General features: G+C 53.7%; 7 protein-coding genes across 17 annotated transcripts in view; 2 read left to right on the top strand and 5 right to left on the bottom strand.

Annotated features, from left to right (window-relative positions):
- Positions 1-998: 998 nt before the first annotated feature.
- Positions 999-89,811, top strand: BAIAP2 (BAR/IMD domain containing adaptor protein 2). 7 transcript variants are annotated; one of them, XM_074972126.1, is made up of 15 exons: positions 999-1,122; positions 16,229-16,304; positions 23,650-23,736; positions 43,916-43,977; positions 44,738-44,809; positions 45,630-45,767; positions 65,680-65,832; positions 69,530-69,757; positions 70,763-70,964; positions 72,308-72,509; positions 73,384-73,452; positions 74,698-74,863; positions 78,041-78,075; positions 81,438-81,481; positions 86,290-89,811. In XM_074972126.1, the coding sequence occupies exons 1-14, from the start codon at positions 1,075-1,077 to the stop codon at positions 81,463-81,465; spliced, it is 1,566 nt and encodes a 521-aa protein (XP_074828227.1). In that variant the 5' UTR covers positions 999-1,074; the 3' UTR covers positions 81,466-81,481; positions 86,290-89,811. The 7 variants fall into 7 exon arrangements, with proteins under 7 accessions (XP_074828227.1, XP_074828224.1, XP_074828226.1 ...); XM_074972127.1 differs by lacking the exon at positions 81,438-81,481 and adding an exon at positions 4,212-4,409 and having other exon boundaries at positions 1,034-1,122; XM_074972123.1 differs by lacking the exon at positions 81,438-81,481.
- Positions 89,812-92,855: 3,044 nt separating this feature from the next.
- On the bottom strand, positions 92,856-156,564 carry AATK (apoptosis associated tyrosine kinase). 2 transcript variants are annotated; one of them, XM_074972121.1, is made up of 14 exons: positions 156,475-156,564; positions 117,999-118,132; positions 115,871-116,012; positions 113,840-113,919; positions 112,918-113,036; positions 111,878-111,965; positions 110,770-110,903; positions 108,045-108,129; positions 105,782-105,903; positions 104,145-104,294; positions 100,201-103,687; positions 99,743-99,896; positions 97,960-98,196; positions 92,856-97,040 (listed from the first exon to the last, which is right to left on the bottom strand). In XM_074972121.1, exons 1-14 carry the CDS (start codon positions 156,554-156,556, stop codon positions 97,012-97,014), a joined length of 5,043 nt encoding a protein of 1,680 aa, XP_074828222.1. In that variant the 5' UTR covers positions 156,557-156,564; the 3' UTR covers positions 92,856-97,011. The 2 variants fall into 2 exon arrangements, with proteins under 2 accessions (XP_074828222.1, XP_074828223.1); XM_074972122.1 differs by lacking the exon at positions 156,475-156,564 and adding an exon at positions 148,227-148,242.
- PVALEF (parvalbumin like EF-hand containing) lies at positions 155,656-168,461 on the top strand. Its single transcript, XM_074972131.1, has 6 exons — positions 155,656-155,795; positions 166,289-166,402; positions 166,749-166,884; positions 167,449-167,564; positions 167,895-167,961; positions 168,254-168,461. The coding sequence occupies exons 2-5, from the start codon at positions 166,297-166,299 to the stop codon at positions 167,939-167,941; spliced, it is 405 nt and encodes a 134-aa protein (XP_074828232.1). The 5' UTR covers positions 155,656-155,795; positions 166,289-166,296; the 3' UTR covers positions 167,942-167,961; positions 168,254-168,461.
- Positions 168,462-172,594: 4,133 nt separating this feature from the next.
- LOC141998213 (alpha-N-acetylgalactosaminide alpha-2,6-sialyltransferase 2-like) lies at positions 172,595-180,758 on the bottom strand. The gene is made up of 10 exons (XM_074970892.1): positions 180,448-180,758; positions 179,767-179,988; positions 178,273-178,417; positions 177,695-177,860; positions 177,191-177,368; positions 176,819-176,957; positions 176,087-176,190; positions 175,414-175,497; positions 174,942-175,041; positions 172,595-174,125 (listed from the first exon to the last, which is right to left on the bottom strand). The coding sequence occupies exons 2-10, from the start codon at positions 179,874-179,876 to the stop codon at positions 173,955-173,957; spliced, it is 1,197 nt and encodes a 398-aa protein (XP_074826993.1). The 5' UTR covers positions 179,877-179,988; positions 180,448-180,758; the 3' UTR covers positions 172,595-173,954.
- An 8,464-nt stretch (positions 180,759-189,222) lies between these two features.
- Positions 189,223-217,401, bottom strand: CEP131 (centrosomal protein 131). Of its 2 annotated transcripts, XM_074972033.1 has the most exons (26): positions 217,059-217,400; positions 215,016-215,233; positions 213,508-213,602; positions 210,903-211,017; positions 210,296-210,423; positions 209,100-209,213; positions 208,158-208,310; positions 207,452-207,569; positions 206,417-206,536; positions 205,472-205,640; positions 205,200-205,300; positions 204,605-204,787; positions 203,893-204,084; positions 203,237-203,374; positions 202,339-202,464; positions 201,885-202,001; positions 198,271-198,373; positions 196,842-197,043; positions 196,211-196,318; positions 195,318-195,435; positions 194,879-194,953; positions 193,291-193,433; positions 191,834-192,011; positions 191,464-191,660; positions 189,708-189,768; positions 189,225-189,581 (listed from the first exon to the last, which is right to left on the bottom strand). In XM_074972033.1, the coding sequence occupies exons 2-26, from the start codon at positions 215,190-215,192 to the stop codon at positions 189,507-189,509; spliced, it is 3,306 nt and encodes a 1,101-aa protein (XP_074828134.1). In that variant the 5' UTR covers positions 215,193-215,233; positions 217,059-217,400; the 3' UTR covers positions 189,225-189,506. The 2 variants fall into 2 exon arrangements, with proteins under 2 accessions (XP_074828135.1, XP_074828134.1); XM_074972034.1 differs by lacking the exon at positions 202,339-202,464 and having other exon boundaries at positions 189,223-189,581; positions 217,059-217,401.
- Positions 217,402-221,610: 4,209 nt separating this feature from the next.
- On the bottom strand, positions 221,611-234,226 carry TEPSIN (TEPSIN adaptor related protein complex 4 accessory protein). Its single transcript, XM_074970580.1, has 13 exons — positions 234,154-234,226; positions 233,005-233,077; positions 232,236-232,327; positions 229,921-230,014; positions 229,522-229,589; positions 229,268-229,346; positions 228,214-228,285; positions 226,956-227,159; positions 226,223-226,397; positions 225,473-225,574; positions 224,943-225,021; positions 224,242-224,376; positions 221,611-223,657 (listed from the first exon to the last, which is right to left on the bottom strand). The coding sequence occupies exons 1-13, from the start codon at positions 234,196-234,198 to the stop codon at positions 223,046-223,048; spliced, it is 1,830 nt and encodes a 609-aa protein (XP_074826681.1). The 5' UTR covers positions 234,199-234,226; the 3' UTR covers positions 221,611-223,045.
- A 2,712-nt stretch (positions 234,227-236,938) lies between these two features.
- The window catches only part of SLC38A10 (solute carrier family 38 member 10), a 48,012-nt gene continuing 5,138 nt past the window's right edge, over positions 236,939-279,812 (bottom strand). The window contains exons 3-17 of one of the 3 annotated variants that reach the window (XM_074972112.1): positions 278,560-278,605; positions 275,551-275,644; positions 274,032-274,175; positions 271,550-271,674; positions 267,832-267,934; positions 266,592-266,774; positions 264,488-264,599; positions 263,829-263,935; positions 255,394-255,550; positions 247,714-247,884; positions 246,920-247,372; positions 246,205-246,327; positions 244,476-244,499; positions 241,574-241,753; positions 236,939-241,428 (exon numbers count right to left, since the gene is read on the bottom strand). In XM_074972112.1, coding sequence (XP_074828213.1) covers positions 240,221-241,428; positions 241,574-241,753; positions 244,476-244,499; positions 246,205-246,327; positions 246,920-247,372; positions 247,714-247,884; positions 255,394-255,550; positions 263,829-263,935; positions 264,488-264,599; positions 266,592-266,774; positions 267,832-267,934; positions 271,550-271,674; positions 274,032-274,175; positions 275,551-275,644; positions 278,560-278,605 — 3,230 coding nt within the window. In that variant the 3' untranslated portion in view covers positions 236,939-240,220. Of the gene's footprint in view, positions 241,432-241,573; positions 241,754-244,475; positions 244,500-246,204; positions 246,328-246,919; positions 247,373-247,713; positions 247,885-255,393; positions 255,551-263,828; positions 263,936-264,487; positions 264,600-266,591; positions 266,775-267,831; positions 267,935-271,549; positions 271,675-274,031; positions 274,176-275,550; positions 275,645-278,559; positions 278,606-279,812 lie in introns of all 3 variants that reach the window. The other 2 variants (XM_074972111.1, XM_074972114.1) reach the window with 2 other exon arrangements.

The following is a 279,812-nucleotide window of genomic DNA, read 5'->3' on the forward strand; positions in this document are numbered from 1 at the left end:
GGGGGGGTTGGGGGCTGTGGGGTGCCTGGAGCGGTGGTTAGGGGGCAGAGGGGGGTGGGGGCTGTGGGGTGCCTGGAGGCGTGGTTAGGGGGCACAGGGGTGGGGGGTTGGGGGCTGTGGGGTGCCTGGAGGGGTGGTTAGGGGGTGGGGGCTGTGGGGTGCCTGGAGGGGTGGGTAGGGGGCATTGGGAGGGGTTAGGGGGCGGAGGGGTGGTTGGGGGCATTGGGAGGGGTTAGGGGGCGGAGAGGGGTGAGGGGGTGGGTATGGGGCATTGGGAGGGGCTAGGGGGCAGAGAGGGGTGGGGGGTGGGTAGGGGGCATTGGGAGGGGTTAGGGGGCAGAGGGGGTGGGTGGGTGGGTAGGGGGCATTGGGAGGGGTTGGGGGCAGAGGGGTGAGGGGGTGGGTAGGGGGCGGAGGGAGGGGTTAGGGGGCAGAGGGGGGTGGGTAGGGGCATTGGAGGGGTTAGGGGGCAGAGGGGGATGGGGGGTGGTTAGGGGGCATTGGGAGGGGTTAGAGGGCAGAGGGGGATGGGTGGTGGTTAGGGGGCGGAGGGAGGGGTTAGGGGGCAGAGAGGGGTGGGGTGGTTAGGGGGCATTGGGAGGGGTTAGGGGGCGGTTAGGGAGCAGTGGGGGGGTGGTTAGGGGCGGAGGGAGGGGTTAGGGGGCAGAGGGGGGTGGGGGTGGTTAGGGGGCATTGGGAGGGGTGGGGGGGTGGTTAGGGGGCGAAGGGAGGGGTTAGGGGGCAGAGGGGGGTGGGTAGGGGGCATTGGGAGGGGTGGGGGGGTGGTTAGGGGGCGAAGGGAGGGGTTAGGGGGCAGAGGGGGGTGGGTAGGGGCATTGAAGGGGTTAGGGGGTGGTTAGGGGGCATTGGGAGGGGTTAGGGGCGAGCGGCGCCCGGCGGGCTGGCCCCCGTTGGCGGCCGATCCTCCCCCCGGGCCGGCGGGCGGCGGGCGGAGCCGGGGGCGGGCGGGGGCGGCCGGCGGGGCGCCCGGCGCGGGGCGGCGATATAAGCTCGGCGGCGGCCGCGCCCCAGCGCACTCCGCCCGGCTGCACGGCGCTGCGCGACCCGGCCGGCATGGCGCGCTCCGAGGAGGTTCACCGCCTCACCGAGACCGTCTACAAGGTGAGCCCGTCCCCGTCCCCTCGGGCTCCGCCCAGCCGCGCGGCGCCCCTGTCCCGGAGCCGGCTCGCCCGGCGCTGGGCGCGGCGAGCCCCGGGACTGCGCGGCGCCCGGCCGGGGAGGGCGGCGGGACCGTAGCGCGGCTCAAGCCGGGGCAGCCGCCTCGCTTCGCTGGCTCGGGCGCTCGGGCTCGGCTCTAACGTGTCGCTTTTAATTTTTCTCGGCACCGGCTGGCAGACAGCGGGAGCCGGGGCTTGTCCCTCTCCTGGCTTGTCGCTGGTTCCTGGGCTGGGTTGGTTTGAAATGTTAATTTGCGGCTGTCTTTCCCCAGGGCGGTTATGCAACGTGCAGTGTCTTTATTTTTAAATAATTGCAAGGGTTTGGTGGTTTTCTTTCTCTCTCTGTGTGTGTGTGGGGGGGGCCGTTTCCAAATATGGGGAAATGGGATTTAGTTCTGAGGGCTGAATCGAGGGGTGGGAAAAGATGTCCTCTTATGTAAGCGCAGAACTGGCGGTGGAGTTGTGTGGGAGTAATTTACAATCGCAGCTGCCTTGCGGCACTTCGCTCTCCTCAGAAGTGACACCCTGGACTCAATTCCTGACTTTCGTGCTGGTCTTAAAATGCGGTCACCAGCGATCACTCATAGCTGCGGTTAATGGAGAAACCGTCTGCTGGGGAGGGGGAGACTGAAATGATTCCTACCTACGCTGGAGTAACAGGCTCTCTAACTTCTCTCCTTCCACCTCCACAAGATTAAATTTAATCAGGCAAAAAATTTCATATCAGAATGAAAAGGAGTGCTTGGGGCACCTTAGAGACTAACAAATCCTGATTTTACAGAGGTGATCCTCTTTACTTTTTCTTCTATTAAAATTCTTCTTTTAAGAAACTGAATGTTTTTTCATTGTTCTTAAGATCCAGGGGTTTGGGTCTGTGGTAACCTATGCAAATTGGTGAGGGTTTTTACCAAACCTTCCCAGAAAGGGGGGGTAACGTTTGGGAGGATTTTTGGGGGGGAAAGACGTTTCCAAACGGACTCTTTCCTAATAATAATACCAGTTAGACGCTTGGTGGTGGCAGCGAAAGTCCAAGGGCAAAAGGTAAAATAGTTTGTACCTTGGGGAAGTTTTAACTTAAGCTGGTAAAAGTAAGCTTAGGAGGTTTTCATGCAGGTCCCCACGTCTTTTTGCAAATACAGACTAACACGGCCGCTACTCTGAAACCTGCCATATGAAAATAGTTCATATTAGTGGTTCCAAAAATAGAGCTTTAAAATTAAGCTCAATTTCAAACCTAGCTGTCTCTTTCATGATGAAAGGTTTCCTTGGCTTCTGAGCCAGCCCCGGGTATTGTACTGTCCTGTGAAACCCACTTCAACTATTTCACTGCCGCATCAGATAACCACATCAGCTCTACATGCTCTTGGGGACTGAAGAGGGCCGTACCATGAGAGCCGTTTGTTTTTAATGACCCTTCCTAAGCTAGGAATGCTGTGCTGAAGGGGCAGACCTATTTAGTCCTAAATCTCCTCCTTTTGACTTGTATATGATGGTGCTAGGCGAATATGGGGTTAAAGAATACACCTGGTAGAGGAAGAGAGAGCTCCCAGGCAGGTCGTGCAGCAGCAGATGCGTTCCATGAGGGAAGTGTTGTTAAAAGGCACGTCCTTCGCGCTGTGTCTGTAACTCCGTTATATCTGAGGTCAGTGAGTCTAGTGACTTGTTTTTTTTCCTTCAGAGTTTCACAACCAGAATGTTCTTGCGCTGTGTGAATTAGGGTAAACGAAGCCGTTCTGCGACGAACGCGGCTATAATCCCTCTATCCGAGGATGTTCTGCAGGCTGTCGGGCAGTAAACTGGAGCAGTTACGCTATTGTCTGTTTTATAAATGGCTGGAGCACTGAGCTATTTGTAAGCATAAAGCGAGTAAAATTGTGGTAGGAAAACTTAGGCCCAAAGCATTCAACACAGCGGTTTGAATGACTGCAGTTTGAAAACGCTGGTTTTCTTTGTGATCTCCTTAGGGCATAATCCTCATATGACCAATCACAATTCCATTTTAGTCAAGACGATGAACTGAAGTCCTGTTTTCTGTTCTATGTTGTCATGGCCAATCTGATAAAGAGGTTTCTCACGTCTGTGAAAGTTTAATTAGATTGTGATTTGACAACATCTAACTCTGCTAGCATTGCAGATGTCCATGGGGCTGCATTCCCTCCTGGAAAATTGTCTGACCTAACGGAATCTGCATTGCTAGGTTGCTTGATATTTGGCCGTGGATATTCCGGATGCATGGATGTTAACTTTCCCTTGCAGTCTGAGCGCTCTCTTGTTCTATGTGATGGAGTATTGTGCTAATCGGCAAGGCTCGGTGTCTAAGAATTATGTATGTGCTTAAGCTGAGCATACATAGTGATGATAGCTGTTGAATAAGTAAACTGGATTTACCAGTCTTCAGAATCGAGTGATTTGTATGGGTCAGTCTCCAAGGTCAATTGCTACTGAACCGTTTCTGTTGGTGGCTCAGCCGTAGTGAAGGTGTTGTCTCTGAAGAGCTGTTGGCAGCGTGGGTGCAGATTTCTTTGGGAGCCTGTGCACAGTCCTGCTGTGAACTTGCTGCGTGGCTTGTTTGTTATGGCCATGTGATACCGTGGCACTGTTTACCTTGGCAGTTGCAAACTGAACTTGATTTTTAAGCTTTGTGTTTGCGTTGGCCAAAAGAGACACTTGAAGGGGGTTCTAGTTTGAAAACAGCTGAGTAAAGTTTATGCTATTTATTTCTCCAAGGATGAAAGCACGAATGTTAGCATGGCCTCTCAGAGTGGGACTGCACTGGTATCTGGCAGTTCACCTCTGTGGACTGTAACTGGCTTCATCAGTTTCTGTACTGTACCTGAGTTTTCAACCCTTTTGCTTGCAAAGAAAACCTTCTGAATGTGTATCACTACAGTGCTGCTTTACTTAGTTTGCAGACTGAAAGGAAGCAGTCATAATGATAAATAATAATTAATAACTTTGAGTCTGATCTATGATACAAATCCTGGACCTGGTTAAAATGCAGTTGTCCTGGTTAAAACATATTTCATTTTGCAGTGTGAACAGAACCCACGTTTAAAAAGTGTGAACTGACCCTCTTCATCTCAACATCACATTGACTCTGAAGCCTGAAGACAACAATTTAAACAAAGCAACATTGTAAACTTTTTCCACTGCTGATCATTTTTATAGAACATTCTGCCAGCTGAAGGATAGAGAAGGATAACTTGGCATTATGGGTGAATTTTGAGTCAGGTATTGTCTTTTCTCTTCTCTCCCCCCCGCGCTGCCCCCCCCCCCATGTGGGCCCTAATGGCTTCCAAATCACGACTCCGTGCCTGATCCAGGTACTGTAATTCCAAATGAAGTTAAGGCACTGAAGTTGTATGCTTATGGGTAATAAAGGAAGCTAAAGCACTGACCTCTTGTAGGCTATGTTAACATTTCTGTTCTTGTGAATAGTGCTTGTTTGTCAGTAGAAAGAAAAGAATCCTCTTGCCGTGTGAAGATGTCCAACAGGAGTTATTGTCTGGGACCCTTACAGAAACTAGATGTTTGCTAATCCCCATGAACAAACTTCAAAAGAAATTATCCAAGAAACAAGATTCAGGATCCCATCGAACTCCATTAAAGTCAACGGGAGTTGTTTCAAACCAAACAGTGAAAGCTTAGTGTCAGTGTCTCAGGGCGTTGATTGGGGGCAAGGAGGGAAAGCATGTATTGGTTCATTAGAAGAAATGCAGTTTTCCTGCTGCATATTTATTGATAGGATTTTGGAGTATTAGTAGCTACTATCTGCTGACACTGTCGCATGAACTAATGTGACCCAGGAAACTTAACAAAGCTTCCTTACAAATCCTACTATAGGGAAGCCAGCTCTGCTGCAACTGGGTACAGAGTGCAAGGCTTTCCACAGCTTGTCATGTTAAGTTCATATTCATAAGTTCTTGGACAACAATAAATGTCTCAGTTTTAAGGAGATGAGGGGTGAGGTAATATCTTTTAATGGACCAACTTCTGTTGGTGAGAGAGGCAAGCTTTCGAGCTACACAGAGCTCTTCTTCCAGTCTTAATTTTAAACAGTCCCATGGTTTGTTGGTCTTGCTGATAGTCTGGTAGGCTCTGCTGGTGGCCCAGAGATGGCACTTTCCTAAAACGGATCTAAGCTCTGGATTTCCCCCAGGTCAAACACTCCCATTTTGATTTTGGGTTCTCTTTTGCCCAAGCATTACTCAGGTTTGAATCCCAAACTTCTGCTCCGGTGGGCTTTCTGCAGCAGCCTGGGCCTTGCTTTGGGAGGCAGGACCCAATCCTGGGTAAATGGAGGAAGCATGGATCTCTTTGCCACTTCCATGCAGTTACTAATTGCAGACCTCCATATGGGGGCACCCGCTTTGTGCTTAAGTGAGTGGAAGGGGAAGCAACTCGGCATCATCGGTGACTGGGAACCGCCTCTCTGCCAGCTATGCTGTGTGGCTGGAGCTCCCTTTGCAGGTGGCACCTTGATGTCCTCCATTACGATGTCTGGAGCAGGCAGCTGGCTTCTGGGGGCTAATTTATATAGCGAAGAAGCCTTGGCCTCCGTGCCGAGGCTTTCCTGAGGCACGCTGATGAGGAAGGCCCTTTGTAATTATTTTCCAGAACCAGTGCTCGCCCTCAGAATGATTGCACTTAATGAGATGGTGGAAGAGCTGTCAGCCTCCCCCTCGCTGATGCTGCCACTACAATCAGCTGCCTACACATGTGGAGTAATTACAGAGAGGGATGGAGGAAGCTGGCACCTTCCGCCAACGTAATCCCACTTTCCCCAGGCGCTGATTCATCCGTGTGGACCTTATTGTATCCGCACAGCTGCTGCGATGGCTCTGAGACTGAGAGGAGCTTTGCTGCTAGCACAGGTGACGTGTGAAACTTGGTACGTGCCCGGTGACGGACTCGTTCAGCAAGGGGAAAGGGGTACCGCCCCTCCGAACAAATAGCTAAACCTGCATCTATAGTGCAGGGTTTTTGCAGAGCGTTTTGTATTTGGCAAAAGTCTGAAAGACCTGGGGACTTCCTCTTCCCTAGAAGAGTAGGCTGGTCCCGGTGGTGATGGATTACATTACTGGGAGCTTCAGTCCAGCTTCCATTTCCTGTTACAAACACCTTTTCAAATGGAAGAGTGGTTTTGCAAGGATTTCTGGACTGCGCTGAGGAAAGGTTCCTAAAAATAAGAATAATAATAGTCTTGAGCAAACGAAGGCAGAATTCCTTACAGTCATTTGCTACACATCAGAAGTAATAAATGTCATGGCTCGCATAACAGCCTCTTGCCTCATTATCTCAGAGTCTGGAGGGAAGGAACGAGAATCTCACTCAAGTGAATCAGAGGGGAAATAGTGGGTGGTTTTGTGTGTGTGGCAACAGGAGGGAATCTGCGGGCTGGCAGAGAGGGAAGCATTCGCCCCAGAAGCTATCCTATGCCACCACGTGTATTTCATGCATTGTGCTCCTCTGCTGCTCCTTTGGCCAAAAGAGTTTGCATTGCAGGAAGCACTAGGCAATAGAAAAGCCACTGACTAAGGATGGCTGCAGTGCTGGGAATGGCTGTTACACCTGCCCTGTGGTTTTTCAGGGTTTGTTCTTCCTTCAGTTTCATATTGGGCAGTTGCTGGTGAATTTTGACAGGGATTTTTGCTTTTTGCTCAGACAACTGATCACTGACAATTATCTAAATTAACAACATGGAAGCTTTAGAAAGGAAGCTGATTGTAATTTACATTTTTATAGCACCTTTCTTCCCAAAGAATCCCAAATCACTTCCCAAACTCTCTGTAACTGGCGCCATTGAAATGCAGCCACCTCTGGAGTGGAGCTCAGCTGGCCGTTGCCTTTAGACTTGTTATACTGAGCTAGCTCATCGTAGTGCTACTAGCCCCCCCCACCCCCCATTGCTTGTATCTCAAGTGCAATATGTCATGGATCTTCCCAGTTCTCAAATCCTTAATACAAAGTAGTTTAACCAGCTTGGAGCCTTTGGTTTGGTAGTGTTTTATAACATGGCTGTTCTAGTCAGGATGACGAAACAGGGAGCTGAGCCGCAGCCATGTGCATGCAATGGCTTTTGCAGTAGTGCCGGCTGAGACCTGCAGGTGTGAGTCCGGTTGTCTGTAGGGTGGTTTCCTTTCCTGTTGGACCACATCAATGCATTCCTCATCTCCAGGCTGACTGCAAGCTCTGGGAATGAAAGCGAAAGCTGCAAAGACGCTCTAACTGGTCCAGGTGGCACTTCTATCTTATCAATGACAATTCAATATCTAAGGTAGAAGATGAAGCATCTCCGCTAGGCGAGACCATGGGTCAGCTGAGCACAGCATTCTGGCAATCTGCGAGCACGACTCTAGTTCCCACACTTGATTTGCTTCAAGGTCCTGGTCTTAATCTTCAGAGTCAGTTGGGGCTCAGCCCACGGCAGGCTTAGCCCACATCTCCCTCCATGCGGAAGCTGTGACTGTGAGGGACACTCTGAGATGAAACCCTTGGGATGGCCAGGTATGTGGCTTTTTTGGCATGGGCCCCCTTCTGACGGAACACCCTTCTGAAAGTAGAGATGCGGGTGAACTCCAATCTTGCGTTTTCTCTGATGCCACACCGCAAGTCCCGCAGTACCGTCTGGGAGCAGTCATTTGCACGCGTGTGGAGTCAGCCGTGGAAATGCTCCAAATGAACTGCACATTCACCGGATGAGGGAGTGGTGGAGAATGACTCTGCATGTGCACTGTTGCATTAAGTCACCCTGTTACTGCCTAGGTGATGTGGGGACAGTGGCACTTGCAATAGATAGATGCCAGTGTTTTTCGACGTTGTGTACCTTGGATGCCAGCTTCCTGCGTGGGAGGGCTCTTAGAGGCAGAAATGGAAGGTATGTATTGAGCCTGCTCGTAATTGAAATCGGACTTACTAATGAGTCCCGTGTAGCTTCTCGAGCAGAAGCTGAGCCTATTGAAACGATGAAGCACTGTTTTAAATACAGGGTGGGACAGACTGAGATGTAAATAGTCATCTAGGTTTGGGTATTAAATATTAATGCCGAGATAATGAGATGAGTTTCTGAAGCTGGCGTGAGCCATTTAGCAATCGGAGTTCCTTGCAGCCGTTCTTACACTTTTTTGTAGCATGACCACATCTGAGCAGAGACCGTCTCCTGGACGCTTCCTCTCCCATTTATGATTGCCTTGACCTCCCCTGCCCCGCTAGTCATGGTCACGTAGCCCTGTGACAACTACAGCAGTTGCTTGTATGCGCTCTTTGGGGCGGGAACCTTGTCATCCTGTCCGTCTGCGCACCTAACACAACATGGCTTTGGTTGGAGGCTTGGCTTGTTGCTGCTACAATGGTATTAAACAATAGTACTGGTAGGCAAGCCTTTAGGTGGGTGTTAGCTGACCTTTAATGGAGTTTAGCAGCTGGGAAACAAGGGGAAAGTCAGCACTAGTGGCCAAAACAGCTCCCCAAGTTCCCCAGCAATGCCCTGCCGACCCCAGTATGGGAGCCTCTGTTTTATAACATGGCTGTTCTAGTCAGGGTGGAGAAACGGTGAGCTGAGCCGCAGCCATGTGCATGCAATGGCTTTTGCAGTAGTGCCGGCTGAGACCTGGAACACGTCCATGAGCAGGGAAAATGGACCTAGTGTGAAGGAACTCCTCTTCACAACTGCTGCTCTTCACTTCTTCAGCCCCTTGTTGGCAGGAATTATTGCGGTGTTCCAGATTGAGGGGTACTCGGGCACAGAGCATAAATGTCTTGCCCAAGACCGCGCACGGAGCTGTTGCAGAAGCCTACTAGTATGTGGTACTGCACAGTGCAAAGATGGAGGCGAGACCTTCTGGCCCATCAAAATGAGGCCTGGCTATAGCTGCTGGAGGGATAATTGATGAAGCATGCATGGTACTGACGTGCTCTGACATAGTGGTGAAGCATGCATGTTACTGATGTGCTCTGGTGCCCATTCTCTGTCCAGAGTAGCCTGTGTAATGCAAAATGCTGACTTCCTCTACTGATTGAAGACACCTCTCTCATTCTGCTGACTGGTGAACAGCAGTGTCTAATCAACTGATGTCAGAGACTCCTCAGCTGTCTGTCGATTCCCTGTGCCTCCTAGAGGAGAGTGGAACAGGACTTCACGTTCAGCCATGGGGGCAGTTTGAGACCATGGTGACACCTTCAGGAGAAACATGCTGCCTCTTTCCTCTTCAGTTTAATTAATAAAATGGATTTTTTTCAAAGGTTTTAAGGGAATTCTATTTATTCCCTACCCAGTAGAACACTTACACAAAACAACTCACCTAAAATACTCCCGCCCCCTGCACGGGAGGACTTCAGATTTCGATAATGGGCTGATCTGAGCAAAGCTAAACTTTTGCATCCCTAGCAGTGGATGCATCCCTCTGCTTTTCTGAGAGGAATCCTAGCACATGTAAAGAGAGAGAGAGAGGAGACTTGTCTCTCTCACCTCTGGAGCATCTCTTCTCCTGCTCTTTAATTCAGTAGAACTATGTCGTGGAGACCTTGTGCTTTGCCTTAGTTTCATTTTTGGCAGTTGAATAAAGGCAGGACAATCCTAGAGAGCTGAGCAGTATTACCGAGGAATTTAGTGCAGTGGAACAAAACAAAGCCCTTTCAACCTTTAGCTGCCAGTTTTTTCAGACTCTGCCCAGACAGCCTGTGGAAGGCAGACAACTTGTGGGTGAAGCTGATGGGGCAGAATTTGATCAAGAATGTAGTTTGCTTTCGCTGCCAGGGTTTTGCTGAATATTGGCCTTGCTTTACCCTTCTAACAATCTGATTACACCTTGCTGGGTCAAGAAAACATAGCTGCAGAGAGACGCATCTGTGTAAGCCTTGGTTGAGGCATGGAGGACTCTTCTCTGTACTGTGAACTCCTTTTCAGTGGACCTTCTCTGTTTTAAGGAAGGTCTGGTTTGTGGAGGGGTGGTAAAGGCTCTCCGAATCCTTGCTCCTCCCTGCCCACTTGGCCTCGTAGTGAGCCGCCTCAGTGCTGCTGATGCGACAACCAGCTGCTCTGTGTAGCACAAGGAGTTTAATAGAAATAATTCCAGGGTTTTGCTGGATGATTCAGGGTGCAATGGACCCGTATCTGTCGTGCATGTAATATACAGGGCAAACTTGTGTTACCAGAGTCTTTAAGAAAGGGGGAAAAAAAAAATTGGGATCTCTCCAGTTTTCTCTGGGCTAGCCTGATACAAAGCTACATTAATTCTAGGTTTCAGAGTAGCAGCCGTGTTAGTCTGTATTCGCAAAAAGAAAAGGAGGACTTGTGGCACCTTAGAGACGAACAAATCTAAAAAAATAACCACTCCATACAGCTAAATGCAGTGCCTTGCGTAATGACAGGTTTCAGAGTAGCAGCCGTGTTACTCTCTAAGGTGCCACAAGTACTCCTTTTCTTTTTATTAATTCTAGAGAATCCCTCCCGCTCTCCCCACCTTGAGTGTCCAAAGACTTAGAAGTGAAAAGCACTTTTGTCACCTTTTATTTTGGAGCAGCAGCCAGGATTGCATAGTTTCATTCCTGCATTGTGGCCTGCTTCATTAAATGGGCCTTTAACCGAATGAAAGGAGTTTCTAAAAACATTCACAGTCAAACCACCTGTTTAAAAGTTTGGCTGATAAAATTTGCCAAGGGGGAGTTGGCTTCCTTTTATTCCATTACAGTTGTCCCCTCTTGGGATGGTGTCCTGTCTCGTCACTTGCTGTATTGAAGTGGCTGTCCTTCGTTGTAGAACAATGGCTAGAAACATGTTCTTGGTGGCTAAAGAGTGAAGTCTAAGCTTTTTATGTAACAGGCTTCAGATGTGCACATCTAGGGATCAGAGTAACAGCCGTGTTAGTCTGTATTTGCAGAAAGAAAAGGAGGATTTGTGGCACCTTAGAGACTAACCAATTTATTTGAGCATGAGCTTTCGTGAGCTACAGCTCACTTCATCGGCTGCATCCTGTGGAAAGTACAGAAGACATTTTTATACACACAAACCATGAAAAAATGGGTGATTATCACTACAAAAGGTTTTCTCTCCCCCCACCAATATTAATCACCCATTTTTTCATGGTTTGTGTGTATAAAAAGGTCTTCTGTACTTTCCACAGGATGCATCCGATGAAGTGAGCTGTAGCTCACGAAAGCTCATGCTCAGATAAATTGGTTAGTCTCTGAGGTGCCACAAGTCCTCCTGTTCTCTACATCTAGGGATGAGCCCTGTGTTCGATTCCCTTCTTATCCGCGAGATGCGCTGTGTTTACAGAAACGAGGCGTACTTGTGGCACCGTAGTGAGTCTCTAAGGTGTCAAGTACTCCTTGGTTTTGCTGATACAGACGAACACGGCTGCCACTCGGAAACCTGTGTTTACAAGGAGTATTTACCTCTCTTGCTTGTACCTGTGCAGCAGGTTAATCCCCATACAGGGCTTACAACCAGGTCCAGGGCTGTTTCAGATGGGGGGCATGGAGTTTACACCCAAGAAAATAAAGTAGGTTTGACTTGCAGGACCCCAAAGATGCATTGTGCAAGGCAGCCCACTGCGACCAGCCTTGCAATGACTCATGGGAAACTGTTAAAATTCTTGCTGTAGCAATAAGAGCTCTGTGTGTGTTCTGATTAGGGATAATGCTTTCTTCAGCCTGTGGATTCCATTAAATTATTTTATGTAAATTTTATGTATCTAAGTCTTTTCCTTGGATAAGATATATATCCCCTCAGACACTGCTGCAAAAGTGATTTTTTTTTATATTGTGTGGTTTTTTTTTTTTTTTTTTACTGCCGTTAACCAAACAAAAAATCCTTCCTCACAGAAATCCTGCCAATATGTCTTCTGTGTAAACATTGCCCAGCCTGGGATTGCTGGGGCTGAGCACTGAATGGAGAAAAGCTTAGGGTTGAACCAGCTCTGCCGGAGGAGATGATGGTTGCTATGTGTTTTGAAGGGTGGAGAAAGGGGACTGGTCTCATTTCTAACTGATGTATGTGGTAGAGTTGTCCAGCTTGCTGTAAATGGTGGTGGAGAGACCATAGGTTGGTTGGTGGAAGGAACATGCAGGAACTAGTAGTAACTTGCGGGCATAATTCTCTACCAAATGTCACATGCATTAAATGTGACCTAAGGAATGATATGTGAATTCTCTGTCCCTTAGTGGTGGTTAACGTCTCATAGGTAATTGCCTCCTATAATTATGGAAGATAATCCATGGAAACAGCTTGTTGCTACAGGGTCATTTTGTTCTACCAATCAGAATGTTCACTCAAAGCTGTAGAAGCGTTTGTCTGAAATATTTTGAACCAAACGACAAAGGGTGACCGACAGCGTTTAATTAGCAGTAAAATTCCTACTGAGCCCTACATACTAACATTTAACATTCACCCTCTAGACTCCCTGGGTATATCTCACCCCTTGGAGGAGTACTGTGTGTGAACTATGCAATGCAAATCTAACCCTGTCTCTCTACCTTTTGCTCAAGTGCCTTCAAAGCCAGGGTGGTGGCGGGGGGAGTTCATGCTGAGGCTTCGCAGCTGGATCTAGTTTAGATGAATGTTGTCTTAGATATTTGCTCTTTTGGTCTCTCTGGAAAGCTTCCCAGAGCGCAGTGAGTTTCTAGCTAGGACAGAGGTGGTCCTCTCCCTTGGTCAGCTGACAGGCTTCAGCGCTCACTTCTCACTCTTGTTGGCCTGCTAGGAAAAGTGCTGGAGAAAAGCCATTGCTGAGGATTAAAACACATTCCTGGGCTAACAAACATTGAAATCTAAAGTATTACCACTAAATAGTGTATTAAACTGCAGCCTCTGTGCTCAGATGTATCCCATGGTGAGATGGCAGCTTACTGAAATTAATAACCTGCTGTTCTAAACTTGTGAGATGGCAAAGACCTAGCAATGCTGATCAACATCAGTGGCTGTGAATGTATCTGCAGAAGCAAATTACTGTAAACAGTCTCTCAGTCTCAAAAGAACAGGCACCAGGAACTAAGAATAAAAATGCTTCAGGCGGAAAATGAGCTTTATGGTGTTTGGTCAGCTTCAAATGAGGTGACAGATGAATAAGCTGATTAAACAACATAAGGGTCTGTCTGTCCCCTCCCCTCCCCTTCCAGAAATGTGTAACAGTCTGTGTGGTGTGAGGGTGAGAGCCTGGCCACCCCCTCCTTCCCCATGGGAATGCTCATTCACGCTTTAAGGGCACAAAGATATTTAGGTATTAAACTGAATTTCATATCCCTGTCCTTGTCGACTGGCCCTTGCTTATCCCAGAGTGCTTGTCACTGAAGGTGGGTGGGGGACTCTCTCCAAAGACAGAGGCAAATATCCAGTAAGAAAAGGAGTATTTGAGTCTCTAAGGTGCCACAAGTCCTCCTTTTCTTTTTGCGAATACAGACTAACATGGCTGCTACTCTGAAATATCCAATAGCTACCCCTGGCTTGTGTTAGTTGCCAGGTTGCTCCCCCTATGCAGCCAGAGTTAAGTTCAAGGGTCCGTGAGAGGAAGGAGACTTGGTTATCCTTCCCACAGAGCTCAGCTGGAGAACTTGCATCTAGTTTTTAAGATGCAATAGTTACAAGGAGATCGAATGACTTATTGGAGCAGAGCAGGGTAGGACAAGCCATTCATAGCCTGCTACAAACTTACAAAGATCCATTCTTTGGTAGAGATCTGATCACTGTATGTAGAGCTAGGAAAAAAGTCAACACTTTCCCACTAAAGTGAAAATACCCTCCCTATCCAGAAAGTGTCTCTGGTGTATTGGCATTTCCTGTTCCCTCCCTCCCAACTACAACAGACCTTACAAGAAGCCGCAATATCAGCCATTCTGAGCGCAGGTTCTGCCGTGTTGCACACGGCCTGATCCCAGGCTGGAGTGAACCCTGCCTGAAGGATGCATTCACTGTGTGATTGCCATTTTATTCTGTCACTGGCTCTTAAATAACTTTTTTTTTTTTTTTTTTTTTTTTTTAATACCTTACTCCAAATCCTCTTCTGTCAAGTGTGAGTGATCTGACTGATGTTGGCCTATGGTGATACCCAGGGCAATCCTTGAATGATGCATTCCCTCTTGCCATTCATTGTCCGCTCTGCAGTTGGTTTGGCTTATGGTGGCTCTTGAAGTGAAAGGCTGGTGCAGAACTAGATAATTCTGGACTAGCCAGACTGAGTAATCCACCTTTAACTTGTTTTGTTAGTTCTTGAATTTTTTTTGTCTAGATTAAATCTTCTTCTTCAGTGCATTAAATTATCTCTTAATTGTCACTTGTTTAAAAGTTCCTGTGACAAGGTAGCAAGGTCTAGGACAGAGCTCTTTTGCGGACTCCCCCAGATGCTAGATTATTGCATGGTTGTAAAGTTATTTCTGCTGACTCACTATTTCTGACCAGCTGAGTCCTCCTGGTGCCCATATAGTAGCGTAAGGGGGTTTAAGCCTCTTTCTGGGGGTGGAGCTAAGACTGAGAGGTACTGGGGGGTGGGCGGGCGGGGGCGAAGTTTTAAGAACATATAAGTGCAGGAGAAAGCTCGGGCCGAGTGTTTTGTGGTTCCGTGTTCTTTAAATTACTAAAGGCAAATTCCAGGCAAGTGGTGAGGGGGTTTTGGGATCAGCCGTGGTACGTATGTTCTGCTAGGAAACGGCTGAGAATGCCACCTAATTAGCTCCATTGTCCAACCATTCACTATCAATGGGCAGTCACTGTATCAAAACCAGGAATCTATAGGTCCAACCCTAACCCTTTACGAGGCTCTGCTCTGGCTCATGCCAGCCAGAGGGGCTGAAGGAGAAGTTCCTAGGATGTTCCTGAGGGCTGCTGTTATCTCTGGGTTCTCGGTCTCATGCTAGGTATCCGTGCTGTGCCAAATGGCAGGCTGCTGGCGCACATGCTGAGTAGCAGCTCTGTGGAGGAGTTGCCCTTGATGATAAAAGAAAATGAGGGTTCCTTCCATCCTCTTTCTTAATCCGTTGAGCTGATTCAACAGTTGCTGAGTAATGACCAATGCAGTGTAAGCGAAGAGAAGCCTGCCTTTTTCTGCATATCACCCCCTCGCTGGTATTGCTGCGGTTGCTACCCATTCATTCTTCCAAAAGGGAGGGTGTGTTTATCCTATGCAAGAAGCTAATATGTATGTTCTCTTTAGCTTGCATTTAGGAGTAGAAATATTTAAAAATTCTACTCCACACATTTTACCATATTATAATATACTGAGAGCTGAAGCAAACATATGGTCTGAAATATTATAACTAAACTGAGAAATTAGGGGGGAAAGCAGTCCGTTTGTTTTATTTTTTTAGAAGGTTTTTGCAGATACTGTCAAAGGAAGATGCATGAATGGGTGCTTTGGTCCTTTTATATACCTTTCTCTCTACAGTGTCACGAAATGCAATTTGGCATACCTACCACGTGGTGTTACATCCAGGTACAAAAGCATTCTTGGTACTCCATAAATATATTTCTACATTGATAATGCCACCTATGTGTCCTTTCTTGAAAGGACAAGACAATACATGGGTTATAAATACAAAATAGATAATATGAACAGTACTTCTATTTAGCCAAACAGCTCTCTTTCTGTCAACTCTGCTGTGTTATCCATCTGATTTAGGAATGATTCTAGTTTATCCCCAGCTGCTGTGATCATAGATCATCCTATGATCCTATTACTCTTTGGGCTTCATATTGCCAGTGCTGGAAAAAATAAATATCCTTCTAGGAAAATAAAATCCTCATGATGTCTGGAATTATTCATAAAACACTGCCATACTTAAAACCGGGCTGTGTATGTGCAGCCAACATCCTCCTGTAAAACGTCAGTAAGTTTGGATTGTGTTTGTCTATAGAGGGCTGTGTGGGAGGATTCTCTGCTTCTGGGACTTACACACATGCTGCCATGCACAGCTATGTGGTGAATCAGCCACTCTGTGTGCGTACACAAAACAGACCTGGAGATGCTCAGTCTTGCTGCAGGGAGCCCTTCTGGTTCTTGCTTGTCCCTCACCCAACCAGCTTTGCTAACGTCTCCCGCTTCTTGTGCTCTCTCCTTCAGACGATCATGGAACAGTACAATCCCAGCCTCAGGAACTTCATTTCCATGGGCAAGAACTATGAAAAAGCCTTGGCAAGTAAGTGAAGTTGTGCTGCAAATGCATTCAGTGCTGAAACCCCCGTGGTGGTCGGGGGGGAGGGTTCTGGGCAGAGGCATACCCACGTACTGGGTGCAGCTGGGCAGCGCTCTGGGATTTTGAAATGTTACTGGATGCCTTTTTCCCCCTGGGGCGGGGGGAAATTGCAGAGTGGTTTTTCATATTTAAAAACAAAACAAAAAAAAGTCCTGATACGACAAAGAGGCACAAAGCCTGTCCCAGGCACTCGGTGCCTGAAGAAGCCTGGTCCCCAAAGCACCTTAAGAATGATGAGCTTGGAAAGGGCTTGAGCAGTAAAGATTTGGCTGTTAGTAGGGGGTGAGAACCATATATTTGCAATCTTCTTCTTTTTCTTTTTTTTTGACCATCTTGCCATTTTAAATATGAATAAAATATTGTTTTAAAAATCCTTATTTAAAATGGAGATTTTAATTTTTGCCTCTGATTTTTAAAGGCTGCCTTCTCATGGCTGGGAGTGCCCAGAGCTAGGTAGTATAGCTAACCGTTTCTTAAAATAGAATCCTAGAAGATTAGGGTCGGAAGAGACCTCAGGAGGTCATCTAGTCCAACCCCCTGCTCGTGGCAGGACCAACCCCAACTAAATCATCCCAGCCAGGTCTTTATCAAGCTTGGAAATCCCACCACCTCTCCAGGTAACCCATTCCAGTGCTTCACCACCCTCCTAGTGAAATAGTGTTTCCTAATATCCAACCGAGACCTTCCCCACTGCAACTTGAGACCATTGCTCCGTGTTCTATCATCTGCCACTACTGAGAAGAGCCAAGCTCCATCCTCTTTGGACCCCCCCGCCCCCCTTTCAGGTAGTTGAAGGCTATCAAATCTCCCCTCACTCTTCTCTTCTGCAGACTAAATAACCCCAGTTTCCTCAGATGTGAAGTCACTCACTTGGAATATCAGGTCCTTTTGGAGGTAGTTAAAGAAACATAAATTTAAATGACCTGTTGGCTTTCATAGATTCGCAGATTTTTAAGGCCAGAAGGGGCCACTATGATCACTTAGTCTGATTTCCTAGATAGCAATGAACTTCACGCAGTGCTTCCTGTGTCATCCCTTTTGTGGCAGGTTGTCTGGCTATAGATTTCACGTTGCTGATCCTACCGGGAGATTGACACATCGGTGTCTGGTAGCTTTTTGACAATGTGCGTTGAGTTAATAATAACCCATAAAAGAAGCGTCACTTGACGGTTGTCATCTTGCTCCTGAAAGCCACCGGATATCCATCTCCTGATAGGATTAGCAATGCGAAATGAAGAGTCCTTGTCTAGCACAGCACAGGAGACCCATAGGACAGCCGCGGTGTGCACCAACTTGATGTGGAAGGTCTGTCATATGCTAAGTCTGACAGTCTTTCCGGAGTGCATAAGGAGGGTGACATTGACGTGGTTATGCTGCAAGAAGCTTGTGCTGCAGACTGTGAGCGAGCTGTAAGATGTAGAATTCATGGCTGCCAACTCATGACCGCCATGAATGACCAAATTTGGCCTTGCTGTGTACATCAGGCATAGTCTTAAAGATATCTCAGCCCTGGAGGAATCCAAGATCGTGGGCATCTCTATTACTGTGAAAAGAATTGGACATCTGACCACAATGAACATCTGTGAACATCTGTAAACCTCCAAGTCTTGAAGCCTGTATTGCCACCTCCTTCCCACCCAGCTTTGTACCTTGGTGTGATTTCGATAGTCGCCATTCGCGATGGGGCTATAGCAGAAATGATGCAGCTGGTGAGCAGCTTACAGGTCGGGCTTGGTTCATAACCGTACACCTTCTTTTAGACCCCAAACAATGAAGGGATCTTTGCTTGCTCAGAGGAAATACCGAACACAATCTGGACCTCTGTTGTCTGAGGAAAGACAGTAAACGTTCCTCTGCAAGCTTCCCAACCGGTGCTGGGAAACTTTCCTGGCGACCAACGCAGCCCGTTGTCGCGCATGGCAGCTTTGAAGGTCTGTTGCTTGAATCACTGCTGGAACCATGCCGAAGCTTCTGCAAACTGAACTGGGCTGCATATACTGCAGAAGCTGAAGGGCTGCATCGTGTCCAGCTGATCTGAGAAAACTGAACATAAGAACGGCCAGACTGGGTCAGACCAAAGGTCCATCCAGCCCGGTATCCTGTCTTCCTACAGTGGCCAATGCGAAGTGCCCCAGAAGGAATGAACAGAACAGGGAATCCTCAAGTGATCCATCCCCTGTTGCCCATTCCCCGCTTCTGGCAAACAGAGGCTAGGGACTCCATCCTTGCCTATCCTGGCTAATAGCCATGGGTGGACCTGTCCTCCATGAATTTTAGTTTTTTTGGACCCTGTTATGGTCTTGGCCTTCACAACATCAGCGAAGAGTTCCGTAGGTTGACTGTGCACTGTGTTAAAAAAATACTTCTTTTGTTGCCTATTAATTTCAGTTGGTGACTGAGCGCTTTGTTCACCTTCTTATTAAAGCTTCTGCAAAACCCCTTTCTCATGGCTATTGCAAGGTCTGTATTCCTGGCTGGCCCCTGGGGACAGACGTACCCCTCAAGGAATAGGAGAGGAATGGTGAGCCAGATACTGCAGAAGCATTGATAGAGCCATTGAACTCTGCCCGCTTGAAGGGAGGGAATGAGACAGTAGAGGGTCTCACAGCCTGAGGCTCCTTTTTAAGGTTGGAGCAGCTGACTCGGTAAAATGCTAGCAACCGAAAGTGATGGCCAATGGTGTCGCCTTGCACCTCCCCTGTAATCCGAGGACCCAAACAGATGAGCTGGATAGACAGACTGTTCAGAAAGTGCTTTTTCTAAATGTCCAAAGTCCTTCCACTTCACTGCCGCCATTGCCACGTACTGCAGAAGAAATGAACAAGAAATAAAAGGGGAAGGGCTGCTGGGGAGGACAGTATTTATCCCAGATTCCTTAAGACTCAGGGGCCAAAGGGACAAGCATGGCTGGCAGACCTGTTAAATGCTGTGCATTCGACAGGGAAGATCCCAAAAAGCTGATGCAGGACAACAGTTGTTGCTCTCCTCAGACCTGGAAAACCACCCGATGATGCCATCAACGATCCCTAGTTACTGGGGAGGGTTTTACTGGTGTGTCTCACCCTGTCTTTGAGGCTATCTTGCCAAAGGAGCAGGCTGGTTTCAGACCAGGAGGAAGCTGCTGTGACCAGAGGCTGACTTCCAGCGAATTTTAGAAATTGGAACAACGCTGATAGGTTTATCCACCGCCTATGACACAGTGTGGAGATTTGGGCTCAAGGCATCAAGGGTCATCAAATGCTGTAGCACTGTATGACTGCTGGCCACAATCTTGAGCAAGTAGATGCTGTGTCCTTTCAACTGGGCAGATCAGCAAAGCACACACCCTCAATGAGGGTTTATCTCACAGATCTGTGCTTGTCTCTTCACTATTAACAACATTTGTATTAGTGACTCACCTCTCATAATTTTGTACAGGGTTTTTCTTTTGTTATGCTAACATTTCTTTTGCGGCAGAAGGCAAAGACCTCATCACCATTAGTGACAGTCTCTCCACCAAGCTCAAGAAAATAGCAAAATACTTCCAGAACTGGAAGCCCCGGCCCAATGCCTCCAAAACCTTGGTGGTAGCCTTTTACCTCAACAACAAAGCAGCCAGGGAGTAACTTAATGTCACCTTTTTGCAGTCAACTGTTCTAACGGTTCTGAAATACTTGGGTATAAGTTTGCACAGAAGTTTGACTTCTGACGCTCATGTGGAAAAGATGCGTACAAAGCTAAGAGCAAGGGCTAACCTTGTGCAAAAAGTTGCGTGCATGATACGGGGCACTGATGCTCACACACTCTGAACTGCCACTCAGGCACAGGTATGCTCAGTTGTTGAATATTGTGCACCAATCCGGATGGGGAGCTTGCATACCAAATCTCTGGACGCGCAGCTTAATGCTGCGCTGAGAATTCTAACTGGGTCATTAAAATCAGCCCTGTTCAATGGTTGTCCAATGTGGCATATACACCCTTCTTCAAGAGCCGGAGAGACTCCCACACAGCTCATGAGTATGAGCGAGCCATGGCCAGCCTGAACTTACCAATTCACGCGGACCTCCAGAACCTTTCAGAGAAGCTTGAAATCTCATAAGCCTTTTTTGGATTGAACTAACACTCTTTAAAGAGCCCTCACTACATCCTGAGGTGCACTGGGAAGACTTCTAGGATAATGTTCCATGTCCCAAAGACCTGATTGAAGCCTGGAAGTTCTTTTGTGGGTCAGCAATGTGTACCCCATAAACAATGATTCATGTTGAACCATTTCACAACATTGCATGGCAGATGCTGTCATCTTACACCTCTACATGATGAGACAATATGACTGTGTCACAAACTATGGGCCACACTAAAAGAAAAGGAGGACTTGTGGCACCTTAGAGACTAACCAATTTATTTGAGCATAAGCTTTCGTGAGCTACAGCTCACTTCATCGGATGCATACTGTGGAAAGTGTAGAAGATCTTTTTATACACACAAAGCATGAAAAAATACCTCCCCGCACCCCACTCTCCTGCTGGCAATAGCTTATCTAAAGTGATCACTCTCCTTACAATGTGTATGATAATCAAGGTGGGCCATTTCCAGCACAAATCCAGGGTTTAACAAGAACGTCTGAGGGGGGGGGGGGGGCGGGTTAGGAAAACAAGGGGAAATAGGTTACCTTGCATAATGACTTAGCCACTCCCAGTCTCTATTCAAGCCTAAGTCATTAGGCAAGGTAACCTATTTCCCCTTGTTTTCCTACCCCCCCCCCCTTCCTCAGACGTTCTTGTTAAACCCTGGATTTGTGCTGGAAATGGCCCACCTTGATTATCATACACATTGTAAGGAGAGTGATCACTTTAGATAAGCTATTGCCAGCAGGAGAGTGGGGTGCGGGGAGGTATTTTTTCATGCTTTGTGTGTATAAAAAGATCTTCTACACTTTCCACAGTATGCATCCGATGAAGTGAGCTGTAGCTCACGAAAGCTTATGCTCAAATAAATTGGTTAGTCTCTAAGGTGCCACAAGTACTCCTTTTCTTTTTGCGAATACAGACTAACACAGCTGTTACTCTGAAACCTGTCATTATGGGCCACACGGTAAATCCATGCCTGCTTCAATCATTTGCCCGTGGCAACTCAAGTTTACACCAAGCCATTTCTGAAGCTACCCATTGGCTTGCTAATCTGGACTTGGCTATTTGAACATTGCTGATTGATTTTTTTTTTTTTTTTTTTTTTTTTTTTTTTATTGAGCAATGGGATAGACTTTCCCTTCCTTAGGGACCCTCTCTCCATTTGTGAAGACCCTGTTGTCGTATGTCCCTTTTTCATCTGTCTTTTGATTGATGGGAAAAACCATTTCATTAGGTGGTTGCATATATATTTTTTTAATTAAAAGAACAAGTTCATACTTTTAAAGGAGCTCCATGAAAACCTCTTATGGTCCAGTTCTCAAGTGAGTCTGTCCTGAGGCATGTTTTTATGGAAAGGGGTGCACAGCAAAGTGAAGTCTGAGCTTTAAAGTATAATGTATCTAATTTGTAGTGTGATCATGTGAAATCGGAGAGCTCCACCTTGATTTTAGTCTTGAGATTTTTTTCCCCAAAATAATGTTTGGATGGAAACTACCAAACTCCTATATAGTACCACCTTCCCATGTCCCCTTTGGGTCTGAACCCTTCCCTAACCTCCCCCGTTTGCTTTTTGCTCGTTCTTGCTATAGGTGTCTAAGCAGGTTTTCTAGGTTAGAGGTCTGCAGCCTAGCAAGTGGAGTCCATCCAGCTCAATCATCTGCAACCTTGAAAATACGCAGTAGCACTCATTTTTACAAAGCTTTCTGATCTGAATCCAGCTGGGCCCTATTGGCGGTTTCTTCTCAGAACTGAGCTGGTGTATAGAATTTAATTGCTTCTTACCTTCAGAGAAAAGTCCCTAAGGATTCAGCTGAGGTTCTAAGAATCAGTGTTTGAAAACCTCTATTGTAGAGGGCCCTGGGATCCTTGGAGTTCAGTTCCTATCTTTACCTGCCTGTTTAAGTTCTGCATTCAGTTACAGCCCTCCTTCTTTTAATTAAAAAAATAAACACAAAGCCCCCTGTATCTGGTGACTCAGACTTCTGCAGTATCACATCCTTTGGCTGAGATTTCAGAGACGACTCCTTTGAACAGCCACCCCTAATCCCCACACATGCACCGGCTGTAGATAACCAATAGGACTCACTTAGCAGTCTCAACAAACTAAAGAAAAATAGAATTGTTCTTCCGGTAATCTCCTGGGGAACTGGTACTTAACGGTGCCTTATTTGCAGCAGTGACTTCCAGCTCCGTTAAACAACCTTAACTAAATTGTGGTTCAGGAATTTGGTGGGTGTTTCTTATTAATTTCATTTTAAGTCTCTCCTTCTGTGTGGGCTGCATTTAAAAATCAAATTCCTCCCGGGGAGGAAATGCACAAAATCTTGCAGGCGAAAAAGCTGTTTGTATTTGAGAATGAAGGTAATTTTATTTAATAATACATCCCTGAGTGACCTGGACAAGAAATGGAGCCTCTTATTTAAAATGTTGCTAACTTAATCTGAGTGTGTAGCTGTTGGGTGTGGTTTTGTTTAAACCTATGCCTAGAGTAAAATCAACATGTTACCCTTGATCTCTGAAAGCACTCTGGGGAAAACCTGCTTTGAGATCCTGACTGTAGCCTCCCTTCCCTATCCAGACTAAACATTACAGCACAAGGCTTCCTGTAACTTTTTTTTAAATTGCCTTTCTGTTATTTTGTAGTTCTGATTGTAGCCCTTGTGAAGGGCACCTAAAGAAATTATCTTAATCAGTAACACATGTTGGCACATAATTTAAGGGTGTTGACCATGTTCTTGTGATTAGAGGAACCCCCTTCCCACTTATCTGATTAAAAGTGATGCGTGTAGTTGCAATGTCAACAAACTAGCTACAAGAATGAACTGTAATGAAAGTCTGTGTTCTGTTTAGCAGTGATTTTTCTGAACAATAAAATGATTATTATAGGCAACGATAGTCGTGCTGGAGCTTTTATGAAAAGGTATCCAGTTCTTAAGTGCTCTTTTTTTGTCTGAATAACCCCATAAACTTAATGCTGTCACCCTTTCCCTTCCTCATCCTGACCGCCTCCTTGCGAATTTGTTACCCCCATTCATTGTCTCCTACCTCAAATTTAATTGCAAGCTCTGAGGGCCAGGGCCCTTGTCTGTTTGTCCTGTACAGTGTCTAGCACCCTGTTGGGCATTGTAGAAATTATTATAAGCCCTGAAGCTAATGAATACTATTTCCTGATTGTTTTTCAGGTGTAACGTATGCTGCAAAAGGATATTTTGATGCTCTGGTTAAAATGGGGGAGTTGGCCAGTGAAAGCCAAGGATCTAAAGAACTGGGTAAGTCAGGCAGCTTAATCATAAATAGAGTCAAAGTGTTTTTAAGTAACAGGAGTGAAACCAGATTCAGCTCAAGCGGTATGCTGTCAGATCTAATGTGGAGTTCCCCCTACCTACCTCAAATGGGTGGCCTCTGGTAGGGATGTCCCTTTGGATTTGAAATACTAGAGTTAACTAAGACGGCCTTCTTGTTGGCCACATAGTAAGTGACCCAGTGCGGTTCCTGGCGTCCTCAACTGGTGATGCTGTACAAATGAGGAATTTCAGCGAACATGAGCTCAGTTGGCATGCTCCTCCCTTAACAAAACAAGGAAGCCATCTGACATTGCCCTTTCATAAGGGAAAAGAAACCTCTCAATTGACTCGTTTTTATTTGGTCTTTTTAGAGTGATCATCTAGCATGTGGTTGGGCCAACCTGCAGCAGATGGACCGTCTAGGTGGAATATCTGTGATGGTGGAATAAATCCACCTCCAGTCTGTGTATGAGATTCACTGTGTTTGTCTCCATATGTGGTGTGTTCGTATGCATTGCCAGGAAAATGTCATCACCAGCCTCCAGTTATTTAAAGTTAAAGAACAAAGCATGTTTTTGTCCCACATTAGGTAAACACACACCTGTTAAGTCTGATGACTGTGCTAGGGCAGTGACTGTTGAAAAAGTGTAGCTCTTGCTTTCCTGTCCTCGCAGGAGAAGAGGCAGTCCCTACCTTTCATAGAACCAAGAGAAGAATGCAGGCTTCGAGGCAGCAAGCATATTCAAAGACTTCTTGCTGCCTGCTTGCCGATACTACTGGAGATCTGTCTGAGGGGCCCCGTGGGATAAACAGAGGCTGTGTCAAATGGGTCTCTCCCTTACCCCTCTTACTTCGGAAGATGGGAATGCAAGTTATTTTCTTAGCACGTGAATCATTTGGATTGCTTGGTGCAAACGTGTGGCTGACTCCATGTCTCTTTATCTGGGTTAGGAGGGGATTGATTTGGAAACTTCATTCCAGTTACGAGTGCTTGCAGCAACTGCTAAGACGCACTCCGCTGGCAGGCCTGACTCAGCTGAGTTAATGTGAAGATGTTTGACTTGCGGACTCTGCTCCGGCTCATATTGATAACCCATTTCCTATGGGGTTATTTAATGGCTGTAACTATATTTCTGTGGGTGAAACGGTTGCATAGTCTTGGGTGCTTTGGTTTTACGTTTGGGTTTGAAGAGTTTTGGGGAGTGAGTTTGCTTGAACTGTCAGAGCAAAAGTGTCCGACTTTTAAAAAAGCTGAACAGCACCAGCCAACTAGCTAGTTCCTGCCCCTTTGAAAGGCAGAAGGGGTCTGCTGCAAAGAGACGACGGAGTAAAGCTTTACTCTGGTGCTCGTTTTGGCAGAAATCTCCTACAGCACAGACTTGGCTGTATGCTGCTGGAACTGGATTTGTGAGCTGGGCCCTGCTGACCGCAAGAGAGCGGTTGCTGGCTCTGGTACACGCTGTCTGCAGTTTTCCTATTTGGATGCACCCCATGACTTGTATTAGCCCAGCAGATTAGAATTACTCTAATGGCACCATCAGTTCTAACCCCTTCAGTGGCTCTTCCTTTCCCTCCCTTCTATTTACTCTTGAGATAAAGCATTCAGGGAACTGCATTTCCAACTCTTTTTGGTCAGTCTGGCACTGTCAAAGCGGCTCTTGCCTTAACTCTAGAGTTCTCTCACTCGGGTCATTTCAGCTCCACATAAATGCATTCCTTTCTCCCAAGCTCCCCTTTGTAGATGCACCATCGTCCCCTGCTTGGCTCTCAGCTGCCCTAGGGTATGTCTACACCGCAAAAATAAGAGCCTCAAAGCTTGAGGCAACTTACTCAGGCTTGCGGGGTTAAAAATAGCCTTGTAGACATTCCTGCTCAGGGTGGACCCTGGGCTCTGAAACCTGGCAAAGGGGGAGGGTCTCCGCTTGGGCTGGAGCCTGGGCTCGGGAACTGTTTGTTTTTAGCCCCATAGTCAGTTCTGAGAGTTGCTGCTAAGGGCTTTTTGCCATGTAGACGTACCCTTTGACATCTTGCCTTGCATTCTTCCAGAATGGAAGAAAACTATTCTTTCCTACTGACTCCGCCTGCTGGTCTTGCTAGCCAGAGTACCGTACTAGGTAACTGCCTTAGTACTCGGTAATATAATCTCTAAGGAGCAGTTGATTATGGACAAAGGCTTCAGATGAGGTGACTTTAGGTTTCCAAAATTAGGGACCGTAAACCTCCTGTCTTCAATTTGGATCAGTCCTGCTTTCAGTAAGTTCCACACAAAATTCCATAGACCCGACTGCTTTAGTTTACTGTAAATCCTACACTGATTCTGATATTGGACCAACTATACACAATACGCTGGCTTAATCTGAAGCTTTTGTGGAGAAGCATTAAATGTCATATTGACATCTAGTTTATCAGATTAAAACTGCCCACAGTAATCTGCTTCTGTGTAATAAATGAACACTAAAAAGAAATCTGATCTCCTGGTGGATGGTACATGGAGCAACACCAATAATGAAGGTTGTACAAGTATTTCCATTTGAAAGGTTCATCTTCAGCTTCTCCTAGTTCTTCCAGTTTCTTTACCTTCTTTGCGTAAATATGTGGCAACCTAGCTTCGATCCCAGAAGTGACAGTTTTTTGTAAAGTTTTTTTAGCAAAAATAGTTCAGCTGTATGAGAACATAACTTTCCCATTTATATTAAAAGCCTTTTGCTTCCCTTTTTGAACAGCTTCAAAAGATTTGAGAGAGAAACTTAGTCTGGTGTGTGTCATTTGGTGATCTGGTGGGAATTCATTGCAGTTTGTGAAAAATATAAAGGTTTTAAAGAAGGGCTTCTGGAACATACATACTGCATACGTATGGAATCTGCCAGCATTCTTTTGGTTGGGTGACTTCAGTATTTTCAGTGCGTTTGAAAAAGGTTTTGAGCGTTGCATTTTTAATTCTTGTTGCACAGCTCCTTGGCTCAGGGCTTAAAATTTAAAATAATGAAAATATTTTAATGGCCCTTGCAGTTTTGCTCTCTAGTCTGAATAACTAGACCTAAAATAAAAGCCCGTGTGTAGTTATTCATGTTCTAGTGGGTGTGGTCTAATATTGACCGCTTTTGCTGCCTGGGTTTTTAAAAAGCGTAGTTTACTGGAGACTAAAACTGTGGCTAAAGTCTGGGAGAGCTGATATGGTCAATGACATAAACTGCTTCCTAGCCTGATTCCTAATCAGAGAATTCATCGGGCATGGGAGAGGTGACCTTCTGAAACTGGCTTTCTAAACAGCATCCTTGATTGAAGGTATTAGTTTTCCTGGGAAGACCTTGAACTTATCAATCCTTTTAACAAGATACAATTCACTCGCTGATAGCATCAAACAAGTGCCATTTGTTTACTTTGATCTAGGTTCCCTCATTCATTACTAGAAGTTTTAACTGGCAGTTAAATTACTATCTTGCATTAGTGGAGTAAACCTAAAATGATCCTCCCTTTGTGTTTTTGGGGGGAAGGGGGGATAATCTTCCTCCTTTACCAACATGAAAAGATGTTCCCAGATGTATGCAGTGACTTTGTCCTGTTCTTCTTCTTTTTAGGCTATGTCTACACTTGCAAATTGAATGACACAACTTTTGTCGTTCACAGGTACTTAAACCCCTCTTTGCCATGGCAAGTGCCTGTGTGAATGCCCGCGTTGTCTGCAGGAGCGCTCTCCTGTTGACAACGCAAACCCCAAAAGTGCCAACAAACAGCGTTCACGCTGCCTGACTTTTAGCAACATGGCCATGTCAACCTGGCCATGTCACTAAAAGCTGTGTAGCGTAGACATGGCCTTAGCCTGGGATTTTTTTGTCTCATAGGCTCACAGACTTTAAGGTCAGAAGGGACCATCGTGGTTAGCTAGTCTGATGTCCTACACACTGCAGGCCCCAGAATCTCACCCAGCCACTCCTGAAATAGACCCCTAAGCTGGCTAAGTTAATGAAGTCCTCAAATCATGGTTTAAAGACTTCAAGTTACAGAGAATTCACCATTTACACTAGTTTAAATCTGCAGATGACCCGTGCCCCATGCTGCAGAGGAAGGCAAACCCCTCCCCCAGGGTCTCAGCCAATCTGACCCAGGGGAAAATTCCTTCCTGACCCCAAATATGGCAATCAGTTAGACCAGTGTTTCTCAACGAGGGCTACGAGTACTTTGGACATACGCACAGGTCTTCCAGGAGGTACATCAACTCATCTAGATATTTGCCTAGTTTTACGACAGGCTACATAACAAGCACCAGCAAAGTCAGTACAAACTAAAATTTCATAGACAATGACTTGTTTATACTGCTCCATATACTATACACTGAAATATAAGTACAATAATTATATCCCAATTGATTTATAATTAGATGGTAAAAGTGAGAAAGTCAGCAATTTTTCAGTAATAGTGTGCTGTGATGCTTTTGTATTATGTCTGATTTTGTAAGTTTTTAAGTGGGGTGAAACTTGGGAGTACACAAGACAAATCAGGCTCTAGAAAGGGCACAGTAGTCTGGAAAGGTTGAGAACCACTGAGTTAGACCCTGAACATGTAGGCAAGACCCACCAGGCAGGCAGTTGGGATATTTTTGTTGTTTTTGAAGAAGAATGCCAAGTCTGACACAGCTGAATGCCAAACTCTGCTGTTCTACCATCCGGGGGAGAAAGTCCCAGGTCGCTGGCTGCTTAACCTTTCCTCTCCAGAATGTAGACATTGCTTTCTTGCCATTCTAGGAAGAGGGACTGTTGTCAAATGTGTCTGAATGAATGTGTAGAGTGTAATGGGCTCTTTCCATTTTGACTGAGCCGAAAGTGGAAAAACTGCCATCGCAAGTTTTATTCCTTTAGTCCTGTACAACTTTGCAGCCTGTCTTGAGAACCCAGGCTTACTTAATCCTCCTGTTGGTGTTTGTTCACTCCTCTGAGTTGAATCTTGTGAGTTTAATTAATGTTGCTTGTTGAGTTTGTTTGAAATCTTTCAGCAGCCTTTCTAATCCCCCTCAGGCCTCCACCCACACACATTTAATTCTCTGCTCTCTGGTTCCTAGTCTAAAATCTGATTGTGGAGAATGTATAAAAGACAAGTGTGTAGAAAGGATGATCTCATGTAGTAACATACAGCCAGAATGCTTTATTCTTATTCCTTTAATAGACTCTCTGGTTTGTTGAGCATTAAGTAGAAGTGTGTCTCTGGTGTCTGCTCCGATCAGAACTCCACTAGGAAGCCTCAAGTTGACAACACTGGACTTCATGTGTAGACAAATGCCATCTCATGGAAGAGGGGGGATGAAAATCACCTCCTTCCTCTTGATGCTCAGTAACAAACAGCAACCGATTTTGGAATGTTCTGTCTGCATGCCTCAGAGAGGGCCTTAAAAGTGCCTTGTACAGGGGAAAATTGGGCTTTGTACCTTTTTGTATGCTTCTCTTCCTGATGCACAAAGAACATGACCAGTATTTCACTGTTTCGCTTTCTATCTTTAAAATATCAGGAAAATAAGGAAGACCAGACTTGAGCTAGAAGTCTATTTGGAGCTTTCTCTGCCTCTGACCGAAAGGGCCAGAGGTGCTGAAGCTGTACTGGGATCACGTCTCCCTTTTCTCTGGCAGACATTTGTGTTTAAATAGCCATTAAGCTTTCTGCCGTGATCTCTCCTGGATGTCCTCACCACTGCATGTTTACGCTGGCGGTACGGGGTGCGTATTGTGTTGTCTGGGTCTTAGAGTGGAAGCTTCTAGAGGCAGGGACTCTGCCTTATGTTTGCACGTGTGCTAAGAACAGTGATATATGGAAAGTGACGAGACTCCCTTGGAAGGTAGGTAGGTACTTGGGGAGAGATTGCATGAAGTAAGGAATTCCCTGAATGTTTCTTTCCATTGATGCTGCAGATTAGGTGGGGCGCTACCCAGAGAGCACAGGCAGACTTCTGCTCTGACTTGGTGTACTGTGATGCTCTCCAATGATTTGTGTGGATCCTTGCTGAAAAGAAGGGCAACACCTATCGTGCACAAAGCTGCTCTAGGAAGTTACTCTGAGCCCTTGTTAATGAGTTGTTGAGTGGGAGTTGAGTATTCGATATTTCACGGTATGCTGCCCTGAAAGGAAAACAATGTGCGGTCAGACGTATTGTAAATTTAAGTGTGTCTGTAGCTGGTGGTTCTGCTAGATTCTGAAGCATTATGACTTGGTGTTGGAGAAGAAAACTTAAGGGAGGGTTTTCATGGTCTTTCCTAGGCATGGGGTGCTGCAAGTCAAGCAAGTTATACCCAGGTTGGGGTGGGGGTGGGGTGCAGTCCAGCCAGCAGTGAAGCTATAGACTACTTGCCTGGATGTTCCTGGGAACTGAGGGTACAACTACACTGCACCCCCCCCCGCCCCCCCCCCCAAAAAAAAAGGCAGTGAGCCTCAGAGCCTGGGTCAGTGGACTCGGGCTGTGGGGCTAAAAATAGCAGTGGAGACATTCCCACTCGGGCTGGAGCCTGGGCTCTGAGACCCTCCCACCTCGCTGGATTTCAGAGCCTGGGCTCCAGCCCAAGGGGCAAAGCCTGCTGCTGTTTTTAGCCCCGTAGTGTGCCCTAGGCTCTGAGAGTCTCTCTGCAGCGTAGACGTGCCCTCTTTCACTTCACTTCACTGGGACGTGGCTTTCAAACCCTTTCCCTGCTTGTTTCATTTTAGTGTCTGTTGGCATCTCTTCAGTTCTTGTTCCCTATGCAGAAAAACTAGACCCGCGCCCATGGTGCGAACTCCACCTCTGGGAGAGACTCCTTGTGCTGCTTAATTCAGTGTGTGCCGTGCCTAGGCACAATGGGTCCAGGCCCGTAAGAAAGGCTCCGAGGCACTATGGCAACACCAAGAACAGTGATTCAGAGGCGTCTTGGAGGAGCTGTGTACTGATTTCAGAAGGGGGTTCGACGCTGAGAGCTTGGCTGAAGAACGACTGGTCACTGTAGAGCCTGGTGGGTTTGGGCTTGGAACTGACACGGTCTTTGGAAAGAGCTTCTGAAGAATGTCAGTAAAATTTTACTGAGTCACCGGCCAAGGGGTCATGCTCTCCGAGGTGCCTTGGGCGTGGTCCTTCGAGACTAGTTACACAGTGGGTCGTGGTCAAGGCTCTGCATTTTCTCCCCCTTCCTCCTCCCAGCAAGCAGTTATCGGCAGCTAGTGACTTTCCTCTCGGCACTGGCATGGTGAGATTCTAACTAGACTTCACGGGGGGAGTTGCAGAGCAAGTCCAGAAAACCCCTGCAGAGCTGGAGGAGGAGCCATGGTTCCCTATTCACAGGGTTCCTCTCCGATCTCTCAAGGCTGCTGCTGCAGCAACTTTCCCTGAAAGAGGAAGGAGAATAGGGTGGTTAATCTCCCATTGCTGAGATGAAACTACCCTCTGATGGAGAACAATTTCCTTCCGGGATTTGCATTTGATATACAGTTTGCCCCATCTAATTCTAACCGATGGCACCGCCGTGTTAAAGCTTTGTTCTGGAGCTGTTTGTAATGTGAGTGGAGAAGACTAGACTTCCAAACCTTAAAAACTGCCCTTGTAAGGCAAGATTTAAAATACACCCTTTAGAAACTGCAGATGGATGCATGATAAACACCTCTAGGGCAAGGGTACATTCTGCTTTGCTTTTACTGCATGCTGAGGAGGATTTCTGTAGTCTGATCTGCAGGAGAAAAGCCTGGCGAGGCTCCATGGCAGATCACTTAAGGAGAATCCCATCCCAGGACCAGAATACTGCCTGCCTGCATTCTAGCATGGACAATTGGATTTGGAGGGGCGTGTACGTACTCATTTAGGAACTGAGCAATGTGGCCTGTTGGGGCTGGGGAAGTCCGGATATTACTTGTTAAACTGGTTTTGATAGAATTGTTAACATGTGAAGTGTGTTCTTTGAGTGTAGAACCAGAGCATGCCCTGCCTCTTGAACATACTGGTGCCTTTGGCCCAGATGGGAAGCTTTGTAGTACTGTGCCAAATCTTCTGGGGCATTGTATTAATCTCTTAATTGGCTTTGCAGTTCTCAGGTAGCAGCTTCCTATGGCAGCAGAGAGATAGTTATAAACACTGTGAATGTTAAAGGTCATTTGTCTGGGTAAGGCAGTTAATCTGGAAACAGATGTACGAGGGACCAGGGACTGCTGCTTATGGAGCTGGCTAATGGTGTTGGGTGCTGCTCAATTGCTTAACACATCCGTTTACAGTCTCATCTGCGAGGGATACAAAGGAAAACCCAAGCTGAATGTCCTGAAATGCTGCCTAATGGCCAGGCCTATCAGACTGTGGAATAGCGCCCCTGTGGCGAGTCCTGTTAGCTGGTGGAGTAACCTCCCTTTGGAGGTCGTGGAAGCCCCATTGCTTGAGTCATTTAACATGGGACTGGGCAAAGCGCTGAATCACCGATAACCCTGAACTGGCAGGAGAACAGCCTCTCTGCACCTCTCCCATCTGTGATCCTGTTAAGAGCTCATCGGTCAGAGACTTAAACTGTGCCCTGTACGCATAGGAAGCCGTGCCCTCGTGTGGCTTAATCCTAAAATTTCTCAGATTTAAAGTAACTGCCTTGGGCAATGGTGCCAGGGGTTACTCTTGGGGACAGAGTAGGGAAAGTGCATCTTCATACTGCTGCTGGTGAGTCTGTTTGAAACACGGGGCGAACGCTCTTCACAGCAGCTCTCTGGCCTCCCTTAAATCTGGTTGGAGATACAGCCTTGCCATTAGCCCCCCATGTTTCAGGAAGCAGACTTTCTGACTCTGCCTTTCCTCCCTGCGCCCCCGATGGACGGCTGCCATTCCTTTCTTCAGCCCCTTGGCAAGAGACCAGCTGCGCATGTGTTCCCGGGAAGCCCGGTGTGCAAAGCGATGAATCGCTCAGGATAGCGCATGGGATTTTTAGCTGCTTGATTCTTGACCGTGAAGTCCGAATGAAACCGCCAACCTAGTGAGAGTCTATTTTCGAGGCCTATTGATTTGTTCAGTGTGAGGATGAAGAGCCCGCTCTATACAGCAGCACACCCTGCATACAAAAAAAGGGCATGTGGTTCATACCCCCTTCCCTCCTCTTCACGCTTCACATAGGTCGTCTGTTTCCTTCAGGTTCAGAATGTAGCCAGAACGCGTACTCTGTACCAGTCACTTCTGTAGCTTTGCTTCACTATCTGTAAAGTGTCCGTTGTCTGGGACTTTGACTTTCATAGGCTAGGCTTTCTTTAATGCTTTTCTGTACACTATAACCTTGGTCAAAACTATCACCGTTACCATTCCCATTTCGCTGGGAAAAGCTGATCATCAACATCGTGACTAAGGAGTACGAACATTAATTCAGTACAGTCCACTTAAACCCAGCATCCACAAACCCTGCAGGAAATGGATTTTCCTCTGACATCAAAAGTACCAAAATGCAACGAAAACCCTTCTTAAATTAATAACTGCCCCAACAGTGGATTTTCTGTTTTGGTGCCTGTATTGACTTCAGCAGGAAAACTTGGGAGGCTGTGAAAGTCAGAGCTATTATGCAAATAAACATTTCCTGTTTACATAACCAAAATAGTTTTTGTGAGACCGTGGAGTGCTGTTAAATGAACACCTGTTGAAAGAGCACATTGTTTAATGGTCGTTTCTAGCCAGTCTCTACAGCATGGTAGGAACCTCTTATTTTTAGTTACTCCTCCAATAGTAATGTCTTTAAGAGAGATCACCAGCCTGTTGAGGCTCCCAAATTTGCCTACCTTTGAAGGCAGAGGTCTCAGTATCCCTAAATCTCAAAGAGGCTGACTGTCCCTTTAACTGGGAATTGCTACAGCCCACAGCCTAACAAATGACTGGCTCTCAATTAGCCAGTTTCTGCAATCCAATTAGTAACCTTGATAAGCCTGACAAATTTCAGATGGGGGCTGATTTTCTTTGTCTCTCCATTTTGGGTGGCGGAAGTGAGGGGGAGTGGGAAGGTTGCACTCTAAAAATTCTTATCACCTTCCAAACATCTGCTGGCGTGTGTGAAAACAAAAGACCTTGTGAAAAGGAAAGAAGATTTATTGACTCCCATAGAAATAATTCTGGAAATGAGACAGGCTGACTAGGGATTTCTTCACATGGGCTCGGTGGGATCCAGAATGTTTTGTTATAAGTGTGTGCGTCAGAAAGGTGCATCATGCATATCAAAGTCACTGTGTGCGTAGCTGAATGGCAGGTTTCTCCTTGTCTCTTAACTGAACGAACCTTTTCCACCTATGCTATTTGACCAGATACCGATAAAGTTAAAGTACTAGTGCATAACTTGTGTGGGGTGTGTTAATCACCAATAATCTCAGGCCATCTTAACAGGAAAGTCAACTTTACTCTCTCTTCTTTGAGCTCTTACCTACCATTTGATAAGACTGTAATGGAAAGTTGAGAGAGAAATGTCTCTTCTCCACTTTGCTTACCTCTTGCATTTCTCAGCACTTTGCGTGTAGCTAGAGTCCCCTGTTTCTGTAACTTTCATACCAGAGGTTTCAGAGTAACTGGGCGGAGGGGTTCTGACAGCTTTGCTGATGCTTCCCATTCTGGGCGCTAGACCGGGGGTGGGAGGATGCTGTGCTATCTTTGGGGACGTTGGCTCCTTCTCATACCTGACCCTTGTGTCTGGCTCTTTCCCTGCCTCAGCTAAGCAAGGGCTAGTAGCCTTATCTACTTACCTTATCTAGGGTATATGTGGATCAGCGATCTCTACTGGATCACATGGCAAACACGTTAGCACTAGGGGCTGAAGTGAGCTGTAGCTCACGAAAGCTCATGCTCAAATAAACTGGTTAGTCTCTAAGGTGCCACAAGTACTCCTTTTCTTTTTTCTTCATACCAGAGGTACCTTTTTATTTTTTTAAGAGAAAAATGTGACGGCAAAACAACGAAAACGGGCATGACAAACCTGGAGCTACTGGTACTTGAGGTTTTACTGTAAACTAGCTTTCAAGATACCATTGTCCCTTCAAATACATGCGGTTTGTTCTTGCTCTTCCTGTGATAAAGCTGCTCATTGCCTTAGAAGAAAACGCTGTCATTCTGAGTAGCCAGAAGTTTTAAAGGTTTCAGAGTTTTAAATGGAATGTCTCCCCCACCTGCCTTCTAGGGGAGACGTGCTCTGCAAGAGGCAGGCCTAGTCGTTCAGGTTTATGGATATCTCTAACAGATTCTGTGTCCTGTATGAAGAAGGCTACAGCTGCTGTGATGCTGAACCAGCACCTGTCAACAATTCTTGTTCCTCTGCCACATTTGGGCATTGGAGGCATTTGTTTCCTCTCCCTCCCCCTTCCCTTCACTAGGGTTACTGGTGCTCAAATGCAGAAGGTTCATGTAATTTCTTGTTGGCTGAGTCTTTGCCATTGTAATGAGGTCTGTATATTGATGACCTCCTGTGTCAGCTAATTAGTACTTTACCTTGAATATAATCACTACCCCTCCCCTGTGTAAGCTTCCTGGGTAATTGGACGTTGGAGATTCACTGATGAATGCCAGGGGCGGGGAGAGAATGCATGTATTTGGAGGGGAGCAGCTACCTAAAAGAAAAGAGCTGACCCTTGGTGCAGAATCTCTTTAACATATAAATAGTAGAAATGCAGCTAGATAACTGCTTAGTTTAAAAAAAAAAAAAAAAAGTTTTCTGTAATATGCTAGACTTTTGAGTTTGCTTTAAATACAGGAGAAAAGCAGCTGACCTATTCTATGGCTTCTCTCGTGTTTAAAGAAACTAGATCCAGTTAAACTTTGTCTAATAGTTGGATCCCAATAAACGGTGGGACCAGAATTGATCAACTGCAAAGATTTCCTCTGCTTTCCAGCACAGTCCCATAGGGCTGGTGAGTTGCTAATAGAACTCTGGCAAATGCTTGTTCGGTTTTTTTTAGCTCCAGGAAATAAATGGAGGCAAACCATTTCAAGAGGAAATGGAGTGTTTGTACCACACTTGTGCCAGGCACTGGGCTGGGTGACCCACCCCCTGCCCTAGCTACAGATGTTTGAAGCTTGATCTTGCTCCCTGTTGCTTTTTAGAATGGATGATGGCAAAGTCAAGGCCTCAAATCGTGTTGCTTGGCTGAGGCTTCAGTATTGAAACAAATGTCTTCTTAACCTGGATCCCATCTGTACCATTTGCTGCATTTCATCAGCTTGAAGCCCAGATGTTAACACTGAGAAGAAATAAGATTGTAAAACAAGGATGAAAACATAACCATTGTGTTTAACAAATCTCACTGGTGTGGAGAAGTCCAGTTTCACCAAGTGCCTAATGTATCCTTGAGGATGGGCTGCATGAGAGCTATATGCAATTAGAATGGTTCACAGGGGGCTATTGCATTCCTTAAGAGTCCATGGAGCAGCTGTTCCTAAGCCTCTGCAGAACTGAGCTCCAGCTACCATTTCCTGGTATCCAAATGGTACAAGTCTGACTTACTGGTGATCTGTCAGCCCCCTGTGTTATACAAACAGATGAAATGGGGCAGGATCTCCTGACAGCCACCCTCGCTCCCCCCCACATCGTCCAAAACTTAAGAGACTGGTTGTACTTCCAGGGTGAAATTCTGGCCCTATTGAAGTCCAATGGCAAAACTCCTACTGATGTCAATGGGGCCAGGACTTCACCCCTGGTCGTTAAACTTTCCTCAGTGCAGCTCTGTACACAGCATAAGCAATGATTTGTTTCCCCCGAAGATGCCAGACCAGCCTTATTCAACGAATGCCCAAAGTCCCTCCACGCAAGCAGGGCTGAAATGAGCTGTTACTTGGCCCCATTGGGTGGGGGAAAAAAGCACAATTCTCTTCATGGGCTTGTCTTCCTTCTCTAAGCACTAAAACTCTGGCTGCACAAGCTGTCCTACTTCTGAGGCACTGCCATTCATTCTCCTTGGATTTGAATGCCTTTTGCTTGACATCAAAGGATTTAGCTAAAGGCATCTAACCAGCTATTGAAAAATCTGATTGATCTTCATCTAGGGTTTCAGGACACACAATCTTGCAATCCATCTGCTTTGCTAGTGTCGCCAGTTTTATTTCTTCACTGTTTAAAATGCCTTTTTGTTTTTTACTCCCCTTGGTAGTATTCTAGCCTCCAGAGCTTCTCCCCATCCATGTTAACCATAACGAGGGGGTACCTCCTGCACAAATAGGAAAACCTGGGCTGTCTTCTGGCCATGTCCCCCCAGCACTCCTTTCTGGTTCAGCTTCCTCTTTGGGTTTTTACATATTTAAGAGAGCTGAATTTCCCTGACTTCCTGCCATGCTGGCGACATAGAGGAAGGTAAGATTAGTCTAGCGGAGGGCAACAAAAATGATTAGGGGGCTGGGGCACATGACTTACGAGGAGAGGCTGAGGGAACTGGGGTTATTTAGTCTGCAGAAGAGAAGAGGTGAGAGGGGATTTGATAGCAGCCTTCAGTTACCTGAAGGGGGGGGTCCAAAGAGGATGGAGCTAGGCTGTTCTGAGCGGTGGCAGATGACAGAACAAGGAGCAATGGTCTCAAGTTGCAGTGGGGGAGGTCTCGGTTGGATATTAGGAAACACTATTTCACTAGGAGGGTGGTGAAGCACTGGAATGCGTTACCTAGGGAGGTGGTGGAATCTCCATCCTTAGAGGTTTTTAAGGCCTGGCTTGACAAAGCCTTGGCTGGGATGATTTAGTTGGGGATCGGTCCTGCTTTGAGCAGGGGGTTGGACTAGATACCGCCTGAGGTCTCTTCCAACCCTGATATTCTGATTCTAAGATTGGCTGCCCACAGGCAGGCCAAGAATCTCATTCCCCTTGAACTACCACAGCTGAGGTTTCCTTTACTCTGTTTGGGGGAGGCGTGAAATAAAACTGCTGCCAAGTTGCTCCTAGATGAGGATTACAAATGTCCCCGTACAGACCTGTTCCCCTAGAATCCTGCTTTCAGCTGATCAAACTGCTGCCCAAATGCTGGGTTTCAGGCTTGTCTCTGGCCAAAGAATGATCGTTTCAGCGGTGGCTTTAAAAACAAGTAGCATTCCTCTCCTGATACCTCTTGCTCCGTCGATGTTCCATTTAAGGTAGCGTTGGGTAATGAAGACCTAGTTTTGAAGTGGTACCCAATTTATTTAATTGCCGTCTTTTTTTTCTTTTTAATTAGTCAACTTTCTTAATCAGTTGCATGTGTCCATCTTCTCTGTTCCACTTCCACACCCGGGCTCTCCCGGTTTGGTTCAGAAGGATTGTTTCATCAGCATTGTTAGTGCTCCACTCTGGTCAAGAGGTACCTCCTCTGCAGAGCGACCTTGTAGCTATCTGCCTTCTACTGCATTTAGAATTGCTGAGATGCTTCCAGAAAAGTGAGTTTATAATCAGGGATAAATCTGGAAGTGAGGAGAACACTTTTTTGTCAGTGCACCCTGTCTTTTTAGTCTGTAAGCTCTAGGTCAGCTGCTGTTTGTCTCTTTGTGTATTCTGCACTACAGAGGACAATTTGTATGTGTGGGGTCCTCCAGTGTGGTCTCAGGAGTACCTGCAAACGCGAACATGTCTGTTGTGATATGTTCAGGCTTCCCTGTAGTCAGCAAGCCCTGGACTTCGCGGCTTTATTGTTTTAATGTGGTTTTGTTGTGGGAATAGGGTGACCAGATAGCAAGTGTGAAAAATTGGGACACTTTTTCCCAGGGCTGGGGTGGTGTAGTTGCGTATGTAAGACACAGGCCCTAATATTGGGACGTCTGGTCGCCCTATGTAGGAAGCCTGGTTAAAGCGGTTCTTGCATTTTCCTCTGAATGGCAAGAGGTTCGTGGTCAGTTCAGTCAAAGCTAAATGAGTCTGACAGGGGTGTGTGTGTGGGGGGGATTGTGTCCCTTCTTTGGCCTTATCTTCACTGCTAAAGGGGTGGGGGGTTGTTTACCTCAGGGTAACTAACACCTGTGCGCGATCCCGAGGTGCGAAGACCAGGCACTTGAGTTTTACTGCGAGGTAAGTTGCCCTAAATCCCCTCCAGAGGTTGCCCTCGGTAACTGCTCCTCAGGGTAAAACCCAAGTGCCGCGTCTACACTGTTTTTTTTCCCACTGGGTAGCTCCCATGCATGAGTTACTCGAAGGTTAACAAACCTCCTTTAGCGGTGAAGGCAAGGCCTTCGCTACTCTGATTGCACTGCAGGGTTGGCTTGTCACTGCTTGGCCCTCCCCCCGCTCTCGGGGGCGGGTTGGGGGGTGGGGGGGCGCTTCTGGTCAGGCTGAACGCTGTTGGCTTGGCATGCTAAGTCTGGGGCAGGAGCCAATGCTTAGCCCCAGTGCTAGAGGAGATCAGACTTCTATTGGCAGGAATCTTGCAACTCTAGTGAGTTAGTGGCAAACTGTCTTGAGCCCGTTGGCCCTTCGGACATGTTTGATTGCTTCCCCAGCTCCAGCTCGGCTTCTCGCTCCCATTACAAGTTGGATTGGTTCGTGGATTTTTAGAACAAGTGGCAGCATGGCTTGAGAGTCTCTGTCCGATTGGCATTACTCTGTGGTCTGACGCACTTAACCGCTTGATTGAAATGCATAATGGGGCAGGGGGGAGAAGAAATGGTAGTGGAGACCATCCCTAGGCCTGGAAAACCTCAAGGTGAAACTTTTCTCCGCACAAAGGGAGGTGCAGCCCTGTGTGTGGTGTTCCACCCTCTGCGAGGTTAGCATGCAAACTCTGGCTGATAGCAGCCCCAGAAAGCCATGTGAAACAACCTGTTTAGCTGTTTCTCCTTGGGTGTGGTGGGTTTAGAGCCCAGTGGACTCACAATGGTGCCTATAGTTCTCTGAAAATGGTTGTGAGTCAGACGTAGACTAAAATAGCAATTCTGGTTTGCTTTGTGTATCTAGTCTGTTTACATTCTTTGCAACCATGACATTGTCCCTACCTGACTCCGGACCTGACTTAGAGAAGGGTGTTTGGAGCACACGACAAAGAGCCAGAGTTCAACTCCCATTGCTGCCCCGTAGCCCCAGGCAAGTCTCAGCCACTGGCTGCTTTTCCCTGTCAAGTGGGGGGTTGTGTGAGTTAATGAACGGGCGTGCGTAAGTAACTGTGTAACCCGTGTGCTTGCCTCACTCGCAAGTTCACTGCAAGGTCATGGTTGCGTTGGCGTTTCCATTACGAACACTGTTCTACGTGGTGCCAAAACCCTGCACGTGGGAGTGACCTTTGCACATTTGTCATTCCAGTGATCTTGGGAGTAACTCATCCCTTTATACAGAGCCCTCCACAACCGGGTACGCATCTTGATCGGGGCCTTTGGATGTTAGCAGGGTATAAGCCATAAATCCTCCTCCTGAAATTCACCAAACTCTCAGCAGCGAAAGATGTTGTGCGCCCATGTCCTGGATTAGGATGATGATGCAGATTCTAATCCATGTCACAGACCCTTTTAAATACTTAAGTTTGAATTTCCTTGAGGTTTTATTCACGGATTTTAACCCCTTCCTTGCTGCCAGGCCCTGTTTATCTTCGCAGCAGCTTTAAGATAAAATGACTTGGGTGGTGGCTTTTATAGACTTGTGTAGCTCCAGGTGAGCACTCTGAGCACGCCAATACATCCTGCAGTCCAGGAGAGGCTAATTGAGGTTTAGAAGTGCATTTTATCTGCTGCTGGTATCCCTGTGGCCATCCTGGAGGAAGCCTGGATTGGGGAGCTGCTGGGAATGGCTTGCCTTCTGGTATAATAAATCTCTAGTATGTTGCCCGGGTCTGTGGTGCTGCTGCCATTGGGTGGGGAGAGCTACTCATTTGTGCCGTGTGTCCGGATTTTTTTTTATTTTTTTGAAGTGTGATTGGTTTCAGCTCTGGTCACCAGTGCTCGGAGAGCATTGTCTTGCAAGGGGCAAAGGGAGTTTGTGGAAAGAAAGCTGTAAACCAAGATTTAAAATCTTTGCCAGGAGGAGTCTCTAGGGTCGGGTTTAAAGTGTGTGTCTTGAGGGGTGGGGGGAAGGAAGGGGGTGTTACCTCTCCCTCTAGTGCTTGGGATGGGCCCTTTCATCTTTTTCTGAATTAGACTCCAAATTTCTTGGAGCAGAGATGGCTCTCACTGGTTCTTTAAAGGACTGGGCCCAGATGGTGCTTGACTGAATGTTTGTACACCCTCTTTATGAGAATCTCCGCCGTTGCACAATGCAGTGAGAGGCGTGTGTAAGCCAGACAGTCCCAAGTTCCACTCGTGAGTCTGCCGTGAACTCTTCCTCCTGTGATGGTGGGTATATCGCTTAACCTGCCTGGCTCCCTGTGAAATGGAGGTGGTGGTGTGAGAATTCGTATCAACAGAGTGCTTGGAAGATGATAAAAATGCATGTATTGATGCATTGTCCATGGAAGAAATCACAGCTGAGTTATAACATTACGTCATTTTTCTTGTCCTCAATATAGAGAGAACCATGCGCTTCCCACCATTTAACTTTCACCTATCAACCGGAGAGCAATTTCCTGTAGGTTTTGTAATGTTAACCTTTTGCCCAGACCTTCCCTTTCATGCACGAAACTATTCATTGCTGAGATTTGTGATGGTAACAGCTGGCTGTGAGAGCATTAAGGCTGAATAGCTTCTTCTTGAACTTTTACACGGCTCTGCAAGGAGCCTTGTGGTGAGCCTCTGCTGGGTCATTGGCTAGAACAGCCCACATGATCCTTACATCTGCTTTTGGAGAAACTACCTGTGGAGAAGAGTGTGGGTTGAGATCACTCAGAACCAGGTTCTAGACAAGCTTGCTCTCCCCAAAAAGCCAGAGTAGCCAGAATCCTGTGAAGTTTCAAATGAGGGAAATCCAAACTGGGCTTCCTCTCTCGCCCACTCCCCCAGTCCAGGTCAGCTGTCCCCTGTGGCTTTGCTTAATGCCTGTGGGGGCATTGGATGCATGCTTTGCCAACTTCCAAAGGTGCAGTTATAACCCTACCCTATCAAGCCATGAGTAGATAAGATTGTTACCCACCAGCTACTTGATAATAACATAAGGGATTGGCGCGCAGTGGTAATTTTTTTTAATGTTGGGAAAATGTTTTGAGAGAGAGCGTGTGCAAATAAATTCAGCCCACAAAAGCAAGGCATCCCTTCCCCACCCCATCCTGGTTCATGTTGCTGCACACCATGGTACAATACACAACATGCATGGGTCTCAGCCCCGGTCAAGCCTAGACCCACTCCAATGGCTGGGCAGAGTGGTAGCTTTAAATTCCATAACTGCAGCCTGTCGTGGGTGGAAGTGAGACCCCTGACTTAAACACTTACGTGGTTCTTAGCCCTCTTTTAGCTTGTTTAATTTGGGCACCTGTGTGTTGCTCGTGAGATGAGATTGTGCCTGCTTTTCCCACCCTGATGTCGCTTCTTTGGCATTATTTAGCTGTCTGAGGTTGGCCCTGTATAAGGCAGGGCTTGCTGCTGCCAGTCTCCTTGCACCAGGAGCTCAGGGTCTGCTCTGCAGGGACTGATCTTTAGTGAGGACTCTGTTTTTGTTACATTCCCTTTAACAGACAGACGCTTGCAGCCTGGCTGGTAGGTGCTGAGCACTCACGAGAACAGAGCAGAATTAGCCAACACTGTGTAAAAGAGACTCAATCGGCCTGCAAGGTTACTTAGATCATTAGTTGTTGCCATGTGCAATTCCTAGCACAGTGTATTGGGAGGGGGGTTATAATCCAGAAAGAGCCATTTGGCAGCCCTGACTGTCAGCAGTGTGTTGTCCTGGCCGCAGCGCTACCCAAGACAAGTTCAGCAGGATGCTGGCACTTGCCCCGTAAAACAGAAGAGGCTGGAAGCGCAGAGAACTCCTGTCAGAGGAGGGAGACTCAATTCAGGTCCCCACGGAGCTGCCGCTGCCAAGCTATGGGAGAGCCCAGAGTGGCCATCCTGTCATCGGAAGCAGGAGGGAGCTGGAGAAGGGTGAGAGAGCTGAGGGGAATTAGAGTAAAATAGTTCCTAACTGCATCGCTCCTCTGGTTCAAAATGGCCGTGCTTGATGTGAGACACATCAGCAGGGCTGAGCTGGGATTAGCGGCTGTAACTATGGCTACTGTTCCTACACTCAGGGCCTTTTTCCCCCCACGTTTTTCCTTGACGGTAGCTTTACCACCTTTGCAGTGTGGGGCCGTGAGCAGCCTCTCTGGGCCCATTACGTAGGCTCTTACTTCCTGCCCTTGTTGCTGCTGGATTTCTGTGAATTGGTGTTTTTGTTCCCATATGGTATGTTCCTCTGATGAGACCTCATCTGCTTCTAGGACTGAAGAAACTCCCCTCCTCCAATATCTCTGCTCCATATTTTTGTTACAGCAGAGACTGGCTCGTGCAGGTGTTCCTTTTATTCTGTCTCTAAGGCGTCCATGGGGGGCTGACACATTGCCTCGTATCCTGAGGGATCTCCAAGTACTTCAAAAAACCATGCCCAGCTATAGAAAGAAGGGAGTGGGTTACTCCCCAGTGAAATGCATTCTCTGCCGGGGGAGAATGCAGCAGCCGTTCTATGTCACCGCTACTGTATGCTCCAGTCTTTGAACGTGAGGAAGAACTTCCCTGTTGAGCTATGCTTGGCGGGGGAAAGGGATGTGGAATAGAATTATCCAGTCTGGACTCTGGCCAGGACACCAGGGCTAATGACCAAACACCTGGAGTAAGTGTCGAGGGGATCCCTTAATGACCATGGGTGGTGGTGGGGGATCTCTGTATCATGACTTGTCCAAAAGCTAGAACCTTCAGCGTCACAGCACCCTCTAGTGCCATGCTGGGGAACAGGTTCAGTGCTGACTCAAGCTTGGGACTGTAGTAGCAGGCGTGTGCTCCTCGGGCTGGTTGTAGCAAGCAGAACTATGCTTCCAGCGTGGTGAGGCTCTTCCGGTACAGGCAGTTCACACTTGTGCAGGGTTCCAGGGTGCTCTGCTCATGCTGCTGCTTGTTCCTTATCAGAAAGGGGCAGCGTGTAGGTTTCCAACCCTCCTAGCTAGACATCTGCATGCTTGAGATTTAAATGAGCATCTGATGTAAACACACTCCATGGATGCCCAAGAGCCCTGAGCTTATTCTGTAAACTCAAACTGTAAAGCACTTAGTCTGATCTCTCATTCCTTCAATCTTGTTGATACTAATGCCCCTCTCCTTCCCAGCTGCATCGGTGTGTGTGATGTCTACAGAGAGCGGAGGGTCTTTAAAATCCTCTCCTTTTGTTTCTTGTCTTTCTAGGGGATGTTCTCTTCCAGATGGCAGAAGTTCACAGGCAGATTCAAAATCAGTTAGAAGAGATGGTAAGTACTGTACAGCTTGCAGACATGTTCTCTAGAGGAGTCTGGGTGGGCCAAATACATAGGGCGACCAGCAGGAAGCTTTGGGACCAGCAGGTGTGTCAGCAATTTGTTGGCCTTTAGCTGCATTTCAGTGTGGAACTGCACAGAGGAGATGCATGAAATAATTGCCAAGCGTTTAGCTAAGAGTAGAAACCTCACTTGGTAAACCCTGACTGAAGAAAAGAATAAATTGTGCGGGGAGGATCAAAAAAACACTAGGATGTCTAGAGAGCACTTGTAAAAATGGTATTGTCTGGGCAAAAGAGCCAGCTACTCAACAAATCTACTTCACGCAGAGCCAGTTAGCACTGGAGGACTTTGATGCTGTGACCAGGGAACACAATGGGCTTCAGTCTCTTATCCACAGAGACCGACTTTATCTAAAACTTGGTTGTTAGCCTGCTGATGTCCAGCCTCTCCATATGGGCTTCCATCTGTTTCTCTCAGACCGTCAAGCCTCTCTTCCTTTATGTAGCCAATTATACGCCTGTTTTTCCCGTATCCAATTGGCTGCCCTAATGTTAACGTGCCTCTTTCTGTGGTGTATTCGCTGTGTCTGTCTTCACGCTCGGTCTTGTTTCATCCACTGCTCTCCGTCAGCCCCATGTCTCTTCGTCACGAAACTACCCTCTGCATCACACACTCGTGCTCGCTCTTTGTATTTGAATTCGAGGCCGGGTCGGTGTTTGCTAGAATGCGTACTCTGGTTTTTGTCTTCAAGCTGAAGTCTTTTCACAATGAGTTACTGACACAACTGGAGCAGAAAGTAGAACTGGATTCCAGGTATCTAAGTGTAAGTCCATCAGCACTTTATTCAATATATTAAACAACACGAGCATGTTCCCAGCTCTTCTTTTGACTTTCTCTTTGCTGCTGCCTTCTCCACCACCATTCCAAGCTTGTCCTAGTCGATATGGGGGTGCGGGTGTTCCACCTTGACTCTGCTTGTTTGGGATCTGAGTACAGACGCAGGAGTTAGACTGGCCTCTTGGCGTGTTGCAGATTTTTAGCAAAAAATATTCTGGTTGGTGCTCTAAAAGCTGTGGGCTCTAACCATCTCAGCCCTGTGATGGCCGCACTTAACCCTTTAATGTCTAATTCTGGCCCCCACGCGCATTGGTTCAGCGTACTGTAAGAAGCAGAATTTCCTGTTTAATCTGCATGAAGTGATACTAATTATGAATGACTATTTATTTGCTTTGTGGTAGTGTCCAGAATGTGCTAGATGCTTTCCGATCATCTTGCGCTCCCGGCACTAAAGAGCATGCCGATTAACTTTCATTGCTGGTGGTGACTGCTCTTTTTTTTTAAAGAGGAGAGCAATCCTTTTTCTTAATTTGGTAGCCCATCATGAAACCACCAACAAGCTGATATTTCTGCTTTCTGGGTCATTGGGAATCTGGTATCCCCTCATCTCCCAGAGGAGGATGGCTGCACAGTTGCCTTTTAAACATGCAAGTGTTCTAAAACATGCCTCTTGCATCAGGAATGAGGTTGTGGAGGCCTTAGCTACAAGGAGAATGTAAACCATGCTCATTAGGAGCAGAAAATGTGAGCTGATCTGTTGAGCCATTGTTTCAGCTATTCAGAGCTTCCCCCTGTTTTATATTCAGGCTGCGCTGAAGAAATACCAGACTGAGCAAAGGAGCAAAGGGGATGCTCTAGAGAAGTGCCAGGCAGAGCTGAAAAAACTTCGGAAGAAGAGCCAAGGGAGCAAAAACCCTCAGAAGTACTCGGACAAGGAGCTGCAGGTAGGACTCTTGACTGGTAGTCTGCTGTCAATATCCTCAATGGTACTGACTGAAATGGGCCTTGCTGAGTACTCCTTTGGTTGCTAAGTTCATCGGATCATAGAAATGTGGGGCTGGAAGGGACCTCGAGAAGTCATCTAGTCCTAGGTATACCTAGACCATACCTGACAGGTGTTTGTCCAACTTGTTCTTAAAGTGATGGGGATTCCGCAACCTCCCTTGGAAGCCTATTCCAGAGCTTAGCTTTTTTTGTCTTTAGTCATCTTTTCTCAAGACTAAACATGGCCAGTTTTGTAACCTGGCCTCATAGACCAGGTTATTCTAAACCTTTTATCACTTTTGTTGCTGTCATCTGGACTATCTCCACTTTGTCCATCTTTTGTAAAGCGTGGTACCCTGAACTGGACACAGCACTCCAGCTGAGGCCTCACAAGTGCTGGGTACAGCAGGACTGTTACCTCTTGTGTCTTATGAACGACACTCTGGTTAATATACCTCAGAAGATTCGCCTTTTTCACAACTCCATCACATTGTTGACTCGTATTCAATTTGTGATCCACTATCACCCCCAGATCCTTTTTGCCGTGCTATCACTGAGCCAGTTACTCCCCATTTTGTAGTGGTGCGTTTGATTTTTTTTTTCTCTTAAGTATAGTACTTTGTACTTTATTGAATGTCATCTTGTTAATTTCAGATCAATTCTCCAATTTGTCAAGGTTGTTTTGAATGCTAATCCTGTCCTCCAAGGTGCTTGCAACCCCTCCCAGCTTCGTGTCATCCACAAATTTTATAAGCATATGCGCCACTCCATTATCCAAGTCATTAATGAAAATATTGAATAATACTGGACCCAGGTCAGACCCCTGTGGGATGCCACTAGATATGGCCTCCTGGCTGGACAGTGAACCATTGAAAACTGCTCTTTGAGGTTGGTCTGTTAACCAGTTGTGTACCCACCTTATCGTAATTTCAGTTGGACACATTTCCCTAGCTTTCTTATTAGAGTGTCATGTGGGACTGTGTCAGAAGCCTTACTAAAATCAAGGTATATCATGTCTACTGCTCTCCCCACCCCCCCCCACCCCAGGGTAGGTCAGTAACCCAATAAAAGAAAGAACAGGAGGACTTGTGGCACCTTAGAGACTAACCAATTTATTTGAGCATAATTTAACTCTGAAGCAAATTGGGCATTAAATACTTCAGCCTCCTTGATGTCATCCATGTGTACCTCGTCTTCCTCGCTAGGTAGAGGACCAACAATCCCCTTTGGCTTTCTCTTGCTCCTAACGTATTTGTAGACCCTCTTCATATTGCTTTTTGTGTGCCTTGCTAGGTGTAACTCCTCTTATACCTTAGCCTTTCTGCTTTTATCCCTATATGCTTGTGCTGTTCTTTTGTACTCCTCCTTAGCAATTGGTCCATGTTTCCATTTATAGGATTCCTTTTTGATTTTTCAGGCCATTTAAAGAGCTCCTGCTGGAACCATACTGGCCTCTTACTAGTCTTACCCTAGATAGGCAGTTATTTTGCCCTTCACACATCACTCCCCAGAGGCAGCCCAAACGAGGAAGCCCCTTAGATAATGGCTCCCTGTTTTCCCATCACAAATGAGCTGAACACCCTCAAGGAGCAAAGGAGGGAGCATGGTCCAGACGATAGAACATGGGACTGGAAATTGGGAGACCTGGCTCTTCAGTTGGCCATTAGACCCTGGGCAAATCACTTCACCTTTCTCTGCTCTCTCTAAACTGGCGAATAATATTCAGTTTTGCAAAGCGCTTTGAGATCTTTTGATGAAAAGCATTGTATAAGAGTCAGAAGTCAATTGGGCTCATTGGGCAGATGCAAGCCAGTTTTACAGCAAACAGTGGAATCATTTGGCCAGCATCCCATCCAGCTGCCTTTGACTGCTCTAACCTGGTGGGATCAGATCCAGTTCACCCAGCTGCAGAATGGGTAAGTAGCCTTTCAGTGTGAGATTGAGCAAAACATGAACCCATGACCTTCAAGACTATATAGTCAAGCACCTTAACCACTCAGCCAGTACATTAATTAATTCTGTCTCCTTGAATTGACTGCGATTGACTCTTCTCTTATCAGTGAAAGACCCAAGAAATAAAACTTTCAACCTGGTGAATTTCCATTGTCAGACACATCTCCCTCTGGATCTCATCCTACTGAAATATTTTCTGTAGCCTCCTGGCTTTTAAATTCCTATCCATTTCTTCCCCCTCCACTCCCTCGGTACGACAGCTTGTACATGCTGGAGGTGTTTTTTCATTAGACCGCAAATAACTTCTCTAAATAGTGACTTTTGAGTCAAGCATACTTTAAAACTGCATACCGTTTTCTAATCAGATTTTGATTGCACCCTCCTGTGACTGCTGCATTTGAGTCCCTAGGCAGAGAGACTCACTCTTCTCTCAAGAACAGCCGGGTACAGCAGTTTGTCTTGGGGAGAGGGGTTTGTTTTTGTTTGTTTGGTTTTTTTTGTTTTTGTTTTAATATGCACATTTTAAGAGGCTAAAGCTTCAGGATTTCCAGGCAAGGTTAAATGGGGGATAATATTTCATTTCACTGTATCCCACGAAGCGTTCTGAGAAGGCATTACTGACATATGCAGAGCATCAGGAATTACTCTCCTGCGTATGTCCTACACTGCACTAAAAGACCTGCAGCGCGCCTGTGGCTGGCCCAGGTCAGTGGACACCAGTTTGGGCTGGAGGAGGGATAGGCTAAACAGTGCGGTGTACACACTTGGGCTGGAGCCTGGGCTCTGAGACCCCCCCTCCTCGCAGGGGTTCGGAGCCGAGGCTCCAGCTCAAGCCCAAACATCTATGCTGCAAGTTTCAGTCCCACCGCCTGAGCCCCAGGAGCCCAAATCAGTCGACCCGGGCTCTGAGACTTGGTGCTGTGAGGTTTTTATTGTGCCTTCTATTGACAGCAATGGACATGCAACCTGGATGGTGGCACAGGGTGTACTGGGGTGAGGGAGGGTGCTTGAGGGTTAATGACTGTATTCATAGAATGAGTTAATCTCTTGTGGAAGTTACTGACCTCCAATTCAGGCCTCACCAGCAACACATCTGGGAGCAGTGCAAGTTTAAGCAAGCAATTAATACATGGATCTGTAAACACCTTCTGGCCTGAAATGCTCTTTCTCCTTGTCTGTCTCTGTTAGTTCTAGCCACGGCTATGGAGTAAATACAGTGTCAATGGCCCGTTCCTGTTAGGCAAAATTAATCTACAAGCCAGATGACTTGCTACCTCCTGTCTCTAATGCAAAACTTTCAGCAGCCATGTTGCCCCTGGGATCCAAGTTAACCAAAGGTTATTTGAATGTGGTCATACTTCCTGAATGTTCCCTTTTTATCTAAGCTGACCTAAACATAGGTGACAGCTCCTCAGCCTGGGTCTGTTGAAGTTCTCTGTACCGAACAGCAGATGTGAATTACTCACCAGCTAATTAGAATGAAGATTCTATAGGGGAGAGTACCTTTTTTAATTGTACTAAAACTCCGTGAGTGAGTTATTCTGTTAGCAGTGTGGAGCAGAAAGATCACTGAAGGGAAAAACTGGAAGTGTTTATCAGCATTCTTATCTCAAGCTTCCAGAAAGAATTCTTCTGCTTGTTTAAAATGCTGCATACTGAATTCTTACTGATCTATCACTCCTAACTCTGTCCTGAGGCATCATTTATCCAGTGGCGTTTTTACAGTGGGAGTGCTGAGAGCCATTTAACAAAACTGTGAACCCTTTATATGGTGGAAACCACTTCAAGCCCAGGGGTGCTACCGCACCCCCAGCACCCTGAGTTCTAGCACACATGCTTGTATCCACCTGAGGCTGTTTAAGAAGCTGGCTTTTAAAAGCCAATCTAAAGTGTATTGGTGTAGTAAAACATGCAGGGAAGTCCTGTTTATTCACTTATCCCACTTGAAGACTTGATGAGCACATGAACTCTAAATTAAGATTTTTAAATCACTTCTGAATATCTGCTTCCTTGCAACCTATTCTCTTAATTGCCAGCTGAAAGAGAAGGAATGGTAGACCAGTGGGCAAGGATATCTTTAGATGCAGGAAAACACAAGGCACCAAGATTGGCAATTAGCTATCTCTTGCTCATGAATGTTGCCCATATGGACACAGAGAACCAAAATCCTGCCATGGCTCCTTTATCTCCTATGAGTCCTCTAAGCACCTAGGGACTGCATTGTCCTTATTTTTGCAGGGATTCCCCCACCTATGAAGTATACCCCTCCAAGTTAGCTAAAATGAATTCTCCTCCTCCATCTGTACCTTTCTGCCATGCTGCAGAGGGAGGGTGACTATTCAGAGATGCTCAGTTAACTGAGCCTTTGATGTTCTTGACACAAAGTAGCAGAGATGTGGGTTAGTTCTGTTAGCGTGGCTTGTTTTGGGTAAAGGGAAAGAAACTGGATCATTCTTTCAAGTGCTTAATCTTTCTACAGTAGGAATTTAGGAAGAGCTTGTCTCTTTGGAAAAACCTTGCAATGGTTTTTAAGCTTAAAAAGAGCTGCAAAGACTGCTGGATTGCTGGGTTTTTCAGGATTAAAATAAAAAGCTGGCGTTGCTGAATTTGACCGAGTGGTGCTGATTCATCTCTGTGCTGTGCTGCTCAGTGTGGTGGGGCTTTGTGTCCTAAAAGAGCAAACCCTTCTGGGCCACTCTTAAAACTATTTCCCCATATTCTTTATGGTGGATTTGAAGCATGATTTTCATAGAATATCTGGGTTGGAAGGGACCTCAGGAGGTCATCTAGTCAAACACCCCCCTCCCCCCCCCCCCCCCCCCGCCAAACCTGCTAAGCCCCTTTGCTGGCCGAGGATACCCGAACTGCCATAGGCTCAGGTGGACTCTTGCCATAAATGCTCACTGGGAAACTTGGATAAATGTTTAAATCCAGTGAGCCCTGCGAGGAGAACAACGTACAGCACCCTGTGGAGAATTGCGTGTGGAGGAATGGAAATCTATTGTTCCTAGGATAGCAGAGGTCTGGTGTGAGGATGTGGCTTGGCGATAGGAAGTGGCATTGCTTTTGATTTAGTGTATGGAGCCGAATCATTGGCACTGTGCGTAACACAGCACTACAGCGGTTTCATGCGGGCTGCATGCCAGGTGTAGTCCTCCTGGGTCTGGGCCTTATCCCCACCTATAACACTTCCACTCTGGTTTCTTGTGTTGGCTTAGCACAAGGGCTTGCCATGCTCAGGACTGGAGCTCCTCCACCATCGTCTGTTTTTTCTTTTGCCTCTTCAGCTGATCTCGACTGACGTCCTGTATCTAAAGAGCAGCTGGTTTGAGGAGGAAACCTCTTGCCTGGGGTACGGAAGATGGAAAAACTTGCCAGCATTGGAAGCGAAGAATCCCAGCTTTATTGGCCGCTCTGAATTCAGTGCTGAACGGCTGCTGATGTCACACAGACATCTAGTCTTGTTCCACAAATATCTGATCTCTTTGACAACTCTGCTTATTTAAACTAGAGAACCACATGCTTCTTGGCAGAGGAATTGGCATTTGGCTCAGATGCTGCCAACTTTTGAGTCTTTGGGGTGTTTTATACCCTGGCACAGCACTGTCTGTGTGGTGGTTGTCTTATAAAAACCAACCAACTTGGGGCTTTAAGGGGGATGCACTTGCTAGAGACTCTAGTAAATTGGAGCCATGCTTCACTGAGCCAGTGTCTGAAAGGACGTGTGTTGCAGATGAGTTTGTTTTGTAGTGAGAGAAGTTGCTGTTGGCAGAAATATCCTGGCACTTACAGAAAAGTCGTTCTGTTCCGTTTAAAAAAACAAAAACAAAAAAACTTGAGGACTCCTAGATTTAGGTTAATGCGGCACTTAAAAGCAAGTGACTGTTAAACAGCCAGGATTCAGAAACTATGCAGTGCTCTGTTTTCATATTCAGAACTGCAGGAAGTGTAATTGCTCTTCTGTGCCATTCCATTGTTTGCTGAATTACGGCAGTTTGTCATTGTCCTGAAATAAAACTGAAGCTTAAAATCGGTGCCCCAGGAGGATAGGACTAGTGCCTGCTCTGTGAAGAGGCTCAAAATGTGTTTGACTTCTTCCTGTTCCTTTCCCTCCACCCCACCCCCATTATCTCAGCCTTCCAAGACCCTCCAGCACATCCTTTCCTGGTCTAACTAGGATGTGTCCAGGACTAGACAAATAAGACTCCTGAAGCTGTTGAGTGTCTGGCCTGCGGTGTGGCAGAGCAAGGCCATGAGGAATCTAATTTTTGAAAGGGCCATGGTTTAAGAGTTGCCCGCTATGTCAGATTGGCCAATGGAATTGAGGCCAAACGAGTATCATTCATCTCACTTGTGATTCTTCTGGTGAACTCCTGCTTTTATTCTCTCTCACAAAGGGAAAGATGAGTGGCTAATCCCGATCAGGCATTCAGACTTTGTTTTGCTGTTTATCTTGTATGTGGGAAGTTGTCTACCTCTGGGAAGAATAGGGATTTGCGGTGAGGCTTGATCAAGCAGACACAGACCGGCTTGCTAGCAGGACTCCACTAAAGTGGAAGTTTCCGTGTTCACTTCCAAATGAGCCCCAAGCAGAGCTGGTAAAGCCCCTTGTCTCTGAACAGCTTGGGTGCCAGGACCGAGCTAATCCTTACCTGAGCTATCACCTGCCTGTCTGAATGTTCCAGCCGAAGTGTGAGCTCTCTTCCATGCTTGCTTCCCTCACCAGAGTGTTCAGTGGGTGAGAGGGACTCTGAAGATTAACGTAGCTGAGTGGTTGAAGCATCCTATGACTTTCCATGGAAAAAGCTCTGCTTGCAGGCTATGGTGTCAGCACCTACAAGTAGCTCCTGGTGTGACTAGTTGTTGACTTGTGTATTGATGATCTTCTGTCCTGGTTGTTATCGCTACTTAATACATTGCATTAGCGGATGGCTCAATGCCTGTCTCTGGTTTTGAAGCACGGTCGCTTTGAGTAACAAATCTTAAAACTGAGTTTAGTACAGTTGAGTCTGAAAACCCCTGTCCGTTTCTGCATGAGTCTGGGATCCCTTTTATTGACTTGCTGAGTATCAATGCTCCCCCCTAAGTCAGCACCCCCCCCCCCCCGTAGGAGGACACGGAGAAATGTTCAGGGGGGCATGGCCGTGCCGGGGTCATGCCCCACGGAGCTTGGGGAGGAAGTGCCACCCTGCTCTGGCCTCTGCTCCCAGCTGTGGCCCAGCACCCCAGCCTCGGGCTGCAGACGGATTCCATTATGGGTAATGGGAGGTGGGGGGGCACGTGACAGGAAAAATGTAGGGACCACAGCCTGCAGTTGATTTCTTCCCCCCCCCCCCCCCCCCACCCCGTGTTGGTTCAGGCAGGGAGGCTTTTGTGTGATTTGCAACATCAGAAAAGCAGGAATCAAAGTGAATTTATTTTGAAAGCTCCTTTTTTTAGTTGTGCTAAATATTCTGACCTCTTCCCTTTTAAAGCAGCCAACAATCCTACCATCCTAATGGCTTTGAAATAGAAGTTCAGGCTAAAACAATACAGGTATCAAATCCTTTGAAGGTCTCGGCAGGTGGGCTGATAACTTAGGGGGAGAGGAGAATCTGAGAATGTTATTCAGTGTTGCTGCATTTACAACTGTCTGCAGCGCCTAGAAGAAACCCAGTTGGACCTGCTGAGGAAACAAGGGTGCTGTAACCTGGAGACCAGTCTAAAAGTGGGGGAATGGCAGGTTTTCACTCCGAGAGAAGTGCAGGTGCTGGGCCTGCCTCTTGGAAGGGTGCCCCCAGAGAGACTGGCTTAGGGGTCAAAGGCACAGCTCATCCTTGAACTGTGACGCTTGCCCTTTCTTAGCAACTTCACCTATCCTCTTTCTATTGCATTGGCAAGAACGGTATAGGAGTACAACAGACTTCCTCCAGCCAGGAGACTTGCATCTGATGAAGTGAGCTGTAGCTCACAAAACCTTATGCTCAAATAAATTTGTTGGTCTCTAAGGTGCCACAAGTACTCCTTTTCTTCTAATGTTGCAAGGATTTCATTCGTACTTAGGTTGTTCCTGCCGCTCTGTATGGGGGGAGAGGAGGGGACACAGGCTAGCAGCAGCCTTGTGTAAAGGGTAGGTTAGGTTACACTGATACCTGGCCAGGAGTTCTACTCCAAGTATCTTCGTGCCTTCAGGTACATACGCATACTCTTCTCCTTTCTGAACACCTGAAATGCCATTGCGTCAAATGGCTTGTAGTTTTCATAAAGGTTTTGTAATTGAAGTCTCACTTTGATATTCCCATAAGGAGAAATAATTTTAGTTATAGGTCAGGCAATCCTAATTGATAAGGACTTTGCTGTAACGAGGCCACCAGCTTTTATATAAAGACCAGTAAAAATAATTATGTCAAAGCTCAGAGGAGGCTCTGAATAATTGACATTAAGTTTAAAACGTTAAAAATGAATCCAGCTAGATTTCCTGAAGTGCTGAGTAGTCACCAGAGGGAGAGCATAAAGGTAGCCCAATTAAAATCTCTCTAGTGCAGGTTCCAAGCATTTTGTTCATGGGTTGTGTTGCTCTGGCCTTCTCATTGGCCCGACTTGTTTCTCCTCTTTTGGGCCTATTCAAATTAAGGCTGGGAGATGCGGTTTGAATTTAATAAATATTGGCCTTTAGCTCCACCTAAAACTCTCCCCACCTCTTGTACTGAAGTTTTTCCTGAGTTCTTGCAGCCGCCTCTGCAGTTCCTAGTTCTAGCCAGCTCCTGAAGCAGCAAAGCATGCCGCTGGGTGGGAGCACTGGCCAGAAGCAAAGGGTACTGGAAACCTCGTGAGAGCCTGGTCTAAAACTTCCCGCCCAGTTCTTGGTGTTCTGAGGCCTCGGAGAAGCCCCTGACTCTCTGCCTGTTTCTGGTAGTGAGCCTGTGACTCAGTGCTAGAGGAACTGTGGCCAATCAAGGTATTTGGTGCGCTTGTTTCAAGGTCTCTAATTGGTGAGTAGCTCATAAAAGGCAGGACAGTGAGAGGAGGAACCAGCTTGACTCTCCTTTTGAGTCAGTTACCCAGCTGCTCCAGCCGTAGACTTCATCTTTCACCACTCAGCCTCAGCAAGCACAGGTCTCTGAGCTCAGCCGTGTAGTTTACCAAAGCTGTAAGCCATTGTTATAAACACTGCCAGCACTGAGGGTTTGTTTTATGTTGTTTTTTTTTTTTCTCCTCTGAGCTGAGATGCCGCAAATTAGTCTCCTGGAAATTGCCCTTACAGGTCACTTCTGCTCAGGTTTGGGATAACTTTGAAATGTGTCCTTCAGTAGAAAAATGGCTCTGCATGCCGCTAGTTCACAAAGACCGATCCTAGATGCTCTTTATTGAGGAGTTGTTTTAAGTGGCTGATCTCAAAACGCCCACACAGTCAGCCGAAGAGAGCAACTGGCTGCTGTTCTTTGCATTTTATTTAATGTCATGTGTGCGTGGCACTTTACAGAGAAGTAAAAGACCAGGTTTCTACCCTGAAGAATGGCCCTGTGAGAGGAGACGCAATGAGAAGATCCTAGATCACGGAGAAACGAAATGGGAGGCCTGACTTTTAGCAATGATCGATTTATTAGCTGTGTGTTAGAATTGGCTGTTCACATTGGATACGCCTCAGCTAGTGCAATAACCAGCCACGTATCTCTGCTCTCTCTGCAGTGTGTTTCATGCAGAGAGAATGTCACTTGTGTCTTGCCTTGGGGTGGGTCTGTTGGGCCTTTACAGCAAATGAACAGTTTGTTTTAAAAGGAGATTTGTGGCCTGAAATGAGGGCGTGAGGGGCTGGGAACCTGGCTGAGCACATGGAGAGAGAAGAACAAAGCAAGGGGAAGGGCGTTCTCAGGCGGTGGCAAGGCTCCGGTGGCGGTGTGCTGGCCAAGGCGTGAAGCAAGAGGCAGGCAGAATGCAGACTAGTAAGATTGTACCTCAGTGGTGGTAGTAGCGAAGCGGGCTGGACAAACCGGAAATGTCACCAGTACCTCTTGTTGTTTCACTGGGTGCAGGTTCAAGGCATGGTGCGATCCAAGGAGGCAGTCTGGCAGTGGATAGAATAACGCAGTGTGCATTACCTCTGGAGTAAAAATAAACGGGTTGCTCCTTAGAGAGGAAAGATGGCTGAGTGATTCGGGCACTACCCAAGACTTGGGAGACTGGGATTCAGTTCCCTGTTCTGCCTGAGAGAGCCTATTCTGTGAGACCTTGGACAAAGTCCCTTAGCCTCTCTTCCCATCTGGACAATGGGGTAACAGCCCTGCCCCGTGTCACAGGATAAATACACGAAGATTGTGAAAGGCTTTGAGATCTACTGATGCGAAACCCCTTCCTCTCAATCTTGTTTTGTTCCTGTTATCTAGCCTCCCCAGATGCAGTGGGTGCTTCATGAAAACGCTTACAATCTAAATGCCAGTTGGGGGGGGTCACCAGCAGTAGGCTGAGGGGGGAGTTATCAGAGTGAGAACATGGCTAGCTCAGTGCAGGGATGCACTCTGGTTTTAAATGCAGGTGTGCACTGCTAGGCATCGCTTCTTGAGGACAAGTGTGTAAGAGAGGAGTTTTCAAGGCATTTAAATGAAGCGACGCCACGGTGAATCAGAATGGGAGGGTTGGACTCAGTGTGGAGGGGTGGATGGCAGGAAGAAACCTGCAGAGACTTCTGCTAACTTGCATTAGCTTTGCATGCTGCTTGATGAATAAAGGCATTTAGGAATAATCCCCAAATACTGTGATATTTGCAGATTCATTCTCTCTCTCAAATGCACAAATGAGGAAAAACTGTCAGTTAAGTTGAATATTATTGCAGAACTCAGTGCGTAAAAGGACTACGATTATTGTCCATGTCCATTGCTGAGCCCCACCTGAATAGTGCTGTGCTGTGTATCTCGCAACTATTCCCAGTGTCCTCGCAAAGAGTAGGGGGATGACTACGAAGGGAAGTACCGTGCCAGGAGCATTCTGAGTGGATTTCCCCTTATGGATTGAAGTGTGGTAGGACATAGTGTTGTGTAGAAATGAGGTGTTTGCATATTCACATGTCCATGTTCAGAACCTCGTGGCTTTCTAGAGCAGGGGGTCTCAAACTGGGGGTTGGGACCCCTCAGGAGGTTGCGAGGTTATTTCATGGGGGGTCGCGAGCTGTCCGCCTCCACCCCAAACCCTGCTTTGCCTCCAGCATTTATAATAGTTTGAGAACCGCTGCGCTAGAGGGATTGTTTCTTTGCAAAAGAAAACGAAATGTGGTGTGGCTTCCATGGAAACCCACTTGCAGCGATTCTCCAATCCAGGAGGAAGATTGTTTTATTTTGCATACAAAGGAGAGGGTTAAGAGCAACTTTGGCTCATTTCACAGCCTGAGGTCTGCTAGCTGCTTGTGTGTCTTGGAGAGAGGCATGTTAGTTATCTCCAGATCATTCTTCAAGACAAAACACACAAGCCCCCTAAAATGTCGTAAAATAATGATGATGGACTCAACAGCATGCCAGTAGATTTGCAGGAACTCTGCATGTATCACTGAGTGCCAGAACCTTTCTCTGAAGTCTTGACTTCAGTGGAACTACTCATGTGCTTTGGTGGCTTGCGGCTGGCATGCTGAGTGTCTTGCAGGGCTGAGCCTCAAATGTGGATGTGTGTGTGACTGAATAGCTGAGTGCTCTCTATACAATCGCCAGTAAGTAGCCTGTAGCCCCTTGTCACTCAGCTGATGCATCGATTTAATTCCGACTCTGAATCGGAAGAACACCCCCTACAGAATCTTCCAGAATACTTTCTGCAGCTCCAGGATTCTCCTTGGTCTTCCATTCAAGTAGAGACCTAACCTAACTCTCCTTCGTGTGTGAGATCCCTGCTCCAGACAGTACAGCTGCAGGTGGCTAAGTGTTGTTTCTGTTATATCCGTGAGAGATTTTGTGTCCAAGTAGTTGTACAATATAACCTAGGAAAAGCAAAACCTTTCCTTCCCCTTTGTGTCTCTAGCCTAAACAAGCCAGACCACAAAATACCACAGATCTGTGGTTCAGAATAATTGTTACTGATGACAGATGAAGCATACAGTAGTTCACTCTCATTCATAAATTGTACGGGGCTCGGAGTAGCAAACTTGTTTTAAGTAATGATAGCAAGACATGAATTTGTCACCCTGCCAAGTGTTCAAATCAAGTGTGATTTGAACAATAGCATATCGTGTTTCCTTTCTTTCACCCTTGTTACAGAGCAGAGTGTATATAACATTGGGGAGTGGGAGGGGAGTGCACAACAGGGCCTGTCTTGACTTAATTGCCACTTAACGTCCCATACCTCACAATCTTGACTTAATTGCCAGAACTTCCCATCTGCATTGGTGGTGGCAGCTACTGGTAAAGCCCGGCTCTCGAAACACGCATCATGTTTGCTCACCACCTTGTTCAGAAAAGGAAGGGCTGAGCTCCTTGGGGGCACTGAATTAATCTGCTAGTCTAGGATAGACTCATGGAAGCTAGAGCTGAAGCCATGTCCTTCCTGGGGCTGCTGCAGGGTTGTGATCCCTAAACATCATTCTGATATTCTGTCTAGCTTTAAATATGCTCAGCGTTATGGATTTCATCACTCCCCTTGAGAGGCTGTTCTGCAACCTAATAGGTCTCACTAACAGGAAGCTTTCCCTGATAATCAGCCTTGCTTTTCCGTTTCTTAATTTTTATCTCATTACTTCTAATTATTCCCCCTTGTGCCACCTTAAATAAATCCTCTGCTTTTGGAGCCCACATTTTTCAAAACCTTTAGGCTGTTTCCATGTTCTCTCACATCATGGTAGTTCCTTGGCGCTCTTAATCCTTCCAATTCCTTAATCTATCCTCTGATCTCCCCTGGTTGGTCTTTAGATTCTGTTTCCAAAAAGCTAGTGTTCCGGGTGTGTTCCCACCAGAGCTATAGATTGATTGGTCCCTCCCTACTCATGATGTGATGCATTTGTGTACGCAGACCCGAATTGCATTAGCCATTTCTGCTGCCACCGCCCATTGTAAACACATCCGTCTAGCAGTCTCCTGCAGCGTTACTGGCTTCCCTCTGCTGAGGACTGCTGTGTTTGTGTTTTCCCCAAAAGGTGTTCAGGCTGGTCTACACTGGCATTTCACAGTGCTGCAACTTGCAGCGCTCAGGGGGTGTTTTTTCACACCCCTGAGTGAGAAAGTTTCAGGGCTGTAAACCGCCAGTGTAAACAGTGCCCCAGCACTGGGAGCTGCACCTCTCATAGAGGTGGGGTTATTTTGAGAGCACTGGGAGAGCTCTCTCCAGCACTCTGCCACGGAGATACAAGCCACATTAAAGCGCTGCCAATGTAGACTAGCCCTTAGCTTGAGATTTTCCAAGCCAAATTGTTTTGTTTGCCAGGTCCCCTTTAGTCCTCATGAGCGTTTGCAACTCCTCCCAACTTCCATCCCTGGGAGATTTCATTAACATGTGCTTCACTCTCTCCTTTCAGTCATTTATTAAAGAGGGTCCCTGATGTGGATTCCTGCAGTACAATTCAATACATTGCTGATTAGCGTTGCCCTTGGTTTTCACTCCCTAGCTAGTTTTTCATGGAATTGTTTCTATCCAACACCATTTGAATTAATTTACGCAGTAATAACACATGATGATTGAATGCTTTAGTGAAATCCAAATATGACATCTGCTGTTTTGCCTGCACTGACTATAAATTGGAAGTAGTGTTTGTCTCAAGGATTTTTTTTCTTTTTTTTTTTTCTTTTGATCCTTGTTAACATTCTTGTATATTTTTTTTATATACCTCTTAATTTGTTAACTTTTGTGCCAGCGTCTGGGATGAATTTATTGGTCTAAAATCCAGAAATACTTCACAATCTCCAGTCGTCTTATGTTAGTGATGATGGTAGCTTTCAGCCTGCATGTCTGTGTGTTTTCTTCCTCTGTTGCATAATCTCCAACCAGGATATGGGTGTCCTTATTCCTCCTAGTTATGAGCTGTTTACAGGGAGGGGAAAACCTGGTCAGTCGACTCAAAGCCCTATACAAGAGTTAGTTGTTTGTTATTATAAATACTCAGTAAGCTCTACTGAGGGTACTTATCTAGATTTGCTAAACAGACCTTGCTTATGTTACTAAGCTATGTTTCTAGCAGAATCTCTTACAGGTGTCCTCTTGTAACAGATTCCAGCAGCCCAAGAGTTAAAGCTGTAGGCTGGAAGAATGGCTGCTGTTCCGGGAATGATTCATGTGGGCAGTGCCTCCTTTTTAGGGCAGCCTCCTGTGCTCTCTACACAGATGATGGCTTTCACCTTGCTGGCTTGGCTGTGAGTGCCTCCCTCCCCCACCTGGAGAACAATGGAGGCAGTTTGCAGTGCTTTAGGAGCTCTCTCCACTTAGGCAGACTCTTCTCGCTTGGGATTAATCACCAATTTCCAGGGATAATACTGTGTCTTGCAAGGCTGTCCAGTTATTGTGACTTGCAAGATTTTACTCTTCCTTACTTCAGAGATTGATCCCTTCCCTCCCTCACCCTGAGAGCAAAGCTGCAGCTTCCTTCAACACAAGTTCTGGTCTCCGTGACTCCAGGCCTTAAGTGAAAGCTATTTTAAAACAAAATTCCTCTCCCATCTAATATTCTTGGCTCCCTTGGTGCAGTGATGAAGTGCTGACATTGCTAATTAGGTCATCTTTGTTCCTGGTGCATATTCTAGCTGGTGCCTTTACCCGAGTGAGGGGAAAGTTATTTGAAGGCTCTCCATCAACCTAGAAACCCAGAAACACTTTCCAGAGTTGTAAGTCAGTCGTTTTCTTTTTTCAGAGGTGGAGGAACATGACTCTATTACAGAGGGTTTCTGTGCCCCTTCTCTCCCTAAATTCCTCCCCTGATGCCCAGTCAGCCCCTGCAGGGTTTGGGAGGCACGGCAGTAATTCACAAAGACTTGAGATTGTGTCTTTCATGTTGTCCTCTGGGCCCATTCACGGGGAGAACAAATTGCAGTGGGTGTTTGATCTTCTGGCGTGCCCCATGAAACCCCCTCCTGCACTAAGCCAATACAATGGTAAGATGCTTCTTCTTAAGCGATCTAGTGTGTCCCCCCCGCTGCTGCCTGTCCCCATCCGTGCACTGTTTCGTGGGAACCCGTGGTGGGCCCTGTGTTTCTGTGGTCACTGCTGAGCACACGCTGACCCCTAGAGTGTTCGTGTTAATGCAGATTGTTATACGGCTGCCCCAGCATAGCCCCACCTTCCTTTACCCACCCATCTGATGCTGACGGCCTTTTCCGATCAGTTGGAGCCTACCTGCTGCATTCTGCAAACACACGGAGTGTGCTTGTTTCACAGTGTGCACAGAGCACTGTTACGTCACTTACTGGGGTTTACGTTGGGTTCAGAACACACTGGCTGGCACCCAGTAGTGGGGAAGACTGGGAATTGTTTTTGAAGTGTGGTGTTTTGGTTTTTTGGTTTTTTTTTTTTTTTTTTAATGCAGTTTCTGGGTGCAGAACAGAGGGGGTTTTTTTCTTCCTTTTCACTGCTGTCTGCTTTGTGCCTATGGGAGAGATCCAGGAGCAAACTAGCCAGAAGTCTCCCCTGTGTGCAAAAAGCAGGCATTCCCCAAGGGTGTGGTCTTGAGGAGGAGGCATGATCCGAACACATGAGAGCCAGGAATTTCCTAATGCTAATCCCAGCTCTGACATGGGCTTGCTCTGGCTTTGGGCAAGTCACTTCATCTTGCTGTCTGTTTTTATTTCCCTTGAGTTTCATCCCATATTTGTTCGGAGGGCTGATACCTAAGTGCTCTGAAGATACAGCTGCCATGACTTGCTCTGTATTAACTGAGAAAGAGGCAGAAAATGGTGGGATTTTGGAAATATTCCATATTTGGTTCTCTTCCAGGGAATCTTTTAGTTAGTCTACAAACAGCATTTAATTTGGGCTGGACTGTAAAGCTGGTCATGACAAGACTGAGATTGCCTTGCAGGGAAGGTGGAAATGGAGCTGTCAGGGTTCCCTCCCCACTCTGAACTCTAGGGCACAGATGTGGGGACCCACATGAAAGACCCCTAAGCTTATTTCTACCAGCTTAGGTTAAAACTTCCCCAAGGCACAAATTCTTTGCTCTTGAAGGGTACGCTGCCACCACCAAGTGATTTAACAAAGAATCAGGGAAAGGACCACTTGGAGTTCCTATTCCCCCAAAATATCCCCCAAGCCCTTACACCCCCTTTCCCGGGGAGGCTTGAGAATAATATCCTAACCAGTTGGTTACAAAGTGAGCACAGACCCAAACCCCTGGGTCTTAGGACAATAGAGAAATCAGGTTCTTAAAAGAAGGATTTTATTTTTTTAAAAAGGTAAAAATCACCTATGTAAAATCAGGATGGAAAATAACTTTACAGCGTAACAAAAGATTCAAAAACACAGCAGAACTTCCTCTAGGCTTAATTTCAAATCTTGGAGGTGGGGGGAAGACTTTGTTGTGTGTGTTCTCTTGGGAAGCAGAGAAGCATCAGGTCAGAAAACTCCTTCTCCTATAAACCATCCTAAAAGTCTCTTATATTACAAAAATTGTAAGTACAAGCCAGGCAAAGCGCGTTAGGTTATCTTTTGTTTTTGCTTGTGAATTTTTCCTTTGCTGGAGGGAGGTTTATTCCTGTTTTTGTAACTTTGAAAGTATCTTTTCCCCATTGGTCCTTTTGGTCAGGTGCCAACCACGTTATTTGAGCTTCTTAACCCCTTACAGGCAAGGAGGAATTCTAGGCTACCCTTAGTTGTATGGTTATGACAGGAGCATATTTAGGATTGGGTTAAAATGGAACCCTCCCTATATATGGAGCATTATCACACAAAACTGATGAGGGGTATGGAATGACTTCCATATGAGGAGAGATTAATAAGATGGGGACTTCAGCTTGGAAAAGATAACTGAGGGAGGATATGACATTGGTCTATAAAATCATGACGGGTCTGGAGAAAGTAAATAAGGAAGTGTTATTTACTCTTCCTCATAACACAAGAACTAGGGGTCACCAAATGAAATTAACAGGCAGCAGGCTTAAAACAAAAGGAAGTATTTTTTTGCACAACGCACAGTCAACCTGTGGAACTCCTTGCCAGAGGATATTGTGAAGGCCAAGACAATAACAGGGTTCAAAAAAGAACTAGATAAGTTCATGGAGGATAGGTCCATCAATGGCTATTAGCCAAGATGGGCAGGGCTGGTGTCCCTAGCCTCTGTTTGCCAGAAGCTGGGAATGGGCGACAGGGAATGGATCACTTGATGATTCATTGTTCTGCTCATTCCCTCTGGGGCACCTGGCACTGGCCGCTGTCGGAAGACAGGAGACTGGGCTAGATGGAGCTTTGATCTGACCCAGTGTGGCTGTTCTTATGTTGCTCAAAGTTACAAGTATACAGTGTTATAGCCACGTCAGTCCCAGCATAGTGGAGAGACAAGGTGGGGAAGATAATATCACTTCAGCTGCGGGGAGAGACCAGCTTTGGAACTTGCCCAGAGCTCTTCTTCAGGTCTGGGTGTTCACTGGCCACTTCACCTTGAGTGGTTCCTTGCAGTGTGTTAACTACTTATGCTAACCAGTCTGTTCCATCGTGGATTTAGCTGGGACACCCTGAGGGCTTGTGTACACTTAATGCTTCAGTGACGCAGCTGCCCTGCTGCTGATACTGATGGGGAGGTTCTCTCATTGGCATAAGTATCCACCTCCCAAAGACGTGGTAGCTAGATCGATGGGAGAATTGTCCCGTCGATCTTGCACTGTCTAAACCAGGGATTAGGTTGCCCTAACTGTGTTACTCAGGGGTGTGGATTTTCCTAGTGTAGACCAGGCCTGAGTACCTTTCCCAGACCTGAAGAGCAGCTCTGTGTGAAGCTTGTGTCTCTCTCCCCAGCAGCAGTGGGCCCCAGAAAGGATATTACCTCCCCCACCTTGTCTCTCTAAAGCTACAAGCGCTCTTCAGAGGGGGAGAAGTGTTTCTCTTGGGTGTGATTTGAACGATACAAGGCTGGGGATGCGTAGATGTGGTGCGATGCTTTGTAGGGCTGACGCTCTGACATGACGTGTACAGAAACATTCTGAAGGACAAATGAATCCTGAAATGGGGCATTGGCACAAACTGTGTGAGAGGCGAATAGCGGGTTCATAAATGTGTCTGTAGCGGCTAAGGAGAAGGCTCAGGGACCTGGTGAAGGAATTCAAACCTCTCCAGTCTAGCTTGCTTGCTTGTTTGTTTGAATTCAGCCCGATCTGACAGATGGTCACACTGCTTGGGGCCCCGTGGGAAGAGAATTTGTGGCCTGAGCCTAGCTGGTAACTGACTTTGAGGCGTCTGTCTCCGAATCCTCCATAACAATTGTTACTAAGAGGCACCCACATTGGGCTTGCTGAAGGTGGAAGCCATCGACGGGCATGGCTCGCGCAACCCTTCTCTATCCCAGAGGTCGTCCCGCCTGTTTTGATCAGGAAACTTCCAGTTGCCATTGCAGGTGGAGAACTCGGTTGCTCGTCTTGGTGGCTGCTTCCCCCAGCACAAAACGTACCCAGTTAAAGAGGAACAGGTGAAGGTAAAAGTCTGAGCTACACGTGGCGCTGGGCCAGGGTGGACGGGACTGAATTTTGTGTTGCTTGCGTGCGGTTCGCGTGCAGAAGCTACGTACCTGAGGGCTAAGTAACAAAAGCAAAATGGAACGATTGCAGAATATTCTGACAATTTGCTGAAGGTTTGCGTGTGTGTTAGATGCAAATAGAGGGGTGAGTGCTGGCATCTGCCTTTCCATAGGGAATCCTGCACAAGGGCTGCTGACTCAGCTGCCCCACTGCTGATCTTCTGAGGCACTGGGCAGTATCGTGTTCGGTGAACTCTTGCTACTAGTCTGTCCAGTGACAGATCGGCTGGCCTGGCAGGACGCGTTATGAGAGCCGTTCAGGACCGATTATGGAGAGTCTGCGCTTGGACACGGATGGAGGGAAAGGTGGCCAGAAATGATTCTGTGCTCATGGGTTTCATTTAGTGTTTTTTCAATGCATTTTCTAGATATGGCCCCAGAGAAAGGGGGTGCCAGATTCCTGCCTCTGGGGCTGTGGCATGGGTGAGCACAAAAGAGGGATTTGGGGAGGGGCAGGTGAGGCATAAGGTCTTATCTTGCTCACCAGCCTCTCCCCTGCTCTCTTCAGTAACTTCTTGTGTTGATTACTCTGAGGGGATGTGTGGGTGTGTCCATGTGCAAGATAACAATACTGCCCATGGTTTGCCTGGAAGGAGAGCGCTCTCGGATGCTGTTGCAAATGGAAGTGTCACGATTCCTATCGGCATAAAGCCAGCAGGGTTTAAGCAGCAGAGCCAGCTTGTACGGTCTGAGGGCACTAGCTCTACCCAGGTGTGGGTGTTTGAGAGGGCAGCTGCAAGGCAGTTCGGCTCTGCCCTCCCCCCACCCACCCACACAACTTTCGAAGCCCACGTTTCTGAGTCAGTAGCTTTGTGTGGGGGAGTTCGGATGAGTAAAGGATGGTTGGTGAGGGATGCATGCACACACACACGTGGATGTGCACACATACCCCATGTGCATGCACCCCCCTCCCCCCAACGTGCGTGTGTGTGTGTGTGCGCGCATATAAATGTTCTGTGCTTGCAGGCAAATTTTAAATCAAACAAAATGGTAACAGTTGCGTGTGGAGTATTTCAGTAACGTTCTCTCTAGTGGGAGAAGTGAAGAGACATACAGGCTAATGTTGCATTTATTTCTTGGAGCAAATATCCAGGCATTGGCCAGACACAGGATTTGTACCCAAAAGAACTTCTCTTGTTATGGGTTTGCAGGTGACTCTTTTCAAACCTCCATTGAGGCGCAGGTAATCACACAGTGCTGGGTGTGCAGAGATTAAACACCTGTCCCTTCCAATAATCTGTTCGCTTGTCTTCTTTCCCTAGTACATCGACGCTATTGGCAACAAACAAGGTGAGCTAGAAAACCACGTCTCCGATGGCTATAAGACAGCACTCACAGAGGAGAGGAGACGGTTCTGCTTCCTAGTAGAGAAGCAGTGTGCTGTGGCTAAGAACACCATCTCCTACCACGCCAAGGTGAGCAACCACGGTGTTAATCAGCCTGTGAAACAGCCTCCGGATAGGAGACCCTCAAAAGAGGTCCAAATGCTCCCACGAGTGTAGGCAGTGAGCACACGAGGGCAGTCAGTCGTTTTGGCTGGGTGCTCTCTGATGGCTGCTGTTTTGACTGGTGCTGGGTTGGAACCGGGGACCTTCAAACAGACCGTGTGAATCTCTACAGCTTGAGCTAATGAGGCAGGCTGTCTAGCTGGGCATGGTACCAGACCGGTCCCCTGTGGCTGAGGCAGACGGAGGACAGGGACGCACGCTGATCAGGGCATTGCAGTCCGGTGGGGGTGGGGGTGTGTTTTCCTGGGCTGCGTAAGCCACAACCTCATCTCTGTGAGGTGGCGATGTTTTCACTTTGCAGCCACTCCTTGCAGATTGCGCCCTCGGAGGCGGGCGTCCCGTCGAAAGATTTACGGGATGGCAGGGCACGTGCTGTTTATCTGCAGGGCCCTGTGGGTGCCGCTTTTGCTGGGCTATGGAAGGAGGCCCCCGCTTCATAGCTCTCCTGGAGAGGCTGCCAAAGCCCAGCTCTCCTCCGGCCAGAGGAAGCCGATTGATTCGCTGTCAGAACGACAGACTGGCGAGGGCAGAGCAGCAGCACATTGCGTCCCAGCTTTCCCTTAAAGGTGCCAGCCCTGTCTCTGGCACCTCTGCCTAGCGCAGCCCAGCTGAGGCAGCACGCACCTCTCCGGGACGCTCCTGTAGTCCCTGAGCCGTCATTAGTCACTGTGGGATGGAGTACACAGGCTTAAAGATGGGGGGGGGAGGGCACATCCCTGTTTGATCAGCTAATGAGTCACAAAACCAGACCAAAACCTGGTGCAGTGACCTTCCTCCTGAAGGGAGGTAAGAAAATTCCTGCTTCTGGTTTGCTCTTTGTCTCCGAGGAGCAGCAAGTGAGTGGCAAGGAACGTGGTGAGCTGTCTCCCTTTGTGAGCCATTGTGATTGCTACCTTACAGCTCATCATTAACAAAGGAGAGGATTAAATAGGAAGGCTGCTGTTCCACGCTCCCACATGCCCATTTAGCGCTGCCTACGGCTCTTACGAACTGCTCTGCAGGGGGAGGACAGCCCAGAGCACTCCCCTATCAGCTGGGACCTTGGGGCAGAGTTCTCTTGCCCCCTTGTGGTGCTCTGTTCGCTAACTCGGGTCGATACTGCGTGTTGGCGAGCATGCTGCTCCCTTAACGCAACAGCCGGCTGCCTGCATGTGCTCACACTTCCACTTATTCCTGTTCTTTCCTACATCTCACTTCTAAGATCCATCTGTCAAGAGTGAGCTTTGAATAAGGGAGTAACATAAGAGTCCCAGTGAGTCATTGCTATCCTTACACTAGAATATATGCTGAGTCAAAACCCGACGCATGTTACAATGGGATGACGTGGGAGTTGGGGTGGGGTAACTCTCCTGTTCAAAGATGTCGGTTCCAGAGCGCTCTCCAAGAGTCGTTCCTGCAGCCTCACACATTAAAAACGGCCCGTTTGTGGAACCCAGACTTCACTGCGGTTTTCCACTGTGGCTTATCGCAGCAAAGTACGTGGAAGATTTTTGTTAGAGGGAATTTTGCAGGTGGCTCATCCCCAATACAGGTGGATGGGGGCAGGCCAATTTCCAAGGCTGGCTAAGTTAACAAACAGCCATTTCCACCGAAGGCAACACTACTTCTCCCCTGACGTGGCACGGCCTGTGACAGTCACGTGTGCAACAAGGCCACTGTCTCTTTGCTGAGGTCAATTGGCTTTGACATACACAGTGGAAATGAGACTAGGCGTAAATCGATCAGGGCTTTTCCTTAAGCCGATGGAAATGGTTTAGGGACTGACTTAAATTTGCCCAAAGATGATAAAGCTTGAAGCAAACAGGTAAATTTTCACCCTGCAGTAATGCTGCTTTATCTGTTAATGGAGAATGAGTTAATTTGCCTTCTGGAAGTGGCAGCTTGTCTGCTTCTGCTTCAAAATCAGTTACAGCTCATTCGTAGTGGTGGCGTATTGTTCTCTGGTGCGTGTCCCTGTTAGGGAAGCCATTAGGTGGGTGTGCTCTTGAGAGCTGCATGAGAGGTGGCACCTGCTCCTTCTGTGTTTGGATGTGGGAGCAATTCCTGTAGTATTGTCTGGGTTTTGCCTCCTTGGGAAACTGAACTACCAATTCCCCCGGTTCGACAGAAGCGACAGGTGTTAATTTAGGCAAGAAAACCTAGAAACAGAGTTCAGCCCCAGACCTTTGGGCTGGAGCATTGCCATGGCCTCTGAAGATGGGGGACCCCTATAGCATCTGGCCCCCAATGCCTAATCGCAGCCGGCTGAGGCAGGCTGAGCTTCAGCCTCAAAAGCCTCGAGATTGGAAACTGCCGAGGTTGGGCAGCCCTGTCAGACTAAATGAGGCCCCTGTCTGTGCTGCCATCCAGTTCCCAGGGGGTTCATTGCATTTCTCCCCTCCCTGCGCGCAACAGATGGCGAACGCTGCGTCTGCCTCTGTTGTTTTAATACGCCGTGGCTGTGGTCAGCGCTGTTCTGCTGGGTGCTTCTGACTATCCCCGGGATTCCACCTCTGCAGTTGTTCGTTTTTTATTGGTGAGGCTTGCAAGTCTTCCGGCATGGACGTGACGTGCTGCAGGGACTCTCCCCTCTGCCTGCAGTTCGTCTCAGAATAACAGTCCTTCCCTAGCCAGCCACAGGAAGACAGCTTACCTGCTGAGCCCCAACCCCTGCTTCTTAGTAATTTCCAGATTTCGGGGTGGGGGGGTACTTTTGAGGATTGAATAGTACAATACTGCCTCCAGCCACCCCCTTCTACAACACGCCCCAAACCTGTCTGCTCTGGCTGGCCCTGGGGGATGGCACAGCCTTGTCAGCATCACAACGCAGCAAGCTAGTTCAGCCCAATATCCAAATGGTAACTATGGACTTTCCGCTCGCTCACCCAGCGAGAGCAGCGGTGTCCCCCGTGCTTTGTGCTCCAAGGAATAGCAATGGATGCCAAGCGATGAATGCTGCACGAACACAATTTATGAGCTACCAAGTCCCATACCACACATGTTCTTCCCCAGCAAGGCTGGCGAGGAGCTGTCGCCGGGCGGCGGCTGCTGCTGTGTATCGGATAGTGAACTGGTGTGGCTTCCAGTGCATGCTTCTCAACTGAGCCTTTGATCGGAATATATTTCTTGGTGTACAGGAGAGTTCAGATAAACTGAATAGCCCAGCTCGCTCTCCTTCCCTTTCTGGTTTGGCTGGTCCATTCTTCAAGCTGCCCCGCATGCAGAGTGTCCCAAAGCAAGCTAGGGAAACGAAATACCCTTACGCTTTTCATGAGACTATACTGGCTCATCTGCCTTTCTGCACCCTATATTTATTGTAAGCTGCCGCACTCTGTCCTGTTTGTTACACACCCGGGTAGATAAATCTCACTTACTGCTCTCATTAGATGGCAGAGAGGAAATCTGGGCCAGTGGCCCTTTGTGTTCCAAGCCAGCTCTGGAGGCATGATCGTCGTGGTCTGCTTTCCATGCCTCCTGGAATCCAGTCTGAGGAACATGTTCTTGGGGGGGGGCTGGTTTGAGATGGGGCAGAGAATGATCACGGTATAGCTCCCTCGTCCTGAGAGGTGAGTGGATTTGTCTGCAGGTCTCTTGTATTCTCACTCTTCCCCCTTTGTGATTCTAGGGGAAAGAGATCTTGACCCAGAAGCTCCCGCTTTGGCAGCAGTCTTGCTCAGACCCCAACAAGATCCCAGACCGGGCTCTCCAACTGATGCAGCAGATGGCCACCAGCAGCAACGGCACGATCATCCCCAGTGCCCTGTCCACGTCCAAATCGAACCTAATCATCTCCGACCCTATCCCCGGGGCCAAACCGCTCCCTGTCCCACCAGAGTTGGCGCCCTTCGTGGGGGTAAGTGTGCAAGGCATCAATGGTGCCGTCCTGGCTGAGTAACGTTATGGGTGTACAGAGTAGCAGCCGTGTTAGTCTGTATTCGCAAAAAGAAAAGGAGGACTTGTGGCACCTTAAAGACGAACCAATTTATTTGAGCATAAGCTTTCGTGAGCTACAGCTCACTTCATCGGAAGCTCATGCCCAAATAAATTGGTTCGTCTCTAAGGTGCCACAAGTCCTCCTTTTCGTTATGGGTGTAGTGAGCCTAGCACAGTCCCATCAGGCAAGTCACCTGCCAATAAGCTTTAGACCATGTTCAGCGGTGGGGCTTTCAGGGAATCCCCTAGGGCACACTTGTGAAGGAGGCTGATGAGGGCCAGTGTGAAACGGACCATCCTGCTTTATCATGTCCTTGAGGTTTGGGTGACATTCAGTGCCTCCCCGTGAAGACAGCCAGGATTTGCAAAGCTCCAGGGGAAGACAGGGACCACAGTTCGAACCCTGTGAGGGGGGCTGCAAAAGCTAGAATTACCTGGCCTTGCAGGAAGAGCTGGGGAGGGAACCTCAGAGGGAACTGCATGATCCAGTGAAAACTGCTTAGCAATGTAAATCAAAGGATGTTCCACTTGACGTAGTCAGTCTTTGGGACTTGCTGCTGGAGGGGATTGAACTGAAATCCTCTGGGTGGGCTTAGAAATGGGCTGTCTGAATGCTAGTATGTCTCACTTCACATCCTGTTGAGAGAGTTGTTTGTATCTCAGCCTGCTTGGCCTACACTGATCACGGCAGGAATCGGGGAGGGATCAGATCCCTGAAGCTGCCCTGGATGGCTTTACCTCTCCTCCTGAAGCATTACGATCAGGCCATGGCTGGAGACAGGATACCAGATGCAGTAGATGGGGGCCTGATCCTGTATGGCAAACCGTATTCTCCTAAAGCATGTGGGGCCCTTACAGAAATGTGACATCTATGTGACTCGACATCCCTGATGCCGAAATCTCCCATTGCCCTTTCTTCCTTCAGCGCATGTCCGCACAAGAGACCATTCCCGTGATGAACGGTGTCTCGGGCCCTGAGAGCGAGGACTACAGCCGCTGGTCCGAGATGAAGCCAGCCCAGCCGAAATCCCGATCTCCTCCCCAGCATCAGAAGCAACTGAGTGACTCGTACTCCAACACGCTCCCTGTGCGCAAGAGCGTCGCACCGAAAAGCAGTTACGCAACCAGTAAGGATTTAGCCTCTGTCACATCAGAGAGCAGGGACGTAGCCGCTTCTCCCAGGGGGTTATGGGTCAGCTGCTGACCGGAGCTAGGAGGAGCAGCCGTTAAGGGTCTTTGCACCTTAATGCAGTGGGAGGAGGCAAGGTGTGCTCAGGTGGCACAAAAGCCTAAGTGGGGACAATGGCTTCCTCAGTTAGTGACCGTGAAGTGTCACATGGTGACGGTAACAGCATGGTTGACTTCCTTAATAACTATGCAATAATGCATGGGCTCTCCCAACAACCATGTGAGGCAGTGTCTCCGTTTTCACGCATCTTTGGGCAAAGGATTAGAAAATAAAGGGGGCAGATTTGGGTTGCAGCTTCCTTTTGGAAGGAAAAACTTTCAGCCTTATGGCGGGATTTCTGATAAGTAAATCTGAAGGAATCTGGGAGTGGGAGGAGGGAGTGTAAACTCTTCAAGGCTGCAGCCATCTCTTTAGAGTGTGTTTGTACAACGTCGGCACAATGGGGCCCTGGCCTTGATTGGGCCGCTAGGCACCACATCATGATGATGATAATGATTGTCTCTTTGCATGATGGGATAGGGTCACTGGATTAGGCCAAAGATAGTGGGACCTTGCCTGCTGAGTCTTTATTCTGAATCTTTATGCTGTAGCTCACGAAAGCTTATGCTCAAATAAATTTGTTAGTCTCTAAGGTGCCACAAGTCCTCCTTTTCTTTATTCCTCTTACACATCTGCATATGCCTGCAGGCATATCTCAATGCATAGAGACAGTACCTCACACCTGCTTTAGTTCGCTTATCTGCTTCCCCGTGGGCATGTTTCCAGAAGGGTCACGCAACTCTTTCCTCTGGGTTTTTCCCTTCGCTAATGTTAACATCTCAGAGCAAAGTGTCTGGAATAACAAATAAAACCTGGATGTAAACCATTACAAATAGACCTATTTGCATAATATTCAAGTAATACCTTAGCATAGAACTGCATCCATTGCATCGAAGGTGTGAAACGAGGAATGTCGAATGGGGGGTAGCCATTAAGTTAATGTTCTGACTGTTTGCCTAAATGCTCTCCACTGGGGGGAGAGTCAGAGGAACTGCACAAATCAGACTGGGTCCACTAAGTACATTCACTTAAGGTCTTTATAACAGACAGCTTAAAAAAAAGAATAGCCAAGAATCTGGGGGAGTCTGAGCTGTACTAGCTAAAAGGGGATTCGTTTTCCTTAATTGCAATGCTGGCTGAGCCTTGGGTAGATTAATGACTCTAAATGCCACAGTAGAAACTGCCTAGGACCTGGTCAGCCAAGTGGTCTGAGATTTTGGGGCTTTCTTTGTGTCTCACCAGCTGAAAACAAGACCTTGCCACGCTCCAGTTCCATGGCTGCTGGGCTCGAGAGGAATGGCAGGACAAGAGTACAAGCCATTTTCTCTCATGCTGCTGGTGATAACACCACCCTCCTGAGCTTCAAGGATGGAGACCTCATCACGCTCCTGGTGCCAGAGGCCCGAGATGGATGGCACTACGGGGAGAGTGAGAAAACAAAAATGTGAGCATCTGAGTGTCTGTGAACTCCCTAGGACTACAGATGCCATCAGCACCTAGCTCTTAAAATTGGAGTGGCTGGCACACCAAAATTGCTTAGTTACCAGCCAGTTTTTCCTGGCATCCCATCGTGCCACTTGGTTACTGTGGGAGGTTGAAAATTCTGAGCAAGACGAAATACCGGCTTTGCTGGCTGGTGTTTGGTAAAGCACCGACCTGTGGAGCAAGGCCAGGCTTTTGAGTGCTGGGACGACTGGGCTTCTCGTCTTGACCCTTGATCCCCATTTCACTTCAGTGTCACACATGGGGGGCTGAGCGTGGGGCCATTGCTAACGGCAGAATCATGGAGTGCTTGTGCAGCACTATCCGTAACAGCAACCTTAAATAACCTCCTTCCAGCGCCACAGAGCCTCCCAATAAAGCAAACGCTCCAGATGGTCTTGGCAGAGATCTGACCTGGCTGGGACTGCTGCTGGGGCCAGCAGCCTCCTCCTAATGGCCCGGGAATGAGAAGCAATTTTAGTCCAGCATACAAAACCTGGAATCTTACATTTAAAAAAACCCAGTCCTGTTGCCTGCAAAAGTCCTCCCACATTTACCCCGGGGGTGGAGAGGAGGGAGAATCTGAGAGGGGGTGTTCTAGGCAGGGAATGGGCCTCATTGAATAGTATTCCTAAGATCCAGAGTTTTTACCACACTTGACTTTATTGGTTTGCAGTGCGTGTAGCACCCCTAGAAAGCCATGATCCGAATGATGGTCTCTTCTGTCACAGTGTAGTGTGGCGTGTAGCCGGAGAGTAATGTTCATAGATTCTTCCCTCCGCACATCTCTGCCTGAGAGGCTAGGTTTGACTCTGTCTTGTGGCTCTGCCTTACAGGAGAGGCTGGTTCCCTTTCTCCTACACACGGGTTCTTGACAGCGATGGAAGCGACAGGTTGCATATGAGGTAAAAACATGCTGTCCCAGCTGCTGGTGCTGCATGGTACCTGGTGACATTCCTTTGCGTCTGGGGAAAAGCTCCCAGCGCTGACCAGCGTGCGTATGGGGCCCAAGGCGGTGATGGACTGTGCTTTTCTCAGCTGTCGAGCCAGTCGTGTTATAGAAACGTCGTGAGATTTTCAGATGTTGTCTGTAGCTGAGGAACCCAGAGAAATGCGCAGGGATGGGAGACTCCTCACCAGACGTGCATTGCATCAGACCTGGTCGTATGGCGCTGGAACAACCAAGGAAAAGGCTCAGGATGTCCTAGGAGGCACCGGGGATATGGGGGGAGACTGTCTCTCCCTTAGGGGCATTGGGAGGCTTTCAGGTGATCAGCATAAAAGGGGCTTATGAGTTGGGTTCCATTACAGTGGTGCAGGGAGCTGAGGGGCAAATATAGACCAGGGGGCTGGGCCAAAACACGTGGCACCTCCCTCTGCCGGCTGTCCGACATAAGGGGAGTTTTTCCTGTGCTGTGGAGTGCATTGCAACCTGAATGAAATGGGGAGATTTATTTTCCAGTGGGCAGCAAGGTGGTGGTGAGGGCTTAGTACCAGCTATGTGGAGAAATACAAACGTCTTCATGAAATTCTCTCCGAGCTGGTCTCCATGCCCCAGTGGGGTTTAGCTGTGGATTCTGAGCGGTGTCCGTGGTGTCGGCTGCATTAGAAATGCCTTTAAATGGATTACAGTGTGGGAGGTTGTGATTTCCCTGCCCATTACTGCTAAACAGAAGGGGAGCCCTGATCCAGGGAAGGCTGAGAAGCACTGGATTAGTGTTATCTGCTGGAGAAGTGACTGACTGTAGAGGAGAAACCAGCTCTCCCAGAAGAGCTTGGTGTACGCTCCAAAGCTTGTCTCTCTCTCTCTCTCACCAACAGAAGTGGGTCTAATAAAAGAGATTATCTCACCTACCTTATCTCTCTAATGTCCTGGGCCCAACACGGCTACAGCAGCCCTGCATGTCTGCACAGAACTCTGTCACAATTGTGAATGATAAATAATTGCCACTGGTTTAGTGAGCGTCTAGGATAAAATGTGCCACGTGACTTCGCTGTGCTCCCTGCTTGAGGCCCCCTGTGACACCTGGGCTGCTGTGCTAAATACATGGCTAGCACCAGCGCCACTGGGCAGGGTCCCAGGGGAGCCCAGCAATGGCAGGGCAAGTGTGGGTGGGTGGCGGTTGATTTTATTATTTTCCTGTTTGTAGCTTGCAACAAGGGAAAAGCAGCAGCACCGGCAACCTGCTGGATAAGGACGACATCGCCATCCCGCCGCCAGACTACGCCGTGTCCTCATCACGGGTCTTCCCCCCACAGCCTGTTGGCACTTTCAAACAGCGGCCATACAGCGTGGCGGTGCCTGCCTTCTCCCAGGTGAGGTGCCGGGAGCCCAGGGGGATGGGTAGCCCGTGGCTGCCGAGAGCAAGTGCACGTTAATCACTTCGTCATTGCTGGCAGCTGGGGAGCAGCTCACTCCAGGGGGAGAGCTGCACGGAGAGCAGGCGTTCTGGAGTAGGGCGGGGCGGGGGAGAGTTAAACTGAGCAGCCCTTGAGTGCAGTAAATGGCTTTAACGGCAGCGGTGTGACCTGTGGGGGTAGGGGGCGAAGCTGTCACGTTAGCGCATGTGGCTGCCGTCCATCAGTCGTGTGTTTTCCCTTGGGGATGCGGGAGTTGTACACGATGGTTTCCGTTCACGATAGACACCCTTGGGCACTTTTGAAAATTTCACCCAAGTCCCATTTTCATACATGACTTGGGAGCCTAAATACTATTGACTTTTGATGAGCCTTTGGCTCCCATGGGCCAGATTTTTAAAGGTATTTAGGTGCTGAACTTCTATTGAAATAATGGGAATTAGGCACCTAAATACCATTAAAAATCTGGCCCCAAGTCACTTTTCAAAATGGGGCCTAGGCTCCTAACTCATTTAGGCCCTCTTGGACATTGTTGTTCTGGCCTTAACTAAATAAGGGGCATGGTTGCATTTGGGGAAAACACTTGGGGAAGGGTTTTAAAAAACAAACAAACCCCAAAAGCATCAACACAGCCTCTCTCCTACCCCCATCTTGGGCAGCTTCAGGCTGTTGAATCCCCATTTAATGTAGCAAATCAGACAATGATTTCCAGACTCCTTCCTGCAGCCGCTGTGGGTCACTATATTAATCCAGGGCAGTGTTCCTGTGTGCCTTTAGCTCTGCTCTAGATACGGGCACCTGCCTCAACCTGTTGGCTTGCTCTCATTGGCTGTTCAGATGTGCCCACAAAGGATGGGCATGTGGAATGCCGGTCAGCTGGGAAGAGGGAATGCACTAAACCAGGGAACGTAGGGAGCGCACCCCCAAGGAGACAACCTGTGCCAGTATTCTCCCCGTACTGAACAGAGTGGCCTTCCCTGGGTTCTGTAATGTGCAGCAGTGAGTGGGATGAGAGTTTTACTTACTGGCGTCTGTGTGGCCCTTGTACGGGTGGGAGCCCTGGCTGTTGCACCATGAAGAGTCGTTTTTATCGTGGAAGTAAATGTGCTGAACTCTGGGCGGGTTTTAATTTTATTTTAAATGTTTTACTTTGATGTTGGCCTATTGCAAATGAATGAGGGTTACTCTCCAACAGGCCTGTGTTCATTATTTATAGGACTACCTTATGCCCTATGGTTGTGCAATTAAAGAATACTCCCGTGGCCTGTGCCAACTGCCATCTGCTCACTACAAGCCTTACACTAGGTCAACTGTAAGTCCAAACGAAAGCGATGTTTCCATTGGGGTTTACCAGCCTTGGCTGTTTTTGCCAGATTCTTTGTAGCTTACTCAGGGCTCCATGATCTTTCTCCATCCGGTCCCTCTCTGAGGGGGACCAAAAAACTCTCCCTTCAAAACTTACAGTGGGAGAGGAAAGCCAAAGTGACTGGAGAAGATGAGCCAATTGGCTGACTTGGAGAAGATGGGTGAGACACACAGAATGGCACAAAATGGCAGCATAAACTCCCAATCGACAACACTTGCTGCTTCCATGAGAGCCTCCCACCAGAAATGAGTTCCTCACGGGTCGTATCCATAGATTTTTGAGGTGAAGAAAGCCCCTGGGGCTCCAGCCCAGCCCCACCCGAGACCAGCAGTTACATTAGCAAGGGGCTCTGACAAGAGCTTTAAAGAACTCCTGAGATGAGTAAGTTGATCCTTTGTCCTTGCTGGACAGAGCAGCATGAGACCACGTAGGGTTGTGAGGCAGGAAATTCTAGGCGGGGAGTTGGAGTTGGTATTCGTAGTCAAGAGGTAACTAGGCAGAATGGCCGCATCAGGCCAGGGACACAGGGCAGGGTTTTGACTTGAGAAAAACCAACCTCTTGGTTCAGAACCGCCCTCCCCCAGCTTCCTGGGCCATGTCTGAATTACCGTGGGTCCTGGGCACTGACATGCCCAGCAGGCCCCGCAAACCAACTAAAAAATAATCATTCTGTTACTTGGCTGGAACAGACAAGAAGCAAGCTTTGACGTTCAGTAGATCTGAGGCTGGCTCCAGCATGGGGCCACGCAGCGCCAGCTGCCACAGCCAGACTGCAAGTCCCAGAATGGGCCAAGCTTCCCAAATCTGAAATCTGCCCCTTCTTGAGGCAGCGAGCAAGGGACTGGCCTGTTCACTCCTGGGCCACTCCAAAAGGAGCTTGCGAAGGGCTATGCCCAAGCTGGGAAACAGCCCTGACGCAGAGTGGGGGAACAGTCTCGCATCTTGCTAGTTGGAGCCAGGTGAGCTGAACGAGGAACTGGCTGTTTGCAGGGGTGTTTGGCGAGGAGAGAGATTTGTATCAAAAATAATGTGTTCCCGGACTGGCCAGAGCCTGCTTCTCAGATCCCAGGGACCTGGGTAGCAGGTGCAGGACTCATTGGTCTTGACTCATAACCCAGTATTGCTCACCAAGAAGAGAGCTACTGCAGTCTCCTCTGCCAGCTCCCCTTCTCCCTCTGCACGGATCCTGGCACCCTGCATGGAATGGCCAGGGTGCCCTGCACTAGAGTGTCACATCCATCTGTTCCTCAGAAGGCTGTAGGCTGCCACTTTCTGTCCTCCCCGGCCACCCACAGCATAGTGCTATTCAGTACCAGTCCAAGCAGCCAGCAGCCCACAGCGCTGCAATTTCTGGTGGGATTTGGTTACGAGAGAAACATTTTTCACAGACCATGTCACCAGTGTGTGCCTAACTTCTTCTTTTGTCCCTTTCAAAGTGCGTGTGACGCTCCTAGATAGTTACGGGATCTCTGCAGCAAGGTGGAGCTGGACAGCAGGAGCTAGATTCCCTCTGCCTTTGCTGTAACCTGCCTTGTGTAAAGTTACACGCTCTGCAGAGAAGAGTGTCACTTTACTCCATGCTGCATTAAACCTCATTTAAATCACCTTCATCACTATCCACTTTCTAATACCCAGATGCTTCGGCTCTGAGCCTGAAAGCCATCGGGGCCCAGTGCATTTGCTTCTGTTCTTGTGTCCTTCCAGTGCCATCTAATGGCAAAGCCTGTCTCTCTGCCGTCTCACGGTTGGTTTCTCTTTTTCTCCCTTAGGGTCTTGAGGACTATGGGACGAGAGCTGGAAGCAGGTAAGCCTCTCTATTTCATATCATGTTCAATAAAGTGAATCGTAATGTTCAGAGCGCTGGATACAGTAAACAACGCTGCAGTATCCCTTGGCAGGATGCATTCTGGGAGGTGGCCATACACTGGCACTCAGGCGGTGCAAGTAGGTGATGCTAGATGTGGCAGTTTAGAAGTATACAGAGTTAATGATGGAGTTAGATAATTTAGGCGTTAATCAATCTGAATTTGTCATCTCTGAGTGTGGGGCGACCAAGAGTCTCCTAGAAGAGTCCAAACATATCTAGCTTGTCGGCCTGTTCCAAGGACAGCTGTGGCCTCTCCCAGGGTCACTACTTGGCTCAGAGACTCTGGATCAGATGAGGCGTTCTCATTTCTCAAAAGCAGGCTAATCTGAGGGGAACATCAGCACAGCCAACTTCACATTCCACTGGTTCAAACTGGGGCAGCCTTACTCTAGGAATGTCCAGTATCTTCTCTTGGTACTTTCCCCTCTCGAAACTCACTCCACTCTCTCTCACCCCGACGGGGACTCAGCCCAAACTAGAACAGAATGGGAAGGTCTGTCTCCAAAATGCAGGCCCTCCTGCCTGCGTTCGGAACGCTCTCGTTGCTAGAGGAAAAGCAGCCTCTTGCCCTGGGATTGGGGTTCGTTAGTTTGAGCCCTGCACTGGTGGGAGGACCTGAAATATTTCTAAATAAAAATAGAAGAAACCTCCCACTTTTTTGTCATGTTGTGAGTGAAATGGCAACCAGTTTTGATGAGTAGGATCTGAACCCGAACGCCAGGGCTGCATGTGGTTCCTCTCCCTCACTGGGGAACACCCAGAGAAGTCAAGCATGGAGCAGCTGCAGGAGTTGTGCCGAGAGCTCTCGAGATGGTTCGCTTTAAGCAAAAGCGTAATGCGCTCTGTGTTCTCAGCCCCCTGCTTTAGGGAAGTTGTAGGGTAAAGTGAGGGCACAGAGGACTAACCTGAGCTCCAGAAAAGGGATACTGCATTGCAATAAGCTTGTTGTTGTCCATCTGACGCTCTTTGCAGTGAAGTGCAGTCTGGCAGTCTTCCTGTGCTTTCTATTCCACAGTGGCAATGGCACTTTGGTATCAACTGTCTGAGGACACCTGACTAGAAATGGCAACTGCTGCTTTGAAGAGCTTTCTGCTTCTTTCCCTCTTTTCTTTTCTCCTTTTATACTTCTTCTTAGTTTGGATTTTTAACTCTTGTGATCATCCAAGGAAACCATGGTGCTGCTACCTTCCCCTCCCTGATGTTTACAATGCCCTTGTTTTGTGAAGCCTTTCAGAGCGGAAACTGCCAAACTGTGTGTGCTAAGTTTTGGAGCAGCCTGGATGCAGTTTAGTTACTGGGCAGAACCAGTTTTTGTACTTTGTGAATGTTCAAAGATGCACTATCCCTTTTCTGAGGCTTAACATGAGCCACACTGTACTAACAAAATGGAAGAAACCATTTCCAACACTGAACAAATATGCATGGCCTATGGTATACGTACTGTTACTTTAACTATCTTTTCCACTTCATTCAGATGCCAATTTCCTGTTTGTAAGGGGAAGGCAGGTGTAGATGCCAGAGAGGTTTGGTCATTTCCCTCTCTGGGTGGCATCCACTTTAATTCAACCAAACTTTACAAGGTTGCTTTAAGAAAAGTGGATAGTGCCGAGGTTTAGACCTCAGATAGAAATAGTTGGTTCTCGGTGGGGGTTGGACAGTTACTCTGCTCCATCTAATTAAACCACCAGGGCTGACTCAACCAGCATTGTTGGAAGGTTCATTCTTTCTTTTGTTGTATATTTTGTAGCGAGGTATTGTTACCTCACGCTCGTGCTCTGGGGGATAAATCATGGTATTATGCAGCTTGCCAGAGCAATCCAAAGACTTTTGCATTTTGAAATTGGACTTTAAAAAACAACTGTTTTTTGGTTTGGTTTTTCTTGGGGTGGGGTGGAGGGGAGAAGAATTCCAGTGTTTAACTTCCTAAATCCTGTCAATCTTCTTTGTGTGTCTTGGTAACTTTAGAGACAAACACGGTAGGATTGGAATTAATGGCTACTGGTATTGCTTCTTCAATCACTGAGTGCGGAGAAGTCAGTAAGTGGCTCACACCCAGAGTACAGACTTAACCCTTTCAGTTCCGGTGAAAGTCTTCTTCATTGCAAAGTTGTACACACTTCCTCTTTCTGTGATTTTTAAAACCTCTTTACATGCCTGTTTATTAGGACATTGCTGGCAATACACGTAGACACACACACACACACACACAGAGAAAAGGGTTTTTTTGTTTGTTTTCTATAATAGACTATGGGCATATGTAATAAGAACCTCCTGTGTTGATGTCATAATTTTGCTAAAGATTTTTAATCCAGGATATTCCGTGCTGAATGAATGAATGTAGAAAATTAGCAAAACTTGTATGAAGATTGTAAAGTGCTGAAAACCTTTTTTAAAAGCTGAAGAGAAATGTGCCCTGTACTGAGTTATTGTTTGAATAAAAGTTTTATTTATTGCATTGAGTTGGGCCTTGGTGGTTTTTTCAGCTTTCCTGCCTATATCACTGACCAATCACCAGACTGCCTCTGCCATATTTTTTTTCCCATTCCCCATGATATTGGAGGGCCAGAAAATGACCTTTCTCCTTGCCCAGTTTCTCTGGTCAGTTTTCAGGTCTGGCAGCTTGCATTAAAGTCCATTGCTGAATGAAAGCAGCTGCAACAGTGTTTAAATGCATAGTCCCGACGCTAAGCCAGTGTCTTGATTTGTCTTGAAAGGCTCGCTGTTGCAGGTGAATGGCTTGCTGATCTCCAGTACAGGATAAACCTAGAATTAGTTGCTTTGCAATATGGCTTGTGTGTAATACCACAAAACCAAATGCAGCTCTTTCCAAACTGCATTTGGGTGTCACTCAGGAGGTCTGAATGCTGTTAACTGAAAGTAAATGGTCTTATTTTTTTTCCTCTGCAAACTTAAATGAAGGGGAAAGTCTGAGTTCTGAGAAGAGTCCAGTGCAGGGTGGGAATGCTGCAGGGTAACTTTCCCATGGCTGGCATATAGAGGATCTAACTTAATTGCAATCTTCACGAGGGGGTTGTGATGAGGAAGAGTTTGTGTTTTAAGTGCTGTATCGGTGATAATTATTAATAACAAATACAACTTTTTCTTTTTTGCATCCTGTGTCTCAAGAAGCATGTTAACCCAGCCAGTGACATCTCCTGGGAGTGGAGCAAATCCCAGGGGAGCAGCCGGCTCCCAGCCTAGCTTCTCTCTCCTTAACCAAATACCCTTTTTATTTCTCACTAAGGCTGCTGTGTACATATTAAACACATCCTACAAACTGCCTTTTGTTTCCATTACAGCCCCGATGTTGAAGTGGCCAGGTTTTGATGTCCCTGACTAGTTAGTAAGTTCAGTTTTATGTGCCAAACCCCTCGTTCTTGCAGTGCTATGTACTGACTGGCCCGAAGCCGAGGGCTCAGCACCATACTAATGAACTGATGAGGGAGGGAGAAAAATGGGTCATTGATCTGCTCACTGTGACCATCAATCAGTGCAAACACTGGACGGGCACTGACTTGTCCTTCACCAATGTCCATGGCCAGGCAATGCCAGTCAGTTCAGAGCACAGCTCCTCACTTGCACCTGAACCCATTGGTGGAAGCTTCTCTGCCTCCCTGGGGCTCCTGAAATGGATTCCTCTTCCTACACTGTCATTCCGTATAAAGCTCCATGTGCCCATCTCTCTAGCCACACCTATATCTGCACGGCTCAATGCATAGTGCCTGCCCCGTCTCCACCCCCTCCCTCCCGCACTGCTGGGGCAGGGCAGGTGCAGCATTCTGGTTTCATGCTTCCATGTCTGGGCAATGAGCATCATTGGCCTATTCCTGCTTTTTAGAATTCTCCCCTTTAAATAATGACCCACCTTGGTTTTAGGTTTTCAGTGAGTCCCAACGTCTGCTGCTGTCACTGGGTCACGTTGACTTTCACCGCATCAGACGCACCGCCGGTGATTGGCACTTCATTGCCGTTTTGCACGGTCTTTTCCCCGGCGTCTGACATGTAGGGTTAGAAAACCTACATTATCAGTAGTTAAATAACAGGTGGTTTTGGGGTGGTCATAGCGTTAATGTTCATTGCCCTCCACTCTGCAGAGCCGCGGGTCAGCATTGGCTTTGGTACAGTGACCGTTAGTTTGGTAGCCTCCATCTAGTCCTCGATGCCTGATTGGTGGCCTTTTGTTCAGCAGTTGCCAAGGGCTGTTGTATGGGTCGGTCCTGGAGGCTAGCAGGGAGCAGCATTGGCAGGAGGGCAGGGGAGGTTTCCTTGCATAGCACCTGCTGGTTTTAGCCTCTTCCAAGAGCTCCAGTCTCACCCCAGATACCTTTTTGCACTTTCCCCCCCTAATCCTGAAGTTGTTGTTTTTTGAGTCTGAGATTTGGGGGGGCGGGTGCTGCAGGCTCCGATCCACCTCTCTGCTTTGCCAGAAGAAAGATAGTTAAATAATCCCTGGTGAGTCAGTAAGTCACCTTTTCATTTCTTTCACGTGAAATCAATTCTCCAGGCATCCTAGAAAAAAAGTAACCTGAGAATCTGCATAAATTAGGTGGGAAACGAATCGCTTTGGCTTGAAAACAGGGAGTTAATCTTCTCGCCGGAAACCAAGCCACGATGTAAAGCGGAGAGCTGGTGCTGCACCGGGCAGCTGGGCCTTGGGGAGAGGAGCGATTACCCTTCCCGTAGCACTGCTGGAAGGCTGAGCCACTGTTCCTGGGTTGGTGCTGGGGGCTGAAGCTCTGGATTTTAAACAGAGACTTCGTACCAGTAGTTTGTTGGCCAGCAAGGCCTCTACCCTGCTCTCGGGCCCAGGGAGCGGTGGGGCAGCTGCTGACTCGTGTGTTTGCTTGGTGAGTGTGGGGATAACCCAGAGAATCACAGTGAGAAAAGGAGGGCCAGATCCCTGCTCCTATAGCCTCCTCCCCCACCCCCCTGTATTTCTCAGCCTTAATCAAACTGCTCTGTCCCGGGTTTCCTGAACCCCACCCCCCTACACACACGCACTCCAGCCCACCTGACCCCTATGGGGACCGTTCAGGATGCTTCTCCTTAGGTTACATTTTGCTAGACCGAGTGTTTCGCGACACTGGGCTGCGGAAGCTGCTGAGGGCATGCAGGGAGCGGCAGTGAAAGCCTGGAGCACTGGCTTTAAAAGGGGGGGAGGAGCAGAGGACCAGCACCACAGAAAGGCTCCAGCTCTTGCTTTGCAGCCAGGCTGGGAGTGTTACCGAGCAAGACCTTGAGGGGACCCTCCAAGGCTCCTTGTCTGCAGCCAGGGCCTCTGGGCACAGAAGTGCAGCCCTCAGAGCTGAGAGGGGTTGCAGTTCAGAGGAAGCAACTCAACATTCAGGTACTCCGAAAGTAAGCTCCTTAAAGATCCCTCCCCCTCCACCAGGAACCTCTCTCGTGGCTTCGTGCTGAGTGGTCTCTGTGCCCCAGTGAGAGACACTGCTCCTGGGTGCCTCACCGCTCCAGCAGCACTAGGAGATTGAAGGCAGCATTCGCTCTTTAGCAAGTAACTGTTGAGCCTAAAATTGTTGAACTGTGCCAAGTTTTAACCTCACTTGTGCTTTTTCCCCCCATGTTTGCCTCACCCAGCCTGACTGTCAAACAAGAATAGGATCTCTGGTCAACACCCTCAGCACCGTGTATGGGTACATCTACACCATGGGGGGAAACCCCATAGCAGCCTCTCTTAGCACCCAGGTGTACAGCTGCAAGCTCCCGCTACGGCCCTAAAACTAGCTGAGGAGATGTTCCAGCTCGGGCTCTGAAGCCTGCGGGGAAGGGTGGGGGGAGAGACCTCCTTGGCCCATGGGCTCAGCACGGGGGACTAGTTAATGTGCAGAGTGGAAGGGAGAAGAGCCCTGGTCTGGAACGGGGAATGAGCGGCAGGACAGAGCTGGTTAGTGGAGGGGGGGGTGCAGCTGCATGCAAAGAGCTCCTTGGAGCTGCCCTAGCATTTACATCCTAAAGTGCATCCCAAACCTGCCAGCCTCTGGCAGCCCTGCACATACCCAAGGAGTGCGGCCACCGCGTGTGGGAAGCAGCCCACGGGGGTCTGTGCACTGCAGTAGCTTCTCTTCATCCCCTCAGAGCTGTACGTTGTCCTCCACCCAGGCATGCTTCAGTGGGAGTTGTCCTGACCTTCTCTTTGATTTCCTCCCCCCCCCCCCCCCCACACACACACACACACACTGGTGCCAAAGGGGTTGGAAGCCAAAGGGTGTAATAAAGTAGGGGAGTGGCCTGTCCTCTTGGGGGAGGGTCTCCTGGATTAGCCTGAGTGGCCTTGCCTTTAGGGGGGCAGGAGGAGGGATGACCCAAGGTAGAGGGGTCAGCTGAGGTCAGCATCTCCTGAGCAAGCAGGCAGGAGGTGTGGCTGTTCTCTCTGCTCCTTGGGTGGTGGTCAGCTAGTTGCATTCCTGACGGATCCTACCCAGCCATGACTCATGTCTCCTCTAAGCCTGGTAGGAGAATGTGTTTGATGCTGTCTGTCTGCAGAGCTGTTGTCAGTAATGTAGTGTGGTGTAGGAAACCCCCCCGGGTGGTCTGCAAATACTGACTGGCTCCGGGGCAGGAGCAGACAAAGGCCCTGGGATGGGGCAGGTGGGGCCCCGAGGACTCTTCCTTTTTCCTTGAGGGTATTTTTGCACTGCTGTTTTCAGAGCCAATCTGTATTTTGCTTTATTAATCTCCTGTGCTCTTTCCTAGTGCTGGCCAGGCTAAGGAGCCATCCAGGGGGAAAATGGCCCAGGCTAAGGGCCCCCTCCCCAGTGCTCTGGCTGACTCCTCTCCTCCAACTGGTTCTCTGCACAGACTCCTCGGCCTGTTCAGGGGGTGCCCAGAGCTGATGCAGTTGGGGGAGTGAGCTGAAAATCCCAGGTGGGGGGTCTCCAGAGCTCCAGCAAGGGGAGGCCTGCTGAGGGCATGAGCACCCTGCTTGGTTATCAAGTAGTTGCAAGGCCAATACAAGTGCCAGGGGTTAATAAATCAGGATCATGAATATGCATCGGCCAGCCAGCTGTGCGTATAAGATGTAATACACAGCATGTGTATCTTTGAAGCGTTAAATAAGCTGTGTTTCTTTCGTGTGGCTAAAGGACTGTAACTGGAATGTCTTTGTTTAAATGTCTGGTCCGACCAAATTAAGGTGTCTCCTTTCATGCCACCTCCCCTTGCAAATCTCAGCTCAGCTGCATGCTCAGCTCAGCTGATGTGAAACTCCCTCAGATCATGTGCCAAGATAAATCAGTGAGCTTCCTCCAGCTGGCTTGTCTGGGTGGAAACCACCATCCTTCCTGCTGCAATGAGGCTTAGTTGAGCTCTGACTACCCTCCGAGAGTCTGTCCTGTGCGCAGTGATAACTAGCTGCGGTACAGCCAGACTCCTCAATCTCCTAAATTTCCTCTCTGCCATCACAACTGTCACACTCCTGGGGGCTGAGATCAGGTAGAATGTCACTGTAATCCCTCAGCTTCTCTGTTAAAGGAACATGGGTCTGTACTTCCAGGAGTCCTGATCCTAATGCATGGATGGGGTCATTGGTTGGTGTTTGGGGCTTCCCCCAGCTCCCTAGAATCTGAAGAAGAGGGGGTTTCAGCCTTTAGGGTTTTAAAAATAGCCTGGACAAGTAGGAGTATCATAGGAACCAATCCCGCACTCCCCAGATCCCCTCAAAACTTTTCTCTGTCTCTAAATGCTGAGAGGAGCTTCCCTCTCCCAAGTACAAACCACCCACGCTAGAAATCTCTGTGACAATCCAGTGCTGTAGCGTTAGCCCTAAGGGGGTTTTCTTGTTCGAGGAAGCAGAATAAGTCCATTCACCCATTTCTTAAAGAAGTGCCACCCAGTGGGTGAGCGAGGTGGGGTGGAAAGAACCTGCCATGCTGGGACTTGGTATGTTCTGCTCGCACGCTGTGTGCGGTTAGGTTTCGAATGCACTAAAAGCAAAGCCAGCCTGGCAGGAGCGTGTGCCCAGCCTGTCACCTGCTGCAGTGTTTGCTGCTCTCAAAGCCCACGCAGCCTAGGGAAAGCTGTGTGTGCCTCACCAGGTTGTCTCTCTTGCTGTCCTGTTGTCCCATTGTACTAGCTGTCCTGCTCAGTGGGTACACTCCTCCCCCCGCTGACCTGTGCCTTCCTTTCTCTCTGCAGAAATCCTTTTGCCAACATCCAGCTGAAACCAACAGTGACCAACGACAGGTCAGCTCCCTTCATCAGCTGATCCCTGGGATTGCTGGAGCCAGCAAGCACCTCCCGCCTGCACTGCACTTGTATCTGACCCACTGTAGCCTCCTTGTTTGCAAGTCTGTCTTTCCAGAACTTTATGTTTAGGCTGCGTTTAAACCTGCTACTGCTGCGTGGAAGCCAAGGGCTAAAGCTGGTGTTTTGATGGAGTCTCCTCTAGAGCCAGTGTATTCAGCGCAAGGGGGTTAAACTCTGTTACCGTTCGTTCCAGGTTTGGAAGTAACAGCAGTCCTGGCCCTGGATTCCCAGCCTGTATCTTCCCGCCCTGTTCACTTCTCCTGAGGTTTAGTGATGGACTATCTCCTACATGGAGCAAGATACAGGGCAGGGCGGTGTAACCTTCACCCCAGCCCTCTAAAAGGATGTCTGCAGGGCAACTGGGACAGAGACTCCTGGCCTAGGCCCACAGCCTTACACACTACCCCTAGTGGTGTGGATGGTGTGGGTCAGGTCTACGCAGCTCGTGCTAGCATAAGCCCTATTAACACCCCTCTATGGAGCCAGGTGGACAGGCTCGTGTCTCCCTGCAGTGTAGACACAGCCAAGGTTTGCAGAACCCACCCTGGTGCTGTTTAGAGCTGATGAGGGCAGCGAGTGGCCAAGCCTTGGCCCATTCCTTTCTTCGGGCCTGCAGCAATTCTTAGCCCATGGAACAGCGGAGCCATGCAAAGCGCTGGTGTCCTCCCTCACCCTGCTGCTCAGGGCTAAGGGCTGGCTAGCATGGCTCAGCTGCTCCCGGGCAGGCCTGCTGAACTTCCGCCAAACAGTTGCAATGGGTTTTACACTCAACCCACCTGGTGCAGTGTCTATATTTCATTTAGTTCTGTCAGGTACTATTCACCCTAGAACACCCCCTGGGCAGAGGCGACCAGTAATACTCACTTCTTACCGGTAATCGTGTGCAGTGAAACCATGGGGAAGAGGAAAGAGAGGTGCAGGAGGGTGCACCATGCCCCCAGAACGCTGTCCTAACCAAATGTCACTTGCCAGAGACCTGCAAGACCCAAGCTGCAGCTGCAGGCAGCTTTCAGGGCTGAAGGCGGGAGGGTCTGTGTGACTTGAAAGGTGCTGGGCTGCAAACATTCCAAGTCCCTGAGGCTACCCCCCATGCTAGTAGCTACTTCCCCGGGTGTCACCAGTGTCTGCCTTCCAGGCCCCTATAAGTGACTGGCTGAGAACTTGGGGCAGCTGTAGACCAATGCTTCCAGGGCCTGGTCCCGGTCCCAAGCCCAGGCTCCTCTCGCAAGTGCTTGGTGTATGTTTTAGAAGAGCAGGTGTCAGGCTCTTTATTGAGAAACCTTTGTCTTAGCTGAGCTCTCTTCCCCCTTGTTTGTTACTAAGATCGCTGCTGCTCAGGTCTGCCTCTCTGCCCTCAGCTTGGCGTAGACATCTCAGCTCCACCCCGGAGCTTGCGCCGAGGGTCCTGTGCAGCAGCAGCAGCCGCCTTGTGTCCTTCCTAAAGGACGAGGGAAGAGAGCTTTACCACCTGCATGACCAGGACCTGCATCAGGCCTGGGTCGTTCCCTGCCTTGCTCCATCACAGGCTAGATTAGAAATCAGGGCAGGAAGCCCAGACAGTGCCTGTGGCAGGGGTTGCCCTCTTCAGTGTTTGTCCATTTGCACTTTTTTAAAAATTGCTAGATCGCAGAGCACGAGGGCTGCCGGTGCTTTACAGCGCTGTACGGTTAGCCCCTGATCAGCTTACGCCGCATAGCGAACAAAACCAAATGCAGAGTCCAGTGTTTGTATTTTTATATAAAGGAAAGTATATTGGACCACTCTAATCGATGGCTGCTTGCTGCAGCCGCTCTGAGCCCTTCACCCCACCTAGGGACGCTGGCTTAGTTCTCCGCTGTTGGCCATAGCTTCTCTTCTCTAAGCTGGAGGAGACATCTCACTGAAGGCAGGGGGAGCACCTGAGCCCTGCAGTGGGCCCCAAGCTGCAGTTACTCCCCGGGCTGCCTTGCATGGCTGTGGGTGAAGCTGGATGGCACTGCCCTGTGGGGTTAATCTGTCCAATGGTGTTGTCTCAAACTCTCCCATCTGCTCTTTGCACTGCTGCACACTGCGACTTCCCCTGCTTTTCAGCAGCATCAGTGAGGGCTCGGGTGGGCTCCTCTCACTGAGGTGACGCGAGGCCATAACTCTGTTGCTCAGAGGTATGAAAAGTCCCTGGTGCCCGAGGGCTGCTGTTTAAACCGGCCTAACCCCTCAAGGCGGTGGCGCTAGGGAACAGCCTCAGCAAAGCATTACAGCTGCCCGCCTGCGGCGGGTTGAGCGTAGACAAGCCCTGAGACTGCACTGCTCTGAACTAGGCGCCCGTGCAGTGCCAAGCACGAATAAAACACCCTGGAAACTACCAGGGGCAGCACAAGTGACCAGCCTCTGTTTTCTGCTGTCCTAGTCCTCTCTGGGCCTGGTCCCTGCACCCAGTCCTTGCTCACTTGGTCATTTTCCTGCTCCATGAGTGAAGTTCTGCCAGGCTGCAGCCCTGCGGATGCAGTAACTGGCTCATGTGGGCCAAGGCCAGATAAAGGCATAAGCAATATTGTCCCCGGTTTAGGGCTGCAACTGCTAGAGCCCTGGGATGAGCCCAGCATCTTGTCCGGAAGCGCTGAAAATGTAAAGGAGTGGCGCTGGTGCTTGCCTGAGTGTGCAGGCACCCTGAACCAATCAATGTGAGCTGCCCACTCCAGCTTAACTCTGCCACCCCCTGGGGACAGCTCCAGCCGTGGTGTGCCTGAGGCCCCATATTGCCTTAATTCCTCCCTGGGTGGACCAAAGACTCAGAACCACTGCGCAAATGGGCCCTGAGTGAACTTGAACCTGGCCTCCCAGAAATCATGGGACCAAGGAGCTTGGCGCAGCTACGGGGCTCTGCTGGGACACGCCCCATCCTAACGGCGCTGGGCGTGGGTCTTTTGTCCTGGAGCTTTCCATATGGTGCCCACCATCACACTGTGCCTTCCTGGGGTGTGAGCGAGAGGGTTTGTGCACAGCATCCGGCACTGCAGTCACTGGCCCACAGGCTCGGAGCCTAGCCGAATCGGGATGTCGTTGCCCAGGACTGGTCACTGCTCCCCTCCCAACAGTGCAAATGCACTGGATCCCGTGCACGTGGGTGAACCCACGTGCCAGGGAGGGCTGCTCCCAATGGTGGTTCATCACGGCACTGCCTGGCCTACTCCCAGCGCTTGTTCAAACCCTCCCAGAACAGCTGCCTCGCCTGGAGGAGCCTGCTTAGCCTGAGCGCTTTGAACTTGGGCAACCAAGCTTTGCTTCCCAACCACCATGGCCCGGTAGAGGTGCTGGGCCACCGCTCTGGCTGCTTCCCTGCGCTTTCTAGTCAGGCTAGCAGCTGCACCATGTACCCTGAAACTGCTATTTTTTGAAAAGTAATTTATGAGCAATAAACCCCACAAATCCTTGGCCTTGGTGCATGACTCTTCTTTTCTGCGTGAAATTGGTGTCTCTCTTGCAGCTGGTAAGGAGCAGGGCTTCAGGGGCTGTAGTTCTCTTCCTTCAGGCGCATCTGTTCATTGCCAGGGTCACAGCACATTCGCAGCAGCTGGAGGATGCAGCAAACCCCCCTTCTGCAAGCTCTGCTCCACTTCCAGGCAAGGAGGATTTTTTTTTTTTGGTTCCAGTGTTAATGAGCTGCAGCAAAATTGCTTCCTTACCAACGTGCTTTGAAAAACGTTACTTACCTAACTCTAGAGCTGGGGCTCTCCCAAATCCCCTCCAACTCCCACCGGGGAGGCCAGGCCAGGTTGCAGACAGTTGGGGTTAGAAAATGTAATGCCTCCTCCCAGCCCAGCTCCCCTAAGCCATGTTAATAAGCACAAGTGGCTCTGGTCCAAGGCGGCTGCCCTGGCCCCCAGCCCGCCCAGGGGAATGATGGGAAGAGCAGTCTGGTTCCGCTATTTTAAAAACTTTATTATTGGCCCAATGATATTTGACACACATGCTGGGAGCTGTATGGAAATCAGCACTGATAAAAAATACAGCAATTATGACCCGTATTGATAAAATATACAATGTACTAGCCTTTCGATTGGAAAAAAAAAAAATTGCAGCTCTGGCCTCATGCTGCCCCAGAGAGGCAGATGCTTTTGACTCTATAGACCAAACCCTGGGGGTCTGCCCCTAGCTTTCCCCAGAGCCAGAAGGAAGGAATGACGGGGAGATGAAAAGGGATTAACTGTTCCTGCTCCCAGCACAGTTATTAGCTAACCTCCCACCACCTGCCCTGGGACCACGCTTTGGCCTTAGGCACCTTTCAGGCCTAGACAGCCAGGGGTGCGTTGCTCTGCAGAGCAGGGCCATGGCTAACACCCACCGTAGTGCAAAACTTACCTCATGCTGAAAGAAACCCTCCAGTGCCTGACTCCCTGCCTGGCTGGGGCAGAGAGCATGGGAGGCTGGTTACTGCGGGAGTAGTAACACTGCTTCTTCCAAGCTCCCCTGCAGCTGATCTTTGCTGCCCTTGTCCTGCACCATGGGGCTCCCTCACCCCAAACCAGCTGCTTCAACACATCCCCCATTGCTTTGCCTCACACAGCTCCCACCCGCTGTGAGCTGTGTTGTAGGGCTTGAGAGCACAGGGGCCATGGCCTTTTAAAAAAAAACTCTCCCAGGTGGTGGGGAGGGGCCACTAATTCGAAATATTTACTCCTCCAAGGGAAGAGAAGCAGCAGGCAGTTTGCAGCTAAAGCAGCTCACTGGTCTAGGCAATAATAACGAGCCAGCTGTGGTTGCACCTGAAGGGCCTAGCCAGGGTGGGATCACAGGGCAGGAGGGGATTTTAGCTCATTTTCAGTTTGCCTCTACTCTGTGCTAGCAAGGAGGAGAGGTGTGCACATGGGAAGCAAGGCACCATGCTTGCCCCACCCAGGGTGCCGTGGGGGGGGGGAGGTGAGTGTGAGAAGAAGGTGACTGCTCACACACACAGGATGTCGGTGCTCCAGGTGCAGCCTTGAGCGGGTGAGCAAACAAGTGAACAAGGAAAGAAGTTTTAAAAAAGGGTTAAATTTCAAATGCCTCATGGAGTAGACTCAGGATTAAAGCCCCAGAGGGTCATGCTGCAGCCAGGGGAGGACAGGCGCGCTAGGCCCAAGACCCAGTTCCCTGCTTGTTTGCAACGGGAGGGTGAGCTGGTGCCAAGACACTGTGGGCTGAGTCAGCTTCAGCTGGGGCAGCAGACGATGCCTTGGCCCATCACCCTGGCGAGGAGGTGAGGCTGTTAATTAAACACCACACCAAGCTGATGGTGCAAGGAAGCACCTGCTTAGTGCTCATCCAGGCTTTAATCCACCCCCCCCCACCCCCCGTGCTCAGTCTTTGGAGCCACCTGAGCTGCTCCAGCCCTCATGAATATTTAAGAGCAGCACATGGCAAGACCGTGTGCTGAAATAAAGGGGCCTCAGGCGAAGCTAAATGCTGATGAGTCTTTTCACTGTTATTCCGCCTACGTCTTCCCACATGCAAGGCAGCCAGTGGCTCTTGCACCAGTTCACGCCCACGTGGCGCACTGAAGTGTGGTAAGCTGCTTGAGTGGCAAAGGGCTGCTGGCACTTGAGTCAATATTGCTCGACAATAAATGCAGCTGCTGACTCAGGGCTGGGCTGCTGGTGCTCCAGCCGGGGGTTTCTGACCGTCATGGGACAGGGAATAAGCCAAGGGCCAGGAGCAACCCAGCTGCTCAGGCTTTGAGGCTGCCATTAGCTCTAGAATTCATTGAACGTGTCCAGAGGTGACCGTTAATTTCCACTTTCAATTGGCCTTTGACAAGGTCCTACACAAGAGGCTGCTAAAGATGCTTGGGGGCAGGGTCCTGATGTGTGAGCAGCAAAGTGTTGTCATGGCTCAGCGCCTGCCTGCACAGACCAGGCGTGCATGGCTCCTTTGCATCACTGCACAAGGCTAAGAGCAGGGGGCCTCTCGGCACCAGCCTCAGGCCTGTGATGTGTTTAATAAGCTGGTGAGGGGGGGTGGGTGTGAGCAGGGAGCTAGCAAACTACGCAGCTGACGGGAAGTTATTTAGTCAGGATGGGACAGGAGCGGGAGGAACGTGAGCGAGCGTGAGCCCGACACACACCAGGGGAACACGCTGACAAATGTAATGGGCTGGAATGCGCATGGGAAGAAAAAAATGAAACGCCTTGCGCAGGTCGCTGGGTGGCAGAATAACTGGCTCAGCTGACCCGCAGTGCTGGGCATCGGTGTCCACAGCACAAGGGCCTGCGCAGCTGCAGTCAGGGACTAACACACTGGAGGGCTGTATAAGGCCTAGGCTACAGCAGCAGGGATGACGCTCTAACGCAGCGGTTATTAACAGTGGGTCGCAACCCCATTTTAATGGGGTCGCCAGGGCTGGCATTGGACTTGCTGGGGCTGAAGCCAAGGGCCGAGCCCCACCGCCCAGGCTGAAGCCCTCAAGCTTTGCCCTCCTACCCCCCCCCCTCCACCCCGGGTGGCAGGGCTCGGGCTTCGGTTCCCCCTTCCCGGTGTCATGTAGTAATTTTTGTTGTCAGCAGGGAGGCGGGTGTCGCGGTGCAGGACATTTGAGAACTCCTGCTCTAATCGAAGTCACTGGGGTGGCTCCATCTGGAGCCTGTGGACCGTGCTTGTTACACTTCCAGCCAAAGGATACAGCAGACCATGGGGGTGGGGGGCAGAGGAGGGCAAGGAGAATGAGGCAGGGCCAGGAGCGGTCTCAGCAGACGCGCAGTGCAGCTTGGGCCCTTCCTTAGCGTGGAGACAAATAAGAGGGGCCAATGCTAAGTTTCTACTGACGGGGCTAGCGACGCGAGGGGTTGGAACAAGGGCCCATTCCTTGGTGGAGAAGTCAAGCACGCGAACAGGAAATATTTTCTGCACACGGTGTAAGTAGCCTGTGGCCCCGGGAAGTCGGGCAGCCCACAAACGTACCAGTCAAGAAAGGCTTGGGCATGGCTAGGGAGCCAGACAAGCCAGCGTTGTCATTTATGCTGCCAGAAATGTTGGCAGGGATCTGACATCAGCGGCTTCAGGGCTGAAGCTGCTCTCTAGCTTCGAGAGCCTTGCCGAGCCCCAACCTGGGGGCAGAGCAGCCAACAGCTGTTGCTCCAGGGTTCTTACACCTTCCTCTAAGACAGCTGGCACTGGCCATGGTCAGCGCCAGAACATGGGGCTCAAGTCCTGCAGCCATGGAGGTTCACCAAGCTCAGGCTGGTGTCCTGGGGACAGAGCGCATCGCTTCTTGCTCCAAGCCCCGGCTGTTTGCTCAGCTGCCTCCCATCACTCCAGCAGTGCAGCCCCAGGGCTAGCAAAGCACTCGGCCTCGCATCCCTGCTGTGTAGACCAATCCGTCATGCCGCAAAAGCACCAAGCAGCCAGCGGCTCCCTTTGTGCGCTGGGACACTGACATTCCCCTGTGGCAGCGACAGGGTGAGCCAGCGAGCACCCAGCACGCTCCATGCAATGCTGCTGGAGAGTGTGACACAGGTGTAAATGGGTTAGCCTGTTCGTCTGCAAGTGTTGAGCCAAACCCCTGCCAACAGCACTTGGCCTTTCCGTAAAAGGGAGGCAGGCAAGTGTGAAGGGCCAGCCCTGGTCTCCAGCAAACAAAGGCAGCTGCCCAGTGGAGCCCCAAATGCTATGGGCAGTGCAGACAAGAAGTGGTCAGCGGTAAGTGAGCTCCCCTGGGGGCAGGCGCAGGCTTGCAAGAGCAACATGGCAAGAATCAAACCGGCTGCCCCTGGCAGTGGAGGACACGTCCCCTGGGACTCCGCCCTGGAGGGAGAAAGGCTGTCCTGGCTGGGGAGAGGGCGCTGCAGCAGACCAGGGAGCAGGGCTTCGCCGTCGCTACGGGTGCAGTCACCACTCATGCAGAGGGATGGGGCCAGGGCCTCTGCCCCGTCTGAGCCCCACATAGCGGGAAGTGTGTATGGCCTAGTCAAAGCCGAGGGCCCGGTCTCTGGGCTGGCCCATACAGGGCCTGAAGGAACGGTCACTGCACATCCACATGGACGTGCATCCAGCAACCCCCGTGCCCCGTGGAACAGGAGGGGCTGGGGCTGCTAGTCCAACCCACGGGCTGGCAGAGGATGCTGGGCCGGTGGGGAGGCCGAGGTGAGCTGCAATCAGGGCGGGGGCAAGGCACAGCCTCTTACTTCCCAGCGGCACGTGCAGAGCTCCCACCACCCCTCCGAACGGTGACTGTGCAAATGGCAGTCCCGGGCATCCCTCACACCAGCGCGAAGCAGGGCCCCGGGCCATCAGCCTGGCACTGCCTGCTCCAGAGGTCACACCGCGGCCCTGCCTTCCTACACTGGCAAACCCACCGACCTCGCTGCACAGGGGCCAGGCCATGCAGGTAGCCGGGACAATGCGAGGGGAAACAACCCAGCCAGGAGCAGCGGGAGGCAAGCAGAGCTAGGGACCCGGGGGAGGAGCCGATGGAGGGAGAAGTTAAAGTGCTTTTCATGCCCCACAGTCACAATCCAAGAGTGAAATGCCCATGGAAGCCAGCGCCATTGCACATGGGGCGGCGGGGGGGGCACTAAGCACGGCGCCCGGTTTGCTGCCTCTGCCAAACACACAGCACTCCCCAGGCACGATAGGATCGAAAACAAAGCAAATTCAAACAGCGATGCCACACGCCCCCGCCCTCCCCAGAGACTGCAAGCGGGCAAGGCCAGTGATGGGGGGGCTGATTTCTCACCTCCGCGTTTGGTCTATAGGCCCAAAAGGAAACAAACCCCTGATTTCAAGGCTGCTCTCTGCTCCATTTAGTCTCTTTTCCTTCGGGAAGTCGGAATTGCACAATTATCCTAAGCCTCGAACAAATAAAAATAAAAAACAACAGAGACCTCGCCCCTCGATAAACTCTTTGGCAACAATAACTTACATCACATTGGAGTTCGTTCAGTCGACAGCAGCTTTGTTCGGTTTTACAAAAATAGTACAGATGGCAGTTTCCCTGCTTAGCGACACACATGATGCCTCTCAGGAGCACACGGCTACCAGCTCTCCGGACACGCACCACCTGCTGGGATGTCTGGCACAAAACTGCCCCGAAGGCCATGCCCGTTGGTGCCAGGCACCGTGCTGCCAGCCCCATTCCCAAGGAGAGCACTGGGCTCCCGCGCCCTGGCCTTGCCCTCCACTGCACAGGGTGCGATGCCAAGAGGGCTCGACTTACAGGTGCGATATGAGCAAAACCCTGCTGTGTAGCAATCACAAACACCTTAGGGTACAGCACTCCCGCAGGGAGGAAACATGGCCAGATAATAATACTTAGCACTTAACAGAGCACTTGCTAGGCATTAAGGCTGCCATCCTCACATCACCTCCTGCAAGGCAGGGCAAGCAAGTATTATTATCCCCATTTTACAGATGGGGAAACTGAGGCAGGGAGGCTCAGTGACTTACCTAAGGCCACAGAGGAGTCAAGGGAGTGCGTGTCCAAGCTGGGAATGCCTGGCTCCCAGCCCAGCCCTGTCCTTGGACCTGTACCATTCTACTCAGCGATAATTCTGGGGCAGGCAGGTGCCACACCTGGGCTTCAGTGACACTAGAAGAATGGCAGGGACCCACCCAGGGAGGCCACAACTGGGAGAAAAGCAGGTGGGGGGACACGCCAGCCTACCGCAAGGAGGACCGGTCAAACAAACTGCCCTTACTATGCGGCTCCTAGGGGGCTCTTACCAGATGCCCTGCGGGGGAGCCGGAGATCAGAGGCAAGGGGCAAGCGCTGTTAGCAAGAGAATTCTGGAAAAGTAAATCACAGAAAAATAAATGTCAAGAGCTTCCTCTAATCACCAGTGATCAGCCGAGGGCGTGGGCGGCACTCAGGGGGTTTGGACTCCACCCAGGCCTTCTCCCCAGCTTTTCCACGGCTCTTTCCCAAGCCAAGGCACATGGGCTGTCTGTGCTAGGACCGCGTTGCCACTGCCGCAGCTATGGCTCCTTCCTGACCTCAGCAACAACATCAAGCCCTGCTGTCACCCTCCTGGGCCCTCCTGTCCCAACAGCTCCAGCAGCAGGAGGCAGAATAGTGCTCAGAGGAGGGGGCGAGTGAAAGATTACGAACACCCAGCAGGGAGGCGGAAGACCATAACCAAAGACGGGCAGTGCCCTGTGACCAAAAAGCCAAGTGCCCATGCAGCAGAGCGCATGGGTGGAGTGCCCCGCCCATCTACTGACGTGAAAGCGCAGGAATACCAAGTGGGGCACAGGATCAGGGTGAGTCTGGACTCGTCTCAGGAAGCCGGGGAAGAGGCAGGGCAAGAAGCTACGAGGTGTGAGCTGCTGGGTCGCAAAATGGCCAGCGTGGCGACTCAGTGATGTTAGCAAGGTCACAGCGCTACCCTTTAAATGCTATAATTTATATATGTATATTTGTACACGCACGCACCCACCCACCCACGCACACGCACGGTCATCACCAACCGCCTCGCTGCAGTGCCACCGGGAGCGAGTCCGGCTAGCAGCAAACAAAATCCTTCCGATAAAATCTGCCTAGAAAAATAGAGCAAGGTCCCAGGAGCCCGGGTGCTGTGCCTGGCTCCCGTCCTTCAGCCTCTCTCCTTGGCCCTGAGGCCGACACCGAGACCAGGAGACCTCCACGCAACCATGTGGGCAGGCTCAGTCTCTGTCACCGTCTTCGCTGCTGCCTGGAACAGAGACAGAACGGGCAGCGGTAGGGATGGCCCGGGGGCCTGGGTCTCAGCACTTTAGGAGCCAGCCCACAGGAATAGACATGTCACCTCGACAGAACCAGCCCACCCTAGCTGGTAGGGCTGGCTGCCTACACTGAGTACAACACGGAGGTGCCAAGTCCACCACTCCCAGCCAACAAGGGGCAGCGGCTTTGCGGTGGTATGGGGCACTGACATGGCCCAGCCACGTTCATGCCAGGCAGCCTCCTAGGGGGCTGAGGGCCTGGGGAGGAGAGACTGATGTCACAGGGACAACATTTCAGCTCCAGTTCCCAAGCTCAGCAGAACAGTTCGTTTAGACAAGCAGGAGAGCTGGGCCACTCTGCTACTTGCTGGGCAGCGTGCACCCTGCACAAGGGCCTCACAGGCACAGTAAGGACTAATAGTACTGGTGAGTTCAGCCATTAACTCACTGAGCCACGCAGCACGGTGGGCACACCCATCTCATACATGGGGAAACTGAGGCACGGGGGGGGGTGCTGTGACTTACCCAAGGTCACTCAGCAAGTCAGTGACAGAGATGACTGTAGAACCCAGCCAGGAGTCCTGGCTCCCAGTTCTGTGTATTCCCTCCCTAAGCCTGCAGTACGTCTACAGGCGATGAGCTCCCTGATTTGGTGTTTGGGGCCCCCTAGGGGAGAGGGACTTGCCAGTATCAGAGTTTGAGTGGACCTCAGGAGTTCGTGGCTCCCATTCTGGGTCCAAACCACCCCACTCTGCTTCCTATAACAGATCCCAAGGCAACAAGGCAGGTCCAGGGCTGCAGGCAGACCCAGCCACGCACGGCACACTAGCCAAAACAGCTCAAAGAGAGATGGCTCCAAGTCTCATCATCAGCTCCCTATTGGGCTGGGCACCCAGCCCCAGTCCTCACCTCCTACGGACTCTATATCCGAGTCAGAAACGTGTGTGATGGAGAACCTGGACACCGGCGCAGCAGACACGGTGAACCGGGAGAACTGGATCGGCAGCACCTGCTTCTGCACTGGGACCAGCGAGGGAAGGCTGGGGACAGCCGAGACTGGCATCACCGGCGTCACCGTCAGTGAGGACATTAACGATGACTTCACGGGCATGAGCGGAAAGTCGTCATCCCACTCGAATCCACTGCCTGGAGAAGGCAACGACCACAGTGACACATCAGGGAGCAGCCTATTGCTGCTGTGCCCCCTCTGCCCACTCCACAGCCTGCCGGCCCTCGGCCGGGCCCATCGCTCCCGCGCCCGCCGCCCCACTCAGCCTGCCGGCCCTCGGCCGGGCCCATCGCTCCCGCGCCCGCCGCCCCACTCAGCCTGTCGGCCCTCGGCCGGGCCCATTGCTCCCGCGCCCGCCGCCCCACCTCAGCCTGCTGGCCCTCGGCCGGGCCCATCGCTCCCGCGCCCGCCGCCCCACTCAGCCTGCCGGCCCTCGGCCAGGCCCATCGCTCCCGCTCCCGCCGCCCCACTCAGCCTGCCGGCCCTCGGCCAGGCCCATAGCTCCCACGCCCGCCGCCCCACTCAGCCTGCCGGCCCTTGGCTGGGCCCATCGCTCCCACGCCCGCCGCCCCACCTCAGCCTGCCGGCCCTCGGCCAGGCCCATAGCTCCAGCTCCCGCCGCCCCACCTCAGCCTGCTGGTCCTCGGCCGGGCCCATCGCTCCCGCCGCCCCACCTCAGCCTGCCGGCCCTCAGCCGGGCCCATCGCTCCCACTCCCGCTGCCCCAACTCAGCCTGCCAGCCCTCAGCCAGGCCCATCGCTCCCGCTCCCGCCGCCCCACTCAGCCTGCCAGCCCTCGGCCAGGCCCATCGCTCCCGCTCCCGCACCTCAGCCTGCCGGCCCTCGGCCGGGCCCATCGCTCCCGCGCCCGCCGCCCCACCTCAGCCTGCCAGCCCTCAGCCGGGCCCATCGCTCCCACCGCCCCACTAAGCCTGCCGGCCCTCAGCCGGGCCCATCGCTCCCGCCGCCCCACCTCAGCCTGCCAGCCCTCAGCCAGGCCCATCGCTCCTGCTCCCGCCGCCCCACCTCAGCCTGCCGGCCCTCAGCCGGGCCCATAGCTCCCGCTCCCGCCGCCCCACTCAGCCTGCCGGCCCTCGGCCGGGCCCATCGCTCCCGCGCCCGCCGCCCCACTCAGCCTGCCGGCCCTCGGCCAGGCCCATAGCTCCAGCTCCCGCCGCCCCACTCAGCCTGCCGGGCCTCGGCCGGGCCCATCGCTCCCGCTCCCGCCGCCCCACTCAGCCTGCCGGGCCTCGGCCGGGCCCATCGCTCCCGCTCCCGCCGCCCCACTCAGCCTGCAGACCCTTGGCCGGGCCCATCGCTCCCGCGCCCGCTGCCCCACTCAGCCTGCCGGCCCTCGGCCGGGCCCATCGCTACTACCCTGCCCACTGCCCCCCACAGCCTGCCATCCCTTGGCTGGGCTCATCATTACAGCTGTGCCCACTCCCTCCCTCAGCCTGTGGGCTCTCAATTCGAGCTCCATCCTTGCACAGCGCTCCCACTGTAGTCCATGTGGATTCGCCTCCAGATTCTCTGGGGCCTTGTGCTAGTGCCACCTGACGCCTGCCATGCCCAGGGGAAGCAGGCCTGGAGGTGGTGGGACAGGGGCCCATGCCCAGAGCCACTGGCAGTTATACAGTTGCGTCCCTCCCCAGCTCTGGGCACTCTGCCCACCACAAGCCCTCACTCTCTTCAGAGGCATGGCCATCCGAGGTGTCGTCAGATGCGCTCAGTCTGTCCACCGGGCCTGTGGGGCTGGTGCTGTTGCTCTGTACGGGCTGCGGCGAAGGGGCCGTGACCTCTGGGAACGTCTGATCACTGAGCTCCCGAGTGGGACTTTCCTGGACATTAAAAGACACCTTGGAAAATCACCCCATAAAGACACATGCCCGAGAGCCAGGCAGCGACGGTGCTGCCACCCCAGATATTCCAGTGTGTGCCCTCGGGGGCCTGGCACCCACTGACTGGAAAATGGATGGAGGCCCCTTGTCACAAAGGCCTCCCCAGTCTTCCCAGCTCAGTTGGGCTGGGATGTGGAGGGAGCTGGGGACAGAGCCCTGGGACGCCCTCCCGGCTGGTGCCAGTCTGCTGCCCTCCTGAGCTCACTGCACGGGAAGGCAGCGACTAGGCCCCAGGGCTGCTCACCTGGTCAAAGAGGTAGACAGTGACGTCGTCGTAGAAGGACACGGCCTTCTTCTTCCGCTCCAGGTCCTCGCAGAAGGCCTGGGACAGCAGGTTGGGCATCTTGAGCAGGCTGCGCAGGTTGCTGGCACTGTGGCTCTCAGCCACCACAATGGGCACAGCAGCCGGCTCGTCCTCGCTCTCCTCACTCTGCTCCTGGATGTTGTAGCAGCGCAGCTCCTCGTCCGATTCGTCGCTGTCCTCGGTGTCCTCCTCCTCCTCCTCCTCGGGCTCCTCCCGCCGCTCGGGGCCGGGTGGCCGCAGCTCCGCGTGGGCCGGCCGCAGGGAGAGGTCGAGGGACAACTGCTGGCCCTGAGCTAGTGACAGCTCTTCTGCCAGGGCCCTGCCAGGACCCTCCTGCACTTCCCCTTCTGGGGCCACTCGCACCCCTGGCTCCTCTAACGGGTGCTCTGGCCCCTCAGGCTTGGAGCTAGGAGCGACAGCCTCACCCAGCAGGCCTGAGAGCCCCTCCTGCACGAGTTCTTCTCCACCAGCTTTGGCCAGGACCAGCAGGACTGGGCCCTCCGGGCTCATTGCCACGGGTGACAGGAAGAAGGACTTGCATGGCACAGACCCTGCTGGGATGCTGGGGATGGCAGGGCTCTCCTCCCAGGTCGTATCTCTGGAGCAGTCTGAGTCTGGTCTGTGGCCTGCAGCTGTCTCCTCAGCCCTGGCGGCACCTTCCGGCTCCAGCTCTGGCTCTGGGTGGGCAGCCTGGACACTCCCTTCCCTGGGGCTCACCCCTTCACCTGCCATTGAGAAGCCTACACCAGAAACTCCAGTCCCCATGCTGCAAGCAGCTCCCTGAGGGCTGTCAGGGGTGTGGCAGGGCTGGGGTGGCTCCTCCCCATCACTGTTTTGGCTCGGGGCTCTTCCCAGGTCTTGTGCATCCAGTTGCGAGCACCCCGCCTCCCTGTCCAGCGCTTCAGACCCATCGCTGTCCTCATCTTCCTTGAGGTACCTCTCGGCGTCGGTGTCATAGTCTGAGAAGTAGGCTGAGTCGCGGTACGGGTTCTTCTCGCTCAGGCCGTGAAGCTCAGCGCTGAAGGATGAGGAGAGGTGCATCTCTGAGGCCATAACATCTCCTTCGCCCGCTGCCAGGCCTACAGGCGACTTCCCCAGGTGGGTGAAAGTCTCTGGCTCCCTGGGCTCATGCGGCTCCTTTAGGATAAACTCCGGGGACTCATAGTTCTCGGTGTCATAGCCGCTGTCCAGGGCCTTGGGCTGGCTGGAGGGGATGCAGCTGATGGGGCTGAAGACTTCACAGGAGCTGGCTGTGGATGGGATGTCGAGGGATTCCAGGGAGTCCGGCGTCCCCACCTGCTTCTGGAGAGACTTGAAGGACGGGATCACGTCCACTCGTTCCACGAAGTCTCCGGAGAAGTCAGTGAATACACCAGACGTGAGCTCCGTCGTATCTTCGTCACTGCAGTCATCCATGTCAGGGAAGCTGGTGCTGGAGAAGGTCTTGTCTGGGGTCCGGTCCAGGTCACTTGTGATGCTCTTCCCACTCTCCACTGCAATGTCTCCGGGCACTTTGCCAGCTGCCTCAGAAGCCTCTGAAGGGATCTGGGTGCAGTCTGCACAAGAGTTGCCCTCTGTGTGAGCATATGGGACAGCCCACTCCCCAGGACTTAGCAGGAGGGCTGCCCCCTCAGCTGGCACAGTGGTGCTCTCAGATAGCTGGCAAGCTGCCCCTGTCTCGGCATGTCCCATATCAACAGGCCCTGGTGGATCCATACCCCTTAGCTGTGGCATTTGGGCATGGTGATTCCCCTCCCCTCTCTCGGCTTGTCTTGATACTGTGCTGGCATCATCCAGGCACGTCTGGGCTGCAGCTCCGGCCGAGGAGTCTGTAGGGAGCGCTGCACCGGAGGCACGTCGTGAACCGGAAACGCCGGCCAGTGCTGTGTCTTCCGAAAGGTCGAAAGCGGATGAGTCATGGCTCTCCCAGTTTCCCAGGCCGTGGGGGGAGGAAGAGGAGGAAGAGGAAGAGTCCTCTTTGTTGCTCGGGGTCCTGCGCTGCCCAGGATCCAAGCAGAAGCTATGGTTCTCGGTGAGGGGCTGGTCCTGCAGTGCTAGCTGCAAGTCCTTGACCAACGGGCTCCTCCTCTCCTGCAAGGCGTCCCTGAGCTGGGCCTCGTCACGTGGCACCGAGTCCAGGGGCTCAGCCATAAGTCCCCGGAAGGTGATCATGTGGCGGTAACACCAGCTGTCGTTGGCAGGGGGCTCGCAGGGCGGCGGGGGGCAGTTGCTGCTGTTGTTGTTGGCCGAGCTGTTGGACGTCCAGTGCTGTCTCTGCACCTCTGTGTTCACATCCTCCGGGACCAGCCCGCTCACGTGCTCTCTGCTCCTGCACCGGGGGCTGCCGCACGGGCTCTCCTCACCCAGCTCCAGGGTGATGCAGTCCAGCCTGGAGCCCTGAGTCCTGCTGGCCACCTTCTGCCCCACACACTCCAGCAGCCTCCCCCCCAAGGGGGCTGGGTGGGGTTCCTCATAACCCGGGGGGCCGTAGGCACAGTTCACTGATGGGGAGATGCCCAGAGGGTCCTTAAAGATGTTCTTCCGGAAGCTGGGGACCTGCCACTCCTTGCTGCCGGCCTCCAAGGACTCCTCCTCCAGCAGGTAGTGGTCGGCGCCATTGCCTGGGGATGGCTGGTAGTACGGGGGCTCCTTGCTGTGGCATTGGTAGGGGTAGTAATCGGGATGCTCCCAAGAGCCCTCGCTGGGTGGGGCGGGGCCCAGCAGGGGTTCCATGGTCAGGGAGCCAGTGGGGCTGTTATCTGAGTCATACATGCCACTGTCCTGGCCCCCCTTGGCTTGCCAGCGGGACCCCTTGGCCGGGGAGCCATACTCACAGTTGGGGCTGTAGGAGCACATGGCATAGTCCAGCTCGGTGCGACCCTCGGCGGGCCCTTCGATGCGGATGTAGTACTCACTGCTGAGCGAGGGGCTGCGGGCGCCCAGGATGGGCACCACGCTGGGTGCGTGCAGGCTCGGGCAGCCCTGCTGCTTGCACTCGTAGCAGGACGGCGAGACGCCAAGACTCAGCCGCCCCATGGAGCTGGTGGGGTAGTACAAGTCCTGGTACTGGGCGGCACTGCTCGGGCTCAGGGCCCCCGCGGGCACCTGGAAGCACTCAGCCTTGCTGGGCTCCCACTTGTACTCGAAGTTGAGGCCCTGGCTGGTCTCCATGACAGTCAGGACGTCGTCCCCGTCCGAGTGGAAGCCTTCGGCAGAGAACTGCTCCAGCAGCGGGAAGGAGGAGACCTCAGTGCTGCGGTGGCTGCTGCTGGAGCTGCTGTTGGGCTTCATGGAGTTCCAGCGCCTCTCGAACTCCTCCTCTGCCTCCGTCGCCCCCTTGGCACACAGGTAGGAGAGCAGCAGGTGCACCTCTTCCGCGGTCGGCCTCTGCTCGGGCTGCAGCCAGCAGAACTGCATCACCTCGTACCTGCGACACAGAAGGACACTGGCGTCTGCCCCTGCACAGCGCCCCCGCCTGCCTGCGGCCGCTCCGGCACCAGCCTATGGCTGCACGCTCCCCAGCCCCCATCTCCCTGCCAGCCCCAGCCGCAAGGCGACCTTCCACCAGCCGGTGAGAGGGCGGCTGGGCACGGGCACACGCCCACCCTTCGCCTGCACACAGCGCCACCACGCGCATTCTGACTCACTGCTCAGCAGGACTGCCCCCGCTCGGCAGATGGCACCGGGCCCCTCAAGGCACCCCTGCCCAGAGCCAGCCCAGGAGAGAGGAACCGGAGGGGAAGGGAGGATGCACAAATAGGAGAGCGTTCGGCAAACAAGTTGCTAACACGGGAGTCGGAGGCCTGAGGCAGGCGGAAATCTGTCACCCTCCGGCAGCACCTGGCAACTCCACCCCACCCCGGTGACCGCGGCGCGCTCCTCACCAGCGCTCAGACAGCAACAGCTTCAGCTGGGGCTTGGGCAATTTGAGCTGCTGCTCCTTGATGGCGTAGGTGAGCACCTGCCGGTCGGAGTAGCAGTAGTATGGCTGGTTTCCCAGCTCAAACAGCTCCCAGATCGTCACGCCCAGAGACCTGCAGAGACAGGGACGAGTGTGTGTCGTGGCAGCACGGCAGGGTGGGGGACAACCACTAGCAGAGAGGAAAGGCCAAGGGAGGGACGTGCCCCAGCTGGTCCCACTGACCTGGGCAAGACAGGCAGCTGCAGGCTCAGGCCTCTGGGTTACGCAGGGGCAGGGCCGTCCGGAGATGGAGGAAAGAGGCCAGCTCCCCAGCTGGCATGAATGGGCCCCGTTCCACTGGAGTCCATGGACCAGATCCACCATGGTGTGAACAGGCCCCGCTCCACGGGGGTCATCGGGCCAGATCCCCACCTGGTGTGAACAGGCCCCGCTCCACTGGGCTTATGTCTGTTCACGCAGCTGGGGATCCATCTCAGATTTTAAGGGCAGGTGGTGCCAGTCAGATGACGCATGCTGACCTCCTGTAAAGCCCTGGTGTGACGAAGCGGGACTGTTCTTAATGTTTCCTCTGAATATTGGGGGTGGCGTGCCTCAGTTTCCCCTAGGCAGTTCTTAAGTCTCTAGGTGGTGGGATAAGGGTGTATGGTCGTTGCAGAGCCCTAGGGGGCAGATGTGTGCAGGGGTCTAGACACAGAGAATGGCCGACACCCTTCTTCCTGGCAACTGATGGCCTGGGCCCTTCCCCCCTGCAAGGTGAGCGTTAAAGGGTTGGAGAACAAAGGAATCCAGTGACCTCCTGGTCCCGAAAGGGACAAAGCCCAGAGGAGGAGGGGCTGGAGGGGGAGTCAGTTTGGGGCTGGCTGGGGACGAGGAGTGAAGTGCAGACGTGGTTCTCTGGCTCACTGCCCCCCCAAAATGGACCCGGCTGAGGGGTCCGGTTCTCCGCACCTACAAGCTCTGTGTTAGACCATGTTCCTGTCATCTAATAAACCTTCTGTTTTACTGGCTGGCTGAGAGTCACGTCTGACTGCGGAGTTGGGGGGCAGGACCCTCTGGCTTCCCCAGGACCCTGCCTGGGCGGACTCACTGTGGGAAGCGCAGGGAGGGGCAGAGGAGGCTGAATGCTCCGAGGTCAGACCCAGGAAGGTGGAGCCGGGTGAGCTGTGTGTCCTGCAGACAGGCTGCTCCCAGAGAGGAGACTTCCGCAGAGTCCTGCCTGGCTTCATAGGGACCAGTTCCAGAGCATCGCCCGGGGACTCCGTGACACCTGGCCTCAGACCATCCCCAGCGACTGTGCCCACCCTGCCAGGGCTGAGGACATGCATAGGCCCTTGTGACTCTCCAGGATGGGAGGCCCATCCCCTGCGGGGTCCATATGGGAGTGGCAGCCCTGCCCTGTCCCCCACCCCACACCCCAAGGGCTCAGCCCCGCCTACCAGGCCACGAGGCCCTGACACATCCTGACCCAGGACACAGGCCCGACTCCACCCGCACGCCGGCTGAGGGCAGGGCCTGAGTCACTTGCACACAGGCGGGGGCTGGGGGAGGGCAGGGGCTGCTGGCCGCCTGGCACGTGCCCCGCCTGGGCCCTGCGCTCACCAGACGTTGCTGGATTTGGTCTGATCCACAATGAGCAGGTTGCCGTGCACCTCGTCGATGAGCTCGGGCGCGATCCAGCGCAGCGGCACCCACAGCTGGTCGGCCGTCACGAAGTAGTCACCCTGCCGAGCATGCGGGGTCAGCGCGAGAAGAGAACGTCAACCTACGCGTGAGGGGCCGGCACGGCCAGGTGTGACAGCAGCCGCCCCAGCCCCTGCTGCCCCGGGCCCCTCTTCCCCCATCCCCCCAGCCCCTGCTGCCCCGGGCCCCTCTTCCCCCATCCCCCCAGCCCCTGCTGCCCCAGGCCCCTCTTCCCCCCATCCCCCTCCAGCCCCCTGCTGCCCCAGGCCACTCTTCCCCCCGCGCACCCCCCAGCCCCCTGCTGCCCCGGGCCCCTCTTCCCCAGCACCCCCCAGCCCCTGCTGCCCCGGGCCCCTCTTCCCCCCATCCCCCTCCAGCCCCCTGCTGCCCCAGGCCACTCTTCCCCCCGCGCACCCCCCAGCCCCCTGCTGCCCCGGGCCCCTCTTCCCCCATCCCCCCCCCGCCCCCTGCTGCCCCGGGCCCCTCTTCCCCCCATCCCCCTCCAGCCCCCTGCTGCCCCGGGCCCCTCTTCCCCAGCACCCCCCAGCCCCTGCTGCCCCGGGCCCCTCTTCCCCCCATCCCCCTCCAGCCCCCTGCTGCCCCAGGCCACTCTTCCCCCCGCGCACCCCCCAGCCCCCTGCTGCCCCGGGCCCCTCTTCCCCCATCCCCCCCCGCCCCCTGCTGCCCCGGGCCCCTCTTCCCCCCATCCCCCTCCAGCCCCCTGCTGCCCCAGGCCACTCTTCCCCCCGCGCACCCCCCAGCCCCTGCTGCCCCGGGCCCCTCTTCCCCCCATCCCCCTCCAGCCCCCTGCTGCCCCAGGCCACTCTTCCCCCCGCGCACCCCCCAGCCCCCTGCTGCCCCGGGCCCCTCTTCCCCCATCCCCCCCGCCTCCTGCTGCCCCAGGCCCCTCTTTCCCCCGAGCCCCCTGCTGCCCAGGGCCCCTCTTTCCCCCCATCCCCTCCAGCTCTCCTCTTCCCCCCAGCCCCCTGCCTCCCCATTTCCCCTCCACTTTTCCCTTTTCCCCCAGCCCCCTGCTGCCCCCTTCCCCCCCCCATCCTCCTCCAGCTCTTCCCCGCCAGGCCCCTGCTTCCCCCTTCCCCCAGCCCCCACCCAGCTCCTCTTCCCCCGCTTCATCTCCTCCCCATCTCCTCTTCCTCCATGTCCTCCCTTCCCCTGCCCCTGCTCTCCTGGCTACTGCTTCTCCCCCCAACCCCTTCCCTCCCACTCCTCCTCTGCCACTTCTCACCCCACGATCCCCAGCCCCGTCCACCGCCTCTCCTTCAACCCCACCATCTTCCCACCTCTCCTCCTCCCCCAGCCTCTCCTGTGCCCCCACCACATCCTCCTGCCCCCGCTGCCCCCGCCCGGCCCTCTGCTGCCCCCTTCTCCCCCCAGCCCTCTGCTGGCCCCCCATCCCCCGCTGCCCCCTCCTCCCAGCAATTCCAACCCCCCAGGGCTGACGCGACCTGCCCTGCAGACAGCCACTTGCCCTGGGTGCCAGGCAGACGCAGGACTCCGGACTCAGCTGGCAGCTGAGGTCTGAGCTGCTGCGAACCCCAGGGAGAGGAAAAGGCAGCAGGGATCTGCCCCCTCCCTCCACGACTTAGGGGAGCAGACCCTGCCCTAGCCTGCGCCCCAGCCCCTGCGCGTAACTGAAGGCACAGCTGCTCCGGTCCCTGCTGGGCCCTGTTTAGATTAGGAGGGAGGGAGGGAGGGAGGGCATTGCCAGCTGCTCCATGTGGGAGAACCCCCCTCTGAGTCACACCAAGCAGCGTCTGCCCTGCCCGGAGGGGGAGCGTAGGAGGCTCAGACATACCCATTCCCAGGCCCCTCTCTCCAGGAAGAGGAGGGGAAGCAAGCGGAGACCCGAAAGCCCCATTCCTAGGACACTGGGCGAGGACAACGAATCCCAGGTGCTCAGAGTAACCAGCCCGAAGGGACCCAGCCGCCAGGGCCTGGCCCAGGGCTCCCATCCTCCAGCCCCTGCCCCTGCCTACAACTGTCCTGCCCTGCTACAGTAACCCCAGCTCCCGAGTCTGCCCCGGGTCCCTGAGCCCCAGTGGAGTTGGCAGCTCTGGGCCAGGAGGATGCCCCAAGCCTGGGACCAGGTCATCCCACGGAGCCTGGGTTCCAGCAGGTGCAGGGTCATGCAGAAAGCCACCCCCTCCCAGCCCAGACTTACTTTGTACTTGCAGTGAGAGAGGCCGTAGTCCCCGATTTTGACGGTCAGGTCAGCAGTGAGTAAGCAGTTCCGCAAAGCCAGGTCGCTAGACAAAGGAAACGCACAGCTGCTGTTACACAACCCCGGGCGCGCTGGGGCGGTGGAGTTCACACGCGGGGCTGAGCCACCGCCAGTTGGGGTGAGGGTGCAGGGCAAGCAGCAGCCACCCAGGAAAGGGTGGGGAATGGCCAGAGGGGCCTGAACAAACCGGTGGGGAGACTAAGGAGGGGGAGCGTCAGGGGTCTGGATTTGAACCCGTTCCATGGGGAGGTGGGGAGTGAGCTGGGCCCAGACTTTGGCCAGAGGCAGTTCGGGTCAGATGGCTGAGCGGACGGAGACAGCAGGGATCAGGCTGTAACTCACTGGCTATTGCAGGGCATTCCAACCATCAGCCACCAAATCCATTGCAGGGAACGCTCAGCCTCCGGCTGCCTCCGGCCGTCCATCCCTCCCTCAGCCGAAGCCAGGGAGCATGGAGATTGCCTGGCAACCTACCTCTGCCATTTCCTATCACACCACTGTGACACACGCCACGCAGAGTGCGAGTGTGCGTGCATGTGTGTGTGTGTGTACGCATGCATGTATATATGTATGGGTGGGGGCATGGGTGCAGCTGTATGCACAGGTGTATGTATATGTGTGGGGGTGTGCGGGTGGGAGGGTGGGGGGGTGTCTGCACATGTGTGGGTGTGGGTGAGGAGGGTGTGGGCATGTATTTGGGGGGGGCGTGGGCATGGGTGTGTGCATGTGTGGATGGGGCAAAGGGGCATGTGGGGGGGGGTCGAGGGTGTATGTGCGCGTGTGTGTATGTGGGGGGGTGTATGTGAGGGGGGCGTGCGTGCATGTTTGTGTATATATATATCTATGTCTGTGCGTGTGTGGGTGGGTGGGGGCCAGGAAGGATGTGGGTGGGTGGGTGGGGGGGTGAGGGTGTATGAGCATGTGTGTAGGTGCGGGGAGTGAGAGGGTGCGGGGAGGGGATGTGTTTGCATATGTAGGGAGGTGCATGGGGGGGCATGAATAGGTGGCAGAGCGGGGGTGTGTATGGGGATGTGGGCATGTGTGTGGGTGGGGACGTGGGTGTATATGCATGTGGGGGGGGCAAGGAGGGGGTGTGTGTGTGTGCGCGTGCAGGGGGGGGCGAGGGTGTATGTGTGTGTGTGTGCGTGGAGGGGGGCGAGGATGTATGTGTGTGCGCATGCGTGTGGGGGCGAGGGTGTATGCGTGTGACCCAGGCAGGACCGCATGGGGAGCTGGTGCACACCAGGCACGGATCCTAGGCTGCAGGTGTCTGGTTCGAGTCCAGCTCAGCCCAGCTCAGCGGGGATTAACATCGTCCCGACTAACGGCTCTCTGGTGGCCCGTGCGAGATGAGTTTGGTGGGTCCCAGCTCATGACTTGCACTCCCTGCTGTGCTTTGCGCCGACTGGCAGGCTGAGCGGAGAGGCCAGGAGCACATGGCCCAGGGGGACTGAACTGCCCCAGGGACCCCAGAGGAACCCCCGCTCCCGCTGGGGCAGGGCAGCTGGCCCTGCTGTTGCCCTGTAGAGACCCACAAGGGTCCATTCACCAGCACGAAATAGCAACGGGGGGGCACTGGGCACCCAGGAACTACCTCTGCCAGGGCCTCTGGAGAGCAGTGCCAGAGGCCCTGGGCACCCGCCAGGCGGTGGGCAGCGCCGGGAGGCAGAGACAGCGAGGCAGGCCCCGCCCGAGGCTCCGTGCAGGACCCGCCAGCGCAGGGCACAGGCTGTGGCAGGCAAGAAGGATCCGACGGCCCCAGAAGCCAGTGCTCGCCCTCTTCAACAAAATCACTGATGCTGGAGTCTCCGTGTGCAACTCACTCAGCACCAGGATATTGTTGGGGAGGAGAAGCCAGAGGGCGGCGGGTGGACCAGGTTTGAGGAGAGGAACCCCAGAGTCCTGGGCAAGCAGCAGTGCCATGCTGTGCTGCTACGCTGGGGTGAGACCCCCTCGGCCCTCCAGCCAGCGGGTGGGCATGGAAAACCACGGGCTAAAAGAGCCGTAGGGCAAGCCGCATGCAACCCCTGTCCCCCCAGTCGCCAGGCTGGGGACTGGACATCCCCCACCTCATGCCCACCCCCAGACACGCCAGGCTGAGGACTAGACATGCCCCTCCACACACCCCTCCCCCATGTTCGGCTGCCCCCCCCCACATGCCAGGCAGGGGACTGGACACCCCACCCCCACACCACGCCAGGCCAGCCCCACAACCAGCCCCTCTTCCTGCTTGGCCCATGTCCTCTAGCTGCCCGTGCCGGGGGGGGGGGCGGGGGGGGAGGGAATCACCAGCCCCCAGGCCTGAGCATGGGAAGCACCTTTACTGCAGTCTCTGCTCACAGCCTGGGCCCAGGGGCGTCACGTTGCGGGCCCAGCAGACCCAGGGGCGGCCCCTGAGCCTCGCTGACGGGGAGGTGGTCGACTGAGGCTGCATAGGGTACGGGGGAAGTTACAAGGCCTTTCCAGCCCCTGCTGCCCCCCCAAGCCCTGGTGCCCCTCCCCACCCAGTGTGGAGCTCTCCCCCAGCTCCCCGTCCCAGGGGGCACATCCGCAGGGAGCTGACGGTGTCTGGAGCCATGGGGGGCGGGGCGGGCGATGCTCAGGGCCCAGCGGGTAGGGCAGGGGAGTGTCTGTGGTGCCCCCTCCCGCAGCGGCCCAGCCTCACCTGTGCACGTAATGGTTCTTGTGCAGGTGCAGGACGCCGCATGCCACTTCGCAAGCCATCCTCTGCAGGGTGAGGGGGTCGGGGGCCATGGAGTCGGCCACCTGGCAGCTCCGCAGGTAGCCCTTCAGGTCGCCCTGTCACGGGAGCAGCAGCCGTCACCGTCCCTGAGCCATGGCCCGGCCGGCCAGCGTCAGGGGCTCTGAGCCCCTCCCCGCTCTGCGGCCCCGCGCCGCCCTGCCCCAGGGAGACCCCGGGGGCCCCACACACCATCACAAAGGGGGGGAGCAGCCGCGAGCGGCGCTGAGTGCGTCAGGGGAGTGAGGGGGCGTCAGGGCAGGGGAAGAGCTGGACGGGTTTGTGTGTGTGTGGGGGGGGGCAGGGAATAAACCTCCCCAGTCCCCTGCCCACGAGCCACAGGCAATGCCTAGGCCACCTCCAAACACCCGCCTGCAGGGTGGGACGTGGCACAGGGGGCAGATGCCGACCAACACCCCCCATGGGCTCTCTCCCCACATGGGGCTCGGGTCTGGAAAACCCAGCAAGGCTGGGGCTGCCCCATGCAGGCAGATCCACCACTCCGCTGCAATCCCAGCTCCCCGGCGTGAACCGCATCGCCCCAGCCGCTTGGGGAGCCTGCCAGCGCCGGACGCTACCTGGGGGCCTCTCGGACCCTCATTAACAGCCTGGGCCTTGTGCTGCCTGCAGGGATCCGCCGCGGCTGTGAGCCGGCGCGAAGGGCTCCGCGGAGACCCCAGCCATGTTCTCGCTCCCTGGAGCCTCACTAACCCTGCTACCAAACGAGGGGCAAGCGCCCCCACCCCTCCTGGCATCCCCCTCGCTTTAACCTGTGGCTCAGCAGAGGAAACGAGCCAGCCCCAAAGCTGTGGGGAGCTGAGATTCACCAACGCTGGGGAGCGAGGGGGACCCAGCGCGCTCAAGCGGGGCCGGAAATAACCTGCTCTGGACACAGTGTTTGCCGCTGAGTGTTTGCAGCAGCAGCTGGGCCTGGGGGAACCCGCAGGGTGCCAGCCCCAGCCGGGGAAAGCAGGGAGAGCCCAGGGGGCACCCGGCCCAAAGAGGGAGGAGGGTTTTAAAGCAGGCGACGTACCAGCGGGCAGAACTCCATGACCAGCAGGTAGGGCGTCACCTCGGCGCACTGGGCCAGGCACTGCAGCAGGTTCGTGTGCTGGAGAACCCTGTGCAGGGAGGGGAGAGAGGAACGGAGACTGCAAACCAGGGAAGCAGGGTTGAGGCAACTTCCCTGTCATCTCTGGCCTGGGGCAGGCAGGGGCTGCAGGTCGGGCTGGAGGGGCACCGGCAGAGCTGTGTGCGGGGAGCCTGGGGCTGGGCTAGCAGAGAGAAACCTTTTCAGAGAGCTTTCTCCTTGTCACACAGCCCGTACAATGCGTCACTGGGGGCGGCAAGGAGCTCTCTGTGACCCGACCCCACGCCAGGCCTGTCTGGGCAGAGAACAAATGGGTACCGGGAAGTGCCAGCCGCCCCGACAGGACCCACAACAATAGGGTGTTTGTTCATCTCTCAGTGTAAAGTTGCCTGCTACTCCAACCCCAGCCCCCCCAGATCGGTCAATGCCCCTCAATACCAACCCGCGGCCTCGCAGCTACTGTAGGCCAGATCCCCCCACCCCCAGATCTATCAATGCTCCTCAGTCCCAACCCCCAGCCCCCCAGCTACTGCAGGCCAGCTCCCCCCTGCCCTCACAGACACACTTCCCTGTCAGTGCCCCTGCATCCCAACCTGCAGCCCTGCGGATTAGTCCAGGCCTGGACTCCTGCCCAGCTCAGCCACCCCTCGGTCCTACCCAGCCCCCCGGAGTTTCCTCCCAGGAAGTAGACACAGACTGGGGCTGATTCGTGCGATGGTTTGGGATGGGACCAGTTTGCTCTGATCTAGACCCCAACCCAACGTGCTGCCCGTGAGCAGAGCCCGGAGACCAGGACAGGCCCAGACGGCAGCCACCCTCAGATGGTGGCTCAGAGACGGCCAGGCTGGGAAAGGGCCTCTCTCAGCCACGGAGGGGAGCCTGCCTGCTAGCGGCTCTGCACCCCTGGGAGCCCTTTCCTTGCGTGGCAGAGACACCGGGGCCAGAGCGGGCACTATGCTGTCAGCAGCAACCCCAGGGCCTACCTGTATGGCTGGGCTTCCTCCAGGAACTGCATCTGGTCCTGCACGCTGGCGCTCACCTTCAGCTCCTTCACCACCACCTGGCTGCTGCTGAGCCCCGAGTTCACCTCCCCCAGGAACACCTAGGGACAGCAGCGCATGTCAGCCCTGCACCCCTGTCCTGCGCCTCGCGGCAGGTCCCCATCCTGGGCCCACGTCCCTGCGCCCCTTGGCACGTCCTGTCCTGCACCCCGCGGCACATCCCCGTCCTGCGCCCCCCGTCCTGCGCCCCACGGCACGTCCCTGTCCTGCCCTCATGTCCCTGCACCCCATGGCACGTCCCTGTCCTGCTCTCACGTCCCTGTGCCCATGTCCCTGCCCTGAGCCCATGGCACCATGCCCTGCAGTATGTCCCCTCCCCACCCCCATGTCCCCTCTCTGCATCCATGTCCACGCCCTGTCCTTGTTGCTGAACCCGCTTCCCCCTCTGTGGGGCATACTTGTCCCCTCCGCCCCACCCTTTCCTACCCCATCACTGCCTCACACCCCTCCCTGTTCCTGCATCCCCACATCCTCCCCCTGGCACACCCCCTTCCCCAGAGATGGGCGCCTCTCTCCCTGCAGGAGCACCTTCCCCTCCCGAGACCGGCACCCACCTCCCCAGTCTCCCCTTCCCCAGTCTCCAAGGCTTCCTGCGGGACAGTCTGGGCAAGGACTCCAAAGCCACAGCGGGTCCCAAATGCTCACGCGCAGCTGGGGAGCCAGGGGATGGAGCAGCTGGTGCTCAGACACAGCCCCACACGGGCTCTGGGGCCCACCCCCCATGCAGCTCCAGAACCCCACTGCCGGGGCGAATCCCGGCCTGGGCTGGTGTCCCTCGGGGAGCCCTTCCTGGGCACAGCCCGCCCCCCCCCAGACAGCCCACCCAAGAAAGGGACGTGCTCACCTTCCCAAACCAGCCGTGCCCAATCTCCTTCAGGTAGAGGAGGGTGTGCCGACCCAGATCCGTAGACTTGAGCAGCTGCACTGTAAGAGAGCACATCAAGCTAGCTGGGCATCAGCGCTCCCGGTGGCCCGCCCAGCCGGCCTGCCTGCCAGGTTACCCGCGTCTCCCAGCCGTGCCCAGCTCGCCCCCTCCTGCCGTTCGGCGCCAGGCCCCGTGCAGCCTCCTGGCGGTCATCCATCGGCCCTGCGGCGCTGCCTCCTGGGCTCCGGCTGGCAGCGGTGCGGGCTCAGGCACGGCCTGGCAGCATTGTCCCTGGCGCAGCAGGTACCGTGGGAAGCTCCAGCCCCTCACACCCTGCGATGCGGCACCGGGCGGAGCTGCACACCAGGGGAGTCGGCCAGCGCCCCCGGGAGGGCAGCAGGTGTCAGGCGTGGCCCCTTCATCTCTAGGAGCCGCTCCCCGCTGGCATTCCCCACCATGGGCTGGGAGCCGTCTGCCCCAGCAGAACAGCCCTTTCCCGCTGAGCTCTCCCCAAGGTGGCAGTAGGTGGAGGGCTGCCCCTCCTCCCCCAGGAACCCACAGCCGGACAGGGAATGGGGGGTGAAGTCAGAGCGAGCCGGAGCCCTGCATCCCAGTCCAACCACCCAGCTAGCAGCTGTGGGGCATCTGGCATTTAGCCCCCCCCACTCCTCCTGCCCAGCCCTGCCCGGCGCTCGCTCCCTCCCTCCCCCCCGACAGAATCCCAGCATTCCAGCCCCACGGAGGGCAGCAATGGGCCCATTGTTGGGCAGCATCGCGCTGCCCTGCACAGCTCTGGCCACGCCAGACACTGGGGCCATTGTCCAAGCCCCAGTGAGATCAGCTGGGGCAGCGCCCGGCACAGCAGAAGAGAGGGGCAGGGGGGTGAGGGCGGTGTCTCTGGGGCAGCGTTTGTTGGCTCCTCGCCCCGCCCGGCGAGCTCAGAATTCCTCTCCCACTCACAGGCCTGTTTGCCACGGCCAGGGGGGCAGCACCAGGGAAGGAATTTGGGGCCGTGGGATGAACTCAGAGAGCGCCTATGTCTCCAGGGGCCTGTGCCAGGACAGGAGCCCAGTGTGACCTGCCTGCCCAGGATCCGAGCTCCCCCTCCAGCCAGTGCAGGGCTGTGGCAGAGGCCTTCCCTCCCCCAACCTGCCCAGCCCAGAGCGCTACTCCCAGGCCCCTCAGCACCAGGGCTGGTCAACCCGGGCTGCTCCCTGGCACTGGCGCTGGAGAGAAGGCCTGGGGGAGGCTGGTCAGAGGGGGCTGCAGGCTAGGAGACGGGGCCGCTGGGGCCGGCTGCCCCTCCTACTAATGGGCCAAGACCAGCACCTCCTGGTCATGTGTCTGGGCATGTGTGATCCCTGCGCCCCCGTAGGGAGAGCTTCCCCCACAAAAGCAACCCTTTATCCCAGGTGTGTCCACCCGGTGGTGCCACTGAGCCACGGGCCAGGGCACCAGTATCACGGGCCAGGACCCCGGGATCCCCCACAAGGCAGGAAGGCAGGGGCCAAGAGCGCCCTCTACAATGGCCAGGTAACACTCTGCGTGCCAGCGGCTCGGGGGCAGGACAGCCGCCAGTAAGCCCCAGCCAGCTCTGCTCCCCTGGTGGGGGCTGCAGGCAGTTGTTGGACTCTCCACCCACCCACCAAAGAACTGGGGGGCGCAGGGAAAAGTCACCGCCCAGCGACTCCAGGGAGAGGCCTCGGAGCCAGCCATGGGAAGGGGCTGCTGGCCGTGCAGTCACAGTGTCTCTGCCTCCCTGCCCCAGCACAGAGACGGCTCCGTCCCCACCTTACACAGGTGCCCATGCTGTGTACATGGCAGCTGCGATCACGGCGGGCACCGGCCAGACCCCCAGGCGGCTGCGGCCCCGCTCCTTGAGCAGGACGGGGAGCACTGTCCTGGCAGGGCAACGCCACGAAGGCTCCCAGGGAGCAGCAGGATTTGAAGCTGCAATCCACTCAGGAATTGCAGCCGCCCACCCCCGCCCTGCCCCACCACACACCTTACCTGAGCGCCCTGGCTGCTTGGCCATGGGGAGCGACACCTCGGTGAGGGGCAGGATGTAAACCTCGGGGCCATTCTGTGTGGCTGGGGAACCCTGCACCGAGAACTCGGTCACGTAATCTTCTCCCTCAGCATTCTCAAATTCCTGGCCCGGGCACAAAGCAGAGGGCAGAGGGTCAGGAGAGGCAGATGTGGGCACAGAGCTGAGCACGCCCACATACCCCCCCACACACACACACACAGCTTCCCTGCCCCCTTCAGCACGCCACGGAGCTGGCAGGAGAGTAGAGACGTGAGGAGCCCAGCATGCCCTGCCTCACACGCTCCTCTTCCTTTCCTCACACCCCACGCCCAGCAGGTCTGTCAGGCTGTGGGCTCCTCCTGGGCCCCTCGCATGTCTGTACAGCACCTGGCGCGCCTTGGGGGCTGCCCAGCCAACCGGTTTCTATTGCGCCCACGCAGAGCGTCGGCTAAGCCGGGCCCGCTCCCCTGCTCCCCAGGCAGCCCTGTGTCTGATGCAGAGCCATGGCCCGGGTGCCACGCAGCTGAGCTCACTGCGAGCCCCGTCAGCAAGCGCCCCTGCTCAGCGAGTGGAGAGCATCCCCCCGCCAGGGCGCGATCTCAGCTGCCTCCCCCCACATTCTCTGGGGCCAGATCGCCCATCACCCCAGCACGCATGAGCTGCTGCAGCGTGAGCTAAGGGCCAGGCAGCCCCAGGTGGGGCTGGGAGAGACTCCAGCCCCCCAAGGCTCCGCCCGCCCCACGTCTCTCTCACCCCTCTCCAGAGGCCTGCGGCCCACGAGCACTCTCCCTTTACCTGGCTGTGTGCCCCAGACAGCCCTTCGGGCCTGACGGCTGCCTCTGTGATCAGACAGGACACGGCGAGCATCTCCCCTGCCCCGGCCCGCCCCAGCTGCCACCAGCCTCATGGTGCCAGGGGCTCGCTGCTGTGCCACGCTCGGGGCTCCTCCCTGGCTGGACTTGCTGGGCCACGGGGCAGCGTCCGGGCTGGACGCAAACCCTCTCCCCACTCCTATATAGGCAGCGTGGCGGGGCTGAGCCGCCCCATTTTTCCTTTGCATGCTCTGCAGGATGGTCCAGCCCGCATCGCAATACGTCCCCCACCCCACGCCAGCCGGCTTCTCCGCTCGGGCGCCGCGAGCCTCCACAAAAATCCCAGCGAACAGAGAAACCTGTTACTCGGGCACATTCTCTGCGGGGAGGGCACGGCCCTCCCACCCAACAGGGCACCGGGGGCATTTCCAGGGCAGAGGCCTGGCCAGAGAGCGACGCAGCCGGAGCCAGGCACAGCCGGTGCGTGGTGCTGAGCTGCCCAGGCCCGGCCCAGCTCCCTGGGACAGGAACACGCTGTTCGCGTGAGCCAAGGAGAAGGGCCCCAAGTCTCCGCGGGCCCAGGCACACACGCCATGATCAGGAGTTAACGAGGCACCAGACCACCTGCACCCACAGCCACATCGCTGGCTGGTCCCCTCTCCCCTCATCCCCTCTAGCCAGGCTGGGACCCCTTCCCCTCATCCACTCCACCCCCTGAGCCAGGCTGGGACCCCTTCCCCTCATCCCCCTCCCCAGCCAGGCTGGGACCCCTTCGCCTCATCCCGCCCCGAGCCAGGCTGGTCTCCTCTTCCCGCATTCCCCGCCTGCCCCCAAGCCAGGCTGGGACCTCTTCCCCTCATCCCCCGCCCAAGCCAGGCTGGTCTCCTCTTCCCACATCCCCCCCCCCCACTCCCCGAGCCAGGCTGGGACCCCTTCCCCTCATCCCCCGCCCACACCAGGCTGGTCCCCTCTTCCCACATTCCCCCCCCGAAACCAGGCTGGGACCCCTTCCCCTCATCCCCCCCCCGAGCCAGGCTGGTCTCCTCTTCCCACATTCCCCCCGCCCCAAGCCAGGCTGGGACCCCTTCCCCTCATTCCCCGCCCAAGCCAGGCTGGTCTCCTCTTCCCACATTCCCCCCCCCCAAACCAGGCTGGGACCCCTTCCCCTCATCCCCCACCCGAGCCAGGCTGGTCCCCTCTTCCCACATTCCTCCCCCACAAGCCAGGCTGGGACCCCTTCCCCTAATCCCCTCCCCCACCCCGAGCCCGGCTGGGACCCCCTCTTTGGAGCACTCACTTTGAAGCCAATGTCTCCCTTCTTGCAGCACAGACAGGCCAACATGAGGAAGATGAAGGTAAAGAGACCAGAGAAGGAAAGCGCCACCACGGCGAGTGACGAGGACCAGGAGAGCTCGCTAAGGGGGGTGCCGTCTGCAGGGAGACAAACATGGGGGGAGGAGAGATTAGGGGGGCAGGTGACAAATGCAGAGTGTCTCCCTTGGGGGACAGAGGCAAGACAGAGAGGGGACAATACCAGGGAGCTGCGTCAGGGAGCCTGGCCAGGGTGAGAGTCCGGGGCAGGGCTGGGAGCCCCGCAGCACTGACCCCAGTGTGGACCGAGCAGGGGTTGAGCCACCTCTGACGGGAAGGGTCCATGGACACACTGTGTGAGGAGGCAAAAAACAGTCCCAGCCTAGGCCTCCCGACCCAGCTGCTGTGCCCCTGGATGTACACGACACCCCCTTGGCTCCCGAGCTGGCCCCGGAGGGCAGCCCCAGCACAGCCAGTGGCCCACGGTGGCCGTGAACAGGAGCTGAAGGCCAGGGCTCGAGGCTTAGCAGAGTACCCCGAATGCAGCCCAGGAGGGAGCAGGGAAGAGGGGAGATGCTGCATTGCGCCCACTGCCCACAGGGGGGCACTGCTGCACCACAGACAGGTAGCCGCAGGCCAATTGCTCTAGGGCCGATCCCCTGGCCCAGGGGGCACCGGCCTGGGGCCCTGTCGCCTGCTAACCACAGAGACGCCCATTTGGAAAAGACTTAGAGAGAACAACTGAACCGGTCAGAATTAGTTTCACTGCAAAGAAAGCAAAAAGAACAGCTGAACCCCGGGCCGCCAGGCGCTGCGATCAGGGGGCAGGAGACACTTTTCAAAGCGAAAGAGCAGATTTGCTATTCGCGCCCGTTTATACAACCCCCGAGGAAGCCGTTAACTGGCTTCCTAAAGCCTCGGTCTGTGTACGCACACCTGTGTCCATGCCAATGTGCATGTGCACCCATGTGTATCTGTGTGCATGTTCCCGCTCACGCGTGTGCACACCCGAGGATGTCCGAGTACACGTGCGTCCTCACTGCACACGCAAACACGTCTCAGCCTCTACGGGGCCTCGCACTCACTGGAAGGCACAGCAGATACCTGGGCGCCGCACTGTTGCCATGACAATAATTCACAGATTCCTAGGAGAGGCCTGCCCTGAAACAATCCCACAGCAGAATTGTCAGGAGAACATCCCCAAACGGTCCGTGATGGCGAATCCCCCACGCCCCTTGGTAAGCTGGTACTCCAGCGCTGCACCCAGTCGGGGAGCCACACTGGCCTGTCCCAGGGGATTTCTAGCCACCATCCCTTCCTCTGGGATCCTGCTTTAGCCCTGCCAAGCAATTCCAACACGGGCCGGTTCCTCAGAGGATGAGGCAAGGAGCAGAAGCAGCCCCTGCTGCTCCTCAGCTCCCTGCCCCACTAGCACTGGTCTCTGCAGCCCACGTGGGCTCCCAGGTTGCTTCCTGGCACCATTCACTTGCTGAATCTCTCCTAGATGGCCTGAAATGGGCTGGGTCCTTCATGCCCCCAACCCCCCGCAATCTCTACTTGCAGAGTCAACTTCATCCAGCAGCCCCCAGGTTCTGTAGGGTCCATGCAGGATGCTCTCAGCGAAGGATCCAAGGATGGTTCTCTTGGATTTACTACGCCCTCAATTAGTGGCTTTGCACACACACTGGGAGGCTGTAGAGCGGAGGGGAGGGGAGGGGCGTGGGGGGAGCTGCGAGTCTGGGGGCTGCAGGGTGGGGCTGGACCCGGGTCTTGTTCGTGGGGAGGTCCTTTTCCAGGGCGCTGGTGCACGCTCCCAGAATCCCAGATGGGGGAGGTGGACGTTACCAGCTAAACAGAGATTAACCTACAGGAAGGTGCAAGGGCCACCCGGGGACGGCACCGATGCAGCCACCTCTGGGGTTGGCCGCAGCAGCAGTTCTGTTCTGCCAGCATCACATCGGGGTGGGAGGAAGAAGAAGGACACGGCCTTCTACTCAAACCGCACGAGGGGCATTTTAGGCAGGCAGAACGCCACAGCTGCGGCAGGAATTCGGGCAGGGCACCGGACGTGCTGCTCCTCCAGCTGAAAAGCCCGGTGCTAGCACACTGTGCTCCCGGCCTGGGGCACCCGCTCAGGGGCAGGTCAGCTGCAAAACCTCCCATCCCCCAGCAAACAGGAAGGAAGCCGGTGCCCGTCTTGCGAAGGGCTCCGCAGGCCCCAGTTCCTTCTCATGCCCCATGCAGACGAAGACTGAAGATGGCCCTGTCCCATCCCCGACCCCTGGTGCCATCCCATCGCTTGGGGCCTGGCCCAGCACGGCATCTCCTCACCAATATCCCGCGGGCTGCGACGGTGCCGCAGCCCCAGGAAGACGGGGGGGATGAGCCCAGCGCCTCCAGGTGAGGGGGAAATGGAGCCGGGGACCCAGGCTTGGAAGGAACCCAGCTCTGGCCACAAGCAGTAAAGCACCAGGAGAGAGAAGTACCGTGAGTACCGGTAATGGGCCAACCCCGCGTCTCCCCTCTGCTGCAGGCAAGTCACCAGGGCTTCCCCCGGCCCAACGTGCTGGCCTCTCCCAGGAGGTTCGGAGCCTTTCAGGAAAGCCCAGGGAGCAGCAGGGTGTGATGCTCATGCAGATGCACCCCCCACCTCCCCAGGGAGCCCAGAGCATCGCTGCTGCGGCCAGGGTAAGCGAGAGGAGCCGCCGAGCGAGCCTGCCCCGAGCAGGGAGCCCAGCAGAGCCATCCAGCCCCCGCTGGCCTCGAGAGCAGTCAATGGCAGACACAAGAGCCCTTCATGCAGAGGGTTTACGGGGCACCTGTGGAGAGAACATTGGCGGCTTTTGTTGCCGAGCTGTGAACTTGCTTTGTGCGCCCTCGATGCCAGCAGCTCAGCCGCTTCCCGCAGGAACCCCCACCAGCACCCGCCTGACGAGCTGCAGCTGAGTATTACTATGCTGCTCCAGAGCCGCCGGGAACAAACGGCGTAATTATACCAGGAGGAAGCAGCAGGAAGGCACAGGAGCTGCTGTGGGGGCCCAGCCATGACTCAGAGGCCAGCCGGCTTGCTCCACACCGACTGTCGTAAAAACACCACAGCCAGATAGCCGGCTCCAGGAGCCAGGCCCCTCGCCAGCCCAGGGCGCCCAGCGGCACAAGGCTGGCTCTGCAGGGAGCCGAGAGAAAGGCAACCAAAGTGACCAGGGAGCTGCAGGGAGGAGGGGGAGGAGGAAAGGCTAAAAGAGCTTGGCCATGGGGGTAGGGGGTACATGCAAAGCAGCGATGAATAGGCCGGGGGACAGTGAGGGATGGAATGACAGCAAGGGAAACACAAGGTGCTAGTCCTTGGGACAGCCCAACAGAGGTGCGGGGAACCCGGCTGCAGGCACATGGACCTAGAGAGAGAGAAACCACTAGCCACGCTGGGCACGAGCCAGTGATGGCCACAGGATGGAGTGGTTGGAACGGGCATCTCAGAGCAGGACAGCTGCTGAGACTGGCTCCTAACTCGGATTGGACACTGCTTGAGGCAGGGCCCCTCTTTCTGCCAGCTTGCTGCACCACCGAGCGCAGTGACCCTGCACGCCAAAGCAGGGAGACAACAGGCCCCGTTTGCTCTTTGGCTTCTGGGTCATTTTGCCTGGGGGGAGCTCCCAGGAACAAGCAGGGCCCACAGCACCAGAGACATGGCTCACCGTGGGGTAGTGCCTGTGGCACCAGACACGACTTGCCACGGGGCGGTGCCCATGGCACCAGAGACCTGGCTCACCCCGGGCGGTGCCCGCAGTACCGGAGAGATGGCTCGTCAGGGGGTGAGACCCGCGGCACCGGAAACACGACTCACCCCGGGCGGTGCCCGCAGTACCGGAGAGATGGCTCGTCAGGGGGTGAGACCCGCGGCACCGGAAACACGACTCACCCCGGGGCGGTGCCCGCAGTACCGGAGAGATGGCCCATCATGGGGTGGTACCCACGGCACCGGAGACACAGCTCCCAGGCTAACTGGAGCACCGCCTCTTGCCCGTCTCACGGCAATGTTCCTGTTCACCCACCAGAAGCCCAGGTGCCCTGCCCATTCCCTCTCTGGAGAGCCCATCAGCAGAGCTGGGCTCGGGGTCAGCTCCTCACACACCAGCCAAGCCAGACCAGGCTCTGCCAGCTGGGACAGCAGTGGGAGGGATTCACCAGCCGCCGAGCCTCCTTTCTAGCAGAGGATTCTAGCAGACGCAGGTGGTGTCGGAGAGAAGGCTTTGGATTCTTTGACCATGGGATGGTGTTCCAAGAAGGAGGAGTGCTAGGCAGGACGGGCTCCACCTAACGAAGAGAGGGAAGAGCATCTTCGCAAGCAGGCTGGCTAACCTAGTGAGGAGGGCTTTAAACTAGGTTCACCGGGAGAAGGAGACCAAAGCCCTGAGGTAAGTCGGGAAGTGGGATACCGGGAGGAGGGACGAGCAGGAGCACGTGAGAGGGGAGGGCTCCTGCCTCATACTGAGAAAGAGGGGCGATCAGCGGGTTACCTCAAGTGCCTATATACAAATGCACGAAGCCTGGGAAACAAGCAGGGAGAACTGGAAGTCCTGGCACAGTCAAGGAATTAGGATGTGATTGGAATAACAGAGACTTGGTGGGATAACTCACATGACTGGAGTACTGTCATGGATGGATATAAACTGTTCAGGAAGGACAGGGAGGCCAGAAAAGGTGGGGGAGTTGCACTGTATGTAAGAGAGCAGTATGACTGCTCAGAGCTCAAGTATGAAACTGCAGAAAAACCTCAGAGTCTCTGGATTAAGTTTAGAAGTGTGAACAACAAGGGTGATGCCGTGGTGGGAGTCTACTATAAACCACCAGACCAGGGGGATGAGGTGGATGAGGCTTTCTTCCGGCAACTCACAGAAGTTACTAGATCGCAGGCCCCGGTTCTCATGGGAGACTTCAATCACCCTGATATCTGCTGGGAGAGCAATACAGCGGTGCACAGGCAATCCAGGAAGTTTTTGGAAAGTGTAGGGGACAATTTCCTGGTGCAAGTGCTGGAGGAACCAACTAGGGGCAGAGCTCTTCTTGACCTGCTGCTCACAAACCGGGAAGAATTAATAGGGGAAGCAAAAGTGGATGGGAACCTGAGAGGCAGTGACCATGAAATGGTCGAGTTCAGGATCCTAACACAAGGAAGAAAGGAGAGCAGCAGAATACAGACCCTGGACTTCAGAAAAGCAGACTTTGACTCCCTCCAGGAACTGATGGGCAGGATCCCCTGGGAGAATAACATGAGGGGGAAAGGAGTCCAGGAGAGCTGGCTGTATTTTAAAGAATCCTTATTGAGGTTACAGAGACAAACTATCCCAATGTGTAGAAAGAATAGTAAATATGGCAGGCGACCAGCTTGGCTTAATAGTGAAATCCTTGCTGCTCTTAAATACAAAAAAGAAGCTTACAAGAAGTGGAAGATTGGACAAATGACCAGGGATGAGTATAAAAATATTGCTCGGGCTTGCAGGAGTGAAATCAGGAAGGCCAAATCTCACCTGGAGTTGCAGCTAGCAAGAGATGTTAAGAGTAACAAGAAGGGTTTCTTCAGGTATGTTAGCAACAAGAAGAAAGTCAAGGAAAGTGTGGGCCCCTTACTGAATGAGGGAGGCAACCTAGTGACGGAGGATGTGGAAAAAGCTAAGGTACTCAATGCTTTTTTTGCCTCTGTCTTCACGAACTAGGTCAGCTCCCAGACTACTGCACTGGGCAGCACAGCATGGGGAGGAGGTGACCAGCCCTCTGTGGAGAAAGAAGTGGTTCGGGACTATTTAGAAAAGCTGGACGAGCACAAGTCCATGGGGCCGGATGCGTTGCATCCGAGAGTGCTAAAGGAGTTGGCGGATGTGATTGCAGAGCCATTGGCCATTATCTTTGAAAACTCATGGCGATCGGGGGAAGTCCCGGATGACTGGAAAAAGGCTAATGTAGTGCCCACCTTTAAAAAAGGGAAGGAGGAGGATCCTGGGAACTTCAGGCCAGTCAGCCTCACCTCAGTCCCTGGAAAAATCATGGAGCAGGTCCTCAACGAATCAATTCTGAAGCACTTAGAGGAGAGGAAAGTGATCAGGAACAGTCACCATGGATTCACCAAGGGCAAGTCATGCCTCACTAATCTAATTGCCTTCTATGACGAGATAACTGGCTCTGTGGATGAAGGGAAAGCAGTGGACATGTTGCTCCTTGACTTTAGCAAAGCTTTTGACACGGTCTCTCACAGTATTCTTGCCAGCAAGTTAAAAAAGTATGGGCTGGATGAATGGACTATAAGGTGGATAGAAAGCTGGCTAGATTGTCGGGCTCAACGGGTAGTGATCAATGGCTCCATGTGTAGTTGGCAGCCGGTATCAAGTGGAGTGCCCCAGGGGTCGGTCCTGGGGCCGGTTTTGTTCAATATCTTCATAAATGTTCTGGAGGATGGTGTGGATTGCACCCTCAGCAAGTTTGCAGAGGACACTAAACTGGGAGGAGAGGTAGATATGCTGGCGGGTAGGGATAGGATACAGAGGGACCTAGACAAATTGGAGGATTGGGCCAAAAGAAATCTGATGAGGTTCAACAAGGACAGGTGCAGAGTCCTGCACTTAGGACGGAAGAATCCAATGCACCGCTACAGACTAGGGACCGAATGGCTCGGCAGCAATTCTGCAGAAAAGGACCTAGGGGTTACAGTGGACGAGAAGTTGGATATGAGTCAACAGTGTGCCCTTGTTGCCAAGAAGGCCAATGGCATTTTGGGATCTATAAGTAGGGGCACTGCCAGCAGATCGAGGGACGTGATCATTCCCCTCTATTCAACATTGGTGAGGCCTCATCTGGAGTACTGTGTCCAGTTTTGGGCCCCACACTACAAGAAGGATGTGGAAAAATTGGAAAGAGTCCAGCGGAGGGCAACAAAAATGATTAGGGGACTGGAACACACGACTTATGAGGAGAGGCTGAGGGAACTGGGATTCTTTAGTCTGCGGAAGAGAAGAATGAGGGGGGATTTGATAGCTGCTTTCAACTACCTGAAAGGGGGTTCCAAAGAGGATGGATTTAGACTGTTCTCAGTGGTAGCAGGTGACAGAACACAGAGTAATGGTCTCTAGTTGCAGTGGGGGAGGTTTAGGTTGGATATTAGGAAAAACTTTTTCACTAGGAGGGTGGTGAAACACTGGAATGCGTTACCTCGGGAGGTGGTGGAATCTCCTTCCCTAGAAGTTTTTAAGGTCAGGCTTGACAAAGCCCTGGCTGGGATGATTTAGTCGGGGATCAGTCCTGCTTTGAGCAGGGGGTTGGACTAGATGACCTCCTGAGGTCCCTTCCAACCCTGATATTCTATATTCTATGATTCTATGATTCAGAGCTGGCTCCAAAACCCTTCCCGGGACACACTTAGCAAAGGCAGGTGGGCAGAAGTCAGCCCCTGCTCGTCGCTCGCTGCGCTGACACGCAGCTAAGGTCCATCTCCCTCCATCCAGCATGGAGTCTCCACCAGCGTCGCACGTCCAGAAGAGTCGCCCTGAAGTCAGGGACTCTGATGGGGGAGAGGGCAGAGCAGGGGTTTGACTGTGTCTCATTTTATCCACCCCCCACCCCGCACTGTGCAGGGGCTCTGGCTCTCAGCCCCAGATACAGGCCACGGGCCACCCCACTGCATGCGCAGTCAGTGCAATGCTCTGTGCCGGCCCCCCACATGTGTGGGGCAGAGAAGCTGGCGCAACCTCTGCCTGTGTTCTGGCCAGCGCCACCCCCCTCCCTCTCCCGAGCAATACGCGCACCCGTCAGACAGCGCCCTGGGCTCCCCGCAGGAGACGCCACCTGGACACGTCCCCCCCACGCCCCCGGCAGAATCTCCCCCCAGGAGCCGATTACCCACTCCCAGAGCGAGCGCCATGTGCCGTGCCAGCCCCCCCGGTCACAGCGCCGTTGGAAAGCTGGGCGGGCAGCACCTCCCCCCACAGTCCTGGCTCGGCGACACCAACGTTGCTGAAAATTCGAGGCTATTTTCAGTCTTTGCTGCGAGGGCCCAGAAACCGCCCCATTAACGCGGGAGCTGAGGGTCAATTCCCAGCTCCCTCCCACGCCACTCGGCTACGTGAGGGGACAGTTTAAAATGGGGGGGGGGGCGGGGGCAGAAAACCCACACCTGGGACAGGGGTTAGGCCATGGGGCCGAGGGCCAGACAGCAGCAGAGAACTCGGCTTCCTGGGTTCTAATCCTGGTGCTGCCCCAGACTCAGTGTGTCACCTTAAAGGACACTGTCGGCGTGAACAAAACCAGCGCTTTTCTGTCTGAAACCTCTGACGCCAAAGGCTTTTGGAGACTAGCATCTGGGCACTGCACAATTCTTAATGGCTTTGGCACCCACCCCTGTGATCAGGTCAGACCTATTACCCCACTGTAAACAGGGAAACTGAGGCACAGCGAGGCTAAGTGAGTGGCCCAAGCTCGCACAGGAAGTCTGTGGTAGAGCAGGGAATTTACACAGGGTCCTCTGAGCATCCTGACCACGGGGCTATTTCCCTCTGACGGGGGTTTAAAGGTGTGTTGTCAGAGCACATTAACTAGCTCCATCTAACCCCACCTTCTAAAACTCTAGCCAAGGCAAGGCCAGGCCACTGGACTAGCTTACAACCGCCTTGTCTCTCGTCACGTGCGGTCTGCCACCGGTGGGGGACTGGGCCCTCGTCTAGACAAAGCCTGGATCTGGAAGGGGCTGGGGGGAGCTTTCTCTCTCTCTCTCTCTTCTCAGCTTGTTTCCATGGTGAACAGGAAGCACTCTGTACAGTGACTGTCACCGCATCCCCTGGGGAGCGGGGCTGGCAAGAGAGAACGTGGCTAACTGCAAAGAACAACAGGAGAGCAGCAAAGCCGGCACGAGCCCCTGGGACAAGGATCTTTTGGCCAGAATCATTCAAGGGGCAGAGGCAGGAAACGGATTTCTTTAAATGAGCCAGTTTCCAGAAATGAAGATGGACAGCCCCTCTCTGGGCTCGCCGTGCCTCAGTTTCCCTACCTGTAAAAATGGGGGTGATGATTTTGACCCGTCTCAAGCAGGTCCGGCAAGGCCCGAGTAAGGACCCAGCCCCTGGGCTAACAGGCCCCGGTGGAAGTGCAGGTTACTGGAGGGACTCGGGAGTGGCTCCTCCTGCGCACGCTGTGTCACACACATTCATGACGAGGACTGGCAGTTTGTCACACAGGCCCATCTCCTTTGGCAGAGCTCCCGGGAACCTCACTTGCAGCTCTGTCGGAGCAAAGACTGCAGGATCACCCATTATTTGCATTTACATCTTGGCCCTCGAGGGCGGCCGGTGACGGGTCACTCAGTTATTAACAGAGACGTCCCGTGTAACAAGGTTAAAGACTTATTCCCTCAGAGACCACTTCAAGGCAGAAACGGTGCCACACCCGGACAAACAAAGCCCACGAACGCACGCTCCTGCCGTCTGGCACAGAGCGCGGAGCTCGGCACGTCACTGGCTGCGGACTAACTCTCCAAGGAGCCAGCCAAGGCCTTTCCAATTCGCACCACTGTGCCCTCGTCTGCAGAAACCCTGCGCCCCCCCCCAACCCCGGGCACCTTCCCAGCCGGGCCAGAGGGGCCAGCGCAGGCCAAAACAGAAGCTCTCCCGCATCCCTCCCTTCCCCTCACAGACACCAGCTGTGCAGCCCCCGGGGCGGCTCCCAAGCAGCCTGCTCCAACAGTTCAAAAGCTCAACAGCTCTTGTGGGCCCATCTCACGGCACTCGGGGTTATCGGACACGGCCTGCTCCGGACAGCAAGTACAGCCGGGGTGAGAGCTTCATTCCCGAAGGCCCCTCCAGTGGCCCCAGCACGCGGCAATTACCAAAGTGAAGCCGGCTCCTTGGCAGCAGGGAAAGACGCTCTGCACGGCACCAGCTAGCAGCTAAAGCAGGGAAAGGACAAGACAGCCGGGAACGAGGGCACCGTGAGAGCGGACAAGGGGCGCTGGGAGCGATGGCACCGTGGGAGTGGACGAGGGTGTTGGGGCAAGGGAGCCGTGAGAGCAGACGAGGGCACCGGGGGCGGGCACGCCGTCAGAGCGGATGAGGGAGCCGGGGGTGAGGACACCATGGGAGCGGATGAGGGCGCCAGGGGGACGATGGCACCGTGAGAGCGGACGAGGGTGCCGGGGGGGCGATGGCACCGTGAGAGCGGACGAGGGAGGCGGGGGCACTGTGGAAGCGGACGAGGGCACCAGGGCGGGGGGGGCGATGGCACCGTGAGAGCAGACGAGGGCGCCGGGGGCGGGCGCGCCGTCAGAGCGGATGAGGAAGCCGGGGGTGAGGGCACCGTGGGAGCGGACGAGGGCGCCAGGGGGACGATGGCACTGTGAGAGCGGACGAGGGCACCGGGGGGACGATGGCACCGTGAAAGCGGACGAGGGCACCGGGGGACGATGGCACCGTGAGAGCGGACGAGGGCACCGGGGGACGATGGCACCGTGAGAGCGGAGGAGGGAGCCAGGGGCGGTGACACCGTGGGAGCGGATCAGGGAGCCGAGGGGACGATGGCACCATGGGAGCGGACTAGCCGCACCAGCCAAAATCCGGGTCTGAGTGTGAAAACAGACGAGGGCTCGGGGGAGGGAAGGGGTGTTGGCTCCCAGCAGGGGCCCGCGAACGGACCGGTTACAGTCAGCACCATGGACAGGGGCCGTGGGGTCCAGGAGAGGGAACAGCGGAGCCAGGCAGAGCTTGCAGCCGGGGACACAGGCTGCAAAGGAAGCCACACTGGAGGTGACTTGTTTACCGGTTGTCTTTGGAGCACGTCATTTGATTCAGGCATTGGTGCAGGAGCACTGAGCGCTCACCTAGCACTTTACCAGCTCCACAAACCCTGTGCTAGGCAGGCAACTAACATCATCAACCCCATGACACGGGGGGCGGGGAAGGGGAGAAACTGAGGCAAAAAGCAGGGAGGTGATTGGCCAGGGTCAGTGCCAGAGCAGGATGATGGCTCCGAAGGTCCACGAGGCCCTGCTGCCCCTGCAGGACCCACTCCCCGGGAAGACGGGTGTAGAGACCTGGCGACAGAGCCGGCCCCTCTTGTACGGCTGGAGGCCGGGCACGGCCTGGCAGGCGGCAAGGAGTCACTGCGCAGGGACAGGAAGAGGACAACAGCCCACACTGGTAGCACACCCCCTTTGTGTGCCAGCGCCCAGCTCTGTGGGGCCCAGGGGCGAGGGTGGGGTGGGGACAGAGCTAGTGGATCCAGGACTAAGTAACTCAGTCACCCACCCATGCACCATCCAAGACAGCAGCTTCAGAGACGGACATGGCGCAGGAGGCTACCTCGCCTGCCCAGCCATAGCAGGACCAGCCGGGCTGTGCAGTGGCCCAATGTGCAGGACTCCCCCGACTAGGGGGGCCCAGGGGAGGAGCAGGGTCTCTGCTCTCCTGCCAGAGGGGAAGGGCTTCACCAGGGTGCTACTAGCAAAGTCGTAAAATGTGGAACTGCAAATACTAAAAGGAGAAACCCCTCCTCAGCTTCACCACCTCCCGGGAGCTCAGCGCCGGGTCGCTGTGGTCTACACCAGCGGCACAGAGCTCAACCCCATCCCACGTGCCCCAGCCTCCATGCCCAGCTGTGACGAAGTGGGACTGTTCTTAATGTTTTCTCTGAATATTGTGGGGGTGCCTCAGTTTCCCCTAGGCAGTTCTTAAGTATCTAGGTGGTGGGGTAAGGGTGTATGATCATTGCAGAGCCCTGGAGGGCAAGTGTGTGCAGGGGTCTGGACACAGAGAATGGCCGACACCCTGTTTCCTGGCAACTGATGGCCTGGGCCCTTCCCCCCTGCAAGGTGAGAGCTAAAGGGTTGGAGAACAAAGGGATCAGGTGACCTCCTGGCCCGGGAAAGGGACAAAGCCCAGAGGAGGAGGGGCTGGAGGGAGTTTCAGTCTGAGGCTGGCTGGGGACATGGAGTGAAGTGCAGACGGAGCTGTCTGGCTCACTGCCCCCCAAAATGGACCTGGCTGAGGGGTCCTGTTCTCTGCACCTACAAGCTCCGTGTTAGACCATGTTCCTGTCGTCCCATAAACCTCTGTTTTACTGGCTGGCTGAGAGTCACGTCTGACTGTGGAGTTGGGGGGCAGGACCCTCTGGCTTCCCCAGGACCCCGCCTGGGCGGACTCGCTGGGGGAAGTGCACGGAGGGGCAGAGGATGCTGAATGCTCCGAGGTCAGACCTAGGAAGGTGGAAGCTGTGTGAGCTGTGTGTCCTGCAGACAGTCTGCTCCCAAAAAGGACACTTCCCCACAGTCCTGCCTGGCTTCGTGGGGAGCAGTTCCAGAGCATCGCCCGGGGACTCCGTGACACCAGCGGGCTCCGAAAGGTGCCAACTCCCGCCAGCTGAATGCAGCACAAACCCCAGCCCTGCACGGGATAAAACACCCCTTGCACTGTGTAACGGCTTTGCGGTGTAAACAAGATCAAGCCGGCCTGGCCTCTCACACGAGATCTGACGGGAAAGGACAGAGCTAAGCCAATTAAACCACTGCACAGCCAATGTACAGCCATGGGATTGCCTGTTCTCCCCCTGAATACCTTCCACGACAAACCCTCCAGCCGCAGCCCTGCCTCCCCCAAGCACGTGTCCCAGGGCCCAGCCAGCCAGGGCTGAGAGCTGCAGGGTGCCCTTGAGCTGAGCACCAGCGGGAAACCATGGGACGTCGCTGTCATGGCGGAGAGGAGCAAATGCAGCAAGACCGTTCAGGCTTCATGCCGTCACCGGGCTAGGGAGTTCGGTCTCTCTTCCCACTGGCTGGGCTCAGCTATATTTTAAGTCTCGCTCGGTTTAGCCCCAACCCAAATCTGTTTGCAACATACACTTGTGCTGGAAAACAGCTGGGACGAAGGACATCCAGCCAACTGTTTGGATGGCAAAGTTGCTCGGAGGTTGGATACTTAGCAAGGGTGTCAGCAGAGCCAAAGGTGAGCTGGTCTCTCTACCCGGGCCCCCCTTGGAGACCTCTTTGCAACATCCATGCAAGAAACCCCAGTGCCAGCAGCCCAGTGCCCAGGAGCAGCCCCACAGTATATCACTGCAGCCCTGTAATGAACAGGGGAGCACAGGGAGAGCCCCTCAGGATCAGACAAGCAGGTCCAGGCCCAGGACACATGAGGGACTCTACAATAACCATCCACCAAGCGTGGAAAGCCAGCAGGCTGCAGCTTCAAGCATCCAGGTGGTTATGGCGAATGAGGCTCCGGGCCAGAGAGATATGCTTGGAGCTGCGCAAAGCACATGGAGCCCGAGCGTGCCGTCTGACAGGCAGAGGCAGGGAAGGGGAGAGGCCCAGGGGAAGGAGTGACTATGTTTCTTCACTGGGTCCCAGGGGCCTAGCAGGAGGAGCAGGTCTTTAGGAAGGCTGTGAATGCAGGGAGGGTGGTGGCTCGGTCAGGAACGGGAGGGCTCCCTGCCTGAAGGGCTGGAGATGTGAGCGAGAGCAGGCGTCAGGGCTGGGGTTGCTGGCAGAGCAGAGGGGCGATAAGCGGACTCAGGGATGTGGTGCGACCCCAGGATCCAGCCCCGCTCACTAGCAGCAGAACGGGAGCTCAGCGGCCGCTGCAGAGAGACATCGGGGGCTCACAGCTCCTTCCTCCCGCGCCCCTGTGAGACACAAGGCTGAGAGACTCACTGCGGTGCTGGGTCCCGCTGAGTCCGCTCTCCTTCCCGGCTGAGCCAGACACCTGTAGCAGCTGAATAATGGATGAGCCAAGAGCAAGGGATGGGGAAGGGAATGAGGGGACCACGCAATCCCTGAGGGCTGCAGTACGGGCAGGGCAGCTGCCACGAGGCAGGTAACAGTGCCATGGGCTCAGTGCAGCCCCACTCTGGACTGGGCGCTGCTCCAATACGGACAGCAGTGCACAGCCAGTCGCCAGGACCTGCGTCCTTAGCCTGCTTGCCAAACTCTGGCATCTCCAGCACCCGGCAGTGGCAGAGAGGGCTGGCTGCTGGAGGAGCCGAGCCGTCTTTACAACACAACTTAAAAGCCACGAGCTGACCACTGCCACCCTAAAAACACCCCTGGGCAAAGTTTCACATGTTTTTCTGGCAAGAACCGGAGACTTAACCCCAGGCCCTGGCCAAACTGCAATCCAGGTAATTCCATTCTGCCTCCCTGCGCTGCTCTTCTCAGTGCGCTGTGGTGACTGCTGTCAAACTACAGCCGCGTTTCACACCAGAGCAGGCTGCATTTCAGCAGTGGGCAAGGCAGTCACTGGCTAAAGACTCTGTACAAACACACCGTGCGATTTGCAAAGGCAGCTGTCGCAGACCCACAGGATCGGAGCTTGTCACGGAGTGCCCGGGCGATGCTCTGGAACTGCTCCCCATGAAGCCAGTCAGGACTCTGGGGCAGTCGCCTTCCGGTGAGCAGCCTGTCCGCAGGGCAAACAGCTCACACGGCTTCCACCTTCCTGGGTCTGACCTCGGAGCATTCAGCATCCTCTGCCCCTCCGTGTGCTTCCCACAGCGAGACCGCTCAGGCGGGGCTCCTGGGGAAGCCAGAGGGTCCTGCACCCCAACTTCGCAGTCAGACGGGACTCTCAGCCAGCCAGTAAAACAGAGGTTTATTAGACGACAGGAACATGGTCTAAAACAGAGCTTGCAGGTGCAGAGAACAGGACCCCTCAGCTGGGTCCATTTTGGAGGGCAGTGAGCCAGACAACCACGTCTGCCCTTCACTCCATGTCCTAGCCAGCCCCAAACTGAAACTCCCTCCAGCCCCCCCTCCTCTGGGCTTTGTTCCTTTCCCAGGCCAGGAGGTCACCTGATTCCTTTGTTCTCCAACCCTTTAGCTCTCACCTTGCAGGGGGGAAGGGTCCAGGCCATCAGTTGCCAGGAAACAGGGTGTCGGCCATTCTCTGTGTCCAGACCCCTGCACACACCTGCCCTCTAGGGCTCTGCAGTGATCATACACCCTTACCCCACCACCTAGATACTTAAGAACTGCATAAGGGAAATTGAGGCACCCCCACAATATTCGGAGGAACCATTAAGAACAGTCCCACTTCGTCACATCTCTCCCCCCTTCGAGATCGAACTGAGCGGGGTCACTTTAGGCGGTGACCTGGGGAAGTTCGAAGCCACCAACGTTCCCATGGATGCCCCAGCGTCTCTGCCATTCCTTGGTAGGAGTTACACCAGGCCCTTCCAGTTTCACGCCCTCCCTTAGGTCGGGGGTGGTCGATAGCACTCGCAGGCCGCATGTGGGAAGGTTTCTGCGGACCGCCCTTTGGCCACCCCAAAACCCCAGGGGGTCAAACTTGGATTGGGTCTTCTCCCCAACAAGCTGGCCAAACACAGCCACTTGGTTATAGGACTGTTTAAGTTTCTTATCAGCTTTCACTCCATCTGAGACCTTCTCAAAGCTATCCACACTGGGTCTTTCAACAGGACAGTCAGTGGATCCATTCACAACAGAAAATTTCTGGCTGTTAGGAACTGAAACTTTCTTGATTAAATCACTTTCACACCCTTCAGTTGCAGTAAACTGCTTGCAAAGACTCCATGAGGATTCCTTTCCCTAGGGCTTTTCTATGCAACAATTCACCCCTCCCAGAAATTCTGCTCTTACCCTCTTTACCTAGGGCTTGCTCTAGAGTTCCTGAGCAACAACAGACTCTTTCTGGGTCTCCCTTACATCCAGAATTACCTATGGCCCGTCCAGTGGATTCCTACACAATCCCCTTTCAGGCAAACTGACAGACTTCCTAGATAAATGGTCAGAAGCCTTCTCCTTCCCTTTGCCACACACAAGTTCAGGAATCTTTTCCTTCTTGCTACAGGTTTCCACACCCTCCATAGGTAACACAATCACATCACCTTCACGCTCTCCTTGTGCCCTGGCTAGGATCTCACCCTGATTAGACAGAGTTGCGACACCCTTTCCCAACCACACACGAGCAACAGGCAAAATACAAGCACCAGAATTGTCTGGTCTCTGGGATTTTACATAGACACTAACTGGATGCGACCTAGTTACAGGGCCATTCTCCTGAGCAGACACAAACTTAGGACCATTCCCTTCCTGGGCTTTAGCTGAATCCAGAACCAGCTCTGAGACAACTGCACAACGCTCAACCATCACAGGCTGCAAGGCCCCTTCTGTCTGCTCCACAGACCAAGAAGAGCCGGACACACTTTCTCCTTTACCAGACACACAGCTTGGGATCTCATTCCCCTTGTCCCAGCACACAAGGCTGGTCACAGACACCTGCTTGGAGATCAGGGTAGCTCCCTCCACAGGCAAGTCAATACCTCTGACAGGCACAGGCACGTTTCCTTCACTGTCCCAATTCTCCACCCAGCTAACAGGTAAGGTCCAGGGACACTCATCTTCCACTCTCCTCGCCTTCCCACCCTGCTGACTGGACAAAGCCATCAGATCACAAGGCTGCCTAGGCTCATCCAAACTTTCCTTACCAAGCACCTTGCCACTCCCCACAGATCCCCTCCCCTGCCTGTGTCTCCCCCCACTCAGCTGGGGTCTCAGCTCCCCCTGTGCTCAGCGCTGCCCTTGCTGTGCCAGTGGGGGTAGGCAGCGAGCTCGCTGCTTTCCTCACTGCATCAGAGCCAGCGTGAGCCCCCTCTCCGGAGTGCAAGGGCGCAGGGAGCATCTCTCTGTCCCACCCAGCCCCAGGGGTCTGCTTACAGGCAGGCAGGTAGCCTGAGCCTAGCGGCTCCTCCCTGCTGCCAGCCAGGTCATCTGCATTTTCACTGACCGTTTCCCTCTCCACCGATTGGTTCCCTGGATTCAAATTCAAACCCTTGGCCGTTACAGGAGCAGGGCCTGGATCCTGTCCCAAAGAGACACAGTTGCCCCACAACAGGGTCTCGCAGCTGGTGTCCTGGAGCACCCCAAAGACCAGCCAGCCCCACCCCTCCTGGGTCTGCACAGGGATCTGGGCCATAGGCAGGGCGAGGGGCTTCGTCCCTGGGACCCTCACCCAGCTCACACAGCCCCTCAACCTCTGAGGCTGCACCACCCAGGGCCTGACAACAGTTCTCTCTGTCCCAGGATCTCGCCACCCCGGGAATGTCTCCCCATTGACCATCACCTTCCGCTCCCACTGGGGGTCCGAGGGGCCTGGCCCCAGGAAACTCCACACAGACATATAGGTTGGGGTCAGGAGTGGGAGCCTGTCCACCTCCCCACCCATCTGGCCGACAGAGTCTATGGCCTTGGGACCCAGCAAGGGAGCTAGACACCGGGGCTTTTCCGCAGGGTCCCCCTGGTTCAAATCTCCAGCCTGCTCAAAGGCAGTGAGGTGGGCATCCACATCCCCCCCCTCCTTAACCAGGGGCAGCAATTTAGTCTCGAGGTTCCCTGCGGAACTGGCCCCCCGGGGTCTATCCCCACTCACCCCGGGGAGGTTCCCTAGGCCTCTCCGCTCCCCCACCGCCAGTTCATGCTGCTGCTGCTTCTGCAGCTCTTTCTCGGGCTCTCGCTGTCTCTCACAGTCCTCTTGCTCTCTCGGACTCAGCTCCAATCCCGTCCATCTCCGATCCCCGGATGGGGAACCCGATCGTGAAGACCCTCGTCTGGTCGGGGACAGGAGTCTTGGCGATGCCTGGCTACTACTCCAGCTGCTCCCAGATCCTGCTATAGCCCCATTTGGGGTCAGGAATCTGTCCCTTAGAGCGGTCATCCTCCTCCAGCTGCACGATTAACTGTGCTTTGGTGAACTTTCCAATGCTCAACCCTCTCTTTTTGCACAGGGTTACAATGTCCTTCTTAAGAAGACGGTGACAGACCATCACTCCACTCTTCCCAAGTTGTTGTGGACTCACGGGCCTGTGTGCTCGCAGCTCCCCACGGTTTCCAGGGAAAACCCCTAGTGTGCCAGCCCTTCTCGAGGTCACCACCTCTTTGCCAGGGTCGAGCTGCAGACTCCTCCGCCCCTGGGACCGCTCGCTGCAGTCCCCCGGGGGACCCTGTTACTGCAAAAGTCCTTTTCTCTGGTCACACAATCCTAGGGGTTAACCGCCCCCTGAAACCGTCTCTCTCTGAATCTTCAGCACGCCTAGTCCCCATCAATCCCCCTTTGTTTTACTGCTCCCCAGTCACTTACTGCAGGAAGCGCCATCCACGGGGTGCAGTAGATCCCACTGCTGCCACCAGTTGTCACGGAGTGCCCGGGCGATGCTCTGGAACTGCTCCCCATGAAGCCAGTCAGGACTCTGGGGCAGTCGCCTTCCGGTGAGCAGCCTGTCCGCAGGGCAAACAGCTCACACGGCTTCCACCTTCCTGGGTCTGACCTCGGAGCATTCAGCATCCTCTGCCCCTCCGTGTGCTTCCCACAGCGAGACCGCTCAGGCGGGGCTCCTGGGGAAGCCAGAGGGTCCTGCACCCCAACTTCGCAGTCAGACGGGACTCTCAGCCAGCCAGTAAAACAGAGGTTTATTAGACGACAGGAACATGGTCTAAAACAGAGCTTGCAGGTGCAGAGAACAGGACCCCTCAGCTGGGTCCATTTTGGAGGGCAGTGAGCCAGACAACCACGTCTGCCCTTCACTCCATGTCCTAGCCAGCCCCAAACTGAAACTCCCTCCAGCCCCCCCTCCTCTGGGCTTTGTTCCTTTCCCAGGCCAGGAGGTCACCTGATTCCTTTGTTCTCCAACCCTTTAGCTCTCACCTTGCAGGGGGGAAGGGTCCAGGCCATCAGTTGCCAGGAAACAGGGTGTCGGCCATTCTCTGTGTCCAGACCCCTGCACACACCTGCCCTCTAGGGCTCTGCAGTGATCATACACCCTTACCCCACCACCTAGATACTTAAGAACTGCATAAGGGAAATTGAGGCACCCCCACAATATTCGGAGGAACCATTAAGAACAGTCCCACTTCGTCACAGAGCTACAGCCCCAACATGGAACAGTCTCTTGGGGGTTCTCACTCTTCCTTCAGGGCAGGCCCTGCAGCCTCCCCACCTTCAGAGACCGACCCTCTGGGGCCCCAGCACTCCTGTTTCACACCGTGAGCTCTGTTCAGTGAGCCCAGCAGAGACAGCGCCCTGCTCGAGACTTGCCCACTCTGCAGGGAGGAATGCAGCTCACTGTGTACTCACAGTGACACTGAACCAGCCTTTTCCGAACAGCCGGGTGTATTCGTTGCCTGGCACATTGCCCAGGAAGTCCTGAGGTTAGCACAGAACTGATGGTTAAAGCCTAGACCAGGGGTCGGCAACCTTTCAGAAGTGGTGTGCCGAGTCTTCACTGATTCACTCTAATTTAAGGTTTCACGGGCCAGTAAGACATCTGAACGTTTTTGAAAGGTCTCTTTCTATAAGCCTATAATATATAACTAAACTATTGTTGTATGTAAAGTAAATAAGGTTTTTAAAATGTTTAAGAAGCTTCATTTAAAATTAAATTAAAATGCAGAGCCCCCCCGGACTGGTGGCCAGGACCCGGGCAGTGTGCGTGCCACTGAAAATCGGCTTGCGTGCCACCTTTGACACACAGGCCATAGGTTGCCTACCCCTGGCCTGGACCATCCTGGCCATTCCAGAGCAATCCACCAGCCAAGTTGCAGTGACCTCCATTTGCAGGCTCTGTCTCTCTGACTTCCTTCCTTAGTCAGTTCCCAGGTAACAGCCCCCAGCCTCCTCCAGCAGCCAGCTCTTGCCCTCCCATCTCCCAGTCCTTTGTTCTCACGCTGGGGCCTGCTGAGGGCAGGGAAATCCCCCTCCCTCTGGATGGTTGGTTGCTAGGTGTCAATATTCTGGGAACTGGGCCATCCCATTGTCTTCTTGGATTGGTTTTGTTTTAGCCTGCCCTGAGAACAAACTTAATCCTTATCCCCCGGGGGAAGCCATACAAAGTATAGGGGAAACTGAGGCACACACAGGCATCATCAAAAGGTATTACAGAAAATTCCCACTTGGTCCAAGCACCGAGATGTCTTAGGAGCACGACTCCCACTGCGAGTCAATGAGATCTGTGCCTCTGATGCGCTTAGGAGCGTCTGAAAATCCCACCCTTACATTTTACAGTCAAGTCAGCAAAACTCTAGCACCAACCCCCTCCTGCTGAGAGCGCTTCCTCTGCAACACCCGTCATCCCCTCCCCATCAGTACTCCCTGCAGAGCAAGATAGGGCCCAGGGATCAGCTATGGCCCCCCAGCGTTTGATCCCATCCCATGCCCCAGGGCCCAAGCAGGCAGAAAACAGCCATGCACACAGCGCGGATCCAGAAGCAGGATGTGACCCACGCGGCTCTGGTGTCAGCCCAGCCCCACCCAGCGCTCACACTCTTGGCCTGGGAGAGTCACTTGCCCCTGCTTCCCCCTGGGAACAGAGCTGGCCCGAGGACGGGCTGAGAGCTGGGAAGGGGCCGAGCGCCCGGTGAGCCATTTGCCTGGGACGAGGAGGGCGCTTTGCTGTGCCAGCGCCGGGCGCTAGCCGGGCTCTGGGTGCCACTCCTCTGCCTGTCCTTTCCCTCCGCCCTTCAGCACCTGGAGGCTTCCGGGGGCCATGCCAGGGCACAGAGAGAGCAGACAGCCAGCGCCAGTGTCACTTCCAGCCAACAGTCCAGCCCTCCCCCGGCAGCTTCCCCTGCACTGACACTTTAATCCCAAGGGAGATTAAGGGCCCAGAGCTGTGGGCAGATTCCAGGAAAGCAATTTTACACCTTGCAGGGCACGAGTGCCGCTCGCCCAGATGCAGCCAGCCAGCAAGGACTGAGAACTCACGTGGGAAGGGATCCCTCGCCTTCTACTGGACGGGTCATCAGAGTCCCAAGGGGCATTAGAGACAGTCCGGGGAGCCTCACAGCCCCCTGCCCTGGGCCCCACACAATGAGGGCACTGGTATTACCCCTAATTAACAGATGGGAAAATTGAGGCATAGGGTGATTCAGAAATACTGCCAGGTATAGAAGCTAAAGAGCCTGGCTCCCTGCCCCTGCTGCCGTGGCGGCTCCCCTGCATGGGGTGAGGATACCGGACGGGGTGTCTGGAGGGAAAACCAATGAGTGTTCCCTGACTGTTCCCAAGTTTGCTGTGGGGCCCAGATGCCATGGTGAGGGGCACTGGATACACCCCACCTCAAAGGTCACATTCCCAAGTCGTGTTTCCCAGCCGCTCCTCTCCCCTGTCCCAGCCATGCTGGGGCTCAGTTGCAGATGGGGGGTGGGGCGGTTGTTTTCTGTCCAGGGAGGCTCTGAGACGACTCTGGTTTCAAGCCAGCAGATCCGCTGGGCTGGGGAGGGGGTTATTAGGAGTTAATTGTGCCCCGGGGGTGAAGTGACTCATGAAGCTGCATTCGCCACAGAGCGCTCCCCCTCCCCGCCAAAACCCATGCGCCGCTGAGGCTGCTGCCAAATGCATGTGCACTGGGAGGTGCAGAAACCAGGTCTTTTCCTTTGACGGGGCTGGCGAGGCTGGGGAATGGGACTGACAAGCCACTAGTCCAGCTGAGCCACAGGCCAACCCATCCCCCTCACAGCACAGGGCCGCCACTCCACCAGGCCCCGGTCCCCTCCGCACCCACCTTGCTCCCCTTGGTTTGTGTGACCTGGGAGAGATGTGGGGTGGGGGGGCAGAAGCCCCAGGGATTGCTGATGGATTTAACTCCATCCCAAACGCCCTGCCCACTCTGGCTCTACTGTCTCCGCTGGGATTCACACCTGTCCCCATCAGGCAGGCGTCCGCACACAGAACTCACCCTCATGCCCTGGCCGGATCCACCGTGGAGAACAAAACCCCTCCCTACCCGGGGGAAGGTGGTGACTCGCTTAGCCACCATCTGGGCTGTACTGAAGCCGTCAACGGTTCCCAGCAGGGAATTCACATGGGAATTAACCACTTTACAGAAAATCTTGGGCCATTTGCACACAGAGGGTATTCCTGCTTCGGGGGCTTATCCCCACAGGGGCTCAGCTCACTGCCCATGCCCCACGCGCTAGGGTGTGACAAGCAGCCACACCGCCAGGAACTTGAGCAATTCCTGCATTAGCAGGCCTGGTTCTGGGACAGTGACACGGACTTCGACCCATGCAGACAGGACAGGACCTCAGCGTCCAGCATGTCCCCAAGCCCCTTGCGGGGCTGATCAGATGATATTCCTCCATTTCCATGGTGCAGACTAAACTGCTGGAACCCTTAGGCACAAGTGGGTCTGAGCAGGACAGTGGCTTCGAAACTTGCTCTCTGGATATCCAACGTGTCCCAGCTGTCAGGGCCTCAGCCAAGGATTCCTGCATCCCAGCCGCCACCTCTGCTCCCGCCCCAGAGAGAAGGTAAATGCCGGGCCTTCCCCGCACTCCAACCAACAGCATTCCTATTCCTGACATCAGGGCTTGGAATCCAGATCCCAATCGGGGTTGGGCCCAGCTGCAAACTCTGGGTCCACAGAGCCCTTGCAAGAGAGCTCTGGGTAGCCCCAAAGCTTGTCTCCTGCACCCACAGCCGTTGGCCCAATAAAAGATATTCCCTCCCCCCCTCGGCTCTCTAAGGCGGGACAGTGACTTTTAGCCTTGTGAGCCGCAGAAGGCCCCTTCCCCCACTCCCTGTGCTCTACTCACTCCCAGCTGCAGAGCTAAGCTATCAACTTGGCCATCACTTTACCAGCCAATCTAACATGTCTAAACTAAGGACAGGAAAGGATCTGGGGATGAGGGCCAGGGCAGAGGGGGGCAGATTTGAAGGGTGACAGCCTTTAACAAACTATGGAACTGAGCTCACGTTCCACTGCTAAATGAAAAGTGACTGGCTTCTGCCAGCTGTCGCAGGACATCATGCACTACCCAATGAACGGCATTTATGTGAGTCTCAATTAACCATCAAACAGGACAGTTAAATACTGCCAGAGGTGCCGTTCCAGCATGGATCCGCCGTAACTCCTCATGGCGGGAACTCTCTGAAACCACCTAGCGATCAGTTATCCTGGAGAGAGAACATCACACCGAACAGTCCATGAGAGGTGATGCCAACCAGGGGCCAGGGCCGTGGTGGGTCCATCCTTGCCTTCCCCTCCCTAAGTGCAGCAGTAGGGGCTGCCTATGGGGTTACCTGCAAAACTACACCATGTAGGTCAAGGAAGTCTTCTGCTGCCGACAATGCTTTGGGGCTCTGCACGCACCGCTGGGACTGTTCCCAGCAGGGGACGGTGCAGTGTGATCTTAACAAAGGGCAGGGTAATTATAGAAAATCAGGGTTGGAAGGGATCTCAGGAGGTCATCTAATCCAACCCCCTGCTTAAAGCAGGACCAATCCCCAATTTTTGCCCCAGATCCCTAAATGGCCCCCTCAAGGATTGAACTCACAACCCTGGGTTTAGCAGGCCAATGCTCACACCACTGAGCTATCCCTCCCCACAACAAGACACCCCTGCACAAAGAGGGATGAAAGGACCTGCCAAAGCCCAGGATTGAACCAGAGACCTTTAGATCTTCAATCTAACGCTCTCCCAGCTGAGCTACTCCAGACAGCCTGCTGAAGGAGGGTGAGGGGAGCTGGGCTGGCAGCAGCCTGACCAGCCATGTCAGACAGAAACGGCTGGCGTGAGTGGCGGGGGCCACGCCTACACTACCACACAGCTCTCCGCTGCTGGAATTCCCCCCTCCCGTAAGGCACAGCTGCCCGGGCACTGGATTGAATGCTCCAGGATCCTGCAGTCACATGTGCGCGCTCCAAGCCATGGCTGGGTATCTCCCCAGTGCAAAGATCACCAGTCCCCAGCCCATCTGGGGCTTTTGACCCCCGTGATGCAGACAACCTGCGAGTGGACTGCCCATCACCCCCACATACTGGAACTGACATTCCCCCACGGACAGACAGGTGTTGATCTCACTCTAGTCAAGGCTAGGGACACAGGGGAGCTGTGCGGGACAGAAGGCAAAGGTCCTGATTATACCTCAAGAGCCTGCTCCAGGCAGAGGGCAGGGCCTCCCACCACCTTTCAAGCCAGCCACACATTCACCCCAATTGCAAACTGACCCAGCAGCTGCATCTTGACACTGACTCGCCAGGGGTGAGGGCAGAGCTGCACCCCCGGTACGTGGCTGAAACATGCCCGGCGTCCCGCCTGCCACCCTGCCCGCTCTTCAGGGGTGAGCTAAGCCAGCATTAGATCAAGGCTCCTGCAGCTGGTGCCTGGTGGGAGCTCTGGCCCTGCCCATCCTTAATGTAATGGCAAATAACCATTAAACCAATTCCATCCCAGTCAAGTTCTCACACTGCGTCCAGCACTGCAGTATCCGAGGTCGCCCACTCCACACTAAATCTCAGGTCTCCAAAGCCCTGCTACTGCCCCCACCCCGACCCCTCTTGTCTGAAATATTGGGGGGGGGGGGCGGGATAAAGGTCCAGTAGATAAATAACCCAAGAAGCCAGTGCCCCACAGGAGCTCTGACTATGCCATGAGCTCTACAGATCCCGTCCCATTGGGGCTCCCATGCCGTCCAGATCGCCATGAAGCACTGACTGCAGAGGACCAGGGAGGCCAATCCAGCCCTAGCAGCCATCAACGCCCATCGCCTTCACTGCAGGTTAGAACACCAAAAGACCGGAAGGCCCTCGGGTCTGGCTGAGCCCCTGGCTGTCAGATGGGTGAATGCATCCAAACGCTGTGAAGCCCGCAGCTGCAGGCGAGGGGGAAATCCTGGGGACAGGTGCTACCCGAATGTGGGGGTTGTGCACATTCCTGACCAATTTCCAGCCCTCACGTCACCATGGCCGAAGACTGAAAAGCTCCGGCAGCCTCCAGAGGCAGCAAAGGCCTCTCCCCTTTCAGCTGCAGAGGTAGCAACTTCATGAGGCCAGAAACCCGCAGGCGACAGTCCAGAGAGCTAAGGGCCTTTTCAAATGGCACCTTTAGCTCCCTCTGCACGGTGCACTGGAACGCTGAGAGCTGAGGCTGGTTTGCTCCAGAGGATCATGACACCTGGATACTGCTGTGACAGGCACGTCAGAGAGGCCAGAGAGCGATTCGCTGAAGCAGGATCGGTGGCAAGAGCATCAAACAGAAAGCATGCTGCCCGGGCCGGCAGGCCCCCACAGAGACACCCCTAGACTCCGTAAGCCAATCTGCATCCTCGGGTACCCGGACGCAGCCCACACAGACTCCACTGGGAGCTGCACACACACATCAATAAAGCAAAGCCCAGTGCAGTATCTGACGCTGCCCGCCCCTTGGGCAGGGCTGCCCATGGAGCCCCAGGGCTCGTCTGACAGCTGACCAACAATGGGCTCAGTCCAGGGGGCCGAACCCTTCTACTGCACACCCGGGTGTTACACCTCCCTGCGCCAGACTAAGGGAGCTGCACATTCTGATGGCAGAGGCAAGGAGCAGACCTGCCAGGCAGCGCTTGTCAGGGGAGCTTTTATGTACCAGGCAGGGAGAAGCAGCATGGAGAGGAGCAGACTATTTTTATCTGCCGTGATCAGTGCAGCTACAAAACCAGAAGCCTCCGCTCTGAAGCCGAGCGACAGAGACAAGCAGGGACCCACGCAGAAGCAAATCAAGTAGCAAACAGAAAATCTCGGATACAGGCCTGGCCCCAGGTGAAGTCAATGGGAACTGACACCCCTCCCCCCTGTGTAGCCCGCCTTAAAGGGTGCTGGCAAGGGTGACGCAGCCCTTCCAAACGAAGGCTGCAAAGTGGTGCCACTCCTAGCTCCTCACTAGGGACTGGGCACACGGCCATAGTGGTAACGACTATCAATGGGACACCGTAATGCCCGGGCATTGGATAAGAATTAGACACATTCCCAGAGGGCAGGTCCATCAATGGCTATTAGCCAGGATGGGCAGGGACACAATCCCCTGCTCTGGGTGTCCCTAAACCTCTGACTGCCAGACACTGGGACTGGATGACTGGATGGACCACTCAATACCTGCCCTGTTCTGTTCACTCCCTCTGAAGCACCTGGCACTGGCCACTGTCAGAGACAGGATACTGGGTTTGATGGACCGTTGGTCCAGTGTGGCCATTCTTATGTAATGCCTGTGGCCTCTGCTTGCCCATTCTCTGATATGGCACAGGCTAGAACGCTGCTCTCTGGAACGCGGCCAGCCCCGGGTCCTCGCGAAACACAATGCCCCATGGCTTGCCTGCGAGAGTGGAGCAGCAGGGAGAGGGTGACCTGCACCCACCCCACCCTCCCAGCCCCACGTACCAGAGCGAATCTCCAAGCAAAGATGGAGGGGAAAAGCTTTCGATCTGTCAAGCCCCAAGTCCAGGGCTCCCCGTTCCCCTTGGTACAGCCCCCGAACACACGTCAGGGGCAGGGCTCCTTCCGAACGCAGACCAACGTCACCCATGTTAGCAAGGGAAACGCCCAGCCCTGAACTCAGATCGTGGCAGGTCAATAACAAAGGAAAAGGATTTTTAACTGTTCCGATTTAAATTTACCTATAAATGTGGAGCAACATTTTTAAGGGGCCTCAGCCCGGCCTCCAATTTCGTGCAACGTCCAATCAACAGGCACCAAACAGCAGAACTTGGTCACCTAATGACCTCACTTGCTGGCCGCAGCCAGGTTTGCATTGGGGAGAATTCCCATAGGCCGAACGCCCCCCAGTGCTCCCGCCACTGCAGCATGGTCTGACAGGGCACCAGACCGGGAGCCAGGACTCCTGGGTTCTAATCCCAGCTCTGTCACTGACCTTGCGAAAAATCAGGTCAGCTCCCTGTGCCTGGGTTTCCCCAGCTGATAACTCACAGGTAATGATACCAACCCACTTTCAGAAAGGGCTGATGGATAACGGCTAAGCAATGCTACAAGAAGGGGCTCTAAAGCTGGTTCAAACCTCCTCATCTGAAAGACAGCATCTCCCGAAGCACTGTGCCCCCCATTGCTGTCCTGGGACACTGAGCCAGGATTCCCCAGAGGAGAGCGCTCTCCTGGCCATATCAGCACTGCGGGGTTTGCTCAGAAGTGTCTCATCCTAGCCTAACTCCTGTCTGATAGGCGACTCTGACGGGCCGTGGCAAAGTTACCATTAAAGTCCAATTGTATGTGGCAGGCTCCTGCCACTCAGTCTTAGCTGGTGGTTGGACACGGTGGCTTAATCTCCCTGTCGCACACACAGGGGTCCCTGCAGTGCCCGGCTTGGGCTCTTGTGCAATAAGCGAAGATGCAGCAAATCCCAGGCACTGCAGAGTACATTTGCTCTTGCCTTTAAGTCTTTCTTCTTTCTTGCGCTGCTCCGAGCTCGTCATGGCCCTGGTGTCCGAGGGGGCACACACATGAGCAACATGCTGCCCTGGCAAGGAATTAATTCCTGACCCTTCCCAAGGGTCACCACTGTTTAAAAAACCACCGACATGCCAGAAGCAACCTGGCGAGCCTTCCAAATGCTCCTTCCCCACAGGACAAAGGCCACTGCCTCAGAGCTGCGTGTGTGCTATCGTGGGCCTAAAGACACAAGCCCAGTGGAGCAGAAACACATGAGTGCAAACACCATAACGGTGTGCCTAATAAGTTCTCATTCAGCTAACTGGCTAGCTAGACACACAACGGCTCTTTTGTGCGAGCAATCCAAGTAACAGCGGGTACAGGGTACGTGCACATTTCTGCAGGCACAAATCTACATGTCTAGCCCCAAATAGGTGACTGTGAGTTTCACCACATCACCTGCTTATGTTTAAAGATAAAAATAACTCCTGGCCTTAAGGGCTTTTATCTGTACTGCACCAGCGCAGGGTTTCTGCATGTTCGTGCCCCAGAGGCCAGGCCCGTACACACAGGGCCCTTGGGATGCTCGCTGGTTTCAAAGGGGAGTTGCAGGCACAGAATCAGGCTCTTCCTCGACCAATAAAACCTGTTTCAGAGGTTGGCACTTGGTTCAGATTTGGGGGGGAGGGGAAGGCAGGGGGAGGCAATCAACCAATCCGTTAAAAAACAGATAAGGGAAACAACCCAGCTTTGCATTCTGATTCACAAAGTTTGCTACACAAAAAACGTCATGGAAATGGCGAGACTCTCGCGCTAACTGGATTTTACAAAGCCCATGTGCAGGCAGATCTCTCGCCCAGCATCTGCCTGCTCTGGGTTCTACACAGCCGGCTCAACAAAGCTAGAGCAAAGCACCAGCCGGAAAGTCTTGCGTAAGGGACGTTCTCCCTCCTCCCTTCATTAGTACCCACATGGATCGGGCCTGGTTCTGCTCAGCCGTTTGTGAGAAATGCTTCAGGAAAGTCCATTTGCCTGCCTCAGAATTTCTCTTCATTTCTGTAGTTAAAACCAGCACCCGCTTCTCAAGGTGGATACTGCCACTCAGCTGTGACGAGAGAGAAACTGGTTGTGGGAAGAAGGGAACAAGGCGAAACGCAGGACTCTGCTTCAACCAGCCTCAGCCCCCTTTCCCTGCCAGGGGGGGCTACGACTTGCAGGGACTTCTGTTCCCCTCCCCAGCACACACGAGCTGCAGGGTTTAAAGCCACCTGCACCGACCAGGGGGAACATGGAGCTCCAGTCTGAACCTTGAGCTGAACTGGATTCCCAGACATGAGGACTGAACAGTACGTGGCTAACACCCCAGCACCCCTAGCATCACCGGCCAATCAGTTGTCACCCTCTAATGGATGGCTAGCAGCACCATGGCCAGCTTTCTGTCTGCGTAGGGGCCCATCACCATCCCAGGCCCTGATCAGCACCTGGCAGCGTGTGGCCCAGAGGGCTCAGTCCCCTCTCTGGGGAGCTGCAGGTGATCAGCTGTCCAGGGGAAGACGCCAGCCTGAGGCAAACCCCAGGGGCCAAGCGCGGGGGGCGGATCAGTATCACGCGTGGTTCAGGATCAGCGCCACCTGCCCACGGGTCGGGGCGCTCTGGGCTGCGCGCTGGCAGTTGTGGGGCAGCAGTGACGCGGCCGGAAGCTTTTAAGCAGATTATTTCTTAAAAATCAAATGAAGTCAGTACAAGGAACAGCAAAGAGCCACTGCTCCCTGGGCTGAAGCACCAGCTGCTCCAGTGCCCCGAGTCCCCTCCTCCCTTCGCTTCCCAGGTGAGCGGATCGGCGTGCCACATGCTGGGCTCCTGCCGGCGATGCCCACCACCCATTACAGGCACCGGGGGGCTCACTTCCCCGCGCACATCGAGCGTTTAACCCCAAGCAGTGTATAAATCCTGCGCTGGGCTCGGAGATGGCTTTGATCCCTCCATTGATCACAGACGCTATTATCTGGTAACTACCATCCGACAGCCCAGCAGCACCACCCCACAGCACTTCCCCGAGGCTAGCGCACTGATTAACACCCCAGAGGGGTTGTTTTCCGGCAGTCAGAAGTGCTGGGTAAGCACCAGGTTCCCCTCACCTCCCTGTGCTTCTCCTCCGCCCCCCCAGCTCTCCGTAAAGCACCCTACCTCCGGAGCTCTGTGCTTGAGCTGTGAGCACACAGCAATGCATCCAGCAGGCAGATCCCTGCCGCAGTGAACTCCCATAGCATACACCCTGCAATCAGAGGCCCTGCCCGGCCATCCTTGCTCCAGAGCAGGATCCCTCCAGCTAGGGACCGCGTCTGACACTCAGACTTTCACCACCTGTTCTGCACCCTAATTATAAACTCACCAAGAACACATTCACAGGGACATGGATGCGGCATGGGAGGAGAGGGTGCCGAGCACAGAGCCAGCTGGCTCTCTCTGCCCGCTGTAGAGACAGGCCAGGGAACAAGAGGGAGGATTACCCGGTCCGATAATTTCCTGACACACAATGCGAGTGGCCCGACACAACAGCCCAGCCACGACATGACAGCGCTGCCGCAAGGCAGACAGGGGGGGTCTGCAAACCCCGTCCAGAACCCAACGGGCTGGGGACAGCAGACCCAGCGTAAAGAACAACAACCGCGCCCTTCCCTAAACCTGCACCCGAGGATCGCCCAGCCCGTTTCAAACACCACTGGAGTCAGCGTCTCCAACGGCCACCCATCCCGCCTCCCCTGCCCTGGTGCAGCCTGAACATAAACCTTCCCTGCAGCCCGCGGGGCCTTCTGGCACATCACGTTCCATGAACCGGGGGTGGGGGAACAGGATTCCACGACTCACAGCTGGGCTCTCGGCATCCCGAGAGCTCAGAACCCTTTGCAACCTCACATATTAATTGCCCTTCATTTGCTTTGACGGGGATTTGTATTGTCATCCTAAATGCAATCGCCCATGCCGGGGCAGGGAGAGGGGGAGCAGAGGGGATGGCCAAGCGGAGAGAGGATGGGGAACAAACCCACCCACAACGTGGAGCGTCACCGATCGCCGCTCTGATCCGGAAGCCCCATCGCCACAGGATAGCAGCCTGCTGCACTGCAGAGCTCCAAGAGCACCGTTCCCGGGGCTGCCCCAGCACCCAGAGCCAGCCCAGCTGCCAGAGACTGTGCGCGGCTGCTGGCTGAAGGGAACGCTAGCATACAAAACACCCAGCCTTTGCCACAGCCCTGCCTTTTGCTGGGGAGGGGAGATGACGAGCCACCTCCAGCCACCTCCCCCGTGATCTCCTGTTCTCTTGATGCAGGTAGGGGGGCACAACAAGCCATTTTACAGCCCCCTGGTGAATTCCAGCTTTCTTGATGTTGGGGGGGTGTACAATGAGCCATCTTACCGTCCCCGTCTCCCCCCCGCAACTACAGCTCTCTTGGTGCAGGGGAGGGGGGTACAGCGAGCCGTCTTACAGCCCCCCCCCCGCAACTACAGCTCTCTTGGTGCAGGGGAGGGGGGTACAATGAGCCGTCTTACAGCCCCCCCCCCACTACAGCTCTCTTGGTGCAGGGGAGGGGGGGTACAACGAGCCGTCTTACAGCCCCCCACCACTACAGCTCTCTTGGTGCAGGGGAGGGGGGTACAGCGAGCCGTCTTACAGCCTCCTGCCCCGATCTCCAGCTCTCTTGGTGCAGGGGAGGGGGGTACAACGAGCCATCTTACAGCCTCCTGCCCCGATCTCCAGCTCTCTGGGCAGACCTGATCCAGTTGCGCTGGCTGAAGCTCACTTGTGAAGCCGAAATCTCTTTCCACTTCACAAACTCTCCCCGTGTGGCTCGTTCTGGGTTATCTGATACCTCGTGCTGCGAGCAGGTCTGCCCAGCACAGCCGGCTATGTGGATGGATGAGGCCCAACAGGAGCCTACGGGAGATGATACTAACTAACCGCCCGGCAGAGCAACCAGAATGCAAACTGCACACCCCGTATCTCCCCTCGATATTTCATAGACTCCTCTGCCCTGCCCCAACACAGCCACTCACTGCCTTGCTCCCGCTCTGGGGTTTGTAGAGTGCCGAGTGGTGAAAGGTGGCTTGTTTGCTGCTTGGCTTTTCACACTTTACAGGAGTGTCACATTTCTCTCTCTGACAGCTCTGTTAACCTCAGGGTCCCAAGCAACTGCCACCAGGGGTAACTCCATTCTGCCTGTCTGCAGTCCCAGTCACCCCTTTCGCTTCCTGGCCTGAAAGCTTCCACAGCATTGCAAGTAGAGCTGTTAAGCTGCTGCCATGTTCTGCTCCAGAGGGGGCTGCATTTCAGTGGTGGGTAAAGCATGCCGTGGGCCTAGCCAGCGTATCAACATAAGCATGCAAGCCACCTTGGGGTCCCATGGGATAAAATGTGCTCTGAACGACACTGTCACAACCCCCCTCTGCCGGCCATGGTTCTAGCAGGGCTTACGGCCACAGGGTTCCATCCACCTCCTTGCACGTCACGCCAGGCCACATGACCCATGCCCTGCGCTGGTGCAGGAAATGCTGTGCACAGCCTGCAGAGGGCGCACTCTCACGTGTCCTATTAAAACCAGGGGGCATTTCTGCTGGATTCTTTCTCGAAGGCGGGGCTGGTCCAGTTTCCACCTTTCCCTGAGAAAGCAGCAGCTTTACAGACAGAGTCCAGGGCACAGTCCCTGCGCTCCCCACCCACCTGCACACACTCAGCCTGTGACAATGTAAAGGCAGAAAATAAACCGCTCTCCAATGGCATTAATAGAGTCACAGTCATCTAGTCTGACCTGCTGAGTAACCCAGGCCAGACACCCTCACCCAGGCCTTCCTGCTTCCAGCCCATCCCATCTGCTTGGGCCACAGCACGCCTTCGGGAAGATATTCAGCTCTTGCCTTAAAAAGACGGCCAGTGCTGAAAACTCCCCCAGCTCCTTTGGTAAATTGGTCCAGGGGTCAGTCCCCTCACTGCTCAATGCTGTACCTCACGTCTAGTCCGAACCTGTCGCCTTCCCCTGGCAGCCCTTAGAATTCACCCCTAGCTACAGAAACACTGTCGCCAGGACTGCAGGCCACACAGGCCCTCCTGCAAAAAGTACGCTGAAGGCAAAGGGCGCAATCAAACCACAGCAGCTCCCAGAACCTGCCATGCGTCATCCCAGAGCCATTTCAAGCCACCCCAGGTCCGATCGATGTTTTATTAGCATTGTAACATTTCACCTTCCCTCTCTCTCATTGAGAACAGAGAGCAGCAGCCAAATACAGCTATTTATGGAGCTTCAAGGTAGGTCAGATGTCAGGCTTTAAGCGGCTTTGCTCAACCGAGTCCCATAAGCAGCCACGGGGCCAGCACCGAGAGCCCCACTGCTTCTGGCAGACTGAACGTTGCTGGTTTCTTCCACACGTGGATGTTTGCACCGGCCCGGAGAAGGCAAGCGAGACAGACGCTGGCGCGGACTATGTGCCCGGGCCAACAGGGCACTGAACTGCCTTTGGGTCTCTGCGGCAGACTCTTCAGCATCTAAAGCCCGGAGCAGTTTGCATCCTTGTCAAAATTCTTGACCAGAGGCAGAGGCAGGTCACTGGATCACGCCAGCCTTTCACCTCTGGAGCGCTGCGCTCTGGGCGGAGGAGGCCAACGGGGTGACTGCCCTGAAGGCTTCAGGGTAAGTGTCCACGTCAGAGCGCACCTGCTCCTAGCCTGAGTGGGGACAGTGGGAAGTGTCCAGCCAGAAGAGGAACAGACGGATGCTGCAGGTCAGGAAGGAAACAGTGAAGTGTGTGGGGAGCCCAGGCTTAGAATCGTGGGGCGCTGTGAGTCGGGACTGAGGGGCATTAGTAAAGCAGTGTCGGAGAAGCTTGCACATCCCCTGCCCACTTTATGTCTTACCCCAGGAACAACCCCCCACTTCCGGGGCAAGCCCGTCATCCTGGCTGTCCCTGCAGGAGTGGCCAGAGTCCTACGGTGCTTGAGCCTGCAGGCTGCGAGCAAGCGCCAGGCTCACCCCAAGCCCAGAAGCGAAACACTTTGCAAACCCCGAGCAACCTCGCCACGGATGAAGCCCAGGTAGCACCCGGGGCGGGGGAGCTGGCATACGGCAGGGGAGTCATGGCTTAGGCTCTGTGGGCTTGGAGCACATTAGCCATCAAGGGCAGGCCCAGTCCACAGCCCAGTTATTTGAAGTTCCAGCCCTAAGAGTTCACCCTGAGCCCGCTCAGGCCCGCAGGTGCCATGGACACTGGCAGGAGCCTCCCTCTCCGGTTACTCTACCTTCCTTGGCCTGGGGGTGGGCACTCACTCTCGGCAGGACGTGGGCAGGGCACTGAGAGCTGCGTCAGATCTGCAGGCCCCACACCACGCTCAGACTCTCCAAGACAGACGGCTGCTCACAAGGGCAACCCCCTCCATCCGAGGCAGGCCCAGGAGCTGCCAGTGCCAACTCCAAACCCACCTGCCCAGGGCACCATTGGGAAGCGGCTCCCCAGTGCAGCCAACGGGGCAACTCGGGCCCAGGCAGCTGCACCAGCAAATCACACAGGCTGTCGCTGGGGACTCACCCTGACCAAGCAGAACAGAGGTCCTGGTTGAGGGAGAGCATAACCCAGGCCCAGACCCTCCTGGGCCTGACCCAGCAGAACCGCTACCGGGCACGGGGCCCCTGGGGCAGGGCCTTGAGGCTGGGGGAGGGGATCCCTGCTGTCCCCCGCTCCCCAGGGCTCAGCTGAGCTTCTCAGGCTTGGCACAAGGCCTGGATCCAAGAGAACAATCTCCAGAAGCCGGGAACTCTTGAATCCCAGCGCCAGCCCTGACATCAGTGGGAAGGGAGTTATGGGCTAGTCTGCAGTCTAGACCTAGGCCAGAGCCAAGCAGCACTGCCAGGCTGAGGGGCAACCCCCAGGTCTGGGAACCCAGGCCCGAGCGCCGCGGGGCACTTCCGGGGAGAGTGGAACCAGCTCATCAAGCCCTTGAAAGGCAGCCCCAGGGGGTGGGGAGCTCCTGCCGAGAGGGCTGGGAGCCAACACCTGCTCCAGAGACATTTGCCCGCAGCCCTGCTCTGTCTAGCTCGCAAACAGAAGGGGGGGATCATTCTGGGCATCCTGTTTTCTCCCCACCTCCCCAAAATGGGCTACACCCTCAGGACCCAGCCCATGGGAGTGACAGCCCCTTGTTCCTGCGCCGATCCCATGGCCAGGCTGGGAGCAGGGTGGGGAGGGGTTCTGACCCTGCTCAATACCCCTCTTTCCCCGTGGAGGACACTGCAGTCCCCATGGAGCTACCAAAATGAGAGAGCGGGATCAGGGCCCAAGGGTGGGTCACATGAGCGTGGGGGGGGGGTTGGGGGTTATGGAAGTGGGAGGGGTGTGAGAATGACATTGCAGTACACTGGGTGGAAAACAGGGAGGGGAATCATCACCCTGATAAGCTGCCCTCTTCCCTGGATGGGGGAGTTGGCTTGAGGCTCCTTTCGCCTCAAACAAAGAACACCCCAGCCCCACCCCCTATATCTCACCCCACTGCTAAACCTCAGGCCTGGCACAGCCAGGGGCCAAGTGCCCCGCGGACACGCACAAGGAAGTTTTAGGCTGGGATTCAAAAAGCAGCCTATGGTCACCCAACTTCCACAGAAATCCAGCAAGATCCAGGCACTGAACACCCAGCGGGTCTTTGGTAAGTCACAGCCTTCACTCTGCTTGGTAAGAAGGATGGAGTCTTCAGCATGGCACGGAGTCTGCCACGAAGCCTTTGCACGTCCACTGGGCTTTGGGGGAGAATGATCGGGTCTGGCTAGTGGATTAGACAAGCGAGAATTAAGGAGGTTCTGGAGGCGTTTGATAAAGTCTGCTGGGAATCCAAGAGGAATGTGGGCTGATATCCGAGTGCCGATCCTGCACTGGGATATCCCAAAGGGTGGAATAGATGCAGGCTGTGGTGGGGGAGAGGGGGAGTTCGTGGATCAAGAGTCAACAGTACAGGAGAGCCCAATGAAGAGAAGTATTCTGATGTATATCAGCACTCAGGGGGTCAGCGACAGACAAGCTGCACAACTCACCTACAGCACAGAGCTGGGGAGCCAAGGAGAAGTTATTTGTTCCGGGAGGACTGGAGCAGTAATACAGCCATGCAGGCTAAACTAAGGGGCCAGCACCCGCTGTGGACTGGCAGGTCCCTCACTGTCACTTTCGCACCCTGATGCCCCCCGTCACCCCGACATCACCCCAATGCCTCCCCCTATCTGTGATGCAGTGAAACAAATGTCAACACTGCAAATGACCTGTATTTCATTCCGAGACATCCCACTGGGGCCGCCTAGTGACTTGCTCCCACCACCAACCTCTTCGTTGTTTTTAAAGTTTGACAGTCACGTGTCTCGACAGGCTTGTTCCCAAGTTTTCCTTCCTCCCCATGGTGTCTGTGGGCCATGTGAATGAGGACCAGAGTCCCCTGAAGTGAAAGCAACACCATCAACTTGAAGCCTAGCTGGGTTTGGGGTTTTTTTTTAAAGGACCCAAAAGTAGCTTCAGGCTCTACCCAGCCCCTCCCCCTGCCAATTTTTGTGAGTTTACAATGACCTTCTCTTACTTTAAAGCCTTTCATTCGCTCCTGTCCAGCCCCAGTGAAACACCCAAGAAACTGACAAGCTGGGGAAACTGCATACTGACCTGACCCAAAGTGGTATCAAAAGCACAATGCAAACAAACTGAGGGAGCAGAGAACACTATTTTCCCCCTTTAACTTCTCACACTGATGGTGATTGTAGGAGTCATTTGTAACAAGAAACTAAAATGTTCAGAGGCCAGGGTGCGATCAGCCACTGTGGTGAGAAGTGCAGTATAAATCCCTAAAATGGATACATTTTTAAATGACGGCATCCATTCTGGTTTGACGAGATTAGGGTCTCAAATTGAGTGTTTGGTATCACCAGCAAGAAAACATTTTCAGTGCCAATCACAAAGGGTTTGCTTCGGAGCACAAATCAAACTCAGCAAGACCATGAAGTCTCCTGCACAACAAACGTGCTTTTGTTTTTTAAAAGCACACCTGGAACTAGGTTATGCACAGTTACTAACAAGACTTTGTGCTAGATGCACAGAAATCTTATTTTCCACAGGAGGACGGGGAAACAGGATCCCATTTTTAACAGGCAGAATCTGGAGCAAGGCCATCAAATCTATTGCGTGCAGTGCCTAGCAATGGAAGCTGCTAGTTTCATCTATGTAAATTTAGCCCTTTACCAATAAAATGGTTTTGCAGATGCAAATGGCTGATCTCTTTACACAAAGCCTGATGGGAAACCAACCTCATAAGCAGTTAGTTTGGTTGTGTACTTAAACCAAACGCACACACAGGCTTTTTAGCTCATTGTTTTGGTAAACATAATAATACCTGCACGTATATAGAGCTTGGTGTGCTCACAGCTCTGTGATTCATTACTGGATCACTCATGATTTTACAAGTAGCAAAATCGATCTCTGCCTTCTGCAGTGCTGGGCCTGGGAAGGTTTTGGAGTAACCACTGCATGGGGAATTCAACACATCTGGCTGCATGTGCGCTTTCTGCCAGGCCACCCTCACCCTATTGTCGTCAACAACTGCCAGAGGAGTGAAACACAGAATGACAAGGGGGAGATTTGCACAAAGCAGCCCCAGACACAAACAGGAACACAGCCGCTTCTCTGCTGTCGGGTCTGCCGTGTGCTCCTGCAGATGGAACACAACCACGGCCATAAAACGGCTGCTTACATAACGTCCAGCTCCCTGAAATGCCTGCATGACCAACTGTCAGCATTGTACCCTAATTACCCCCTCATGCGCTATCAAATATAAGCCAGCTCATCAGCGTTTCACTAACCATCCATCATCTTTTCACAGATTCTATAAAACGGGCTAATGCACCTGGGCCCCCGATGGGAACAGAACCCAGCATGATCATTTAATGGGGAGCAGAGGGGCTTGATTGCTTGGGTCTCTCCTTCGTCACCACACCTTTTAAAATCACACAAATGCCTTCCGAGGCAGCGCAGATGCCAGGGTCCCAAAACACAGCTGAATAAAATGCAGGGCAGCCGTGAAAGCGGCCCAGGACATTGCGCCACGATCCCTTATCAGCGCCAAACACAGCGGTTCCTTTCTGTCTGACAGCTCCAGGGGAGAACATAAAAGTGACATTTCAAGGTATTAAAGGCAAATTCATGTTTCTTTCATAGCCAGCGGAGTCCATCTTTCACCCCTGCGCAGCTAAGAAGTCGAGACGGCACAAACCAACGGCAGCTGCAGCTAGGGCAGTTAATGCAAAACCCCCACAGGGCCTGCAGCCTGTTTTGACAATACAAGTAAATGCCCAGTAAGACAATGAATGCGAAATCATGGCTCTCACACACCAGAACAAATTGGGCCTGTTGCAAGGAGATTCGATTTCATCCCGTCAGCCGATAAAAAGCAGTGACATTCCTCACAGTGAGAGGTGTCCGTGGGAGCCAAACCAGCCCTGGCTTTGCAGGAACGTTGTCCCTCTGTGAATCAGGGACCCAGGTTCAAATAACCCAAGAGATCCCAAGAGAAAGGCAGCAGGGAAAGCAGCTCCCGCGAAGCTTGCGCTGAGGTTTGGGCTCGATCGCCGACGGGATATCCATTCTTACCCCAGTCCCTACAGCTAGCTCCAACCACCTCCCCCCTTTAGAGCCAGAGATCCAAGCCACATGGCGCTTGGCTTCATGCAGTTTCCCCCTTTAGGCTCAAAGCAATATGTGGGCAAAACACCCAAACTGACCCCCTCCTCCCGGTCCCGCCAGGCAGCAGGAGTGGCCCCTGGAGAAACGTTCCTTCTCCCTGGCAGCCAACATGGCGAGACAGGTGTGGGATGCTGAGTGACCTCAGGTACCCATGTCCAGGGAACGCGCCCCCTCCCCAGAGGCTGCCCCGGCTGAGGAATCAGCCCGGCCCTTTGCAGACATTTATCTCCCTTAGGTCCCTATAAAATCACTGCAAAACAATTGCAGGGTTGCAGCAGCATGCCTGCATGCATGCATAAATAAATAAATAAAAACCCCCACCCCTTAACCACGGCCCCCCCAGGGTCTGACAGCGCTGATGGGGGTCAGGAAGGGTTGAATCCGTGCAAAAAGAAAAATGGGGGGCGCGGGGGCAAAGAACAACACGCTCCGGAGACAAGCCCCGTGTGCAGGCGGGGCGGGGGGGGAAGGGGAGCCGCAGGCCTGGGGGGGCTCGGGGGGGGAGCACCTCCTGGACACACCCGGCCCCCCGGGGCCAGCAGCACTTACCGGGGTCGAAGGGCGAGCTGAAGGCGAAGCTGGGGTGGAGGAATGAAGGCGACATGACAATAGCAAGGCGCTTCGCAGCCATTCCCAGGGCAAGGCGGCGGGGGGGGCGGCAAGGGGGGCGCAGGCAGCCGCGGAGCGGCGCGGGCCGGACCCTCTCCCCGCGGCAGCGGCGCCACGAGCCCCGGGCGGCCCGCAGAGCCCCGGGGGCGCCAGCGGCTCAGCCCCCCCCGGCCCGCGCCGCCCCGGGGCGCTCAGCGGGGGCGCCGCGGCGGGGAGCCGGGGCGGGCGCGGGGCGGGGGCCGGGCGCGGCGCGGGCCGAGGAGCTGTTCCGGTGCTGACCCTGGGCGCGGCGGCGGCATCGCCATCTTGCTCCGGTCCCCCCGGCGGCGGCGGGCAGCGGGGAGCGGAGCGGAGCGGGAGCGGAGCCGGGGGGGGCTCGGCCGGGCTGCGACCCCTGAGCTCATCCTCTGCCCCCCCCCGGCTCGGGCTCCGCTGCGCCGCTGAGGGAGTGGGGGGCGAGTGCAGGGGTGAAAGTGGGGGGGATAGTGCGGGGGGGCGAGTGCGGGGGTGAAGGTGGGAGGCTAGTGCAGAGTTTGGGGGGCGAGTGCAGAAGTGGAGATGGGGGGGCTAGTGCAGGGGGGGGCTAGTGCAAGAGTGAAGGTGGGCTAGTGCAGGGGTGAAGGTGGGGGGCTAGTGCAGGAGAGGGGGGATAGTGCAGGGGTGAAGGTGGGGGGCTAGTGCAGGAGAGGAGGGCTAGTGCAGGGGTGAAGGTGGGGGGCTAGTGCAGGAGAGGGGGGCGAAAGCAGGAGTGGAGATGGGGGGCTAGTGCAGGGGCGGGGACTAGTGCAGGGGGGGGCTAGTGCAAGGGTGAAGGTGGGGGGCTAGTGCAGGGGGGGATAGTGCAGGGGTGAAGGTGGGGGGCTAGTGCAGAGCTGGGGGGATAGTGCAGGTTTGAAGGTGGGGGGCTAGTGCAGAGCTGGGGGGATAGTGCAGGTTTGAAGGTGGGGGGCTAGTGCAGGGGGGGATAGTGCAGGTTTGAAGGTGGGGGGCTAGTGCAGAGCTGGGGGGATAGTGCAGGTTTGAAGGTGGGGGCTAGTGCAGCAGGGGGCGAGTGCAGGAGTGGAGATGGGGGGCTAGTGCAGGGGCGGGGGCTAGTGCAGGAGAGGGGGGCTAGTGCAGGGGTGAAGGTGGGGGGCTAGTGCAGGGGCGGGGACTAGTGCAGGGGGGCTAGTGCAAGGGTGAAGGTGGGGGGCTAGTGCAGGGGGGGATAGTGCAGGGGTGAAGGTGGGGGCTAGTGCAGAGCTGGGGGGATAGTGCAGGTTTGAAGGTGGGGGGATAGTGCAGCAGGGGGCGAGTGCAGGAGTGGAGATGGGGGGCTAGTGCAGGGGCGGGGGCTAGTGCAGGAGAGGGGGGCTAGCGCAGGGGTGAAGGTGGGGGGCTAGTGCAGGAGTGGAGATGGGGGGCTAGTGCAGAGGTGGGGGCAGGGGGCCAATGCAGGGGAGGGGGGGAATGCAGTAAACTGACTTGGGGCTCTGCATGCAAAAAATAAAATATTATTTGTTTTAAACTCGGGAATAAAATCACAAGTGGAGCCATTTGTCCTGCGGATGTGCACAGGCACCCCCCCTCCCCCCCACGCAGCTCATACTCGGGGGCTCATTTGTCTGGGGGCAGTTCCCCGCCCCCAGCATTGGTTCCCCCCCTCCCCCCGGCCGTGTGTCATCACAGATCATGTTCCATAGGCTGACACAGTTTTGTCCCCCAACAATTTTTCTGACATGATTCCCCGGCTGCCACTGGCTCTCCCCAGTGCTCTCTCACACGTACACCCCCCGCCCCGCTTGGGGCATCGCCAGGACACCCCACTAGCTGAGCACGGGGGCCATGTCTCACCCCGGCGGTGCACTCGAGATCCCTTTGTGCACCAGAACGATCCAGGATCTGGGCTCCCCGGCTGTGTCCACCCCGAGGGACTGACGAGCCCCCATCTCATGTTATTTCAACCCCACAACCCCTAGCTACAAACGGAGATGAACAGAACAAACACAGACACCGGCGCCTACACATGCCCCTGCCTGGAGCCCGGGGGCTTTGGCTACAATGGGAGCCGGATCCCAACAGAGCCCGACTGGCAGCCGTCCCAGCACAGCCCTGGTTCAGCGCTGCAGGCGTCTCCCTCAGGAGGGCGTCTCGTCTGGCAGGGCTGCGTGGCTGCCGCGGACCCAGACTTGGCCTTGGTGCACAGAGCAGCCAGCTCTTCACTGCTTCCGCCCGCCCAGCTGCCCCAGTGCTGTTCGCATTCCTCACGGGGCTCCGGGGATATTTGTGCCTTTCCACTGGTTTTAAAACAGAGAAACCGGGCGTGCTGGGTTCCGTTCCTAGCCCTGCCGCTGACTTGCTGTGTGACCTTGGGGACGTCACTTCGCTGTTCACCTGTCCCTCGGTTTCCCTGTCTATGATGGGAGATGATCTTTCTTTAGCTGTGTCACAAAGGCAGAGCAGGGAGAGCACATCGGGTTCTTTATATTGGTGTCCGAAGTGCTTGGAGAGCGTCCTCATAAAAGATGGAGAGCGGGTTCGGAGTCATTGGAAAGCAGCTGCTTCCGCGATCAGCAAAGCTGCTCTCGCTGAACAGAGATGGGATTCACGGCGTCACCAGGAGGCAAGATGGCTCCCACCACCCTGGCGGCCACTCCCAGGTCAGCATAGTGCCACGCAGCTGGCCGGGCAGGAGCTAGTGGGGCAGGGGAATGACCTGAGGACCCAGCATCCCAAGGGGAGGCGGCAGAAAGGCTCTTATCTCACCAGGGCAGCCAGAGGGACTCCCCTCCCTTTCTATGCCACAGACCTGACCGAACCGAACAGGTGGCCCTATTTTCCCAAACAGTGGTGTTGCAACATGCCCAGGGGGAGGCTGTGCTCAGCAAGAGGTGCACCTTCCCCCTCCCTGCCTCCCGGACATTTACCTCACTTGATTGGCACATGATTTAATGTTCCCCAGGCCCCGGTGACCTACTAGCTGCTCCCCTGGTGCCCAGGCTCGCTAGGTCTCCCATGCCCAGTTCGCCCCAACAGCCCCTGCTGATTGTCCTGTTGCAGAGTTCACCTCGGTCTTCTGTCCAGCAGCCCTGTGCCGACGTGCAGCAGCGTGGGACGTTCCTCAGCAGTCAACAGGACGAGCTGCCCCAGCCCAGTCCTCCTGCCTGGACTGCCTGGAGGGAAAGGTCACCACAGCCCTTCATGGGACAGCCATTGGGCTGCACCCTCATAGGGCAAGAAGGAAGAACCCCTCACAAAGCCGGAGATGGGCCTGAGTGACGGGTTTTGGTCCATCCCAGCATGGAGAAAAAGGCCAGCTGAAGTCTTCCAGAGCGGCGCAGACTTCCCCCAAGGTCTGCAGGGCTGCATCTGCTGGGCTGTGGCGACTGGAAGCCCTCATCGGAGGATGGACATTTAGCCCAGCTGCACGGGCATAGCAGCATGCTGATAGGGTTGAGCTTTTAGCACAACAGGGAGCATCCTCTCCTGCACTTTTAATACTGAATGCCAAATTTACGTGCACTGTTAATTGTTCAGAAGACCTGAGCTTGCAAAGAAGGCTGCGCTGCAGCTGTCGCGCTGCCACAAATAGATCCTGGCTTGGAGAAGTAAAGTCTTCTTGCAAATAAACGTTCTCCAGGAAGGCAGCCGCATCATTCAGAACTAATTTCTTTCTCCCTGGGACTCGAGATTACATTGCTTTGTACCCAGCTCTGATCAGCACAATTCCCCCTCGTAACCAGCGTGGAGGATTGTGAGAGTGGTTGCACAGCACACAGGCTGAGCAAGAGCAGAGAGCACAACACACATGGAAAGAATATTCCTCCTAAGTGGAAAGGAGTCAGGTGTCTCTGCTGGGGTCTCTGCTCAGCTGAGAGGCGGGGGAGTCCCCCTCTGAGGCCTTGCTTGCTTGGTTGGGGCTTTCCAGCTGTCACGGAGTCCCTGGGCGATGCTCTGGAACAGCTCCCTACGAAGCCAGGCAGGACTCTGGGGAAGTCTCCTCTCTGGGAGCAGCCTGTCTGCAGGACACACAGCTCACATGGCTTCCCCCTTCCTGGATCTGACCTTGGAGCATTCAGCATCCTCTCTGCCCCTCTGTGCGCTTCCCCCAGCGAGTCCGCCCAGGCAGGGTCCTGGGGAAGCCAGAGGGTCCTGCACCCCAACTCCGCAGTCAGATGTGACTCTCAGCCAGCCAGTAAAACAGAGGTTTATTAGATGACAGGAACATGGTCTAACACAGAGCTTGTAGGTGCAGTGAACAGGACCCCTCAGCTGGGTCCATTTTGGGGGGCAGTGAGCCAGACAACCACGTCTGCACTTCACTCCATGTCCCCAGCCAGCCCCAAACTGAAACTCTCTAGAGCCCCTCCTCCCCTGGGCTTTATCCCTTTCGGGACCAGGAGGTCACCTGATTCCTTTGTTCTCCAACCCTTTAGCTCTCACCTTGCAGGGGGGAAGGGCCCAGACCATCAGTTGCCAGGAAACAGCGTGTCGGCCATTCTCTGTGTCCAGACCCCTGAACACACCTGCCCTCTAGGGCTCTGCAATGATCATACACCCTTATCCCACCCCCTAGATACTTAAGAACTGCATAGGGGAAACTGAGGCACCCCCACAATATTCAGAGGAAACATTAAAAACAGTGGAAACTTTAAGAACTCCCCTACAGGGGCTGCGCCACCAGGTATTTGTGACATGATGCAAGGGGCTTGGATAGAAGGCAGTGGGGAAAGGGCAGGGATTATGTACAGCAGGGTCAGTGTCATGAGTTTCCAGGTCTCAGACAGAGGACAGAACCCCGAGATGCTTCATAGTGCAGATAACGTGCCCACAGTCACTGGTTCCAGAGGCTCCTGGGAGGTGGGACCTGCTGGCAAGCAGCTTGTCCATTCCACTATTCTCCTTCAGCAACGTCGGCCCTCCCCTCCCCTCCCCCAGTCACCCCAGCGGGGGGCTTTGCTTGCTCCTGGAGTGAGGGAGGGCTTTTGGGAGTAGGCATCTGTTCTGGAGATTCCCTCTCCTGCAGCTCTATGGCCAGCGCAGGTGCTGAGATGCCAGCTGCTAATGAGGCTCTGCTAATGCTAAGCTATGCCAAGATAATCCAAGCCGCTTGCTGCCAGCATCTTGAAAGGGCCCAGGAGGGCTGCAGTGGCCGACAGGTGCAGCACTCCCTAAATAGCAAGCCCAAGCGTTGCCTATAAAAACCAGGGACGTGCCTAGCGCCCCAGGAGAACTTGCTGAGGGCTGTTCTGGAAGGAGCCTGCCACGAAGCCTGCACCAGGTAAGTGCCAGCCAGAGACCCAGGTGGGAATAAGCCAGAGGAGAAGGCAGCTGGTGAGGAACGAGGCATCAGCTGTAAACCGTGCACAGAAACAAGGGAGAAGTCAGCTTGGAAAGAGCCCCCAGCTCTGCTAGCTGGCTCCAGCGGGAATGGCCTGGCCAGCCTGAGGGGGAGCTGGAGGAGGGAGGTGATGATGAGTTACCAGCCTCTGAGTGCCAACCAAGAAGGCTCCCGAAAGTCACAGGGTCTGAGTGCACTGTGCAAGGCACCCGCTGCCCACCAAGTCCGGACGTGACCCTCCCGGCTCTGTCCCCACAAGAGGGAGGGTGCTCCGCAGGCCCTGGGAGCTGGGTGGCTGGTTTAGGGGCACAGCCACCGTCAGGGAGGGGTCTGCAGAGCCCACGGCCGCACTGTTAGTCCTTGACCCCGTTGGGAGGGACATGGCTCTGATGGCAAATGCAGGACTTTAGGTGCAGCTCTTTGGTGGGCGTCAGAGGCCACCCAGGCCAGGGCCCATGGGACACACAGGGACCAGCCTACAGCCTGCCTGGCTAGAGTCACCCTGCGAGCATGCTGCAAGCCCATCTCGGCTGTGCTGCCGGGGAGAGGGGTACGGCCGGGGAGAGCCAGGCAGGCATTGGCTGAGCTCTTGGGTCTGGTACAGTTCAGTGGGGATGGGGGGAGCTGCCGGGTGGGGGGATTTTGTTTTGTACTGTTAAAAGTCAAAGGGTCCCCTAGCCCAGGACAGGGGATTGCCCCCCCCAACTCCCTCACTGTGACTGGAACTTTAAATAAATACAACGCAGGAGTCCCCCAAGGGAGAGAAGGCAAATGCAATGGCCCTTGTGGTCCCAATGGGCCATGGGCCTCATGCTGGGAGAGAGGGAATACCCGCCCCTGCAGAGCTCAGCAGCCGGGCAGCCCAAGGACTCAGGGCTTGTGCCAGTGCCCGGCCTGGGCCCTTCCCCTGGGTCCCCCTGGCACTCGTGCTGGGTCAGCAGTGACGTCTGGGCTCAGCAAGGCCAAGATTTCACTGGAAGGATTTTGCTCCCCCTTTCAAATGTCAGTCCGTCCCCTTGCTGGGGCGCCTGGCTGCTTGGCACCCCAGGAGCTCACTGAGGGCCAGGTCCCGCAGCACAGCCGAGGGGCCAGAGCCAGCGGGGCAGGCCCCTGCCCTTCACAAATAGCTGCCGGCTGCATTGGCCCCATGAACCGGATAGTCCACTGGGAAGGCTGAAATATTTCGGCTCAGTGTAACTCTAGAGCGGAGTCGCATCACAAGACGCTGCCCTGTGAATAGAAGAGTCCCAGAGAGGAGGGAGCCTTCTTCAAAACAACATGCAACCCCCCCAGAAATAAATACACGAGCTACCATGGGAGGGGGGCTTGAGGTTCTGCCCTTTGAGCAGGATTCCTGGCATGGCGGGGGTGCTGGAGGGTTTCCAGGGTCCCTGCTGTGGTCTGACGCTGCAGCTGGTGCCAGTCCCCGTAGCAAGGGCATGGGGCGGAGGGCAAAGAGAAGCGCTTGTGGGGGGGCCCCATCAACAACCAACATAATAAACCCAGGGGGAGACATCCTGCTGCCCAGGAGAGGTGGGGCCGAGCAGGGCTCGTGCCTGCTGCCCTCCTATGGGCTGACACAGGGGTAAGTCAGCCCGGACTTTGACCCAGCTGGTCTGGGGGTTTCTGCTGGGAACCAGGACACCTGGGTTCTACTCCCAGCTCACATTGTAGGCGAGGCACCGTCCCTCTCTGGCCCTGTTTGCCCAGCTGTAACATGGGGCTAGATATCCCAGTGAGGCTGAGAGGTGCCATGAACTAACGCCCACAGAGTGAGCCGAGAGCCCATGCTGGACGGGGCTACAGAGGGAGAAGGGAAACGCCAGAGCTAACAAAATGGCTCCTTGGTGGGAAGGGGGCGGTTTGAGTGTCCCACTGGTCCCTGGCCGTTCCTGTGCTGAGAGCAAACTGGGCAGGGGACCTGTGTGGGGTGTTGGTCTCCTGGGGAAAGCCGTGCAGGGGGCTCGGGGCCCTGGCGAGCTGGCTGAGGGGGTGCCCGACCACGTCGACTTCCCGTGAAAGGTCACAAGTAAAAGGAACCCTCCCAATGTGCCAGGAGATCTCAGCAGCCGTCAGTGAGGGGGGCCAGGAAAGCAAGGGCCAGGGCACTCAGCCATTCCAAACACCAGGGCACAGAGCCAGCTTTGGGGTGAGCCCCCCAGGCCAGGGGAGGGGGACGCCCATTGGCTGGGCCCCCTGACACTTGCTGCAGACCTTGTACTGCTGCCGACAGTCAAGTGGCCAGCAGCTGGCATCTGCCTGGCCAGCCAAGGTCCGAGCCCAGCAACGGGCACGGGTGCCCAAAGAGCCCGGGAACGCCAGGCCCCAGTGCCCCCGTGGGAATGCGCCAGCAGCATCGACAGAACCTGGTGTCCAGGAGCAGGGGCCCAAATGCCACCCCCAGCCATGGCACAGCTGGGATCCCATCACCTCAGAGTCAGCCAGGCCCGGTGCTCACGTGGCACTGCGGGCAACCCTGCTGTGGCGGCTGCAGGGCAGGCGTTCTAGCCAGTGCCTCGCGGGCAGCCTGTGGCGCACACACGTGCCTTATGAAAGGGGCCCCTGTGCATGGAGCCTGGCAGAACTGACTGGAGGCAGCACATGGCCTGGGCAAATCGCCCCATTCCTCCAGGAGCCATGCCGGGCAGCGAGGCAGCACAGGGGACGGGAGGCGATGCACGGGGCTTACGGAGCTCCCTCTAGCCAGCATCTCCACAAGGCCTGCAGGGAAGCCAGGGGCTGTTTCTTGCCCTAGTCCCTCGGAGCAGCTCAGCAGGGACACAAGCCTCGAAGCTAGGCCAGGCAGAACTAGAAAAATCCCCCCTCTCTGCCCTCATGCTGACCCAGGCCCTGCAGGCCTGTGCGGCAGATCCCCCCAGGAGGCACTGAGACTGCCTGGAGGTGTGAGTGTGCCAGGGTCACGCTGTGAGTGTGCAAAACTGCACAGGGACAGAGGGTTCCCAGCTCTGCACCAGGCCAAAAACACAGGGGTGGGGAGTTGGCTGGGATCCCAGGGGCAGGAAACAGCCTGGTAGATCATGGAACATCCCCCCCTCCCCTTTCCCCACCCCCGCCCCTGCCCCTGCCCCTTTGTTCCACCTGGGAGGAGTCAGAGGTTCTCAGCACAACCCCCCGCCCATGCACCCAGCACAGCTGAGTCAGCCTGGAGATGCCTGGCCCGCGCCCAGCCCTGCGGAGGCTTCACCAGCAGCTGAGCCCCCCTGTGCCCCCATTTAACAGTGACAAAGGGGGAGGCAATGCCAGCACCCTGGGAGGTTTTCCCCGTGGGACTCCCAGTGACTGTGACGGGGAAACCCTGCATCCAAAAGCAGGGAGCACGGGGGCTGAGTTAGAGCTGCGGCTCGGAGCCCTGACCAAGGCCGTCCCAGCACAGCTGCTCCAGTCACGCCATGCTGTAGGCACAGCCACTGGGCACCTCCTTAGACGCCCGCTGCTTCTCCAGGAGGTGTCGGTGCCCATGCGCCAGTCCCCTCCGAGTGCCGGTCTCCAGGATGGTCTTACCATGCCGGGTGGGGGGTGCTGGGAGAATGGACGTGGTGGGCAGGGACCTGGGGGAGGATGTGCCACCTCCACGCACAGGCCAGGGGAAGGACTCAGAGGGCACCAACTCCCCCTCCTGCGCTGAGCCAGAGCCGCTCTCGGGGGCGAGTCGGAGAGAGCGCTGCAGAGGCAGGGCTGCTCTTGGTCTGCCCACAATGGAGACCAGCTGGGGCTAGGGGCATGTAACACCAAACACCTGGCTTCTGGCTAGCCCCAGTGCAGCAGGCCTGGGCCTGGCTCCTGGCAGGTTCGCAGCAGCTGTTTGTCCACCTGACCTGGCTCGGAAGGGCAGAGAGGAGCTGGGCTGGGAGCGGCTCTGGGGGGCTCACACTGCATGGACGAAGCTACACAGCGGCTTGACGTAGAGCTGTGGGGCGCAGCCTGGCTGAAACAGCCCGGCAGGTCCCAGCGGGCTCTCAGCCCCGGACACAGGCAGTGCTGGAGGGGACAAGCTGTTCCCTCAGCAGGTGGGCTCTGCTCAGCCCGAGACAAGTAGCCACCGAGGGCTGAGGCTCAGTGGCGAGGAGCCGGGGGTGCAGACTCGGTGCCCCGCCTACACGGGGGGGCTGGGCCCCTGGGGCGCTCAGTCTGGTGTATTTCTCCAGCACTAAACCCACTACCAGCCCTCTGCAGACTAACCAGCACCAGGAGGCAGGTCCAGTCCAGTGTCCCCAGGAGTTTAACCTGAGGCCTCCGCTAGCCCCCGGCTCCCTGACGCTGGAGAAGGGATGAGAGCTGGTTACGTGGCCTCCCCGAAGGGGAGCACCGGGAAACGTCCCCATCCACACACACGCACCTGCGTCCTCCTGTGGACAAGCAGCCCCCGGCGGCACCAGCCAGGCTCTCAGCTCAGCTCTCCCCTTTCCTCGCCAGGGGACAGGATGGCCGAGGATTTTTCCTGCCAAGTCAAGAAGATGGCGCTGGCCTTGGGAACGTCCCTGACGGACAAGGACATTGACCTGCTGCCCTCGGATATGAGACATCATGGTATGGAGGGTCACAGGGCTGGGCCCTGCCCACCCTGGGGCTGAGGCTGGCTCTGACCCAGGCCCCGGGTGCACTGCGTGGGGAGGTTTGTCCCCCAGCTTTCCTTTTTTGGACAATGAATTCAAAGGGGCAGGGAAGGGGTTAAAGGGGCTCAGCAGGTTCCTGGGCCATTGGTCTGAGCCTGCCCTGGGCCAGCCCAGACCGCAGGGCTGGAAACCAGCAGCAGTGAGCCAGGGGCAGGTTTTGCTGCCCATTCTTGGTTTGTCTCTTGCTGTGATGGGCAGGTGCCTGCTTGCCCGCCCCCTGCTTCCTGACGTGTGGGTCCCCTGCCCCTCTCTGCCCGCAGCTGCCTTCAACTACAGCAAGTTCTTCGAGTACATGCAGAAGTTCCAGACGTCGAGCGAGCAGCAGGAGCAGGTGCGCAAAGCTTTCCAGCTCCTGGACAAGGACAACAGCGGCTTCATCGAGTGGAACGAGATCAAGTAACGGCCAGAGGCTTGTACCCTCCCTCCCCCACTAGCCCCTGTCCCTGCCCACATCCATCCTCCCTCCCAGGGCACACACCTGCCCCCACACCTGTGGTGCCCCACCTTGGCAGGGTAGCTGACCGGCCGGAGGACTGTGCTCCCCAGGGCTGCCAGGCTGGCACCTGCACCCGGTGCTAGGGCTAAATGCTGCCACGGTGCCCCTGGCTCTGGGGTGGGATCCAGGCTGCAGCAGGCCCAGGAGCTGCTCTGGGTGCTGGCCCTGTCTCCTCTCAGCCCAGGTTCCCAAGCGCCCGTGAGCTCCAGGGCTCTTGCCTGCAGCACCCCAAATCCACCTGCTGTCAGCCCAACAAGCCCCCACTCCCCAGAGAATCGGACACCACCTGGGGCACCCCCAGAGGCCTTGGGCACCATCGTCATGCTGCAGGGACTCCATGGGTCTGGCCCGTCCCCTCAAACCTCACCTGCCGCTCTGCCCCGCCTGGCACTGTGAAACCCTCCTTGTCCCAGGCCAGCTGAGGCCCCAGCCACCTCCTGAGCCTGGTGCCACGTGTCCCGCAGGTACATCCTGTCCACCGTGCCCAGCACCATGCCTGCGGTGCCCTTGTCAGACGAGGAGGCTGAAGCTATAATCCAAGCGGCTGACACAGATGGAGATGGGAGGATTGATTTCCAAGGTAGGGGGCTGGCTGGCGGCCGGGAGGGTGGGGGTCTATAGCACTTGCCCCGGGGGTATCCAAGCCCTGCTAACCCTGCCCCCACCTTTCGGTGGAACATGAGGCCTCTCTGGAACTGCGCTCTGCGGCACTGTTTGGGGGGGTGTCAACATTCAGTGGAGACGCCACTTGCCCCCAGCTGCCTCCCTGGGGTGTCTGGAAGGCGCAGGAAGCCAGCTGCTGCGTACAGTCTCCTACTGCCCACCTCCCCGGCCTCGAAGTGCAGCTCGCCCCGAAACACAAGGCAGCCTGACCCAGCACCCACTGCTCCTCTCCCTCATCTTCCTGCAGAGTTCTCCGACCTGGTCACGAAGGAGAAGATCCCCAAGAAGAAGTAAGGCAGGAGGCAGAGGAGAAGGTGCGCCCCACTTCCTGGCACCAGGCCACCTGCTTTGGGGGCAGCCCCCCGGGGAGACCGCTGCTGGCTGCCCGTGCAGCACCGTGCTTGTCCTGAGTGTTCTGTCGCCTAGACCCCAGTTTGGAGGGGAAGGGGCTGGGGAGGGAGGGGGAAGGTCGCAGCCACACCTGGCCTGGGGGGATGGGAGAGCGGGGGGGTAGCAAGATGCATACCAGGCCCAGAGCAGTAGGAGGCAGTTCTGGGCCAGGACAGGAGGGAGGGCTTGAGAAATAACAACCACCCACCATTGCAGCTTAATCTCCCCAGCACCTCCCCTGGCGGGGACGTGGGGGCAGCTGAGACGCACAGGACAGCAGCGGGCGCATTCCAGATGGTGCCGCCCTCCCAACCCGACAGAGCGTCAGGGCCAGCCAGGCCGGGGCTGGGAGCAGAAAGACTGAGAAGAAAAACCAGACCCGGAGCAGCTCCGAGCCTTGGGCCTCCTGCATCCGTTCCCTTCCCCCTGCCCCCTCCCCTCCTGCTCAGACTGCGCTCAGACTCAGCACCGTCCGGAGAGCCCCGCCTGGGCCAGCTGGCTGCTCTCTGCCCGGAGAAGGGCCAGTTCACCATGTGCAGCAGCTGCCCTAGTTGGAGGAGGGTGGGGTGGAGAAAGTTCCTATTTGCAGCCGCTGTCCTTGTGCCGTGTCCTGCCTCGCCCCCATCCCTGTCCCTGCCCTGCCGTGCGGGGGCAGGAGCAGCCTCAGCACTTGTATTGCAGCCCTGGTGCCGTTCGCATCCGCCTGGTCCATTTCCTGCCCCGAATAAAGACTCTCTCGTGTGATTCCGTCTGCGGCCGAGCCCTCTGCTTTCGCCTGGCCCCTTCCCTGTACCCACAGCAGCCTCAGCCAGGAATTCCCGCTGGCCCGAGGGGCTTGGCCGGACAGAGGGCAGTTAGTGGCGCAGAGAGAGAAGCCAGGAGGCCTGGCCCCCAGCCCCTGGCACGGGGAGATACAGCCTGGGTCCACAAACCCCACTGGCCTGCTGAGGTGAACCCCTCCCCCCAGCATGCAGCACCAGCCATAGAGCTCGGGGTTAAAGTCCCTCTGGACACGTCCCCGGGCCTGGCACCGCTGGGCTGGGCCTGTTCTCAGAGCCCCATGAGCTCAGCTCAGCCCAACCGCGGCCCGTTCTGGGGCTGAGCTGCAGCTGGCCTGGGAGAGGGCGGACCAGAGAGAGACGCTGAGAGCCAGGGGAGGTGCTGGTGCGATGCGGAGAGAGGAGGAAGAGGAGACCCCCTGAATGCTGCAGTGAAAGGGGTCCAGATTAACTTGCCGCACCCCTTCCCCTGACACCCCCAGCCTGGTGCGCCGTACAGCACAGGGGCCAGGTCCGGGGCTACTCCGTTCTTAAAGTGAGAGCACGGCGCAGGGCCCAGCTACCCGCACTCTCATGCCTGCTTCAACGAGATCCCCCCGTGCCAATCCTGCTAACTTGTTCCAGCCGATACGGCTGGGTCAGCTCATAATCTCCCCCTCCCGGCATAGACACCAGATTGAGCCGCAATCTCCCAGGCCGCAAAACCTCTGTCAACTTCGGCCCTTCTCTACAAAGGAGCAGTTCAGATAATCCCCAGCTAAGAGATTCCCATTATCCCACCTAATCCACTAAACAAGAGGCTGGTTTTCAGCCTCCTTAATTGGGGATCTTTGGCCAAGCTTATCCTAGCTGCGCTGGTCGCCCGGCCTTTCTAGCCCCGTTCCTCCAGCGGGGATGGGCCCCACAGGGGCAAACTCAAGGAGCACGGCAGCTGGGATGCGGCCAGAGCAGTCTAAAGTCCGTGTGGAGCCAGGCCTTGGCTGACTCTGGAGCTGTGGGTGGAGAGGAGGACCTTGCTTCTGCCCATGGCCTTCGCCTTCAGTTTAACTTCACCCTGATGCAGAACATGGGAGCAGAACTGGGCGAGGCCGGACCCAGCAGCTCCAAGCTGGCGATCCGGCTCTGAACCAGAATTCCTGGGGTGCGGACCAGGCTGGATCTGACATGCAACAGCTGGGGCCCCAGACACCATCGCCTGGGGAACACGAGGCAGCACATCCAAGAACATGGCATAAGGAGCCAGGCCAGCACTCACCAATGGGGTGCAAACCTCAGGCCAAAGGACACCCCTCTTCGGCTTGGGCTCAGGGAGCAGCACCGCTCGCTGGCAGCAGTAGTTGGCTGTTAGCCGCCAGAGGGGGCGACACCCCCCCTTTGCCATTGGGGTACACTGGCTCGACATTGGGGTTAGGGTGAGGCAGGAGCATGCCCAGGCTCTTGTCAGCGCCAGGCCCCTCGGGCCAGACAGAACCATGGGGCAGGCAGCTCAGGGCTGCTCTCCCCACCCGTACAGCCACGGAGGCCACGACTGCAGCAGGGGACTTTGGGAAAACAGGTGAAATCCCCTGGGCTGGACCAGGCTATGGCAGAGTTGCCATTACAGCCCAGGTGTTCCTGGCTCCCAGCCTTGCAGAGATGCCCCCCAGAGTCCACTCTAACACTGCCCCCCCCCTCACGCCAGCCCCGAGCCAGGAGCAGGACAAGGGCTGTGTGGTTGGGCACAGCAGAGCCTGAAGATCGGTCTTTGCTCTGCTACCTGGGAAATGTCTCTGCCCTGCTGCACTCCTTCCCCAGGCTGCATCAGCCAGAAGGGGCAGCCCTGCCCCAAGCCTGCACCAGCAGACGGGAGTGGGGGTCAGCTAGCAGGAAAGACTAAGCGACGCCTGGCTCCCTCCAGGGAAACGGCCCAAGGAAGCACTTGGCCCCGTTTTAGCAGGATAGACATGGCTGCCTTTCCGTGCACACGACTCCCATCAAAGGGAATAGGAGACCTGCAGGTGAGGAGTCAATGGGCAGCCCCTCGCTCCCTCCCTGCCAGGGGCCTGGGCTACTGCCTGCAAACCAGACCAGGGAGCCCTACAGACAGCTGGCTCACGGCCCTCCAATTCAGGTGGGATAACAGACTCCATCTCCACCGAGGATCCCAGGCAGCCAGCCAACATAAAGCTCCAAAATCTGTTGTATAACATAGCCGATTTATTCACGTCTGAACTGGGCATCGGCCTAGAAGTTAGCCAACACTGCGGCTCACGGGACGGTGAGATGCTGCAATGAAAAGGCAGAGCTGAGCCTACAGCCCAAAACTACCCCAGCATCAGCCATGCAACTACATTGTGCCCACAGCTGTGGTCTTCCTGAGCAAGCCGCCGAGAGCGCAGCTGAGCTAGCAGGGCTGGGTGGGGTTGCAGGACTTCTGGCCCATTCCATACTGACCTGGAGGCCCCAACCTGAGAAGGGAACCTGCACCTAGAACCCCCAAGCTAGCACCAGGACTGGCTGGGGCCGGCTGGCTTGGAGCAGGTGGAGATCACATCACACTGCCTTGTGGTGCAATGATCTTGCTACAGTGCAAGTCGCATTTAAAAAATGATGCAAAGAGAATGAGGGACGGCTGGGGCCTGAGCCGCTGTCCCATCCAGGAAGCTGTTCACAGCAGCTGGGAATCGGGCCCTGGGATTGTAGATGCCCAAGTGAAACAAAGCAGAACTCTTCCCCCTGAAGGGAGAGGCTTTAAAGCGCTAGGCAAGCGCAGGTACAGCATGAACACCAACAGCCGCTGGTGCGAGGAGGCAGGATGCCTGGGTTCCATTCCTGGCAATCGAGAGTTACCGCTCAGGTGCAATACGGCTGGGACTGAGACACCTGCCAGGACTTTCCTTCTTCCCTGGCAGCCTGCCCTTCCCCTCGGTGCATGGAGCTCAGCAGCACCTGGGGGCTGCGTCTCCAGAGCCGGTACAGAGCGCCGGGCGCGAGCACAGAGCCCCAGGGTTGGGGGGAGGAGCACAGAGTGCTGGGGGGGAGCACAGAGCACCGGGGTGAGGAGGGGCAGGTGCCCTGGGATTGTTTCCTTGGCCATGCAAGGGCTGACTCCCAGCAGGATGGGACTTGCTTTTCCCCCACCCCCACGCCAGATTTCACATGATTAACTGATTTAGAGCCTGCAGCATCCAGGGTGCACTAGGGGAGTTAGCTCTGATTAATGCTGCTGAAACAAAGGGCAGCTGGTGCAGCCTGGCTCTGCCCCGCGGACGCCAGGGCAGCTCAGTCCTGTCAGAAAGGGAGGGTGGGCGAAGGCTCTGTTCCCAGCTGTGTAGCCCAGCCCGGTGCCCAGCTGTGAGCTGGAAGTGCCAGCCCTGCCCTGCTGCCAGAGGGGAGCAGAGTCCATTGTTAACGAACAGTGCCCACTCCCATTTTACAGATGGGGAAACTGAGGCACAGAAGGAACGGCACCTAGCCAATTCTCCTGAGTTGGAACATCCCTGGCTCTCAGACTGCCCTTCCTTTTAGGTGGGTGTCACAGAGTCCCTGAGCGATGCTCTGGAACTGGTCCCTACGAAGCCAGTCAGGACTCTGGGGAAGTCTCCTTTCTGGGAGCAGACTGTCTGCAGGACACACAGCTCACACAGCTTCCACCTTCCTGGCTCTGACCTCGGAGCATTCAGCATCCTCTGCCCCTCCGTGCACTTCCCCCAGCGAGTCCGCCCAGGCTGGGTCCTGGGGAAGCCAGAGGGTCCTGCCCCCCAACTCCGCAGTCAGACGTGACTCTCAGCCAGCCAGTAAAACAGAGGTTTATTAGACGACAGGAACATGGTCTAACACAGAGCTTGTAGGTGTAGAGAACAGGACCCCGCAGCTGGGTCCATTTTGGGGGACAGTGAGCCAGACAACCACATCTGTACTTCACTCCATGACCCCAGCCAGCCTCAAACAAACTCCCTCCAGCCCCTTCTCCTCTGGGCTTTGTCCCTGTCCCGGGCCAGGAGGGCACCTGATCTCTTTGTTCTCCAACCCTTTAGCTCTCACCTTGCAGGGGGGAAGGGCCAGGCCATCAGTTGCCAGGAAACAGGGTGTTGGCCATTCCCTGTGACCAGACCCCTGCACACACCTGCCCTCTAGGGCTCTGCAATGATCATACACCCTTACCCCACCCCCTAGATACTTAAGAACTGCCTAGGGGAAACTGAGGCACCCCCACACTATTGAGAGGAAACATTAAGAACAGTCCCACTTCGTCACAGTGGGTAGAGGACCTTTCTTTGGCGGTTCAGGATGGGGCTCGCTGTGGGAGAAGAAGGGCTATTGGTTACACAAAGGACTAATGGCCATCCAGAGTTCTGGCTCCAAGAGGGACGCTCTCTGTATGGCAGCAGGGACTCATGCCACACCCCAGCTGCTGGAGTGCTGGGATCTCTCCCCTAGAGCGGCCCCAGAGGCTAGACAAAGTCCCAAGGCCGGCTGAAATTTGGGGACAGACAATCCAGGAGCCAGAGGCGTCACCCTGCTTTGTAATGGGACTTAGCACAGCCCCATCTCCCCCATTCCCCGGTTATTCAGGCCAGGGAGTTCGAATGCCAGGGCTCCCTGCCGGTGGGGCCAGGCACTCTCCTGTAGTAGGCAATTCTCAGCAGCAGCAGCAGGGAGGGACACTTGGAGACCCCGCGAGCAGCGTTCCAGCCCAGAGGCCTGCTCACGGCACCAGTTCAGTCCCAGCGAAAGGCTCTCCTGGATCAGGGCTGCCATGCAGCCGCCTTCTCGCAAGCTGTTCTGCAAGCTACGCAGCCCCCGCATCTGCATTCAGCCCCATTCGCCTCCCCCCACCAGAAAGCAACAGTCTGGATTTGTTCCAAGGGCAGTCAGTCAGTCAGGTGACGACTCCGCTCTGGGCAGGAACCGCTCAGGGGCTGGCAGGCGGCTGTGGGCAGCGTTGCCCAGTGCAGGAGGACCCTTCCCCAAGCAACTTGGGGTGACAGGCTGGACAGTCCAATGGGGCTTTTCCTTCTCTGAGGTCTAGGACCCAGCTTCATGCCTGACAGCCAGTTTGTTCCCAGTGCCCCACCAGGCAGGTCCCGGCCTAAGCTGGCGCGTCAGTCCCTTCGCTCTGCCCGCAGAGGGGTCCAGGCCCAGCACGGTCCCAACCTTCAGCCTCTCGTGTACAGCGTGATGAGCCGGCTCTGGTGCAGCTTCTGCCACAGCCTCATCTCCAGCCACAGGTCGTGGTTGGCGTAGAACAGCAGGGCCTTTTGCATCCGGTCAAAGTAGTGATCGGAGTAGGCCTGGTAGTTGGCGGTAATGAACCCGTAGGCGCTCACCTGGGAGAGGGGGAGGAGTTAGCCAGACCCTGCCAGGAGCCCTGAGCTGCCAGGCACAGACCCCGCCTAAAATCCCACTTGGGGAGGGGCCAAAGCAATGCCCGACCCCTCAGCCCTCTAAAGGGAGATGTGGAGCAGAACCTGATCAGGGAACCTGCTGCCTGTGGTGTATGGGCCTCACCTGACCCGCTCCCATGTGTGCGCGTGGGGTGGGGGTGGGGGCGCAGAGGTCACCCTCGTGAGGGTCTTGCCAGCTCCTGGGAGTGGGGCGGGGGGCAGATTGTTGCACCCACTGGGAATGCGCAGATAAAACTTTCCTGCAGCTCCCAGCTAAGGGAGCAGGGCAGGAGCCCTGCAGGAGCGATGCGCCACGCACTAGTGCTGCATGGCCGGACACGGGGACCGTGAGTGCCAGACGCGGGGGCAGAGCTATCACCAGAGACGAGGGAAATAGCTCTGAGCAGGGCTAACACACCATGCCCGCACAGCGCATCCACCAGCGGGCACGGACCGCAGCGGGACAAAGAGCGCAGCCCGGCCCACTGAACACAGGGGTGCCCAGCACGGCACATGGGCTAGACCTGCAGGCTCCAGAGCGAGGCTGCAGGGAGCGCGGCTTGCAGCGGTGGAAGCAACCGGCGCAGCACAGACGGGATGCTGTCCCTCAAGGAGTCCACCACAGGGGCTGGGGATGTGAGGAAATGACCCAAGTCCCTCCCATCCTAAGGCTGGCAGTGTGCCCTGGGACCAGCAGATGGCACCTTCTGCCTTGTGGTCAGGGCAGAGTGGCCAGAGCAGGTTAGTAGCCGGCCCTACCTCATCGCAGGTGTGGAGGGCAGCCAACAGCATCACTGCCCCGGTGGAGGGACGGTACAGCCTCCGCAGCGGGGTGTCCAAAATGCTGGAGCGGAGGAACCTACCAGCCGGGAGAGAAGAGGGAAGAGACCATCACTGCTGCGACTATAGCCGACGGTGGGGACCGTGCCTTCACCCAGCGGAGCACCCCACCTGGGACATCCCGCCAAGGGAGCTGGGCCAGAGGATCCCGCCACTGCAGTTACCTGTCTTCTGGCCGATGGCTCCCCTGGGAGCCAGCCACACAGGCCCTTCAGATCAGCTGGAGCACAAGGGGCTCTCTCTCTGCCTCCCCGGGGGTGAAGGCTCTGTCTCTGCACCACTTGAGGGCTCTGGGGGCTGCGGGGCCCTGAATCCATCCAGCCCTCCTCCCATGGCAGTGCAGGGCCCCGGGAAGCGCTTGCAGCCAAAGGCTCCGACACAGGATCATTACCGGTTTCTGACGTAGCGGATAAAATCTGGGTGAAACATCTTAAACTTCTCTGCCCGCAGGTCTTTCCCAAAGTATCGCTCCGGCCTGTGGGGAGGAGATGAAAGCGGGTGTGAGAATCCACCCGGCCCGAGGGGACTCCCCATGGGCATGTCCTCAGCCTGCCCCAGCTGCAGGGTCGGAGCAGAGCAATGGCCTGTCCAGCTCAGCATCCCCCCCACCCCCGGCTCTGCAGACATTCACGGAGACCCAGAGCCATTCGCGCCTTATGACCAAGGAGCGGGCTCGGCTGGGGCTCCTGCTGCCCCTTTGCTGAACCACAGCAGCATCAGAGCAGGCTGCTGTTCCTGTGGATAGCGACCGGACCCCGGGGCACCAGGGGCAGGGAAGCTTGGTCCTGCACCTGGCGGAGAGCAGAGGCTCCGAAATGCTGGGCAAACAGAGTCGTGGGCTCCCACCTCCCCCATCAGTGACCCCCATAACAGACACTGCCCCCTTGCCAGTGCCTCATGGGACCTGGCCCCCACTTCCCAAGCATTACATGGATTGGGGGCACCTGGCTCCCCTCGTGTGGTGGGCAGTGGGCGCTCAGACCTCCTGGAGTGTATTATCATGGACCTGGGGCAGCACAGGAACCAAGCAAACCATGGACCCACCTCCCTGCCCCGGGACTCACCGAGCACCCTCATCTGGGCCGCTGTTGACAGGGCGATTAGTCAGGGCTGCCTGGAGCAGCAGGTAATCTCGGTCGTGGTCCGGGAGGAAGACGTACTTGGTTTCCTGTTGCAATGAATACGGCGATTAACGCTGCCTTGGCCCCTGGCCCAGCACTGCCTTCCCCTCCCTATGGAGCCCTCAGCTAGGCTCCTCGTTTACTGCTGCCTGACCTGGGGGGGTGACAAGGCAGCCGTGCTCAGCCCGGGGCTAGGAGAGCCCAGAGTCACCCCTGGCATTGAGCTGGCTTCTGCTATTCAGTACTCCTGGCAGCCTGGGCTCAGGACCGGCCCCACAACAGGGCTAATATTGAAGTGCATCAGCAGAGCTGTGCGGGGAGCCCCGGGCTGGACTAGCTGAAGGGCTGTGGGGTGGGAGTGCAGGGCATCAGTACAGCGGTGTGTGAGATGATAAAATTAATAATTTTGCAATGTTCATCTGTAGATCTCACAACACATTACAAAGCAGGTCAGGATAATTCTCCCCATTGTGCAGATGGGTAAACTGAAGCACAGGGAGAGAGGTCACCCAGTAGCTCAGTGGCTGGAGCAGGAATAGAACCCCCGACTCCTGAGTCCCAGTCCAGTGCTCCATCCATTAGGCCACACTGCCTCCCCGCTCATGATGCTCAGACACCTGGGCTCTCGCCAGCGTCATCAGCATGTGATGGCCAGGGGTAGGCGTGTCCCCTCACCGGAGTCTGGGGCAACTGGCGGAAACCGTCGCTGGCGTAGTTATGCAGCGAGTTCATCATGGTGTTAGTGGAGAAGATGTAAAAGGAGGTCCTGTGGCCCACGTCTCTTTCAAAGCCCTTGGTGAGGGCCGCGTTGGTCCTGCGAGGAGGGGAGGGGAGAGTCAGCGCTCCATCCTGAAGAGCAGCGAACTCTCACCTAGGGCAGGTAGGACCCCCCCCCCGCTGCCCAGCCAGCCCCCCAGCAAGCTCTCACCTGGGACAGATACGAACCCCGCCACTGCGCTGCCCAGCCAGCCCCCCAGCGAGCTCTCACCTGGGGCAGGTACGACCCCCCTCCCCACCACGCTGCCCAGCCCCCTGGCGAGCTCTCACCTGAAGACATAGTCGTGCTGGTCAATCGTAGCCCCTGCCCGGGAGCCGTTCAGGATGCCGCTGTTGCCCACCACGGCGCAGCGGACGCAGGGGGAGCCGCCCGCAGCAGCTCCGGGGCGGGCGTCGAACATGCGCCCGTTGGCCGACGCGTTGAGACGGGTCAGTGTGTCCCTCAGAACTGGAACCACAAACCAGGGCGGGGAGATGAGCCGGGGGCAGGGTGCAGGCGACGTGCCTGGCACATGGCAGGCTTCACCTCCAGCCACGGGGGCACAAGGGGAACTCCAGCGTGTGTCACAGCAGGGTGCCCAGCTGACATGCTCCAGGCGCTCCCAGTGCTAGCTCCCCACACGGCAGACCCAGCGTCGCCTCCACAGGGCAGCGCCAGGCCCCAGCCTTCCTGGGAGCAAGAGGCCAGTGCTCAGCTCTCAGGGCGACAGACAGCTCCCCCCGTGGCCCCGTGCGCCCCTCACACCCCACCACGAGCTGTGGGCGAGCTCTCACCAGGCCAGCTGACATCCTGCCAGCCGTGGGCCCCCCCGTAGCTCTGCAGGCGTCGATACTCAGCCAGCCAGGCATGCTGGGCCCACTGCAGCACGGGGATGGCCTCCAGGAAGATGCTGCTGAACTTGGTGCCCACGATCCTCTTCCTGATGCCACTGGGGCACCTCTGGCAAAGCAAAACCCAAGAGCGGGGGATGAGGAAGAGCCAGGCAGCCATGCCAGGAGCGGGGCAAGGGGGAGCCTACCAGGAAGGGAGGCAATGTTGCCCGGGGGGGCGGGGGTGGCAGTCTGTGTGTGAGCGCAGCTCGAGGCCAGCACTAGACACAACCAGGAGGTCCCTGATCTGGGCAGCCACACAGGGGAGCTCAGGCTGGCCCCTTCTGGCCCCTTGGAGCTGCAGGATGAGAGGACGCCAAGGGGGACAACGGGAGCCGGGCAGCAGGAGCCAGACATTGTCCTCACTGGCACTGCACAACCCTCCTGTGCATGACCACGGAGTGACACTTCTCCCTCCAGGAACAAATCCAAGGCCTAGGGCCCCCAGGCTTCACCCCCACAAGGGAGCAGGTGGTGCATACCGAGCCCTGGTACGTCTTGTCCCGGCCATACAGGTCCCCCAAGAACAGCTGCAGCGTGGAGGTGGGGGCCCTACTGCCCAGTGGGGTCACCGGTGTCTGCACTGTCATGGGTCCGGCTCTGGGCTGGCGAGCTCCGACAGGATCCCTGTGGGGCAGGGGGCAGAGAAGAGAGCAGTTTCACAGTGCGTTCCCCTTGGCCTGGCAAGGTGTCTGTCCATCAGACCCGATCTAGGGGGAGGATCCCTGAGGGGGCGCGGGGCCCTGCTGCTTCAGGCTGCATGGTTGGCCCCTGTAGCTAGGGACTTTGCCCCCCATGGCTAGTTACAGGACGGCACCTGTGGAAGTGAGGGCCAGCGGTGCCACATGAAGGCAGCTACGCATGAAAAAATGGGGCATTAAAGGAGGCTCTGCCCCTGTTCCTGCCCCCATTCCTGCACATCAGCTCTGCCCCCAGGCATGGGAGTTTGGTCACCTCAAAGGTTAAAGCCCTGAAGTTGCACAGACCAGAACCCTGCACCCTCCCTGGGCCATGTGGGAATAGACCTGACCCCCTGTGGTGCTGGATTGGCGCGTGAAGACCCTGACACACAGAGCAGGGGGAACAGCTCCCCACCCCGGAGCCGCACACAGGTGGGAGGGGCAGTGCCAGCAGCCCAGCCCTCCCCCAAGTAGACAAACAAAGCTCCCTATCCTGTGACTGATCCCCTGAGCCCAGCCATGCCTGAGAGGGGAGGATGAGAGATCAGGACAGACACCAGTACTAATCCAGTGGCAGCCGGGCAGCAGCCCAGCTGAGGGGAGGGGCACAGGCAGGCCAGGGGAGTCGGGATCACATCCAGCTCTGTAGGGCAGACAGAAGGGGGAGCAGGGGCCCGTGAACCCCCCTGGCCAGGACCCTCACTCCCCTTGGCGTAGGGAGCTGGGATTCTGAGTGGGAAGGTGCTGGGCACCCAGGATCTCAAGTTCCTGCATCGCAGCAGCCCCCGCCCTGCAGACGCTTCATCCCCAGCTGCCATTCAGGGCAGCGGGCGAATGCACACAAAGGAGCCGGGGGTTGGTTTGCTTCAAAAGCAAAAATCCCCTGGCCTGCGGCACCGCCTCACAGCCAGCGCCCCAGAGCCCGTCACCCTGCTCCTCTGGCCCAGGCGGCCCCCACACCGACGCAGCCAGAGGGGTAGAGGGAAAGTCACTGGGGGGGGGGTCCCCGGGTTTGCTCATCATTATCCACCTGCCGTTCAGGAAGTTCCAAGGGCACAATATTGGCACAAAGATGTGAGCGAGGGCAAGACGCCACCGCTGGCAGGGGCAGCTTGGCAGAGCCCCCAAGGCAGGAAATCCCCCCAGATCAGCAGAACGCGGCACCCTAGCCTCGCATTTCTGCTGCTCCCATGGCTGGTGTCCACATGCTGAGCTACAGGAGATCCAGGGCAGGGACTGTGTCGCCTTCCTAGCGGCTAGAGCCCTCCAAGAACAGAGCGCGCGGCTGGTCTTTACCTGTAGAAGAAACCTGGGAAGCTCCCCTGGCCGTAGTAGGTCCTGGCTTGGTACAGAAACTTCAGGGTCACAGCACCCAGCAGAGCCCAGCGCAGGGCACGGCAGATCATGGCTGGCACAGAGCCCAGCGCAGGGCACGGCAGATCATGGCTGGCACAGAGGCACCAGCAGGTGCCAGAGCAGGATCTGGGCAACGCAGCCGTTCTCGTGGCCCCACGGAAGCTGTGGATCAGGTGCAGAGACGTGAACCCGGCTCAGCCGCTGTCCACCCCCACGGTGGGCCTCTTCGTGCACACAGCCCCGAGCGCCCCCTCTGGATCCCTCACCTCCCCCCCACCTCGTACCGCTCTAACCCAGCTGGGGGTGTCTCCAGGACCCCAGGCAGCGTTGAGGCTGAAGCAAGTCAGCTCTGCCAGCAGAGAGCCCTTTGGAGAAAGATCAGGTGGATGGGACGTGGAGCGGACAGCTCTGTCCAGACTGGAAAGGATCCCAGGAGAGGGCGGCACAGAAAGGGGGAGAGACCGTTCCTAGGAATCTGCAATGAGAACTCCATGCTATGCAAGATGTGGCTTCCTGTCTACCGACCCACCCAGCCGCAGACCACCTCACTGGCTGCCTAGCCACCTCCAACCCAGCCCCCTCCCTTCTGTTAGCTTGCGTCCCACATGCCTCCAGCCTCACCCACTTCTCAGCCTTCCTGCCAGCCTCTTGGTTTGCAAGACTCTGCAGGGCTGGAGACTGGTTCTATGCTTCTGCCTGGGGCCTTCTCCCTGCCTTCGCACCTTTCAGCAGCGCTGCCTGATCACGGAGGGCTCTTTCCAGCCCTGGGACGTGTCTCTGTGGACCAGTCTCTGAAGCACCTTTCGTTGTACTGGAAATTACGGGTGGGTGGATCGTTCAGTGCAGCCCGAAACGGAAACCCCAGCTGCAGCATACACAGGATGTCTTATCAGCCAGCAGCAGCCGGGCTCTCCTGCACCATACCAGTAACAACAACTGCACCCTGGAGACAAGGAGGAGGGCCTTTGCTGGGGGACAGCCTGTGAGGGCCAGGCAGCTTTATGTACTCACTGTGTTTGTATTCCTCCAGACTGCTGGATTTCCCCAGGGCTGTTTGTTTAGACTGTTTTAAGAGCCCTTTATCAAAACAGAACATGGAGGTTAGTCCAATGAGACAGGCCAGTGCCAGCCTCTTCGCTAGGAAACTTGGGTGCGTCTTGAGAACTCGGTAGCTAGCTGAGCAAGACATGCTCAGGGCCACACGCTGCAGGGGATGGGGGGGTTGCTTCCTGGGTCAGCAGCACCCAGGCCTGAGCCAAGGGCAGGTCGCTGCCCGATGCCCTCTCAGACCGACCCTGTGGGAATGCTGGCTAGGGCATGGCCCGCAGGACTTGGGGACGGGGACCCCAGGGAGGCCGCACTCCCAGCATGCTCTCGGTGCAGCTGCGGGTTGCTTACTGCTGCCGTCTAGTGGGGAGGGTGGTAAAGGAACAGCAGAAAAGTCCCCACTCTGCATCTCTCCACTATGGTCAGTAATTGCCCCCAGACCTGGAGGAGCCGTCCCGGCCGCAGAACACCAGGCAGCGTGGTTAACGCACAGCAAGGCAGCTTGGTTGCTCTCAGAGGGAAGACAGAGAACACAGCCCCAGTTCCCTCCTTCCCGGCACAGGCAGCCCGGCTTCCCATGCTCACATGCAATCCCAGGGCTGACTCACCGGTAGGGGGCTATGTTCAAGGCTAGCAATTGACTTCTGACCTTTAACAGGCCATGGGACAGATGCAAACAAGAACACAGTGGGGAACCAGGAGAGCCAGGAGCCCCTCTTGGAGCTGGGAAAGGCCCCTCCCGTACCTTGCCATCCATCTCACATCCCCTTCCCCCTCCATGGTCTGTCTGGGGTGTTGGGATGGTGCCAAATTAGTGTGGCCATACTGAATGAACGGTGTGAGCATATGTGTCACTCTGTATCTCGGGGGAACACCCTGCACCCCTATGTTCATCCTTATAATATGATTGTGTGCTATCCAATGCAAAGTTTGCCATGGTGGGTGTCTTCAGAAGGCTCATGATGCACTGAGCATTGTTGTGATAGTGATATTATAGCTTGTACTTTCATGTATATAGTTATGAGGCTGAAAATGTGCCCTCCTGTCTTAAAACAAGCCCAGGCAAAACTCTCCAGGAAGAGGGGCAGTTCACACTTCATCAGGGCATGTATGGGACAAACCCAGCCCAGCCTCACAGGAACAAAGGACACTGGCCTCGACAACAACAAAGGATCTGTTTGGACTCTGGAGTAAGTCACCCCCTTCCTTTGGTCAGTTTGGGACTGGGATGAGGTAATGCTCCCCTGGCCCTGAAGGGGGAGGGGGCAAAGCCAAGAGGAAAGAAAGAACATGATAAAAGGGACATTTCCCATGCTCTCTCTCTCTCTTCCACCTCCATCTACAGACACCACCACCAAGCGACTCAAACACTGATCACAGGGGAGAGCCTGGCTGAAGAGCAACCAGCCAGCCTATGATGAGAAGCATCTAAGCTTGTAAGGGCACTGCAAGTGTTAAAATCAGCTCAGAATGCATTTTGCTTTTATTTCATTTGACCAAATCCAACTTGTTGTGCCTTGACTTATAATCACTTAAAAATCTATCTTTTGTAGTTAATGGATCTGTTTGTTTATTTGACCTGAAGCAGTGTTTGGTTTGAAGTATGTCAGTGGCTCCCCTCGGGAGAACAAGCCTGGTGCATATCAATTTCTTTGTTAAATTGATGAACTCCTATAAGCTTGCAGCGTCCAGCGGGCATAACTGGACACTGCAAGACGGAGGTTCCCAGGGTTGGTGCTGGGACCGGAGATATTGGCTCGTGTCATTCGGTTGCAAGTAGCTGGGAGCAGCTGACATGCCAGAGGCTTTGTGAGAACAGCCCAGGAGTGGGGGCTCTCACAGCAGAGCAGGGTCAGGCTGGCTCCCAGAGTCAAGGATTGGAGTGACCTAGCAGATCACCGGTCCAGACACCACCAGAGAGGAACGTCACAGGATAACTTGACATGACTTAAACATGGCTGAATGGCTGCAGTGTTAGCAGAGCTTGAAATGGAGTCAAATCGAGAGGACAGAGAGACTGCGGTACGGAGGATCACTCACTATTTCTTAACCCCTGCTGAGTTAAGAAAGGCAGTTTCGCTGATTCATCAGGAGGAGGGAGAGTCAGTTATGGCTTATTGTGCTAGCCTGTTGTAAGCAGGTTCTCTAGCTGATATGGAGGAAGGGCAAGTAACATTTGTTATATGATGGCTTAAGGGAACCTATTAAAGTGTTTATAGGATCTCAAGAGAAGTTGGATCAGGCTAGATTGATTAAAATGACCCGAGAGGCAGAAAAGGTGGTAAGCAGAAGTGGCTCCTCCCAGAAGGCAATCAGAGAGGTTTCTTACTGCAACCGAGCAGGCTACAGTGGTCCTAATCACGTTAGTATGGAACGTGGAATGGGACAACCCACCGAAGGACATGATGGGTCCAGTGGAGGATCAGTGTGAGCACAGACATGGGCTTTACTCCAGGAGAAAGGAGCAGATATGGTTCGTTTAGAGGTTCTGTTAAATGCTGTGAGTGATTTGGCAGGGAACAAGTCACAGCCAGTGCCACAGCCCAGGGCTAGGGCTGTTGAGATTGTGGGAACAGGTGCGGGAGATCTGGTAGGCCCTTACGGCTTGTTATCCCAGGAACTGGCTCAGATGGATGTGGCAGCTTCCCGGCAGGATAGCTCCACATCTCAGTAGGGTTGCCACGTCCTTAGGAACTCCTGCCCCCAAGATTGGACATTAGTGGCTAAATTGCAGCCCCATGTAACTGGTAGACCTTACATGGAAGTGGGGCAGGTGGGGGCGGGCAGAAACATACCACGGTTGCTAGTATTAATTGATACTGGGGCGGAGGCAACTCTGATGAAATCGAGGCAGGGGGATGTGCAGAAAGGACAGAATATTCCTTTATTTGGCTTTCAGGGCACAGGAGCGAAAGGAATTTTATTGAAAAACGTGCCACCAGGGGTGACAGGACACTAAGTTTTGGACAGATGCAGTGGTCTGTAACAGCGTGACTGAAAATGGTATCTTAGGTGCAGATGCGGTACAGCAGGAGAAATGCATAATTGAGCTGGCAGGAGGTTGGCTGTGGAAAGGGGAGACAGGGATTGTGAGCGAGCTGGTGATTTCAGGAGGATTAAGGAAAGGAGCTTGCGAAGCCACAGAAGCTGTGGTGCTACCAGACGATGACTGGACACAAGAGTTCCCTGGGGTGTGGGCCAAGAAGAAATCCGAACTGGGGGCAACAAGCAGCAGTGGACATTGTAGGAAAATCTGTAAAACCTGTTCCTCAATATTCCTGTCCTGCAGAAGCTGTTCCGCATATAGAAGAATTGCTACAGGATTTAAAGGAACAAGAAGTGGTGGGGGAGTGCCAAAGTCCATACAATTCTCCGCTCTGGCCTGTGTGGAAAGCGGACGGAAGGTGGGGCCTCACAATTGATTATAGAAAAATCAATGCAGCTATAGTCCCGATGGCACCAGTAGTAGCTAATCTCCCAGCTATACTGGGTGGAATAGCGGCAGCTGCTAAATGGTTCTCTGTATTGGATAGTGCTGTTTCTTTGCCGTTCCATTGACCCCTGAGAGTCAGCCTCAATTTGCTTTTACATTCCAGAACAAACAGTTGACATTTCAACGTGTCCCCATGGGTACCATGATGCTCCAGCTACGGCACATACACACGTGACAAGGGTGTGGGATCAACGCCCTGATTTGGATAAGCCATGGGTTACTTCTTATGTGGATGACATACCGATAATAGCCGTTTCCCCGGAGGAGTGTAAACATCAAACTAAGCTGGTCCTGGCAGTAGGGGAGAACACAGGCTTTAAATTATCCTGGGACAAGGCACAGCTGGTACAACAAGAAGTTGAATACTTAGGTATATCTTGGGACAGTGGTAAAAGCATTATTATTAATTATGGGAATCCAACAAAAATGGCATATAGTCTACCACCCACAGCGTGCAGGAAAAGTGGAAAGGAAGAACAGAGAAATAAAAACAGCCTTGACCAAGCAAATTCAAACACAAAGCTGAGACTGGGAAATTGCTTTACTCACAATCCTGATGACCATGAGAGCCTTGGGACAAGCTGAAAGGAAGTACTCACCTTTTCAGTTAATGACAGGTCGAGCTATGAGGACTCCTGAATTCCTATTCCCACCTAGAAAACAGATACCTGAGCAGGTGCGAAGGCAATTGGAATGGAAAGGAGGTAACCCCACCACTAATTTACCGTGGAAAAATGGTTGGCGGGGATTATATGAAATAAACCAAGATATACGTTGGCATCGAAAGGAAAAGGGTAATGTAACAATAAGCAACCAAACCCAGTTTATGGACCAAAGGATGTGGTGCACTAGTGGAGATATAACTCATTTCCAGTACAAACAATATCAATAGCACCCTCAAATGACTAAAACCTTTATGACTCGCCCTAGATTAACATTGCCGAATTTGAGGGAAATAGAGTGGAATGATACAGACTGGGATACGGAGATACAAACTAATCAAGGCACACTGGACCAAATACAACGGTTAACTAAACTAATAATATCTGTAAAAGGCATGCTTGCTCGAAAGTAGAAAATTGTTGAAAAAGCTGTAGAAAAAATAAGATCTCAAATGTGTGCTTGGTATGATGTTGTATGTCAGGTCACAACATGGAATGGAATTGAATGGTCAATGTTATTTTGGATTTCTGGAACTGCCGCATTATTCGTTGTATGTTTCTGTTGTGGATATCAGATGTGTAAGCAATATAAGGAAATACAAGCGTTGTGGAAAATTTATAAGATTGAGTTGTTGGATTATGCTACTAATCATCATAAAATAATGCTTTAAGTTTTACAGAAACCAGAAAAGGAGACATGATCGAATAGTTAGCGTACAAATTGCAGGTATGATTGATGCAATATTACAATTATCTTTGGTAACTGAATATCGAATGGGGGACTGTTGGGATGGTGCCAAATTGGTGTGGCCGGGCTGAATGAATGGCGTGAGTATAACTTAACATCTCGTAAACATGGCTGAAGAGCTGCCGAGGATCCTGGGAGCAGGGTCCCTTTAAGCAGATTTGATAAAGGACTGGCAAAGTCTGCGTGTATAATCAATATTGAACCTACTGGTCGGCAAATACGGGCCCATGCGAAAGTAAATATCACATGTAGGAAGTTCCAGCATGGAGCACAGGTTGATCTGGTTGTAGTGACCTTACAGCAAGGAGAGCCAGTGAACGACAGATGAGCGAGTAAACGTCGGGTGATCTTCGTTCGGTACCACCACCACCCAGCCCCTTCTAAAAATACTAATCAGGTAAAATTAGTCACCACACGCCCCCTGGGCATGCTTTTAAGGCATGTGACTCCTCTGAGGAGAAAGAGTAAGAATCAAGCAAAATAAATTACTGTGGTCTGGATTCCTTAATTGATGCTTGAAGAAGCAACGCTGCCAGACAGAGCAGCCAAACCTCTGCTCCATGGGCTCGAGTAGGACTGTGAGCCAGAGGGGTCTCAGGGCACAAGGCCTTGTCTCGAGGGAATCGGAGACAGACCAGAGGGCTGAGAATAACAGACCGGCAGAGAAGAAGCCATCTATAAAACGGTAACCATCTTCTCTGTTTGCCAATCAAAAACTGCGTGAGGCTAGTGCAGGGCCTGTTTGTGAAAGAGAGACTCGTTAAGAGGAATGTGTCACTCTTAATATCTAACATAGGAGTTATGTGCTTAATATAACCCTTTACCGCTTGTGTAATTCCTTCTCAATAAACTGCTGTGTAGTGAAGATAATTACTGTGGACCTTTTTCACTGGTTTGACAGTAATCTTCTCCACCGGGAGCCAGTAAAGGTCCATTTCAGGGGTAGTAGCGCCCCCCTTTTCTCAACATGGGGGCTACCCTGTCCCATCCCTGATCAGGGTCCCCTCCTGGGAATGCTCAGCACCCTCCATTCCCACTGCCTTCTGAGAGCATCCAGCACCATGCAGGATTGGGCCTCAGCTTCCCTGCCATGGCAGATCCAGGAGCACCGAGTCCCCATCAAGCTAAGAGAAGTAAAGGCATGGAAGTTATTTCAGGGAGCTCCTCCATGCCTTCCTTCCCCCATTGTCTCAGCACCTTCCTGGAACAGACACAAAAGAAGCAGCCCAGCTTTCCAAACACCAGCAGCCCAAGGCCACCAGTGAATTAACCCAGCAGCGGCGCCTCCCAGTAGCTGGCCTGTATGAAAGAAAAACATCAGCTCAGCCTAGGAACAATGTCCTGTTTCCCTAGGCAAGAGAACCAGGATACACCAGCGAGCCACACAGCCTGAGAACCAAGGTGAGCCAGACGGTGAGCTCCTGCCAGGGAGGAAACAGATCCAAGGCTGAAGCATGACATTTCCTGGAGCTTTCCCCACCCAGCCAGGGATCTGGAGACAGAGTGAGACCCTGGCTGGATGGCAAAAGCCCCAGGAAATGTCATGTCATCCTCTAGGGGCAGAAGCAACAAGGAGCACCTGGGCTGCACCTGTTGCCTCAGGATCCCAATGTGCTTTTCAAGCTGGGATCATCCATACCCTACAGATGGAGAAACTGAGGTACAGAGAGGAGAAGCGACAGCAAGTGGACTGAGGTCTGCTGTTAACCAGTTCCCTGCTCCTCCCCAGACCACGCCCTGCTCCCAGCACTGGCAACGCTTGGATGGTGGTAACCAGCTCAGGGGTAGTTGCCAACGGTTCACAAGTCGGCCATGGGCAGGATTCCCTTAGTCAGCAGAGCATAAATAAGAGGTAAGAAAAGGGGGTGAAAACCCCATCCTAGTCCTAGGAGGCCCCAGAGCAAGTGCCAGTCAACACACGCCAATGCTCTGTAACAGTCCACACAACGGGTCTCTCTCAGCAGGATCCCAGCCATGGCGAAGTCTGAGCGGCATCCCAGGGGACCCTGCTTCTCAGAAGAGCAGGTGCAGCAGAACCTCAGGGTTATGAACACCAGGGTTACGAACTGACCGGTCAGCCACACACCTCCTTTGGAACCGGAAGTACGCAATCAGGCAGCAGCAGAGACCAAATCAATCAATTAATAAAGGAAATACAGTGCTGTACTGTATTATATGTAAACTACTAGGAAAAGGGAAAGTTTAAAAAAGATTTGATGAGGTAAAGAAACTTTTTCTGTGCTTGTTTCATTTAATTTAAGATGGTTAAAAGCAGCATTTTTCTTCTGCATAGTAAGTTTCAAAGCTGTATGAAGTCAATGTTCAGTTGTAAACTTTTGAAAGAACCACCAGAACGTTTCACTCAGAGTGACGAACAGCCTCCGCTCCCGAGGTGCTCGTAACTCTGAGGTTCTAGTGTAACAATGAGAATGCCTCCTGTAATGCTGTAAGGGCCCAGCAAACATTGCTCAGAGCCCGGCCCGCTGTCTTGGCAGATCCTGGCACCATTAGCCATATGGCTGATCCCCCTGCTTTCCCACTGCTGCAGGCAGGAGACCGGGGCGGGGGGAGGCGCTGGAATGAATGGAGACGGAGGATGAGACCCCGGAAGGGGCTGTTTCAGCCGTCTGGCCTGACATGCTGAAGCGGCAGGGCCTTGCTTCTGATTCCTGGTTCCTTTGGTAGCGTATTTATGCAACAGGGCCCCTGTTATGAAAGGGGGTCAGTGCTAGTGGTGGACTGAAGCCTGGGGACTGAATACCACTCTCTTGGCACAAGATAGCTGCTTCTGTGCTGCCTCACCACCGCCACCCGCCCTGGCTGGCGGGAGCACAGCCATCGCCCAATGTCTTAGCGCGGGACTTCATGACCGATGCAGCTGAAATGCTAGTGTTAACCCAGCACTGATGGCGGGGTGAGGTGCATGGTCTGTGTACCAGCCAGCAGGATTGCCAGGCTGGAGAGCACAGCCCTGATCAGAGACATGTAACCCAGGGCTTCTGCTGATCACCAATGGGATAGTCATAGCTCACTCACCCCCACTGCCATGGACTCAGTACAGCTGTCTGTGGACAGTGGCCACACCCAGAAGTGTACGGTGAACGAGGAATGGAAGTCGCCGCCCGGCTCGGCGTGTGTGCGTAGGGAGAGCAGAGGGGGCTAGGGCTGGCTCAGCTCTGCTGGTAGGAAGAAAGAGCATTTCCCACTAAACGCTTTGCTCCATCCCTCTAGCCCTTTGCTGCAAAGTGGGGATGAGCCTCATTCACCACAGGCAGCCAGAGTGACTGGATCACACTAATCCCTTGCCTCTGACCAAGAGAAAAACCCGGGGATCAGCAGCAGCAGGTGTTAGGTGGAGGCCCAGGGCATGGCCCCACGCTGATGAAAAGCGGGAGGGCATGCCCTGGTGCATACCCAGACACTGCTCAGTAAAGGAGTCAAACGTCTGCTCTTTCAGCAACTGCATGGCACCTGCCCTTCCCCCCAGCAACCACAGATCCGGCGGACTTTAGAAACACGCACGCAGTTTACTGTTAAAATACCACACAGAAGCCTGAGCACGGGAAGTCTTCTCCAGCAAGGGGTCAGGCTGAGGCACAAGTAACGGAAGTTGTAAAAAGAGAACAGCACAGTAGGAGGGGGAGACTCCAATTCCAGCCCCGCGCACACGGAGCACAGACCCACAATGTGCAACTTCCTGGGAAAGGGGAGCACCTTGGCGGCTGGGCTGCTAGTTAGTAGCCAGCAGCTGTTTTCGCTGTTGCTCTAGCAGAGCTTCCAGGTGGTCCGCCCGCTTCACAGCTGCCTGGAGCACACAAGACAGGAGAGGGAGCCGAGGTTAGACACGTGGCAGAGGGGGCACAAGGAGGGACAGAACCGGTGCCAGAGACCCTGCCCCAGCACCAGAGCTCCTGCTTGCAGGGACACTTACTTCGTACTGTTTCCGAAGAACATTCACGGTCTCCTCTTTCTTCACAATGGCCATCTTCACTCTGCACGGAGACAAAGGAGACACGGCTCAGCCCCTCACGCCCCGACGGCCGTGCTGAACACCTGACGCGGCTGGGATTAGCACAGCAGCGGCCAGTGACAGGCGCTGGCGAGATGACAACGGTCCCTCTCCTCTCCTGGGACTCACGTGCCCCTGCAAAACACTCATCGAGCCTGTTGCGCTGACAAGGGGTGTCGGGGATCAGACATTAATAAAACCCTTGCTCCCTGTTATGACATTAAGCAGTTTGGGGGCCTGGATCAAGTTACCAATGCCAAGGAGGAGGTGGTGACCTCACTGTGCTGAAATTACCCAAAATGCATTGAGATGACTTGAACCCTAATACTGCTTTTCCTTTCCAGGCTCTTTCAGGTGCTAGCCGCACTGCTCTGCCACTTTGCCAACAGCCTATCACAGCCCTTTTGGCTTCAGCATCCCTTTGCACCAGTCTTCCTAGCGCCAACTTGGGGTGACCTTTCCCAGAGATTGTATGTAGCAGAGAGAGCTGGACTGTGTCACCTCAGGACCAGAGTGTGGTCTCTGCAGCAGCCTCGCCCCGCAGGGAGGCCACCGATGCTCACCCTGTTGGATGCACAGTGGGGAAGCCAGCAGACCAAGAGGGGAAGTGTCTCACCCCGAGCCACAAGCATGTCAGTGTCAGAGCAGGGAGCTGCTCCCAGATCTCCTGACTCTGTCTTGTGCCTTACCACAAGACCATCCTCCCTCATCAAGAACACAAGAGGCAGAGACAGGCCCAGGCAGTGGGGAGGAGGGGACACTCAGAGAGGCTGAAGCAGTCACACAGCCTGTGTGCAGACACCAACACACCGCTCCCAGGGCCCACTCCTCCCCAGGTACCTGCGGGGTCCTCAGCACACTTAAAACCACACAGCAGAAAGGATGGATGTCCACAGCGAGCCCCAGGAGTTCATGTCACTGCAATGCTCCACCCCACGCTGCTGGTCAAGAACCCCTCGCCCCAGCTTTGCCTGTCAGGAAACATCCAGCCCCCCTCCCACCTGGCCTCATGGTGCAGTCTCCACCTTCCCCTCCCCACAGCTGAGGGCTCTGCACTAGAATTCCCTGCCTTCCCTGACATCGGATCACTGACCGATCTGCTCTTCTCTGCCTTTCAGGCCAGATTCTCAGTGCTTCTGTTTGCCATATTTGGCACACTAGGTCTACAGAGCCAAGTAGGCTGCAGGGGTGGCCTGGCAATATCCACGGCAGCACCTGATAGGAGCCGATCGTAGGCCGGGTATAACTCAGTTTCTCCCAGCGCTCCTGGACAATCACAACGAGCGGCGGCATGTATGTGCACACGTCCGCTCTCCTCTGCCCTCTCCTGGCAGGAACACCTACAGCACCAGACCAGCTAGAGCTGCTGAAGGTCCCCCTAGCTGGGCCAGCAAAGGAGCAGCTCCTGTGGCTCTCAGGGCAGAGGCCTGTACGTCCGGTGCCACAGAGCTACCACTGGGCCCAGAGGGATCAGCACAGTGCTGCAGAAAGCACAGGCAGGTAGCTAGCCACGGTGACCCATGGCCCGCTCCACGCAGGCAGGCATGCGTTAGAAAATGCAGTGCTGGGACCCCATGTGACATGGGTCAATTCTGCATATGTGACACAGGCCGTGGGGCTCAAGCTGCCCCCAAGCCCCAGCCTTGCAATTGCTGAGGCCAAACCCCTCAGCCCTCACCTCTTATGAACCTCCTCCAGCTCTTCATCCTTGTCCCGCGCTATCCTGTCCAGCTCCAAGCGCTGGCGGGCTCTCATCTCTGACATCTCTACCTTCAGCCGCTTGTTCTCCTCCTCTGTCCCCACCAGTCTGTCTGCAAACTCCTGGTGAATCACTTCCGACAGCCTGCTCCTTTCCTTGGCCAGCTGGTCCTTCACCTGCAGGGGAGAGGAGAAGTTAGGTGCTCTGATGGGCACAGAGCATCCCTGGGGAGCTCAGTGCTACCCCAGGGCACCATCCAGAGAGAGAGGTAGCTCACTGAAGAGCATCCAACACATCTGGGTGGCAGAGCTCCTGCCCAGTCCGAGTGCACAGCCTGCCCCTCACCCACCTTCCTGATGTCTTCCACCTCCTGCTCCTTGTGCTTCACTAGGCCCTGCAGGTGCATGTTCTCGCCTTCCAGCTCAGCCAGCCGCCCCTTCAGCTCGTTGCAGCGCTCCTGCAGCTTCCGCTCAGACCTCTCCAGCTCCTGCAGCTCCGCTTCGTACTTGTCTCGGACCCTCTTGATCCTGGGGGAAAACACAGGAACAGCCAGCCTGGATTAGAGCCGAGGCCCATCCAGCCCCATTTCCCATCGCAAGCCAGCACCAGACGTGAGGTGAAAGAGCCCCACAGCAGTAGATCCGGGATAATCTTACCCCACATTGGGTCTCAGCCTGGTCTCTATGGTTAGAGATCGGCTTACACCCTTAAGCAGATGGTTTCATATCCCTGTCCCAAAGATGTAATTCTGGTAACTCTGGATGTTCTTGCTGTTCACAGAAAAGTTCCATCCTTTTTGAATCTTGTTAAATTATTGGCCTTAACTTCCTATGGCAGTGGGTTCCACAGGCTAACCACACATTGGGTGGAAAAACCCTTCCTTTCATCGTTTTTCAATTTCCCACTTTTAAACTACATAGAATGTCCCAGGGTTTGAGGGTATGGGGCAGGCAAGGATGCTGGGCAAATAAGGCCCTAAAGGGAGTCAGGTTACGTGGGGGGAGGGGGAGAAGCCATTTCAGAGCTCTGTGAAGGAGGTCAAACGAAGACAGCTTTCATTCCCATAGGTGGCCTCCTCAGCCACCTGCATGGCATTGTGGGAACCATATGCTGGGCCTGTATAAAGGAGGCCTGCCCAACAGCTATGGAAGATCATTTGCAATCACTCCTGGCTTATTTAACCCCTTCCCAGCCATGGGTGTGGATGGGTGCCACTAAAAGTTTTCAGCAGGGAAGCATCTGCTTTGTCATTCAGCACTCGATGGTGCAAACCTTCAGGCATGCTACCTATTCACTCCAAAATTAACAGTGTTCAAACTGCACACACAACTGTGTGCCTAACTGGGTGTGCAAAGTTGTGAATGAAGGTGCAAACTGGGCTTTTACACACACAAATCATTAGATGCACACCAGCCGGTGATGCAAGAACTCATGATAAGTGCACGCACAAATCAGGCACACAATTTCAGGCTGAGGTTCAGAAAAACCAGGCCTTTACCATGAAGCGTAAGTGAAACAGTTCTTCAAACATGAGTACCAGAGAGCTTATTTTCATTGCTTACTACTGTGTGCCTTAATTCCTGGGTCAGGGCACTCCAGAGCCCCCCCAAACTCACTGAACCCCTGCTCTACTCCACTGAGGTATGGAGCCCGGGGCATCCTCCCACACTCCAGTTAGCATGTTCTTGGCATGGAGAGGTGGGGCCAGCTACAGAGATGCCAGATGATTGGGTTGGGGGCCTAGAAGCACCAGGGCTCACTCACACAGGCTCAGTATATCCCTATGGCCACCTGGCCCCTTCCTACCTGTTTTCTGCCACCCTCTCGCACTCTTCCTTGGTAGACGACATGTCGGCCTCCAGGCGCTGAATGACCAGCTCGATCTCTTTGTCCCGCTCTTTCCTCACCTCCTCCTTCAGCTCCCGCTCCCGGGAGAGCAGCCAGGCCTCCTGGGGACAGAGTCAGACATGGGGTCAGGAGGCAGGAGATCCAATTACAATGCAGACTTGAGCTCCCATGGAGGGACGGCAGCCTCAGTGAGGAGCTGTTGTGATAACTAGGCCTACACATTTACCCTGTGAGCTCAACTGTGGAAAGTGACTGAAAGTTCTTATGGTGTCACAATAACCAAGACAACAAACGCTGACAGGGAAAGGTGCAACAGGAAGACAGATAATCATCCCAAACCAAAAGGCTTCTGCTACACCTCAAGGGTTGCGTTAAGATCCTGCCTGATAAACAAGAACAACATGAGACCAGAAATTATGAACCACGTTGGTTCATTTCCACGTGCTGGAAATCAGGCCAACAGAACAAGGGTATGGGTTTCCCCACCCACCACTTTTTTTTTTGAGGTCCCCCAGAAGTGACTCGGGGTTGGGGGCTACTGTAGCACTGGCTGAATGAAAGAAGGGGAAGTCGTGAGCTTTGCCATCAGGGTTATCACCGCTGCCAGCTCCTGGGACCCTGGACTTTTTTCTTCCTAATCCTGAGAGACATCCTGAGCAGACCAGGCTAGAGAGGGGGGCCCAGGTGACACCACCACCTCCATTGGCTCCAGCTGAGTCCTGACCACGATCTGGGATGTGAGACTGTCTCAATCCTCCCACCACCTGGTGTGTTCTTTCCCACTTTATTTTTCTCTTGTCTATCTCCCTTCTTTTTCCTTCTGTCTGATAAGCGTCTGGCTTAGCCAGCCAAGACAGTATATTTTGCAACAGTGCTGCGAGCCTGTGACCAAGAAAGGCAGCGAAATGCAAGGTCCTAAATGGCCCATCGCTGGTACAAGTTTGCCAGGGCTCAGGGTGGCTGATCAGATCGTGAGCTGGGCCTGGGTCTTTTCAGCAGCGAGGCTGCAAGTGAGAGTTAACACCAGAGACTGAAGCTGCATTTTCTCTCATCGCTGTTCTTCTCTTTCCCCTTTTGTGGGTCTTTGTCTTGTCCTCTAGGAAACGGGATCGGACTTTAACAGCAGTGCCAGCTCCAGCCCACCTCACTAAAGTCATCCCTTCTCCCAAAAAGATTATTACCATCTTTAACACCATCTAAGAGACGGTCAGACAAGGGGGGGGGGGGGGGTCTTTCTAAAATCTCTCTCCAGCTACAGGGAAAGGGAAGAAGGGCTGTAAAACTGAAAGCTTTACTCAACCCTTTATATTCCAAAGGCTTTCACTGTTTTTTCTTCTTTTCTGTACCGTTACTAACAGGCGAAAAGGCTGTTGAATGGTGTGTTTGCCATGGCGCTAAACAGGCTCTGGTCTCTAGGTACCAGCCCCCAGACCGGCACTGTTTAATGCTGGACAGTGACTGGGTCATGTTAACACTGACTCTTTGGGCCCGCATATTCCATCTAAATTTATACAACAGCCACATTTGCAGCCAAGTGCGCCGTTACCTCCTTCTTCATGTAGTTGGCCTCCCACGCCTGCTTCTCAATCTCCAGCCTGTCCTTCAGCACCTTCACCTCCGCCTGCAGGAGGGAACAGTAGGGTGAGAAACCTGCTCAAGGGAGCGCCACACACCCTTGGCCAGCCAGAAAGCCCCATGACTTCCCCAGGCAAGGCCCAGCCCCTGCTCCAGGGGGGCAGTTTGCTTCACCCAGCACATGGGGAGGAAAGGCATCCACACTGCTGAGAGGGGGCTTGGACCAGCCCAGCAAGCTGCACCCAATCCAGGAATGTGGGTGTCCATTCTGCACCCCATGGCTGACAGGAGTGTGGGGTGCAGCTCATTTCAATCTGCTCACAAGGCCAGCCTCAGGGCACCCACGGGGCTATTCTATTGCCCACGGCTAGAGCCAGGAAGAGACCATGCGCATGGGCTGGGGGGCAGACCTGGTGCTGCCTCTCCTGCTCCTCCTTCCCCTTTTCGTACTCCTCCTTCAGCACCTTGGTGACTATGGAGCTGTTCTCCTCCAGCTGCCGCCTCAGTTCCTCCAGCTCCGCTCTCTGCCTGTGGGACGCAAGGTCAGCACTGTCAGATCACTGTCACAATGCCCCTCGCCAACACATGGCCCAGCCACCTGGCAGCCCTAGTGGACCCAGCAGGACTCTCACCAGGAGTCTGTGGCCCACCCTGGCTCCTTCCAGCTCTCACAGCACAAACTCCCCAGTGAAAAGCCAGCCCAGCTATTCCTAGGCCCAGGAATGCTCGTCCCTCCACGAGATCCCTCACTGCAGTCAGACTGGGCCGTCGGCTCCCACACCACTCCAGACAGGAAACAGCAGCTGGCTTAGCAGAGCCATTCTGCTTCCACAAACCCGGGGAGCAAGAACCAGACATCTCCACTCCCCGGGGAGCACACTGAGAAGAACCTCACAGCTGACCTCTCCTCCAAGCCCCACCAACCAGGATCTGAGCTGCTCTCCCAGCCCTTTCCTGCAGCGTGCTTGCGACCGCATGGAGAGACTGCGCCCCACGACACAGGCTGCAGGGTCCGCCAAAGCCAGGAGTGATGCCAGCGGGAACGACAGCCCCTGAGAGACATGGGGGTTGGTGGAGACAGGATTTGGCCTAAAGGTTCACATTCTTTCTGGACTAACAATATGGTTTTAGCTAGTCCCTTGATCAGGGAAGAGCCTAAGAACCCCAGTTTCACCAGGGGGCTGGTAAAGACCAGGCATGGGAATTCGCCTCAGACAGCCTGGGTGGTATGAGGGAGAGCTGGATGCCCAAGCTCTAGGCCTAGCCAGAGCACAGACCCATCTCTGCACCGGGCTGCTCTCACCTGGCCGCCTGCTGATTGAGCCGCTCCTTCTCCTCAGCTACCTCGCTGTAGAGCCTGCGGCGCTGCTGCTGGAGTGCCTGCTCCTCCTGCTCCAGGTGCTTCTCGTACCTGCGGTGGGGGAAGGACGGCTCCGGGAACTCGCCTGCCCTCACAGTGCTGTCCCTCTGGGGTTCCGAGCGTAGTAGTGGGACTCGGATCTGCAGGGCCCCTTGCCTCTCCTCCCCCAGCAACGCCCCAGCCCTGTTATGCCACTCTAGCTTTGCGGGAAGCATTCATTTCCTGGCTAGCTGCCCTTGCCTCTCATTTGAGGCAGATGGGGGTGGCTGCCCATGTGGGGAAGGAACTTCTGCAGCTGAAATCCACCAGCAGGACGCAGGCTAAGGCGGGAGGTGGGGAGCCCTTGCTGGGGTATTGGCAGCTCCTCTCCGGCTGGGGCGCTGGAAGTGTCTGGCCAACGGGTGCTAGTTTATCCCAGTGGGTTGGACACATGAAGGCTTGAGGCAAAACTGCAGCTGCCCATCCAGCTAAGGGGTGATTATCTCCCCCCACCCCTCTGACTCCCACACGGATCAGAAGCAGATGGGAAGGATCCAGTGTGAAACTCCAGCCCTTCCTCTGGGTCCTTACATACCGCTTCCTGGCCAGCTCCCTCTCCCGCTGGCCCTGCTCCTCCTTCTCCCGCTCCAGGACCTCCCTCAGCTCCTCTGTCTGGCGGATGTAGCGCTGGGCTGCCCGTTCGTCTGACTGAAGTAGCTCTGCCTCGTGCAGCATCTTCAGCTTCTTGATCTCCTGCTTGTGTTTGGCGATTAGCTTCTGGATCTCAGGCTCCAGCCCTGGGGGTCGAGGGGGTGGGGGGGGAGGGAAAGGACACTCAGCTGGTGACACTCATGGGGAAGGACAGTGGCTCCACGCAGCCTGGGTGAATGGGGCTCTCAAGAGTGTAACACACTCACACCCAATCTCAGACCAACGTCCTTGGAAGGCCTGGAGATAGGACAGGCAGCTAAAGAAGTGGGAGGGAAGGGGGCGCTACCCAAGCTTTCCAGCTTCAGGACTGAATACCCCATAACATCGATGGGGCAAGCTCTGAGTCCTTCCACCAGGACCTCAGGGAACCAAATAAAACCCTCTACTGTACCTAACTCAAAGCTAACCCTTCTTTTGGGCTTCGCCCCATCCTGCTAGTGTAAACTGTCTGGGGCAGGGACCGACAGCGCGTTGCATGCACCAACAAGTGCAGCAGTATTAATTACAGGGGTGCCGGGGAGAGGAAACTTGCTGAGCCCTGTACAGAAGTCAAGGTCCTCAGCTCAAGAAACTTAAAGTCCAAGAAGAGCATGAATCAGTCACCTTATTGTCAGCTCCGGCCAAAACACAGACTGGGGGCGGGAAGAGGGAGCCGACAACAGGAAGGACAAAGGTCCCAGAAAGCGCAGTAAGGAAGCATCCTGCACTGGCCCCTAGGAGAAGGGGCTGGATGAGCTAATAGGGCTTTCCCTTCTCTAGCTGCTAATGCTCTGTCTACTGTGACGACTCAGTACTTGGCAACTGGAATAAAGGACAAAACCAGCAGGGAACCTTCACTGCTACTGTGAGCTGAGCTTCAAAAGGGAGATGACAAAGAAAAGCACAAAGGCGGGGCAGCCTCAAAGTCAGGACCAGGATATGGAAATGCACCCAGGGCATTTCCTGACTCTCCCCACCCCCTTTGTTGATTTAAGTTACTGTTCAGGGGCATATGTCTGAAAACAGGATCTTGGCTCCTCAGAAGAGCCTGCTCTCAGCCCAATACCTCAAACCCTCCTAGCAACAACTAGCTGGGCAGTCAGAACAGCGAGTTATGGCCCCAGGCAAGGAAGCTGCAGCAAAACAGGAGATTCCAACTCCTGCTCTCACCTGACCATCAGCAGAGGCAGAAAATGCACAAGCAGAATAGTCCTGACATGTGGAATCTTCAATGAGGTGTCAGCAGCTCCTTATGGGTGGCGGTGTGCATGTGGGGGGTAGGGACAGGCACACACTGGCTTGCACACCTCTGCAGAGAGAGGAACCTTCTGTACCTTTCACAGTGATTTCTTTGATCTTCTTGGTTTTCTCATCGATCCACTTCTCCCGGCGGATTTTCTCAGTCGCACTCATCAGCTCCTTGAGTTTCTTGATCTCCTGTTGGGAACCAAATATCAAACTTCAGGGACAAGATGGAAGGCAATAAAACTCCTTACAATTGCAGTTTTCCCGCTGAGAGAAAAGTCCCGAGCACCAGGCAAGAGCCAATGACCTTTGATACACATGGGTAACCTGGACAGCTGCAGCCTAAGCGTGCCCTCCACAGTTAGGCAAAGACACACTGTCCCCAGTGCCTTTACCCCTCTCCTCTGATGGGGCCACTAGAGCCCTGCAGAGCTCAGCAAACAATAGCAGGGGTGTTACCTGTCCTGGTAGGAAGCCCTTGGAAATGCATCTGCTGAAAGCAGCAAACAAATGAGAGCCCCAGCTGGAAACATGGTTTAGGGCGAATCCAGGCTGACGGTGCCTATCTGAGAACAGAGAGAGGCACATAGGCACATCCATGTGCACATGTAGTTACCTGCCTGCAGAGGCATGTATGGAGGGCTGTGTTCTGTTGGGGAATCTTTATGAGTACTTGATTTTCCAAACCCCTGGTTCAGGACAGGAGCATGGGGCTATAGGAGGAGGACAGTCAGCTGCACCTTTCACAGGATCTTGCAACATCACTGTTGAATCCACACGTGCTCTACAATGCCACACAGCTCTGCTAAAGGGGATGTTTCCTGGCCTTCCTGCAGCAGGCTGTGGCCGGGGCAGATGTTAGCATGTCACTCCTTCCTTAGACACTACTGCCAACTGCTTCCGATTCCATGGGCACATGTGATGCTGGACACTCCAGGTCCTACTGCTCTTACCCTTCTTCTCTAGAGCACTTGTTTGGGAGAGCCGGGATGCTAGCTCCAGTGTCCTGGCCAGTCAAATGTACATCATTAACACTTGGCATTAGAAAGTTTCCATGGAGGTTTCAGTTGAATACAGCATTCTCTAATTGCTGGCCGGAATGCAGTGCTCCTTGTCCACCCAGGAGGCAAAGCACCCTGAATCCTTTTGGATGTCAGACACTATAGAACCGTAAGACAGTTGTATGACCTGGACACTGTTTGGAAGGATGGAGGGAGGGAGGGGGCCATTCCAAAGGGTCTGTGGCTCTCTTTGGACAGCACGACCCCCCTCCAGGGGGAGGAGACAGCGAATTGCACAGCAGCGAAGTCAGAAGAGGAAGAGAATGATGGCTCTGACTCAGCCACTGAGCTCAGTAACCAGTGCAGGGAGGCAGTGTGGTTGCGGCTGTTATTGTCAACGACCAACCCCCTGTGTCGAGTTGTGAAATCCTCCACACCCTCCCTGCCCCAGGCAGGGGTTTGCCTATTACCATCTTGATGCTTTCACCTGTAGGTGCTCAGAGAAAGCAGCAGCTCCAGGTCAGCCAGACAGTGCACAGAACAGAGGTGCATGGCACAGAGAGATAAAAGAATACATTTACCTGGCCACAGTGTGCCAGACTGGGGAGAAAGAGAGAGGGATGGGGGAGTAAGGGGGGACACACACAAAGGCATGTAAAGTAAGAGAGCCTGGGTGGGAGCAGAAACCCAACAGGGGACTGTGGTGATGACAGGAAGATGCAACCAAGCGGGTTAGTTAACACGTGGACAGTGCTGGGAATGCAGCGTCTACAAGTGCTAAGGAATATCACAGCTGGTCCAGCGTCACAGCATAGCTGCCCCTGCTCACACAGGCGAGTGAGTGCAAGTCACAACTAGGCTTCCTGCTAACCGGCTGCAGGAAGTGCTGAAGGGGAGGGGGGCACACGAAAGCACCAACTGCTCATTCACTCCTGTGACTCAGAACGCAGATGCGGCAGCCTAACTCGCTGTGCACTGGGGCCAATACAGAAACCTGCAGCTCTCAAAAGAGCCGAGTGGAAGGAGGGTCCCATGAACCCATTTCCTCTCCGCTGACCAGCATGTGACTGGGGGCTAACAAGAAGGGGCTCCTGACTGCTTGGCAACTCGACTGGCCCTAGAGAAGCCGAGAAAGGGAATTTACCCCATCACACAAAGAATGACCATGGGGCTGGGGCACCAGCGTGAGACCTAGGAAGCCTGGGTTCAACTCCCTGCTCTGCCACAGACATCCTGTGTGACCTTGGGCGAGTCCCTCTGGGCCTCAGCTCCCCTCTGTACTACGGGGCTAACAGCCCTGGCCTGCTGCACATGGGGACGTGAAGATAAATGGACTAAAGATCATGAGGCCCCCAGATACTACAGTCATGGGGGCCAGAGGAGTACATGGGGCAGACAGATCATGGCAGGAGCCCTCAGCCTGGATCTGTACCACCCCCTCACTTTCCCCAGCTATTCTCTCGTTAGTAAGTATTGCTGCCGTGGAATCAGCCTCACATCTCGAACAGGTGCTGGGCCAGCTCAGCCCACTGCAAGATGCGAGCCACCCAGAGGCTCTGTGGAGTACAAGCACACTTGCCTTTCCCTCCTGTCTGGACTCAAACTCTGGCTTAAAAACCAAAGTGAAACGAGTTTGGTGGGTCTTGACTTAGTTTCTATGCGTCCATGTGACAAAGTGGCCACGGTTTGATGCTAACGGCTGTCTCCGGTCCATGCAGGGCTAGGAAATAAACAGCAGGAGGTGTGATAGGTCAGGACTGGGGTTCATTGGCAGGTCTGCGGGCAGGCAGGGGGCCAGGAGCACAACAGCAGGAGGTGCTGGAGGTCCATTGTCAGTGTGCGTGGGAGGGTCGGGCACCCTTGCCAAGGAGTCAGTTCAGAGCTGCTGAGACTGGCTGACGAGAACAGATACAAACACCCTCTGACTAAGGCGAGGGGACGAGATGCTGCTCTGTCTGACCAGCACACAGCGACTGAGTCAGGGGTAAAACCTGGGCTACGGGAAACGCAGGATGATGGTTCCTCACGACGAGGCAGCGTCCCGCAGAGGATGGACTGTTTGCCGGAGGGCGGCAGGGAGGGAGGACAAGCTGAGTTCTCAGAGGCCTTTTGCCATCACTCCCTCCTAGGGTTCCCCAACCCACATTACCCTCAGGCCCTGCGCATTTCCAGCCTGGGAACAAGCCCCTCTTTACACAAGAGCCACAAAAAGTGGGGCTGCCGTAAGAAACTCTTCTTCAGAGGCAGGTTTGTTCTGGTGCCTAGCATCCCTCTCCACTGGAGCGAGGCCTCACCCCACACTGCCCAGAGGGCTTGGGGCGTCGCCTCCGCAGCCCGGCCTCAGTTGGGAAACAGGCCGTCCTCAGCAATCTGACACCAGCATCTTTCCATTGCGTGCCCAGCTCTAATTCCATCTGCCCAGCCAGGCAGGATGGAAGCCTCTACCTGGGAACAACGTGCTTCCCGCCTCCTCTGGCTTGCCAGATAGACTCAGACTGGGACCCACCCCTCAGGGGGAAGGCGTGCTCTCTCCTTTTCATTAGCAGAAGAGGTAGCCAGGACCTGGATGGCTCCAGCCTAAGAAAGCCCACAGATTGGAGAGGACACGCTGTGCTCTCCCTCTGCTGTGATCGTCTCAGAGCAAGTCTCGTCTCTCCACTTCCCACCCCCCACCCATCCCCCCTGCCTCCAAGCCTTCTCACCAGCTCATGCTGCTCCTGCATTTGGGAAATCTTCTTGGTGTATTTCTGGTCCACCTGCTTCAGCTCTGCCACCACAGCCTCGCACTTCTCACTCAGAACCTTCTTATCATCAATCAGCTGAGAGAGAGAGAGGGTGGGGGAAGGTCAGATCACCCTGCTCGGGACCCAGCACCCACATTGTGGCACTGACTACACCACAGGTCCTTGGGAAGTTAGCTGGCAGAGCATCCTTTAACTACTCCAAAGGCTGGTATAGAGCCTGCTCCCTCTCCCCACCAGGCAGCCCCTTACTGGAGAATGGGAAGCCCCCGTCACACCCAGGCACAAGGGCTTTTGGAAGGAGTTTGTAACTGGAGCAGACTCCCAATGCTTCAAGGAGGACCACTGGAGGGGTACAAGGAGAGGGCTCCTGGCTTTGTGATTCTAAAGCATCCCACCCGGGAGGGGAGATTACCTGGTCGATGAAGGCCAGGTGTCTCTGGATAGCAGCCTCGTACTGCTCTCTCTGCAGCTGGAGCTGGTGGCTAAGCTCCTTCTCAGTCTCTTTGACATGCCGCACAGTCAGTTCCCGCTGCTGTGCCTGTCAGGCGCAGGGGAAATAACCACAGGACGTTAGGGAGAGCTGCCCACCCACAGCCGGGGCTGGCATAACCGGTCACTTTAGTCCTGAAGGGCACAGAGAGGACAGACACCGGGAATGGTGCCTGCCCACTAGGTTCAGCTTGACTGGGGTTGAAGGCTACCCATTCTTGCCTCCTGGGGCTGCCAGGTCCCAGTGTGAGGGGATGGGGAGGAGAGAAAGGGAGCAGAGCGCAGACTGGGCAGGTGGCGCCAGAGGCAAGAAAGGCAGCCGTCCTGCCATGCTAGCGCCCTTCCTGAAGAGTTGCAGGCTGGATCAGGAGCGGGGCCAGGACCCAAGCAGCTCCCATTAGGGTCACTGACACTGACGCGTGCTTTGGCAGTACAGAGAAGGCTCAGAAGTCCCCACCCAACTGGGCATCTTGCGTACAAGGAGCGTGGTGGTGAGCATGTCATGGATGGAAGGGACTGCCCAGCCCCCCAGCTGGGCTTTCCCAGACCACTGCCAATGGCTCAGTCTGCCTCAGCTCAGGAGCCATCCCTCTGGTCCCTCCACGTTAGCTTGGCACCATGATGGAGAGGATCTGCCCCCAAATTGCCAGCAGTACTTCGCATGGCTAAATGCTTGCCTTGTGGTGCAGGGGGTGGTACAGCTGCCCTCTCACATGGTAGAGAGTGCAGGCCAGCCCTGAAGGGCCAGTTCTGGTTCCCACTGCTGCAGGCCCCCTGGCCCTCACTCCCGCCCCAGGCTGGTGAGTGTCTAGGCTACACACCAGAGCGGTCTGCAGCAGGGTGATGGCTCGCTTCTTCTCCTCCACCTCCAGTTTCAGCCTCACGATGGAGCTGGTGACCTCTGTGGCTACGGCTGAAGCTTGCTCCAGGTGGGCCACCTCCTCTTCAGACAAGAGCCCCTGGGAGAGGAAATCAGCTCAGTGTAGGACCAGGAAACCCGCTCCTCCCACCAGCATCCACCCCCCAGGTCTCCAGAGGCAGGAGGGACTCAGCCACTGTACTGTCAGGCCCCTCAAATGGGCTCTGGAACCCCACCCTCACCTACAGACAGGTCTCTCGCTAGCCTCCTGGAATGGAGACAGTAGATGTATTCCCATTCCATGCCCCAAAAGCCACACCCCAACCTCCCATTTGCCCAAGGCCATGCCTTTTAGAGACTCCCCGCCATCCCAAAGCATCCTGTAGGAGTCCAGAGAGCAGCAAAATGTAGGGGAACATGGTCCTAAGGCCTTGGTGGCTTCCCCTTTTCCAGCGAGGACGACGACGGATCCATTTCAGCTTCCATTACATTGGCCCCACGTCATTGGGACACGCTCTCATTCTGTTCCACATCAGCTTCAGAGTGGAAGAGCCGCTGGCAAGCTCCCACTTAACACACAGTCTAGGTGCTAGTCTAGCACACTGCCCTGCCGCTCACCTCCTGCTGAGTGGCAGAGGCAGCAGATCTGGGCCGCTCCTGCTCTGACTTCTCCATCTCATCCAGGAAGGTGATGATGCTCTGGAGCTTGGCTTCAGAGAGCAGAGCCCCGTCCCCAGGGACACCGGGGCAATGGTTCAGCTTTCCAAACTTCTCCAGGTTATCGGCAGTCAGGGAATTTGAGTCAGCCTCCTGCTCAGGAAGAAGATGTATTGCATTCATGGACACAGCAGCCAGCAGGGAGAAGTGCAGTGCAATTGCACAGCAGAGAGCGGGGACTGCTTGGGAGGCAAGGCAGTGGGTGAGTAATCAGCAGTCACCAATGGATCCGAATTCTTCCATCGCCCCCTAATGGCCAGTCCTCATATGGACACACTCACACTCCACGTCCACAGGAATTCTCCCCGGACAAGCACAGCCTGGTTGAGAGAAGGGTTTTAGCAAGGCCCTGCTGCCGGGGGGGGGGTGTGTGTCATACATGCTCCAATTCCCCAGCCAGGCCAAATTCCACCTTGTCCCCAACTGACACTCCCAGCGGCATTTCACGGGCATTAACTTTTCATCCCCGCTCTCTCCTGCCAAGCACTTGATCCCTTCTCTGATTGCGCGGCTGCAGCAGCGAGCCCTAGGAGGGAAGCCTCCTTGCCCGCAGCAGCCTTAGCCCAGCTCTGTCTAGGGGATGGTCTTACCCAACCCTGAGCCCTGACATTACCCCATTTATCCAGGCATATTTGTCTTTCTTGTAGAGCTTAGGTTGGGGCAGCAGCTCCGGCTCCTCCTCCAGCAGTTTGAGGGTGTCCAGAAGCTCACTGAGGGTGACCTTGGACTGGGCTCTGCTGGTCGCAGTGACCACCATCTGCAGCTCCTCACTGGCCAGCTCTCCGGAGTTCACATCCTAGGGAAGAAGGGGTGGGAGGAATCGAGGGAAAACCCACACATGGTAAGACAGTTTATAGGGCCTGCCCAGCTGTAATCCGGGCTTTAAATAGCCACAGAAAGCCGGGGGCTCAGTGCGGCCTGATGCAGAACAGGGAGATCAGCAGCCCTTTGAACTGAGAAAGGCCCATCTCTAGGGCTGCACAGTCAAGCTTTCTCTGCAGTTGGGTTATTTTCCAGGCTCTCATGCAAGCCTCTTCAGCACAAACCCCGGGGCTGGTTGAGCAAAGGGCTGAGCACCTGCTGGTCCGCACTGAGCCTCACTGAACCGAAAGGGTCTGGAGGGAGGAGAGAGGAGGGAGAGAGAAATCCAGTGCCTGAGCTTTCGAAAGCCCCAGTGACTGGAAAGAGAAGAGAAGAGCTGAGCCCACCTGCGGTTTGTCCTCTGCCATGTTATCCTGTCCAGTGCCCGAACCGGGCCCTGGGGGGAAGATTTCTGCGGGCTCGGCAGCTGCTGCACGGAAATTTGCATCTGTGGGAATCAAAGCAGCATTCATTGCTTTACACCAACCCAAGAGCAATCACCACATGCCCTGGCCCTCCTTCCGGCTTCCATGCCCCAGCACCCTGCTGCCCTGGCTCTCAGCCGCTGGCAAGAGGTGCACATGGAGCTATGGTCTGAAGGCCTCAGGGAGATTCTCACCTGCATTATTGGCCTTGACAACGCTGTTGGAGGGACTGATGTTCTTCACAGAGGCTGGCTTGGTGGGTTTTTTCCTTCCCACCCGTCTGCTCTCCTTCAGCAGCACCAGCTCCTCCTCCGCGAGGCGCTTTGCATCAGCGGCCTTTTGGGCTCGTTTCTGTTGAAGCTCCTGTAACGGGACCGTCCATCAGCACCCTGCCCGGCACAAGGCCCCCCTCTGCCCATGCTGCCAAGACCCTGTACCATCAGTTTGTGTGATCAATGGCTGGGGGCAGGAGGTCAGAGCTTGAGCACTGGGGAAGATGCTAGTGAGACTGGCTAAACTTAGCGCAGCAGGCACTGAAGGGTTAATGAGCTGACAATGCCATCCAGCAAGACCGAGGATATCACTTAAAAATGAACATCTCCATGCTGCATCAGCAGCCCCCGGAGACCGAGCCTTCCCGCCCAGGGCTGGCAGGGTGGGAGTAACCACGGTACAGACTGCGAGGTGCTCCGATAGTGCAGTGACGCGGGCACGATACATACGACAGATGCTGCATGCACAGCAGCAGAGCCAATGCTCCCGGCCAGCGTGCTTCCACCTGCCCTGCAGGGAGTCCAGTCTCTGTGGCCCACTGAGCCATGGCTTCTCTGCAGGGACTGCCAGTTCGGATGTGGACGGTTGTTTTCCAAGAGCTAGACTGAGATCAGCTTTTCACACAGACTGCTGAACGGCAAGAGACTCCAGGCTGGCCAGGGCAGAGGCGCTGTATCCCACCCCACACTGAGCTGCCCAGCCTCCCCGCAACTCTTGCCCCTACATACGCTGCGTGAAGCCCTTGTAAAGGCAGAGAAACGCCCCTCCCCGCCCTTCCCCACATACACATTAAAGATGGCTCCTGAGTAGGTAAGCCAAACAAACTGATCCACCCATTACTCAGAGCCCACTGGGCCCACCATTACTTGGATAGCAGCTCGCCGGGCCAGCTGGGCCTTCTCCTCCCGGATTCTCCGTCTCTCTTCATCCTTCTTCCGCTGCAAGTCCAGGATGTTCCCCTCCTCCATCCGTGGCTGCTGCCTTTCCTTCACAGAAGCACAGATGGACGTCATTGAGAACTATGGATGCTCCTCGCCAGCATTTGCTGCCCATAGCAAAGAGATGCGAACAAACCACATTTCCCGCCTGTCTGGGTTGCCCTGAACCCAGAAAGTTTCCTGCCCCAACCCTCCCTTTTCAGAGACTCTGTGCCCAGAGAGGTTTCACCCTAGGGTGCATGTTTATGAAACACTAAAAGCAATTATCTCTGACCGGGTTTGAAATCACTGGTAAGACAGGCTTAAAAATAGAAACACATGCAAGAGCTACATTTCCCCCCCTATTTAGATAAATAATTAAATACAAGGAAATATAAAAAGCTGCAGAGGATGCACCACTTCCTAAGGTGCCAGTTATTACCAATGGGGCACAACAGGCCCACACAGGACATCACTGCCCTAGACATTATGTGTCCCCAGCAACCTGACCCCGGAGAAAGAGGACTGGTGCCTTCAACAGGAGCTAATACTGTTACTTCCAATCAAGTGGCTGTTTGCAGCTACGCCAAGGGAAGGGAATGACCCTTGGAGAAACCACTCAGAGGCTGACGCAAGGGGCTTGTGGCCTGGTTTTCAGAGGAACTAAATTCCCATGGATGTCAACATGAACGTTCGCCATCCAAACACCCCGGCCAGCGGTGCTCTGTGCTGCCACATGGGCTACCCGAGTTCGATGCCTGGGCACTTCTCTGGCTCCATGAGCCTGGAGGGGCCTATGTCTCTCATCACATCCCTCCGGCTAGATATCAAGCCCTGTCCAGTTCTCAGCTGGGTGGCTTGGTGGCCAGAGGAGAACTACTTTTCCTGTTTCTAGGGGCAGCAGCACACCACTGTCACACAAGGGGGTGCTGGACTGGGGAGTTGGCTCTGAACGAATACCCAGGAGACCTGACTGCGACAGACCTCTCTCTTGGAAGCCAACAAGTGCTCGAGAGCAGCTGCACCCATTTTGTGCCTCTGCGAGTGGTGTCGGTACCAGCGCTGGATGGTCACAGCTGCCAGGTTAACCTGATGAATGAACCTACAAGGGGAAGAGGTGACTCAGTGAGACTGCTGTAAGCACGTGGGCAGAGACCCCACCCCCACAGCCTGAGGCACTACTGAGCGCCTCACTCATATGGTCACTCTGTTCAGATGGACATGCCCACAAGGGGACAGTTGTTTCTGGGGAGATTAGTTATAAGAACAGCCAGACTGAGTCAGACCCAAGGTCCATCTAGCTCAGTATCCTGTCTTCCTGTATGATCAGGCCACACAAGCTCACAGAGAGACTGAAAGCACAGACCCAGACTGTGGGCAGGGCTAAATCAATGTAGCTCCATTGAAGTTAATGAAGATATGCCAGTTTCCACCAGCTGAGGATCTGGCCCACACACAAACCCACAGAATATGCACATCCAAATGTTACGGGCAAAACCTGCTCCCTCTTCCAGCTTCTGCGCTGTATCCCACTTCCATTTCCCCATGCCCTCTATGGTCTGCCTTGACATTGCCCATTGCCTCTCCCAGCTCTGGCACTCCCTTCTCCCCCTCCACCAGCCCAGAGCTTCGCCCACCCTGCCTGGAAACTCCTCTTCTCCCCACCTTTCTGTTCTGCTCCCTGCCTCACCTCTCCGCTTCCTCCTCCGTCACCTCCTTCCTCTTGAGCAGGCTGCTGCTGCTGTTGTTGCGGGGCATTATGTTGTTGCTGGAAAAGTTCTTCTGAGACTTCTTGAAGCTGCTGCTCTCACTGTCCTCGTTTGAGGTTGCCTTGATCATGTTGCTAAGGGAGAGAAGGAGACTGTCGAGGGTCATCCTGCCCACTGCCATGGCTATCCTGCTGCCTGCCACACCCACCCAGCAGACTGGCCCAGTGCACAGGGCAGTAAAAGGTGCTTTGCTGTGCCCACCAGCCAGACCCATAGGCACCCATAACCCTCCCACTCTGCGTAAAACAGGCACCTCTTGCTGGACAAGTAACTGCTCTTGGGCTTCACCCTCTGCCAGGGACCGGCATGTTTCAAGAAGTAAGGAAACCCTGACAGAGGAGAAGGCACTTGCCGACGGCCATGCAGCGAGTCAGTGGAACAGCTGGGAATATAACCAGGAGTCCTGGGTTGCCAGATCTCTGCGAGCACCTTCGCTGGTCAGGCAAGCACAATGAAACCCCATTTGTAAAGAGTGACTAGGGCTTTAGGAGCTGAACGGAGAGTCAAACGCTCAGTGTTTCACAGAGAGCCCTCTCCCTTTCTTGTCTCACACGCCCTCAGTTCAAGGCCTGGACCAGTTCTGAGCCCTCAGGAGGTGCCTGGAGGTCCATGAACAGGTCTGGGGGCCATTCTATCAGAGCTGCAGTCTATCAGGGGCCTGCACTGAAGGAGACCAGGCAGTCAGCTAGCAATATCAGTCACACTTAGGGGGTGGCATGTTTTAAGAAGCATCCCTTCTCATGTGTCTAAACCCCTCCTGCGTGTATGGAGCGAGCCAGGCACAGGAGTGGGCCTGGTCACCTAGTCCTGGCCTCTCCAGAGGCAGAGAAATAGTCCCCAGCAGAGCGTTCACCCACACGTACTTGAGGGAGGTTGCTGCTTGGTTGGAACTTTTCGGCGTGGAGGCCTTGTCTGTGGTGGAGTAGTTGTTATGCACCATGGTGGTGACACAGTTGCCCATGGCCCCTTTGTTACTCCTTGCGTGGAGAGAAGAATGAGATGTTAGGACTGGCTGGATCAGAGAACAGAAATGGGCTCTTAAGATAACTCTGTACTGTTTTCCCAGCACCCCAAATACTCACAGCTTCTCTTAGGCTTTCAGGCATTGTTACCAGGTGCATTGCTGCCCAGAAGGCAGCTCCTAGAAATTCACTTGTCACCTAGAATGTACTCCTCCCCAGCTGGGACACAGCTTTATGCAGAGAGCCACACACACATCCCCATAGCGCAGGAGATGTGCTAACGTGAGGCTGCAGCCGAGAGCCTGTGGGTTTGAGTCTGCCCGTCCCGGCATTTTCAATGTGTTGGGCTGGCATAAGCCTTGCCTTTCGCAGCATGGGAAAGGAGGGAGTTTCAAATGCTGCATTGCAAAACCCTCTGTACACATTTCCTATACCATTTAGTCACCTGCAGCACTGGACTCCTGCTCTCTAGAGTGAGTGGAGCCGCTGTACTCTCTAGTAAACGAGCGAGGAAGGAGCTTTGTAACCCATTGCACTGGAGCTACTTTACCCAAAATGCTGCGGCTAAAGCCATCTCCCCTCCTGCCACGTTCTCCTCGAACACCTTTGTCAGCTTCCTGCCTCTTCAACACCAGGTTCAGTCTCCTCATCCTCACCTGTGCAGCTCCATCCCCCTGCTTTCTAACAGCTGCTGCCTTTGCCTGCTCCTTCCACTCCTGGATTCACGCTTTATTCATTCCCTCTCCTAAATCTAGAGTAGCCTCTCTCTTCCTGGGCACTAAGCAACCTTCTTTTCAGCCTTCAAGTGTCTCCTCTCCAGCCCAATCTTCCATGACTAATCTCTGCTCAGATGCCATCAGCGCCCTGTTGCATCTGACCCTTAGCTGCAGCGGTGCAGTTAGTTTAGATGGTGAGCTCCATCCCCCTGATCTGTAAAATCCCATGCATACCCTATAAATAATGTGCATGGGGGTCTAGACAGCTGTTCACATCTCATTTTCAGCTGACTCATATCACCACCTCCTTTTCTTGGTTTTAGCTCCACATCTAAAGAAGAGGGGTGAACCGTCTTAGCCCTGTGCTGCTACCTCTCTTACCTGTTATTGGCAGTGAAGTTGGCTGCCAGCAGCACCGTGGTTTCTTTCTTCCTCATGCCTGCTGGGGACTCAAGGGTGCTGGAGCTGCGGGTGCTGGATGGGATCGGGAAGACCCTGGGCTGATCGTCCTACCATGGTGTTAAGCAGAAGTATGAGTGCGTATTATAAACCCTCCCTGGGGAATGTGGTCTCCCTGCAAGGGCCAGCGTCTCCCAGAAAGATTCACTGTCCCACCATTCATGTGGTCTGAAAGGTCCATTTGCACTTCTCCAGGCTTCACATCAGACACCAGGGACCAACAGCCAGTGGGCCAGACAAACAGAACCACGGTCTAACACAGCCAGGGAGCACCCACATGGCAGTAGGCTGCCTTGTTAACCATTTGTGGTTCAGATCTAATGGGCAGGATACCAGGTTGTTCAACCACATCAGCACCAAGCTGGAAATGTACCCCTATACAAAGGCTGTACATACCCCTATACAGAAAGGCCTGATCAAGGACTGAAGCATGTGGCTTGCTCCATTAACTTGAAGTCAATGGGCTACTCACATGAGTATGAGGAGCGTAATGTGGCCCAGAGCAGTCAAAACAGGTTGTCTCCCTTACCAGGATATTCCATGTGGTTTTCTTTTCCGGGGAGGTTTTGCTCAGACTTGCCAGCTTTTTTCTTCCCCCAGAGCTGCTGTCAAAGAAGGTCAAGAAGTCTCCAGGCTGCTCAGTACTGTTATCCCAAAAGAAGGACATCCCAAGAAAGATAAGGAATGAAAAAAAAAATCCTTTTCAAGAACCTCAAATGCAGAATTAACAGCAATAAAACAGTGACGCCCTGGGGGTTTCTTCTTCAAGGGTGGCATCTGTGGTGCCAGGGGAGGCTGTTGGGTGCCCTGCTCTTAATAAATTGTCACAGTCGGACACTAATCCATAGAGCTGGCTTGAAAAAGCTGAGACTCACCTGGCACCTGTTATCCAAAACAAGAAGGAAAAGAGCTTTGCTGAAAGAAGGTGTCATTATGTAGTCATTGGTTCTATATATAATTAGCTCATACAAAGTGCTGTATATTTCGAAGCCCCATGTAAATAAATGTTATATTACGGGAAGGAGTATGAGTGAGCGGCACAGCAGGGACTGAGAGTCAGGACTCCTGGGTTCTATCAATGACTTGCCACATGACCTGTGGAAAATCACCAACTCATCTGAAATGGGGAGAATATCCCACTCACAGGGGTGTTTTGAGAATTAACAAGAATATGTAAAGTGCTTTGAGATTCCTGGAGAGGTGGAAAGTGTGGAGGAGCGTATGTGAGGACACGTGTGTTCCCATAACTTGAAGCAAAGGCTGTACATACCTAGCAATAACTCAAGGTGGCGGGTGGGGTGAGATATTTCACTGAATGTAGCATTTTTATTTTTTTTTTTTTAAAGTCTGAAAACCAAATACCCAGAATTAAAGCTTGACCAAAAAGAAACCTTCAGACAGCAGGAAGCACACAAGCACAGCATCTGCCTTTCTCATGGTACCCTGAAGTCCACGTGGACACAGAGTCTCGTTATGTTTCTAAAGCCAGTTAGTCTCTTGATAAACTCTGCACAGCCTGTCAAAGCCTTTGCAAACCTCGCAGAGTCCAGCAGAGCTCACAGTCTGCTGCACCCCAAAGCGTTCTCTCCTTTCTAACTTGGCAGTGAGCAGCCCCAGCTCAGCACAGACCTGTGCTCCATCTCCTCCTAAGAGCTTGCAACTAAACCAGGGCTCATAATTTCTGAGCTACAGAGTGGCAAAAACAGTGTTACAAGAATTTGCCAAAGAAATAAGCCTGTTTATTCAAGCTCCCATCTTTCAGAAATGGTGTGTCTCTTCTGCTTAAAATTGGCCAGGACTCCTCCTCTCTCCACCAACCACAGTGCAAAATTAGAAGGGCAGAGGGCCTTTAGTGAGGCTTTACCCAGCGGGAGGCAAAAATCAGGCTGATAAGGAAGAGCCAATTACAACTCCTAACATGGGAACAAGCGACCTCCCCAAACAAGTCCTTGTGGAAAGGCCTGATTAACCTGAAAGTTTTGTGAAGAACCTCACAAACAGCACACTAGTCTGAAGTGCCAGCTCTATCAGGACTCTGGTCTGTGTCAAGTGGCATATAAGAGAACTATTCTCTAAGTAGACTGGGACTTAAATACCCATATCATCTACTGTTCTACACACAAAAGAATTTCCCTTTGGCATTTAACAATGCATTCCTGGAGGTGTGGGAGCCCTAGCTTTTAAGAGAGGCAGCAGCAAGAAAAGCAAACCTTCACTGTGCATCAGCTCCTAGGAATAGGCTGTCCAGAGACCCCCGCATACCCTACTCTTACACTCCGACCTTCAGCTCCCCCTTTCATACTGATCAAGTAATCAGCCTTTAGAACATGTGAGAGGCCCTAGGTGAGAAGCATGGTATAAAATATTAGAGCCTGCAGCTGGAAGAGACATGGCATTCGTTTCTTTCATTCCTATAGTTCCCCTTTGCCTCCCTCTCCCAATTCAGCATTTTATGTCCCTAACAGTAACAAAGAGCAAAGGAGCAGCAGGACCCCATGGGCTGGGGGCAAATTTCATTCAAAAAGGAGACATGGCCCTTCCCAATCAGAGACAGTCAAGTGTCTGAAATAGCAGAATAACGCCCTCCTGCCCCTTGCAAGACAAGAAGAGTGAGGACAGGCCGCAGGGAGGTCACAGCAGTTGACAGGAGTCGTTTCTTCTCTCCCATAGTAATACCTCATGCTCTCTCCCTTTTGAGAGCTGAAGAAATCTAGCTACCTATTTATGAGGCCCCCCATCACAGTAGTGTCTGAGCACCCACAGGGTTGGGAAGTAGATGTGGTCAATTCAACAGGTCTGCTGTCCCCCTCCGTGTCTTGTCCACCTTGCAAGCACAATGATTTGCTATTGTGCGGTTGCTCATGAGTGCTAGGCAGCACAGGTTGGATTATTAGCATGGGCAACAGTGCCTACTGGAATTAATATGGCACTCAGTTTACTTGAGGCTCATGTCTGAAAGGGGTTTCAGGCCCCCAGAATTACACTTCCTATCTCCCTTGGATTCTAACCCCACGTTCCTGCAAGTGAAGTACCTGGAACTCAGACACTGACCAGTTAGCCTAACAAGACCATGATGCAGAGGGTTTCCTTGCTTTTTAGTAAACAGGATGGGTGGGTATTTTTTTAGCCCTTACCTGAAAGGACCATTCACCTGCTGGTTGACCTGGGTGGTACTATTCGATCTCCGGAGATTGTTAATGGCTCTGGAGCAGCCAAGTCCTGCATCTTCCTGCATAGGAGAAAATGAAATCTGTGACCGAGACACCCCTATTCATACCCTACACACTACTGCAATGATATTTGTACAAAATACGCCTTGTGAGGTGTGATATGAAAGCTAACACCACACTGGATATTAAACTCATGATCAGAGAGGCACATGTTGACTTTATATGTGAAGTTACAAATTCTCTCTGTATGATGGTGAAGACAAGACAGCCTAACCAAGGTAAAGGGGATAAATGGATCTGTCCTATACAAAGGAATGTGGGTTTACCTCAATTTACATATTAGCAGTAAACAAAGCTATTCAGCTAAACGAGCAGGGGGTTATCCTGTTCCTAAGCTCAAGGGACAGAAATTAACATGGCTCCTGCACCCTAGAGAGATGCAGGAGACTAAGTCTGCCTGGTAAGATGAAGAAATCCCTTTGGGGATATAGGGAACAGAGAGAGACTCCACCTTTATCCTTCACCTCAGGCGAAAAAGAAACCAAGTGATTTGCTCTGTGATAGGTCCTAACCAGGCCAGCCAGTTAAAAGCTCGAAAGGAGACTGGGGGCAAAAGAAACCATCTTGCTAGATTGAGTTTTAGACCTTGAGATGCGTGTTTTCACTTTCATTTGCTTGTAACCGTCTTGACCTTTCTCTCTCTTACTTCGTATCACTTAATCCATGCTCTCTCGTTAATTAACTTGTTTTACTTTTACTCTAACCCCCTTTGGTGCTATGATTGAAGGGATGGGAATATTTACCTCCGTTATTTTGATAAGCTGTGATGGTCTGACTCTAACAGAGCAGCAAACTGAATGCCTTCTGTGAAAGCACAAGGGTAGCGGCTGTGCACTGCCAAGAAATCTCTCTGAGGAGCCTGGGGGCTGGAGTTCACTGATTGTTATGTTACCTGCTGGCAAGGTCTGGGCTAGGAGAGCCCTGAGGAGTTTGCTGGTGAGGAAGACAGACTGGCATGGCAGGGAGCTGACACACAGTCTAATTCACCAGCAAAGCTCACTCTTGCAAAGGCAGAGAGGGAACACAGTGGCTCAGAGGTCTGGGTATCTCCAGCAGCGTGTTACAAAACCCAACAATAACTCTCTAAAGAGAAGCATGGGCACAGAATGCTGGGATGGACTCAGCAAAGCAAATTCCTCCCAAAGAACTAGGGAATTTTAGAATAAAAATACCTAGCAATGGTGCTTCATAAAACAGCAACAGGCCCTTTGTGGATCCCCCCCATCCCAAAACACACACCTAACTTCTGCTCAGAGAGCAAAAGCAAGGGGAATGCATGTCCCAAGGGATGAAGTTAAACACTAAGCAACCCCTAGAGAACAGAAGTGTATCAAGAAGTCTGAAATGTCTGCCCAGGTTCTCCTGGTGATGGGAGGGTTAGGGAGAAAGCACCCCACAAACGCAGTACTCACCGGAGCATTCCTTCTGGGCTTGCTCTCGGTGATGACAGAGATGGAACGAGCGATGTGCTTAGCTGGAGAGGCGCTGCTCGGCCGCCGCAAGACTTGCAGTGGGTGGCCCGTTAGACTCAGGTCCAAGCCATTGGCACTGATGGCTTGGAATGAGGAACTGCTGCGGGTGCTTTTCATTTTGGGGAGGAGAGAGCGACAAATCCTGCAACTGCAGTGGACTGAAGAGAAGAAGCACAGAAGAGTACAACTAGGATCAGGTGGCAAGTGAGTGGCACCTACATAGCTCAGCGACAGGATAAGTCATCTGCCTCTCAGCTTTCCCCCAACAGCCCAAATGCAGAGGGGCTGAATATCCACCAGCTCACACCCTGCTTGGCCTGGCTCTCTGCACCTGCCAGTACTTGCTAAGCACCCATACCAACATTTGCAGAAGCAGCCTAAAATTTTTGAACTTCAGGCACCGTAGGCCTGTCTTGCTAAGCATCTGCAGCTCTCAGTATCTTCAGCTGCGTTTGTGGGCACTCAGCACCTTTGAAGGTCAGACCCAGCATGTCTCAAGTTAGACTCCCAAAATTTAAGGTACCCAAAATCAGTGGCCACTTCCTTGGTATTTTGGCCTAACTAATCCCTACACCCACCTGTGTCAGGCAGGTATGTATCACTGTGCCCATGTGACAGACTGGGAGTTCAGCCCACTACACCATACTGTGTCCAAGAGGGTTCTTTCAGTTCAAACATCATCCCCCACCTCAAACGCATTTCATTCAGATTTTACAAGTTGCAACTGGAGTGTGCTGAGAAGGGTTGTGAGATGCATGAATTAACACAACTTTTGTCACTCACTTCTAGCCAGGAATGCACGGAGGTCATGTCCTTTCAAAGAAGGTTTTGAGGGCATGTGAGACCAAGTTAACACACTGCACCCTCCAACCTTAACTTGATTCTGCCCCCTTCTTCCTTTTGCATAGCAAAGCCCAGTTCCCAAGAACCTTGCTGGCTCCTTTCCAACCTCCACGGCCTCAAAGCAGTTTCATAATTACTCTGCTATGTTGTTTTATTTCTTTAAATAGTAATAAATGTCCTGGGAAGCAGTTGAAATGGAAGAAAGTTTTCCCCTCTCTCCCCAAGAATTGCAGCTGTCTGGCCTCACATCACAAACATACCTAAGCTCTTTCCAAAGACATTTGCAATTCCCTTGGCACAAGAAATAAGAACAAACAAAGGGCTCTCTATGGAAACCACCAAGCTCACACCAGGAAGATGGGTCACAGCCGCAGCTAGCACTGGGCTTGGGAGTTAGGTAGATATTTGATCAGAGAAATGTATATTTAGGTTATCTATACTAAAAAACTAATAAAATCAAAAGGTTTGCTCCAGGTTCCACACAGGTACAGCAGAAGCGATTGCAGGGTTAGGGCTGTATACTGTAAGCCTTCGAGGCAGGGACCATGTCTCCTTATTTGCATTATGAGGTGCTCAGTACACTTGTGAGTGCTATAAAATAACCACCCGTTAACAAGGCCTGCTCTGCAATCTAAGGGCCACTTGACTGTAACTGGCCATTAGCTGAAGCGCTATAACAGGGGTTCTCAAACTGGGGGTTGTGACCCTTCAGGGGATCACGAAGTTATTACATGGGGGGGTCACGAGCTGTCAGACTTCATCCCCAAACCCTGCTTTGCCTCCAGCATTTATAAAAGAGTGCTTTTAATTTAAGCGTGGTCGTACTCATAGGCTTGCTGTGCAAAAGGAGTCACCAATACAAAAATTTGAGAACCACTGCCCTATAACATCAGCATTCTTATTCCAAAAGCTCCTTTTCCTATGCCAGACCCCTCTCAGGTGCAGTGGCAGGGCAGGTTTGCATTGGGCCAGGATTGCTCCTTTCACATCCCCAGCCAGAGGAAAAACCTCACGAGGAGTTAAAAAGAAAAACTAAAAGTTTGTTGGCAAAACATCACTCACGTGGTGGCCAGCACCCAGGTACCTGCATGCGCAAACAAACCAAAGGGGATGAATATGAATACAAAGGGGGTTCCTTACCTGCCTGAACGTCCAGCCGTCACAGTGCTGGGGGCACCTGTATTTAGGGCTGTTTTCCCAGCATCTATTATTATTATTTGGGGGGGGGGTGCTTGAGAGAAAAAGGCAACTAAAGACTCCAGCGCTTATAAGGACGCTCCAGCAGCGGAGAGGAGTCCAGGCCTGGGACCCTGTTACAGCCCCTCTCTCCTGGAGACTAACCCTGAGCTCCCCCTACACTAGAGAAAGGGGGGGCTGCAAAGCCGCTGGTAGGATGGGGACCCTCCCCTAAGTGACTTGGGAATTAAGGGTCCCCAAGAGTGATTTTAAAACATGGGAGTTTAAAAAATTTCTGGAGGGCTCAGGGGCCTGCTACCCCCCACCACCAACAGGAGCTATGGGGCCCTCCGCCTTCCTCCCCCCAGCAGGGGCTCTGGGGCCTGCTACCCCCCAACAGGGGCTATGGGGCCGGGGTCCCCCCCCCCAGCAGGAGCTATGGGGCCCTCCGCCTTCCTCCCCCCAGCAGGGGCTCTGGGGCCGGGGCCGGGGCCGGGGCCGGGGCCGGGCCCCCCAGCAGGAGCTATGGGGCCCCGCCGCCCCTACCCAGGCCCCCCAGCCAGGGGCATTGTGGGAAGGGTCCCTCGGGCCGTGCCCACCCCGCGCAACAAACGAGGGGCCAGACGCGGACGCCAGTAACCGGCTCAGGAACAGCCGAACCCAGGCGGGGCGCGAGCCCTCCTCCCCAGCCACGCCATTGGCTCGCTATGGAGACACTGGTCTCTCACTGGGCGGCTTGGCTGCCCGTCGCATCGCGGGGGAGAGTTCGGTTGAGACGGCAGCCGGGGGAGGGGGCGCCAGGCCGGCCTGGGGCAGGAGCGCGGGCTGCAGGGCCCGCCAGGGGGCGCTGCGGGGCTCTGGCTCCCTGCGGCGGCTGGGCCTCGTCGGGGGCGGGGCCGGGCGGGCAGTGGGGCGGGGCGGGGAGGGGAGGAGCGGAGCGGGGCGGGGCGGGGCACGGTGGGGAGTGGAGTAAGGAGGGGCGGGGCCGGGCCGGGCGGGGCGGGGCAGGGCAGGGGGTGAGAAGGGGCCAGACAGGGTGGGCCGGGCAGGGTGTGGTGTGGGGTGAGGTGAGGAAGGGTGGGGGGGAGTGGGATGAGGTGTGGGGTGAGGAGAGACAAGAGTGAGGAGGGGCCAGGCAGGGTGTGGCATGGGGTGAGGAGGCGTAGGGCCATGGGCGGGATGGAGCGAGGAGGGGCAGGGTAGGGCCAGGCGGGAGTGGGGCGAAGATGGGCAAGGCAGGGGGTGAGGAGGGGCCGGGCAGGGTGTGGGGTGAGGTGAGGAAGGGTGGGGGGGAGTGGGATGAGGTGTGGGGTGAGGAGAGACAACGGTGAGAAGGAGTAGAGTGGGGGGGGAGTAGAGTGAGGAGGGGCGGGGGCGAGGTGGGGCTGGGTAGGATGAGAGTGGCGCGGGGGGATGAGGTTAGGAGGGGTAGGGCAGGATGGGGCAGCCGGAAGAGGGGCTGGGGGCAGCCATCCCATTGGGGTCCCCATGGAGCATGGGGTGTTGGTAGATGATGCCCTGTGCAGGTCCAGTGCGGGTGGCGAGGAGGGGTGCGGGATCAGGGGGGATTTATCTCCGTACTGAAGCAGGCTCTCTGAGGTATTCAGGTGCCCGTTCCATGATGCAATCCGCTTCTCAGGTGGAGTGGCCTCGTTTGGAGAAGAGTGGCCTCGTTTGGGTTTATGTGTGATGCGGTTTGGACCCCGGCCTTTCTCCTCGGCACACAGGCTGCGCTATCCACGCACCTGGCTGCAGAGAACAGATTCCTTCGTGCGACTGGTGTGGCTGCTGGATCTGTGATGGGAAACCTAGTGATCGGTGAGTTTCTTGTCCATAGCTGTCTGTCCCATTGTTGAAGCTGATTGTGGTGTCCAGAAAGTTGATGCTGGTACATCAAGAGTTTGTTTGATGTGGAAATCTATGAGGGAGTTTAGGTCATTTGTCCAGAGAATGAAAATATCACCTGTGTATCTCAGCTGTGTCATTGGTTTCATGGAGTATTTGTCCAGAAATTCTTCAAGTTGACCCATGAAGAGGTTGGCACATTGGGGAGTGCTCCTAACATGTAGACGTGTTATGGGTTGCTATTATTACTAAGTACTATTTGTAGAGCACAATGCCTAGGAGTCAGTCATGGCCCAGACCCCTTTGTGCTAGGCGTGGTACATTATTCATTAGGTATATGATGGTAATGCCTAGGGGTCTCAGACACAGCCCATAACCCCATTCTGCTAGGCACTATACAAACACTGAACACAAAGATGATCCCTGCCTCACAGTGCTGGAAGAGTTAGGTAGCTGCCTTCATATCTAAAACAAGAAAATGTACATCAAGTAGACTTTTAGAGCCCTCAGAATCTCTAACTATTTCTCATCATGAGGTAACCCCCCTGGATCCTGCAGCGGCAGGCATGTTAGGAAACATGCAGAGCTCTGGATTCATTGGCTCAGCTTCATGCAGACACAAAGGTGGTTAGCGTGTCTTTTCAACATTTCAGATTTGCTAAAGAAAACCCTGGGGGCTTTGAGGTTCTTGAACATGACGACAGCTTCAGACGAGGTTTTATTTTGTTTCAAAGAACAGAAAATTGGAGATGTGACTGTTCCAACAGGTACAAAGCAAACAGCAGCTTTGCACTACTGCAGTTGGTTTCCAAACTTTCCTGAATCACAACCCCTTTCTGGGCTCTTGTGTATAACATTTCAAAACACTACACCCCATTCAGAAAAGCTGGCTCTGGGGCTTGGGTGGGATATAAAGTGTCCCTTTGAGTCGTCACAAGCCATTGCACCAGATGTGGCCCTGATTCAAGATAATGGGACTGAACTGGGGCTTTTGTGACCATCCAGAGCAGGGTTAGCATTGTTTTGAAGTTCTCTAGCAATTGCCCGCTGGGGGCTTTACACTGATAAGCCAATCGGGTGGACTCCTCTGCTCATTTGGGGAGTGAAAGAGACAAGAGCATGGTGCTGCACAGCACAACAGAAGCCTTCTGTGTTCATCTTGTTGCCTCCTTGGACTCAATTCTTCCCACACTTGCTCTCCACTACCATGCTGAGGTTCCAGAATAAGAAGACAGAGGTGCCTTCCAGTAGGTGAGAAGGATTTTTTTAAAATAGAAACTTCCCTCTTTAAAAATGTTTATAATTTAAACTCCATCCCCACCTCTCCAAATCTAGGAGATGCTGTATGACTCTCCACGTGCCATAGTCAGCAAAAAGGCTTCCCTGGGCCTGGGTGAAATGTATGAAGCAAGCAAAGCAGAAGTGATTAAAAGCAAATCTGAGGCTAAAACGTCCCATGTAATAATCTCGAGCACTATTGACCAGACTTTTTACATGTAATTTTTACTCAGGAGTTCCTACATCAAAGGGAACAAGTAAAGCAGGGTAAAATCAGCCTGTGTTGTAGTTAGAACGAATCTCCTCCTGCCAATATCCTGGCACTTATGTGGCAAATTGTAAATTATTGCCAAAAATCTGAGGCGAGAGTCTGTTTTCCCATCCCCACTTATCAGACTATCATTGGCAGCTTCCTTGTCAAATACTGGGGTGATGGACCCTATATAAAAGCCTGGCTGGTGGATGGATTCACTTGCATCAATGCAGCACCTTTACTGGGTCTGTTGATGCAAAGAACTGGGCTGCTTTGGGGCTTTTCTGAAATGGTCCCAGGCCTGAGCAGTAATTCATGGGAAAAGCCTGACGTACAGACACGTGTCTGCAACTCTAGGATGCACTGCGAGGTCAGGTGCTCTGAGGTCTGCCAGCCGGACAGGTTAGTTCAACAGACAGACACAACACAGTTACTACAGATGCTGCCCACAATGCCCACGCCGACATGGTGGGTGGCAGAGGGCCAGGTTTCACAGAGCCTACCTGAAGGAATGCCAGGGGACTATTTATATGTCAGCAGGCAGTTCTCAACAGAAAATAGAAAGCTTTCCACAATTCAATCATTTCAAACCTAATTGTGCATAGCAAACCTAGTTCCTCTGGAGAACGGCAGGGAGCACGAATTTAGGGATCATTATGCCCCAGTTCTGGGCCTTGTTAAAGAAATACAGCCTATCTGCCCTCCTGATTGCACCCTGCTGGCACAGCTGTGCCCTGGAAGGCAACCCTGCCAGGGTATGCTGAGAGTGTGAGGTGGCAAAAGCTGCAGGAAGAGGGAAATTTACAGGCTTTGCCATACGATAACAGCCCTTCAGCATAAGCAGTCTAGAAGCCAGCTGCTTGAACAGGGAAATCTGAAACATACAGATGCTCAGCAGATTATGTAGCTCTGGAACTGGAGAAGAAGAGTCCTCTCAGACCCTAGCAGGGGACTTGGTTACATTTCAGCCTGTAGCTGCTTGCTCCTGTGAGCTCACCCATCACTGCTTAGGCCAGGAAAGCCATCCCAGCGTGCGCTGAAGCAGAACCCAGATTTCACGTGAGACACAGGCAATAAATAAGCACCCTTTGTACCTCAAAACAAGAGACTTAGTTGAACTTTAAATATACACAACTTAGTGTTTATTAAAGTCATATTAGCAACCCCCCTCCCACACACAAGCTCTGTAAACATGGAGCGTCCTCCCAGGAGGCTTTTTGGACAATGGTCCCTTCCCTCCTCCCAGCCCTAAGAACACAGACAGGTTGCAGGAGAAGAGAACACTGGCATGAGTTTGATCGGCTGACGGGAGGTAGGGATGTGCAATGGTAACATGTTGCAGGAGAGCAGAGACCTGGCTGCAGGATGTGATTTGCACACAGCAGGAGCTCCCTGCCACGCTTCTGCCCTGTGGGACAAATCAGACATTGCTAGAAAGGGATTTTCCCCAAGGATTTTTAACTTGCCTGTTGCAAATTTGCCCAAAGGGGACAGGTGGGCTGGTTTGGATGTCATAAGCCCAAGGACAACACACAGACTTGTACATAACCAACTCTCACAGCAAGATGGACTCGAGTGTGAACACTAAATAAATGCCAATCTGCTGCCCAAGGCAGCCTGTGCCTGTAATTTGGCTTCCCTTTGCCCAGAGCTCAGTAGCTACAATATCAGATCCTCAGTAGGAAAACGAAACCCACCTCAAACAGATTCCCACAGCAGCTCAGCCAAGGCCCGCAGGGCACGTGGTTTCAACTGAGGTGCCTAAAGCGTCATCTTCCTTGAAACGATCTTTGGAAAGCTGGCTTCCAGACTGCTGTGCTGGGCCTCCCTCCCCCAGTAGCAATGGGGCTGAGTGGGTGCTATGCTGGGGAAAGGCAGCCAGCATCCTTGGACCTTCCAAGGTACCATTAACCCCCCCTCCCCAACACAGACATATGTGTTAAGTGATTGAGCCGGTTACTAGTACATTCATTCACACAGGCCGAGGCCGAGCACAAGAGGTTGAGTCCATATGGACTCACTGCCCCTCCCTCCCCAGCATGCCCCAGGCCCTAGTCTGAGCAGTGTTGCAGACTGCCACTGATGGATGACCTGAGCAGCAGGCCAGAGCAGCCAAGGACATATGATTAGCCTTAACCCTGTAGCACAACCTTAACATGGGGGTATAGTCAAGGGGACTCTCATCCTCCCTCCCTCTCTCCCACTTTGGCAGCCTGGAACTGGCTGTCATGGATGCATTCCCTCTTTCCCCCCATGGGTGGGATCATGCTGGATTGTTATTGTAGGGTTGCTCATGGATTTTTCTAGGGCACCCGCAGGGATCAAACTGAAGGGAGGGACTGGGGACTCCATTTCCTCATTGTGCCCCACCGCGATACTCCCCAGCAGCACTGGCACTGCCAGCCCCCTTCAGCAGGACGTGGACTTGGCAGCACCGGCAAGAAACAGGGAGACCTCGCTTTGAGCTGAGCAGCCAGTGCCCCTGTAGTGCCGGTCAGTGTCCCTGTAGTGATGGCCTAGCAGCGACACGCAGCAAACGAGACCCCAGTTCCTCAGCGTCCTGCTGCCCCAGCTGCTACATATTGAGGAAGGAGAACACAGAAGGTTCCCTGCTGCCCTCGGAGTCCCTATGAGCCTTGGTGCTGGCAGTCCCAGTGCAGGGCAGTGTCCTTGGAACACGAGAGGCACATTCCTCTCCACCAGAGTTGGCTACTGCTGTGCCTGGAAGGGCCACCAGCTCCATGCCAGCGAACAGGGAGAGGCTCTGAGGGGGTGCGGCTGCCCCCTGCCTGCCATGCAGCATCTGTGCGGGCCCAGAATCCATCCGGGCAGCATCCAGCTGGGGCTCAGGCCCCGTTAGTCTGCACTCCACCTCCTGCTGGCACCGACCGCCTGATGCAACAGCCCCAAACTGCTCACAGATCTCCGCTTCTGTGCCCTGCTCTCCCTCAGGGGCGGGCACGGCCGCAGGATGCACATCGAATGCTGGGGATTTACATGTCTCCGAGAGGAAAGGAGCTAAGCTCACGGGTTTGAGAACGGTCTCTCCTGCCAGAGGCATGAGGTCTGTCAGCAAGTCGCACGTGTGCTGTGGGGCACCCCTGGCAGGAGTAGAGGGATCCATGTCCAGCTGTGATCTCTTGGGAGACGGGCAGCTCCTGCACAAAGCCTCAAACTGCCTCAGGAGCTGGCAGGGAAAGGGAGGAACAAAGCAAGGAGTCAGTGCAGCACAGCGGGCCTGCCCTGCCACTAACCCCTTCACAAGGGGGCAGCCTTCAGAGGCCAGCAACAGACAGCTGGCCCCTGCCAGCCTGCTCCCGATGGGGGCTGGATGGGATTTTGGGGAGCCCTTTTATGCTGCCCCCCACTGCCTGGCACTAACACAGGGAGTGCTGGAGGAGTGTGGGGTGTGCCATGCACAGTAAATCAGACATCAAACCGGTATCCTGCATGGCAGGATTCAATACCTGATGCTTTGCCGGGGGATCACCAGCCATAACGTACCTGGCCTATTGTGCAATATTTCATTGCAGAGGAGAGAACATTCCTTCCTTCCTGACCTGTGCAGCCGCCAGCTGGTGCCCTGAAGCATGTTGTTATCTCCTCTAGGAGCAAAGTTCAGCCTAGGACTGGGGGTGGGAATGACCCTCCACCCTTTTGTGCTCCCTGCTCCAAGGGAGGGAGGAAGTAGCTGGGTCTGGCCGGGCACCACAGAGCCAGTCCCTCAGGCTCGCAGGCTGTGCTAGGGTGTGAGTGAGACACAGGAGTCACCTTTGTTGCTTTGTTGGCCACGGGCCCTGGGCTTCTTTGGCTGAGCTGCTGCAGGTGTTGCCGGGTAATCACAAAGATCTGCTCGTGGGCCAGCAGGTCGGAGCACAGGAGGGAGGATATGGCACACATGGACCTCTGGCAAGGACAGAAGAGAGCAGGGTCAGAAGACAGGACCAAAGCCGATACTGCAGCTGCCGCAGCTCGTCCGAGCCCACAGCCCCAGCCCAGGGAAATGGCTTTAGTGCCATGACACGCACCAGGGCAACTGCCTGCGGAGCTGGGGCTTCCTGATTACCCAGGGCCCAACAGCAGCAGCAGAGCAAGTTTCCCCAGCCCAGCCCAGGCAGGACCAGCTCCAGGGCCCAGTCACTCAGTGCCCATCCACGGGGCAAGGGGTGCTGGAGCTTTCGCGGTGGGAGCCCTTCCCCACTAGGGACTGGGCTGTGCCCCCGCAGTGCAGGCAGATGGGGGCATGAACCAGCTCACAGCCACTGCTGACCCGCTCTAGATCCCAGTGTGACCCAGACGGGCTCGTTTCCCGAGCCACCTCCTCCCACGGGGAAGCCGGGGAGCCCCTCCACACTCCTGAGGCTTCTTGGGCTGCTCAGCGGGCCCCGTCCAAACTGCCGTCTGCCTGGGCCTGCAGGAGCAGCAGAGCACGTGTGAGCTGGGTGGATGCAGCGTCTCCCCCGCGCACCCACCATGCAGACGAGCTCGCTGGGGTCCTGCAGCGTCCGACTCAGCAGCTCCAGCACCACCTCGCAGTTCAGCAGCCCGCACCTGGCGAGAGGGGCAGCGCCTGGTCATGGCAGCAAGTGGGATGCAGCTTCCCAGGCTCATGCAGGGTTGGGCTTGGCATCCTCCGCCTCTCCCAGACAAGGCTGCAGAGATGGCAGAGACCCGCCCCCCAGGGACTTTCCTGCCCCACCACCTCGGGGGTCGCTGAGTGAGCCCTCCAGGGCAAATGGTATGGGGCAGCACCTTGGCTAAACTCCTGGCTCCCCGCTCTGCTTTGCGCCCAGATCCAGAGGGAGGGCAGGATCTGCCCATCAGCCAGCCCAGGAAGGGGCAGGGGGCCTAGGGGACACTGCGACCAAGAGGGTTTTGGAGAACACCTGGCCCAGCCCTCTCTGGCATCCCGGCAGGGGTGGGGAACACAGCCTTGCCCCACAGCCCGGTGCCCTGGCAGCACCATTGCGGGTGTGGAGGAGGGAACGCGGTGAACTCTTACTCTTTGATGAAGTGTTGGGCCTCCTCCCGTGTCAGGAAGACCTTGGAGCCCCTGGTCAGCTCACTCACCAGGCTCAGCTCTTGCACGCAGTCACGCTCCACCCTGCCGGGGTGAGGAGACACCAGCCCCGTTACCTCTGTCCTGCGCGGGAGAACGTACTCCTGGCCCCGCTCCCCGATTCGGAGGGGCAGCAAGCAGGCTTCCCTGCCAGCTCAAAGAACCCACCCCCTCCAATGAGCCCCCCCTCCCACATGGCAGGGCACAGAGAGGGCGAGGTGCAGCTGGGCACAGGCCTGGGTGCTAGGCACTCCTGCATTCCTACCCCGCACCAACGCCCGCCCTGGGTAAGTCACTGACCCTGGCCACCAGCCCAAGCACACAGGCAGCTGCAGCCACGCAACAGCCCCAGGTGCCGTCTTCTTGCTCCGCCCCCCATGAGGGGCTGAAAGGGCCCCCAGACACGGGCCCCCCAGGGTGAAGCAGCTCAGGCTGGATGAACCTCCACGTCCAGTGCACTGAACCGGGCAGCTGAAAAACTAGGGGGGAAATGGGGACCCAGCACCCAGACGGGACACTGAATTAACAGGGCCCAGCGAAAGAGGAGACCATGCTGCGGGGGCATTAAGCGACTTGCAGGGATACTGGAAAAGGGGGAGCCCGATGGTTTTAACCTCAGCTGCATCCCTGCCACAAGCTCAGAGCTCCTTCTCTCTCTCCACCCTGGCCCCAGCCCTGGGCCCTCTGGCTCACCTCTCAGTTACGTTCCCCAGCTCCCTGCTGGCCCCCGAGGGGCTGTCGCTGCCTGATTTGCTGCAGGAGTCGGAGGTCCTGCTCAGCTCCCCGTTCTCCTGCGAGGAGTTCTGGGAGCTGTGCCCACTGTCTGTCTCTTCCCAGCCACCTCCTACCTGCCCGGGCCGGTGACTCACTGCAGGAGAGGCAACAGGAAGAGAGAGTCACCCAGAGCCAGAGCTCCCTGCCTGCTTCAGGGATTGGCAGACAGCTCTGCCACGACCCAGCCTCCACCTGCACCATACAGGCAATGGTTAGCGTGCCGTAGGAACCAGGGCTCTTCTATTCCAGGCCTGGACTGTGGAGCAGTGTTATGTGCTGCTAAATGGCAGCTGTGTTTCACCCCAGAGGTGGCTGCATTTCAGTGTGGCAATTCCTAGGATTTGCCGAGCATGCGGTGAGCCCAAGGGTGGGAGGGGAGAGGGAGAACAGCTAATGAACACTAGGCATTAGTGCCACTGCACGGAGGAGCATCATCCAGCAGCGAGAGCCGGGAACTGGCGGCCTGGACTCCTGGGTTCTGTTCCCAGCTCTGTCACTGAAGCTAACGTGTCCATCTTTAGAGTAGGACCAACCTTCCCCTCCCGGCTGGGGCGTCGGGAGCCCTAATTCAGCAGGGGTGATGACGTGCCAGGGCTGTCTGCGGGAGCTACCATGGGAGCTGCTTTCCATCGCCGCAGCCCCACACACCTACCTCGCATGCTGAGGGCTGCAGCAGCCGGGGGCTTCTGAGGCACCGCACAGCTTTTACCAGGAGAAGGCGCCGTCACGGGCTGGTAGGCATCGTCCTGCAGCTCCCTGTGGCAGGGAGGGGGGAACTCCGGGCTGGGCAGCACAGCGCTGGCAACCACCTCGGCTGCTTTCTGTATGGTGGCAAGCAGGGCCTCGCTGGCGGAGGCTGGGCAAGCAAAGGAGAGGCCAGGGCGTGAGTCTCTGTGCAGGGATCAGCCCCCCTCTGCTCCGAGGGCAGCGCTGCCACCCACCCTTAAGGCACCCTGCCCGCAGGGGGGGGAATTAGGCTGGATCCCGTTGCCTGCCAGGGGCTGTATGGGCTTTGGGCTGGTGGACGGGCCTCTGCCAGCTTCAGGGAGGCCTGAGCTTCTCCCAGCCCAGCAACCCTGCCCGCTCCCTGGCAACAAGTGGTCTCAGAATCCAGCCCCCACCAGGCCTGAGCGCCTGAAATATGCCCACAGCTACTTCCCTAGGGAGCTGCCTAGAACTGCCCCGCACAATTTGGAGCAATGCTAGTTGGCACGAACTGGGCACCTAAGAGGCATCTCAGCAGGGACGCCAAGGACTGAATGGGCCAGGGAGACTGAAGTGCCCTTTCACCCCTAGCCAGGGACCCTGGGTTGGGGCTAAGGCACAATGGCAGGGGCTGGGCACAGGGGAAGTTCACCCTGCTGCTGGCTGGGCAGTGCCTGCTTTGGGGCTATGGCACTTCCGTCCCTGCCTCTCAGCAGCGCATGAACACTGCCAACCTAGAGTGTTCAAAAGCCACGAGCCAGGCCCCAGAAATCACCAGCTTGGCTGGAAAGTCCGGAGCTTTATTTTCACATAATAAACGTGGGGTTCTTGCTCTTTGCCCTTTGGTTTGTGAACACGCGGGGGCATTCGGGTTGGGGTCGCGAGATTTGCTCTGCCGTGACCAGGGCTAAAAACTGGTTTCCTGTTTTAAATGACTGCAGAGCCTCCTCCATCCCGGGCCCTAGGAGCGGAGGATGCAAGAAAAAGCACCAGCTGTTGGGAGCAGGGTGACCAGATAGCAAACGTGAAACATCAGGACAAGGGGCGTGGGGGTAATAGGCACCTATATAAGAAAGAGTCCCAAATATTGGAACTGTCCCCATAAAATCGGCCCATCTGGTCACCCTAGTTGGGAGCCTTGGGATAAACCCCCGAGAGGTGGCAGAGGGGGTGGCGCGGAGCAGGGCCCTGGGGACGGCACTTACGCGAGCCGCTTCTCTCGCTCGTGAAGCCAAAGCCTTGCAAGGAGCTGCAGGGGCTGGGCTGGGAGCCCATTCCTATGACCGACAAAGCACGTTTCAGAGAGAGATCAAGGGTCCCCTCCCCATGCTGTGCCCCCCTTGCCGATTTCCGCACTTGGGGTGCCCGTCCCGCTGCCCGAGGGCTGGACACAGCCAACCCCGGTTCTGCAGGGAGCACAGAGCCAGGCCGCAACTGCAGCTAACTTTGGTCTAACTCAACCAAATTCGGTTAGCAGTGGGTGCTGCCCCCTGGTGGGGAAATGCTCGTGGTGCTGGGGAGGCCAGCAAGCGCAGCCCGGAGCCCCTACCCAGCCGCCGCTGCCACAGGAGCACAAGGCTGCAGGGCCCCTTGCTTCTGTGACCTTTAGAGGTAGCATTTTCCAAGGGGCTGAAGGGAGCCCGGTGCCAACTCCCCATGGCAGCTGGGCACCTAATGCCCCTTGCAGCCCCCACCCCATTTCCTGACCCTCCGTTTGACGTGAGTTGCTGCCCAGCCCCATGGCACCCACCCGACAGGAGCCATCAGGGCCGTTGCTTTCCCTGTTCTGCCAGCACCTCCATAGCCCCCAATAAGGATGCATTTGTCCTGCCATGCGAGAGGCACTGCCTGAGTTCCCACCCCAGGTTCCCTGGGTGGGTGGGTTGCAGAGGGGCCACAGCAGCTCCACCAGCTGGGAGGATGCAGGGGCAGGGACCGATCCCCAGCTCCGCTGGTGAGTGGGATTCCCTGGATTGGGAGCGAAAGCAGCGCAGGGTCGTTACAGGGCGAACCCGTGTAAGCAGTGAATTGCCCACGGAGCCTGAACGCCCCTCCCCAGGACTCCCCTCATTGACAAGCAGCACTGGGGGGAGCTTGCCCTGTTACTGTCTGAGCTGCACCTGCCCTGGGGATAAGGCGCCGCCATCAGCCTCTTCCCCCCCAGCACCCTTCTCCAGGGCTGCCAGCTCAGCACCTCCCAGCAGTGCTGTGAGCGGGGGGGGGGGGAGGGGGGGTGCACACCAGGGGGCTGGTGCTTACCTGTTGGGGGAAGTGGCCTGCAGGGCTGAGCAGAGGGTGGGGGCAACAAGGTATCCGAAAATAAAGCACTGGCCAAGTCCTACAGGGAAAGAACGGACCGTCAAGCAGTGAGAGAGCACTGGGCCCCCAGCCAGCTTCAGCAAATCCCTGGCCAGTGCTTGCAGCAAGGGCGGGAGGGTGCCCTGAACTCCCCCGACCTCTGCAGAGTCCTCTCCCCAGGGTCAGTCCCGTGGGTGGGGCAGGGTCTCACTCACCTGTGCTGCTGCTCGGACCTTCTGGTACAAGCTGTTGCCGTGCAGGGGATCTGGCGGCCCCGCGAACACTAGAAGGCAGAGGGTGAGGAAGGGCTGGATTAGTGCAGCTGTGTAAGGTCTAACACAGCCTGGGCGCAGCTAGAGGGGTGTGCCGGGCAGTCATCACGTCACCCTGCAGTACCATCCCCACTCCTGAACCCCCCCGACGCCTGCACAAAGCTCACAGCCGGCAGCAGGGAAATCAAGAGCACCGGTAGGATTTGGGGCTGGGGGCCTTTCCCTCCGCAGTGCCTTCCCCAGTCAGTGCGAGGCTGGAACAGCACTGCCCTCGGACAGTCTCTCTCCTGCTAACGGCGCTGACCCCAGCCCAGCCCCACGGCTGCCCAGGTGCCCTGTTACCTGCTGCTTCCTGGATGAAGGTGGAATTCCTTTTCAGCTGCTGGAGGAACTGCGAAGAGCCGTGCGTGCACACGTACAGCAGAATCTTCAGCACCTGGAGACACAGGAGAGGCTGAGCAGAGTCTGGGCCACTGGAACTGGACACATGGGGACTCACTCGGCTGCCTGCACTTCACCAGACCAGAACTGTTTGGGGGGTGATGGAAAGCACCAGATCCAGACTCTGGTAGGGCGGGGACCCAGGTGGACGGAGCGAGTGCAGAGACTTTGCTAGGAACGCCCGGACGCCAGCCCCTCCCCATTCACACCAGGGGGGTGCTGGCGCCAGCATCCCCGCTGATCAGCCCTGCCCCAGCCTCAGTCCCCGCTTTTCCTGGGAACATTCAGGTCACAGGCCATTGTGGAGAAACTAAATGAATTCTTTGCATCGGACTTCATGGCTGGCGATGTGAGGGAGATTCCCACACCAGAGCCATCCTTTTTAGGTGATGAATCTGAAGAACGGTCCCAGATTGAGGTGTCATTAGAGGAGGTTTTGGAACAAATTGATAAACGAAACAGCAATAAGGCACCAAGAGCAGATGGTATCACCCAAGAGTTGTGAAGGAACTCAAATGTGAAATTGCAGAACTGTCGTCTGTAACCAATCATTTAAATCGGCTTCTGTACCAAGTGACTGGAGGGTAGCTAATGTGACACCAATTTTTTAAAAGGATTCCAGAGGTGACCTCGGCAATTACAGGCCAGTAAGCCTGACTTCAGTACCGGGCAAACTGGTTGAAACGATAGTAAAGAACAAAATTGTCAGACACAGAGATGAACATAATTTGTTGGGGAAGAATCAACGTGGTTTTTGTAAAGGGAAATCCTGCCTCACCAATCGACTAGAATTCTTTGAGGGGGTCAACAAGCATGTGGACAAGGCAGATCCAGTGGATATAGTGTACTTAGATTTTCAGAAAGCCTTTGACAAGGTCCACCACCAAAGGCTCTTAAGCAAAGTAAGCAGCCATGGGATAAGAGGGAAGGTCCTCTCACACATTGGTAACTGGTTAAAAGATAGGAAATGAAGGGTAGGAATAAATGGTCAGTTTTCAGAACTGAGAAAGGTAAATAATGGAGTCTGCCAGGGGTCTGTACTGGGACCAGTCCTATTTAACATACTCATAAATGATCTAAAAAAGGGGTAAGCAGTGAGGTGGCAAAATTTGCAGATGATACAGAACTACTCAAGATAGTTAAGTCCCAGGCAGATTGTGAAGAGCTTCAAAAGGATCTCACAAAACTGGGTGACTGGGCAACAAAATGGCAGATGAAATTCAATGTTGATAAATGCAAAGTAATACACACTGGAAAACAATCTTAACTATACATGTAAAATGATGGGGTCTAAATTAGCTGTTACCATTCAAGGAAGAGATCTCGGAGTCATTATGGCTAGTTCTCTGAAAACATCCACTCAATGTGCAGCGGCAGTGAAAAAACCGAACAGAATGTTGGGAATCATTAAGAAAGGGATAGATAATACGACAGAAAATATCCTATTGCCTCGTTATAAATCCATGGTACACCCACATCTTGAATAGTGCGTGCAGATGTGGTCACCCCATCTCAAAAAAGATGTATCGGAATTGGAAAAGGTTCAGAAAAGGGGCAACAAAAATTATGAGGGGTCTGGAACGGCTGCCATATGAGGAGAGATTAATAAGACTGGGACTTTTCTGCTTGGAAAAGAGATGACTAAGGGGGGATATGATAGAGGTCTATAAAATCATGACTGGTGTGGAGAAAGTAAATAAGGAAGTGTTATTTACTCCTTCTCATAACACACGAACTAGGGGTCACCCAATGAAATTAATAGGCAGCAGGTTTTAAAACAAACAAAGGGAAGTATTTTTTCACACAACACACAGTCAGCCCGTGTAACTCTTTGCCAGAGGACATTGTGAAGGCCAAGACTATAACAGGGTTCAAAAAAGGACTAGATAAGTTCATGGAGGATAGGTCTATCAATGGCTATTAGCCAAGATGGGCAGGGATGGTGTCCCTAGCCTCTGTTTGCCAGAAGCTGGGAATGGGCAACAAGGCGATGGGTCACTTGATGATTCCCTGTTCTGCTCATTCCCTCTGGGGCACCTAGCACTGGCCACTGTCGGAAGACAGGATACTGTGCTAGATGGACCTTTGATCTGACCCAGTAGGGCCATTCTTATGGCGGTCCCAGCACCCTTGAGCTCTTGCCTACCTTCTGCCTGCACCCTAAGGATGGCCCCTGGTGCTGCGCTCCCCCTGACAGTGCCCAGCTGTCCAGTTACCTTCAGCTTGACGTGACAGGAGTTATTCTGCAGTCGGTTCAGGAGGTGCTCCAGGAGGCACTGGCTGCTCCCTGGGGAGTCGTGGGAGATCTCTGAGTGGGTGCAGTGTTAGGGAAGTGACGCTCACTCCAGTCTTATTACTAATGAGCAGCCGATGTCAGGTTAAAGGCCGAGGACTCCAAGGGTCAAAGGATCCTGCCAGTCCCTGAGCCATTCCCACTCCTTGATCGCTGCTAATGCAGCCTCATCACAGCTAAACAAAGAGCAGCAGGTCTCCCCTCCCCACTTCCGCCTCACTGAACCCCTGCCCCACTCACCCTATGGCATAGTACCCCTCCACTCCCCAAAATACCAGGGTCTTAAACCTGCTGCACCTGCCTCCTCCAGCTGGGATTCACAACAGAACAGTCCCTCTAGATTCTCTGCTCCTTGCAGCCAAAGATCTCAGAGCACTCTGCACACATCCATCCGTCTCTCGGTATCCCAGGAAGAGAGTCAGGCCTGATTTCTCTCCTGAGGCTGACAGCTGAGGCACAGGGAGGTGGAGTATCAGACTGCCACCCCACCACCCCCGCTCTAACCACTAGTCCATGCTCTCACCATGGAGTGTGATTCCAAAGTGCTAGTGATCCCTGCTTTTAGTAACTATTACCCAGGCAATGGAAATATCTGACACTAGCCTTGAAACCTATGACAATCTCTTATAGCAACGCTCTCGCACACAGCTCCAACTCTGCATTCCCAGCCTTACACTGGGAATAAAGGATACTTGCAATTTCCTCAAACAGGTACCCAGGGCATGGGACGTCATCATCCGAGGTGCATTTCATCAGAGTGGGCAGCTGAAAGAGACCAAGCCAACGCTGTCCAATCAGAGGTAGAGGGGCAGACCCATCCCAGGGAGCCACCAAACCCCCTTTCGACATCTCACCCCAACTGTTAACACTGTCCCCAGGCGCACGAGATATCAGCTGGAACAGAACATCTGCTCCCGTCCCATCCCCCACACATGCCCACAACTCCAGTGCGCACTGTCCATGTGCTGAAGGCACTGTCCCCACGATCCAACCGAGACATAAGAGAACCTCCACGCCCCTCACAGCACAGTCCTGGGGACAAGCAACTCCCTCAGCTCTCTGCTGCCATCATTAGCTGCCTCCTAGGGAAGCTAGGACAGTTGGTTTGGGAAGGACGTGGTACACCGCACCCTACGAGACGTGAAGCTATGAGAAACGTTGGTCAAAGCCTGGCTCCAGGGAGACTCCAGGTCCAGGCTCTGCCACTCAGACCCAGAGGGAGCATGGCATACTGGCCTAGGTCACCTCCAAGCTCCCACCCCGGGTGAAAGCAGCTGCCTTCTGCTCCACTAGGAGCTCGTTACTGTAGGTCCAGGCAAGTTGCCAACACAATCTCTCAGATGGGCAAAGTCTGGACAGATCCCCTCTTGTCCCAGCACCACCGGGCGGGTCACGCGGGCCCTGGACCAGAGACTTCCCACGCTCAGTGCCTGGCCACACAGGAGAGCCTGGAGGACGCAGCATGCCCCTTCGCCCCCCCCACCAGCGGGATCCTGAACTCCCCAGCGGATTTCAGGCTGCCGCCTGGGGAGAAGGGAGATTTCAGGCTGCCACTGGGGGGGGGCCAGGGCAGCGCCAGCGCCACCAACAGCAGGGGTGGTGACATCACTGCAGCTGGGGTGGGGGTACGAGTGCAGTGACGTCATATCACCGCCACGGGGAAATGACGTCACCAAGGCTTGGGGTCGCGGTGACGTCACGCGAACGTGGTGACATCACAGCTCAGGACCCCCCGCGCGATTCTTCCCTGGCCCAGCCCCAGACCCGTGGTCCCCTAAGGCGACTGAGGCCGGCCCCCTGGAGGGGACGAACAGCGGCAGCCCCCAGCCCGGCCCCCGTACCCGGCTCAGGAAGCCCAACCGGTCCCGCAGCGGCGCCGCCGCCATGATTCTCTCTACGCTCGTCCCGCCCTCGTCTTCCTGCCCCAAGAGCACCCTGCCCACCAATTAGAGTGCGACTTCCTCCCAGCTCAGCCAATCAGCGCCAGAGGAGGGTGGGACCCGAAGGGGAAGCGCCTCACACCACTGACGCTACCTGCGCAGGCACGAGAGAAGGGAAGTAAATAACCGGCAGCTCGTCCAATCAGAAGTCGGAAAAGGGACCAATGAGAAGGAACAAGAAAGGTGGGCGTTATTCGTAACCAATCCAAAGCCTCGTCAGGATAGGAGAGGGCTATGAGAAAGCGAGATGGGGCGGTGTTTAGTTGGAACCAATCCAGAGCCTAGGTCGGTCTGATGGACAGGACGCTGCACCTCTCAGAGGACAGCAGTGGCACGTGGACAGTCGTGCCCAATGGAGAGCGCTAGGAGGCTTGAGGAGCAGCGAAAGGAGCCTACCGGAGCCCGGCCCATCATGGCGGCGCCCAGCGAGTAGGGACCCGGCCATGTCCGGCCAGGGGGTCTGGCTGCGAGCCCGGGAGCGGCTGCGGCGTTTCCCCGAGCTGCTGGCGGGATGTCGGGACCAGGTGGGGCGGGGCCTCCCCAGCCCCTGCAGGCCGCTGCTCGCCCCGGGCCCGGCTCAGCCCCCGCGGCCAGAGCCCCGGGCAGGGCCGGGGGAGCGGTGGTCAGAGCGGTGGGGAGAGCGGCGGCGGCCGGGGGGGTCCGAGCGGGGGGGGGGGAAGGGAGAGAAGGGCGGCCAGGCCCCGGTGGGGGGGGGGAGAGCGGCGGCGGCGGCCAGGGGGTCCGAGCGGGGGGGGAAGAGGGGCGGCGGCCAGGGCTCCGGGCGGGGCGGCGGTGGGGGGGGGGGGAGAGAGGGGCGGCCAGGGCCCCGGCGGGGGGGGGGGGGGGGCGGAGAGCGGCGGCGGCGGCCAGGGGGTCCGAGCGGGGGGGGAGAGGGGCGGCGGCCAGGGCCCCGGGCGGGGCGGCGGTGGGGGGGGGGAGAGAGGGGCGGCCAGGGCCCCGGCGGGGGGGGGGGAGAGCGGCGGCGGCCAGGGGGTCCGAGCGGGGGGGGGAGAGGGGCGGCGGCCAGGGGGTCCGAGCGGGGCGGCGGTGGGGGGGGGGAGAGAGGGGCGGCCAGGGCCCCGGCGGAGGGGGGGGAGAGCGGCGGCGGCGGCCGGGGGTCCGAGCGGGGGGGGGAGAGGGGCGGCGGCCAGGGCCCCGGGCGGGAGGGGGGAGGAAGAGGGGCGGCGGCCAGGGCCCCGGGCGGGGCGGCGGTGGGGGGGGGGAGAGAGGGGCGGCCAGGGCCCCGGCGGGGGGGGGGGAGAGCGGCGGCGGCCAGGGGGTCCGAGCGGGGGGGGGAGAGGGGCGGCGGCCAGGGCCCCGGGCGGGGCGGCGGTGGGGGGGGGAGAGAGGGGCGGCCAGGGCCCCGGCGGAGGGGGGGGGAGAGGGGCGGCGGCCAGGGCCCCGGCGGGGCGGCGGTGGGGGGGGGGGAGAGAGGGGCGGCCAGGGCCCCGGCGGGGGGGGGGGGGGAGAGCGGCGGCGGCCAGGGGGTCCGAGCGGGGGGGGGAGAGGGGCGGCGGCCAGGGCCCCGGGCGGGGCGGCGGTGGGGGGGGGGGAGAGGGGCGGCCAGGGCCCCGGTGGGCGGGGGGGGGAGAGCGGCGGCGGCGGCCAGGGCCTCGGGCGTGAGGGGAGAGCGGCGGCCCCCTCCTCTGGTCCCGTCCAGGCGCTGCGGGTGACCGCGGCGGCGGGGGCTCTGACCCCGCCGGTTCCGCCTGCGGGGGACGGCGGCTCCTACGGCTCCCTCTGGTTCCAGGCAGCCGCCTACGGGCGGTGCGTCGCTGCGACGGGGCCCGGCCAGGCCGCGCTGCGGAGGGGCGCGTGCGCCCGGGAGTTCGAGGCGCTGAGGCGGTGCTGCGCCCAGGCGGTAGGTTGCCGGGACGAGCTGGCCCGCAGGGTAACGGGGAGGGGGGGCCCCTTCTGGCGGGTCCAGCGCTATCGTGCTTGGACCGTCTTGGCGGCAGTGCCGTAGACAAGACGCGGGCCTGGGGAAATAATTGTCAGCCCTGGAACTCCTGCCCAGGGCACCTGACATCTAAGACATCAGGCAGGACCACGGCCGCGTCTTGGCAGGGGGAAGGACAGTCCTGTGGATTTGGGATCAGGAAATCGGTTAATTTTCAGCTGTGACTCAGCAAGTTACAGCCTGTGCTGCAAGATAACGCTGCCCCTCAAGACCCAGGAAGTTGTGGAGAAAGAACAAATGTTCGAACCACTCGGACACGATGGGATAGGACAAGTACGGAAGTAGATAAGGGGCTGTTTCCCCCTCCATGGTGATAGTTTCTGATGGTTGGGGAGGGTCTTATCTGGCAAAGTCCTCACAACAGAGCAGAACTGCATTCTGTAAACAGAAAACACCAATCTTCCTCCTCCTAGCTTATCTGACTTGCTTCTTCTTACAGGCAAAGAAGACAATGAAGTGAAGGCGTTGGTAAAAATGCAGGGGGGACTGGAATCTAGATTTACAGTTCCTGGCTGGTGTCTGTCCAGCTGTAATCAAGTAGTTCCAGGACAGAAGAATCTGCATAATCTAGAATTAGATCAGAAGGAAATGGGAGCCGAATAATCAACTCTCTTTCATGCAACCTCCCCCCCCCCCCCCCAGCTGTTTCAGACAATGCATGTAACAGATGTTTGGAATCTTTTTTTAAATAAAACTCAATCTGAGTCAGTGTTAAGACCTGCTCTTTATTCTACAATTTAACTATGCAGTCTGGAAAGGGTAGCAAAACTGCACTAAAACTAAGCTATTCTAACAAGTAGCTACACTCCCTTTGTTTGCTGCAGTACAGTTAGCCTACTCTCAGCTGGCCCTATTGTTATAGATTTGTCATGTGGCTGTCCGGAGAATTAGGATTCCATCTCCCTTCCCACACAGTCATAGGAACTGCTAGGGTGGGTAGAAATACAGAATAGGTCACTTGAGAGAGGGTTCTGCTTTAGCTCACAGGATTTCATTATCTTTGCCCATATTATGACTAATGCTTGAATTCAGCTAAAGCCATGGTATGCTAAAGAGCTGCCCCACTCCAGCTGGGAACCTTGCTGCTAAACCTCCACTTCCCATGTGAATACAGGCTTTCAAACTGCAGCTTTGAAAACCTAAGCACTGAAACTGCTAAGAGGAGGGGAGAAATGGGCCAAGTTTATAGACCATGGCTGAGCTCTGCTTCAGTGGTTGGCAGTGTACGCTCCTCATCCCAGCTCAGGCCAATGGGTCATGTTAACCTCAAGGCTGCCAGGCTGCCGTGGCCCTTGAAGTAGTGTAAGTACATTGTTTAAGTTTAGACGGTTAAGCATAGTGCTAGGGAGGAAATGCGGGGTACTAGGATGAGTAAATCCAAGTTGCAGCTTGATGGAAGGAAGGGAGGTGCTAGCTAATGAAAAGCACTCTAAGAGCAGGTTTGATCCTTGTCGCTGCTTGGGGCATGAGCCTGCTGGAAGCTGCACCCCGCTTCACACTACAGTCACCCTGAAGCTAAACAATCCAAGTGGCACTTCATGAAATCTCCCATTTCAGGGCACATAGGGAGACCTTCCCTTCCCTCACAGCAAGGAGGAGCCTTGCTTATTTTTCTCCAGCCACTAGCTGCAGCAATGGCAGGGGGATACTTACCGGGCAGGGGAGATACCAGAATGAACAGTTTCCTTAAGGATAAGTACAGAGCACATGCAGGGCTTCAGTTGCACCACTCCCATCCCAGACAGCAGAAACTGTCCCCCAAGGGCCGAGAGCGGCTTAATGTTGCTCGTTACAGCAAGAAGAGTTCAGATCAGAATGCTTTAACTTATTTTATTGATTTGCCTGGCTTGGCCACTCCTCCGCCATTCCCCTGAGCACTGTAGATACAAGCTGGTCCTAGCATGGAGAGGTAATGAAGTTCCCTGCTTTTGTCCAGCTGGGAATCTCTCATTCACAACAAAAATTCATCAGTACTGGCCAGTTCCAAGTGCTGAGGCATGTCAGAATTATCTTTGGTCCCTTTGTGGTCAGCAGGCACCTCAACAGCAGCACGTGGTCACCCTAAACTGCTGCTCACATGGTATAAGAGAAACAGTGCTCCCTGTGCCAGGCAGGTTCACAACACAAAGCTGACAGAGGCCAGGGGAGATCCCTGTACACAAGCTAGGTGCAAGCAGGGGGAGTATTTGGTTCCTGCCCCCAGAGCTCCTTTATAGCTGCAGCAGGGGGCAGACTCTAGCTTTGGCCACTAGCAGAGAAGACTACTGCACTGAAAGCGTGGGACCAGCAGCCGAGTGTCTGACCTGCATCTGACTTTCACAAACGCCAGCAATCCCACGGAGGCCGTTCTAGGGCCTCCTGCCCCAGAGCAGCATGTACCAGATATGGGTTAATTGAGACAGGGTAATGGAGGAACTGCAGGAAACTCCAGCTATGGCCATCCTGGCTGCAAACGCCCCTCCTGAAGACATACAGCTGCCACAGAGATTTAAGCACTTCAAATAATTGGCTGACTTTAAAGACAAGTCCCAATACTCTTCTTCCCTCTTAGGAGCTCAGAGTTCTCTAGTCTGAAGGCAGAGTCACCCCCCCTAGAGTTTCTCTCACCTGGTAACCAGCCCCCATCCCAACAGTTACATAGTTCCCATTCCCAAGAGGTTAATCTGATATGAACTAAATGAGGATGAGTTACCAAAGGACTCCAGTATAAAAAAACCTGACACTGCTGAGGTCTACAGGCTCCTGGCAGGGTGAAATTCAATCATTCTAGTGAAAGCTTGGGGATTTTTTCTTACATTTGGCAATCTCATTTACCATACTTTAAAATTTACTACTGATCCCCGACTCTTGAAACAAACCAATTCTCTTAAGCGTTTCCTTCCTCTGCTCATGTATACATTACCCAAGAGTCTTGATTACCGACCTCAATGGATTTAATCACATGTTGAAGAATTGCTCTGGGGGATACAACTATATCAAACATTACATGAACTCTGCAAAGGGAGAAGAGAGGTAGGTACAATTCTGAGACAACCTGTCCCTTCAAAATCACACAGTTTCATTCCCTGATATCTGCTGCTACTTGCCGCAAATCTCAAGCTGTTTTGAGAGGGGAAGAAGGGAGTCTGCAGTTCCCAGCACAAGCCCCTTAATGCACTTTGGGCAGGAATACGCCCGTAGTTAAAAGCACAATCTGAAACGTAACATCCAAGGAAGAGAAGAAGGTAAAGCTCTTCATTATTGCTAGTATGTGGCCAACTGAATGATCCCTGGGAAGAAGACACAGCACAACAGTAGCCGTTGTGCCTGTTTAAGGCAGCATCTTACATTAACTACACTGATATTCCTAACACAAACTTCAACCCAACCACATAAGGCTGACGGAATGGCTTCCCATTGAGAAAAACGTACCCCAACAATTGGCTAACCCAGTCCTAGCGGACGTATTTTCAACACAGACTGCAACATTCCAGGAGAAGTGAAGCCATGGTGAGCTCCCCTTCTCGAGGCCCAGATAAGTTGGACTAAGCAACTCAATGCACTTACTGGAGAAACATTAACAAGGAGATGGTTTGAGCAGCCTGGGGACGTGCCTCGATACTGAATGGGGAAATTGGGGCAGGATGGACAAGGCAATTCAACATGAACCAAACAGAACAGATCCTTTGGGAATGGGGAGGACCTTCGAAAGCCAGAGGGCAGTCGGAGCTTCTCTTTCCGGGTCACTGACTCTCCAGTCACCCCAATGACAAACACGGGCAGGACGTTAACACTGAAGTAAATGAATGGGCCATGGCAGCCCCCAATTCCATGGAGAGAGTAGTCTGAGGTCAGAATCAGCCCAAGGACTGTTGGTGCCCAGTCCAAGTGAAGTGCTGCTGGGTTAGATTGTCAGCAGTTGCGTATGCAACTGGAGTCCACATGGTCGCTTGCTAAGCTGAACTTTGGATACCGCAGACGTTAGCAGTGATAACTGCTTCACCACCAATACAGCAAGGCCGGGTCTCATCACACCTCCTCCTCTGCCATTTGTTTGATCTGCCGACTGTGAACCACTTGCTGGACGCCTTCCGCTGCCTGGTTTAATCGCGTCTCCAGGGCACTGCGGAGGTCGTTCACTTTCACATCTGGAAGCGGGTTGAGACCAATGATGACTCCTCCTTCCCTCGCCTCAGTCTCCTCCTCCAGGCGAGGCGACAGGTCCCGTCTCCTTCTCCGGAGGTCCAAGTCAGCCTGCAGTTTCAAGTCCCGGTTTGGTTTGACATTCTCCTGGTCTGGTTTCTGATCCGCAGGAGGGGCTGCTCCCTTCTCACGCTTTAAGGCAACGTCGTTCTCAAAGGCGTTCTTCTCAGCAGGGTCTTTGAGAAGTTCTTCATCCAGGACCTTTTGCTTGTTCAAGTGGCTTCCCTGAGGGTCCTGCTCCACATCCACCGCCTTTCCCCGGAGACCTTCCTTCTTAGCCTCCACTTTGCCAGCCTGGCCGACCTGCTGCTGTTTGCTGCCAGCTCCATCGGCCTGGTCGGCATTTCCCGTTCCCGGATGCTCCTGTTTATGCTGCACGTTCTCCACCACTTGCAGTTTATTTGAAGAGTCCAATGGAAGTTCCAGATCTTTGGGCTCCTCTTTATTTGCTAGTTCTGGACCCTTCCCTGCTGCCTCCTGAACTTTGACAGCCCTTGGCAACTCTCTCTGGGTGTCAGCGACTGCTCCTGCCAACACCTCTCCAGCTTCCAGGGGACTCTTCTTCTTCTCTCGGCCATCTCCCACAGCTTTGGCTTCATGGCCTCCCCCCAGTTCCTTGGCTGCGGGCTTCTCTGGATGGTTTCCTGCTGCCTGGACTGCATGTCTGACATCATTAGCATGTTGTGAATCATCGCTGTGAAGTGGATCCCCTAAGTTCTCTAGAGAGTTTTTAAAAACTTTGTTCGCCTTGTGTTGTGGGACCTTCCCACCCTTAGGAAGAGCCTCAGGAATTTTAGGCCCAGCTACACTGACTTGAACTGGAAACTTCATTCTAGGTCTGTGCCCAGCCTCTTCCAGATCACCCACATTCCCTTGGTGTTGCTCTGCTAAGTTACCAGGCTGATTGCCAGGCCCTGGCTGAGGAGGCTCCAATATCTCCTTAGGGAGGTGCTTTGCAGCAACATCTGCTTTACCATCTCGGCCCTCTTCCTCTTTGCTCTTTGCAAGAGGCAGACCAGGCTCCTGTGGTATTTCTGCTGCACAAAAATAAATGAAAGCTCTGTTTTAGTGCATGCCCAACAGCAGTTCTCCCTTCTCCACCGTGCACCTGCATGTTCTTCAGACCTGCCAACGTGCCAACCCCAGAGCGTGGCAGGTGTTCTCTAGCCCCGGCCTTACCTGGCTTTGGCTTCTCATCACCTCCCTCCTCCTGCCTCTGCTGGTGCATTTCCTTATGCTGCTCTTCAATCACAGCGAGCAGTTTCGCCTGCTGGTCTAGTAGCTGCTTTTGCTGCACCTGCTGTTCTTTAATCACTTGCAGCAGGACGGCATGATCAAGCACCTTTGTCTTCCCAGCTTCTAATGTGGGAAAAAAACCAAAACACACCAGGGGGCGGGGGGAAAAGAGAAGAAAATGAAGCTTGCTGGGAGCGGCAGAACAGCTCCTCACACTTAGTGTGGTTATTGGGAGGAGAGGGATGGGGGGTACATGCTTCTCCCCCCAGAAATAACGCTTGCACACAGTCTAACCAAGCAACGATTCATTTCAATAGCTATCCTTCTCCACGGGCCACAGGAGACCCTCTTCCATATCTGTGACCCGTGATTTGCTGTCATACTTCTTGACCATAGCCCGACTGCAGTTCCCTTCCCTTCCCACTGCAATCGGGGGAGCAAGGACATGGGAACGGGCCCTCTATCAGCAGCACAGAGCTCCTCCACTCGACAGCAGAGCTGAAAGCTCACAGCAGCTGGACGCAAATACGTGTGTGTGTGTAGGGTGAAGGTGACCACCACCACAGGACAGGGCTGTCTGATCGCTCCCCTCCCCCTCCCACATACAACTTCTTCAAAAGGAAAGCTAAGGGCTCTGCAGCTAACCTGTGCCCCCAGAGCAGAGAGTGGCAGAAGCTACCATGGGCAATGTTTTGGAGGTTGCTTTTCACACAAAAGGCCAGGAGACTCAGCGTAAGACCGACCAGTGCACTTGTATTTATCCTGGCAGGGGAGAGGTCTCTGAAGCAAGGTGGTACAGAGATAAGGGACGGTCAACAGCTAAATAGAATCAAAACAAGAGGACTTCTGCTTTTTAAAACCCTTCTATAATCCCCAAAGGGGCTGATGGATAGATAGGCAGTTCTGACTGCTCTCAGGGTCTGCGATTAGCTCTGCAGGGGCTTAACACGGCAGTTCGAGCTTGGACCCCTGGAGAGAATTCATCCACTTTAGTGGGCCTAGAACATTTACTCCTAGCTACTGTTGAGCAAAGACGTATCGTTCTGGGGCCTTCTGCTGAGCGGGAGCCAATGCCCAGGAGTCCAGCAGCTCATCTGAACCCTACTGAGAGGGAGCCCAGCCCAGGGAGCCTACCAGAGCATTCACACCCAGACGTGGAGTATCTGCACAGCCTCCAATGCGTGGCATCTGATTCTAGCCTCTCAAATGGACATGGGCTGGGAAAATGCCCCTCTTCTTTACCCAGACCTGACCTGTGCTTTTATCCTGATCAGGTGAGCGACGTCTGACAGCAGGCACAGGCTCTGAAAGACCCAACACCAGCGCAGTCTAACACACAGCATGACCCAGGGGCTGTGCTCAGGTTTAGCTGTCATGGGGTTAAAGGCTGCGTGAGCCACTTTACAGCTTTGTGGAGAGGGCAGGAGAGGGTAGAAGGAATAGATTGCCAGTCTGAACTGGAGTAAATTTCATCCAATGAAATCCGAAGTGACCTAGGTGCAGTAAACTGGTGCTCACAAACATGCCAGTAGAAGATGCAGCATAATGTATCAGAAGACTGTACGTTAAACCACGACGAAACCCTGCTCGCTAGCTCTGCACAGACACACACACTGGGGGAAGGCATGGAGAACACACTGTTACTATTTGAATTTACGAGTTAGTTTAGTGCTCAGAAGTCAGGGCCTAGCAACACGGACTTGATTTGAGCCAGGCACTGTGCAAGCTACATGCAATGGGCAAAACATGCAGACACCCTGTCTGTAGGGAGACATTACAACATCTTTCTGCTTAGGAAATGCACCACTGCATATACTGTACAGTGCAGACCTATCCTGGGCTTTTGCCCCACCCCCAGTGGCATTTCTCCAAAGCTCTCTGGGAGTTTCCAGAATATTGCGCCCAAAGGAATTCATGGCAATGATTAACAGCCTGTAAAACGCCATTTAAATTAAAAAGGGAAGTTGTCCTGCTAATAACCCAGAAGGTGACTAAAGGGGAATATGTTCAGTGCACAGCAGAATGCTATAAAACAAGCAGCGACTCTGGAATATTCCCGTTTACAAAAGCTCCATTACGGGCGGGGGAAGTGAAGTCACTGGAGGAGTGCAGTTTCCTTCCCCCCATGTCTGTTTACTTTCAGCACTTTGCTCAGCAGTGCAAACAGAAGTCCTTTCTACTCTCACTTTCTGGGGGCTGCACTCCACTAGCTCTGCATGGTTAGCAATGCTGAAGGAGAAGGTTTCAAGCCAAATCAAACTTGTTTTCATGGAGATTTTTAAAAGCCTATGTAACTCCTCTCACGCTTTTCACACACCCAAAATCCCGCTGGGCTGCTACCCCGTCACACTCACTCTGATCTGAATGAGAGTGGAGGGAAATGTGTCAGACCCTGAATCGCTCTGGGGGGACTTAACACACCTCTGATAAATACCGTAAGCAATTTAACAAAGAAATGCAGAGGACTTGGGCATTCCGAGGGGCCGCAATTCAGGAGCTGGGGAAGGAGAGCCCAGAGAAAGGTTATGGTCAGCAAGGGGCATCCATGCAGGAGGATTGTGAGCACCAACGTTTTCCGTTTCTTTAGGTGAGGGATTCAGCTCTGTACAGAGGAACGGGACATGTCCCACACACCCTCTTACGTGCCATTAAAGCCCCCAAGGACTGTGTGTCACTTAAGTCTCTCAGGCCCTGTGCTGACTCTCTGCCTGGGGTGAAGGCTAATACACACGCTCATGCAATGCATTCACAAGAACAAAGGCCATGCATGCTACTCTTTCATTTGCACTTAGATCCTTTTAAATCCTCCTTACAATTCGATATGGTCATTCCTTGAGGTCCATACCTGCTACTAGCTTTTTAATCTCAGCTGTTTCAGGCCCATTGAGATGCGTAAGGAAGAGAAACAGATTAGGAAAACTGTGGTTTGTGTTTTGTTTTGTTTTTAAAGCAAATGAACAAGTCAGAAGCATCAAATAACCTTTAGAGGCACCTTCATGGGGAAGGCACCTTCATGAAACTGACAGATGAGGACCAGATGAATGCTAGATTCTACAGGACTCTGCAGAAACAGCCACCTAAGCTCGTATCCCACACCCGCACTGCATATATGCCGCCTCTCAGGATATGGCATGTTCAGTGTCACCTGGTATGCAGGATCTGTTCCCGCGACGGAGATCCCTGGATGTAGCCTAGTGTCATCCAGCAATTCACAGGGCCTGCAGCTAACCTGCTCTCGGGCCGTCAGGGAATCTGGTCTGTTCCAGTAACACAGGTGTAATCTGCTGGGCACAGGTTGCACAGGAGCTCCCGGGGCTCAGTCAGTCTCTCTCAAGTCCACCACGGCGAGAATGTGAGCAACTGGACGCTCGCAGCGGTGACCAGCCACCAGACACGAGCCCTGGGTCTGAGTCTTGGATTTTGCCATCCCAAATTGGCAGAAGCTAGGAACATTCCGGGGTCTATCTACACTGCAGCTGGCAGCGTGCTCCCCTGTGCGGGAAGCCAGACGTGTGCTAGCCCACTAACAATAGCAGTGTGGCCACAGCGGCCTGGGTGGTGGCTCTAGCTAGTCACCCGAGTACAAACCCACCTGACCCCCGGCTAGCTTGAGCAGACTGGTGTGTGTCGGTCTATCTGTCACGGGAGGATGTGCCTTTGGAGGCAGCGTGCACGACCCTGACTACACAACAGTGCACCGCTGGGCCGGCTGAGAGGCCATAGGCTCCAAACCCTGGCAGCGGTGGGAAGCGTCGGCCAGGTATTCTGGAGGCCAGGACTCTCCTCTTGGAGAAGTTAAACCTCGCTGACCTACCGTGTATCATGAGCTAGCATGCAGCCACGTGGGCGGGAAGAGGCAGATCAGGTGAAGGATGTGTAGCTCCACACAGAGGAGTTCACACAGCCATTTCCCACTGTGGTTTTATTCTGGCTTCGCTCTTGTTCACCCTGGGGCCTCGCTCTGTACTCTAAGATTGAGTGGGGCGGGGGGGAGAGAGGGGGGAAGGGGAGCGAGAACCAGGACAGAAAAGCCAGGCCTACAGTCCAGCATGGGTCACGGCACCAGCCGGGCTGGCAGAAGTTTTGCTTTGAAACATGCCATCCTCTCCTGGAATATTTAGCCCTTCGAGACAGACGCTAACCACTAGACCTGATAGCTGCGTTTTCCCAAGCAATGGGTCCCCACCCGTCAGTGGTACACAGTGGAGTTCCGGAGGGTTACAGGGCTGGGCCAGGTCATAACCCGGAAGCGGGGAGCCGGGCCCAGCCCCACAGGACAGGAGTGGGGGTGTAGGGCAGGCTCGCTCTCCAGCGCCTTCCCTCGGCACCTGGCCGGGATCAGGGTTGCGGTGCCAGGGCAGAGGGTGCATGCACATAATGGCGGGTAGCAAAAAGCCAAAAGGAACCACAGGCCTAAAGTTACATGATCCCAACCACCACGAGCAAACTGTCTGGGCTGTACATTCTCACTGTCCCTCTCACGCCGCCTAACGACACGGCGGGCTCCCAGGGGGATCGGCAGCTGTGGGGAGGCTAAACCCCACTTCATGCACCTGGCGTACGGGGAGACTCACCCTCCAGCTTGCTGTCGGTGTCCTCCTGCGGCCTGTCCTCAGCATTTCGGATCTCTCTCTGCTCTGGTTGCTGCGCCTGCACTGGATCCAGCCTGTCTGGCGGGAGCAGCTCCTGCTTCGCACCTGCGGACAGACCGACCGACCAACCCATGTCTTTGGTTGGAAAGGAAGAAGCGGCAGATGTTCTCTAAAAACACCTCCACACTCCGTCCCGCGTCCCCCCGCCCCCAGCCAACGCAGTTTATATTCAACCTGACAACTGCAAGGGAAGTAATAAAAAAATATTTAACAATCTTATAGACTCCTGGCAGAGAGCCAATGCTAACTACCTTAGCCGATTAAAATGCAAGAACCATCCTAGCTAGCTTTTAGATGGGCACTTAGCAATGTGTTACCTGTCAAGATCTCCCAACTCCACATCCCCAGTGAGTTGTGAGACACATAACAACAGCACAACACCTGACATTTAGTAGGCTAGCAAACAATTGTTTGACAGATATGATAGTAGCTGTCAAAGACACCAGATTCCTCGTTTCCCCCAACAGCTGCTGAAGGGGCTGTGCATATTCACATGCTAATCTTGTGAAATTAAAAGGGAACACTGGAATGTAGATAGGAATAACCAATCGCTGCCCTCCCCTAGCCTAGTTGCTGCGGGAGAATTGAGGGACAAGAGGAGAATTTGCTCAGATGAGCCACCCAGGAGATGACTTACCAGGGTCGATTTCCTTCTCTACAGACTTCACAGCTTCCACAATGTGCCCAGGCTGCTGGAGATTTGCCTCAGCTCTCTTCTCGCCCCCAGGGAGGACAGCCAGTGACCTCGGCTCGACCACCTGCTTGCCTGGCTCCAGATCTTTGTACAGCAGTCGGCCATCTCGTCGCACCTCTGGGGCATTCTTCAGGTCCTCAAGGGGACTATCAAACTCTCTCTGGAGCTGGTTGTGGGCCCCATCTTCCTTTCCTGGTTCCAGGTTGGGCTCCTCTCTCTTGGGATCCAGCTGTGCAGCCTTCTCCAGGGCCGGCTCGAGCCGATTTGCATTGGCTTCTTCAGGCGGACGCTTGTTCTCCTCGGATTCTTCACGGTCCTGCCCCTCATCTACAACAACTGCGTCATGTGGGACAGGTGGCTCATGCCGATGGGCTTCTCCCACAGGTAAAGCGATCCCTGGGGAGAAGGGGAGGGGAGAAGGTCAATGGGCCCCTCTGGTGGGATTTGGGGCAACTCCACCCAGCAGACCCATGTCATACCCATGTGTACCCTCCTGCTCTGATATGTGTCACCCCTTCCAGTGAGCAGTCCTTGCTGCCTAGCCACGTGCAAGCATGTCCAGCGAGCCAAGGAGCAGCTGCGCTGGGCCAGGGAGGGAATGGGCCAGGACGGGGATGGAATCGTGAATTATCTGCAATAGTATTGCTAACCAACCCTTCCAAGTATGTCAAGTTGCACCTCCAAGCTCCAAAGCTCTCGCCCTCTTCCCAGCCCCAACAACCCCATCTCCGGGATACCCTGGTCAGGCCGGTCAAGCTGCACTTCCTCCTCCTGCTTGGCCTTCGCTTCGTCTCTCTTGGGCACGTCCATGGGCACCTTGATCTGCGGCTGTTCCATCTCTTCCTTCTCATTTGGCAGCTTCGGTTTCTCACGGCTGTCCTCCGCCCCTTCCACAACTGGGTCCTGGACTGTAAGCATGGCACAGTTAATTGAATGAGCTCACACATGGCTGCACTGTCAATCTATAAAAGGAATCAGGGCAATTCTTTTGTCAGCTGTAATCCTGTTTCTCCAGCTGAGTGACATGGGTCTAGGAGGCAATTCTGAGCTCCTCAGTCAATTGTTAGTGCCTAGTTTTCTTTACTAGCCATCACTCTCTTGTTATCAAGATACAGAAAAACAGTACAGTGCAAAAAGAAAAGGAGTACTTGTGGCACCTTAGAGACTAACCAATTTATTTGAGCATAAGCTTTCGTGAGCTACAGCTCACTTCATACAGTGCAATTTACCTAGTGTCACACCGTGGGACAAAAGCTGTGTGCTACCATGAACCACCACCAGATGGCGGCATTGACCTTGCGCTCTTCTCTGAGATTGGTGCCACCACAATTCCAGATACGGAACTACTTCTAATCCCTCGGAGCGCTCCGGTTCCCAAGCTGCGCTCCCGGACCAGCAGCAGCCAGTGGCGCATTCGCGGGGGCTCTGTGGAGATCCTCTTTCCCAGCTGCTAGGCTACACTCAGGACAGGAAAGGCCCATCAAACAGTTTCCTAATGTTACTTCTTCACAAGAACAATTGCTGCAGCTGGCACAGGGATGTAACGGGACCGAATGGGAGGGGATCACAGATCGGGCACAGATTTTTAACCGTGTGGGTGATTCACCATTGGAACAAACTTCCAAGGACAGTGGCAAACTCCCTGCCTCTTCATGCCTTGTCTGGAAGGCTGGATGCCCTTTTGAAAGATCTGCTGTAATCAAACCCAAGTTACTGGGATCAATAGCGAGGTTGGTGGGTGGAATTCTCTGGCCTGTGTTGTACAAGAAGTCAGGCCAGATGTTCGAATGGTCCCCTCTGGCCTCAATCTATGAAATGGGAATGTAGGTGCCGCCCATAAGCCGCTCTCAGCAGCAGCCCACACTATGGAAATGTTTGAGAACCACGGCTTCAGAGGAAAAACAGAGGAGGGAATCAGATTGTTTTCCAGCTTTTGGGAGATGAAATCACACAGAGCATTTTCTGTCCAATGAACTCGGAAATATTTACTTTCTCTATCACAAAAACACACTTCTCCACCCCTCCCGCAAATTTCCTTTGGGGAATTAATTCTGTAAACATTTTTCAATGTTCTCCTCCCCCTCCCTGGAACTGGTGCCATTTGTTACCAGATGAATTCATGGGAAAGAGAGACTGCCACAGTTTCAGCTGTGCCGGTCTTATGCAAGTTGTGAAACAGACGAACAGTACACGATCCAGGCCCATGTGGGAAGCCCGGCTGGAACAGCTGACAGACTTGGACTCTTTGCCCTAGAGCACTGCGCCAGGTTGTGAAACTATTTCAAATCTGGGTGGTTTTCAAGGTTGCTTTGGTTAAGTAAATATCACAGGAAGAAAAGGGGCCTGAAGCAATGGTGGACACTGCAGGTCATGCAGCCTCACTAATGCACTGAGCCCTAGTTCCCCTTCCCTGGGAAGATGTAGGGCCAGAGTCACTGCCCGGTGAAGCCAATGGAAAGATGCCGATTGGCAGGCGAGTTTTTCTCCCAGTGGAGCGTGGCTGTGAGGCACGGGGAAGATGTGCGCTCCCCTCTTTGCCCAACAGAGAAAACCGATTCAAGCGAGCTGTCCCTTTCCCAACACGTGGCTGTGTCACTTTCAGCACATCACCAACCAGCATCCTTTCAAAGGTGACCCCACCAGACGTGGTGGCCCTCTCTTCAATCCCTTCATTAGAGGGCGGGGAATCCACTTTGGCTTCCAGGCAGAATCAGGGGGGCCGGGAGGGAAGAAATCAAGCATTTCTGAACCAACTATGGGAGGATGGCAGGGTTCCTGTGGAGGGATGCCGAGCCCTGGGAAGAGAGTGCTCTGCCCTTCGGAGTAAGGATGTTCCCAGCCAAATTCTAGCCTCACAATCCACAAGTTACTTGGTTTGCCCGAGAAAAGCTTTAGTTTAATTGTTATGGGGGTCCCTGGTAACTATGCACCCCAGTTCTTATCGCGTTTACAGAGGTCTGGCTCATTCAAGAGAAGCTCAATACAGATTTGCCATAGACCCAGCGTATTATTAGAATTCGGGTTAATTCTACAGCAACCCCAACATTTCATAAGCAAAGCAAAAGGGTTCAGGAGCCAAACACACAGAGCTTCCCATCTGACAGGGTAATGAAAGAGTTAAAAGAAAGCAGGGCTCCTACCTCTGCCTTTCCGCTTCCTAGTCAAACAAACCAGTGGCTGTCCAGCAGACTGCAGCAGGTGAAACTAGTGAGGTCCCCCTACAATGAAATCACTGGTGGAGGCCCCATGGCTGTACCCAGGAACAGGCGTAAATCATGAGATGGCTAGCATGTTACACACACTTCCAAAAACCACACAGCAAAACAACAAAAAGATAAAACCTCCACTCCGTAATAAGGCCAAGTTGCCTCTAAGCTGTCATTTTCTCAGCAGGGAACAAAATTAAGTTCATCAGCTGGGCGTGAATTAACGGCCTTGCGTGCTGCATGGAACCCTACAAGGAGCTATATGTGGTTTGCAGAGACGAGTTTTGCTCAGGAAGTGTAATAATCACTAACTGTACAGTCGCCTTTCAGGTCCCTTTGGAGAACGTTACAGTAATGCTGGGCCTCTGCATGTTTTATGAGCAGCGCTGGACTTTACAGGCGAGGGCTGAGAGGCTATAAAAGCTTCTTGGCTTACAACAACAACATCATCATCATCATCTCAGCATCAGACAGCAAGAGGGCTTTCTTCGCTGCTCGCTGGGCTTCCAGAACCAGCCCAGCACACAATGCCCTCTAGCAGCTGTCTCCCTTTGGAGATATATCGGGGGGGGACGACACCCAAGACTTCCTGAAACAGATTTTTTTTTTCCTCTTAAGTGGTTTGCCAACAATGTCTCTAGGCTGCAATAAAATTGCATGATTAGCAACCTAAAAGCTTCCCTCCCCCATAGCTTCTGGTTGGGATTCCAGCAACGGCCCCAGAAAGACATTACAAATGTCTCCTTGCGTGGTTTTCATATCACTCTTGTCCACCATGTTAACAACTGTAGCTGTAGCCTACATCCATATCTCCTGCTTCTTCGGAAGGAGGAGACGACAGCTTGGCCTCGTTCTCCTCCTCCTCAGCAGAGGGGGAATTGAGGAAAAGGGGGCCAGATGTGGCCTGGGAAGATTCTGTCGAATAGAGGAAGAAAATACATTTTTTGGCTATGGTATCATTCCCAACACAGGGCTATTTTAAGTCCTTGACAGTGTCATCAATCGCTGTCTCCCCAGTTCCAACCACGAGAGGGCGTGAACAGCTGCAAAGACCTTGATTTTAAAAGCTTGCTTCCATTGTCCGCTTTTTGAAACTGATTGAAGATAATCCTCAGATCCTCTACTGAGACGGGATCGGTCCAAGCTCAGCCTTTGGGACGCGCACACCCCCACAAATTCCTGTGCTGAGGTCAGGGGCGTCGTTTCATGGCTACTAAAATAAGTTCTACCCTCACATCACTTCTGCAGCACCCAACCCCTCTCTTTGAAAGACAAGATGTTTGGTCTTGGAAATTAAGGCTGAAGTAGCTGGCACATTTTGGCGTCTTTTTAAAATTCAGATTTCTGGTGAATGGGGAGAGGTGGGGAGGTTAGAATGCAGCAGGCCCAACCTCAACAATGTGATCCAAATGATTTGGCTGGCACGTGGCTCACAGGGAACCCCGATCAGCTGGCATGCCCGGCAGAACAAAGTTCCTTGGGAAGGGGCTCTCTGAGCCTTGTGGAGCACCGTCCACACTGTCAACACTTAGCAGGAAATAAGTGTTGATGTTCAACTCCACTGGAAAAAGAATCTGTTCATTGACAAGGCTTCAAGACCTGAACAGACCTACGCATTTCAACCTAGCTCCCAACAGCACTGTACTGAAGTGGTTTCATCTTCGTGGAAGACCTACAGAAGGAGCCTCCTATTAGGGAAGCAACCAAGAGGGGCTGGTGGGGGGGCGGGGGGAGAAGAGGAAATCAGTGGCTGAATGGTTCAGAAAACCGAGGGAAGGCTTGGGCCCTGATTTTCAGAGGTGCTGAGCGCTCAAAAGCGCCTACTGAAGTCAACAGACATTACAGGAGCTCAGCATCTCTGAACAGCAGGCACTTAGAGAGTCTAGCCCACAGTCCAGCCCTGATCCGGGCTGGTGAATTGTCCCCACAATCTCCAAGCCCAAGGGGAGCGAGTGATTACAGAGCGCGCCGCCCCTCCCCGGGCTCTGCAATGGTGACAGATTTCACAAGGTTATCGAATGGCATCAGTGAAATTAGCTCACAGTTGTCTCCTGACACACCAGCCGTAAAAATGAACCAAAGTTACACCAGGGTGATGGCTCCTTCTCTGTGCCACAGGCCCTATTAAAAGGCACTGGAGAGCGGAGCAGCAGAGACAAGCTGTTCCTGCAACCGTCGGGGCGAAGGGAGTAGCTGTGTCCAATCCACACATGTTGGGGGCTGCTCCTCAGCTGGCAGGGACAAGCGTGGGATCTGGGCAGGTTTCTTGCGGGGAATGCAGGCTACAGGTTCAAGCGGAGCTGCTCGAGTGGCACTGCCGCCATGAAAAAAGCCAGGGGATGAGCCTGTATCGAGACCGATAGCCAGGAAAGAACCCAGCTCTGCACACAGCGCACCCAGTTCCATCCAAGTCCCGTTATATGCGAAACGACAGACTCCAAGGGGGCACCGAACGCGAAATACCAGCTCAGACACTCCTTGCTAAAACAAGCTGAAGCCCAGCGGCTCGAGGAGTGGCGGGGAAAGGCTGCTGTCACACAAAGGGCATGAATCAGACCTTTGTTACGAGATATTGCACAATGAAAGACATAAAATAAAATGAAGCAGCAACGCTCAAGTAAGGAGCTGAAAAATATTACAAAATCTTAATCCACCCCATGAGACCCTCTGGGGTGCTTTCAAATACAGAGAGAAATTGCCTAATTAGCTTTTTTTTTTAAACGGATAATTGCCTTCATGAGCTTTCACAGGCAGCTTAGCAACCTTTTAACATACATACCCACTGTATGTAATAGGAGAACATTTCTGAAAGGGGTTTTATACCTTCCCAAAGAGCCGCCGACAGTAAACCTCAAGCAATACAGGCAGGGGCCGTAATGGGCACTTGGGTGTCATTAGTGAAAACACTATTCAGAGTTCACTGGTCAATACGTGTTCACATAAAAGGGCAATGTTCTAATATTCATAATCCCAGGGCCCACAGGGCAGGGTTTTAATGAAAGTCTGTACAGTTCTGGTCTCCACAACATCAAAGAGACCAATAAAACCCCTCTCACATGCTGACAGGCAAGAGTCAGACAGAGAACGCAAAATGGTAAAAGGCTCAGCTCAGCTCCAAGCTTTGCCTCAACCAGGCAACCCATCAATTAAAAGGGAGGTGGGAAAAAACCCCAAGAACATGCTAAAAACAAACTGCGTGCTGCCGGCAGGGAAGCCATGTGTTTCTGGTAAAGACTCGTGCAAGAAATAAGAACCAGATGTGGCCGATGGAGGGCACCCAGGTGATAGCAGGGCAGCCCCCAGCCCTGCACGTATTTCCAATGACAGGATGCAGCTGCTCTGGAGGCTTCAGGGCCACAGACTAGCCCCTTCCCAAAACAAACCAAGGCAGGGCAAAAGGGAGGGGGCAGGAAGGTGTTGATTAAAGCAGGGTAATTAATGGCCAGCCAAGTCTGGTCCCATGGAGATGTGAAGAAAGCAGAGTCCAGGGATGAGGAGCGCTGCACCGACTGAGTGGCAAGCAGGATGGGCTGAGCAGGCAGCAGCCTTGGCTCACAGGGAACCCAATGTACTACTGCTTGGGGCCCAGGGCTGAAAGGCTCCCTAGGCCCATTTGAGTTCATTGTTCTATTTCCTCTCCCTGGCCCATTGTCCCCGTCCAATCCCTTCCTCCTCCCACAGAACCAGGCTTCAAAGTCAGTGCTGGAAAGCACCGACTCGGCTTCCCAGGGCAGAGCCTGTCCCGGTGTTGACTGCATTCTCCTCGCTCTTACCGGGCTGGTATGAAACAAACCAGAAGTCGGCAAGGTTTTGCTGTGGACATGCCCATTAGAGCTGCATGGCAAGTCTCCAGGGAAATTTAAAATCTAAAAATGCCTTCCCCCAAGGTAGGATTATTTAATCCACCATCAAAGCGGCAAATGATCTGGGCTAATGTTGGCTAACTAGTTCTAACTAATGTGTGTAGGAGGGCATCTAGGATTCCCTAGGTTATGACTGAACACAAGCATCCTGCTCTTCTCCCTGCTTCACACAGAGAAGGAGTGGAGGGGCGGCTATGACAAACTCCAAACGGGACTGTTTATTTTACCCGTTACAAAACGTGTGTGATCAGCAGCCCTTCCGAACTGAACACCCGCTCTTTGGCCATTGCTGCTCTGAAATTAACCAAGATTCAAGAATTAAATTGCATCCTTCCTCCCAGCCCGGCCCCACTGAGCGTGCATTAAGGATCTGAGAGCGTCTTCTGCTAGGACCATCTCTGTGCAGGGGAAGGTGTGCATTGTGGATGTATAAAATCTGACCATCATCCGGGATGGAGCAGCGCAGGAGTGAATGTTATCGCAGGCAGCACCAGTGTCTCGTAGACGCTCAAAGCTGTTCCCCAGGAACAGGGCCAGCAACTAGGAGGGAGCATAATCTCCAGCAGAAAAGCCTGGCTTTTTTTTTTGCTTCCATTCTCGATATCCACGATATTTCAAAGCCCTGAAGAACAGAAAACCCCGAGCAAAGCCAAACAAGACTTGAAAAAAACAGAACAACCACAGATGAGGGGCAGGGCAGGGCCAATCAACACCTGCTAGCGATGGCCTTGCAAAGCAGGCCCGCAGCTGCGGAAGGGAGCGTCAGGCCATAATTCTATCAACGGCCACAGTAAACAAATAATAAATAACATGAACCAGTAAACAAAGCTGAGGCATAATCACAGGCTTGGTCAGGGCTAAAACTGGCTCCAAATTTATATCTTCACAACCAAAAAAAAGTCGGCACCCATAAATTTACATACCTTTGAGTGCAATGAATGGCCTGTTATTGAAACCTTGTACAATATGCTGGCAGCGATGGAGAAAGTGGCCCTGTTCTGGCTCCTTGTACCCTTCGTACAGGTGGCCAGTACACTGCTCTCTCTAGTCTCATGCGCACAGAGCTCCTTTTATTTCAAGGCTTGTGTCGTTCCAGAGCCCTGTCACTAGGGGGAGGGACGAGGGCCGCCCCTCTCAACAGAACAAAAAAGAAAACCCCATATCCTTGGCAGAGACCCAAGAGGCATTTTGGAAAGTGACAACTACACCCTTTCTTGGAAACCTCAGGAGGCCCTGGAGATGCAGGCACTGGAGAAGGCTCCTGGTGACCTAACAAAAGTGGCTTTAAAGGGGTCAAGACAGTTTGGAAGCAGGGTTGAGATGAGTGTAACACACGCAGAACACGTACCTGGTATTTTGACAGAATCTTGGTCAATTACATTCTTGGCTTCTTTTAGCTGATCAGACAGGTCCACTGCTTCCGTTTTCACTGGCAGGTCCTCCGTCACCGATAAGGTGGTATAGGTGCTAATAACGAGGATTCCCAGGCCGATCCCCAAGATGAGCTGCATAACAAATGGGTCAGCGCCAACGTTAACATACATTGAAGCGAACGTCATTGTTCCAAATAGCATCCTTCATGCAAACTGTATCTCAAAAACAATTCAGAGCTCAATTCAAGTACAGAAACAAACAAGTAGTAGAAAGGGAGAAAAACTTAGGAGGGAAATGGGAGAGAAAGGTAGTTTCCAGCGGCGGTTTGAAATGGGAAGCAGAGATACACAAAAGCTGTTTCAGATGCTAGAAGCTGCAGAGGAGAAGGCTCTTGCATGAGAGTGCTCAGATTGTGCGGCCAGAAGAGGCTCCTGCTAAGGGAGAGGAGCTGAGGTATGTGTGGCAGGCTAGAATATGTCCAGACAGGATTTTTAAAAGGAGGCTAATTATTATATTACATTTCTATCAGTTAAATGAGGACGACAGTCAGGACAAGTTTGGTTTAAGCTTTTACAACCAAAAGAAATCTTTCTAATCAACTGTTGTTAACACCTCCCTAAACCGTCCACAGCCTGAACATCGCAGCATGGTGCAAGTGCCCGAGAACATGACTTGTCTATTTCCAGCAGTACAAAAAAAACAAGATGGTTGAGAGGAGAAAGGAATGTTGTGGGTTTCATTCCACTCAAAGGGAGAGCAGTGTGTATTATTTTCTAAATGTGAACTAATCAGCATGGAGAGAAGCTTGGACGATTACGATGACACCAACAGCTACTGCAGAGCTTACATCCAAATAAGCCAATATTACAGATAAGAATCTCCCTGCGCCTTTGATTTTAGAAATCCCTCAGAGTTTTGGGAAAATGTATGGGATACTCCTGGGTTTGTGTGTGTGTGCGCGCGTGCACGTGTGCGTGCAGCAATGGCGGTACCTGAAAAGTAACAGATAAATACATTCAGGTCCAGGGAATGTTTGCCTTGCTTGAGCACTGGAGCTGCCAAATGACTGGCAGCTGCCCTAACTGAAAAAGGTACCAGTTGAAAGAGTCGAGTGGATGGATGGTTGGCCAACAACACTGACAGTTTAGAGATTTAATTACACTCCAATGTATTATTTTTACCTAGTTAATCACAGTAATTGTCACTGCAACAGCTTCTGCTGGAATCTGGTTTGCATGTCAACGCCTTCACCGTATTAAGAACGACTGGTAGAAGGGAAAGAGCCCGCCAGAGGCTATGCTGGAGTCACTGGCGAGGACGATGATAAAGGGATCTGGACCCCACAATAAAGACCTGTTTGTCCCCACACACACCCCTTCTCACAGTGGGACATGAAAGCAACAGGAATAATTAAGTACAAAACAGAAAATGCCTCTGCACCTCTCCTGCAGACTATGCTAGGCGTATTTCACAAATAGCTTTATAAGACACTGTCTTGATTTGCAGAAGAAACTTACTTCTTTGCTGCAAGATCTCCCCACCAGCGGATGGAACTAAAGCACCAGGCTGACTGACTCTCATATAGAGATTAAGTGGATCATTCTTATTAATTATAGAACCAGACTCACAGAATCGTAGGACTGGAAGGGATCTCGAGAGGTCATCTAGTCCAGTCCTCAACATTGAGGGAGGGCTAAGTATTATCTAGACCATCCCTGACAGGTGTTTGTCCAACCTGCTCCTAAAAATCACCAATGATGGAGATTCCACAACCCCCCTAGGCAATTTATTCCAGTGCTTAACCACCCTGACAGTCAGGAAGTTTTTCCCCCAATGTCCAACCTAAACCTCCCTTGCTGCAATTTAAGCCCATTGCTTCTTGTCCTATGCTCAGAGGTTAAAGAGATCAATTTTTCTCCCCCCTCCTTATAACAACCTTTAATGTACTTGAAAATTGTTATCATGCCCCCCCACCCCGTTTTCTCTTCTCCAGACTAAACAAACCCAATTTTTTCAATCTTCCCTCATAGGTCATGTTTTCTAGACCTTGCATAATTTTTGTTGCTCTTCTCTGGATTTTCTTCAATTTGTCCACATTCCTCCTGAAATGTGGTGCCCAGAACTGGACACAATACTCCAGCTGAGGCCTAATCAGCACGGAGTAGAACGGGAGAATTACTTCTCGTGTCTTGCTTACAACAGTCCTGCTAATACAGCCCAGAATGATGTTCGCTTTTTTTGCAACAGTGTTACACTGTTGACTCATATTTAGCTTGTGGTCCACTATGATCCCCAGATCCCTTTCCGCAGTACTCCTTCCTAGGCAGTCATTTCCCATTTTGTATGTTTACAACTGATTGTTCCTTCCTAAGTGGAGTACTTTGCATTTGTCCTTACTGAATTTTGTTCTACTTACTTCAGACCAGTTCTCCAGTTTGTCCAGATCATTTTGAATTTTAATCCTATCCTCCAGGGCACTTGCAACCCCTCCCAGGTTGGCACTGTCCGCAGACTTTATAAGTGTACTCTCTATGCCATTATCTAAATCATTGATGAAGATATTGAACAGAACCGGACCCAGAACTGATCCCTGCAGGACCCCTTGATATGCCCTTCAAGCATAACTGTGAACCACAGATAACAACTCTCTGGGAATGGTTTTCCAACCAGTTTTGCACCCATCTTATAGTAGCTCCATCTAGACTATATTTCCCTAGTTTGTTTATGAGAAGATCATGTGAGACCTTTATACTGAGATAGTGCCCAGAGCCCCACATGGATCAGGTCCGATTGTGCTAGACGTAACACAGAGTGACGGCCCCCTGCCCTGCAGAGCTTACAGCATAACTAAGACAAGACATAAGAGGGTGCAGAGACATTCAGAAGCAGCACTGGAGGCAGGACGAGGAAAACGAGATTACGAACAGGTGCTGACCTAGCCCAGCCAGATGACAGACAGTTAAATACATTTCAAAGTAAGAATATAAAATAAATATTGTCAGTCCTTAGCAGGCTTCTACGTGGCTGTTCCCAGGTGGCAGTTACGCAGAGGCATCTTGGTAGAGCTAGGTCTTTTGGAGGGGATTTGAAGTGAGGGAAGAAGCTTTGCAGATTAGTTTGAGGAACACGTTTCAAGCATATGAGAAAGCATGAAGGTGCTTGCGGGTGAAGAGGGCAAACCCGTGATGGAGGCTGGCATCATCTGTGGAACAGAGGGGGTGAGACACGACAATGTGCTACAAAGGGCGTCAGGAGAGTGGGAGGGCGAAGATACCAGGAGTCTTAGAGGTGATGAGGTGGAGAAGAAAGAGCGCGCAGAGGGACTCAGAGCTGTGGGGTGACGTGGGGCCAGGGAGACGGTTGTTGGAAATGTAACTTGGGAGAGGGCACATCAAGAGAGGAGGAGGTTGCAGTAGACCAGACAGGAGATGCGGCAGCTCTGGACAGTGTGAGTGGTGCGGTCAGACAGGAAAAGCCAGATCTTAGAGACGTTATAGAGGAAGCGGCAGCAAGAACTGGTCACTGCCTGGTTGCATGGGGGTAGAAGAGCAGGACATCCTGCAATGTTGTGTACGCCAAACACAGAGTCAGCGGGCTTTACCATTTCCGCCCTCGGTTTTCACGTTGTCCGTTTGCTTTCCCCAAAAGCCCCTGCATAACCACAGCGCTGTGCCTCGGTCTCTGACACCCTGCCTCCAGAAACACAAGAGCGGAAAAGAAGAGCGTTTCTCCAAAAGGCCTCCTGTGGAAGCCGCATAGGCCTGAGAGCTCTCTGGGGAAACGAGGCATTGGAAACAGCTGAAAGTTTGAACCATTTTAAACATACAGCAAATGGTGGTTTTGTTGGTTTAAAAGAAAATTCAATTCCTAGTGGGCAACGTGGGCTGGAACCCGGGAGGTCAATCTCAATCCAGGATTCAATGCCTGGTCCCACGAACACCTTCCACTCTGAGCAACTCTGTGCCTCACAACTTTCACAGGTACTCTGGGTTGTCCATGAACCAACAACAGTGCAGGGAGGGAGACAGACAAGCTTCCCCACCACAGCCTAGCCAATGCCCTGATCACTCCACCCAGCGCTTGAAAGGGGCCAAACTGGACTCCTGGAGGCCACCAGCTGGGCCAAGCTACACAGCACTTGTTGTGGTGTGCATAGATGAGGGTGTGGGGACTCGAGAGACAGCCAAAGCCCCCACTTGTGTCAGAATCTGAACGCAGGTTCCAAGGCTGGATGGCTAGACGGCACTAACTAGCCCAAAGAACCATCTCCTGGAGAAAGGGACTAGAGCAAGCAGAAGGGAAGGCTACACAGTGAACACAAGTGGGGGCCAGATGACAACAACATTTCAGCTTAAGGCCAGGAGGCCAGGTCCGCCACGTGGTACAACTGCCGAACAAAGCTCATTGGTCAGAGTACGATTAGCCAAGTGGAAGGCAGTGGGGAACGGCTGCTCCAGCTGAGGTCTCTGTCCGGTGAATTGGTCCAGTTGCCTGAAAAGGTTTGGCAGTGCTGCATTAAAACACTTCTTAAAAATTCCCATGGAGCCTCTCATTAACGATCCCCCTCCAGAGGGGCCTGTTTTATAGTTCCCAGAATCAAACATTGTTCCAGGCAACATCACTCAAAGGGTTAATTTTTAAAAACCCCTCATTTGCAAGTGACTACCCATGAAGGTAATGGATCTGACACAGCATTTGCAGTCAGCTAGTCAAACAGCAGAAATGACCTCTCTGGAATGCAAGGGGGAAAGGGGGAAAAAAAAAAAAAAAAAAAGGACATTTATCTCCCTTGTTGGGCTTCCCGTAATGCCAAGAGGATAATTATAAGATCTTAGCAAGATCACTTAAATAAGAATAAAGGAACTCAGCCTGTTCCTGCATCACCGCAGGGTCACGGCGGGGGGGACTGCCAGAGATTGACAATGAAGAGCAGAGACCCACATGGATGTTTCTCTGTCACATGACGGCAAAGCCCACATGCGCCCCAAAAAGTCATTTGTATGTGATTTACAAGCCCTCCTGCTGGTGTCAGCAAGGCTTTGGGAGCTCAGCCCCTCATTGCCCCATCCTGTCAGTGAGCTTGAATAAACTAGAAGCCCAAAGGTGGACGCATCTGGTTAGTCACCCTCTTCAGCATCCATTTGTGCAAGCAGATTGTTTTGTACAGAGGAAGGGGCGATGCTTCACCAGCGCTGCTGACCAGCTGACTCGCAGTGCTCTCCTGTCACAGGACATCCGCCAGCAGCAGCTCACCATGAGACTCTGGAGGGAGCACGGGCAAACCTGAGCGGCAGGCGTGGCCACAGCCTTGGAAAGATGCACCTGTCCATTAAGGCAAAGTCAAAAGGCCCCGCTTCCCATGAGGAGCATTCTAAACATGGGGAGCAATTTACAGTGATGAAGACGACGGGCTTTTGCTTGCTCATGTCACTCAGTGGTGTTAACTCCCCCTTTGTACAGAAATTAGACAAACCCCCGGTGCTTCCCTCTGGATGTGTTCGAGCCATCGGCAGGAATCTAGAAAGTGCTTTTGCCTGGGGTAACGACTGTAGCAAGCTTTCTAAATCCTTCTCCATTTTGGAACTTGAGCACAGTTAGGAAACACCAAGAGGGGAGAAAGTTAATTGCAATCAGAGTGCCGAGGCGGACTGCAAGATGCCTGCTCGGTCACTGGGTTCTCTACTGAGCTTCATCAAAGACATTAGGCTCTAAGAACAGTAACAAGTGAGCAAGACGACGGAGTCTGGCCACTGCCCTAGCAGGCAGCAGAGCCAAAGAGAGCCACTTTCCATCCCCACTAGTTCAGTACAAAGAGGGGTCACTAAGCAACCTTGGGTACCCTCTCTGTGGCTCATTTCCCCAAGTCTATCAGACCGGGATGAGAGTGACTTCCTCACCCAGAAGGGGCCTCTCAAACAAACTTATATCAACACAGGGAAGCCAACACCCTCCTGTCAGAAGCTAAACCCTTTGTTTACAGACCTTAATCTGACCTTTAGCAGCCCTCAGCCAAACCTCAGAGTTTGTCCCGAATCTCCCAAATGGCAGCTTTACATACCATCGCCCCATTGCTATTCCACGCCGAGCCGGAGAGCGCCCGGCACCTTACAAGACACTCTTGATGACACTGACCACAACAAAGGGGACAATTTCCCAATTCATTCACACCTCTGTGAGCCTGGCTTTAAGCTTTTAAAGTTCCCATTGTTGCTGTTACCTGATCATCTTTCCAACACACCAAGCCTTTTAACTAAGCCACCCCTGGAGCTTAATCCAAGCTGCAATTCCCAGACTCTGGCTCGCTGCCAGCTGTTGACTGACCAGCTGTCTGTAATAATTAACAACTCTCTGGCAGAATTAGACACCTTTTGCTGGCCAACAGAAACATCTGGGGATGTGAATGCCCCACCCCCTTGGAAAAGAACTTCTCAACCCTTCATCCAACTCCTCCACTTTCTAGTTTAAATGGTGCCACCCTTTCAGCATTCAGGCACGTAAAACTCAGCTCCGCCTGACAGGAAGTCCCCCAAACGCTCACAGGCTTCCAGGAGTCTGGGCACGGTAACTAACACAGCCAGAACCCAGTAACAGAGGGCACAGGGAGAGAACTGCCCTCGCTGGGAGAATCACATCATGAGTGTTTTGGACAAAGGAAGATGCCCATAAAGATGGATTTCCAATCTTATAAAAATCAGCAGATCTGGTAACAAGACAAGATGGAAGCATGCATGCAGGGAGGAGGGCAGCAGGTTTATTGGCCGGGGATGGGAAACATGTCACATTGGTGCCCCTTCTCCCCCGTCATTCTTGCTTATCACCGCAGCATCTGTGGATAGGTTGAGGGAGAGAGCAGAGCTGCTTCTAGGGAGGGAGGAAAAAGCCAAAGGAATGTGAAAGAGCAGATACCTCCCTGGAAATGCTGCATGGGAGCTTCATGGAAGAAATAAACGAGTCTTCCGGAAGAGGTGGAGCAAGGAGAGGGTGGGCCGAGAATCCAGCATTCAAGCTGTAGGCCTGGGAGGAGTTCTGCACCACCATGTTCTTTTCAGCGAGGCACAGATCCCTGCTGGAACGCTTCCAAGAACAAGTCAAAGCAAGTATGCAAACCTGATGGGCAACGGCTCATTCAAGGGTAGGCCGGATGAATCCCCAGCCCCTAGGTAACCTGTTGACCTCATACTCTGTGTAAGCCACTATGCCGTGATGGGGATTTCTGTAAGATACAGCCACCTGCCTTGCTGTTCTCCTGACCACCATTTCAGGCCATGAAGTCTGTGAGCCTCAGTGCTTGGCTGAGAGCAGCCGACAGTCCCCTCCAGTCAGCCTGTCCAACAGCTCAGCCCATCCTGAGGGCAGGGTCACTTGTCTCGGAGAACAGCCCTACTCAGCATGAGTGAAAAGCAACCCTTGAAAGTGCTTTCTGTTCCCCTGAAAATTCAGGTGGGCATTCAGCCCTTTCTTTGGGGTCTCAGGCCAGCCACAGTAGGACCAAAGCATCAGGACTCAGAGTGAGAGCCGGAAAGATGCGTCAGACGATGGAAAAGGAAAGCAATAGGAAAAAAACACTCCGCTTTAAAAGTCTCATGTGTGTTTGCAAACCCACAGGTCATTAAACAGAAAAAGCCATTATTTCTGTAGGACCCGCTAAAATGTCTTCTCCCCCCATGGATTTTGCAGTTAACTAACAAATCTGACTCCCTGTGACTGACAATGCTGGAGCCCCAACAGAAGCCTGTTAAAGTTACTATGAGAGAAAACCAAATCATGTTAATTTCAGCTCTATTGCCAAAAAAATCAGAATTTGCAAAACCGAAAGATCAAACCCAGCAAAGAGAGATTTTGTTTCTGTCCCCTAGGAAGCTGATCCAAACTGGAGCAAGGGAAAAGCTAAGTTAGCAATAGCCTCTGAATGACCCCGATTTTTCAGAAATCAATTCCTGTAGCAACACCTCTGTGTGTGTGTGTTCCCATTTATTATTATTATTTTGGCTGAAACCAGAAGGCTGAGGGTCAGCAGCAAGGACCCCCCTGCAGAGAAGAGTTGTTTATTTTACCCAGCCCAGATAGGTTGAAACTTCAGACCCGTTAAGGTTTTATATGCTGCCTGGATTTCTCATTCTGTGGCAATACAGCCCTGAGCCCACTGGACTGGGTTTGGTAAACAACATTTCACATGTAAAGTGGCTGCTTCACTTGCTGCTACAGAGACAAAAAGTGCTGGCCTTCCAGCGCTCACTGAGCAAGCAACTCCGCCGCTGGGGAGAGATTCTGTTCCGTGCAGCAGACCACAACAGTTCCCACCTGAATGGGGGGCGGGGTTTGACAGATTTCCCCTGCTGCAGTGAAACCAGACAAGTTCCCAGGCTCTACAGTGAGTTGGGGGAGAAGTCAATTAGCAACAGCACTGACCTGTGAGCAAAGGGCATTCTTGTGGATTTTCTTGTAAATAAGAGCTGGGCAGATAAAACAGATGAGGCTTCCCATTGTAGCACCTGTTAGGCCCAAGACAGTCTCCACTGGCAAGAAAGAGCAAGAACAATAATAAATAAAGGTATGCAAAATCCTTGGAGGAAGGGAAAGAATCTAGGGAGGTTGGCACGGTGCCACTTAGACTGCAGCTCTGAGCAACCCACTAGAATATGAGATGAGCCTCCAGCCAGCGGAGAGCTAGAACGGGGGTAAAATTAGTCACTGCAATTTATGCAGCACACAAGTACTTAGTCACCTTCTAATGACTTCAACCAGCTGCAAGTCCCTGATGGGCTTTCCCTCTGCAAGGGCACCTCCTCACCAGTCCCCCTCCCTGCCGGTCTCAGTGCATCTGCTCAGTGCTGGAGAGCTAATGACCCCTTCGCACGCTCAGCTTTTCTGGAGCCTTGTATAGGGAGCATGCAGACCTGGCCAGTGCTAGCTGGACATGCCAGAGTGCAGGGCAAATAGCCACAAATAATGGGTATTCTTGAGAACACAAGATCTAGCGCGGCACAAACAAACTGGTGACGAGGAATGGGGAGAAAAGACAACAACGAAGCGTTTCGGTCTCTATTCTATCCCACTTCTGCACTTACCATTTGGGATCATGATACCTCCAACCATGGTTCCAAACACCACTGCCAGCGTGAGGGCTTTAAATCGAAGGGGTGGCATGTAACCCCCCGCAGCAAAGGTGCCATCTTTTTGCTATTAAAAAAAACAAACCAAAAATGAGTTAAACCCCTGCTTCGCACCCACAGGTCTCTAAAGCAATTACCCAGCATGTCCTGCTAGATAAGCCAGACAAGACTATGCAGCACTAGAATGGTGATGGTTTCACCTGCCAATGCAACAGTCTTCCCAGGTACCCAGTAAGAGGGCAATTAGCTGTGGCTGAGCAATTTTAATGTGCAGCTTCAACTCGAGCCTGCACAAGAACAGCCAAAGCTGCTAGTTCACATCCTGTGCGGAAGGGAAACGTGACAATGGCGTCTCGGAACATTAGCGCCAAAACCCTCCTCCACTAGCCTTCCTGCTTTCCAGGCAACACCCAGCAGAGGCCAGCGCCTGAGAAAGTGCTAGTGGAGGTGATGACACGAGGGCGATGGGGCCCACGGTTCCTAGGGAAGGACGCCGGCTGTTGCTGCAGCTAGTTGCCATCCGATTGCAGTTGGGGAGCGGGAAACCGTTCTGCACCACTGGCTTGTAAAACAAGTGGACTCAAAGAAACAAGCTGAATCTGTGGCTCTGCAAACAGTCCAGGGTATTTTTTGGTGCCAGTCCTAGATCACAACAGGCCCCCACAGCTAAAAACACCCCTCCACATCTCCACAGCAGTGTGTGTTCAAAGCACTGTACGAGCATTAACTGAGCCACGTGACCTATCTAGGAGATTGGTGGGTTAGCATTCTCCCCATTGTAGACAACTGCAAAGTGACATGCCCAAAATAATCCAGCCAGTCCTGGGCAGAGTCAGGATTAAACCTCAGAACTTCCCGATTTCCATGGCTTACTGCTCCAGATCACGCTCCTTTCACCAGCTGGGCCACCACCACTCAGAGCATGAGAACGGAGCCAAGGGGCATCACATGGACAGCGGCGGCAGGATCTGGAGCTCTAAATTGCATGCGGTCTATTTCCTGCCCCAAGAGGTTTCTCTTTAGCTGAATACACAAAGGTCTCAGAACATTCCCACAATATCTCACTGTTATTTACCGAGTACCAATGGCATGCATAGCGCTGTGCAACACACAGAGGAGAACATGTTACCGCCACCAGGGATCAGACTGACTGTGTAGTCACAAAATACACCCCTGGCCGGGAGAAGGCCTGCCTCCAGGAATAGGGAAAGCGTATGAGGGGGTGATGTATTTCTATAGCTGATCATCACTGAACAGTTCTGAGGAAGCAGGACACGGAACGGAAGCATCTGAATGAAGGAGGGGGACATTTGGCCCACGAGAAGGGGAGACTGTTCAGGGCATGATAACTAAAGGTGTAAAGTTGAGCTAAATAAGAGAGCAGGAAGAAGCAGGTGTAGAGATGTCAGGAGGATTCTGTGAACTTGTGCAGAGCTTTGAAGATGGGGACCATGAGCTTGAGCTAGGTAAGGATGTGGGCTGGGATTTAGGTCTGAGCAGCAGGAAATAAGGAGCATCCTCTGTTTTTAATGGCTAATTCTTCCTCTCCTACTCTTAAGAGAGAGAACAACCTTGGCTCTGTACTGTACAACACTTTGTATAAGCCAGGTGTGCAAACTGCTATTTGAGCAGGGAACAAGCACTGCATAGGACCTCTATTTAGGGGGTGGCACAGCAAATTCTGGGGTTTCAATCCCAGCACCTCTCCTCGTTAAATTATTATGTGTTCTGCAAGGAGAACAAGACTCCAGAATTGCTGCGTATTAACAACTGCTCAGAACAGTCGTGCTTCCACAGAGCCAGATTTATACACGCGGTGCTGCGATCCTCATGCTGCCCCGATTAGCACACCACAGGCAGTTACAATTTCACTGGAAGCTGCAATACAGTGGATGGGGCTGAGGGTTCATCCACACTCAATACCAAGTATCTGCAGCTAATCAGAAATACGGTGTCCTCAACCAAGCTGTGCAGTCGACTGGAAAAAATAAAGATGGCCCTTTGAAAAGTGACAGGGTCGATGGTGCAGGGCCAAGAGCAGCCTGCAGGAGGGTCTTACCTGCTGCTCAAAGAGAAGGGTGTTCAACGCCTGTCTGCATGGCAGAATCATCATTGGGAACCCAACAGCTACCGACATCATGAATCCCACACGAATCATCTCCGTCACCAGGTTGGAGGGGAAGTTCATGAGCACGTTCCCAGCGATGGCTTCAGTGTAGCTCACGTAACCAAAGAATCCCACCTGTGCAATGGGGAAAGGGAGGGAGTGCTGGTGGCGCACGTCTTTTCTGAACATCAGGAGTACGAGTCGGGGGCTCCCACTGGACCCCTCCTTATGGCACTGGGGCAGCTTGTACGATACCTTGCTGACCGAACCACGGAGGGCAGAGGGGAGCGACTGCAGGAGTGGCGTGTACTTGAAATTTTTCAGAAGAGAAGCAAAGCCCCACAGCTACTCAGACAAGTGGGACAGAGCAAAGCATGTCAATTAAAACAGGGCAATGCCCAGCTAAGAAGGGACCCTGGGGCAACTTCCTACAATGCAGATCTTCCAGTCAGCCCAGCCATGGTATGTTCTCTAATCAAGCTAGGTGGCTGGAAGAGCTTTCACCTAAGAGCCACTGACACTATGAGCAGGGTATGCATGCGTTTAACTGGGGGACCCCCTGGAATGGGTGATAATGGGAGCTGAGCAGCTGCCTTCCCAGCGCCTTATATTGGGCTGAGTTTGCTAGTGGGATTAAGCATTGCAGCTGAGATGGCTACTGAGTCCCATGAACCTGAGCCCCTCAGTGAGGGAGGCTGTAATACAATCCCATGCAGCCGCCTAGCTCACATGGGAGGCTATTCTTGGGAATTATTAACTGGATTTTATTAACTGGAGTTTTATGAGGCATAACTTCCTTTATAACCTTCCAATTGCAACAGGCTGATAGGCAGCTCTCTCTAAAGACAGCAGCTCATTGGACAGCATCTCCACTTCCAGTTGCATGATTGGAAGATGGAGACCCAGCCACTACACACGGAAAAGAAGAGACTGAAGCCCCCACTCCAGCTCTGCTCAGTGGGACCTATTGTTCCAAAACCCTGACTCTCTGAACACCTCTGTGCATCCGCAGTGCAGCCCCTTCCATTTTATTTCACTTTCAGCAAAAGAACTCTTCATCCTCTAGAGCAGATAATGCCTGGCCCATCTCAGGACAGCGATGTTCACAATGGCTCCAAAGCTTATCCCAAAAATCACTTTCTTGGGAGGCAGGGGGAAAAGGGAGGAGAAAGGAAGGGTAGAGGCTTCTCACCGTAACATAGAAGGTGGTGACCACATTCAGAGAGGAGGCAAATATGGAGCTCATTATTTTAACAGACGGTTCATCCAGGCTATCATAGGTCGGCAAGACCTGGCTGCAGAAAAGCAGGTTAACATATTAAGCAATTTCAAGGAAACTTTCCAGAGAGCTGCAAAATCAAATGCATTTCCTAAGTTCTCTTGCTACAGCCCAGCAGAGAAAAATCTCCGACACCTTCCCCCCACAGAGCGTATACACACGGCTAGTCCACAATTTATATTGCTAATGCCAAGAGATTTCAGAACACTCACAATTGTAAGTGTTGTAAAAATATTCACTCTTCCCATCCCCCACCACCACGTGGAGTTAAAATGTGTGATGTAAACATCTTGGTTCAAAAGTGTTACAAAATGAATGACCGTTTGTTCCACTGAAACACCAGTGGCACGGGTCCAGGCAGCACATGGGAGATTATTGTTCTTGGAGCGCTCCGTGCTGATAATTAAAGCAACGCAGTGTTTACAGAATAAAAGCGGGAAGAGGGTTAGAGCATCACACTGTCTGAAAGAAAAGTTAAACAAACAGAACTAAATACAGTGCCTGTCATATTTCAGCACTGCTGCTAGAGCCCAGTTCCGAGAACGCTGGAAGCGCCGATTACACAGGACTGCGGGGTGTTTCTGTACTTGGAAAGCACGTGGAATCCACTTTTTCTGCATCATCAGGTACATATTTTAGCAACTCATTAATCTCCTGTTGCTCTAATCCAAGTGGCCACCTCCTGACGGTGTATTACTGAAGAGAGCAACTACTGAGAGAGCTGGGGGAGGCGGGGTCAGTGAGATGGGCAGGGAGTACCCCCAACTCCAGTGGGCATTAAAAGAAAGTGTGTGAAACAGAAGCCACGCTGGGAAAGTCTTAAACCTTTTGTGCACCAAAATGTTCTGCCCAAAGGAAACTGGGCTGTCCCTTTAAACTGCAAATTGAGAAGCATGCAGGAGACCATATGTACAGCACTGTGACAATCATGTATTTATAGGGACCCAAGAGGTAAATTTTCTCACAGGGTCATGTAGGATTTAAACTTCTTCACCGATCTTGAAATAAAAACCCTTAATATAGAAACTGCCAGACATCATGGACTCTGCTCTGAAATAGCAGCAGGCCCAGCGGGGGGTGGAGTGGAGCAGAGGCAGAGTGCGATGACACCCCTCTCTAGTCCAGGCTCACATTTTGTGGGCACAATAGCAATGCAGGAGAACATCATTGGGGGGGGGGGAAGGGCGTGGGGGGGGGGGGAAGAAGTGCCACGTAAATTCTAGCTGCAACCAATCCTCCTGTGGTCGAACAGCAGTGCCCATCTAGTCATCTTGGGTTTCTAGTCACAGCTGCAGAGTCCCTCAAATCCAGACCACATGCCCCCGTGCCTCCCTGCCAGTCAAAATCCCGTCTGGGTGGAGCATGCGTCTGACATGCACACAGCAAGAAGCATGTCCTGGCATGCTTGGGTTTTATTTTTAAACCGGAACGGTTGTGCGGAAGGCCAATGAAAGACCAGAAGCCTTCTCCTGACAAATGCTGCGTATGCCATTAGTTTAGGCACCTTCACATCACTTGTGATCAAGTAAATGTAATGTCTCAGCTTGGATTTGAGAAAGATATTCAGACCACATGCCATTTACAGTTCTTGTATTACTGAGATGAGAACAAAGAGAGGGCACAAGCAAGGCAAGTCTGAGCCGGAGCAAGAGAACCCTGGCTTCGTTATAGTTCAGTTCTCCAGTTAAACAGTATTTGCATCTCCACTGTAAAGCCCACCTTGGGTACTATTTCTGGGTGCAGATGTTACACAGCAGTATTTCTAAGTTAGCCAGGGAAGTGCGTGAGCAAAGAGATACCACACAAGAGGGAGAGAATGAACGTAGGGTCAATTTTTGCCTAGACTCAGGGCCTTATCCTGAAAAATGAGTACTTGCAAGCCGCCACTGACCTCACTGCACTGGACCCTGAGCGCCACTCCAAACCCATAGCAGCCAATGGATCACATTCTGATTTTGGTGTACTGGTGACATCAGTGGTGTTACACCAGTGTCACAGGGTGCAGGCCATATTAATCCTCAACCCTCCTGTGAGATACAATAAGCCCATTTTACAGATGGGGAAACTGAGGCACACAGGTTACGAGACTTGCCCAAGGTCACATAAGAAGACTGTAGCAGAGCCAATATCAGAGCTCGGGGATTCCTGGTTCCCAGTCCCCCTGATGAATCTGCTAGGCCACACTGCATAATGATGGAAAGTAGGACACCTCTCTGAGCTCAGCAATGCTAATACACGTTTCAAAGGGCAGGGGAATTGAATCTACAAGTACAATCATTGAGAATAGTGGTGCACTCTGCTTGTTATGTTGCATTTATGTGTCTGGAGGGAAGGAATCTGTTTTTTATGTTAGAATTATGTATTCTTCTAAAGGTGATTGGAAGGTTAGCAAAATTAAACACCCCTAGTCAGAGAATAACATGCCTGTGACATCACATGGGCTAGAGAGAGCATGTTTTTCTGATGCCTGGGGGGGGAAAATATAGGTTTTAGCTGTGGGTTTGGCTTGCCCTTTAAGTGGTATAACAGAATCTATATTTAGATAGATATATGCACACACTAGTCCTGACCATATAATTGCACTGGGTTTCCAACTCCCTACAAATGTGCACTGGTTACAGAGAGGCTACCACAAGAAAAGGACAACTTTCTATTTAAAAAAAACCCTACCGTGGTAAGTAGGTAAAGCTGTAAAAGAACACAACTTCTGTCGCCAATTATAACAGAGACATTAAACAGCAAGACTGGAGCGTGTTCTGCTAGAAACAAAGCTGCCAAGAGAGACGATAAGTGGGAAATGATGATTTGGATCTCACATGTGGGTGTAAACGCAGCAGTATGAACAAATTTTATTTGTCACATTAATTTATTATTGGCATGCTGCGCGTTCGCTGGAACTACAGGGGGGAAGGGCCGGCTCTGCCAGTCTTCCTAACGCTGAAGGTCTTTTTGTGTCCACATTTGGATTTACACATCTATTTTGAGTTGGCTGATGCTTCAACCAGGCATGAATCACTCGCTCTTGTCATTTTGGTGGAGAAGGTAAAGCTGCTGGAATTATGGAAATAATCCGTCTTCAGTACCATGCCTCTGTGCGCCCAAAAACCCAACCCTCATTAAAAGTGGTGGGCAACTGGAAGCAACAATCTGAAGTCAACAATTATGCAATTTTCTTTTAAATATTTTCAGCAACATTTGGTGAGGGTCAATAAGGCTGCCCATGTCGATTTTCCAGGGGGCGGGGGAGGTCTGATGGGGGTTAGGATGGAAACAACCAGGTCTCTTTTCCTGATAATAAACCATGATTTTCAAGCAATGGGTCAAATTCATAGTTGGTGTAACTCCAAGGAAGGCAGTGTAAGGCACACCAGGGATTCATCCGACCCAATGCATTTTATGAACAAGTAACTGCTCAAGCACAGTAACTCCTGGGTGTAACATAACTCCCTCCCACGTCGAGGTAACAAGAGAGTTACAACTGAACGAGATGCTGTACTTCAGTGGGCTGTAAAACATTGTGATTAAACTACAAGAGAGAGCCAGGCGGCAGCTATCCCATTCAGATCCTTGGGACCCTTTGCCCTCACAAAACTCACTCCACACCACAACTGCTAGAACGGCAGGTACTTACGACTGACAGGCAAAAGACATGCCGAAGATAGGAATGCAGCGAAAAATGCCCTCCCAGCGCGTGTAACTGACCCGCTTCAGCCACTGCCCACCAAAGAGGCCATGTTTGAAAGATGAGAGCACAATCTGTAGCCAAAGGAAAAAAAGAGGTTAAGAGCCAAACAGCAGAGATGCCGATCCAGACCTGAGGGGAGTGAGCACGCTGCCAGGAACATTGCCAAGGCAGCAGTGGAGGGCAGGAATAAGTCAGCTCTATCAGGAGGATGAAAAGGCTTTGAGTAACTTCCCCTGCAGCTCACAGCTGGATATCTGTTCCTCAGATTTCCCAGTCTCAGCCCCTCACCCTCAACACAGGTTAGTCAACCTTCCAGCTACTCTGATCTGTACGGGTCACCCCTGGCTGCCAAGCAGATAAAGGTATTTTAAAAGGCATATCCCATTCCCTGGTTGATGCCATCCTGCTAGCAGGCACCATGACCTCCCCCAACCCCACTCCCACCCACACACACCGGAGTTAGAACAGTTTGTGAGGGACACGCTCAGATAATCAGATTGCTCCTGAGCAGTCATTTGCTTGGGGCCACAGAAACTGGAAGTAGCAGATACAGAAGAATTTTACTTATGGATGACAGGCAACGGTGCACTCGGATGAGATAAGACACCTGCATACTGCCCAACCAAGCCCCCTTGACAATGCAAGCGCTCTGAAGACCAGGGCCAATGTCAAGGATGTAAGCAGAGGCCCCAGAGATGGGTTACGAGAGCTATTCTCTCATGGAAAAGGGAACTGATGGGCATTAAGTTGCACAGGAAACAGAAGGTAAATATAGCCGAATGCCCATTTATAATCTAGTCTGAACAGGTTTGACACTCCGAGAGATTCTGTCAGTGTTGCCAACTTTAATGACATTTGGTGCTTTTCTTAATGTCCCAGCTCCTGGCATCATGACTGTCGCGATCACAGCTTTCGTTTCCAGCCATCGCGCCTACAGAGAATAGCTTGAGGCAACCAAAGCGCATCCTAGGAGCTCAGAAACCAGGGGGCCAGACAAAAAGAACTCAGGATCTATTTCTTAAAGTCTGAGGCTGTTCTGGGGGCCTGACATGATTTTCAACGCTTGGAGCTAGCAGTACCACTGTCCATCCAGAGCATGAAAGTCTCCACTGCCCGTTAATGGAGTCATTTGGTGAGTTTCCCAGATTATAAGGCTTGAAGGAACACTGTGATCATCCTGTCTGACCTCCTGTATAAGACACACCACAGAACCTCCCGCAAACAGTCCCTGGAGCAGATCTTTCAGGAAAACATCCCTTCTTGACCTAAAAATTACAAGTGATGGAGAATCCACCATAGACCTTGGTAAGCTATTCCAGTGGTTAGTTACCCTCAATGTTAAAAACGCTTTGCCTTATTTCCGGTCTGAATTTGTCTAGCTCAATTTCCGGCCACTGGACCTTGCTACACCTTTGCCTGCTAGACTGAAGAGAGTCAGTTTTTTGTTCCCCATCTAGGTGCGCATGGACTGGGATCAAGTCACCCCTTAACCTTCTCTTTGTTAAGCTAAATAGATGGAGCTCCCTGAGTTTATCATTATAAAGCATATTTTTCCAATGCTCTAATCATTCTCGTAGCTCTTCTCTGAACCTTCTTCCATATATCAACATCCTCCTCTAGGCTGAGTACAATTTAGTAAGCTATGGAAACTCATCAGTGCCTCCTACTTAACCAAATTGGCTGGTACCAGTTTCCTCCACATGAAGCTTTTTCATAAGGCCTAAAAACAAATATTTTTCCTGCACCACCTCTGTGTTCATGAGGTCTTCACTGCATAAGCAATTTAAAGTGCTACCATTTAGGAAGAAAAACGCTTATTGGCTCAATGACATTTACCACCGATACAAAAATTGCAAGCAGTGTAAAAACTTGTGTCCTTAAAAATAATCATTTTTCTCCCTAAAGATCCAGGTTTTATGAGTTTTAAGGAAAAAAGCTATTACATTACAGAATTCATTTTGCAGCTGTGTATGTCTTCCCCCATCTCCTGTCCCTAAATGTAATCAGAAATTCAGAATGCTATAAGCTGCACAGTACTCGTAAGCACACAGTGAAATGCAGGCCACAATCTGGTTAAGCTGCCACAATGTATTGACTTCACAGTGATTGACAGATATGCTAGCCAATTCCTATATAATATGGCTGTATATTCTTATTTCCATGAGGATAGGCATGTGGGCATCAGAGCAACAATTATCCCATGTGGAGTCAGCAATATTTAACAGAAAAGAGTACTGTATTTCAAACTTGGATCCCGAACCTGGATGCTCTTCCCAGCGGGCAACCCCTGTGACCACGAAGACCCCCACTGGGCTGCTGTGCCGGGATCCCTCCCACATGGAAGAGCTGGCAGGATCAGGATCTCTTTCAGATGAATTAACCACCATCTCTCTCCCCACGAAACAGTCTTCCAGCCATTGATACTCACCACAAACATAAACACAGTGTAAAAGATCAGCGCCATAGCACTGAATGACTGTATGGAAGCCATCATGTTCCTCTGGAGACTCAATGGAAGGACGATGCACAGGGAGACAGCAAACAGCAAGATAATCCGGAAGCTGCCGGTTACCTAAAAAAGGACCAGCATAAGGAACAGAAGTACAGAGCACGCAGAGATCTCCCAGTTTTATTAACTGGAACTCATGGACCCGTATCGACAAAAATAGCGTATTGTCCCCAAGAAGGAGACACGAAGCAAACAGCAGAGACTAGGATTCCGAGGTTACATGCTCCTGACCTTAAGAAAAGCTTTGGCGATAGAGAGCATGCTATTTCCTCAGCAAGGTCTGTGATTAACCTAGGCAGTCACTGGGTGCCACTGTTGCTCAATATAGCACATGACAGACCCACTCTAAAGCAGATTTGTTGGGGGTTTAAACATTAATCCAAACACAGACTATTTGAATATTTTGTATGCACTTCCAGCAACTAAATGAAAATTAACCTTGCGTCAAAAAAAAAAAAAAAAAAAAAGGGAGGGGGGGAAGCATAGAAATGGAAGTCTTGAAAATTCTGATCCAGAAAATTAATCAGAAACTCATATTGGTATTTATTATAGCAGAACACTCTGAAATGCCTGGAAATATTTAATAACTAATTTGGCTGCAGCCACAATGCATCTTTTTAACTTCACAGTTCCTTAATCAAAGCTTAACAGCATCAGGCTGGAGCAGATAACAGCCATGCCAAGATCCTTCGACATGTCCATTTCACTTCCTCAGCCTGCCCCATCCCAGCTCCAAAAGCTGCAGATTATTCCTTTGGAGAACTGTGCGCCAGGGAACAGAGTGCTTCTCCCATCAGAGACAGGGAGAGGCACTCTCAGAAACAGTCTCACCATAAAGTGGGGCGGGGGAAGAGTCACTGGGTGTATTTTAATTTGAAGAGGTGAAGAGATCAGTGGGTGGCTGAGGTATCCCAATCCTTCCTCTTCACACCCCAAAGAACTATAGTTTGGGAGCAGGAGGAGCACTCTGAACTAGAATGGTAAATGGGAATGAGGATTTGGGCAGAAGAATTATGTCTCACTGCTTTTTAGTTTCTGGCTGAGCAAAGGAAGAGGGACAGAACGTACCAACTCGTGCAGAAAATTTACTTGGGATTTGCAGCAGGCCATGTATTTCATGACAGAGACATATTTTAAAAGAATTATTTTGTTGCACATGGTGTTTCCTATGTCAGGAGTTGTATCCATCCCACTGTCTGACACGCATCAGAACTCCCAGGTGTTGACATGGCAAGGTGCTCTCATGTTCTAGTGCATGACACTTGCCGTTAAGCTTTAAAATGGGAGAATAATAAGTTTCCTGGATGTACCTTGATGATGATATTAAGGTGGGTTGCTCTCTGCAGCATCATAACACGCATTGCTTGATGTACTTATCCAACAATCACAGCATTGTCTCTTTAAACTGTTAGACAAGTACAAGTGATCGTAAGTTTACCTGTAGTCCAAGCAACCGGGCGAAGAAGTTTGATCCCAAGTCACCAATCACAACATAGAAAGCAATGCAGGTTCCCAACATCAGCCCAATCATGCTGGAAAGAAACACACACAAATGAAAAGCTTGAAATCTAAATTCCACTCTGGAGCAGAGAACTCCCTTGGAATGGAGCATTTACCACATACCTGCAAGTAATAATGGCTGTATTCCTAGAGGATTAGCATTTTGCAACCCTCACCACGGCTACGTCTACACTGGACTCCTCTTTGGAAAACTGCTCACTGTCACTACCAAAAGTGAAGCTGCACTGGTGGCGGCATTAGTGTAGACCAGACACTGCTGTTTTAACCACTGTATTGTCTGTCCCCAGCTCAGAGGGATCTGGGGGACACAGTGCTTAAAATGCCAGTGGCTACTGATTCTTCACCTGCACCACAGCTCCCATTGCTGATACAACTGATAGCAAATTCAGGCCTACTGAGTGGAGTGAAAGTCCGTTGGAACAGTTTGGGATTCTACTACAAGCAGTTTCAGTACAAGGGCTTGTCTACAGTTGGACACGCAGGAAAGCTAAGCCGAATTAGTTAAAGATGTAAATTTAAAGTGGAGTAGTTAAGTGAATTAAGCTAAACCAAACTAAGGTCTGGTTTACACTTAAAATTTAGATTGATATAGCTACGGTACACCCCTGAGCACAGTAACTATGCCAGCCTAACTCCTGGTGTAGATGCAGCGAGGTCCACGGAAGAATGTTTCTAACCACCATCGCTCAGGGACCTTAGGTGGTGTTCCTACAGCAATGGAAAAACCCCTTCTGTCACTGCGGCTGCGTCTACACTACAGGGTTATGCCAGCATAACTACAAAGCCAAAGCTACATGCTACAGTCCTCATAGTATAAGCATAGTCTAATGTCACTTTACTTCTGAATGAGAGCATCCACACAGGGGTTTCATATGTTTTAACTAATGCACTTTAACTTGACACCTTTAGTTAATTTAGCTTGGCTTTCCCGAAGGTCTCCATGTAGACAAACCCTACATTTCGCAAGCCGGTTGCACATCTCTGTGCCCTGCTCAGTGCTGAGAAAACGGCTGGCACTCACTAATAATAAAGAATAACAACGCGGGGTTCACCTCTTTCTAGAGACACATGTTACAGCCCTGATCCTGCCACCATATAATCGGTAGTAGTGTTAGTGCAGTGCCTTGTGCTGAGGGGCCCTAGTCGTGGGTCAGGACTCCGTTGTGCTAGGCACTGTACAAACACAAAACAAAAAGCTAGTCCCTGCCCCAAGGAGTTTACCGTATCCAGGCATGCAGAGCCCATCCCTGAGTGGAACCCCAATGGGACTACATACAGAGGGACAGGTCCACCCACATGAATGCCATCCCAGGATCAGGGCGTGCATTTTTCTTACTCCTCCCCCTCCTTTTACAAGCCTGAAAATAAATTCTTTCCCCATCAGTTTTGTCCTTTTCCATTTGACAAACAATGGGATTTCTAGTGCAGCCGAAGCCAACAAAGCTCCATCCAGTTTACTTCCTCCTGTGTGCAAAGTCTTTGCAGAATCGCCAAGGACCCGCAGAGTTCTGCTAACAGCATGTGAGTTAGTTTAACTGCTGTTGGGAGCCAAGGATGGGAGCTCAGTTTGGGAGTGTCCCTTGAAGAGGACAACTATGCATTTCTTAAACATTGATCACAGTAGTAAGGGTACAGGGAAGTATTTGGAGCCCAAGACTAGCCCACTCCGCAATCAGCAGTAATGGACTGTACTTGAAATCTATACTGCAGCACAGGGGTTTGCAGACATTTGCACAGGGCTGACCAGATTTTAATGAGGACACTGTCTCAGGAACCACTTCCCGCTCCTATTCACGGTTGCATGGACCACTTCACCTCCCATTTCTGATCATATAATACCCCTGTGGTAACTACGGCAACTTGTTGCATGGAAAGTAACATTAGAAAAGTACTGTGTGTGTTTTTAGCTGTCTTACAGGGAATAAGGAGGAGGGCCAGAACCATGGCATCAGCCAGACCTCCAAAGATCACCGTGCAAGACCCTCTGCTCTACAGAATGGGCTGCATTGCCACCCCTCGCCTGGAACAGTGACGTAAGGCCAACCAGACTGTTCCGTCTCTACTATGTGTCCTTTGCAGCGTCGCAAATAGCATTTTTAAGAAGAGAAATGTTATAGCTCCAAAGTCAGAGATCTTGGCCTGTGCTGTCATTAAACGAAATCAGGATTCCAGCCCACTGTCCCCAACAGATACTGTTCCTATTAATTTGCATCAAAAAGAGCTTTACTAAGGCAGCACTCCTACAATGAAAAAAGAAAAGGAGGACTTGTGGCACCTTAGAGACTAACAAATTTGAATTTATTTAAATTTGTTAGTCTCTAAGGTGCCACAAAAGCACTCCTTTTCTTTTTGCGGATACAGACTAACATGGCTGCTACTCTGACTCCTACAATGCATTCTAATGCATCAAGGAGAATTAAAGCAGATCAGTGTTACTCCTTGTCTACCGAGGGGGAAACTGAGGCACAAGGCAGGCTGATGGGCAGATTGTCAGAGGTACTAAATGCACCCAACTTCTGTGATTTCAGTGCTATGCTCATCACCTCTGTAAATCACACCCTAAGTGATTTGACTAAGGGTTCATAATAAGTGTAGCAGAACAGGGAACGAAACCCAGGTCTCATGAATCCCAGTCCCTCACTAACTACTAAACAACATTGCCTCTCCCTTCAGAAACAAAGGAATGCACCAACCCAACTGTCTGAATGAATGTCTTACAAAGCAGACAATGGAAGTGACAGCAGTTTAGCTCACGATCAGCCCAAATTCTAGGTGTCAAGGGTGGCTTTCACAAGAAGAGAAGGCGGGGGGGTAAGAAATAAAGACATGGTGAGGCAATTGCCCTGTAGGGGGTTGGAAAAAAGCCTTTTATTAACAGAAATAAACTAATTAAAATTATTTAGATTTGAAATAAATAGCTCTTTACCTGGTCTCCACCAGCATTTTCCCGGCTTTTCCATAGGCATGAAATGCTAGCAAAGGAGAAAAAACACCACTGTGAGCCAAGGGAGGGTGCAGCCTGTGACACATACATCGGTTAGAAATTAACAATAATCGCCATGAAGGGCAATTTGACAGGAATCTGCAAGTTGTGCATTTGGGGGCTGGTTTCTGCTACCCACCCTCCCATCTTCTTTTTTCGGACATGCCATCCGAATATCAAAACCCACATAAGACAAGAACAAAGATGAGGGAAAGCTACAAAGCAGGTTCTTTTTTTACTCTGTTGAGAAAAAAAGCAGCGCTAAGTAGCAGTTACACATGGCAACCATTAGAAGAAGAAAGTCAGCGTGGAGGAGAAAATATGCATGTGTAAGATGTTGTGTGACAAAAAGTTACTACAGTGCAAAATTTCAGGCAAGTTCCCATTTTTATTTTTTCCTTCCCATTGTAACTGAACCGCCTGATGTTGCTGGATGGGAGATCTGAAATGGTGCCCAGAATGTTCAATTCCATTCCCAGAATACCCAGCATTCACAACCCACACCACAAGGGATTTTGCCAAGAGACTTTTTTCCCCCATACTTTGGCCGTAGCTTGTAGCGGAAAATGATCAGTATCCTTTCACTGACTGTGTTTTCTGAAAAGAAAGAGCCAGGAAAGCTCTGCTTATACTTTTGGAGACGACACCTTACTGGGGGATAGGGGCAATTAAGACCTCCAGTTCAAACACAGATCACATTGTTTTTGCATTAGTCCTGGGTAACTAACTCTAGCAGAATCAAGCAAAGAACTGCCTGTTTTTCCCCACTGAGCTTCTCTAGCGGTGGCTGTACAGTCTACGTGCCTGAAGGTAGCCAAGAAATAGTTTGTTCATCTCTGGAAGTGCCTTCTATGACCTTCAATGTTATCGCACATCCCATATTTCCTTGGAACCTCCCTAGTCTGAAAATGAAGGAAATCAACTGGCCACCTCTATAAGGGGAAGGAAAGTGTGTGGGAAGACACCACTAGAATAATAAGTTGAAGCTCTCGTCCTGCTGAGTAACTCAGAAGGCAGCCAATGGCATGGTAAAGAGTAGGGTGAAATCCAGTCTTTGTTAGATTTCTGGGGCTCCTGGGCACCACCTGTCCGTGCAGAGAGGTTGCAATATTAAAAAGGGACGAGCAAGCAATACCTCTGGATTTTGTCTTCTCTTTGCGTGAAGCAGCTGTTGAGTGGGACAGTTAAGTTGTATG

Source organism: Natator depressus, chromosome 14, assembly GCF_965152275.1.
Source record: "Natator depressus isolate rNatDep1 chromosome 14, rNatDep2.hap1, whole genome shotgun sequence".
Classification (NCBI taxonomy): domain Eukaryota; kingdom Metazoa; phylum Chordata; order Testudines; family Cheloniidae; genus Natator; species Natator depressus.

What these genes read in the sequence shown, in the direction of transcription:
- BAIAP2 (XM_074972123.1), top strand. Translation starts at nt 1,075, where the DNA reads ATGGCGCGCTCCGAGGAGGTTCACCGCCTCACCGAGACCGTCTACAAG. An exon ending in CTATGAAAAAGCCTTGGCAA is followed by an intron (nt 16,305 to 23,649) that starts GTAAGTGAAGTT and finishes ATTGTTTTTCAG; the next exon opens with GTGTAACGTATGCTGCAAAA. An exon ending in TGGATTCCAGGTATCTAAGT is followed by an intron (nt 44,810 to 45,629) that starts GTAAGTCCATCA and finishes TTTTATATTCAG; the next exon opens with GCTGCGCTGAAGAAATACCA.
- AATK (XM_074972121.1), bottom strand. Translation starts at nt 156,556, where the DNA reads ATGGCTGCGAAGCGCCTTGCTATTGTCATGTCGCCTTCATTCCTCCAC. An exon ending in GGCACGGCTGGTTTGGGAAG is followed by an intron (nt 113,037 to 113,839) that starts GTGAGCACGTCC and finishes TGCTGTCCCTAG; the next exon opens with GTGTTCCTGGGGGAGGTGAA. An exon ending in TGGCCATGCCTCTGAAGAGA is followed by an intron (nt 98,197 to 99,742) that starts GTGAGGGCTTGT and finishes TGCCTTCTCCAG; the next exon opens with GCAGTGGATTCGAGTGGGAT.
- PVALEF (XM_074972131.1), top strand. Translation starts at nt 166,297, where the DNA reads ATGGCCGAGGATTTTTCCTGCCAAGTCAAGAAGATGGCGCTGGCCTTG. An exon ending in CTCGGATATGAGACATCATG is followed by an intron (nt 166,403 to 166,748) that starts GTATGGAGGGTC and finishes CTCTGCCCGCAG; the next exon opens with CTGCCTTCAACTACAGCAAG. An exon ending in ATCGAGTGGAACGAGATCAA is followed by an intron (nt 166,885 to 167,448) that starts GTAACGGCCAGA and finishes CGTGTCCCGCAG; the next exon opens with GTACATCCTGTCCACCGTGC.
- LOC141998213 (XM_074970892.1), bottom strand. Translation starts at nt 179,876, where the DNA reads ATGATCTGCCGTGCCCTGCGCTGGGCTCTGCTGGGTGCTGTGACCCTG. An exon ending in TTCCCAGGTTTCTTCTACAG is followed by an intron (nt 178,418 to 179,766) that starts GTAAAGACCAGC and finishes CCTGCCCCACAG; the next exon opens with GGATCCTGTCGGAGCTCGCC. An exon ending in GCAGGATGTCAGCTGGCCTG is followed by an intron (nt 177,369 to 177,694) that starts GTGAGAGCTCGC and finishes TTGTGGTTCCAG; the next exon opens with TTCTGAGGGACACACTGACC.
- CEP131 (XM_074972033.1), bottom strand. Translation starts at nt 215,192, where the DNA reads ATGAAAAGCACCCGCAGCAGTTCCTCATTCCAAGCCATCAGTGCCAAT. An exon ending in CCTCTGCCACTCAGCAGGAG is followed by an intron (nt 203,375 to 203,892) that starts GTGAGCGGCAGG and finishes TTCCTCTCCCAG; the next exon opens with GGGCTCTTGTCTGAAGAGGA. An exon ending in CTGGAGGAGGTTCATAAGAG is followed by an intron (nt 189,769 to 191,463) that starts GTGAGGGCTGAG and finishes GTCTCCGTGCAG; the next exon opens with AGTGAAGATGGCCATTGTGA.
- TEPSIN (XM_074970580.1), bottom strand. Translation starts at nt 234,198, where the DNA reads ATGGCGGCGGCGCCGCTGCGGGACCGGTTGGGCTTCCTGAGCCGG. An exon ending in AGGTCCGAGCAGCAGCACAG is followed by an intron (nt 229,347 to 229,521) that starts GTGAGTGAGACC and finishes CTTTCCCTGTAG; the next exon opens with GACTTGGCCAGTGCTTTATT. An exon ending in CCAGCGAGCTCGTCTGCATG is followed by an intron (nt 224,377 to 224,942) that starts GTGGGTGCGCGG and finishes TGTCCTTGCCAG; the next exon opens with AGGTCCATGTGTGCCATATC.